Here is a 288358-nt window from a genome sequence, read left to right on the forward strand (position 1 = left end):
ACGTTACATAAGTTAATTCTTCTTAGCCGCATCTGTTAGACATTCGTTTGTAAATTGAAGCAGTCTCCTCTGGTGCACGAGTGGTTAACAGCTTTTTTTTTTTTCTCCCTCTGCCACATTCTTTATGTTTTTTGAGACACATTTTTAAAGTTCATCTATAAGGATGAAGAGGGAAAAAAAATGTATCTGTTTAACTAAACCTGCGTAAAATGATTCCTCGTGTTCTGGATTACGGGGGTAGGAGTATTAGCTCCGGCCTACTGTTGGGTAAGGGAAAGGGGGTAGTTTGTGAGGGTCATTAAAATGGTGTCGGGAGCTGTTTTGTTCCATGGGCTGTAGAACGTGGCTTCAAGAAACACTATGTTTATAATAAAAGGTTCTTTACAGTAAGAACAATAGTTATTCGGAATTTACTAGCCATAGAAGTTGTGCTATCAAATTAATAAAAAAAAAATGGATTCTTCTGGTTTGGGAGCACTCTTTTCACTGGTAATGGCTGGTTACTTACTGGACGTAAAGTGATACTATTATGGAAATGATCCACTGTTTGCTATAAAGTATGTATTTATTAGTAGAGGATATTATTACCGTCTGATTCATGCAAACTCGGATGTGACTTCCATTCGGAATGCTGATCATCCTTTCTTCGTGGAGGAAGGAGACAATGACAGATCCAGAAATCATAGTATGATGCTAGATTGTGGCCACAAAGAATGCAAAAAGGGGGGTATGGGAAAACGCTATGTGATTTAATTTAAGTGCTATAGCTCATTTTCCTGGATTCTTCTTCTAATCATCCTTCGTTAGATGATAACCAGTTAGGACCAATCGCATACTTCTGAAGTACACTGGAAGGAAATGTGCTCCACAAAAATATTTTTGTGCTATTTTTATTACAGTGAGTAGAACAAACTTTACAACTCATGTAATAAAACTCTATTATCCCGCGACATTGTGAAAAGGAATAAATGGTAATGAACTGTATATGCTGCTTGGATCTTGAAGCAAAAAAAAAATGGCAGAAAAATCGGAGGCAACCTAATAAATTACAGGTGGCACACTCCACTTCATATGGAAACCAGTAAATCATGATTTACGCAAATACTTATGTGACGAAACACGCGTAGTACGGCAAAATGGTTTTAGTAGATTTAATGTGGTGTTTATATTTTTGTATAGGTTTTTAGTTTTTTTTTTATGTCTACACATCATCCCATCTTGACGAACCAAGGCGCACAACAATGCACATTACGTGGCCCTGCAATAGTGAGTCAACACTCATGAAGAGTACGAGCTGCAGTGAAGACACGGCTCAGCATAAAGAGATTACAAAGCGAGGGAGAGCTGTACTGATGATGGGAGTGTATGCGTGTGTGTATAGTGTTAAATATAGTGTGTTTGTGTACGGTGTAAGAGTGTGAATGTATTAGTGTATGGTGTATCTGTGAGGCTATGGTGTTAGAGTGTGTGTGAGTGTTACTGTAGGGTGCTAGAGCATATCGTGTTAGGGTGTGAGGAGTGAGCCAAGGGTTAGTGGTGTGAGGGAGAGAGTGTGCAAATGTGCGTGTAATTGTATATTTTGAGTGTGAGTGAGTGTTACAGGGAGTGTGTTGGTGGGGGCACCAAATAAATACTGCACCCAGGCCCCAGTTACCCTAGGCTCACCCCTGGTCACTCCACTTGGACGTATTCTTGTTCCAGACAGTGCATGTAATAATGGTTAGGCCAATTCGGAGCTGAGTGGCGGCCTGTCTGTGCTGGCATCATGGAAGTCTGTGAACAAGGGTAGGCGTGAAGTCAGCTAAGGGGAGGAGCTTAACCAAGGGGAGGGGCTTATCATTTTTGCATAGTGTTTTTGATGACGGCGCCGTGCATAGGCATAGGAAGGGCAAAGTTTATAAACATGGAGGTGGTTGTCATGAATTAATTGAATGGTTAGGAATGGTCCTGGGTTTGCTAGTAACTCGGTCCTTTAAAGTGTCAACCCGTATTTTTTGTGACAGGTGTACTTTAAAGGCACTGTAATGAATTGCAGCGTAAACACTTCTGATTTGATAAACATTGGTTTAAGAACAAAGAGTAACCTTGGGGAAAATAGAAGTGCGTCGTCGGTGGAAGATCCCCCTTTATTTCTGTTCCGAGCGGAAACCCTATCTGGGAAAGGGAAGGCTTCTGTGGCACATGACGGGGCTGTGTGGGCTCAATGCTCTGCAGAAAATGACAGATGGGGTGTGATGGCCTGTGCTGAGTTCAGAGAGAGACGGCCTTTGATCTCTGCAGGGTGCTCCCCCAACAAACCGCAGGCGTCCCTCCACGATCCCTTCAGCATCAGAACCCTTTCCACCGATAAGGATCATAATTCTCACCCCCCCACTATTCAGCAAACGCGGTCCACGTCTCCCAATTCACCGTAAATAATTACTTTACAAAACATGATGCATCTGTTTGTTTGCCGTCATTCACCTGTACCCAGGATATGACGGTATCACAATACCCAGAATACATTTTTTATTGAATAGCCCACATTTTGCTCTGTCGGGTCGCCTGGCAGCACAAGGGTTAAAGTGCTGCAAGTTTATTTAAATTCACTTCGTACATCACAAGCCGACTGTAAACTGAACCAGACAGAGACAGGGCCCGAGGTGTTTATTGCAGGAATAACTGCAGGGGATTTTGAATGTTGTACATTCTCTGCGACATATAAATCCTTGCTGTGTCCTAGAGGCCCCGTTAACATTATACATAAAGAAATCAAATAGGCCTGGACTATTATTAAAGCGTTGCCTATATGCCGCAAGACGCAAAGATTACAAGGTCTGCTCCAAGACGCTATTGTAGTCTTTTCGGCTCCATTAAAAAATGGGTGGTATTTGGAAAGCAGATTGTATATTCTCCTGCACGAGAAACTGCTGCCGGAGCCTGAAAATACAGCGTGCAAGATCCCTGTCTTATATACCTTATATATCTTATACTTTACTTCATTAAATTATAGGACTCGTACTCTGGCGTAGCGGCGGGGGAAGTAATATATGGCCGTATAGTGTGTAGTGTGACGGAATCCCCGGTATTTATGCCGTAGGTGCTTGTTTGAATGGTATTCGCTGGGGATGCGTTGGATTCTTGGTTTGTGCACAACTTGCCTGCTGCCTCAAAAATATTGATTGAAAACTCTTACAATCTCATTATATCTACAGAGAAAACTTTGTTGGGCAAAATCATTGATTTTAATGATGAAGAGAGAGGAGCATGTCCATCTAACCCAACAAAATGTATCAGTGCAGGAATGTGAGTGTTGAATAACATTTGTGGCCGGGGCATATGGTCCCATCCATCAACACCCATCCATAGTGTGGAGTTTAGATGCAGGCGGAAGACCGTGTGCTATAAGCACCTACTCTGAATGGGCCAGTCTTCGGTAAGAGCCACTCAGCCAGTGCTCCATGAGTGGTGTCCTCTCCATGCTGGAGATCTTGGTATATGGAAGTCTTGTTACTCGCTCCTTGTAACTCAAGATGCCATAACGGTGCTGCCTTTGTCTCTTTATGACCGGACAGCTTACAAAGATGAGGAGAAATTTCCATTTCTAACCAGAGGCCCCTTGTGACAGAATGAGCTGTCATACAGGAGCCCAAGGTAGTCAGAGATGGCTCCAGCCTGGCTGCCAAACAGGCAGGAACTCCATTGTTTAATTAATCCCATCAATAGGATTGCTGACTGGGGATTAAAGGTTGGGTTGAATACATGTATCTGTTAATTTATGTTAATGAAGTTCTGTGGCTATATGAGTCTATGTTTTACATCAATAAACTGTTCATTCCTGCTGTACTCAGTTCAAGGTAGTTGTGATTCTACTTATTGGGTACACATAGCAGGGTTCCAAGGTGCGCATGCTGGCTGGTGCTGGTCCGGGGACAACAGGAGGATACATGTGGGGTGATCTCTGGGAGTTACTACAGCTCTCTTGGTGAACCCGTTACACCCCTATTGGTAAAATTGATGATGAAAATTAATCTTCTTCCCCATCTACAACCTCCTTCAAAAATAATTTATCGCTTTAGCACGCACCCCCCCTAAACATAAACTTAGCTTTTCTTTTACCGTCCGAGCCAGGTCCCTGTTAACTCGTTTTACAATTATGAGGAATGTAAAGTATTGAAGATCTTGTGGCCAGCTTTGGCCCAAACTTTGGTGTTTGTAGAGAGCGAGGCCCTTCTTCTTAAATGAGATGCATAACTTGAACCTATAACCCCTCGAAGGGGGTAACGACGTATTGAGAAGAACTGTCATCCTCGTTGCGCAATCTTATTGAATGTTGCTGAGAAAAATATGTATGAACACCACTTCAAACGACATACTTTTTGGGTTATTTTTAAGGCTTTGTGTTTATTAATAAAAGCTCAAATCCTGGAGGAAGAAAAGTAGAAAAGTTAAAGTCAGCCCATAGCGCAACATTGTGTGCGGCTTGACAACCACTTAAAAGTGTCTCCCTCGAGTGACCTTTCCGTGTGCTTAGAGCTTCTATAACAGAGAAGCCGCTTCAGAATACAGAGAACGTATTAGAAGCAAATAGTATTTGATGATTGTATGGAGGCATTAGCTGGCTCTGACCCTGATATATGTTCATACGTAGTGTGGCCCGTCGCAGGCTCATCATCGTTGATATTTTGAGTCCTGGGAATACCTTTACTTTTTACAGAATTAAACATCGCAAGCGGCAAAGCCCAATTTGAGTGGTCCTCTAAACATGTCCTGATTATGGGAAAGGTCCGTCTTCCTGTTTCTTGGACCATACCATCTGTCTTAGCATAACAGGTGAATAAAACTAAGGTAGACAGAGGTCACGAAGGACGATATCCAGGGCATGTGTATAAGTAATCCATTCACGCCACCAAGTGACAGAATACTTCCCAATGAATGCAGCAGCAACCCAAGGAAAATACACTCTCTAAATGTCCAACACGATATAAAACCACAGAGAGGCAAAAAAATACCACACTGTAGAGAATAGTAATAATGTATAAGAAACAAGTTCGCCTTTGTAAATGTACGGGTAACTAGCAGTCCAAGAAGGGCCAATTTTCTCATATTCATACTAATCTTTCCCCTAATCAGCCGGTCTTCCAAGCGTATACACGGGTTACCGCTGTACATAACGTATGGAAGGAATTCGATAAACGGAATATACAATATATAAATAATATAACTGTGAGCCCACCATGTGTCGGTACCACCTACGGAGTATCCTTATATTTCATTAAAGAGAAATAATCCCCAAAATGTATATAATATTATGTGTAAACACCGCCTTAGCGTAACGTTCTGCTTCGCGCTGGAGCCTGTTGTCATTAAATGTTATGATTATGACTTGAAGCAAAACGTTCCATGCTCTGGAGTTTACAAATCGCATTTCAGTTACACGGCTCTTCGCACCGGTGTTAAAAATCCACATAACTGAAACCCCAGAAATTGGCAAGTATGGCCAGGAGACAGAGTAACAACACGAGAGACTGCTGCGTAAATCAGTCGGCCCCTAAATTTGTGGAACCCGCAGAGCTCATCACCCCGCGTTTACCGGAGCGCGGGGTTTATGGAAATTTCTGTTTCAGATACATCGTTACCCTTTCTGCGCTGCGGGTCGTATTTCATTCTCGTGTAAGCTGCTATTATCGTTACTACTAGATAATTATGTCAGGGGTTGCTGAAATATTTGAGATCGGCTTTGCATTAAAATTCTTTAAGGACGCTTGTATTGCACCATTTGCTGTTTTTTGTAATTCTTGTATCTCGTGTGTTGGTGAATATAGGCGGCTGCTTATAGGTTAGAGGAACAGGTTTGTAAAGAATTTGAACATTAGTTTTATCAAACAAATGTTGGGGGGAAACGAGCCAATATGGTGTAGACCAGTGGACCAGTTGGGGCAGGTAGCCCCCTCCTTTCCTCTAATTGCCCCATTGTGATACCCCCAATTTCTTCATTTAATGCAGTGCAGAATATTTTATACTCCAAAGAGGCAGCAGAAATGGGAAAAATGGGACCTTTCTACTTGATGGAGTCTCCAGGATTATTTCCTAATAATAAATATGTTAAATAAAAATGTTAGGAGGGTAGGACAGGAAAGTGATTACTCCTACGAAGGACGCAGTATCTGCTCTGTAACCGGCCGGTCAGCGCCTTTAGAAATGTGTCTGCGCCACAGATTATTCCTGAGTTTTTTTTTAACATGTTATTAAAAATATCACGTGTGTAATTTAAACATTAATGGGGGGGATCATTATATTGCTATCCATCAAATAGAGGCAATACACTTTTTGCTACGGTTAACTATTTAATTCTGCATGTGTTTTTTTTTTTAACTCATAAGATGCCAACTGAGGTTAGTCGCACCTCTGACCCTCTAAAGAGCTTATAGGATGCGCAGGGATAGAGTTGACACGTTGCCAGGCTTGGCGAGTCTACACACGGCTCTTGTTATTAAGTTGGCTCCATCCTTTCTGTCTCCCCCTTCGGTCCCCATGTCCCTTCTGCTCTGCGGCGGTGACATCTCCCCTGCCTGGTGCCTGAGAAGGCTCCCTCCTCTCCCGCAGAGCGGAGCAGAAACATGAAAGCATGCCTGGGTGCGACAAGCCCGAGATCCTAGGAGACGGACATGAGCTCACACTGCTGCAGAACAATAGCCGGGCCCTGTTTGTCTCTAGATGATGTCATAGATATCTGGGCCGGCACGGCAGACAAACACACGCACACAAAAGCAAGTCCCCAAGCTTTGAAGTTCTCCTGCGGGGTCGGGATTGAAGGGGGTAGGAAAAGCTTTACCCCGTTTTTAAAGGCAAATATTAAAATAAAGCCCTGCAAGTAAAACCCATCATGGACCAAATAATATTAAATGCTGTTCTGCTGATGCGCGTGTATTTGTACATCCGGAATATTGGAGGGGGTTTAACAGATGAGGAGATATCCTTTGACACAAACGTTTGTAAATAAGGACAAACTGCTTGTCTCATATATATATATATATATATATAGATAGATATATAGATATATATAAAAATAAAACAGGTAAGTCTTCAAAGTGATCCTATGACCGTACCAACCGGTGGAATACTTCCGCTGATGTGCGATTCCATCGGTTGCTATAGTTACACAATCACTTTTTAATCATTGCACCCGAATCACTTTTAATATATAACCCCCAACGTCCGCAGCGGTCTGATACACATTTACACGTTAGGGTGAATGCGATGGAAGGAACGAGGGAAGGAAGGAGACGAAGCGATGGCGGAATGAGATTTAAGAAATAAAGTCACTTTGACTGCAGCGGTTTCCCTGGAAAGCATCTTGCGCACGACCGGTTTGTCACACACATAATGCAGCGTTCATCACTGCGACGCCATGGATCTGACGCGAGGAGGCAGGGGGTGTTCCGTCGTAGCCGTATCTATACCCGTACTCCCGATGAGCTGCGTACCTGTACATGATGAATATTAGCAGGTGACGTCTCTGTCCTTTTCAAACCGTTTGCTGGAATACGCCAAAACGCCGGCTTCTTTTCATAAAAGTATTCTATTTTTTAAATACGGTCATTGATTCTGATTTATTTAATAAAATAACAATAACCCCATAATGAAAACAGTGTGTATGAGGCCACGAGATGTTATGAGTAACGTAAAAAATTACTCATTTATGCTGCCACAAGCCATTTAACTTCACAGTCTGTTTGTATTTTTCCTCTATTTATAACAATTACAATTTAAAATATATCTTTTTTCCCCCCTCTTCTTCTTGACAAGGCTACGCGATTTTTTTTTTTACTAAGCCGTCTGACAACGATCAGAGTCTTAGAATCTTAACGGGGCGGAAGACCACAGAAATGAAAGTTACCGTGACTAGGTTCGCTGGGTAATAATCTAGTCCGGCACATATTATTTCATATATTTTTTTCTTATTTTCTTTGCAGATGGCAGATTTAAGCATTATTGGAGGGTGGAGAGGTTTTGAATTCTTCATGCAGGTGTTATTAATTAATGTCTCATTAACGCTGGAAAAAATCAAAGATTCCCATAAACTCATGCCAATTGGATGACAGGGACCTCAAAAGTGATGTCACTCATGGTGGGAGAAAAAAACTGAAAAAAGGGAAAACCAAGAGGGAGCAGCAATTGGGATTCTGTAACGAGTGTTCTAAAATAGATTGTAGTGAATACAGGAGATACACCACGATTAGACCATGCGGTAATAGACCACCCACGGGGATTATATTCCATGTTATTTATAGAGCAGATCTCGTGGCACAACTTCAATCAGGGAGGATGAAAGTTAACAATAACATTAAAATTGACCAAATTATACAATATTGACAATAAGAGTAAGATACGTTAAGATTGTAAGCTTGCAAGCCGGGCTCTCTCCACCTAATGTATCGGTTTTTCTTAGTCTGTCAGTTCTAGTCTCGTCAGACCGCTTGAATATATGTATTGTATTAAGCGCTGCGTAAATTGCTGGCGCTATATAAATAAAAAATAATAATAATGTTTAGCCTGGTACACAGGGCTGTATTTCCCCACGCCCGACCCAGGGCATCGCCCGCTCCACAGTCGATTAATGACATCATCTCTGACGTGCCGGTATATGACATCATATCCCTGACGTGCCGCCATAACCTATTCAGCATATTCATAAAAAAATGGAAGATGTACTTAGAAGCATTCATCTCCCATCACGTTTTTTTTGTATTTTAATCAATTATTGATAAGCTCCGTATTAGATTTTTTTTGGATTTGGGTGTCATCGCTTGGTTATGTAAAAATAAAGCGCTCTCTGCGTCTGATTCCATCAATGCGAAACACGTAGGTGGGGAGCACCACAAGCTGTACCCTGGAAGTGATGTGACGGGTTGGATGTGGAAAGCGGAAGCCGCCCCCCGGCGTAGAAGGGGAGATTATTTTTATTAAAACGGTGACCATGTGAGTCAAAACATTTTAATCGACCAGAAATGATGACGCGTAATCTCAGCCGCCTACCGACGCCGTCCTGAAGTTTGCTTAATGTCAAAATCTCAGATATGCAGGGCCTTAATTATTCCTCCCCTGGATGTTAATAGGAATACAAATGGGTTCAAAGAGCCGTGGATTGTTTTTTAAAGGCTCAGTTCCTCTATTTTTTATAGCTCCGTATTTTTGATATGAATATATGATAATATGATATTTTTTAATGAATCTATACAGGAAATAAGGACATTTTTCGTTTTGTCAGAACCCTTTTAGTGGTGAGGAATGAAGTAAAGGCAATGACTGCGCCAGAGCCGTAGACGGGTATTGTGTCTGAAATAGGATGTTTGGGAAAAAATTTCAATAGAAAGTTGCACTTTTAAGGAATTTCTATTAGTATTACTGGACACGAATCCTATCGCTCTTCATTCCTCATATCCTTTGAAACATTCCATTCTGCTTTTAGGGCTAATACCACAATAGATCTTTCCCAGAACCCGCTCCCTCCCCCCAGTGACATCCAAGCAGTTCAAACAAAACTCACTTTGTAGTAATACGATCTATGAATAGGTTATGAAATAATTCATGGTAGTCTGCCATCTTCTTAAAGGGACGGTAATAACTCATGGCAGCCTGCCACCCTCTTAAAGGGACCGTAATGCATGCAGTCTACCTCTTAAACGGTGGCCGTCTACCTTCTTAAAGAGACAGTTATAATTGATCACAGACTGTCATCTTGATGTATTTTTGATGTCAAACACTCAATGCCCCCCATGTAACAACGTTTGCAGATTGCTTTGGGGTTCTAGAGGCTTCTGTATAGATTTCCTTCATGTTCCTGAGCCTTTGATGGAGTGAAAAACTAAAATATACATAATTATAAGAAACCCACATAAACCCCTCATATACCAGTTAATCAGGTGCAGAATAATAAATCCGGTAAGATATCTGAAGATATTACGGGCAGAGGTGAAGATGAATGCGTTGTCAGAAGACGCCAAAAGTTCTAATGCTTCTACGTACGTGGAGTCTAAAGAACGCGTTATCTGAACAATGTCAGCAGACTCTTCTCACCTTCACAGACTGACAGCCCGGAGCTAAAAAGGAATGGAGAGGCCGATGAAGTCCACTGCCGTGAAATGTGGCCATCGCTGGGAGACGGAGCCGTATCGTAACCTTTTTAGAATGTCCTCGGAGTCAGAACTCAATGGTGATTGTGGTGACCGAGCAAAGCCTTACCAGCCACGATATAGAACAATACACCTCCAACAATCATTACCCTTTAGAATGACAGGTTGGCTTCAAATTTTGCCAAAATATTTCTGTGGTGACTGCAAGGTGTCCAAATCTAAGAGGTTTTTAGTAAAGTGAGGTTCGGGACGAGGCATTTATTGGTCAGCGTGGGCAACTCAATCAACAGGTTAATGACATTTTTAATATAATTTGTTCTTCTCTGGTCTTTGTTGGTCCTAATTATATGACAGAGGAGACTCCACTCGCTGTGACGGGCTACAGTCTAATGTTTAACGACAATCCTCACAATGCAGTAATTACCGCTGAGACATTTTACCAAAGAAGGAGCTGACGTGATGGGCAGGTGGGATTTTCTCGGGGGGACGGCGGGGTCTGCCCTGTTTTTATAAGGTTGTTGGCTCTGGAATTTGCGTGTTTCTGATGAGGAACCGAAGTGGACACATTTTTATAAACAAACAATCCAACGCGGGATTATAACAACAAGGAACGCATTTTAAATTTGTTAATTTCTGATTCAATTTCACTTTTTAAAAAAAAATTGTTCAGCAGTAGAATTGCTTCGTAATTTCTCGTGGTGCTCATCAGGTTATACGACGAAGGTGCGTAGATATTGTCCCAGGTGCATGACTTCGCTGAACGTGGTGCTTTCCCCGCTGATTGAGGGTACGGGACGCCCGGCCTCTACCCATCTGACTTTATTAAATCCTCACCAGGAATGTTTTTTTTTTTTAAAAAGATACACGGCCCTAAAATTAGATTTGCTTCCTGCACACTTCGGGATAAATTTAGTAGGTGCTAGCATTTCATTTCAACAACTAGATTGTCGTTACGAGACAGACGGCCTGGCTGATGCTGCGGGTTTCGGCTCACTTGTGTGTACAAGTGTTACACATTTTTGGGTTTCTAGAGTCAAATTACTTCTATTATTGTGGCTCGGAGCTCAGCGTTAAGACGGCAGGTTATCTGTGTAGAACAGTTGCATACCATCGAGAACTTCAAATCCCCGCTGCTTTATTGAACACATGGCCTGGCTATTTTTTTTTTAGTTCCCTTACTTGTTCTGTGAACGGACTCCATTTTCCTGCATCATGGCTGTATGTTTTCCGTGATGTCTACAGAATGTGGAAAATGTGGCAATTTCTGAATTCTAACAGTAGCTAAATTAAACAGCAAGAGAGCTCCGGCCCCCGAGGAACACCGAAGACCCCAGGGGTGCTTAAAATGCAAACAAATGATTCCGCTTCATGGTTATAATGTGCTGGGTAAAATTAATAACCTTTTGGAATATTCGGGGGTTTGTGAGAATGTTGTGGATGTATTTATTGGAATGTTCGGATATAACTGTCATGTTTAAGAAAGAATTGATAGAATGTGGAGGATGGATTATGTTAAAATGTCATATTTATGAATTGAAAAAAAAAATATCCAGAATATCTGTAAATTGGAATAATTATCAGGCGTTGGCTCCGCTTTGCGGAATATAATATTACACAGAATACAGAGCACCGGTGGCTACTAAGGTTTAACTTATGGCACCTAAATTATTGCTCTCTAGATTGTGCCCATTTCTACATCCTGCATTTAATTTTGTTTTAAAAAAAAAAACCACTTTTAAACGAAAAATACTTCCAAAGTAAATCATTGTATATATTAAGAAATGAAGAATCTGGAAAAGCGTCCTGTTGGCTTTGTAGCCGATGCGCCTGAAAGCTCTCTGGACTACCGTCTGTTCTGGGCGCCGGATGACATGTAATAGTCATATGCAAATTAAGTCACTGGGCATGATGTCATACTATTTCTACCTACAACTTATTTCATGCCACTGAATAGTCATCACAAGGCTAGCGGATCTCTGAAGAAATTTGCCTTCTAAACTGTTTTCTTGAAATAATTCAGTAATTCCGCAAGCTCTTTGATGGCTGTTTCTGTCGCATCTCTTTAGGGCTGCAACTAACGATTATTTTCATAATCGATTAGTTGTCCGATTATTTTTTCGATTAATCGGATAAAAAAATGAATGTACATTTTTCATTTATGTAAAATAATGTAATAAACAAATGATGTTAAATACAAACGCAGAATAAAAAAAAAACTGATAAAATGCATTTCTTGTCTTTATTTCCCAACCAGCCCCCCCAATTTATGCACATTTGAGCCCAGGCTTGCCACGCTGCCTCCCAGACATGCCACGCTGCCTCCCAGACATGCCACGCTGCCTCCCAGACATGCCACGCTGCCTCCCAGACATGCCACTCCACGCTGCCTCCCAAATATGCCACTCCACGCTGCCTCCCAAATATGCCACTCCACGCTGCCTCCCACATTTGCCACTCCACGCTGCCTCCCACATATACCACTCCATGCTGCCTCCCACATATGCCACTCCACGCTGCCTCCCACATATTCCACTCCACTCTACCCTCACATATGCCACTGTGCCTGATACGCCTTATACCCCCTGATACACCACTCCATCCTCCCCAGACATGCCACGCTGCCCTCCCCACATATGCCTTATATACTGTATATGCCTTATACCCCCTGATATGTCACTCCATCCTCCCCAGATATGCCTTATACCCCCAGATATCTCATAGTCCCCTCAGCGTCACAGACCTGTTCACAGCACACTGACACCGTACTTTTATAAATAAGTACTGGGTTAATCTTCACTGCCCCCAGGATTTAGATTCCCCTTAGTCTGCCCCCCTTTACCTCTAACTGCGCCTTAAGTTAACTTTATTAAATTAACCCTCAGTCCTCATCATTAAATTAACACTAAACACCCCATTAACCATAACTACCCCTAAATTAACTCTAAATACCCCATCAAACACAACTACCCTAAATTAACCCTAAACACCCCATTAACCACAGCATCCCCTAAATTAACCCTAAAGACCACCATCAACCACAACAGCCCCTAAATTAACCCTAAACACCCTATTAACCACAACTGCCTCAAATTAACCCCAAACACCCCATTAACCACAGCTGCTCCTATATTAACCCTAAACACCCCATTAACCATAACTGCCCCTAAATTAACCCTAAACACCCTATTAACCATAGCTGCCCCTAAACACCCCATTAACCATAACTTCCCCTAAATTAACCCTAAACACCCCATTAACCATAACTGCCCCTAAATTAACCCCCACCTCCCCTAACTTTCAGAAGCCCAAATATTAATTTTATACTTACAGTTAGATGAGTGTCACAGCCATGTGGTTCTGGCCTTCTGGGAGAAGGAAGGGGGCGGGGCCAGTTGTCACAGTGATTACAGGGAGGGATGGTAAGTAGGAGCTGCTGCTGTGAGTCACTGAAACGGATTATATAATGAGGGGGATTTTTCAGAGCGTTTGGTCTGAAAAAACCCTCATTTTATAATCAATAAAAATCGATTCAACTAATCGATAATGAAATTCGTTGGCAACGATTTTCATTATCGATTATTATCGATTTTATCGATTAGTTGTTGCAGCCCTACATCTCTTAGTTGCTATGGTTACTTGATATTTGCTTAATGAGGAGACCAAGATTCCGAAGAGTTTGGATTTTTGTTTTTTAAAGCAGGTTTCTGATCTGTTTTCTGAAACAGATTCAGGTTGTGGCTCCGGCTGCTTATTAAACTTCCATCTTTGATGTAGTGATGCGTGTCTTTGTATTAATGCTGCGGTCTGGGTTTGTCGAGCTCTAATTTTGTATTAGGTTTCTGTTGCTAACAATACCCATCTTGTGGAAAAATAAAGCCCCGTAAGTGTGTACGTTAGGATCTGACTTAGGACTTAAACCCGACGACAAAAATAGTGCTGGAGCCAAGAATGGAGCGTCGCTTCTGCCTAAAGGAATTAAAAGTCAATGCGAAGCTTAATGAGGACTAATAATTGTCCATTAGCGCCACGAGTAGGTAAAGCGTGTCCAGATTCACAAAACGTATCGTGTCTGACATCATTATTACTCGTGATATTAGTGCCGCCATCTACGATGGGGGGCTGGGTAATTGCTTGATTTTATGGCCCCCTGGGGCAGTCAGGGAAGCTCCCTATCTGCTCATAAAAAAAAAATCAGGACTGTCCCGGGAAAAGCAGGATATTTGTGTTACTATACTAACCATCTGTGTTCCAGTTCATTGACGTCAGAAAACATAGTTTGTAGCTCCCATCGCTGTGATAAAGATGTAAACGTGTAACACGCAGTTCACAATTTCACAATACACTTGTAGCACGTGAGCGACACGTCACCCCGTATGATTTACGTCCAGACCTTTCACATCCCTTCCCCAGACTTTGTTTTAGATGTTAATATAAAACGTGGTCGCCGTGTTATAAGAGCATGCATTGCAGTAATAGTGCCGGAAACTATCGATATTTCCAGCAACAACAGTTTTAATTATATTGCAATATGTCAAAAAGTGGACCAAAAAGAATCGCCCGTGTCTTAAAATATCTGACCAGCATGTTTTTACAATTTTAAGTGTAGTCTGTCCTACAATAATAATAATAATAATTCAAAAAGTGATGTTCCTCATCATTCCAACGCTTTAAGAGCGAGATCAGGCCATCACGAGATGCATTCGGCTCCATCACGGGTCCTGCTAAAGGCTGCATGCCGGGGTCTTCTATAGTCGGGGGGCCAGGACCTTTAAAATCCTTTTCTGTTTTTTCCGGGCTAGTTTAACATTGTGTTGTTGCCACAAGCAGAGGTTTAAAATCTTTGTATCAGAAATGAGAAATCAAACCGGTTTAGGCGACTGGATTAAGGAAAGCATTCATCGTCGCTGATCGGTCATTTTAAGAATTCTGTATTATTTGTGCGTTTTAGTTCATAATAGTGACAACGCTAGTAATAAAAAAGTATTTAATATGTTTACAGTCATAGCACCAGTGCTTATTCATTTGTTCATCACTATGTGGTGTCTTTATTATTACACATAATAAGACATCAAATGTTGATATGTTTTTTTTTCTCTCGTCTGGCTCATGAAAGAACAAACAAGAAATGGAGGAAGAAGAGAACTAAGGAGGGATTGGGCGCCAAGAGGTAGAAACAGATATTGATCAGAAAAAATACGTAAGATTAACACCTTATTCGCCAACATTAATATATATATATATTTAATCCAAAAGTTTGACCTTGGTATGGTACGGCTTGGAGAAGTGAGTCCGTCTAAAGTCTCACCGAAGCACCACCGCCCTGTGCCGCGGAGCACGAAAGATATAGCCATTAACTTACAAAACGCGGAAAAATCTAGAAATGTCATGCGTCTGAACACAGGCAGGCTGGGTCACAACCACTAGAACGGAGAAAGATCAGCCGGCGGCCGGTAGCCGAGCGGCACCAGAGGGGGGGGGTATTAACATTGTTTTAATGGCCAGGTTTGTGTGTGCTTGTGAGAGGAGGGCCGGAAAGACACACAGTTCACAATAATTCCGGCACACTTTTTTTCTCTCTCTCTAAAAAAAACCCCTAAAATAATAATACTAATAAAAATTTAGGAACGATTGTGCAACAAAATATATTTTCCGGATGAAACAAGCACAAAAAAAACAATATCTTTCACAACTTTTTAAAAAAATAAGAACTGTTTCTTGTGGTTATTATTATAAGTTTTTTGTTCTTTTGCTCTGAATACGTACGGCGGGATCCTCGTCCAATCTCCCACCAAGTCTCTGTTCTGTGAACATCAATAAAAATCCCAAACGCGCTGAAAAGGGTGGAGGGGAATGTGAAATATGTATTGCTTCTTTTATTTTGCGAGTGGTATGTTTTATGTTGCTTCTTCTAAAAATACTGCATTTTTCCAAATTCCTTTCCGGTGAACAAGTTGCGGTAACAGATACTCGCTCCCTCGTGTACCGATCGCGTCTCTTTGTAGTCATGAAAGCAAGTCTTTGGTTGACAAAGAAAAAAAAAAACAGACGATATTCAAAACCATCAATTGTAGCCCATATTTCTGTACAAGGGGAACTCTTTATTGAAGGAAGCATGGCCGTTTAGGCATCCCTTGGGCAGTCGGAGGTTTAAAGCCACATTCTGGCCGTGAAACGTTCAAACCGTCGTAGCCGGACCGTATTGGAATAGTAAAGGAGAGGTCTCCCGGATTCGGACAGAGAAGCGGCCCTTACTCCATGTGGTGTGGAGGGAAAAAGGCAGAAAGTCATCAGAAAGCCACTGCTCCTTATTCTTCTCCGACGTGAACACCAGTGCAAAATGGTCCAGTTGATCTTCGGAGTAGCAGTAGGCTTCTGTGGATCCCAGCATACTTCTGGAGATCTCATTCATCTGCAGAACCACCAGTTTAACCACTTCCCGGGCGGGAGTTTTGCTTGTTATATGCAACTGGACAAACATAGAAAAAATAAATAAATTCAACTAAACTTTTACTCATTTACTGTCTTTAAAACAAAATGTATAACATTTTAGTAAATGAGATGGAGGTTTTTAATCTCAGATAAAAAGTTCCAACTACTATCTCACGTTATGGGCTTAGGTTGTTTCAGTAGTACGGGGGTGCTGTTTAAACTCAGGTCACAATACAGGAATTCAAACCCCTTCTTGGTTACATGTACACTGGATCGCTAACCGTTATCTGCACAACCTGGTTAACCTGTTTGGAACTTAAATATTTACTATCTTTGAATCTGCTTCACTGACCTGATACTTGTTTTCGTATCAAAAAATTTAAGAAAAAATGGCTGTCTGTTCAACCGGTGTGTGGTCAGTCATGTCCAGATGTGGGGCAGCGGTAACCTAAAGTATGAACAGTATGGCTGCCCCATTACTTTTACTGCTTCACATGTCAGCTAACTTGTTAAAGGACTCGCATGGCATTGATTGATAACCAAAGACTGATGCGACTTTTCACTTAGTGAACGTTGCAGAGGTTTTTTATGGTATTTTCACGGATAAAGGGGTTTTTAACAAAATTTTGGTCTGCTGAAGAGCAGCCGGACCTGGAAAGATTTCGGGGCACTGTATTATCGGCAGGTTAAAGGAGCGCTCCCAAATCTTGTACCTTCACACTCATTTCCTTAGACAGTCCCGTCTCGTACTGTGGATAAATCCGTAGCGTTACAGAGTTATTCTTCTTTCCTTGAGCTGTTACGATTCTCGGTTCCAAGGGTTCTCGGAAGTCATGTGTCCACTCGACAGAGTGCGTGCGGTAAAGCCGCTGCGACCTTTCACATGATGGGTCATGGTCTGGACTAAAGGATGTGCTCGTCCTCAGGCCTCGCACACTACAGCGGCCAGAGTTTTTCGTCTCTGTTGGAGAGCTATCAACTGAACCCGGACAGGACTTTCTAGAGGCCTTGTAAGGCTGCTTTGGGAAATCCAGGCTACTAGTACGGACGCAGTAAGCTTGACGCTTCTCTGTAATGCGCAGCAGCTCGATTTGGCGGCTGGGAAGCACAAAGTCACTATCATAAAGCGGTGACGGGCGCTCATCATCCTGAGACAAAACTTTGGGCTCGTGGGTCTGCAGAACATCCGGGGTTCCATCTCTGAAGCTACGGATGGTTCTCCTGCCGCATTCCTGTCCTGAAGAGTAGACCAGGTCCAGCTCCTTGGGACTCTGGGCTCTGCTTGAATCATAGTCGCTATCCGTAGCCAGGAAGACTTCAGAGGAGCCCTCTTCATCTGACACACCGTGTGAATCTAGAAGAGGGGAAGACTGGTTTGCAAACTTCACATCTAATAGTTCATTATCAGAGTAAGGAGCGGTAAGGAGGTCTGTAGTTACAAAAAACAAATAAAATACAAAGTAAGAAACTTTAGCATCTTTTTTCTGCAAAACAGTTGCTGTAAAAATGTAACAAAGAATTAGCTAAGCCTGTGCCGCACGTCTATGGATAAACTAATCAGCAAAAGGCTTCTACGGTTGAAATAATACATCAGCCTGGAATCTGCAGATTTGGCTTTGTGTGACATCGACCTCCTCGTGCACCTCCAGGAACCTCTAAAAGTTAGTCTTTAGAAATATCCTAACAATGCCTACATGCGCTGTTACAGCACAGCATCCACAATCCAAGCATTTCTGTTTTCAGACATCTCAAAGTACAGACTTACCTGCATTGAGTTTGCGGCTGGTTTCGGGAGAGGGGTTCGGAGATGGGACGTAGTCCAGATGTGATGAGGTGGACTGAAGCTTTTCCTCAAGGTAAACATCCTCGGACACATCCAAGAACCATGTAAGTGGTATGGTACAGGACGGCTGCTTGTATCTTGCGTGCTGAAGGGCATCCATCATCCATCGCACCTCTCTCCAGATCTCTTCCATTTGCTGCACCGCATCAGGAGAAAACAAATCATGATAGACGTACAACATGCTAAAAAACGATTTACATATGAAGCACACGCCGCGGCAGTGATAGGAATCGGGTGGCGGGGCTGTCGGTGTCTGTATCTGGAACTAGACGCCGCTGGTCACTCGGAGGAGGCAGCTTGTATTCTCTGAAGTATAAGTTGCTTTAAAAAACTCCAAGGAGCGATAACTTTGCTTTCTTTAGAATAAGCCCGTTATTTTTAAGATTTGGCAGCAGTTTCATGAAGCAACTGTCCTTCATATATTACGTATAAATTATCCAGAAGGCTACATGTCTGGATCACTGCATTAACTACTATTATCCTCTTTGTGTCGTGGACTGTACACGAGGTCTAATCTCAAATCACAAGCATGAAGGACCGTATATTATATTGGGTCCTTTAAACAACACTCCAAGTCTGTAAGTTTTTGGAAAAACAGGATGGAAGCTAAAATCCCTCTTGTCCTTTTTTTTATTCCTCCAAACAGCAGATATTTCTGAAAACAAATTCTAAGTATTTTTGGCTCCACGCCTTAAGGGGAAAAATACATTTCTGTAATTCAAGAGTTTGAATGAAAAAAAATAACAATAATAATAAAAAGAAATAGACATCTATATTAAAGGCTCAATTCCGCAGGAGCACGGCCTGGTCAGACCAGACGACTCCTGAAATTGCTCTGCAACAAGGGGTTGGGTTTGCCAATAAACAGCCTGCCATGATAAATACATGGAACAGCGTAGTCTACGCAAGGCAGGAGTAGAATACAGGACTTATTACCCAACATATCTTTCCTATTTCCTCTGTGGGCTTTGGCAGTGTCAGGTCTGTATTAGTGGTATGAAGGTCTCCCAGCCGTTATCCTGTTGGCTGGTGCAGACATACACTTACATGGTTATCAAACCACTTATTAAATCCCCTCCTGCTTATTCTGTGAGAGCTAGTAAATAATTTACCATCGCCAAGAATCTGCGTTACTCATAGTGGCTCCCAGTTCCTTTCCGACAGGACCTAATCGGGGCTCGTTGGAACTGTGGGTAGAATTCCACTGGCTTTGGCTAAATAATAATCACTTGCAAACACAGAACGCACGCAATCAACAAAATTCATGCCTTTATGTAAGACGTGGCTCGCCCTGTCACGATGTTACAGATGTCACTAGTGTTCCTATAGACGCAAGAAGATGTGAGATGATGGAGTTATTTGTGGCCGATCCTTTATTCATCATTATCTGGATCATTATCTATGAGGATGCTGGATCAGTCATGGGAGCTAAAGAGAGGCCATGATTCTAAAGGTGATTCCTTAATTAGCCATATAAAATGTTAAGGGGAGCATAAGTACATGAATGAACAATTTGATGATGGGAATGATCGTGTTCATTCCACCCAATTACAGCTAGATAATTCCTTATTAAATTTCCTGTAAAAACCACACGTTGGAGACGGGTGCCTTTCAAATATAATTCTAAACGAGAAGCGAGCTAAACAATTATTCACCCAACTATTTCATAACCCGCTTGTTTTCAAGAATTTGAATCCTGAAGGAATGTTTGCCGTGCAGCTCCCTGCTATTAAAGTTACTGTATCCTCGTCAATAACATGTCTTTGTTTACTCCTCTCCTTGGGCTTAATCTGTCTTTATATTTTGAGCTGCGTCTTGCCAGACCAGATGAAGTTAGTTTTACCACAAGTTAGCGGGGGTAGAAGATACTGAAATACATATCACCATACGGAGCGATTACTAAGCTGCCTTTCTTATCAATCACAAAGCTTTTCTTTCTCCTCTGTTAATTACTACGTTTCATGTGGCTGTCTAATTAATATGTTTGATATAAATTGACTTGGGTTACCCCAATGGCTGATTCACATCCTTCCAGACACACAGCACTGCCACGTTTCCAAGGTCGCTAACCAAACCCTTGCTCCAATTGTCTCCTCATTTCTTTATTTGTCCAGTTCTACCGACACCCCCACCCTGCCACCCAGGAGAGGACCCAGACCCACGAGGGCACGCTGACAGCATTCTCAGAGCTGTAGTGAATTGCTGGTGGGCTTTACCTGGATATAGTCCTGGACCTGTTGGTGCCGCTGCTTTGCTGTGGTAAGTTCGGAGTCGGAGAAGGCCTCCCTGAGACTTTGCTGCGATAGGAGAGATTCGAGTTCCAGTAACGCCGAGACCTGACAATACTGACTGATAAAGTCCCGATCGTAGGTAAAAAAATGAACTTTAAGAGAAACAAAAATTACACATTTTATCGTCTTATTTGAAAACCAATGTAACTTTAACAATTAGCACACATGAGGGATACACATTGTACAGCGCTGAAGAATATAAAACAATAAATAATGATATAAGTGACAATGCAGCAACATGCATTTGTTATTATTAGAAAGTTAACCTCTTGTCTTTCATAAATACACCTATTTATCCTCCTCGGGGTAAAATACTAGAATTTTTGTTATCATTAAGTACAATATGTATTTTTCTGTCTGGTGGATGAATGGAAGTTTCTTTAGTCTCTAGAACATCTTGTAGAACAGGCAGAGCCGTCGCACTACGAAACATTCGCAGCTCCAGATATACACAAATAGTTACACAAACACATGGTATAAGATGATATATTTGTAAACACTCGTTTGTGCTGCTATTGGACATCTGGGCATTTATGGGCTTTTTTGGTTTTCCTGCCATTTCTTGTGTGATAAATACTGCTGTTTAGACAGACTTCCAGAATTTGTAAACCCATAATCGGGTTTTGAAGGCTTCACAAAAGCCCCTCTATGGTGGGGCAGCCGTCCTTACCGAGCTCAAAGATCTGCAGAGGCAGCGTGAGGAAGCCAGAATACGGTGCGTAGGGGTTGTTCTGGCCAGGAGCCGTACAAACATCATCCGACGGAGGCAGCAACAAAAGAAATGAGACCTGTCCCCCGAATTCAAGGACCTCTTGACTGTACAGGCGGAAGTCCTTTGCCTACACAGTGACATTAAAAACTGTTAGTCACTCATAACAGTCCAAGGTAACCTCTCTCACCCAGGTGTAATAGAGACTGCTGGGTGAAATTTACCTTATTTTATGTTCTCATGGAAGCTTAGAATTTGCCAGCAGATCGGCCCCATTCGGCCCGTCTAGTCTAGTTTTTCCTGATGTAAAGACTCAAACCTTAATCTGTCATTGGTCTTGTCTTAGATTCAGGTGCTGTGTGCCTATCCCATGTGTGTTTAAATCCCCTCACTGTGTTAGCCTCTAACAAACACAAAATACCAGCCTCTGTAGCAGGGCTTTGGCACGCAATGAGTGGAGCCCCCCAGCATGGCTATAATCAGGCCCTTTTTCTTGCGGACCTAGGTTGATGAGGCCGGGTACCTCTTGAATGGGGATGTTGACTTGACTCATGAGCTCCTTCACAGCAGTCCTGAGCTCTTGGAGCAGAAGGTTTGGGCAGTTCTCTGGCTCCTGCTCATTGGCCCCTGGCTCTTCTACACTGGCCAGCGTCTGCAGCCATTCCCATTCTTCCCTGTAGACAAAAGATGGCGGTTATGCAGCCAATTGAAATAAATCTAATGGCCATGGAAGAAAAAATCAGGGGGAGGCGTACCCTCTGTTTATACCCTGCATTAAGTGCATTATAATACATGAAATGCGCGGCTTGCGTTCCTACACTAGTTTCAAGTTTCGAGAAAATTCTAGTCATTCCAAAAGTAGCTCTAACATCGTGAGACCTTCCTCTGAAATGATCTATTTCCTCTTCACCCCCCCATGTTTAACTTTTACGGTAATCTGGTACGGTTATTGATCCATCAATAGACGTCGGACAGGGCGGGGAATACTGTGCCCCAAGTGTTTGCCGACATTGCCCTTGACCTTGTGTAAGACTTAACACAAAACACTTTAATAAGGATTGAGGTGAACGCTGCTGAATGCCTCCGAAAGGACTCCTAACCAGCGAAGACTCTACGCACTAAGTATGTCCGCCTGTCCTGTCGTTTAAATCCGAGTGCCGAAAACTGTGCTCAGACGCTGTAGAAGGAATGGCGCCTCTGGAGCTGTGAAGGGGCTTCGGGGATTGACTGGGTTAAATCCCAAGATACAGACAGATCAGGAAAAATTTGCAGCCTCAGTTCTCATGGCTTAACCCTGTGCACATGGATTAGTGACCACGGGGAAAAGCAGTGACAGGTGATACTACATGCAGAGATTTCAATTCTGCCCATCCAGGCAACTGATGATGGTCGGATTAAAGCCCTGAAACATGAGTTAATGTGCAGTGTGTGCACGTGTGTGCGTACCCCGAGCGGTGGAGGATGGGGGAAGGTGAAAGTTACCAAGAGACCTAAGCAGAGTTCACTGGTAGCATGCGCGCCAATGACTTTAGCTCTGTGGTGGGAAACTGGATCTGCACGTTCCAGGCTCCCTAAACGGGAGGTACAAGTGCAGTCATATAGCACAACGATTAAACAGATATTTTGATCAGGGTACAATATGCATATACATTAGGAAAGCCCCATAGTGTATATACACACAGATATATACCGTATTGGCTCGGATATAGGCCGCCCCCTAAAAGTTTGGTGCTTTTTTAAAGAAAAAGTTTTTTTCTTTAAAAAAGCACCAAAAAAACATGCTGCCACTCTGTCCCCCCCCCGAGATATGCTGCCACTGTCCTCCCTCCCCGAGATATGCCCCAACTGTCCGTCCCCCCCCCGAGATATGCCCCAACTGTCCTCCTCCCTCCCCGAGATATGCCCCAACTGTCCGTCCCCCCCAGAGATATGCCCCAACTGTCCTCCTCCCTCCCCGAGATATGCCCCAACTGTCCTCCTCTGCCCCCCGACTTACCGGAGCAGAATCCCGGGTGTCTTGCGAGGCCGGCGGGGGACATCTACGCAATACGCGTATACAACGTTGTATACGCGTGTTGCGTAGATGTCCCCCGCCGGCCCCGCAAGACACCCGGGAGTCTGCTCCGGTAAGTCAGGCGGGGGGCTAGAGGTAAAACGCATCGTGCGGTTAGACAACCGCACGATGCGCTTAGACAACCTCCCGTGCCGGCACAGCCCCCCGTGGGAAGTGCTGGCAGGGGAGGCTGTCTGAGCGTATCGGGGAGTAGGATGCAGGTCCCCTGCACCGCTGCGGGGGATCTGTATCCTAACCCCGCTGCCTGCCCGGCGCCCGGGACTGCATGTCCCGGGCGTCGGGCGCTAGACCCCGAATATAGGCCGCACCCCCACTTTAAAGACTTAAAGTGGGGGAAAAAAGTGCGGCCTATATTCCAGCCAATACGGTATATACATTATATATATATATATATATATATATATATACACACACATAGTAGCAGGGAGTGGGTGCACCGTTAAATCAGTGTTAAATATATGTTTGGAAGTTCCTTAGTTTTCTTTTGGAGTTTTAATTAACTGATCAGGAACTGAATTAATGTAGAGTGTGACTACAGATTAAGAGCCGTTCTACCCATCTGTAAAGAACATATTCTGGGATGCTATATGCCCATGTGATACGTTCACTCAGGCTCTTCATATCTGTTCCCAAGTAACTCTCCAAGTTAAGTTCTATCTATAGTGGCTTTAAAATGAGGGCATATCAGCTGCCAAGCCGTAAAGGCACAATTTGTTGCTGCACCCAGGGTAATACTTTAAGGGTATGTGTGAGCGAGCTTTGTGACAGGTGACACTTTGTATCTTTTATGTAATTGTGTTCTCATATTTGGAAGCAATCAGGAACAACAACCCCTGCTGACTTCCGGACTATAATGATATAATATAGTTATTGTATAAATATTGCTCTATCACAATAGTGAAGAAAGCATTACGGCTGGGTAGGGGGCGGTGCTGCATATCTGTCCGGCTACCGTCTGTCTATCCATCTGTGCGTATCAATATTTCTCATCGTATGTCAGTATTAGAGAAATGGTGGTGGGGGGGTTGGATATCGTTTAAAGATGAAACGATAGGAAAGGATGATACAACTTGTGTAACGACAGATGTCTGCGGAAAGCGGCCTGCTTCTAGCCTTCGTCTGTGCTGAGCCTCGAGCAGAGCCAGCAAATTATTCCTTCACACAGATTCCTATTTAAAGCAAGGCTCCCTCCTACCCTGGGGGGCGAGACACAGCCCTTATCCAGAGTGATGCGGATGTTACTGATTGTATGAAGCCTGCAGAGCTCCTTTAGTCAGCTACGTAATGCCAAGCAGAGTACAGGAGCCTGGGGTGTGCAGCAAGTTGCTTTTCTGCTTAGAGAAGCTGCTGATAGAGAGACTCTCCTGGCGTGATCGCCAACGCAGGAAAATGTGCAAATTGGATTTAACAGGAAAATATCCACCACTAACCGGCTGAAATTATTCCTTAAACAAATGGGGGCAGGGTCTCTATGCGCCTACTGAGTTATGTCACAAGCTGTGTGATGTCACTCGATGTCCATACATGCCAAGGTCCTCGGGTCCCTTCACTTGCTCATTGGCCACACTTTTATTGGGCTCCAACCTGTGGTACATTATGTGGCATTTGGTAGGAAAGTAATTTAAAGAGGTGTTATACTAGAGTATACCCAGAGAGTCAGGGGAACGTACCTTGATACATTTGAGTTTGCTCGAATCTTAACGTGGCAAAGAATGTTGGGTAATCGCTGAGGGACCAGCACCCGAATTTGGTCCACAGCGCTGCTAAGTTTAAGGTATCCTAAATACAGGCCAGGAGGCAGCGCTTGGCTACTTCTTCTGTGATAAGCTAATTTCTCCTGAAAAACACAGAAAGGAACACCTTTAAGTTACGACATAACGTTTAATAAAGTTTACTGGAGCCGTTCATTGCATTTAACATCGGCTTTCCATTTCTAGACATTTGTCTTGGGACCGCAGGCCGAGTGGCCCCTGTCTCTCCGGCACATATTAGAAATAGTAACGTTTCCGCAGATTACATGAAGCGCTCTTGCTTGGTAGCCGTAGCTATAATTATAATACAGCGACAGTCGTTTTGATGTTTCTTCTCTATGTGTTTCAGTTACAGGGCAGGATATTAACTTGTATACATTATGACCGCGTTACACAATGTGGATCATTTACGCCTGAACTACAACCATCGTCTAAATGCCAGTAACGCATGTAATAAAATGTAACTTTGTATAATGCAGAACGAGACCGGGAAGCGGCGCCCTGTCACCCAAACTAATGTCTCATATTAGTGAAAATATCGTATGCTCGCTAAATGCAATTACGGAGCGGCTGGCTTCACAAGCATTTTACCTTCTCCTTCTATAAATTAATTTTATTTTTAATTGCATAAAAACATGTTCTGACTCGGCTCAGAGTGATGCTTTAATGTGTACCTAAAAGAAACAAATGATTCTAACAATTAAATATTGAATCTCTGAAACTCAGCCATAATAAAGTGTCAGCTGTCTGAGTGATTGGCCGTGACAAGTCACATCAGAGCTCGGGGACTGGTTACAAATTCCCGGGAGATAACACACAGCTCTGTCCACTTCCTTCCTTCAACTGCTGTAAGCGGAGAAGGTCAACTCACATGCAGGGTCATCAGCAGGACGTCCAGAGCGTTGGGTTCCTCCGGTGAGGAGACAGACTTCCTGTGAGTCTGCAGTTTGAACACCGGCATCCAGCGCACGTTTTCTAAACTCTGGCTCAGTTTCACCTCCTTCAGAGTCACAATCAGGATGTTTCCTTGCTTGTCTTTAATGGGCTCAAAGAACACCTGCCCCAGATCCTGGAATCCCAGCAAACCCTGGTAAAAGGATAAAGAATAACATATATATAAAAAAATGCCTGCTGCAAAATGTACCAGAAAATAAATAATAGTGCAGGACCCCCTGGGACAGAATCAGTAAAACACATTCAAACATGTGCCCCCCCCCACTATAAACAAAGTATTTAATGGTACCGTTTCACTTAGCCTGATAAATAAACACTTTCATACCCCAGCATTCGGAAGCTCATCTTAGCAGGGCAGAAATAATGATTTAACACTTGTCATGCGTCACTAATCGGCTGTAGCCATAAAACGTTAGAAAGGTTCTTGATGTGTGATAAGGTTTCATCACTTAACGTACTGGAACGTGCAATTAATTGCAACAGCACCTCATGGGAAGGATCAGGACTCTGCGTGGGTGGAGTGCAGATAAAATTGGGCAGGGCTGGGATTTTGCTCCACCCCCACCACATTCTTGTGAAAAGTCCTACTACAGAAAAGGGCTCTCTGCCCCTTCATGCATTTCTTACCTGCATCTGGGACACGGCTAGTAGCATCTTGAAGCGCGTCTGCAGAATGCAAGAGCAGGATGACTGCGATACGGTAACACATTGCCTGAGCCACAGAATCTCTTCCCACATGCAAGACACCTAAAGTGGAGCCAACAGATAGGATGTTACAGGAATGCAGGGCCACCGGGGCAAGCTAAGCTTATGGCCTGTATGTGACACTCAAAGGTTTAAATAAGTGCTGAACACGTGTAAGCTAATTGCGCATACTCAACAAACGGACCCAACATAAACCAGCAGGTGACCTTTGTCTTGTTTTTTCAGTTCATCTCAGTTTGAAATGTAAGTCGCTGCACAAGAAACTTAAACCAACAATTACCAACACAGACAAGCGAAGCAAAAGAAAATGCGGATGCCAAGACCCGCCGGACTCAATTCATTCACTATATATATATATATGTATATATATATATATATATATAAATAAAATAACCTGTCCATTTCATCATTGCCTTGAGATAATATTTAACCAGTATTGCGTAAAAGTTTTGAATGACTTTTCCCCCATTTGCTGATGGCTCAGCCAAAATCCCTGAAATACAGAACTTCTGAACACAGCGAATCCATATTTCAGGCTTTTCAAGTAGCCAACTGATGACTAAAAGCTACAACTCCCATAATGCTAAGTCAGCACATGCATGCCAATTATTAGCTGAACATTTTGTGGGTTGCAGTTTCACAATAGCTCACGTGCTGTAGACCAATATGGCGCTGCAAACACGATGTCTGTGAAGAATATTCACTGTAGATCAGTATGGGGTCCAATCAATAGCCCTGAAGGGTTGTGTCTAGTGCCTGAATCCATAGGTCAGACTGTATTACCCCGCTGTCTTTCCTGCCCCTAAATCAAAGCTACGACCTGCCTGGTTAAAACACAGGAACCAGGAGCTCTGATCAACGTCAACCTGGTGGGATAACCAGCCCTCGTCTCATCAGACTATACACTTTGCTAGATGGTGTAGAGTAACTTTTACATGGGGAATGTAAAATGAATGAATTATAAATTAGTGTAATTTAATACAAGTAGGAGGAACAATAAAGGAGGCCTTGTTAGTTTCCTGTCAGCCTTCTTCAGATAAAACAAATATATGGCTCTGAGATTTATGTTTATAAGAACAACCCAGGTGCATTTCAGAAGTTAATAAATACATTACTAATAATGACAGGGTTTGTCGGCAGACCTTGGTGAACCACAGGAAGTCCTGCATGAGCAGACAGGAGTAGGAGTCGTCGATTTCCACCAATGGTATCTGATCTTCATGCGTGACGAGGATGTTGTCATCCTTATAAAATATTGACACAAGGTACAAACCCCTAAAAACAAGCAGTACAATATAGATAAAAGCATACTTTTTGGAACCCTGCAACCAAATTGGTGATAACCAAAGGCAACGATCTGATGTCTCCATATATCATTTACAAAAGTATCTGCTGTCCTCTAAGGTTATTTGAAAAGGTCTCTTATTTAATCTTCGTATAAACACAATAATAAGGACGGCGGGTTCATCTTTATCTGTAATAATAGGGCGAGGTGCACCATTCCAGGTCATCAGAGACTGGCAACTTCTAGGAGAAAGGGACATCCTGTACCCACCAGACTGTCTCTGCTAATCAAGAACTGTTTGAAAATCCTCCTTATACCTCTTGAGGCTTTTGAGAAACTTGCTGCTGGGATGGAAGAGGTGTTTGAGGCTCTTGGACACCGAGTGCTTTCGACTTTGTGGCTGGTTCTTGAAAGGCTCTGCAAAACAAGAACAAAGATAAGCATTAAAAGCAGGCCATGACCGCACTGTGCTAACCCTGCTATCAGCCTCCCTACCGGTATAATGGGCCCTGTTATGGCTCATTTAATAAGCCTAGACTGACAATGCTTAAGGAGCGATGGGTGTATAGGTGCAATCACATAATGATACCTCAAACTACAATGCATGCGGTTTTAATCGACACTCTTGTGCTGACAAAATGTATAAACCACAAATTGTGCTTTTTACAGTAAACTCTGCATTTGTTTCTGAACCATCACTTTAAATAGAGCAAGCAGGAAGGGACCGTCTTCTGCCCCAGCACTTAATAATCCCGTGCAGATCTGTAATGAGGGTGATCTACATACCCCCTCTAGTTAATAGCATCTCATTACTGTCTCTCACGCTGTGAAGATTCGTTGGTATTAATGGTCGCCATGAACATCTGTTTGCGGGGGATCTGACTCACCGTGACACACGCAGTGCTGGTGTCCAGTCTTCACCTGGCCCAGCAGAAGATCCAGGGCTTCTGCCTGACCTTTCCTCCTTGGGGCCCTTCCGTCATATTCTCGCCAGTCTAGGGAGAGATTGTATTATAAAGCACAGGAGCTACAGACACAGTAAGCATGAACTGGTAAAAGATCGCTGCCGAGCGTAACCCCAGCCTCTACACTGCAGGACTACAGACGGAAATGCAAGCTATGTTCACCGAGACATGTTCATGCTGGTCCATTATAATAACTAATCCAGCTACTAAAAGGCTTTTTTCCAATCGGCTTCTGTGCTATGTGATTGACTTACTTGATGGGATGGCAAAAGCTGGAAGTGAGGGCTGTGGGGCGCCCCAGCCTTTCATATTGTATGCCGACACCCGGACGTAATACTGAGTGCCCTATAAAAGTAAAAACGTAGTCAGCTTCGCATTGACATGCTCACTATCTGCACAGCCACACCAAACATCTATAACTATTAAACAGTATGTACAACTAGAACCGTAGTATTTTTACTGGAGGTTTTGGTTCAGACTCTGAGGGATCTTTTTTAAATAAATAAAAAATTGTCACTCACTCTCTTGTAACGTCTCCCTACTTTCTCCGTGTCCCCACAGCTCCACTTCTTCATTCTTCTCCGGTGATAAACTCCGTTACCCGGCCTCCTGAAGGGCGTCCGCATCAGTCCTCGCGCTGATCTGGAAGTGCTCCAGGAGGCCGGGGTAATGCAGCGGATCACCGGAGAAGAATGAACACGCAGAGAACACGAAGAAGGAGAAGAAATGGAGAACAAGAAATAAAGCTGTGGAAAAGAAGACGGAGAGGTAGGGAGACATGAAGAGAGAGACGGAGGGTGTGTGCGGGAAAACGAAATTCAAATGAAAATTTTGAGCTTTCAGCTTCGTTTTCGTTTCTTTCGTTGGCACCCCTGCCTCTTTTTTTTGGATGTTCATACAAATTAAGAAAAAAAGTCTACTAAACATGAATATTACTTTCGATGACCTGAAACCTTTGACACAGTGCAAACACACGCTGCATCAGATGGATTTGGACAGAAAATCTGCTTAACTATTATAAATTAGATTCTTTGTGATTTTTACACAAATTGGGCTTATATCCAGACCAATAAGTGGAACACAACTCCCTTGACAGTGATGTATAAAACCAGTCTGCTTATTTTCACGAAGTATCACTGATAGAATAACCTGGGAGAAAATACATTTGCGTTGCCATCACTTCCTGCAATTATCAAGCTCCTGGAGTTTATCGGGGAATTAGTTTTTGAGCTCATTCATCCGCTGATAAATGTTGACATAAAAACGGAAAAAAAAAAAATATTTAGACAAGAGGCATAAATCTCTGGATCAAAATGTGACTTTGGAATGTTAACGCGAGTAATCGCCGGATCGAGATTAACGAAGCCGCAGAAAATACGCTTTAATGCGTGATATACATGTGATATGATGTGTGTGTGTATTTATATATACATGTTTATTTTATATTAAAATTAACTGCTTTATTTCTTTTTTTCTGGTCTTTTGAACTGCTTTTGCCTGTTAACTGAGTTTAAAATGATCCGTTAAATGAACAGAGCCGCGTGGAGCTGGATCGGGGTGAGAGGTGGAGATGCCGAGGCAGCTGTCACGCAGCGTTGGACCTGCAGTTCTCAGAGAGATAAAACAGCTCCGCTCAGGGACCCCCGACCAGTCTGTGACCTTGTTAGCTGTGGGGGCCGAGACCCTGGAGCTGGAATTGGTGACTGAGTGGAGTCGCTGCTCCTGTTCCCCAATTAGCTATGGAGCTGGTGAGACGGTTTGATCTGTGTAGGTGGCGGAGCGCCAAGTCCTGATTTATTGTGAATGCAAGGATGGTGGGGCAATGCCAATAAAGCAGTGGGAGTAAAGGGCCAGAAAATAAATCAAGACAGATGCTGATGGGAGACACTTTTCCTCTTAAATGGTTCATCTGAGCCAGAAACATCTTGCATGCACAAAGAATCCTTTGCTGTGTGAACCGTCCTTCGTTCTTTCAGCAAGAGTTTAGTAATATTACATATAGTGGGTCTAAATAGCCATCTTTCCATTCATTTTCTTCCCAGTAAGAGAAAGTTGCTTTATTCATGATACACCTGCTGCGTTGTCTACGGCCCATCTGCCCCCCGCTGTCTGGACTCCATAAGGCTACGAGATCAGACAGGACGGCTCTGTTGGCAATAATCTACTTGGTGCTGGAGCTGGAGCAATGAATGGGATTATGGAGTAGGACACCGATGACCCCACTCCATGGACTTTCTTTCACCAATTCCATAGCCTGCAAACCCGCACCTTTCGGAGGTCTTGGTTGGGTTTGGGTAGGATGCTGTCACAAGAAGTGGACTTGAATTTAAAGGTGTGAGGTTCACACATCAGGTGGAAAAGCACACGTGATCAAGGACGAGAGCAACAAAGTAAGGGCTTCCAGGGGCAAAATTCTACCCCTAAACTATACAGCAAGTGAGGATTAGCTAAATCCGGTACAATAAGGTCCAAACTCGTTCAGATTTCTTTCATGCAATCAGTATAACTAGACAGTTATATTTAAGAGTAAGTCCCAGCGGTCTGTTCCGGGAATACGCGAGGTAAGCCTTCCCTTTACAGAGCGGGCGATAAAACACACAGGCAGACACATACGGGAAATGCCGCCTTTCTATGTATTCAAACACTCTTTACTTACTGAAACAAGACCTCTGATGTTGAATTGCAGGTTTCTGAGTTTTTCAATGACCACCTCTCCCACGTTCGGACAAAAAGACGAGGACTGACTCCATTCCACTACACGGATGGAGAGAATGCGAAGGAATATGTGTCAGTAATGAAAAGTGCCTGGTTTTTATAGCTGTAATTTGCGATAATGCCAATTACAAAACAGTATTTCCTAAATGAGTTTGTCAGCTCCCGCCGGAGTCAGATCACACGGCTCAGAGTCACTATTACTGAGTATTTCACATGCTTTACCCACACGGACGATAACGTTAATATATATCCAAATTAACAGTTTACCAAAAAGTTTACCTTTATACTTTGTGACCACGGCGGAATTGACACTCAGTGGTTCCTGGAAGGAGACTTGTAAGGTGGTGCTGCTGGTAACTGCAAGGCGCACATTTGTGGGGGGATCCGGGACACCTGCTCAGGGGGGCCAGAAAATACATATCACAGGGAGGAACTAATCTAATAAATACGGAATGTGTGGTCTTTGTCTAAAACACAATGAAATACAAAGGATGATGGCTAACTGAATGGACTTATTTAAATAAAATCACAAGTATACCATGTCCCATCTACTACTACCTGCACGCCCAAGCCCAACTTTAATGGGGCAACTCACGCGCATGTTCAAACCCAGCCTTCATGCGCTTATAGAGCCGATAGCGCCACTCCCAGGACTTGAGCTGTTTTTCTTTCTCGGAACAATCTGTGTTTGGCGCTTCGTTTACGACCTGGGCTGTGAGATCGTTCACCCGCTGCTCTGCTTCCCGCACGAGCGTCGAAAGATGGAGCGAGCGGCTTTCCAAACTCATAACTGCACGGGACAGAAAACACCAGGAAGAAATGTGTAGGAATGAAGTCATAAGATATCAGAGAAAGTTCTGGGATACGGACTCATAATTTAAAATACAACAGAGGCTCCAGTTTACGTCTAATGCTTTATTAATTCTTAAGTACTTAAAACAAACTGAACACACTCTTTGGGAAAGTTATCGTTTGTAAATAGGCAACCCTTACAGAGGAAATTGTCGTTTCCAAATGGAAAGTAATGTCAAATAACACGCACGTCAAAAGTCACTGCTAGGTGACAAAGACTTTGGCTACTAGAATGTACTGGACGGCAAATTGCCAGAATTTCTATACCAGAAATTAGTTGAAGGATTCAGAAAATGTAACAAATGATGTGTCACTTCCAGAGACTGCATTGCAGGTCCTAGCGTTCGCTGACATGACCTCATCCAGGCCCCAAAATACCAAAGGTATATATATTTATGGCCTTAAATACCGGGGTTTTTAAGCTTACAGATCTGCTTTGAAAGACTTTGAAATCTATGAACTGAGCGCTATATACCCAATCCGACGTGGAGCGAAGGACATGGCACAGCACGGACAGCATGGCAGGAGGGACGCACACATTACTTACAGTGCGGGCTCTCTTTTGCACCTGACTGCAGCAAGGTTTTTGCAATCGGAGCATTGTTTGTCATGATTGCGATATCCAGTGGTAGAAGCCCCTCGCTATTCGGGGTATTGAGATCCAGCTCCTCCACGCTATATTGCTTGAGTAATTCCTGCACTCGATCGAGATCCTGCATCTCCACCGCCTCAAAGAGAGCAGCGTTCCCCTGAAACTGCAAGAACACGAGGGTTTGAAAGGCTTCAAAGGTCGTTTGCCACCAAAACGGGGAATAACAGATTAATCGACAGTGCCAGCAAATCTTCAAGCGGGGGACAAAGGGCCATTTTCCCTTTTTGGTGCCTGTATGCAAATTATTCTTCATTGGCAATAAGGTCTAATTAATGACAAGTGGGAGCCGGGGATGACCGGATCGGCATTATTTTTATACCAGGTCAGATGTGTGCATCAGAGCTTTATGAAGGCGAGGCGCTGATAACTATTTTATGATGATAATTTCGAAAGTAAAACTTGGTATCATACCTTATTTATAGCTGATCAGGACTTAAGGTTAAATATAGATTTCAAATGAAATAAACACGCATTTCCTTTAAATGGGATAACAGATTTTCTTTAAAGATTTCATTATTTAAAGTGTCGGTGCCCTCTGAGCCATGCAAAAAACTGGACAGGAGCTCACGTGTTCTCAGTAAAAACACTTTATTCGCCGGGCGTACAAAATAAGAAACGAGTACATATCGACAGATCAAGTGGCTTTAATGTCTCGACTGCCTCGCACGTTTTGCGCTTAATCATAGACAGTCTGTCCAGTTTTTCGCATAGCCGAGGGGCGGAGGTTTCCTGGACGGATGGGGGATTGTTGAAACACATTTTTTAGTCTTTTGTCTATTGATGTTGTACCACATGAGCTGTCACACATGCCCCCGAGGAGTACAATCACCACGGTTTGAGCAGAGAAAAGGTGCAAAAATGGTTTGGTGAATAAGATTATTTTCCATAGCTGCAGTGACATTTAACGTGCCGCTGGGTTACGTGTTAATAAGTTAATTACATACGAGGCATGACTTGCGGAGCCTCTCCTTTTCATTCCGCGCCGTCAAGCTGCCTTCATCGAATGAAGTGTAATTCACCCGGAACTTTCCGGATAGGTTTCTGTACAGTCTCTTTGCTGCGTTTGGCGATGAAGGGCCCGATGTCTTCTTGGTTTGGCCCAGCTGTAGGTCCCTGATCTGCTGCGTCATCTTGGGCGATGAAGACCTGATCATGTAGGGTACATAGAGGGAGGCAAAAGAAAAAGCAGATCGTTACAAATGGGTTTAGCTAAAATATGTACACCCTAGAAGAGCGACGGGAGAAAGAACGTTCACGTCAATGAATTAAATAAGGTCCAAGAGGGAAGCACTTGTAATAAAACGAGGAGTGCCAGAACTAGAGGACATACTTTAGAGTTTGAGAGGTGAGAAAATTGTACTTTACAGATAGAAAGGTTAGTAGATACGTGTCGAAGCAGCACAGGCAATATATACAAGCCGTATATTTAGGGCAAATGAAGTGTACATAACTACGAGACAGATCATAAGAGAACTTTTGGAGGGCAGACATTGATAAATGCGTGGCAGCGTGCCGCGTATCATCTCAGATTCTCACTATGCGGGATATTCTAGGAGTAACAGAAATACTTTCTGTGGAATCCACTACCTAATGCTCTGCGCCCGTATTTACCGCTTAACCCGCCGTAAGTAGAAATATACTTCTACGCTGTGTGAGCAGAGCCCTCGTCACCCAAGTCCAAAGTGTTATGAGATGCACTACTTCTTATGTCCAGTTTACTTATTGTCAGCGCTGCAGAATATGATGCCACTAAAAGTCGTTAAGTCTTTATATTATTATATATCACTTGTGATATCCTCTGTCACGGAGCAGACGTGGACAGCAAGTATGGATTTATCAGCCATTATCCACTTTAAGTTGGATGAGACTCCCAGTGAAAATGTTGATTGCCGGAGAAGGAATGTCTTCTGGAGACTGAACCACTTCAAACCTTCTAAATACACCACGGCGGGAGACACACAGGAATCCCAGCCAGCCGTGATCCACCACGAAATGTGACCTACATGAGAGGGCAGCGCGGCCGTCATTAAAGGGACGACGTCACCCAAAAAGGACACCGAGCTGTAACTATTAAGGAGGCTGACATAGCCGCATTGCTTCAAGGGGATTATGGCGTCCCTAGTCGATGGTGATACTTTTATTGGCCCAAAATGGAGAAAGATGTGGTCACATATACTTTTGGGACCTCGAAGGTCTCTACTTCAGATGGGCTCCTTCCGACCATAAGACCTTTGTGGTTCTGAAGTCTTACACATTTTCAGTAGCTTTTTCTACACCATCGTATTTCTCAGCGTGGATCTGACGTCCTCCCCGCGGCTGGCAGCTTAACTTTCACTTTATCCTTTTTATATTTCTTTTTATGGACTAGAAGCTCGTTTAATCCGAACCCTTCTAGCCTTTTGCTTCCATGAGGCCAATTGTTACTCGACACGCTACTTGGTAATCATGCTTATTCCTACAGCACCTTATAAATTAACATTAATAATAATAATAATAAGGGCAAAATGTCTATTTAGATTTGTGACATGATCTGAATGATTTATTCTGGGAAGGTAGAGGATCTTATCATTTACTCGTATTATAACTTAAAATCTGTTGGAAATATTTTACCTGAATAGTTTTTGCACTTTCAGTCTTTCCTGGGTTATGCACTTGCGACAAGGGCATCTGTAGAATACAGTGACATAGAGATATAGAATAACTCTCTCCCCGCCATCCTAAAGCGGCCCTGCGCTGCTTATCGGAACTATATAAAGCACCCAATAACGCACTTTTGCATTTCCCAGGCTAATTGTGGAAGACGTGCCCGTCTCCAGAACAGGTGCTAAATAATCTGCCTAATTGCTGGGTATTTTCGTTCTCCATAATGCACGCTGGCTTTCTATGGCTAGGCTCTGCTGTCGCCCTTTCCGAATATTCACTCCCTCTCTTATGCCGGCTTTTCTCCTTCCCTATTTCCCCCTCCTTTTCCCCTCTTGGTAAGTCCAAGTTCACGCTAAATATGGCAACTTTCATTCTGCGTAGTGAAACCCGAATCTCGGCACCAGGCTGACGGGAATCGGTATACGGCCCGGGGTTACGAGGGCCGCGCATTCCTGGCCCATACACTCCCGAGCCGCTCTCTGCGCCAAAAACGCTGGCCCCGCTACACCCTTCCACTAAAGGTCCCTTCACAAAAGACATTTCCATTGCCCCTGGCTATAGCCGGCGCTCGGTTCTCTATAGAGTTTATCAATCCTGGGTCTTATGCAAAGGGTCTGTCAACACAATGGGAGTCTGAGAGACGGTGGGACTAGATTTTAGGATTTTGCATAATAAGAATTACTTATAACCCGCTGCATTCAAAAAGAGTAAAAAAAAAACCTGTTTCAACACCGATCAGCAGGTGACGGATCCTCTCGCTCAGGAACATCGCCGGAGAGCCATCAGTACTGATAAGACTCTAAACGATGAGGAAGTAAGGAAAGGGGGTATTTTACACCGATGACCAGTAAACATCATGTAAGAAGTAAGGGATGTCTTGAAATATGGCCCCCAGACACCACATCCGTGACCCCAAGTGAGCAGAGATGGAATTATAAAGAAGAAATATGACCTGAGAAGGGATAATGAGCTCCGTGCGGGGAGATCTTAATGAAAAGAGCAAAGGTCTAGAATTGGGGCGACAGCTGATTACCGATTGATTTTTCCACATTTAGAACCCGGCCCCAGAACTGCCGATTACACAGAACGTCCACTTCGTAGGAAATGTAGGAGAAAGTAGATGCATGTGAGACCATTAAAGGTGCAGTTCTACTAACACACAACATTAACTGTACTAAGCAACTATATGAAAATGTTAAGCATATAAACCTCAAAAGATCCGATGTTATCTTCTTTCTGATTAAAGTTTTCAAGGCACAAGAAGTTTAACAAGAGTTTTCGGCTTCCATGGCAACAACCTATCAGCGCTTGCTTCTGTGTCACATGACAATCTCACTTTATAAAAGGATTTCTGTGATGGATTTGGGAATCTAGTAGTACCAGGAATGGTATTTCTAATGCCGCAGGGTACATGTATAACGGATTCAGCGGCCCCAATACCAGTTTCATAACCCTGGTGACTTAACTAATCTTTTATTAAGTAATACATGTTCTGTATGTACCTTCTACCTCCCCAAACTGTAACCCTTTCCTCGCCGATCTTGATTTCGGAATGAAGCACAAGACGTTAACAGCACAAAAATAACTCTGGGGAAAAACATAGAGGGCGATCTCTGAAACCGAATCGCTCTGACCTGTCACAGCATTTATTAATGTTTCCCCGGGAATCCTGAGAGATCCCACAAACCGTGTACTGAACCCTTTAACGCGGCAGGCTACCAACGCCACGAGGAATCGGAGCGACTGTCTTGGGGTTTTAATGCTCGGGCCATCATTAAACAAATCTCAGTATACAGCAAGAACGTTACACGCATTTATATTACTGCAATTATGTAAAATGAACGCGATGGCGAGGCTGCGGAAAGCAGCGGCTCGGTCTGCTATTTGATGTAATAAAGCAGAGTGTTGTAGACGTTTCCATGGAGACGCGAAAGGCTACCAGATTAGCATTAGAGGAGTCATGGCTGCTGGAATTTGGTTGGAAGCGTCAGGATGGGGGATGCGAAGGAGAAAGCAAAGGCTGCCACCCCCCCCCACGGCTCCCTCCGGTGAAACAAATCTGACCCCACATGGAATTGTAAATGACTCTAATTTGTCTCTCTGTCCGGGCTGTCTGCAGGCGGCGGAGGTATTTAAAGGAGAGGCCGATCACCAAAATATTATTTTTTTACTGACAGCGAGTGTAGCGTTCCTTGCTTAACCCTTCAGTGGAGCCGTTACGTGTTCTACGGTCTCTCGGTAGTTATAAAGCTTTGGCTCTTTATGCTCCGCTGTGAGGGGATGGAAACTGTTTTTAACCAAATTAAATGAATAAGGAGACAGGCTGAGAAACTGGAGTAGGGAATGGGAACCGGTGTATAGTCTGCTAAAAGATAGGTGAATATACAGAATGGATTCCCATCAGATGTGGTAATGTCTGATTGCTGACATCCTGGACTGAAATGGTAAATGTTAGTGTTAAATGTCTGTGTTTAGTAATTGTTGGCCATATTGTTTAATCCAGAAACAATAAGGCGACGCAGGGCCATACTGATGAAGAAATACACGAGGAGTAAAGGATAGGAGCGTTCCGTGGGTTCCTACAATCGCTAAAGTGTAAAAATGTAGGGAATTCTAATTCGGCCGTGACCCAAGCTGCAGAATTCTGATCCCTTTAGTTGCTCGTTGTGGTCGCGTCGCGTTACATCGCAGCTCTGTGGATTCAGGCCCTGATGATATTGGGCTTCTTCTGCTAAAGCTGTGGGAACCTATGGACAGATTGTCGTTTAGGCCGACTTCTGGAACCCCTAGGGTGGAATAAATGCATATTATCGTGCAGCTCCACCACGAGAAATGATCTGTCCGGTATATTTCCAACTATCCTTAGCACCGGAGCCGTGAGTCTCAGCGGCCGCTCAAAACGTTCCAAATGTGTATGTATTGTATGTAAAATGTTAATTCCAAAAAAAGCAGCAGAATCCTCACCTGCCCAGAGGGTGTTATTACCCGCGATGGAATCCACCAGTTGAATCCACCATATGTTAAATACGTACAGTCTTAAAAGCAGTATCAGCATTACAGATTTAGCCCCCCCAATAAATGCCATCGACTTAGTTCACTGGCCACAAGATCCCACCAAGCCATTTGACTCCCTGCTTGTATGAGTTCTACAACTACAGTCCCCAGCGGGGCATGAAGAGAAAGAATTGATACAACGTTGCATGAAAAAATACATTATGGGCCCAGCAACATGGATTGTATTATTGATAAAAAAATGGGCTAGGATGTCCTGTTAAATAAAGCAAGCACTGGCCCCCAAAGTGCTTCCCTGCTTCCCGGAGTGTACATCCTTCTGTGATGTTACACACATACCGCAGGACAGCACTGCAGGCGCTGGACAGCAACTCATCAAATGGATGTGTTTCCTGTAATTGTTAGGTTGGACTACAACTCCCACAATCCCCACTCAGTCTACTTTTACGAAGCATGCTTTATGTCCCTGCTCCAGCAGCGGCAGACTAAGGATATTAATTAATTATTATTATTATTTATTGTTTTATATAGCGCCATCAAATTCCGTAGCGCTGTACAATTGGTGGACAGGACATAACAAGTAGCATGTAACATAACGAAGTGACTTACAGAGACAACAGGTGAGGAGGGCCCTGATCAAAGAGCTTACAATCTATGACACAAAGAGCAATTCTGGTGCAAAGTCCACAGAGGGTTCTTATAGCACCAGAATTGCCCCAACTTCACTGCCTCATATTAGTAACATCTCCCCCCTTATCTGCTTTCTAATTCATTAAATAAAGACTAATAATTATTCACTATCCCCACCCGCCCCTTATAACCACTAAACAAAAGCAAAGTCTAAAACGGCAACATATTAAGAAAAACATTTGACGACAATCTGACCCGTTCTTTATTCTAAAACTAGACGCTTAAGTTCAACTGTAAAAGTTATCATTAAATACGAACAACCTGACCATCGGTGCCCGTCGTATCCCTACAATGGCGGCTGCACATGCCTCTGGCGCCCCCTGCTGTTTCGGAACGAGGGAGTGCGGATGTGATGGCCATTTCTCCTACACTATTCCTTCTTAATTGCCAACTGTGACAGTACCTTAATCTGGTCCTGGAGCGGCCCTCGCACCGCAGCGGCCCTCACCCCTGCAGCACCGCAGCGGCCCTCACCCCTGCAGCATCGCAGCATTAGATCTTCTTTATGCCGTGAATTGACTAAAGATGCCAAGCTCCATACACACAAAACCTGTGATGACTTGCAGGGCTGCCGTGTAACCTCGCTATAAAATGTTCCATTGTTTCCCAAACTCTTTCTGCATAAAGCTTTTAAAAAGTATGAATATGTAGAAGCGAGTGCTTCCGGCTCCCACGGGCCCAAGCAGATACACGAGGAAACACCTGCCGGGACGTCGCTGCCCAAAGCTTCATAAATGGCAGTGACTACAGGGCTCAGTCCCTTATATGATATACGATATATGATATAAGGGACGGGGCAATTTCAGGTCAATGTTGGCTTTCATTTGTTCCCTATTGCTTTTGGGAAACGCCTTCCAGACTCTCCAGTTTAAAGGCTTCATAGCCCAGTAAGAAACCCTTACAAAGAGTTTGCCCAATGGCTCTACAGCATGAAGAATCTGCTAAAGGATGCCTAATGTTATCATTCACCGGCTTTCAAATATTACCCTGGAGCGTCACTTTCAGCGGTAATATGGGGAGATCTGGCTGTACTTTGTGTTGCTTTGATGGACGCCACACATTGCTCTAAACAGCCGGAAGCCATAAACGAGGTATCTAAAAACTCAGCCAAAGCAAAACCATAATATCCTACTTTTATTTGGACAATAAGAGTGATGTTTAGCGAAGTTATTTCTTTTGCTTATTACATCACTCTTTCACATTACAAAAGGACTGACTGACAATTCTGAACCATCAGCCATAATAAATGCTCCAAACGCCCAAATCAGGCACCACGGAGGGTATTTTTCCCTGGTTATGAATTTTTGGATGGTGGCCGGCTATGATCTTCCGGCTGACGTTAAACACTTCGGTGACACGCTGGCCGGCGGACCTCCGGGTCTCCGTTAATCCCCTCGGCAGCCATGTTTAAAAGGCTCTTAACCATCATAACCATTTCCACTGCAAAAACTATAATCAATTAACGTGAGAACCCGTCAGAATGAACAAGGGGCAAGCAATTTAATCTAAAACTAAACGAGCAATGGTTGTACATGTGATTTTATATTAATCTATGGCTGTCCTGCTGCTACAAGATTTTATTTAGCGAGATTGATAAATAAATCCTAATAATAATTGGGGGGGCATTCTTTCTGTGACCATGAACCATAATAATGAAACAAGAATAAGGAATAAAATGTGAAATAAGTGCTGTCTGTGCATACGCAGAGTCACTACGCAGCAGACCGAGGATATATCACCAAATACCGACTGGGTATCAGCCGCAGTTACACTGTATCCTCTACGTAAAGGGGAGAGACAGAAATCTATCTGTTTGATCTAAATACATCACATTCTTGCAAAAAAAATTTGGGGCAAACCAAATGTTGAGTTAAAAATGAATTCCTTGTAAAATCTCAGTTTAATCCCCCGGCCCCTCTAACTGGAAATCTATTATTTCGGGTTGCGCCGGATTGGCCGTAGCCGTAAAGTATGTTGGGCATAAATTGTTGGCGCCGGCGCCAGACGGGATGTTTGTGTCCCGCGGTATTATAGCGCAGAGTAAAAACAAAGTAAAGCATTTCTTATTTCTGAAAGATATTAACGAGGGACCAGGAACGGGAACCACTAGCCGGACAGCTCGCTTTCATTCTTCCCACCGCGGCCCCGCCGACGTTTCCCAGAATGGGAGGGAAGCCTCGGTGTTTATCTCTCTCCCTGTCCGTACTCCGTTGCCCCCGGCTTCTCTTTTGGCTTGCGTGCCCACCACAAACTACTTTCACACACAGCAATCCGCAGGAACACGGTTCTCATCCAAAATCCCGTGCGGCATGCGCGGCAGCTCCCAGCCGGCATTATTTTAGGAAGCAGAGAGGCTCAGGGATCATTAGTGGGACATTGCTAAAAGGAGAATGGGGGGGCGGCATCTTCTAACATAAGGAAAACTATAGAGTCCCAACAACATAAAGATAAACACAAAGCCTGCTCTTCCAAGCACAAGGTCGCTGTTGCTTTAAAATGAAGGACAGCAACCACGCGGAAGAGCCCAAGGAGCGCCCCGTTCCCCCAAAGGTGAGCAATTCTGCACTGAATAGGTTAATTATTAAAAATGGTAAAAAACTGATTTTTGCGAGGAGTCTTTTAACGGCGGGCGGCTTACCTTGGTGGGAACGCAGAACACAGACTGGCTTCTCTTTTACTAAGCTGAATGGTAAACATGTCATGTTTTAACGTTTCGCGACTTCACATTCAAGTCACCATATTTCGAATGAAACGTATCGGCGGCTGGCTCTATCACATATGTCCTCGGGTGGTATTTTTGTATTCATGTTAAAAATGACTCGTGGGCTAGTAAGACCGGCCTCACGTGAAAGCGGGAGCCTCAGAACTATCCGCAGAAAGCACGGCATATTGTGTGTCATATGCTGGAAAGCACACAGCGAGTGTCCTATTTGACTCATATCATCGTTTTCCTGATGAAAACCCACCAATTATCCAAACAAACAAACTGCCGACCTCCTTATCCATAACGCTTTGTGTGCCGCATCCTACTGGGAAGCACGAGGGGCTCATAGAGGCGTTTAAATAGATTTCTGTATGACAAAGAATGGATTCTTTATAAAATGTTATATTGGGAAATCTATCCAGCCAGAATAGGACATGGATACGGAATTAATGAAGATGATGGCTCGTTACAGTCCGTGCTGCTCTGGGGTCTCTCTTCTGGCACTATGTTTTGCCCTGTTGTACCCTGGCCAGAGTAGCAGCTTATTGCCATTTTTAGGGTATTCTAGGGCTAAACAAACATATTATTGTTCTGTATCCCATAGTAAAGCGCTGCAGAATATGATGGTGCTGTGTAAAATAATAATGATGGATAAATAGTAACAGGGAAGGGGCAGATCTGCAAGGAAGGTGTATTTTATCAGCCCCTCTACACTCTGTGCTCCTCTAAAAATAAACGGCGCGCCTGGATATGTACGAACCATGGTCGCCAATACAAGCTCGCATTGTTTCATCTAACATGAAGATCTATGGGAACAAAAATGTTTCTTTTGAACCTTATTTTCCAAGGAATACATCAAGGTCCCAGAATCAGGACCCTCGGGGGGAATTACCTGGTGGGGGAGTAACTTGGCAAAATGATAATGATGCTTGTTACGAGAAGGAGGAGAAGAAACAGGGATCGGCCCAAATGACAACGGCTCTATTGTCTTTATAACGCAAATATAAATATTAACTATGGAACTCAGCACTTTTATGAACACATAAAGTCCCCGCTCCGCAGCCGTGTCCAGACGGCGCAGTCGTTGGGTTTGTGAGCCTTTCATACTTACTGTAGCTCTGAAATGTAAAAGTGTGTTTCAGAGAAATCTAAAAAGTATTTATACGAGACTGATACAGCAAGCGGTAAAAATAAAGAAGAGATTCTGCTGCAAATTCTGAAAAGTGGTCTTATCGCTATAGCAACTAATGGACTCGTCCAATCAGCATTCCACTGGCTACTATGTTGATGAGACTACTTTTCAGATTTGGCACCAGTTACTTACATCGTAATATCATCCTATTTCCAGCTGCATGCACCAAATGGCACGCCACTTATTTCCAGAGGATATTTTCTTTTTAAGTACAGCGTTTGCCGGCGTGAAGGCAAGTAGGACAATTGGGTCACAAAAGCAATCTGTGTTGTGAAAAGGAGACACGTGGGTATTCAGGACACGTCCATCCACAGAGACAGAGAAACGTGGTTGTAGGAACCAACGAATCCCTTAAGGTTCTCTGTAAGGAAATAAACCAAGCGCCTCCTTTCTGTTTCTTCACATGATAGACGCGGCACAGACCCTGTCCTGGCTCTTGGTTACTTGAAGAACAAATCTAAAATTCATACAGTGACTGACAGTCCCTTGTGGTTCAACTCCTTCTCACGCTCCAACCCTTATCACCGTACAGACCCCAACAATGCCCTCCTGACACTACTATGGCCTATGGCTCCCTACTCCCAGCCTTATATTCGTCCCTTTACAGTCTCTGAAGACTTGGTGCAAAGCTGCCTTGTACGCCTGGACCCCAAAATCACACAAAGTTTTTCTCTAACCCACTCACTTCTCATATCATCCAAAGTAGCAGCGCCTTCTCCCGCAGCTTAGATTCTGAAACAATGAAAAACCAAGAAACTTATCGTCTAACCCCATATTTGTCAGTTACTTCTAATATAACGCATCAAATGGCAAACTGATCATTAAGCAGCAGGCTGGATCATAGGAACTCTTCTTCATCAAGACTCTTATTATCAAAATCATAGTAATTTACCCCCGGGGCTCACACATTTTGTATACTTTAGGAGCTATCATGGCATATACCGCGACCAATCTGATTCTGCAGGAACCCAAGAGATGGCGCATCCACAGAGTTCTCTAAAAACTTTAAAAAGTTGGGCAACATTGGTGAGATTTGTAGGAGCCAAGAATGGCTTCAACATTTAACTTAAATCAGATGTTATCTATGACGGCCAGTTCCAGGATGGTCCTGAATCGCTGTCTGAATGAGGCCAAAGGCAATATCTCAGCGCTTGGTGACTTGAACTGGAATGTGACAAACATTTCTCCAGCGCTCAGGAACATTTTTAACTGGAATTAACAATAGGTTTAAAGTACTAACCAGCTATTGTAAACAGATATATGACGTGTTCATTGATGCATTAACCAAAATCAACAAGGATGTGGACAGTTCCGTGTCCCGTCTCACCATTCAATGCTTAGTGATCTTTGCCGGAACATCGGCTGCTCCAGAGGTGCCAAGTCCGCATCGTTTCTTTTCTCAGACCTCTCCTTGAAGGACAAACGATGGGTGAACTTTGAAAACCCCCCAAGGGACCTGCAGGAAGAGAAGATTAAGACTTTATCTCCATCCGGAATGATTTCCCGTTATCTCAGGACCAAGTTGGGTTGATCTGGTTCCACCTGCTCCTGTCTCGCACCGGACCTGCAAAGTACCAGAAATCTCCAGGATACGGCATAAAAACCAAACAATTGTCTCTTCCAGGCTTAAATAACAGAGGTTGGGGGAATGGCAGAGCGCTGCATTGTATGACGGCTATTTATAGTGCATTTGCACAGAATGTACCGCAGTACAGAGATGAATCATGGCAGATGTGCAGCGTACCGGCATATGTAACAAACATCGTATCGGCAGTCACACACGGGCACGATCACGACTGATCACAACCGCAACACAAAGGTGTAAACTTTATTATTAAACCTCGTGGCTGGGTACAGACACGTTCGTGGGGCATTCTCATGTCCTGGGCAGGTTCTATTGCTTATGTTTTAAAGCAGGGGCTTCTTTCAGGTTATCTGCAGACTGGCCGGCATGGGGTCACTTAAGGCTCTCAGGGCTTGCCAAACTTGACGTAGTGTCGGGCAAAGCAATATATGCCCATATAGTGTGACAGAATTATATATATACATATGAACTACAACTCCTTGCACGCCCCTCCAACACGTAGCACGTTGGCAGTTGTGGTCCAGGGCTGCTATAATGCCAAGGGGGGCACATTTCCTTTTTATCATGGGTACATACCGTTACATAAGGTTAAAAAAGCACATCAGTTCCAGCTTTTAGCCACATTCACACACTATTCACACGCGCCTTCTAGTGAATAAAGGCAAACGACAAAACCAAAGATGATTACGATCATGTCATTAGGATTATTACGTCTCGCATTCGTTTTATAGATTCGATAATTTAGCTGCGATACAGGAGCCGCGGCAGACACAGTACCGCTTAGATGAAGCATTTCGTGTCACACTGAATAAAGTCTTGTGTTTTACCCGGATTTGTGCCTGCGCCGGGAGCGCTCCGTACGCCGGTGACGAGGTGACAGGGTATGTTTTTGGACCTGCCTGAGACTTCTGAAAGTGCTCGTAGGTATTTCTTATCTCTAAAGTTCAGTGTGAATTTCAGATCTTGTTTCGAGTTGTCAGCCCGAATGATTATCTGGGATTTGTGATGTCAGCCGGTTGTCAAAATAGGCTATGAAAAGAAGGGACTCGGCCCATTCGCGCTCCGTGGGCCGCTGTGATGTGTGTTTCGGCTCCGGCAGAGGAGTGCGGCGGACACAACATCCATTATACGGCTAACCCGTTATTACCTCGCGGGAGCGACTGGCTTCCTAACCAGGGCGCTATACAAGTACATCGAGAGGTGTATCGAGAGAAAAGTCTTTAACTATAATTGCATATTATACCGGGATGTAAATAGTACAAACACCAGCGACCTCTCAACCTTCAACCATCCAACTAAAAATAAGATTTGGATTAATGTCGCCCCCCCCCAACGCAAACCAGCAAAGGGACGGCATCCTCAGATCGCGCCGCCGCATTCTGTATCGACTGTTTTAATAAGAATCACGCGACATGCATTCTGTTCTCTGAAGATTTATGTGATTTTCATACATGACTCTTTAATAACGAGATTAGAAAAACACCACCAGATATTCCCCCTTCGTGAATATATTGCCAACGGCGGCTGTACTCGTTCCATACAATCACATGGACAAGGGTGGAGGGATTCAGATGCACTGGGCAGGCAATGGAACTCGCTGACTATAATACGGCTCAGGCTGGCAACACATGCTGAGATACTCAAACAAAAAATGTAATGTTTTACTTTACTGTGAGGGTGGTGTATGAGTGGGACAGCCTTCCAGCACAAGTGGTAGAGGTTAATACAGTGAGGGGATCGGGAGGTTACAACGTTACGAGTGGGCTCAATCACATGTACTGTGTGGCTACATTGTGTGAGTCCAACATCTTGGGCCAAATTAGAGGATGTACAGGATTTTTGCAGGCAGGCTAGGTGGGTCGAAAGGATCATCAGAATCACACGTTTTGAGTGTTTTATGTCGGAAATGGGCATATAAATGTACAACCTGCACAAGTCTCCTGGTGAAGGATAATATGACAGTTTATCTACATGAGGTCGGCTGTGCTATAGGCAGTTCCCTGGGTCCTTTCAGCGCGGATAATCCGTGAGATATACCGGTATCTCAATCCGCTGAATGATTTTTAACTCCATCCTAGATGAATTTCAGTAAGAGATTTATTCTGCAGTTGGCTTTCCTCACACGAGGCTTTGGGCTAGCGGTCTGGTTTAGCGTTTAGTGTCAGGAACGTTCTCTCGCGGTGATCTTTATTACTCGGATTGCACCCCGATTTAGAGCCGGGCTGGATGTGGCTGTAAAACGCCGGCAGTGAGGAGGTTTCAGAAGAGTCCTGGACTAGGGGCCATTTTTTTCGTTTGCACCTGTTGAAAAGTGCAGAACAGGTGCAAAATGATATTAAGTAATAACGCCTTCGTCATACGTCTCTTTAAAAAGGTATTAAGTTTTGCATTTGGGCCGCTCCGTGCATTAATTTAACGCGCAGGACACAAAGCCGGGGTCGTGATCCTTGCTAGAATTAATCTTTCTGGCGGTATGGGTTGGATCCCCAAAGCTAATATCTAACGAGATTTCTGATGCTGATGGGCCGTACCAGATTCCTTTTCGGCATTCGCTGTTCTTGTTGAATGATTTCAGGTGAATCTGGTTGTCTGTCTTTTTCTAAGGGTCCATAACCGCAAACTCGGGGTGAGAAAAGCCCTTAATGTGCTACTAAAGGAGTTTAAGGGTATTTAAAGTGCATTTTAGAGATCAGTAAACCTAGGAAAGGGTCTGGGGGCGCTAAAGGCTTCCCCCCACCAGTTATGTGGTTGGTAGTCAAGACAAGGTCCTCACAGAGAATAGTTCTGCTGGTCTTGACACATTTTCCTATTGGAGTCTCTTGGGTAAAATAGTCCATTACTTTTAAAAAGGAGTTCTTATCTGTAACACAATTACACCAAATGAAATGGAAAATGCACAAGTTGTCGGTATCGTTACTGAGAACCCTTCATGATTCTAAAGGCTGTAAAGGTTTCTGTTTAAGGGGATTTGTACTACTTTGTTGAACGATACACGGTGAGAGGAGAAGCCTGACACCCATCGCTTACCCCAGGGTACATTGTGTGGTCGGTAGCAATGTGTCTGTTACGGCTTCTGGTGTAGTTAATACTCGGGGGGGGGGGCAAAACAAATGCAACTGAATTGTGATGAGCTGGTAAATATCAAAACCTGATTCCTCCCCATCTATTAAGTACTGGATTGCTACAGCGTAATACATATGTTGGCCGCAAATTTTATCTACACTTACACCAATCACAGTTACAATTACCAAAAGTGAGTGAAAAACCTCACAGAATAAAAAAGCCACAGACATTTAGTAGGCATGTGATATATAATAGTAACAGTTGACGTCCCCATCAATAATGTTTAAGAATGCGGTTGGTGTGTAACAAACATAAGATGGGGAAATATTTATGTTACTATGAACGCGTGTCATTCTGCCAAACATACCAGCCTGTAATCACTCCAATGCCAGCTCGATCGACCTTCCCGAAGCGCGTCGTTCCTGGTGGAAGGTACGATGTGAATGCAAGTTCTGACCATCGTCAAAACCAGATGGAAGGGAAGGGGGAGGCGAGGAAGGTAATAAGAGTTACCTTCGCTGAGCCCGAGAAGAGTTATTGCAGCATAACCTAACCCGCTCGCTGTAACTCCATCCTTCGGACATCTCCTGGATCAAAATCAAACCGTGGAAATAAATAAGTGAAAATGACAGGCAGGAGTTTGCAGCAAACGAGAAGAGCATATGTAGAAGAAGACAGAAGTCTCCTGACCTGGGCAGTCTGTGCCCACCACCTGTTGGGGGTTAACTGCCGGTGCTGGGGGGCTTGTGTTTCCAGCCTCCCATGTATCCAATTCTGCAAATCCTGTGGTTTGTAACAACTTGATAACACAGCAGTCCTTATCTTTTAACCCTATGTTCACCAGCGTGGGATTCCTTTCATAGAGCGCAAACTGCCACTCACAACACTAACATGCAACTGAAGCTGTCTGTCAACCCATCATTTATCCGCCTGTTTAACCTTACGCTTCTTCTACAACCTTCCTCGCCATCACAAGCACCTACTCTCAAGTACACAGCGTACCCCGTATGTTAACAACCGCTCCGTGAGTTAGAGCAGACACTTACCTGGCGTGAGTCTGAGCTGCGGCGTGTCCACCTTCGCAGCCACGTTCAGGACACCAAACTGCATCGCCGGAAAGCGTGGCAGCGCCGTGTGCAGCGGGCGCCGGTGCTGTCCATTTGCATGCCGGATCGTAACATCAATATCCCCGAAACATGACGCTGCTTTCTGTGCTCTGCCCTCACCTCTTTCTCTCGTTCTCACTGTTTTCTGCACCTCTCTCCTTCTGTCTTTTTTTCCCAATCTTGTTTCTATAGAAACTAGATTAGCTGGTAGAGGGGGGGGGGGGGGTGGACTATAACAGCCCCATGTGACTAAGATTCCAACACTGAAGAATCTCACTCTTTTTTTCTCCCGTTTCACTGAATAGTTTTTTTTTTCTTTTTTTACATAACAAGACATTGTTTGGTACCCAAAGAAACAGAAGATAAGAGAGCGATCAGGTGAACAGAATGAGCCAAGAACGAGCTCACAGGCTTCAGCCAGGACGACATGTCTGACCCGCACAATAAAATAACCTTCTGGGCGCTCTTTCGACCTCTTTAAACTACAGCTTTCTTCCTAAAATTAAACCTATCAGGTGTGGTTTTACTAAAGCTCTTATTACTCTCAGCCGGCTGTTGGGAGTTGCTTTGCAATGATGTAAATTACCCAGCCATGAGCAGTGGGATCCGCTAGTGCAAAAACCCGCATCATATACCATCAGGTTCTTATTTTAGGATATTTAGACCACGCGTTTAAAATGATGTGAATCGTTTCAAGAGCTACTAGAAAAGGTGACTTTTTACAGATTAAAAGTTTATATATTTCCCCAAAGTGCTGTTTATGTATCGTTTTATATTTTGAGTTTATTTTCAATGGTATTTATTTCCGATAGTTGTGTTGTAATAGTGAGTGAGTTGTGTTGGAATAGTGAGTGAGTTGTGTTGGACTAATGAGTGAGTTGTGTTGGAATAGTGAGTGAGTTGTGTTGGAATAGTGAGTTAGTTTTATTGGAATAGTGAGTTAGTTGTGTTGTAATAGTGAGTTAGTTGTGTTGTTGTGTTGGAATAGTGAGTGAGTTGTGTCAGAATAATGAGTGAGTTGTATTGGAATAGTCAGTTAGTTGTGTTGTAATAGTGAGTGAGTTGTGTTGGAATAATGAGTGAGTTGTGTTGGAATAGTGAGTTAGTTGTGTTGGAATAGTGAGTGAGTTGTGTTGGAATAGTGAGTGAGTTGTGTTGGAATAGTGAGTGAGTTGTGTCGGAATAATGAGTGAGTTGTATTGGAATAGTCAGTCAGTTGTGTTGGAATAGTGAGTGAGTTGTGTTGTAAGAGTGAGTGAGTTGTGTTGGAATAATGAGTGAGTTGTGTTGGAATAGTGAGTGAGTTGTGTTGGAATAGTGAGTTAGTTTTATTGGAATAGTGAGTTAGTTGTGTTGTAATAGTGAGTGAGTTCTGTTGTAATAGTGAGTTAGTTGTGTTGGAATAGTGAGTGAGTTGTGTTGGAATAGTGAGTGAGTTGTGTCGGAATAATGAGTGAGTTGTATTGGAATAGTCAGTTAGTTGTGTTGGAATAGTGAGTGAGTTGTGTTGTAATAGTGAGTGAGTTGTGTTGGAATAATGAGTGAGTTGTGTTGGAATAGTGAGTGAGTTATGTTGGAATAGTGAGTTAGTTTTATTGGAATAGTGAGTTAGTTGTGTTGTAATAGTGAGTGAGTTGTGTTGTAATGGTGAGTTAGTTGTGTTGTTGTGTTGGAATAGGGAGTGAGTTGTGTTGGAATAGTGAGTGAGTTGTGTTGTTGTGTTGGAATAGTGAGTGAGTTGTGTTGGAATAGTGAGTGAGTTGTGTTGTTGTGTTGGAATAGTGAGTGAGTTGTGTTGGAATAGTGAGTGAGTTGTGTTGGAATAGTGAGTGAGTTGTGTTGGAATAGTGAGTTGTGTTGGAATAGTGAGTGAGTTGTGTTGGAATAGTGAGTGAGTCGTGTTGGAATAGTGAGTTGTGTTATATAACCGAGCTGTTGCTTTAAATGTTTCTTCTCATGACTATAATGCTTTAATGTGATTTTATTATCAGTTATTCTGCGTCTGCCCTTTTGGGGTCGAACCCCGTTGAAGCTCCTGTATAGTAACCGCGGAGACCGTCAGCTCCGTCAGGTAAGAGAAAAGAAATACTAATTGCTGTGACGGGTTTGATGAGCCGAACATTCTGAAAGCGGTTATACGTTTAAAAGGATCAGACTTACAGAAAACAAATACGCAGAAATAGCAGTAAGATGTTTAATCTCTTCGGCCCCCGCAGCCCAGATACAGGCTTGTTTTTGTTGATAAAACATTCTGTGTACACATACGCAGGGCACCACTTAATGAGTTCTTTTTTCATGACATCATCAAAGAGATCAAGGAGTGATCCAATTACTGTGTTACATAATCAATATTGATTGCAACGCTGCGAGATGTATTTAATGGAAAACTGTATGAACGGCCATATTTTGAATAATCTGAAATCAGCAGCATACTGCGTGCCACCGATGATGTCAAGCAGAGCTAAATTACACCACAAAAGAAAAGGTGGCCGAATGCTCACGACCGTGTTTCCAATTTTGAATTTCTCCACAGAAATGTTTCTCCCCGTGTCGCAGATGAAGTGCGTGCGAGTGGCACATTGTGGTGATACAGGTGAAGGAGCCGCGTCAGTTCGTTGCACTCTACGTTCTATCGCTGTTCCTTCGTTCTATGTCCGGTGCCGTGACCGGGAGAGACCCTGCCTGCTCTAGAGGTGACCCCAGATACAGCCCAATGCATAATGCAGAGCGTTTCTCCTCTACAGCCGAATGATATCCAGAGACCCGCTCCACGAACAAGGCGTTCAGTCAAACCCAGGGGCTCGCAGTGACCTCTAGGTGCGTTTTCAGCTCAGTAAAGCACTTATTCGTTAACACGCTAGAATGCCAACAGCACATCTGTTTGCTAACTAGAGAATTTGATACAGCATGTTAGAAATACATTACTCATACCATGTATATTCATACAATCATTTTACAGGCACAAATCACGAATAATCGCAATTATTTATAACGAGGAATAGGTTTTGTGTTAGCGGTTTTGCGTAAAACCAAATTCCCAGGTTCTCTTTAAACGTTTTCCCTTGCAGGCAAAATTCTGCATTTAGATGGGAGTTTGTCCTACGGCTACACAGAAAGCATGCACCCCCCCCCCCCCAGTAGAAAGAGCGCCTTTTTGGGAAAATAAAAAAAAAAAGTCCGTCGGATGCCGGAAGTGATTTACGTTTATCCTTACAAAGAAGGTACCGGCAGCTTCTATGGAACCGAAACCTTATCGGTCATTCATAGCATATTACATATTATATTCCCATGTTCACAGATAATACAATAAGTATATGTATGTATGTATATATATATATATATATATATATATGGGTTATGACTTGGAATGAGGATCTTCAATCATAGAATGTGTGAAGAAAGGTAGGGTCAGTAACCAGGCAACATGACTGTTTCATACATATGTACCAGCTGGGAGCCAAGCTCTATTGGGTTTCATAGTATTGGGAAGAAGGGGTTGGACACCAATACGTTATCTATTAATTATGTCCGTTTGATATATTCCCCTGGCTTACTCGCGTGGAGCCTTTCCAACGTAAACAGATTCACAAGGGGAACGAAAATATAATGCCAAACAAACGATGTCTCCAGTTGGACGTAAGACCCAAGTCCGCTGTAATGTTTGTTTCGATCTTCCTCGTTAACTGTATAAGTTACAAACAAGTCACCACATGAACTATGACAGGAGGAGGACAGCCTGAGATTTATGGAAGATGAATTATTGGAGCTTGAGACCCCACCAAAGCCAGTCCTCCTCCTCCAACGCAGTCACGGTCTGTGATGACATGGGCGAAAAAATGATTCCGGAAAACAGGTCACCCCCCGCACAACCGACGGGCATCACTAAGCAAAAAGCACCCTGAACTGCCATGGTATACGGCAAAAAGTATCCAGTGTACAGGGTGACGGGTGCATAGAGGGGTATACGGGTATGTGGAGGCGTTCTACACGCGCCAGTAAAAGAAAAACAGAGGCAAAAAAAAAAATAGATTTCAAAAGATCTGGATCCTGGAAGCGAATCTGAAAGTGGAACCCGTATCAAAACCTTACGTCAAGTCAGGCCAAGATCAATGCAGAGAAAAAAGCCGGTAACAAAGCAAAGTCCAGGGCAGGCAGCGAAGAATACGAATCAAAGCTCTGATTTATTAAATCATTTGGAGACGGCAGCCCGGCGCTGGCACAGTTGGAAGCGCTGCGCTGGCAATTACTGTGTAAAAGGAGAAGAGGTGAACGCTTCCCGGCAAAGCTTTTTGGTTGTTCCTGGAAAGGAGGGTATACCTGTACCTGCGCTAAATTTATTTTTAAACAGCCAGTTCTGTGAAATCTAAGTTGCCCTGAATTCAGAAGAAAAAAAACTGACAACTCCGCCAGAACTGTCTTGGAACGCCGGCAGGATTCCGGAGGGGAATTAGCCGGGTCTTGCAGGCTTCGCATGAGCAGCAATGCAGTTGGAAAGTATGCAGAACCCTACAACTGCGCCCAATGCAACAGCCCCACGGGGCACCAACCCTTGTATGAAATCTCCCTAGGGATATATACTGACTAAACCGGGGTGAAATAATGCATTTCCATTCACTCACTAAGCCTGGCTTCCACATCCATCACCCGTACACTGCTGGAAAATGATGCTGAATAATGAATAGATTATGTTTAATCGTGCATTTTGCCGCCATAGTAATTAACAAAAAAGAACAGAAAGGTAAGTGAGCAGGAGGAATATTCTTTGGGTGGATTTGGTGTCTGAAGTGAACTAAATTTAGGAAAAGCAAAATAAGGGGAAGGCAAGAAGCGTGGGGATAAAGATCAAACATCAGGGGCAAAAAGCTTGTGCGCTTATTTTCATTATACCGGGAAGTGATTGGGAAATCATGCGCAGGCTGCTTTATACACCTTATGACTGCCGACAGCTGCAATGCAGAGGCTTCTCTGGGTGGATGAGGACAGCAGATCCCCTATTCCCATCGTAAACATACATGCGCTGCGCACGTTAATGCGAGACACGGAGAGCTAACGTGCCGAGCAGGGCTTGGGAGGGCTCTGAACACCTAAACCAGGCGCTGCATGTACCGCTCATGTCAGAGCTCGTCACTAACCACCAATTCTTTCCCGCACACACCTCATTTATATTATTCACCTACGCATTGTGATCGTTACAATCAGAGACTTGCTTATCTGCAACATTCTTACAAAAACAAAATAGCGAAACGGTTTGTAGCCAGAAGGAGTCTGAATTTTAGGAGGATTAAAAAAAAAAAACCTTTTCCAAAAATATTAGGATAACTTTACTGTCCAATGTTTTTTTTAAATTCACTTATGTATTATATCTTCAAAATGAGGTGTTATCACCATAGTAACCAAAGTAATATTCCAAACTGGAAAGTTCCACTTGTTGCTATGGTAATAAGACGACTCTTCCGACTTTGCACCAAAAGGCCCGCATTTTACTTTTACAGTAAGTAAAACGTATTTATTAAGCCTTCCCAAACCCATAGCCCTGGAAAGACCAAAAAATAGCATAAAAATAATGAAATAACAAATGGTGGAGATATTTAACTTAGTGTGTGTCGGCCGTGTCAGGCACAGCGTTCTCAGGCTGTCTAATGCCGTAATGTCTTATCCAACCACAGAAAAAAATACACGTATCCTGTGTTATAAATACCTATAAAGATCAAAATAAACTGCAGCTAAAATATGTTTTCCAACAGCAATCCTCCTGATCAGCTCTTCTGCTCCGCAGGGGGTAGAGGACCGACTTACTTTGATTACACATGTTCCGGGGCACAGTTATTCATCGACCTGTGCGTCGGAATCATGTTTCCGATGAGATTTCTTCTTCAGACGCCGGTTACACGATGCTTCTGTTTAGGGACGGTACAATAAGGAAGCCGTCGCCCAGCGCTACATCACAGAGCTCGGATCCCGCAGCCGAGCAGACGCTGATTCCGCGGCGGCGTGTGGCGTGGCACGAGGCTTGAGACGCTTTCGGCCTGAGGCTGTGGATTGGGGAACAATGACACGTACTGTTTGCAAAACACTTGGCTGATTTTATTGTTTCAGGCAAACGTGAGAAACCGAGGAGTGGGGTGACTTTAGCTGCACCCTGCAAGCAAACCCCTGTCCTACGATTCATTCAAGATGGGAACGGAGGTTTAAAACGTACTTTACAACGTTCCTTATATTTGGTAATAAAATGCTGAAAAATGGAATTTCCAAAATCTCTTTAGAAAAAAAAATTGGACTTGCAACATAATTTAAAAAACCCGCTCTTTCGCTACGACGTGGCTTTAAAAATACCAGAACATGAAAAATTAGAGCAGGGCGAGCCCGCGTAGCCCGATGTATCTTCATGCAATGAAACGTTACGCAGTTTACCCAAACTGCTTGTTAACAAAGTAAATTATTCTGTTCCTGGCCCAGATTAGTAAATTAGACAAAAATAAAAAAAAAACTCTGACAAACGGAACCCACTATGGATTTAAGGAAAAATCCACTGAAACAGAACATTGGCCATAGTGTTATATCTGAGGTTCTAGTTAAAGCAAACATGGTTGAAAGGTGACTGAGCCTTTATGGGAGAGCGACGGGGTGGGTATGAGGATTTTCCCTAAAGTCAACTAAAATAATAAGGTTTGAGTTGCGACTGAGTGATGTTTGAGGGATATTAGCCGAGCATCAAATAACCCAATAATTCTGCGTTTAACAAGAACGCATTACGGAGTCTCAAAACATTACACATGCCGGTCCTTTACACACCACCCAAACACAATACAAGCTTATATACTAACAATTCAAGCCGTGCCAGTTCTGAGACGCAAGCCTTTTTGCAGCCCTGGGAAAGCTGAAGGAGCCGAGGCGGTGATGACGGGGAAAGCCGTGCCGAGATGTGGTTACACGGGCTTGGCAGGAGCACGGCTGATGAATTTTATTTTTTATGGAGCGACGCGAACCTCCCTTGATAGCGACCACACAAACTGCGAGAGAAGCCGAGGACGGAGCGGAGGGAGCCAGGCTGCGGAACAGCACCGAGAGGGGAGAACGATGGCAAGCATCATCCTAATACTACAATCATTTAATGATAACGGCTGCAGGAACCATGGGGGCCGCACCTAATTTGGCATAATTTGTGTATGTTTAAAGCAATCAGCCCCCCCCCAAAACACTTTATCATAATAATAAAGAGAGCTTATTTTTAGCGAAGAGCTAGGATTGCAAAATGTCTGAGAATGGGTTACTGCGCTAAAATCTAACACCCCTGTATCCACAGCCCTAACACCCCCTGTATCCACAGCCCAAACACCCCCTGTATCCACAGCCCTAACACCCCCTGTATCCACAGCCCTCACACCCCCTGTATCCACCGCCCTCACACCCCTGTATCCACAGCCCTAACACCCCTGTATCCACAGCCCTAACACCCCCTGTATCCACAGCCCTAACACCCCTGTATCCACAGCCCTAACACCCCCTGTATCCACAGCCCTAACACCCCCTGTATCCACAGCCCTAACACCCCCTGTATCCACAGCCCTCACACCCCCTGTATCCACAGCCCTAACACCCCCTGTATCCACAGCCCTCACACCCCTGTATCCACAGCCCTAACACCCCCTGTATCCACAGCCCTAACACCCCTGTATCCACAGCCCTAACACCCCCTGTATCCACAGCCCTAACACCCCTGTATCCACAGCCCTAACACCCCCTGTATCCACAGCCCTAACACCCCCTGTATCCACAGCCCTAACACCCCCTGTATCCACAGCCCTAACACCCCCTGTATCCACAGCCCTAACACCCCCTGTATCCACAGCCCTCACACCCCCTGTATCCACAGCCCTAACACCCCCTGTATCCACAGCCCTCACACCCCTGTATCCACAGCCCTAACACCCCCTGTATCCACAGCCCTAACACCCCTGTATCCACAGCCCTAACACCCCCTGTATCCACAGCCCTAACACCCCCTGTATCCACAGCCCTAACACCCCCTGTATCCACAGCCCTAACACCCCCTGTATCCACAGCACTAACACCCCCTGTATCCACAGCCCTAACACCCCCTGTATCCACAGCCCTAACACCCCCTGTATCCACAGCCCTAACACCCCCTGTATCCACAGCCCTCACACCCCCTGTATCCACAGCCCTCACACCCCCTGTATCCACAGCCCTAACACCCCCTGTATCCACAGCCCTAACACCCCCTGTATCCACAGCCCTCACACCCCCTGTATCCACAGCCCTAACACCCCTGTATCCACAGCCCAAACACCCCCTGTATCCACAGCCCTAACACCCCTGTATCCACAGCCCTAACACCCCTGTATCCACAGCCCTAACACCCCCTGTATCCACAGCCCTAACACCCCTGTATCCACAGCCCTAACACCCCTGTATCCACAGCCCTAACACCCCCTGTATCCACAGCCCTAACACCCCCTGTATCCACAGCCCTAACACCCCCTGTATCCACAGCCCTAACACCCCCTGTATCCACAGCACTAACACCCCCTGTATCCACAGCCCTAACACCCCCTGTATCCACAGCCCTCACACCCCCTGTATCCACAGCCCTAACACCCCCTGTATCCACAGCCCTCACACCCCCTGTATCCACAGCCCTAACACCCCCTGTATCCACAGCCCTAACACCCCCTGTATCCACAGCCCTAACACCCCCTGTATCCACAGCCCTAACACCCCCTGTATCCACAGCCCTAACACCCCCTGTATCCACAGGTTTTCAGCAATCCGAGACTTTTTATTATAATTGGAGGCTCTTTCGCACCTCTTAAGAATGTCGTTGGCCACATGTGAAAATCCAAAATAGGATTAACAAATCTGTGCTGAGAATTAACTATAACACTGTGTTCCTACCCCTCACCCCATCCTAATACACAGACACCGGGACACCCACCCCTCACCCCTCCTAATACACAGACACCGGGACACCCACCCCTCACCCCTCCTAATACACAGACACCGGGACACCTACCCCTCACCCCTCCTAATACACAGACACCGGGACACCTACCCCTCACCCCTCCTAATACACAGACACCGGGACACCCACCCCTGACCCCTCCTAATACACAGACACCGGGACACCCACCCCTCACCCCTCCTAATACACAGACACCGGGACACCCACCCCTCACCCCTCCTAATACACAGACACCGGGACACCTACCCCTCACCCCTCCTAATACACAGACACCGGGACACCCACCCCTCACCCCTCCTAATACACAGACACCGGGACACCCACCCCTGACCCCTCCTAATACACAGACACCGGGACACCCACCCCTCACCCCTCCTAATACACAGACACCGGGACACCCACCCCTCACCCCTCCTAATACACAGACACCGGGACACCTACCCCTGACCCCTCCTAATACACAGACACCGGGACACCTACCCCTCACCCCTCCTAATACACAGACACCGGGACACCCACCCCTGACCCCTCCTAATACACAGACACCGGGACACCCACCCCTGACCCCTCCTAATACACAGACACCGGGACACCCACCCCTCACCCCTCCTAATACACAGACACCAGGACCCCTCCCCTCACCCCTCCTAATACAAAAACACCCACCTCTTATCTCCCATATACAGAGGTAAGTACTCCTATGTTGTGTTTCTTGTAATGCAGAGGAGCCATGGGCACAGTTACTATTATTGTTTTATATAGCGCCATCAGATTCCGTAGCGCTGTATAATGGGTGGACAGGACATAACTAGTAGCATATATCATAACAATTTGAAATTACAGAAACGACAAGTGAGGAGGGCCCTGATCAAAGAGCTTACAATCTAGTTCTATTACTAAAATAATGAAACCTATTTCTGGCATCATCTTCCTGAAGGTATATTTATCCAACTCTATTCGTAAGCTGTTTCTCCGGAGGAGCTGGAGAATTGTGCCGGGTAGCGAGGTAGAACAGTAGTAACTGTCAGCTGAATTGCCGGTCCCCAAGTAGGATATCCACATGGGGGGTGCACGCGATCTGAAAGTCGCCTCCAGCATCATCAGGGATGGCTTCAGGAGACAGCAGGTTTCGGGACTTGTCAGGATGAATATTTTAAATTAGGAATCAAAACATTTGGTGCTGAACAGCAAAAACAACAAAACCAAAGTGGAGTCAGCAGTCTCCAATGTAAGAGAGATTGTGGGCAGGTCGGTTCACATAGCATCTCATGAGAAGGACGCACGGAGATGGAATGAAGAAGAAAGAAATCAACCAATGCTAATTTCACTGGGTTTCGTGTTATTCAGTATGAGGCTGACAGCAGCCATTACAATAATAATAATAATAATAATAACCTTTGTATAGCAGATTCTACTGCCAAATACAACAGAACCTGAATCCCGGAGAAATGAAGCAGCGAGCAGGAAGCTGCGGTTGCTTTATACGGAGGGAAGGTGCAGTTTTGGTATAAAAGTCATTCCGGCTGCTTTGATAAATAATTTATGTGATTCTACCGGCACAGGACACAAACATGTTAGGGGTTAATCCAATACGTGGATTTAAAGGGGAGCTGCTAACACTTTTATATTATTAGTACCCTATGGTTTGTAATTAATATTCACGGAATTATTTATACAAAAGTTACAAGATTAGTAACTTATTATCATTATTCACCCCATTTCTACATTTCCCACATGTTTGCCAACCCACCGCGCTCTGCTATGTGCTGGGGTAGTTATAAGGTTATCCTGAACATACGACAAAGCCGAGGACCCAGTAAGGTGTGACGTTTTATACCCAGTGAATATGGGCAATTCAGGTGGGTCACGTCGTTCTGGGATTTGAAGCTGTGCTGGTAAAGTTAGTTTTTTGACAATAAATTTGCGTTGACACTGGTACGTCAGTTTGTGGCTCTAAATTAACGATCTTTATAACGGGAGTTCCATGGGCCGGAAGTGAACCTGAAAATAATTCTTCCGCAGCCACCCAGCCCAGGTGATGAGTTCTTCATTCTGGCCTGAGGCCCCATCATACATTTTAAATGGTCTGCAACCCACTATGTCACCGTGAGAAGCACTGTATAAGACAATCACTGATCATAAGTAACAGCCGCTACACTACTTCTCCCGCTACAGCTGAGTGACCATGAACGAGAGAACACTAAGGTATGCAGAGTGTTTGTACAAATGGGGATTGTTGTGCTGAAAGGTGTAGCTCTGATTGTCCAAGGTGGGCACGGTATGTGGTTCACCTGTATGCGGATCTCCCCAATAATTATCCCCACCTGCGATGAAACGCTAATGAAAAGCCAGCATAATGACACGCTCTGTTTCTTCCCCGGGAAGCTGAACATACCTGCCAAGAACAGTCCCTCGTCAGAGTTCTCTGACTCATTGTTCTGCTGTGCAGGCAGTTGTCACAGATGCTAAACTGGGATTTTAACCATGTGTAAACCGACCTCGCAAATGCTGCAATCGCTGTTTTTATGATCTCCTTACATTGTTTAATATCAACATGGCATCCAGTTCCCGTATAATGATGTCATGGAGCTGTTAGTTCTCGTAACATCTGTTTCAGGGTACCAGCTGGACACCGGCATTGTGACTATTCCGCTTCCTTTTGGAGAAGGTTGTGTGACGCCGGAGTAACCGACAGGCGCTCTCCGGTTACTTCTGCACGACTTCCATTACTCTAAGCCACCTACAGACTATTTCTCCGTGTTAGCTGGCCAGGCATATTTTTTTATTATGCTTTATTCTTATATTTTGGCAAGTTGCGAGCTGACCACACGGGAAGGTTTCGAATAAAGCCGCTCGTATGGAATCTGTGAGAATTCCATCTTATTTACACCTTCCCAGCCCTCAGCGCTGCACACAGGCAACCTCGCCACAAAACACACGCAGGACTCCTCACCACAAAACACAAACACACAGCCCACCTCGCCGCAAAACACAGAGGGGAATACCCGATACCCAGCATGGAAACGAGAGCTACAGCCCCTGACCTCAGGCACCCTGAAGGAATGAGCGAGCGCCGCTTTGGGTAAACACAACCATCTCTGCTTCCCCGTGATTCCAAAACTCCATGGAGTGATTCAGTCTGTTGCTCAAACTACAGCTGGCTCTTAAAAAAAAATAATTACCAGCGTCTACTTAGTGGGAATGTCTTAATATCTCTGAGTCACATTTTTGTGGCAGAGTCGTACTTAAGAGCCAAAACGAGAGGGAGGCTGGGGCAAGGAAACCTAAATAAACTTGATATATATTTTTCAAAAAATCTGTTTGCCGACCGACACTGGCGCTCCGACGGCAGCCTAAAGAAACAAACGTGCGCAGACACATGGACCTCGGCAGCACATAATATCAACAGTAATATGTCAAAGTAAGAAAAACACAAGTGCCAATTGGCGATTTGCATATCATTACCCAGAACCCTTATCTGCTGCGTGCCATCAATGGGGTCTATTCATCAAAACAGCAGGCTTAGCACACGAGGATTTCCATGCAATATTACATGGACATCGTTGTGTCTTAAGTCGGTGTTTGTGAGCCGAGCGGAGCTACTGCTGTGTTTGGATTTCCAGTCCCATCACATTCAGACAGCCAGACATTCAAGCAAAATGTAAGTTATTAAAATTTTTATATAAGAATGAATGCACAGTTTACCTAAAAGCAGACATTCTACCAGGGACCAGGAATCAGTATTCTGGGGCAGGAGACTTTCTCCATGGCATCTGAATTTTTGGTTCTTGTGCCCACTTTGTGTATGCTTTATACTAATTTCCAAGGTGACAGCCCCTAAAAAAACAAACTGGCTCCTGAAATGAGTGTCTGGCTGGTAAAATTTCCACATGACTTTTTCCAAGCCAAGTGTTACAAGAATATACATCGGAACAGATAGGTGCCAAACAGAAATGTACTTTCTGACATTCAATGGCTCTGTAAGGTGGTTCGCTCTTAAATTACCATTTTACTGTTGAACCCACCAGATGGCTCATATCTGTCCAGAGGGTTAAATTCATTTAACCCCCTAATCCCAGTGGGCTGGGGGGTCATGCGGGAAATGTGTACCCCTGAGAGGGTTTTATTATAATTATCTTTTCACGCCTCATAACACTGGGCCTGCGATTGGCAGGGAAGGCTCAGAATGGGCCGTGTCTCATATTATTTTTCATATTTTAACTCTTTCCATACCACATGGTACAGAATAAAGGGTGAAGTGGTCTCAGCCGCCTCTGTACCTCCCAAGGGATATTTTTTATTACGCCCTCTTTTCTATTCCACTACATATTGATCTTTTTTAACGGAAGTACATGATCCACAGACCCATTTAGAGGATTTAAATTATTATGGTTACGCTAAAAGAAACACTCTCTTTTTTCATGGTTTGTTAACATAACACATTTTTTAGTGTCCAGCAAAATATTTCATTGAAAAAGTACATGTGCCCACGATACGGTTGAAGAATAATTTCTTGTGTAAATTAAGTCTCTGGTTTTATTGTAAAATGTATATACAATTATACAATAATTATTACAAAAAATATATATAAAATATTTATAAAATATTCCCTACCTTTTTCTATATTCTCTATGCCCCCCATACAATGAACACTTGCCATGCCAGAAGGCTGGACAGTGAAAATAAGCCCGCAGGAGCAGAGTAATAGTTAATGTATTATTTGGAAGAAGCAAATAAGATAATAGATAATAATTTGAGCCAAGTTGGTTCAAAAAGAAGGCCGGGGATTTAATGGAAGCCAACTTGGCAGATGATAAGAACAAGGTAAGGGACCCAAATTTTTGAAAGTAACTTCTCCGCTCAAGTGGGAACTGAGGAACAAGAGATGTGTAGCGAGTGAAATTCAGACAGCTGCCACCGTAATTGGAGTGCACCTCCAGAGACTCGATGCAATGAACATTCAGTCTTATCACATTCCCAAACAGCCATGTTTTGAAGTACAGTTCCTCTTACTGTGTTCCATCCTACATTTTTTAGACCTTACTTCCTAGTTGTCAGGCTTTTTTGTTGTTCAGCAGCTATACGCGCTTCTCTGTTTCCATTTCCTAATATATGAGGCACTCAAGGCCGTGCCGTCCATGATGAGCAGAGCCAGTCTCTGGCAGTAGCTGCACCCAGCGGGTAAGCCACACATTCTACTTCTCAACGGAACGGGGAATGGGAACAGAACCGAGCTTACAGATGCTGACATAAAGAAGGACATGACAAAGGAAAGCGTGGATTAAACATATTGAGGATTGCCTAAAACGAATTACATTTGGTTTAATATCTGCTCTGGTCTAATAGAGGTAATTTATCATCGTAAGAGCCATAGTATGGTTTCAAAAACCGAACTGTAAAACTGGAAACAAAATCAATATCTTTAGGTCACCACTTTCATCTTAAAACCTCAATTTGTAGTTTTATATAAAACCAAGACATTGGAGCGTTCTTCTTGGATTAGCGGTCAAAGGTATTCAAGAACAAGCACCCCAGTCCCATGAAACAGTCCTAAAAAACACACATTTTCTTATGCCACTGCTCTATCTAGTCAATTCTGTCTTTCATGGACTATAATGAGAGAGATATATAAGGGAAAAGTGCTTATCTACATGTCAACATTCCAAGTTAGGATCTCATACAGCCAATAATAGCTAAACGGGGCAGATATTCCAACTCCTGTTACCTGCACACAGTGCGGCAGTGAAGATTCTATAATCCCTATCCCGTTGTGAATGGGCCGTACGCCCCTTCAGATTATGTTGAAAAGTGTATCTTAATAGACAGATAGATGGACATAGAGATTTGCGCTAACAGACTCTTGTCACCTATTTCTCTCTCTCCTCGCTCGGCATGGGGCTCTCTCCACTCTTCAGCCTCTCCCCTGCTCCTGTTTGACTTGGCACCAGTAGGCAGAATAATTTGTTTCCATTGCAGTGAAGCCCTAATTACCTGGAATAAACTTTTTACACTAAGTGTGTTTGTTTAACAAACTGGCCCTTTCAGAGCCCGAGCGAGGGCTGATTGATGAGAGCTTCATCGGCTGTGGGTCCCCTGCCGCCTGCCGCGTCTTCTGGCATTAAAGGAGTAGTGTCTGTGGCTGAAAAGGCCTCTCTCTGTCCTACTGTAATCACATGTGACACCTCTAATGTTTGGCTGGGAGAATGCTGGGGCTTCAGCTCAGACTCTGCTCACAAATATTTATGCTTTTAATTTAGGCTTCTTTTTCTGGACAGCTAATTTTATACAGAACGGTCCTAGCTCGGGGCGAAGACCGCACAGGACAAGGGCTGTTCTGACTCCCCCCATGGTCACTGCCATGTATACCTGCATCAGGGAAGATAAATAGCCAAATCGTTGACACATTAAGCTCAGCAGTGCCAGGAAATTGTGGGGATTAAGTCTGTAAAATTTGGGGATTAGCAATATTGTGTCTCTGCATCACAATCAATACATACACAAAAAAACGAACCAAAAACGCTAAACCTTTCACACCTTTCAGTTCTATACAGAACGCTTGTAACATTATAAATACAGACTCGTGTTTCCAAGTTTTAGCTACTGGTATCCTTGTTTGAGATACTTATGCAGAGATAATAGTTCAGTATGTAATATTTTAAACATGGGAGCCATTACAGCTACCTACCTCCCATTACAGCCATCCAAATCCCATTACAGCTATCCAACTCCCATTACAGCTATCCAACTCCCATTACAGCTATCTACATCCCATTACTTCTATCCAACTCCCATGACAGCTATCCAACTCCCATTACAGCTATCTACATCCCATCACTGCTATCTACATCCCATCACTGCTATCTAACTCCCATTACAGCTATCTACATCCCATCACTGCTATCTAACTCCCATTACAGCTATCTACATCCCATCACTGCTATCCAACTCCCATTACAAAACAATTTTCAGTATTTTTTATATGCTGGGACTTCAATAAAATATTAATAAAGAAGGCAGATGGAAGAGTCTTGTCTGAATGCAAGCCCTGCTCTAAATGTATGATCGCCAAGTGACGGGAACCAACATCCCTGCACCGAATAGGTAACAGGCTTTGGTTACTCATTCTGGTGCAAAGTTTTAGAAATGGTCTTATCATCACAGCAACCTAAGAAACATTCCATTGGTTGCTATAGTGATAGAGCCACCTTTCACACTTTGCACCACAAGTCCTTTTGATAAACCTTTCATGTTGATTTTGACGTGTGAGCGATGGAATTCTAGAATAATGAAAGTGTGACACTCGTTTGCTTTTTACATTCATTTACTCCTATTTCTGGGAGCAGAAAGAGCTTCAACGCAGGCTGACGCTGCCGAGCATCTATCCAAAATACCCCATCCTCAATAACACTAAACATCAGGAGTATTAATCGTGTACAGTATATTATATGATGAGCCAACAAAAAAAACAGATTTGCAATAAAACATCTGTAGATCTTTACCACAGTACGCAATGTGGCAAAATGTATAGACAGAAAGAAACCTGTACATTTATTAACCGTCTGCGGAGAGCTCCCGGTTCCTCGCACTCCTTTTTATGAGTTCCCTCGCAGTAAGCGAGCGAGACGGGGCTGTTCAGTTTCCCGAGCCGTTTAGAAGGACGCGTTTCAAATTAATTGGCATATAATTGGTTTACAAACCTTTCCAGGGTGGCTTCGAAACAACAGCCAGTTAGAGTGGAAAAAAGAAAAAAACACACATCGGTTCAATTCATTATCGTCCAAACGCTAAGTGACATGCGATATTTGGAAAATGCCGCTTCGTTTAGAGCGCGCTGCGGTGGCCCGAGCTGGTAACGATAAACTCGCACGGGAAATTTAATCTACACCTCCAACTATTTATTGGGTTCAGGTTCTCTGTTTTCGTGCCTTCCAGCATTTAAATTCAAACTATGTTATTCTTCAAAGCGCTGTTAACCCCTGCAGTACTTAAGGGTTTCACAGAGAGAAAAAACACCTTTGTTTACTGTGCTCTTCGCCAGCCCGCCGTCTCATCTGCCGTCATTTGGATATATTGAATGTTAAGCGGGTTATTATCGGGCAAGGCTTAGAACGCGTGGTGGGATAAGGTAACTTGACATAAGCTGAACGTCAGCTGATACTGTGAAATCCACCTGAGGCAAAGTCCCTGCCGATGAGAAATACTTTCAACCCCTAAATAACCGCTGCGCCCAAAATAACCACAATGCCTTCACCAGCCTTGCTGCAAATTCTCTTCACAGCCAGCGACATGACAGGTAATATCTGGCTGGTTAGACGGAAAGGTTTAATGACACCGCAGTCGGCACAATTAAGAGAGAAGACAGTAAGAATTATATGGTTCCTATGGAAACCAATGCAGCAAGGAACTGAAATGACAACCCGGTCTTGATGCACAAGAAACAGAGGGGAAAAAGACGAGGGCTGCCGGTGTTGGGGACGGTGGGGCTGCCGGTGATGGGGACGGTGGGGCTGCCAGTGATGGGGACGGTGGGGCTGTCGGTGATGGGGACGGTGGGGCTGCCGGTGATGGGGACGGTGGGGCTGCCGGGGATGGGGTCGGTGGGGCTGCCGGCGATAGGGACGGTGAGGCTGCTGGTGATGGTGGGGCTGCCGGTGATGGTGGGGCTGCCGGTGATGATGGGGATGGTGGGGCTGCTGGTGATGGGGATGGTGGGGCTGCCGGTGATGGGGGCGATGGGGCTGCCACACTTTTTATGCCTCCGGCTTGTGTCACAAAACCGTGCGTCTGGGCTGATTCTGGAGTTATATGGAGTTATAATATTCAAATACCAGAACCAGAATCTGTCTATTCTACTGAATGTAACACTTTTATACTGAAATGAGGCATTGGAGACACCATTACTGTTACTGAAATAACTTATCAATAATTGATCATTTTCAAATATAATTTTTCAGGGAATATTTTTCAGTAGTCATGTAACAAAAAGCAGGCACTGATATGTTATTGCCATAGAGAAGAAGAAAAACGCTTCCTACAAGTTTTGAGGTTTTGTTTTCATGCGATTAAACCTTGAGAGGAAAGTATAAAATGAAATCTCTATATAAAAAATCTCCTGGGGTTTATTGCGTTATATGCCAGAGAGTTCTAAAATGTTCTCAGTGGAACAGACCCTTAAATAATTTACACACTTATAACATGTGTGTTTTGTTCTTTACTTAACTTTAATTTAAAAAAAAAATTCTGATTGTTCCCTGCAGTTTTCCCATTTAAAAGCTTTTAGCTCTAACAATTTCTCTGGGCTGCTGGCGATTTATCACTTTGGGATCTGTACACAAAACCCAAAAATGTGGTTTTAAGTTCGCCGAAATCTTGAAAATCTAAACTGCAGAGATCTTCAGCGCTAAAAGCCATTCCTCCGTTCAGGGAGACTTTCTCTACCTGAGTTAAGCATTCATTATAATATCGACCACGGCCACTACCAACTCGCATATCTTGTGATTTAATAACACACACCACCGTTCAAAAGTTTGGGATCACTCAGCTTTTTTTCATGGAAAACAAGGAAATTTGTGGCTGTAACATAATTTCAAAAGTGTTTTCTAACAATCAATTAGCCTTTTAAACTTAAACTTGGATCAACGAACACAACGTGCCATTGGAACACAGGAGTGATGGGAGTGATAAAGGGCCATTGGAACACAGGAGTGATGGGAGTGATAAAGGGCCATTGGAACACAGGAGTGATGGGAGTGATAAAGGGCCATTGGAACACAGGAGTGATGGGAGTGATAAAGGGCCATTGGAACACAGGAGTGATGGGAGTGATAAAGGGCCATTGGAACACAGGAGTGATGGGAGTGATAAAGGGCCATTGGAACACAGGAGTGATGGGAGTGATAAAGGGCCATTGGAACACAGGAGTGATGGGAGTGATAAAGGGCCATTGGAACACAGGAGTGATGGGAGTGATAAAGGGCCATTGGAACACAGGAGTGATGGGAGTGATAAAGGGTCATTGGAACACAGGAGTGATGGGAGTGATAAAGGGCCTCTGTACGCCTATGAAGAGATTCCATTAGTTTCCAGCTACAATAGTCATTTACATTAACCCCATCTGTGTTGTTTTTGTTTTAAAAACAAGCACATTTTTAAGTGAATCCAAACTTTTGAACGATAGTGTACATTGCTTAATGATGAAAAGCTAAGAATCGATCCAATTCCACAATCCGACACTCGGCAAACTGCAGACTATACCTGAAACCAACCCGAGACCAAGGACTACGAGACCAAGGCAGACTCGATGGGCTGCATTGTTCTTATCTGCCGTTATGCTACGTTTGCCGTAACACTACAGACTTTTTATTATTATTATTATCGCGCTGTTTATTTGTTTCATTTATACTCCGCAATGCTTCAAAGAGACAACACATTAAATATTTCTTTATGAGACCTATGTCTTGCTTGATTCGAGTTCTGTAATCTTCGCGTAGGAAATATTTCTGTGCTGTATAGTAAGTGGAACAAGTGAAAAACACATGATCCTTTGCCGTTGAGGCTTTGGGCCTAGTTTAACATAAATACACGTCAAACCGAAACTGGACCTAGAAAAATCTGATACCTGGGCATCTTTAAATGTGGTAAAATGCCTTTTCATGGTGTCAGAATTCTGGCATCAGAAATGCTTACAACCATGGAGAAAGTTTTCCTGTGCCAGCACCTGAATCCTGACATTTATCGCTAGTCCGTGCCAAGGACCTTTACAAAAAATGCCACTTTCAGAGTAATTAGCATATTATTTTTCCATCAACTCAGGCTAGAAATCCAGCCCTAAGGGTCAGGTCTCTCTCCTGTGTCCTTCAACAGGGAATAATGTCTGTTCTATACGGGGTGGCTGCGAATAGCAGCAGGAGTAGTGCCCTCTTTCTTGGCTGGGTGTATGAATAGAGGTCTCTATTCTTTTTTACGTTAATGATAAAGAACACTTATGAGAACATTCACGGGTCGCTCCAAGAAGCTGCCTTACCAAATAATTCCACAACAGCTAAGAATTCTGGGCAACTGAATGGTCATAGAAGGCAGTGTATCCAAAGGATTAGTCAAACGATTCTGCATTAAAATTAGGGAAAGGGGGAATGCCATGTGACACAAACAAGGCTTGTTATATATTAAAGGGCTTATGGGGAACCTAACACATGATTATATATATAATAAACAGTATATTTCTGAAAAATGTATTTAGCTCGTTCAGGTTTGGCCGCCCCCCATCCCCTAAAAGGTTTACTATGTAAGCTGTTAGTCTATTGAATGCTCCATTGTCCGCAGAGAAGAATAATAAATGTAACAGGTTAATACCGTAACACGGAACAATAATCCCAACAAGCTTCTGTTGATTCAAGAGCAATAATGCATTAGATCAATTATCTGTTTATGGGACGCTTCTCTGATAATCTCGGAACATAACATGTTAAAATACACCTGTTGCTGTTGCTTTATTTGTGACATCGGCTTTTTATTGTTTTGTGAGTTATATCGCATCATATTTTACAGAGCTATTTTACATTGGAAGATCATCAGTCCGGATTTTCTGGAACGCCTTAAGCAATGATTTTGGATTTGTGTTTCTACAGTTTGATTTCAGTGAATCTGAACACAAACCATTTCTGGTTAATACACTGACCGCGACAAAGTCACATGACCTTATGCATATAGTTCAGATTATCAACATTTCAAAGGGCCAAAGAGGGACACTTTTTTTTTTAAAGGGGTGCAGTTAGTGAGAGTTTGTGATTTTATATGTATGTAACCGAGTAAGGTATGTAAAAAAAATAAATGTTATTGTGACTTTTAATGCTGTGAAACGCTGTGATCCACCAAGCAAACATCCTGAGCTTCTAGAAAGCAGACACCGGTAGAGGAAGGAGGGACAGAGGGACCCAAAGAAGGATGTCTGTGCTGTTCTAGACACTTGGGATGTATATAGTAATTTAGTTATTTTGCTCTTCAAGCAACATGTTTGCTACTCATATGAACAGAAAAATACAGCAGAGCCATTGACTCTGTGTACTCCATGCCAATCCTTTAACTCTTTGCAGACCAAAGACTGATTTGGTCATTGGAATATTTTTTTGTTGGGTAGCAACAGTACAAGCAGGTAAAGAGACAGACGCCAAGATCGTCGGAGGAGGTGTGCCGGACATTGTGGCAGAGTGAGTTGCTCAATCTTGTGGTTAAGCCACTAATCACGGAAGAACAATGTGTCTGGCATTAAGTAGCATTGTATGTACACAATTCATTCATTCACTGTGCCACACAATTCATTCATTCACTGTGCCGTCTCTCTGCAGGGGTTCAGATATTCTCCAGCAAAGCACAGCCGTGGGTCTCTGTATACCTGCAGTTTACACTACTGTATATGGTACATCTTAATGTATTATTATTACTATTTGCCTGTGTATTTTCACAGATTTACACATACCACAGTTAATTAATTGGAGACTTCCAGCTGACTACAGACTGCAATGTGCCTCAACTGACCTCACCTCTGCTTGTTGAACTATTTCGATCGTGTTCCACTTGTGTCTTAGTTTAGAATGTCTTCATCATTCTACATACAAATCACTTTATTATTAATTAGCTGGAAAGTGTTCACAAAGCATTATTCCAGTGGTTCTCCAGCACTGGATGAATGGAGTGACCATGCATTAGAACACAGGGATTAAAGTTCTACTAGAGGGATCGATGCAACCAGTTCTTTAATGCAAACAGAGGGAAAAAAGCAAACTGGCACTTTAAAGTTGAATTAATACCCTATAGGGTCCTGGGCAGGGATTGAATTCAGGGCACCCTATCCCTATAAGACACAATGAATTCAATGTAGCATGAGTAGTGTCATATAGTTTTGTGAGCCCCCCCACATTGCCATAGGTCTACATCTGTAACCTAGGCAGCTTCCTGATAATCCTGCTATGCATTAATAAAATCAGTTTATTAAATCAGTCCTGCCAACAAAAACAGCGTTGCCCTATTAAACTGAATATTGTGCGTCGTGTTAACAAGCGTTTCAAAAGCTTTGAAACTTTTTTTTTTTTACTACAGAGGTGTGGATGGCCGTTATGTGCGCCCTAACGTTACCTATGGCAGGCAAGTTTTAATGTTTTATTGGAAATATCTTCAACTTCTTTTTTTGAAAGTATGTGTATGTTAGCGCACATTTTATTCAAAGTTAATGGAATGACATATGACATAAACTCCACTTTATGGTCGCTCCTTGATGACACTGCGTCACTTTGCTATGATAATTATAACTTGTGCCCTCAGTTAACCAGAGAACATCTCCTTAAAAGTGTGTCTGTGTGTCTCTGTGTCTGTGAGTCTCTGTGTCTGTGAGTCTCTGTGGCTGCGAGTCTCTGTGGCTGCGAGTCTCTGTGGCTGCGAGTCTCTGTGGCTGCGAGTCTCTGTGGCTGCGAGTCTCTGTGGCTGCGAGTCTTTGTGGCTGCGAGTGTCTGTGTGTCTCAGTGGCTCCGAGTGTCTGTGTGGCTTTGTGTCTCTGTGGCTGTGAGTCTCAGTGGCTGTGTGGGTGTGTGTCTCTGTGGCTGTGTGTCTCTGTGGCTGAGTGTCTCTGTGGCTGAGTGTCTCTGTGGCTGAGTGTCTCTGTGGCTGAGAGTCTCTGTGGCTGAGAGTCTCTGTGGCTGTGAGTCTCTGTGGCTGTGAGTCTCTGTGGCTGTGAGTCTCTGTGGCTGTGTGTCTCTATGGCTGTGAGTCTCTGTGGCTGTGAGTCTCTCTGTGGCTGAGTGTCTCTGTGGCTGAGTGTCTCTGTGGCTGAGTGTCTCTGTGGCTGAGTGTCTCTGTGGCTGAGTGTCTCTGTGGCAAGACACCCTGGGTGCAGTCTAACCAACAATGTGTTCAGCGAGCAGGAAAAGATCTGCAGGAATGTGCCATGGATACAACCAGGAGACGCTGCCTTGTTAAACACACACTGTTACCAGGGCACAAACTATAACCTAGGAAGACATATCAAATGCAACATAGGGTTATTAACACAGGTTTGTTTGTTTTTTGGGATTTAGCAGAGCTGGAGCGCATAAATTAACCCTTAGTGGACCATGGCTATTCCATCTAGGATATCATTGGGACAAAATATGTTTATTAATGCCAAAATATGGTTCAAAAAGTACGAAAATGACCTTTTCTTAGTATTTAACTTCATCCAAATACATCTGCTTTACACCAAGGTGCATTATTTTATTTTTGAAGGTGTAAGAACAGATCATACTCTACTGTTCCATTCAGAAAACTCCACGAGGAAATACAATCATACTAAAAGATACAACGCAGACACAGAGTGGAACACAAATTGTATTTACACCCTGAAATGTGAATGGCTAGGCGCTAACGTCTTCAGACGCTGCTAATATACCATTTACACTGAAGAAAAATGAAATTTCATTTGGAAAAAAAAACCACAACTTCCTGAATAATCTCAGAACGCCAACACTCTATCTTGCTGTGTGAGTCCGAAAGGAATATAAATATTATTCCAGGCGATATAAGGGTAATGATGAATATCCTAATATACACAAACCCTCCTCACCCCCCTCTTCTTTTACTGCTTGTATTGATGGCAAGAATCCTTAAAATTGCTTTCCCCTGCTGCTAGGAGACCATGCTCTGCCTCGCAAGCGACAATTACTCAGCTCCTATCGGAGGCGTTTGGAAAGGAATGTGAGAGGAAACAGGGAGGGAGGTATGGACAATGATGGACGATATAAAGAGCCCTCTTTAACTCTGGTTCTATGAAAATAAACGCTCATTATGATCAAGAGAGGCATTCTGAGCTTAGAATAAATTAACCTAGAAGATTCAGGGTACAACTGATGTACCTTTGGATTTACTAAATGAACATGAGTAGATGAAGGAATATGAGTAGGACCGTGCAAGAGGATATTGGGATATAAAAGACTAAGAAGAGGAACACATCTGCAAGGAAAGAGACTGTAAAAGTAACAGGAGTGATGGTTTGCAGGAGTGATGGGGGCAGGATAGTAAGTGAATTAACATACAATAAAGGCTTAAGGAACAGACAACTATCCATTTTTAAAAGATAAAATCAAAGATTTAGTGAATTGTGATTGGTTTATTGGTGTTATCAGCCAATCAGAAGACTTCAAGTCACAGTCACTGACCAGATGTGCACAAAAATGAATAAACTTATAGCAGATCCTTGTGTACCATAAAATCGAGAAACACAATGGCGACTACGCATTGCGGAAAAGAGTATCCAATATTAGCACAGCCCCACGAGAGAACCGGCATGAATCTTACCCAACATAGCCAAGAGACCATAGGGGGAAATGCGATACAGGACGGTGTCCCCATTGTGCACATCTCAGCAGTCCAGCACATAAAACCCCCATTTAAGCAGAACATTTTTTTCTAAACCAACAAAATCCATGTGGTTTCAGGGGCACTGGATTCAGAAATACAGCACGTCGCAACAGCTTAGGAGATGCTGACTGTAAATTAGTTAAGAGTGCCGTAAAAAGTGGAGGTGACAGATCTGCCGATGTAGCAAATCTACTGATAAAAACTTCAAGATTTTTTGCCGCGCTTGCATAATGGTTACAAAAATAATCTGATCACCTGGTGATTACTTACAAAGGTTCTTTGTTTATCTGTGGGTATTTGTGATGGAATTCAGGTGTGTATCCAATGCTCAGACACTCCAACCGCTTTGTAAAACTTTTATGTGCTGCGACTGACATGTTTAAAGCATCCAGTCATTAAATAAACACAACAGTAAAATACAGTTTGAACATATACATGCACCGTACAAGCGGACATTCTAGTAAGCAGAGCCGTAGCAAGCTCATTTTGCCCCCGAGGTAAGAATGGAAAATTGTGCCCCCCAGCTATTTTTGTTACAGAGGCTATTTTATTTACACTGTCCTTACACACACCTGCCCATAAACACACATATACACATACACTGTCCTTACACACAACTGCCCATAAACACACATATACACATACACTGCCCTTACAAACGACTGCCCATAAACACGCATATACACATACACTGCCCTTACAGACGACTGCCCATAAACACACATATACACATACACTGCCCTTACAGACAACTGCCCATAAACACGGATATACACATACACTGCCTTTACACACACCTGTCCATAAACACACATACATATACACTGCCCTTACACACCCCTGCCTTTACACACACATATGCACATACACACACCAGCTTACAAACACACACATTTATACACATACACTGCCCTTATACCCCCCTTTTCCCATCTCTTACCTTTCTCATCTTTCATCCTCCACCTTCCTTCCTCCATCCAATTTTGGGAGCGCAAGGTCTGTCACTCCACGCCTCTGCTTTAGTCCTCCCTCATCACTATGCGCCAGCTATTGATGCAGAGCGCGGGGGTATGACGTCAAATCCCGGCGCTCTGCATCATTTGCCAGTGCATAGTGATTATGGGCCAATTAGGGAGGTCTGCGATCTCCCCAACCAGTCCTGCAGCTGATGTTTGGGCGGCTGTGCGCCCCCTCACAGCTGCACCCTTCCTACGGCCCTGCTAGTAAGTAATATATACTTTTACAGTTTTACATTTGGACGATAAACCCCCTAAGAAAACCTGGCCTTAACAGACATTATTAACAGCTCAGTATATGACCGTCTATATAGAATGTCTGTAAACATTCTGGAATTGTGTTTAAATGTTCTATTTAATCTATGCCCTGCTAGCACAACAATTTGTTGTGCCCATACCCCTCCTCATGTATTTACATTTTATTTAATGTACGTACGGCCTGCAGTTTTCCCAAGTAGGGATAACTTACCTCGGTGTTTGAAATTCTTTCCGGTCCACTGACCCAAGACTCTGTAAAACAAGAAAAATCCTTTAGAAATGGCTTATTTTGCCAACAAAGAAGAAACTACAGCAACAATGTATCACATTTCATCCTAAATGAGTCACTTGATGTCTCCCAAATTTTTGCCACCAGTCATCAAGGAACATCACAGAGGACCAAGGGATAGCAAGATCTACACATCTTTCCTAAGAGAAAATGTGTGTAAAGGACAAATGTACCTTTTAAAACTCAATCTCATACTTAATGTTTTAAGTCCACTGACCTCATGTGAGGAGAAAAGCTTGAACACCTATGACCTATACTTGAATTACTATGTTGAATGACTGTATTCAGGAAGTTTAAACCAATGACTCCTGATGAGGTGAGCAGGAGAAAATTGCTCTGTCTGTGAGGCTATGGTGTTTAATTATGTACAGCTCGCTCTGTAAAACTCACTGACCGGCCACCTCTGTAGTACGGTGGAAGTCACAAAGTAATAATACCCTACGGAATTACACTGTATGTTAATTAACTATTTTAACAAGATATGCTGAACATATGAGCCGGAATATCAGACACGGGGTGGGCGCAGTTGTGCTGATTTACATGTGAGTTAAGAAACCTTGTTAGGAAGCCTTTGTTTCAGCAAGACATTTACATGAAACCCCAAAACCACATACAAGCAAAGAAAGAAAAATATTGAGTGGCGCAAATAACAAAATTGTGTGTGTGTGCGTGTGTATATGTGTGTACATATATGTGTGTGTGTGACTATATATATATATATATATATATATATATATATGTGTGTGTCACTGGATGAATCTCTGTGTGTGTGTGTGTGTGTGTGTGTGTCACTGGATGAATCTATGCTGGGATTGCAGTAATTTGTTGCTCACCAAACGGGAGAGCAGATTGCATCTATAAAATGCATTCCAGGCGAGTTCTGACTTTATAGACAGAAAGGTTCCGTTGTCGATAAAACTCATCTTCAAAGTATTACTTGGAAGACCAACTGCAAACCTAACCCCTTTTACCAAAAAAGTGTTCATTAAAGTAATGTCCATATACCATAAAAAAATAATTGTCATCATAACTGGGCTTGTTACAAATGTATCAGCATGTCTTCTGGATCTCCAGCACTACTGTGGTTACAGCGCAAAACCACTATTATACTGAAAGGTCCGCATCCTGAAACGTTGCCTAATAAATAATGCCATGTATAAAAATTATTTTTAGATGCATATAAGAGAATGTTACTGCGAGGTTGACTATCAAGCGTTGAAAGTAGGGACAACCGGAACAGATGTTTTTGCATATTGCAGATAGACAGCAGCATATTGGAGCTGCTCGGTGAAGAAAAAGACGAGGATACTGATCTGTCTTCGAAAACTTTCCATAAAACTCCTAACATATTTATCTGCTTGCAGGGGACCGTGTATTTCGCATCTTCATGAGGACACTCTAAACTCTATAAACACTGTATAGAGGCCTGAAAAAAGAGTCCTCATCCAGACTCTTGATTGCTTTCTTGAAGGAGGGCTCGTTAGCAGCTACTATTTTTATGTTTTGTTTTTTTAAATTAACAGCATATCCCGCCCACTGAAAATGCATGGAAGCCATCTTTCTTTTTATTTAATAAAGTCTCTTAGTTTTCTGTGAAATTGTTCAAACATTCTTGGCAATCAAAAAGGTGTTTTTGGTGCAAAAGATGAAAAGGTGGAATTATCGCCATGGCACTACCTGGATCATCCCATTGCTACGGTGATAAGACCAATTTCCAAATGTTGCACCAAACTGTTTTTTCTATATAACCATTGATGCGCTTTACATTGTCCTTAAATACTTGGATCGTTCAAAAGATTTCTAAAAGCATACATTGCCTGCTGAATGGAAACCGAGAAAAAAACCACAATAAAAAGACATTCTGCTCTGAATCATTGAATGGGATTTCTATTTCTGTCTGACTGTGAATTTAATGACTTGCATTAGAAATGCAAGCTGGGGTCTTTAGTCGAAGATGATGCCTTTTATTGGGCCAGCACAGAAAGAAAATCATCTCCGAAGTCCTACAAGTTTATGTGATTTGTTTTATTTTTCTATGTTGACATGACCTGTATTTTCTCATGGACCAAAACAACCATATCCACTTTCCTTATTCTATGTACAAATTAGTGAGAGTTGGATTGGTGTACATACTAAGGCATATAAAACCAGTATAAAACACTAAAACCATAACTATGGCACACAGGCAAGTGGCCAGCATTAAACACTCAACCTCACATGCATGTTTAGTGAAGGAAACTCTGAATTTCCTGAATGTGAGTCTTAATTTACTTAGTTCTTAACCACTACTTGTCTGAGCAATAAAGGTGTCCAGATCCCCTTGATACAAATTGAAGTACAGCATTTCCACTACACATAAGATTAAACAACTATTTTACATAAATATGAGCCATAATTTAATGATTTAATGTAATAATTCACAAAAAAAATAAAAAATAGAAAATGAGTTTTCCCTCCCAGTTTCTCTGCCGCTTCTTCTAATGTGTTTTTTTCCCCTGCACATTTAATTCATTTATATCAAAGTTCATACTTTAATATGCATTGTCATTGGTGAGGTTGCACTGGATTCTAGACATCTGTCCTTTTAATTGATCTTAGAGATTGTTGCCAGCAACCAGCTACTTGTCTACCAAGGTAAAGTACAAGGGGTTTCTATTACCAGTTATCGTAATTCACTTGTTGGGGTTTCACGCCAGAATGCGGTCAATCTCCACTGGGAGACCATCCTGTTTTTAACATTGATACATTGTCGCAAGCTATTCAATTAAAAGGTTTTTAAGTGGTTAGTCATGTGGCACTTGTAATGCTGGTATCTGCTTTTCATTTACATAAAACTCATGTTGTTTGGTCACTTTGTGTGTAAGGTCAGATGTCAGTCTAAGTAACCTGCAGCGCTATTGTTAATAGAGGTCTCCTGGGGAAGGTACATTGCCCTTAAGGTATTCCAATTCTTCGGCCTTTATTATCCACCTGCGGAGCAACAGGAAATCCAGCCGATTACTAGCCGGGCACAAACAAAAGAGGACTAATTGGACATTAGTTAGCACTTGGCCATCAATGGCTTTTTCCCACCTCAGGCCAGGGAAGGAAAGTAATCACTGTGTAAACGACAAAGTGTTTGCTATCAGGGCTTCTAGGCAAGCAGTAATGGGGACAGGGCTGTAACCTCTGACCTTGTTCCAGTCTGTGATTTCTCCAGCATAGCTATCTGCCCTGTCTCTAAAAGTAACACAATGTTGCAGATTGGGAAATAATATTAACTGTTTCGTTGGTGTCTAGCTTATTAAAATAGGCCTCTGCTAAAAAAAAACACAACAAAACAAAACCGTTTTGCGGACTGGAGGTTTTTCAGCGGTGATGTGTTGTTTTGCAAGCTCACTAATGTTTCAATTACCTCCCGACAGCCGAGTTAATTACGATATTTAACACCTGCCCCTCTGCAACTTTTAGCTTGTTTATTCAATAAACTGAAATGTGTCTACTTCCTGAAACACCTATGCCGTAGAAATCAATCTTAAATAAAGAGTTGTGTATTTTGAGATTGCACTTTGAGGGTTAGATGTAGAATAAGAAGTTATAGACATTGTAATTAATGTATATTTACAATGTTGTAAAGCAGATCACAGCAGGCAGACATAACTGTCCCTGACACCCGACTATAGAAGGGCGCATGTTAAAGTACTCTGTGAGTAACCCCAACCCTCATTCTTCAAAAATTAAAAAACAAATACAATAACCCGAGGTCAAAACTGCAGCTGCCCTCCTCCGCCATAGTCCGATGATTCTTCGTATTGAACAGTGGCAGAAAGTTTCTTCCACAGAATCAATGTGGGCGCTTTCCCGCGCATGTGCATTGAGGTAGGAATAGACCCTTGCCTCTAGCATTCACTTAGCAGTACTGGAGGTGAAATGGGCGAAACCGAATAAGTTTCCACGTCACAGAGAAAGAAGTGATTTGCAGGATACTCCTCTTGCAGGGTGATCACATCAGGCATGTTTCCAGGTCATATCGTTTTTACATATTGCTGACCAGCCGATGTGAAGTGCAGCCCTAGAGTGTTTAAGATATTTAAGTATAACTAAGCGATTGATTCCCATCCACGAGTTTATACATCCCACGTACTGAAGACATCAGCTGTCAGCAATATGTGAACACTATGTGTGTCCCTCCCCTGTCATTTTGCCTCATCTTCACTGCATAACGTCTTATAACGTATTGCTTTTTTATGCCCATACAGATTTTTACACAGAAGGCTTTAAGGAAACTCGAAAGAAAGACAGCAACGTACCTGTAGTGAAATAACTGGTGACCGTACGATGACATTTATTGAGGCTATATAGGAATATTCTGGGATAAACGGCTGAATGTGGAGGTTTAAACCACAAACATTTGCTTTCAGGTTAAAACATACTCGCAAAGAGGATTAAGACAAAGCTGCTTGATACTGAAGTGGCTATGAAACACCTCATTGTTCTGCTTTTTACCGCTGCAAGAAGCCTTCTGTTTTAAAGAAGGCAAGTACAGAGAGGCAGAGAACACAGAAGGAAATCTGAATTATGATTGGTTGTCAGGTGATGTCAACCAATCAGAAGACCGAAGAATGGCCATTACTAACAGTAGCCCCAAACCTGCTGTAGAATGGAATAGCATAAAAATAGTTGGTCTTTTTGTTACACTTATTTCTCCCCATTTTCCACAAGTCTTTACAATAATTATTTCCAAGATTTAGGTATGAGTGGCATATTCAGGACAAGCTCCACAGATCTCTTTTTGCATGGGTCTTCATGTTCACTACAAGATACTTTTGATATATACAGTCCCTGTCCCTGTCCCAGTCCCTGTGGACTGTCAGGGCATGTCCCCGAGTCTCAGAGTTTTCAGGTCTATCTCAAAGTGAACTGACAGATTCTCAGGGCCGTACAGTCTGGAGCTGACACCATGTCCAACTATGATATCTGAGCATTTCAACAGTATAGCACACCTCAAATCCCTGCTTAAACATAGGTGAGTTCATTCAGAATATCTTGAATACTTCCTGACAAGTCTTGGTTTGCATAGGGACCCTTTGGTTTTCACCACTGGCAGGCCCTGGATAGTCTGTATTTTTTGTTGTTTTGTCCTCGTTTTGGCAGCACCCATAACTATCTACCAGCCATGTACTGCGTGGAGCTGCATTGGGTTCTGAGAGCTATAGCGGTCTTACCAACAATGTTTAGGCTAAGAAAAGATGTAATAGGAGAGATGAAGGTATGGGTGGATTTGGTGGCAAGTTACTGATGTTAGTACCTGTTTGATAAAGACTTTCACTGCAGACAGGGAGCGTAAAAAGGAATTTTATATGATATATATAAAGGACAAAGGATATGGGACATCTTCCAAGTTGCCCCCCCATGGGGTTGGAACCCCCAAAGCAAACGATAATGCAAACCTTAAAAGCAGCATGAGAGCTGACCAACTGTAGTATTCCTCTTCTTCCTCTTTTTAACTTTTGCTCCTTCCTCTGACGGTGCGGCACCCAAAACCTGGTCAATACTTTCTCTGCCTCGGCTGACACCCCGCTATCGTTCGCTGCCTCGCCCCGGGCTCCCCTGCCAAAGAGGGCAGACCAGAGGAATGTGGGATCCTGTAGGCAGCTCCTATGGACCAGCCAGTGAGAGTCAGAGAGTGCTGGATGCATGCTTTGCCTTATACCAACTGTTGTATTTTTACAATGTGGTTGCCTGGCAATAGACTAAAGACCTACTCTGCAACGGAGAGTGAAAGGGACGGGAACATGAATGCTAATCAATGGGGAGAGGAGTTTACTTTATTTGCTTCCATTCACCTCCCCCTCTTTTTTGCCCAAACACAATCTCCCCGTCCCACAGCTTGCAGCCCTACCCAACCATAGCGAGGGGAGTCAGCGGAGCATTGCGATCTCACGCTAGGCATGCTTTGCCCCAACTACCTTGGCTTGCAGAGAAAAAGAAAAGGTTACCATGGCCCGTCATTTCTCTATTAGTCTGGACAGTGCAGATAACACAAGAAACCTGTTTGCTAATTTGCTGTCAGACAGACAACAACGATCATGCCCTAGGGTAACAAATCATGTCAGGAGGTCAATGCTTAATGATGGCTGTGCAGTTACGGGCTGTTTCTGCTAACCCGAGGCCATCTTTTTTTTTATTTTCTAGCAATGAGATGGAAAAGAATTCCCACTTTTTAAAGGTTAAGGACAGAAATATTTAAGCTATGTATGTCTTATATGTGTGTTTTGCGTTGTTAATGTTTTTTCGGTACAGTTTAACTCGCCAGTACCAAATCTCATTGAAATCAAAGAATTTTGGGAACACGGTAATACAAAAAGGGCTTGGGGATATATCCCGACCCCAACATTTACTAAATCCACCCACTTAGTCTAGATGCCAGGAACTCTATTAGTAACCCACCTTTCCAATTTCAGCCCAAGAAAATGCGAGAAGGGGTAGGATATAAAAAAAAGCCCTCAACCCTTAAAAATATAAATGTACCAGATAATCCTCACCTTCTCTGCAACAAGCACAGCTTTAAATTGTATGTCAATTGTCTGTGTAGGTATAATACGTCCGTCCGTCACCCCTGTGTCTGAACCTTCTGATCGGCTGGCTTCAGAAATCATCACACATGAAGATATTCCAGCCGATCAATTCAAACTCTGGCGAGTCGGTCCATTGTAATGTTTCTCTCGACAGAACATAGCTTTTGGTGTGACTTCATTAGGATGTTGACAGATAAGTTCATAAAGGCAAGATGTGAGAATGTTGATTTCCTAGGAGAATGGAGGAAACCATCACTGTTTAACTTTCTGCTGTCGATTACTGTGATACAGATCAGCTGGAAACGATGAGCTGAAAACCTGCAATTTACAGAATTCCACCTTCTCTGTCTTCTCAACTCACCTGCCAATTTGGATCCATTTGTGTTAAAAAAATTTTTCCTTTATCTCCCACAGTAAAGGATTATGTGTAAAAGCAGCATTTTATTACCTACACTGTGCCAGTAATCACGGTATTTGACACAAGGACTACTAACCTAAATAATCTGCTCATTTTCTTTTCACTGTCCAGCTGCAGACCTTGTTTGATCTTAAACCCAACTTTAAGCTCATGAGAAACATGTCTTCTCCCAACAGACTCACAGCTTTTCCATAAAGCCCTGATTTCAGTGCAGGCATTTTGCATTGTCTCCAGTATCTCATCTTGTTTATTTTGAGAATTCGATTTATCAAAATAAGAAAACAATTTGTGTTTTCTGAGGTTTTGTGATGCACACTGAGCCCAATTTTAGTCACCATTATGTGAAAAAGCACATGAGGAGCGGGGTTACATTAACAGACCAAGCAACAGAAATGCATAAGTGATGGTAATACCACATATATATATATATATATATATATACACATACATATACATACACACAGGATATATACAGTATATATATATATATATATTTTATTAAGCAGTCACTTTTTATGAATAACGCCTGTTGGGGGTTAAATATTATTCTAAGAAAGTCTTGTGAGGAACATATGGATGAGCTCCACAAACGATAAGAGGGGTAATGCTCTGCAGAAAGCCAGTAGACTCATGAAACACGTTCTGCTGTCGGAAGTAAAGCCCGTCTGACATCAGAAGACTCCGCGCAGCTGCAGGTGTTTTTTTGGAGAGTTCTTTGCTAGAGCGGCACATCTCGAATGCCTCGACAACAATATATAGAAGTGCTGCAGTGTCCCCTGATGGAGGCAGGGAGGTTACATTAATACCCGGGTTTGCATCAGCAGTGAGTCAGCTTTCACCCACACCGGCTGCTATTCTCAGAATCCCTTCAACTCCCACAGAATCTGACTCCGCTCGCGATGCGCTTCATGGGGGCTGGCTGGGCGGACCTCTAAACCTTAAAGAAGACCTATTATCCACATGAGTGGGTGACACGGATAGCTTCATGCGCAGAATAGCCGCGTTACAAGCCAATTTATCGATCTTGCTGGGAGTCAGATGAGCCCCCCCATCATAACAGGGCTTTACGTGCGTGACAAGTGATGCTGTATGAAAAGTTGTCTATCCAGTCCTCCCTTTGGTTGCTTTGGTGTCGAAACCGCTTTTAAAACTTTGCAGCAGATTATAAATAACTCTACATTCTGATCTGTATACTATTACAAGCTCAGCACGTAGATAAAATATTATGCTCTTTAGCAATGCGTGACAGGCACACGTTACAAGCTGTAGTTCAATATAATAAAAAGGATTTGGATCGCCGGAGAGAATAAATATCAGACTAGGTAGTGCATTTAATACGCCGATTTTATTTACCTTACTCAGCCCACCTCAGTGAGGACTCGATAACCGGTAGCTGAATGCCGGACGCGTTTCGCATCCTGCAACGGAGCTCAGTCATTGGTGAGTCTATAACGGTTATAAATGCACTAACTTATCTGATATTCATTCTCTCTGGTGTTGCGGAGCCAAATCCTCTTTGTGGAAGCACCTAGCAGTTACACAACGCGGGAGTGTATGATAACACATGTTGTGGATTGAGGTGGAACGTCTCTCGTTATAAGGTGTAGTTCACTGGTAATGTCTCTTGCTAGCTCTAATTGTATGGTATACTAATGGCTATGGGGGGTCTTATTTGTGGAATAAAAAATATGTATATAACTTATTGACCTGATCCTTAAACCTGCTCAGACAAATCTATCTGTACATCTATGTTTATTTAGTCGCAACTCTTCATACGCTATAACTCCGCAGGATAGCAACAGAAGCACAGCAGGCGAGCTTATATCATATTGATCTGGCTATGAAACCAACACCATGGATGCTGACTCTGTACTTGGGATGTACACTCAGACCTTGAAGACGTGAGTAAGAAGTCTGAGGTTTCACTCTCTCCGTAAAGCACAAACACAGCAACAGAGAAATTAAAGACCCGATCCTCAGCACAAGCTAAAGCCACAGCACACAGATAAATCACCCCGGAGTTATCAGTGGATACATTAGGGTGACTACTGAATTCCTTTCCATGTGTGCAATCAAAGCCATTTGAACAGCCAGATACCCCCTTTAACTGTTCTTGGGGCTTCTCGAAAATGACTCCACCCCTAAACATCTGGAGAAGATGCGGAATAATCTGTCATCACACCCAACAGCGATGAAAATGCTCTCTCTCTCTCTCAATGTTTCCTTTTCTGTGTCCCTGTCTCCTTTGCCCACTTCTCTTGCATCTTCTTGTTCGTCTGTGTTCTTTCTTCATTCTTCATCCGCTTCTCCCCCGCGTCTTCTATCTTTTGTCTCCATGAACCAGGCCTTCCTGGGTACTTTTGCAAAAGGGCGGATCCTCTGGGCACACCCTCTCCCCGTGGCTCCGCCCTTTGCGGAAGTACCCAGAGAAGTCAGAATAATGAAGACGGATTCATGGAAAAACAGAAGCATTTTTGTTTTTTATGGTAACAACCAATCGGCACCTGCTTTTGTGTCATTTTACTATTAAGGGTTCTTGGTAATAATGACGAACAAACCAAAATGTTATTAATTAAATAATTATTTCTTGAAAGGGTTTGAGAATTCAACAATTCTGATGATGTTTCTAATGCTGCATTTATTTGGAACAGCACCTTTAGGAGTAGACAGTTCTTTGGATGTACATCCCTATCCTATCTAATAAACCACACCAGATTATTCAGAAATTGAATGTATACATTAATCATATAATCTATATATTGCCTAATATATTTTTGGAGCACTTGCTGAAAGAAATGGCACACGATATAAAATTATCTTTTCCGTAACTAAAAAAGCTTCTCTGGGAAAATTACTCAGAATTACTAACAACTGTGAAATAGACCAGGAAGGCAGCAAAAAAAAACTAATTGAAATGCACCCAAGAATAGTCGGCACACGCAAGGATGCAAATAAACATAAAATGCCACACACACAGCTGTCCATCTGAAATCTGCTCCTCTGTTCTAGGTAGTCACCCAAAATCTGCCCATCCAGTTGTGTATCCACCTGAAATGCACAGTTCTGTATATCCACCAGAAATCTGCCCCTCGACATGCACAGTTCTGTATATTCACCAGAAATCTGCCCCTCGACAGTTCTGCGCATGCACCTGAAATCTGCCCCTCGACATGCACAATTCTGTATATCCACCAAAAATCTGCCCCTCGACATACACAGTTCTGTATATTCACCAGAAATCTGCCCCTCGACAGTTCTGCGCATGCACCTGAAATCTGCCCCTCGACATGCACAGGTTTTTTCATTCATCTGAACTCCACCCTATCGCTGAGCTGACAAGGAGGCATAGTACCCAACACCAAACCTTTAAAGCTAAATCTCATCCGACGGTTGTGAGCTACACACAAGTCACCGAGTCAGTACAGCACAATGTATATCTACAGTTATTCTACGGATCTCCTGCTTACAAAATTTTACTCACACAAGATCTGAGAGGGGATTTTTAGTCAAATAATGTAAGATTTTTACTGAATGCACTGCGATTTAGATATTATAGGAATTATTAATAGATATTATCATGCAGTCCCTTTAAACAGACTTCCTGAACCCATCCAGATTCCACCTGTTACATCAGACTGACTGCATACAGCTGCTCCTCATACATCACATCAACCCCCAATGCGGTGTGAGCTCACTGGAATGTGCCACTGGGAGCCACCGAACATCACTGTGGTATGGGGAGGATGCCACTTGAACAAAATCGGTGGTCGGAATCAACATGTACTTTCGTTTTGATCAAGACATTCAAAAGTATGGTCCCTGCAGAAGCCCTTCTCTGTCTCTTGGGGTACTAATTTGTTATCCTGGAACAATAAAGATATTTTAAATGAATATTTTCACTTAATTATTGGGATTATTTGTGGACAGGGAGGCGTTTAGTGATCCGGCGCACTCTAGTGAACAGGTAGTGAGATTACTGTCAGCACCATGGACAGGAACCCTGCCACTGCCAGAGTGTCCTCCTAAGCTATGTACTAACAGAGTTTATCAATGTTGGTAAATATCATTCACCTAGTAAAGTAAACATTGGTGAGCTGCAGCTAATCAGGCCTTAGAAATATTAATGAATCCTCCAGCCAGAAGGAAACACCTACTGGGCACAGCGATAACATTTAAGGAGGTCTGTCTGGGGACAACTCAATACTAAGTAGAGAAACATTATATAAAATGTATACAATATAAATAAAAAGAAGGCCTGATGTAGTTATGCATACTGAACAAATTGAGTGCGCCCCTGTTCCTAACTCTCTGACAGTTGAAGAGTATGTATGTATGTGTATGTGTATATATATATATATATATATATATATATATATATATATATATATAAGTCAATAAATAATAATAAATACATATTATGTATGTACACACACGCGCACACTCAGTGGTAAGAAAGGCAGCATTGCTTGCATGGAGCACACTTTCAATGGTATTACTATATTTTATCACTGAGGAAACCCAATAGCCTCTTTAACCCTGGAATGCGTGGAAAAAACAACTGTTGAATAACCGAGGAAGGAGGGGTGAAAGTTAGAGGGGAGACGGGGAGAAAGAGACAGAGCGGGGCAACATCCTCCAGCAGTAAATCCGAGAGCTCTCTAATCCCCTCCCATGATTACACCGTACAGGAATTTGCTTCAGGATTTTTTTGCAGGGGCTCAAATTCAAAACCCCCCCCCCCGCCACAAAACTACTCTACCAATCCCACCCTGGCCTGTTAACCCTTTATGGTGTCCCTGGGTCCCCAAATATATAGTAAGGTGAGCACACAATACCCTGTGACACTTAATGAAACCCTGTACAGCTGTCGCTTGAGATTAGATTGATATGAACTTTTCTAAAGGTTTTTGGGTTGTCCCGACACAACTGATCTTAAGCCACATGTAGGAAATCACATTTACGATTGTGTTTGTTGTGCCTTACTATAAATATATATATATATGTATATATATATATATATATACATATAGTGGGGTGTGTGTGTGTGTGTGTATGTATGTATATATATATATATATATATATATATATAATTTTCACTATTTTTATTCCTGTAGTGCTTTTTACAGTCTATGCATTCTAATGCTATGACAAAACTAGAACTTACTAATACATTGGTAAAGAGCTCGGTATAGAAGATATTTAAAAATAGCACCTTGCGGTGCCAGGAATATTATTTCTCTCTATGCTGGTATGAATGGGACTTGTCTTTTTCGGTATAATTTTATATGTTCAGTATATATATGATTGATATATATATATATATGATTTATATATATATATATTATATATATATACGATGAGACGTCTAGAAAAAACAAAAGAGAGAGAGAGAGCTCCCAGTTGGAAACGTTTAGGAATGGACTAATCTGGGCACCTGAAAAATGAGTGCCATTTAAAATCCTTGCAGTTTCAGGGCTGGGTCTCTCACCTTAGAGGGAACACTGCTTTGTGCAATGTAATGTTTTAGCTTGGTCACTTGCACCGGGCAGAAGGGCGCTGAACATGAGCTTCTGATTCATGCATGTGATGCCTGCCCGTTGCTGTGTTACCAACAACACAACAGCTAAGCCTGATCCACAAACACAGATCATGTTCAAATAGTGTCTCATCTCGATGGAGGGGGCAGGAAGGAGTCAGCGTTGGTCTAGCCCTCTGCAAAATGTACTTGCTATCACCCTCCTGAGATTCAAAAACCTGAAACCCTACCAGCCCTGGAAACACACACGCGCTCCCATGTCGTGCGTCATGCACAAGAAACGCATGGATGACGAAACTGCAGAGTGTCAAGATACATGCACTATCTCCAGAATGCGAAGGGAGGAGAGGGGCATGGGCATCAGTGGGTCGTGGGAAAATTATTTGGAGGGAAGGTAAGCAGACAAGTGAAGGCGGGGAGCTGCAAAACAAGAAAGATTAACCCCTATATTTGTTTCAATAATTAAATAGAAAAGAGATAAGAAAACAAGAAAGGACCAGACATGAAATAGCTTTTACATAGATCTGACTCCAGAGACAGAAACTGGGCAAAACACCTGTACAGGTTAAAAGCCAGGGGCCACTAAAAAAGCTCAGGTCACGATTCAAAGAGCCTCACGGTAGCTGCCTTGTAAGAAAACGAGTCTGGCACAAAACGAGCGGTGGTTCCACTGGTTAGCAATATGTAGTGACATGCATACATGTGTGTTCCTGTGTACAGATGTATGAAGGCATATATAGAATGCATATCTACAGTGACAAGTGCATATGCAATTTTTCACCACAAGGTGGCAACACTACCGTCCACCTGCAACACACTGAAGGAGAGGTCACAGGGTATTCACATACGACCCCCGTACACACGCGGCCACAGACAGACATTATACCAGGTCCTCTACAACATCAAAACCCATACAATGCAAAAAGAACACATTTCACGGCTTTGGCTTTCTAGTTCTTGCATTCGTATAGAGATAGACTACATCATACCCAACAACCAAAGGAGAATTTGCTGCATTAGAGCAGCTGGAATCAAATGATCATCTTATTACATGTGATGATTATTTAGGGGGTCAGGTGTAGAGAGGCTCTGTCTGAAATAACTCTGCACGTGACTTCTGTAATGAAAGCCATAAGGTGTCCTATTTTTACAAGCATCTTGTATCATGCACAGGGAACCCTAAAAATAATGAGCGAGTGGGAGGACGAGCTGTCGGAGGAATTGCCAAAGCAGAATTAAATTAAATAAACAAAAATATAGCCTGTCTGTCATAAATATATCCCGTAGTAAAAGATGCTGCGCGTGGCACCCACAGTAGCGGAGATTACAAGCCCTGGGTTATCTCAAGATACGATCACAGTGCCTGGGCCTCTGGCACTCCGGGGTCCAACCGGCCCCTAAAACTCAGTCCAGCTCAACGAAGTCTAAAGCCCAATGCAGAGGACCCTCCAAACAGGCATTCAGCTTTCAGGAAGGCCATAGATTAATTCAAAAGGGGTGCTGTTAGGTTCACTTACTGACTAAAGGTAAGTAGCACCCGGTGACATCACTGTAAATTAAAACAGTCGGATAAGTAACTTGGCCGCTAGTGAGTCTTGATCTTAAACCATTTTTAAATTGTCGTAGGTGACCTCTGGCTTTTCTTCACAGGAGGAATATATTATCATTTTATTAACCAGGAAAGGCCTATAATGTAAAAGTCACTTGCTTGACAAAAATAGTTTCAGACTGAGATGTAACACGTGATTCCGCCGTATAAAATTCAAGCTTACCATATCAGAGCCACTCAGTCTTTTTTCCTCGATGCGGAAATGAAGCTTTAAAATGCTGCTAAGCTGCAGTAATTAAGTCGGCGGTGTTACAAATACTCGCATATTGTGTTCCCCGCTCTATTTTTATGGGCTGCTGAGTAGGAGAGTGCTGGGGGTCGAGGGAATAAACGCCATGCTTCTGTTTGGCAATAATGCAAAAGCATTAATGTATTTATAGCTAGAGAAATAGGTGGGAATCTTTCAGTTCTACCAGGAAAATCTGGTATTAAGTGGGAGTCTGTATGAAATTCCAGCGTTCTTTCTGCTGGAAGGATAGGTTTTCCTTCCCTACAATCAACCAGTGAGACAATTGATTGCTCAAGTTAAAAAAACTGCCAGATTCTGCAGGATTCTGCTTGATTGTGGCAGAAAAGACTCACAGCAGATAAATGTTTAGAACAGAAACTGGGTTACAAAAAGGGTTTTTTTTTTTGTACTTAGAGACTAAATATAAACGATAAAATATCCCGACATGCTGTATCCTTGTTCTACACGATTCACGTTAACGTCTACCTATAATTTTTATTTCATTTTATGTTTTTTCATTATTTCTTTTAATTAAGCTACTATCCTTTTCAAGCCATCTCAATTGTATTAATGTTTCTTGCTGTACGTAAAAGATTGCATCGTTAACATGCTCCCTTCTGGGGAAGTGAAACGGCAGAGGGAAGCAGTTGGAAATGGACACCTCGTACCCTGGTATTCAATGTAAGAGAGAAAAGCCGCTGGCCAGGGGCTTAATGATGTCACCCCTTGCGGCTATCCGATCCATGTGGCCAATGGATTTGAACAAGAGTCTTTGGGGGTCCCATCGAGCTGAGCTCCCACCCCGTGAGCTCACACGGCCACACAGCTTTATTTCTGGGTGCTTTGTTGACTCTGATTTTTAGCACGTGTGAAACATCTGTTGCCTGGGAATGGGTGAAACGATGCCTTTGGTATGCCCTGTTGTGACGAGGGAACTATGGGATATTGTCATGGTGATTATGTCTCCCTTCCCCCTACCCTGGGAAATTAGGGTGACATCATCTTTTGCTGCCCATTTGTAATCACACCTCCCCATTAGCCCCTCTCTGCGTACATCATGCTATGCATGCAATCTCTCAGCCTGATTGTAGCCATCATTACCAGCCTTACTGCTAACGAGTTAACCCTTTAAGTACCAGTGCTATGACAAGCGTACACACGGTTAAACTGACCACATTAATCCCTATTCCAATCAGAATACACAATAAATACCAATTGATATTAATGCGCAATTAATATGCAGTTATATAGTATATTGCCCTATCCAGATTTGGTGACCCTGTTTTAACATTTATGTTTTACATTATTATACATGTTACAGATGTCTTAACCTGGATACATGCTGCTAACTCTATCCACTTCTTTGCAAAGAACTTGCCCCGCTTTTATTGGCAAGATAACATTATAAGAGCCTAGAATTGGCCTAGCCACGCTCAAATGTTGCTAAAATTCAAGCTTTATTACTTAAATACAAATGTAAAACTTGTCTTAAAAATTAGATGTTGAGTTTTTGGTCACACTGCAAGGAAATAAACCACATTAGTTTTCCTAGACACGGAGCCGCAGGGCTCGTCTGCTTAGGATAGGCTGTTACTGCCCCCTGGTGGGTGAAAGAGGACATGTCAGCATTTTGTGAACGCTATTAAAAGATATACATAGAATGAGAACCATTCAGCCCATCTAATAGGCCCATTTTTCCCGACGTAGAGACTCAGACCTTAATCAGTTGTTGGCCTCGACTTGGCCTCGGGAGTCGTATCCTTATCCTGTGCATGTTTAATACCCTCACTGTATTAGGCTCTACCACATCTCATGGAAGACTGTTCCATGTATCTACCACCCTCTCAGTAAGGTACATTAGAATAAGACCTATAGCCTCTTGTTCTAAGATTTCTCCTCCTTTGAAATAAACTTTCTCCTGTACTTTGTTAAATCCCTTCAATCAGTCTTTCCTGATAATGATTATCCTGCAAATCGTTCACCATTTGAGTCGCCCTTCTCTGAACTCATCTCTAGGATATTAATATCCTTCTGGAGTGGTTATTCATCACCCTGTAACCCCAGAGGGTGCTTGACAGATGAACAGACCTGGAAACACTTGGGATCTGACCCCAAGCGCCAAGGTTTTTACAATAATGTCAGGCTGAATGGGCAGATTCTCTGGGTCACACAGCCTGGTGCTGACTCCTTCACATCCTTCGCTGATTTACTGCTTCCCAAGTAATGGCCATATTTTTTCACTCACGAAAACTGCTTGTCTACCGTACTTACAGATGATACTGTAGCCAATCAAGCACAGTCATTTTTATAAAACAGTAATGTGAGTTTGTGTATTTTTTTTAATTCAAATGTTAGTTGGGTATTTGGTTTTCTCTCTATGTAGAGGTTCTCCAGCAGGCGACATAAGGGAGGTGTTTTGGGCCGTCATGTCCTTAGGCCTCCAACCCATAAATCCTGTAGCAATAAGCAACATTTCTGAGCTTCGGGATAGAAATGCTCCTTTTTTACTTTTTTTGCACAGGTGTTGCAGTCAGTGGTCAATGTAGTTGCCCCACCTGTGCTGAAGCAGTGATACCATTACATTGTACACGGTTAATCTCATTGGGAATCCAGTGTGAGAAAGTTGCAGTACAACATTTGGTCATGCTCTGAACCTCTAGGACAAGGGGGAGTCAGCGGGAACATGAGAAAATACTTCCTCGGTGGCACCGTGGAGGATCCACATAGCAGTTTCCCAGAAGAGGCTTTAAGGGGCTATAATAGTAAGAAGAGATTTAGTGATATTTGGAAACAAGGTATCATGTATATAAAGAAAGCAGGGCTCAAGTATCACGTAAGCATTTCGGAAGGTAGAACAGCGGGTAAGATGGACAGGCCAAGGTTTCATTTCACGCTCTACTGTGTATTGCTAAAAAGGGGCAATGATGTTGCGATGTTGGAAAGGAACGTCTGGGAAAATGGGTTGACAGACAATGATGAGCCAACAAGGTGATGGATACGTTTGTGTTGGGAACATGTTGGTGGCGGGGTGGGGGTGATTACAATATTTCCTGCTGCGGTGCATCAAAGGGACCTCCTAGAATAAGACTGAGAGGTTCGGAATATAAAACCGCTAGCAGCTGCTCCTCATATAAATATATCCCTAAGACCTGTAGCTTTAGAGAACTGCAAGGAGAATTAACACATGCAGACAGCCTTGGCAGGACAAGAGTGGGGGGCTTTATCACCACTACCACCCGCCTCCCCCCATCCGACTAAATTCTCACAGGCCTCCCAGACAATGCTTTAACCAGCTGAGTGCCGCGGGAGAGCAAAATACAGGCTGTAATCTAAAACATCCTTCACGGTCACTGAGGCAGAGCTCTTATTGCCATCTTATTAACCAGAAGTTGAGTGTGCCGAAGCATGTTAAAACTCGCAGAAACATGTGAACATGTCACGGTTACGCAACCCGAAGCTCCTAAGATAATTTTCTGACCACCATTCCCCCTGGCACATAAGGAAACCCCTGAGCATCTCCGCGATGCCCAGGTACCTTGAAATCCTCTAAAGCATACCTGAGGTTTGAGTGAATGCCCCTCTACTGGCAGCTATGGGAAGTAATCGCCCTGTTATACTATCGGTACTAATATGCAGATCACCCCCACAGCACGCCCTCAGCCTTTAATCCATATACCACTTATCCCTTTATTTGTTGAATGAGGTTATTTATCTTGCTGTAACCAGCCTTTTATCTACGTATTTATAGAAAGATATGTAGGGATGGAAAGAGGCTACAATCCCCTGCTGATGACAGCAGGAGTCAAAGTTTAGAGGGGGGGGTAGGGGCTGTACAAGTGCTGCCTGGCACCGACTACTGTTCTACTTTTTTGGGTAAAGAGGATTTCTGAGTGGCAGAGAGCTTCCTTAATACACATAATCAGGGCTGGATTAATCTAACAGAATTCAAGAGCCTGAAAGATAATCATAGGACTCAGTTAAACTTTTTAGGCGCCATTATGGTGCAAAAAGGTGGACTGCAGGAATAAAAGGGACATGGTTGACATGTTGAATGTTGATTTAAAGGGACACTCCAACCATCGTAATACATATGATAGCTATGTGATTGCTTTCAATTTTTGTGTTGTCTGTTTTGTAAATGCATAGGGGCAGTCTGCAGAGTCCCCCCATATCCATTTGCCCCTTTCCAGACCCCTAGTCACCTCTTCGTGACACTGTCACCTCTGAATGACTTCGAAGGGCTTAAGGTGATGAAACCACACTCTGGCTACATAAATAATTTTCCAGTAAGAGTAACGCTTAGCCAGGGGTATTTTGGGATGCCCAGGATACAAAAGGTTGGGCAGCAAATCAACCTATTTACTGGTAAGAATCATATTAATAAGGATGCAGAGCTATTTACAGCAGCTGCAGTGGCCAGGCAAGTCACAGACTGAAGAGATCCTCGCTAGCATTAGCTTTACATCTATTTTACAAGTATTTCCAAGTTTATTCTCCCACAATTAGCAAAGCAGAATATCAAAATTAACCTCTTCTTTATGTCCATGTGTGCTTCTCTGTGTACATGTGTGTGCTTCTCTGTGCACCTGTGTGTGTGCTCTGCTATGTACCTGTGTGTGCTCTGCTGTGTACCTGTGTATGCTCCGCTATGTACCAGTGTACCTGCGTGTACATTGATGTGTACCTGTTTGTGCTCCGCTGTGTACCAATATACCTGTGTGTACTTTGTACCTGTGTGCTCTCCACTGTCCACCTGCCCACTGTCTGTATAACCTTCAAATGAGCTATAAATGAAATACTTGGAACTGCAAATTAACAAGTGTTGCTAAACGGGTACCCCGATAATATATTATGCTACAGAAAATCAGGAAAAGATCACAATACTTAAGGCTGTTCTCTGCAATGTGTGATTTCCAATCCAAAATCAGCCCAAGTGTGTACCGAGGACCCACCTCACAGACATACAGAATGTATTGCACAATATTCACTGAAGCAACAATTTCACACAAGAGAGTTTTTCCCCATGTCACAAACTTCACTACATGTAATTGTATTTAGCATGAAATTAGTATGAAGCAATGAGTAGGTATACACCGCCATCTACTGGAAACACGAACGCAGGCGCTCCGGAATGATGTCATTCTACAGCAAGGAAAAAATGGACATAACAAAAAAAAATTCTAAATGTTTGCTATTCTATACGTACCCTTATTTTACAATCTATAGTATTACACGCATCCAAAAATATGACATAAACTGTCTTTTACATTTGATTTTACTACCGGTTTACATTGCTCAGCTCAAACCATGTAACACGCAAACGACACTGAGGCTGAGTCAAACATGCGTACTATACTGGAGAACCAACTATATGTTCTTTACAAACTCTTTTGGCCACCTGTTACTTTTATGTCATTTTTAAAAAAAGAAGAATTAGTCAATTAGACCGGTTTCCATTTAATAAATATATGCTTCTGCGAAATTTTATACCGGCAATCCTTGATACCACAATCAGAGAAATGTACTTATAGTATAGTAACACATAACACGGTATAAAGAACCTTAGTCTGCAAGTAACGAGGCACTGTGCACTTTCCTTACACACCTTCCCGGATTGAGTCGTTCTTATATACGGTATGTTCTCATCCTTTGGCGCTCGCACCTGTCTCGCTGAATCCCTGCTAGATGTCAATCAAAACATTAACATGAAAGCGCTACACATCCCGATGTCTTTGTGGATGCCAGGTTGATGTTTAATAAAGAACGGCAAGGACAAAGCCACAGAGAGCACTAAAAAAAAAACGCATAAAATAATGCACCAGCTGTAAACGTTCCATACAAAAGAAGGTTCGGCTCACACACAGACAGACACTGGTATTAATTTGTATATCCAAGGAACATCGCACTACAAATCAGTGGATGGACAGGTGATAGCTGGAACGTGGCTGTCCTTGAGACAATTCCCTGGCTTCCAGCCATAGATTGCTGGCACCGTGAAATACTGCGAAATCTCTTCCTCTGCATTTCCCTAAATTAATCTGCATTATAGCCTCCTGATGATACATGGCGCTTTCCACTGAATCGGCCGCCTCTGAAAACAGTGATGTGAGAGATAAGTTAGAGAAAAAGTATCTACCTAAATAATTCCTGAGGGGATATTGTAAAAAAAAAAACCACTATTCCTTTTTTATTTTTGAGGACCCTTCCGTAACTTGAGAAGGTTAAGTACTTACTGCGTGTGGAAAAACACTTTATACAAAGTTACCCTATTTCTATGTCCCCCAATTGCATCTGTAACAATTAAAAATATATACAAATTATGTAAGGGAGATTCAACCATAGTAAGCAAAACCTTAAAAGCTGCTTTAAATCACTTTAAATGCCACCAAATAGCCAAAAAGTGTGGCTACAATCTTTCTTTTATGTTAAAGAACAAACAAAATGACTAGTCAGCATAACATTGTTATATGTTACATTAGCTGGCTTATCGCATCCTGAACTACTAGACACTGTAGGCAACAGTTAAGACACCTGCTGTTGAACTACAACTCCCACAATGCTTTTGGGGTGGTTTGTAGCTCAGCGAAATGTGAACAGCTACCTGTCGGTTTTCCCATTTTCTAGCTATTGTGGATGCAAGAAGCCACTACCCCACATCCACAAACCTGCACAAGACTTTTACATGTACGGCAAGGAATATCTAGCTATAGTTAGTTGTGAATATTGCAAGAATTAACTCTGGCTAGATTCCCAGACTGAACTACAACAAAGTTGCACAATGTTTAACTACATTCAACTTGACAGCTCCTCTACTGTTTCTATGGCAATGAGTTCACTAAAGTACCTATTTAAAGAAACAGTTTGCACAATCTGGTTATTTTTGGCAGAATCCCCATACGTGTTTCATTCTACCCCCCAGCACCCATGTGGTGTAATCGGTTTCAGTCGGTTCTAGGGCTGGTTGGATTAGTAAGAAAATCCATAGGGTCTAGAGAGCCCAAACTCCTGTTGGCACATTCATTAAACACTCCTATTGATTTCACCACAGTGGAAGTGCTGAGTTGTAGCTCTGGAGCTGCAGCTTCTACCAAAGGTGGGTATTTCAACACGTTACAAAGAACTTACGTGCCAATTTAAAGCGTCTCCATCATCTTCAAAAATCAATTGTTTGGGAGCGTTCACCTTAAATAAATTTGAATCCTCCCTCTTTATTTTACTTTTTATTTTCTGTCCCTCTGGTGGAAACAGACATATTCCAACAATTTCAGTTTAAGAAGGTAACAGCAGCTCAGGACAGGTGAGTGTGTACTTATCGAGCAGGCAAACCTGTCCTTAATTAACGCAAATAATTCTAAAACTGTTACATTGTTACAAAAATATAAATACAATAAACACACAATGTGTTTTCCAAGGGAAATTTACTTACACCAGTGCTCGACAAATCCCGAGCGCCAGGTTGCTATGGCGACTAGAAATCACTTCCTGGAGCCTGGGAGGTATGCCTGGTACTGGTGTATCAGGCACAGCCGGGCCCCCTGCTTGGCTATAGGGGAACGCTAAGGCAAACACGTGACATGTGACCCCAAGAGACAGCAGCAGACAGCTTGCACTCAGTGCGTATGTGTATGTATAGTGATGGAATCAGTGTGCGTGTGTAATGTACTTTAGTGTCAGTGTGTATGTGTGTATGTATAGTGCTGGAATCAGTGTGCGTGTGTAATGTACTTTAGTGTCAGTGTGTATGTGTGTGTATGTATAGTGATGGAATCAGTGTGCGTGTGTAATGTACTTTAGTGTCAGTGTGTATGTGTGTATGTATAGTGCTGGAATCAGTGTGCGTGTGTAATGTACTTTAGTGTCAGTGTGTATGTATAGTGCTGGAATCAGTGTGCGTGTGTAATGTACTTTAGTGTCAGTGTGTATGTATAGTGCTGGAATCAGTGTGCGTGTGTAATGTACTTTAGTGTCAGTGTGTATGTATAGTGCTGGAATCAGTGTGCGTGTGTAATGTACTTTAGTGTCAGTGTGTATGTATAGTGCTGGAATCAGTGTGCGTGTGTAATGTACTTTAGTGTCAGTGTGTATGTGTGTATGTATAGTGCTGGAATCAGTGTGCGTGTGTAATGTACTTTAGTGTCAGTGTGTATGTATAGTGCTGGAATCAGTGTGCGTGTGTAATGTACTTTAGTGTCAGTGTGTATGTATAGTGCTGGAATCAGTGTGCGTGTGTAATGTACTTTAGTGTCAGTGTGTATGTATAGTGCTGGAATCAGTGTGCGTGTGTAATGTACTTTAGTGTCAGTGTGTATGTATAGGGCTGGAATCAGTGTGCGTGTGTAATGTACTTTAGTGTCAGTGTGTATGTGTGTATGTATAGTGCTGGAATCAGTGTGCGTGTGTAATGTACTTTAGTGTCAGTGTGTATGTATAGTGCTGGAATCAGTGTGCGTGTGTAATGTACTTAAGTGTCAGTGTGTATGTATAGTGCTGGAATCAGTGTGCGTGTGTAATGTACTTTAGTGTCAGTGTGTATGTATAGTGCTGGAATCAGTGTGCGTGTGTAATGTACTTTAGTGTCAGTGTGTATGTGTGTATGTATAGTGCAAGAGTCAGTGTGTTTGTGATGTTCCTGGAGGAACAATAGAAGTCAAATGGCAAATTATTTTGGTAAACTGGAAAAATGGTCAGAGCTGCGGCAACCAACTTTTAATGTGGATAAGTGCAAGATAATGCACCTGGGGCATAAAAACCCAAGGTTTAATATTGGATACTGTCCTAACCCTTAACATCTGAGGAAAGGGACAGAGGGGTAAATATTTCAGGGTATTAAAGGTAGGTAGATAATGCAATAGAGCGGAAGGAGATGCTGGCAGAATGCTGGGCTGTATAGGGAGAGGTATTTGCAGTAAAGAGAGGGAAGCATTAATGCCGTTGTACAGAGCACTAGCGAGACCTCAATTGGAGTATTGTGTGACCGTATCTCCAGAAGGATATAGATACTTTGGAGAGTTCAGAAAATAACTACTAAAATGGTTCATAGATTACAGGATAAAACTTACCAGGAAAGCTAGATATAAGATAATGCCAGGGACAAGGAAAGTATTCAGAGGTTGGGCAGACTAGACGGGCGAATGGTTCTTATCTGCCGTCACTTTCTATGTTTCTATATACATAGTGTGTGTATAGAGTCAGAGTGTGTGTATTGTACTGTAGTGTTAGTCACTCTCTGTGTGTATGTATAAAGTCAGAGTTACTGTGTGTGTTTAAAGCCACATTCCCTGTGTATGTATAGTGCTAGTTAGTGTGTGTGCTAGTGTATGTTGTTGTATAGTGTGTGCATGTGTGTTGCTGTGTATCTCGGCATATATATGTGTATTCGTTTATGGTGTTATCATGCGTGTCTTTTAGTGTCTGTTACTGTATGGTGTTATAGTGTGTATGAGTTACAATTTATTTAGAAAATTAGTATTTATCAATTAATTAGTAACTTGATTTACTAATAAAGTAATTTATTGAGTTACCAGTTTATTAAAAGCATTCGTATTTTCACTAATATATTTATAAGCTCTTTATTAAATGACATATTATTTATATATATTTGACTAATATTTAATGTATTGATCATTATCTTCTTCTGAGATCTTCATTACCTTTAGAATAAGAGAGGGGAGATATGACCGGAATTTTAAATATATGATTGGAGGAAACAAGATTGGGGGGGGGGGCTCCTACATTTTTCGTCTGGTTCTTAGATCCAAACCAAACCAATGAAGTTGAATGTGACAGAGCCTACAATATGCAACATACAACAGTGCGGCCCCATCATCATACATCTTCCACATTGCTAATAAAGGGGGTGCTTGTCCGGACCCAATGATAGCCCACGTCGTTGCCACTAAGAACTTAAAGAGTTAAAATTATTGTCACTGCTTCAACACTGTGCATTGATGTAGTTTAGTAATTGATTTTATTGAAGCATGAAACCATATGCCCCATTTTTTTAGATTTTATATCTTCTGCTAATAAAAAAGCCAGCAAATTTTACACTGTGGGCCGAGTGGAGACACTTCTGACAGCATTGGGAGCAAAGGATGATGAGGAGAGGCTTCTCACAAGAAAGCCTATCGCCCCCCCCCACCCTTTTTTGGATTTTATTTAGTTATGTATTTACTTATACCAGCAGTAAATTGAATATTTACGTATCACTTGGAACTCGTCTCTCCTGGTGAATAAGACCAGTTTAGCGAGGGCAGGGAATGGGTACACTGGCAGAGCCCCTGGTTGCACTGCATTCAGGTGCTGCAATTTCTGAAACAATCTTTATAATACCGCAGAGCGTTGCCATGGGAAACCGCCGTTGGTTTGTGTTGGAAATAAACAGCGTCACAAATGATACCTCCTCCAGTACACAGACAGAAGAGGCCCACAGTCATGCTCTAATACAGAGAGCTACTTTATTACACAGTCATATCTGTTTATATTATTATTATCCTTTATTTATATAGCGCCAACAGTTTACGCAGCGCTTAATACAATACATAAATTCAAGGGATATGACAAGACAAGAATTGACAGACTAAGACAAACCGATACATTTGGTGGAGAGAGCCCTGCTCGCAATATTTCAATCCATCCACAAGGGAACTCATTATATTATATATAAATATATATATATATATCAACACACTTACATAGCAATCAAGTGATTAATCTTACCCCAAAACACGGGTTCCCTTTTCTAAACATGCCTCCTCTTAGTCTCAGGATTGAAATCCTTAAAGTTTATGTTCTGCTGCAAGCTTCTACAATTCTGTAGCAATACTATCAGACTGACAGGTAGTTGCTCTTCCGAGGTAACAAGGCGATTGAAGTGAAAATTCCATTAAAAACAAAATTAAACATCTTCTGTTCTTGTAAAATAAAGTTGATAGACCCTTCGTGAGCCTTCTTTTTGACACAGATCAAGACCAAGCATCAATTAGCGTTGCAAAACAAACAGAAGCCGCACTGAGCAACCCAATGGACCTCTTGAAGTCAGCTGGAAAAGCGAAACAAAACCAAAAACACGGTTCTTTTTCTAGCAAGGGCCTGAGAGGTCCTCCTTTTTTCTGTCCTACTTAATTATCCATAGTGACGCTCAAATGATTTGGGGGTGAAAACTGGTTTCCACTGAAGAAATGAAGACTAGTGTACTAGTGAAAAATCGTATCTAAGGAGAATATTCTTATGCCCGCAGAGGGAGATTGTTGCTCAGTTTTAAAACCTCTGGTTGAATTGTGGTTTGGCTTTGTACCGAAAGTAACCTGAGCACCTCATTACACCCCCAGAGCTGGTAATGAGGCACTAGAACAGAGTGATGGTAAGATATCAATACCAGTGTCGTGTTACTGGTAGAAAACGCTACACAAATGGTAAACATTAAACATTAATAAGCCACATAATGATCTATACAACAGGAACCTGACACATCTAAAACTCATAGATGCCATTGTGCTGACCTCCTTATAAACAGTCAGGAAGTTGGAAAAGTTAAAGAGTGGATTCTCCATAGTTACAAGTCTTGTAATCAAAGGCATCATAAATTGAGAAGACCTCTTGAAACTATAATTTCAAAACATTTAACTCAAAGGATTCCCTGTGATAATAAAAGATTTCCAACTTGGGTGACAGCGAGGAAACAATTACAACATTGTAAATTTTAGATAATGTGCCCAGTTCTGGCAGCATTTTTGTGGATACAAGCCACCTCCTAGAGATTAATTTCTCTGCGTTTACATAATAACAAGAGTATGACATGAATCAAAATAATATATATATATATATATATATATATATATATATATATATGGACACATACTTATTGAAAAGCAAGCTAAACTACAGGCTTCCGTTTAATAGACAGAATAGAATGTGATATGACCTTCAAATGACCTATGGCAAATCTTTCTGGGGGACAAGAACCGTCTGATATTCCCTGGCAGTTTTGGTCAGGGCCTCAAGCAACCCATGTTATTTCCTTATGCTTTAAGACATCTTAACACATTCTTCATACAGAACACTTTATCGATACACAACAGGGTAGAGGTATCTACTTACAAACTGCCTCTTCAGCTTGCTCTTTACTCTTTGACCCTGGGGATCCGGTGGATGCAGAGGGTAGTGACAAGAGCTTAGGTGGTTGTCCACGGAGAGGCTCTTTCGCATGTGGAAGGAGCGTTGGTGTGCAAGACGGGGTTCCTCTGGTGGGGAGATGACTCTTGTTGTCAGCCCACTCATATTTAGCAATTGATCTCCTGAACGACCTGACTCTACTGTGGAAATCAAGGAAACCACACATTATAGGTGTAGTCTCTGCCAACCATGTTACCTCTTTAAAGCAGATTATGTGTTTGGCTTTTTTAACCACAGAGGTTCACAATGTGACAGAGAGGACAAAAAGAGTCCAAATGTTATGCCATAGAGAGGAGAGGATTAACGGACATAACTACACACTGACAAAGTGGTAAAGTTCACGACCATTCGGGGTTTCCATTCACTGCCAACACATCAACGAATGGACACAGCAACATACCAGGAGGGAGCAGTTTGCAAGACCTCAGGTTGTCTGAAGAAGATGAACATATTTGAGGAAGTCGAGGAGGACCTTCCTGGAACTGTGGGACTCTGGTCAGCACTGGGGACTGGGGAATGCTGGGAAGAGTCAGGGATTTCCCCAACACAGGCCTTTGCAGCTTTCTATCCAGGGACCTACAAAAAAAAAAGAGGAATATCAACATATGTTCAAGGTTTCACCAAAGTCAGCTTACAAAAAGTTCAGGATAGGTAACCAATGAGAAAGAAGACAGAAGGTGCAGACTGGGATAAATATTAAAGATATAAGCATCTGCTGTAAAGTGAAACTTTGCTTCATTGTTAAACAAAATATTTTGTTCTCCATTGAGAGATCTAAATCAAAATCCTAACACGTTTTAATGTGAGGAGAATCTTACATGTTTGTGGAATTAAGCTGTTCTTTTGTGCATCTTTTAAAGAGTATGGTCATACCAACACGCAGGTATATGCTGCCCGTTCATTTTCACCTTCAAATTAATCAGCAAAATAGTGGCTGACTTCTTTCTGGGCTCCTGGCCATTATGGATCTCATGAAAGCTTTGCCAAATTGTGGAAATGTATATCCTCAACCGCAACAGGGAAAAGAAAAAATGTCGGTGCGCTAAGCTAGTCAGCCCTTCCCATGCAGACTGCTGGTTTGAATGAAAACGCGAGCGCATATATATGAACATTGCGTCCATATGCAACCTATACATCATCCTGCTATACACAAGAATAGAAATCTCTGTGCATCTTGTGCATTCTTAAAAGCAGACTGTGACAGATTAAATTGGCAAATTAAGAAGTGACACATTACACATTAATGCTACACAAGTAACGGTATGACAGCTTTCTATACACAGAGCTCGGAAGGAGTAAATACATTTCTAGACTGACTCTATCTTCATTCTGGAAGCTGGGAATAGCAGGCATACGCCCACCCTGCCACTGATTGTCTTTGTTAATGTATACTCTACTCTTCATTGACTGCCCAAGCTCTGGTACGTATAGACAAATAAAAAAATCTAGTATCAATAAATCCTTTTTGGGCAAATGATTATACATTATAATATCTAAGAAGAATTAAGTTGAAACTATTCAAGCTTCTAATTGAGAAAATAAATGATGTAATTACAAATGTGCTAATTATCCTTATGTCCTACTACAGGGCTCGACGAACTCCAGAAGCCAAGACTCCCATATTTTTAGATCAGATTTTGTGCCATTTTATATTGATTTATACGAGTGTAGCTATTTCTGGCTCCTAAAAATTACCGACCTGGATCCCTGTTATCTACATAAATTAGTCAAGTCCTGTCTTACTACATTTATTTGCTCTGATATAACAGTAATTGTAAAATAGGAACTATACCAAAGCATAGAATTCCAGTTAAGAATACAATTCAGGGCTTGGATGAGAGCCTTACAGACCATTGTTGGCCTATGGACCATACAATCACTGTCTATGATAATGAAGTAATGGCCATCAGAGCTCAAAAAGTTAGCACGGGAAAGAGAAAAAATACATCTCAGCTGAAACAGTAACAGGGATGAATGGAAATTGGTTCTGTCATATCTACTGTCAATTTCACTAATTCAATTATCAATCTAATCTGCAGGATCCTTTCTGAGTAAACAACACATACTGGCCATCTGGACATCTGATACCTGGACTGCGTGACGGAGCAGCAATAGCTCCCACTTCTCCTTCCAGTGCTGCGTCCCGGCCGGATGTCCTCCCGTGATTTCCTCAGACTGAAATACTCTGTTAGCTTCCCGAAGGAGGACATGCTGCCACCCTTGTGAGTCCCGTGGCAAGGACCTTACCCTCTGCCCACTGAGCTCGGGCAGGCACGATGCCAACACTCCCTGCATCCCCTGAGGGCCAAGGAGCAGAGCTTCTGTCTTTAGTAACCCCAGTTTCAGCCAGACATCATGCTGGAAAGACTGACCCCATTCTGCAACTAATGTTAAAGAGCAAAACCAACTCAGAAAAAGGCCAATTCAGACAATATATCATTGCAAAGAGGTTAAAGATCTTCTTAGCCTTTTCTTATTCCAAAGCTTCAGTGATCCAGAGGTGTTGCAGTTTTTACTCGTGCTTCGGTTTGTTTCGATTTTTGTCTAGTTTCCTTGCGCCTCGGCCAATTTACAGCAAAAAAACACAGGATGTTTTATATTACATTTTACATTATATATAATGTGGGGATAACATGCAGATTTTTTTATGTAGATCTACGATATAATTTGTAGACATGTATATTATATTTGTTTTCAAAATTTGCATTTGTTTTTTTTTTTGCATGCATTAAAAAATTCTCATCAACATATGGATATAGGAAATCCATGAAAAATATGGGCAGGGAACTCACATTCTCAAAACTCCAAAAATCCAAAAGCTTGTCATACACACCAACATATAATCTGGCTGCCCAAGAGCATACTATCCCCCATTAGGCAATCTTAGAATATGTGTTTCTACCAATACAGCCATCTTTAATAGTGGCCAAAATCAAATTAGTTTTACATTTTATTCTTTGGGGCCAGATGTGCAAAATCAAATTTTAAGATATATGAAATATTTCATAAAAGTGCTCAGGGTGGAAACTCATTATACACATTAATTGCAGTGTTCTATATAGACATATAACATATGCACAGATGACTATTAGCACTGCTGTTATTAACACGAGAGGAGAAGTGCTAAGAAAATAAATCACAGAGAGAGCGGTGATTACTGGTGTGTGAGGAACATGCTGTTTACAGTACAAACGGAATATGCTTGGCGATAAAGGCATCCATCATAAAGCTCACCCCTGGACCCTGAGGGCTAAGTTGTTACCTATTAATATTTACAGCATTTGGATCCATGGGTATTAGGGACATTAAAGGCAAATTCCCCAAGAAGCTTATACAGTGTTATATAGGATATATAAACCTTGCCTACTCCTAATACGCAGACCTCAGGGACAGCTACCTCTCACCTCCACCTAACACAAAGACACAAGACTACCTACCTTTTGCCTCCTACACACACACACCAGAATACTTACCTATCCCCTCATCCTAAAAAGACACATAGCGTTGGACACATATATACACACAAGCCAGTATAAGGTGAGCCCCGAATGTTATCTTATTGGCCAAGGCTGCCTTGTTTATAGTTTTTGGCCAGCCCAGCTTATGGCAAAGGACATGCTAAACCTGCCCTTTAGGGTCTCAGCTTGTGATCCGTTTGTGGAACCCTTTTGTTTTATTTCACAATAAACATATACATTACAGCATCCTAAAAAAATCAAGGTGGTTCATAAAACAGTCTGTCTGGCTACTAATTTGTAGATACATCCCTCATAAAAGAACCCACTCCTAGACTCTTCTAAATATACTAACGTCAGACACATCTCTCACCTCGGTATTACTGAAGACATATTCAACTTATTCCATTCAACTGTGCAGATATCAGACTAAACCAGTAATCTTCTTCCAATTAGAGACATCCAGAACATGTATCTATTACCTACTATTAGTAACATAGACATCAGTGACATGTACCCTAGAACTCTGCCCTAACTAACACATTTCAGGACACATATCAGCCTTAAATAAATATTAAGACAATACACTTATCACATCCTCCAAAATAACAGACACGTCCCACATATATAACGGTATCAAGACACATCCCTCAATTTTTTTAAAAAAACCCTGTTTCAGTGGAAACATAGGGACATATTTAATAACCATAAGGTTACACAGACATTGAGTGAATCTTAAGCACAGGATGCTATTCCCCGTGTCGCATTTAATAGCATCAGGAAATGTAACTTTCATCTAGATTGATGCCTTTTTTTTGGGAGGGGTGCACGCTTAGACAAAAGTAAGGTGACAAGCTAATTCCTCTAAAATGTGTCACATATGTCTACTACCCCCAAAATATCTGCAGGCAGCTTTTGCCAGGATGTTGCTTTGGTGGCAGCATCGTTACCCATAATAGATCTTAGCAAACACCCACCTTATCAATGAAAGGAAAAATGGCTATGAATGGGGTGAGAATGGATCATTTCCGAGCCTTAGTTTTTAAGTTGTAGCTGCAGCTGAAGGCCCTCACATCAACCAATGAGTTAACACAGCATGGGGCAAGAGATATGAGTTAGCTTATTTTCAAGATCCCTCTAAATTACATTTTAACATACCAATAATGGACAAAAATGAGTGGCCAGAGGCAAGTCCTATGGTGTAATCCCAGTGTGAGACTGGCGGGGTCTGTCTCTGTATCACCTATACCTGGACAACTCATCTGTTTGTGCAAAGGGTTTGCAGCCTTGATACCTTCATATACACAAACAAAAAGCCTTCTTCTGCCTGTGACTACATCCACCCCTGATGCTCTATCAAAGGATACCACAGAAGCAGCAGCATCGTTCCCGCAGCCAGATACTGCCCGTCGATTCCTCCTGCCTCGCTCTCTGTCTGAATCTCCTAGGAATGTTTAATGAGAGACGCTCCCGAATCACCTCTCAGTCAGTCACCAAGCGCAAAGGTTCCCCCTTCTTTATAGACAATCTTCGCCTTTTCGCTTCTCTCTCTCTATCTTTGCCCCTCCTTCTCTTTTCAATTCCACCCCCTTTTTTTTCCTTCTCTGCTCCTTCAAATCTCTAATATTACTCTTTCATCTCTCCTTAATGCCATCGTTTCTCCCTAAACAAATATTTTAGACTATAAATAGCAGCTAAAAATGATTTTTGTTGTCATATTTTTTGCAGATGCAGCTGCAGTTTAGAGGGATGGATTTAGCTAGCAAAGAGTTAAAAGATCATCTCCACCAAGTACCAGGGTAATGTGACTGGGTGTTTATAGAAGCTCCTGACAATGCAGAATAAACTCATTACATTAGCAGATAGTTTTCAATAATAAGAAATTAATACCATTAGTCGCAACGCAATGGAACAAAACTACAATCTTTCAATATGTTGCATGATAAAAAAATAAAAATTTCAGCCCATATCTCTCTGCTCTGCTGTGTGACTGGTGAAGGAAAACTGCACCAAGTTCCATAGTTGTACTTTTTTTTATTATATCCATCAATATAGAAGCCCGGAAGCCCAAGCCGGACGTAACGTGTGGAGGTAAACCCTTGCTTGCGGGTCGAGTAAAGGATTTATAAAAAGTGGGGGCTTTTTTGTTTTTTTTCTTACAGATGTATGATCCTTGGCCCATAATCTAGTCAGTTAGAAATGAAAGTGTTTTAGTTGACATCACAGTTCAGACAAACTGCAATACATGAGTAAAATCCAATCGGGTTTGGGCCACACAGTCTTCCCAGACATTAGGAACAAGGCTTTCTCTCTGGTGTCAAAGCGCAATATTGCAAACGTATCATTACAGCCAAAGTCAAGCTGTATAGCCAGAGAAAGACATGTTAAACAACTAAGCTGGAATGTTTCTATGTACTGTGTAGTCATGTAGAATGCAGAAGGAAAATCCAGATATTTAAAAGTCCATAAAACTGGGAAATTTACTAAAAAAACAATACATCGGTATAAGGTGAAATTGATGCACAGTATATGGGAGTTACTTTTATGGCCATTAATGTCAGACTACAATCTGAATACATTTCAACTCTACACCAGCTGGTAGGATTATTAAATGTCCTTTCCAGAGCGGTCAACCAATGCCCTGGAATCCACATGTTCAGCCTACGGAAAGAGATCACCCAAAAAGCACATAGCATTGCAAAACAAAATAATTGGGGGGGGGGGGATTATGTTTAAAAAAGTAATTACCAATAACCGTACTGGATGACAACGTATTGAAAAATTACATCCAAACCCATATGAGCTCTTATATATGTCCACATGTAATGTCAAGCCTGGCAGAAGTAGAGTTAATTTTAAATTCCAGCTTTCTTCTGTGATTTCTACACCCTTATTACATCTTATCATGAAATATTACATGAGAATAGTGTATTCGCTGGGAGGATGGGCTTCAGTACAAGGACACGGAGCAGATCTATCACTTTATATCCTACATCGTATGGTTTTATACACCACACACATCTATGCAATAGTGTTTCCAGATTAAAATAAACAATATATGTATTACAAACCCAGTTTAAGCATTTATATCGTGGACGCAAATATTTGAACTTTCCATTCTCTGGCTCTGCATAGTTAAACCCTACTCAAAAACCAAAAGGGTCATGGCAGGTAGAATACAACCAAGGCCACAGGGAAAGCCAAGGTCGAGAATACTAATAAACCAAAAGGAAAAGTCTAAAGCAAAAGATCACCAATAGAATCACTACACAGGCAGTGATACACATTTTGTGCTGAATGGCGCATCGACGCGCCATAAAAGACACCCAGTTACTGAGGAACTAGATGCTGAGACTTATTGTCTAATGCAGAGCAGAGAATCAAACAGAACCCAGTGATGGCTCCTGGAGGGCAGCGATAGTCAAGCAGCTTCAGGTCAGGTCCTGACACTGTTTAGTTGTTGATTGCTGTTAGTTGGTTCAGGCAGTCTTCGCAATGGTGAGTGAGGGGAGAGGGAACATCACAACGGAAAACACATTAAATAATGTTAGACACATACCCCTGCTTCCCTGATGTTCTTTAAAACTAAATATCTCAAAAAAAACAATAACAATGATTGAATAACAAGAACCATAAACTACAGGCGGTTTCGTAAAACAATTTAGTTATGCCAAAAGCCGTGATAGCGACGGTTCTCCTTTAGCACAAACATATAATACAATACGCCATTATAGCCAGCAAGCAGCCTGCTCCTAATAGTTATCGCCTGACTACAACCTGCCCCCCAATGATGATATATATGTCAGCTTTAGTCAAAGTGACATGATCCTGGCAGGGGCATTGAAGTACAGCAGGGGATATGTCATGGACAGCCTGTTTAAAGCTCTGTCCCCATCACTGCGTTATGGTTAACAGATACGAGCAGAAGCTGCGGATACAGAATTAATGATCAAGGCAATATATTTTTAGGAAGCAGGAAGGGTGACAATTGAAAATAATATAAGAAAAAATGATTGCTATGAAATCCAAGGAGCCACAGCTCCCGTCATTTGTGCAGCAATTATGCAATTCCTTTTTCTTACTCCGTGAAGGTTGATTGACTTAAAAGTATCAAAAAACCTTTTTGAAAAACCATTCAACATACCAATACATGTGATTATTTGTGATTTATGTGGTATGCCCCGGAATAGGCATTTCAATATCCAAAAGCCGCTTCATATTGCCAAGCAGTAAATTATCTTTGGTACAGCTTAGGAGCCAAGAAGACAATTTTAGAAGCCATCTTGGTTTTTGTTTTCCAGAAGCCAGGACGGCATCTATACTGATCCCTAGAAAGCTGCTTAAAATGTAACAGGTTCCACAAAATATTTCAGGATCCATTGCTCCTATGAGTTCCCCAGCCCTGGTATCACATATAACACTCCTCCAAAAGCTCTCCTGCGCCCTAAATGAACTAAAATGAATAACAAAAAAAGAAACAGTCGTCCCCAAGACCCCTATTAAACAAGCAGGGCCCATCCACAAAGTTGGAAGCATAGCATTGTCCAAAATGGCTTGGGATGTCAACTTCAGCATACCAAGATATTTTGCACAATGCTCTGTTTCCAACTTTGTGGGAACAGTTTGGGGTCTGCGCCCCAGATCACAAAGCAAGCTCTGTAAAGACATGGTTGGATGGGTTTGGGGTGGAAGAACTTGACCCGCTGCACAGAGCCCTGAACTCAACCCCATCAGACACCTTTGGGATGAACTTGAACAGAGATTGTGACCCCGCCTTCTAGTTTAACATCAGCGCCTGACCTCACAAACGCTCCACTGGATGAATGGGCAAAAATTCCCACATAAATATTCCAATACTTTGTGGAAAGGCGGCAGACTACATATTAATGTCTATCTATTTAGAACACAATGTCTTCAAAGTCCCTGTTGGTGTAATTGTCGGGTGTCCCAATACTTCTGTCCATATAGTGTATATGCCACTTAATAACCTCCTCCCCATTCTTTTTTGCCTCGATGGACCTCATCAGGTTATTGAGTGGTGGAAAATAGGTAGGGGTTTATATATCATTTTTAACTTAACCCTCGACAGGGATGGTTTTACCTACAAAGGGTGGCTGTACCTCCTGCAAGGCTGTTTTACTTTAACTCCCCATCCCCATTAGCTGGGGCTGGTGGTATAAAGGGATTATTTAATTAATTCCCTTTGGTTAATATGGGGTTTTTGGGACCCCCTTTATGTTTGTAACAAACATGAATGTCCTCTCCTGTAACTCCCAGAATTACCAGTCTCAGGCACTCATGTGCTCTCATGACAACTAGTCAATCTATGAGTGGAATTTGGTCAGCTAACATTTAACTGACCCCCCAACTTCTTATTGAACAGACCTAATCAAGTCCAAAAGAGGGACTGTCACTTCACTTGGGAGGTATGGCGCCTTCATGCTCACATCTGTGCAGTGAAAGCTACAAGACTGCATTATGAATTTCCCAGCCCTCGATTTAAATGATTTTACTTAGTCGGTCACTGTCTCTGTCAATTTCCATCAAAGCAGCCAGAGCTCAGTAAACAGCTGCGCTGCAGGGAAAACATGAAATATGAATAGAGAATCACTTCCATCTTGCAGCCGAAGAGAGGAAGCATTACAAGGAGAGCATAGGCAGGCTATGGGAAGAGGCACTTGGGAGAATTATATATATAGAGGAATAAGTTTAACCCCTTGAGTCTTGTTCTACTTTGAGACTTAAAGCCATTTTCTTACCTCAGTTCGCATTCAGCCACTGTAATTTCCTGTAATATGATAACATTCCCACCCCTTCTTTCTAATCCCAAAGTCATTCAGATATATAGCAAAACGATCATAAATTAACAATGAAAAATAAATACCACAATTTCCAAAACTGTGTCTAGAGCTGTCAGTCTGTCCTATATGGATTTGATCCTGACACTAGAAGAGGTGTGGTGTACCCTGAACGGGCATCAATGGTACTTTCTTGGTATTTCATTTGATCTATATTATTGTTACAACTATGCAAGTCTGCTGATAAAACTGTGTTTTCTAACAATTTTTTCTGTCTCCAATGCTTACGTCTATGTTTTAGGGAACTAAAATAAACTTAGAGGGAAATCTAACATATTAAAACGACAAGCATGCTACATAATGACATACTTTCCTACAGAAAGTGCCGCCATGTCATTCCTGATGACAAGTATAGAACACAGTTTTTTAGCACTGACTTTACTAAATCACCTTGTACTACCTTCAATGTTCTACAACATTTGAAGAGCAGCTTAGTGTTCCTGACAGCCCCACTATAGAAGAATGCATATTCAAGTACTCTTTGAGTAACCCTAACCCTATGTGAATAGTTTAATATGCATGCTTCCGAAACAAAAACAAAAAACTTACCTGAGATGGAAACTGTACCCATCCAGCTGCCCTCCTCCGCGGTCTGATGATTCTTGCCACTGATTGGCTGTTTGAAACAGCCAATTAGCGGCAGGAGCACACTACCATTGCCTACCATCGTCTGACCACATCTCCTGCACCAAAAATAGCTGCATATAGGGTGTGATTTCAAGGCTGATACCACAAAAATGATATGAATTAAAGCGTATATGATCGCTTCAAGGTCCGTTTAAGCAAAATATAACTATAATAATGATTGTTTTCTTAGGCCCAACGGGAAAACATTAATAATTGAGAATACATTTGTTCAGTAATGCATACAGACAAGGTTTCAGAATGATTATGCCAGCCTACTCACAAATGTTGGAGAAAGAAAATAGATAAACATCATCAAGAAAGAAATATATTTACAGACAGATCTATTTTAAGACAGGTGCCAATGTCTTTTTTTTGCCAACTAAAAGTTTGGGGTAAAACATTTCCCTTTCAAGACGCAAAACCACGAACTGGAGCAATATTTTGTTGCTTCCACTTGTGTTTTTTAACCTTCTCATTCTGCAGCAATACCAAACTCGATTTTCTTTTCAACCTCAACTATTATGTTACTATTTAAAGCCACCACTTTGCCACCAAATAATGAATCTTTCCCACTGAGCGTACGATGAAAGAACACTCAGAAAGAACGCTCAGTCGCTCTGTGTGCTTATGCTGCCATCTTGTGGGCAACACTTAATCCAACACTTACGTCAATGCTTGTGAAATTAATTCAGAAGCGATCTTGATATAAAAATATCTTTGTACATATATCTGCATATGATTACTTGATTAAGACTGCGACGCTGATATGGAAAATACATAGCAGCTGGTGAGAATTCCCACTTGTGCGTAGCTGATGTTCTAAAGGTGTTGTTTTCTATGGGAATTTGGGTGGTCAAACCTTACAAATTTGTAATCTTTTCAGAGCTCTAGGCGTCTGTGCATTACTCTTCTAGACGATTAACAGATGTATTTTGTTTCGACACCATAATGGATATGGAACAATACATATTAGAAGCTGCTTTCCTGTAATGGTCAGACATATTTATAACTGTTGATGGTACATGTTTAAAAATTGTGGAAAAAAAGAAATCCTGTTTAAATTCATTGTTCTACGTTTTTTGTTTGCTTTTCTTCTTTATTGCGTAGTATTTCTATTATAATTGCTGAGTTATTTAACTCAGGTCCCCTCCTAATGTTATGGGTTCTGTGAATGAATCTGGACCTATAGGAATTCCCTTATGGATGTGGCATGTCTTACGGGATCTTATGCCTATGTTGGAGGTTGTGAATCATTTACTGAGCAAAACCGGAGACACAAGCATGTAATGAATTCACCAACCCACAGCGTTTATGTTCGGCCTGACAGCATTTCAGCTTACCTGTGATCTGGCTGCCTAGGACAGAAGAGTCTGTGTACTTAAGTATGGTGGAAAAGATAATACTAAATTATCAAGAAATCTAAGATTTTGTGTTACTTTAGCTTTAGATGTGGGATTTAATTCCGTTGGCGGTCTTGGTACTTTTATTATGGTGGGAAAGAAGCCTGGCAGCTAAAGTGAAGTAAATTAATACATCTGCATTAAGGACAGATGGCAATTATGAAAATTAATGGAGATGCATAAATACGGAGATCCCTTAATTATTCATCCAGATCAAATACAAAAGGTCCCGAAAGGGGGAACTACTTCCATAATAAATTACATCTGGGATATCTGTGCCACTCACATGTCTAGGTTTTCCCAGGAACTGCACCTCGACTTGCAAATCAAAACACAACACATGACCCTCTTCAGCACCTGTACAAGAAAAATAAAAACACGTCAAAATCAGACCTTTCTGCACCTAACAAGCGGAAGTTCTCCGGGTGAATTATATTACCAAGGGTTGCCCAGTACCTTTTATTTATAATATATAATTTTTTCTAAATATACTGTAGTTTGGGGTAGCCGTATTAGTCCAGTGTATAAGAATGCAAAAAAACAGAATGTTGCAGAATCTTGTAATACCTTTTTTATTGGACTAACAGTATTTAAAATAATAGACGAGCTTTCGGGAGTCCTCCCTTTATCAAGTCAAAAGCATTTCTTTTGACTTGATAAAGGGAGGACTCCCGAAAGCTCGTCTATTATTTTAAATACCGTTAGTCCAATATATATTTAGTCATAATTCCAATCTAACTTTTGAGGTTTATTGGGGGGAGAATAAACTCTTACTGCTGGAGGAACACAATACTGATAATACAGATAATGTCTTCTTACAAACCTTCCAATCAATCTACAAATAAGTGCCATGAAACGACTTTATTGATAGATAGATTTTGTGAAGGGCTCCATCGCATAGATATTAATTAAATATTCATTGATTTGGATTTGGAAGATTTTTACATATCCCGGCCTCGTCGCTATCCACAAAAAACAAACAACAAAGTTAATGTGGAAAGGTATTGGTGCAGCGCTTGTGGTTTAAATAGAAAAGAAAGAGTTAAACGGAACCCAAAGTCAATCTTCACTACAATAAATAGCAGAAAGCGGATTACACTTTTTTTTTTTTTTTTTAAGGAAAATTTGTTTTTTTTTTGTTGAAAATGTATTAAAATGTGTAAGGCTTTTTACAGTTTAACCCCTATTTCTGCTGTCTCTATTCAAATTTTTGAGACCCTCATACCTAGAGGGGCAACAGGGGAGGATTAAAGGACTGTCTGTGTTAACCAGAGATACTTGGTAGGTATACAGAAGCACGCAGGCTCTCACTTCAGAAGAAAGCATGTATGTAGTGGGTGCTGTGGAGAGCGCACAGGCGGGATAATGCCTCGTTAAGGAAGGGATAGGTGCAACTGTGTGGAGCCTCTCCTCACCGACTCCCTTCACCATCGGCATCTCCTCATAATCTTAACCAAGAAAGCGCGGGACAACCACTCAGCATTCTGGCACTTTCTTTCCCCCTCTGAGGACACGCCCCATTCCCTCATCCGTGTTCTGGTTCGCTCCTACGTGCCTTTCCCGCTCCCTGAGTTGTGCTATTGGCTGCCGTGTTGTCACATGGTCTATAGGAAGAGCCTAATTCAGCGGAGCAGGGGGAGACACGAGTAATCTTTGCTAGTTATTATAGATATCCAGGACTTGGAGCTTTTTAATATTAACACATAACCGCGTAGTTTAAATTCCTGTCATAGAGAACTATAGCCCGTCAGCTCATGTAGTTTATATATTGAATGCAGTAATAAATAAGGCAGTATATGTATGTACAGGTATTTTTTGTAGTTCTGTGGTAAGGGAGGTTGGGGGGTTGCTTAATGCTTATGATGAATTTCTCTGACCGTACTTTGTTAGTAAATTACACTAAAATACAAAATTATCAGGATGGTAGTGTCACCATAGCAACCAACGGAATGGTCCAATCAGCAGGAACATACAATTGATTGCTAAATTGATACCAGATAAAGTCCCAGGGCCCTGTGTGTTGGTTATTTGCCTGCTAGTAGCTCCCTATCCCCTTTTTTGCACCACTGAGGGGCGGGAAGAAAGACTATTTTGCAATTAGCGTGAATTCTGTGTTAAGATGACGGTTGTTCAGAAGGCACATATGAGATGCTTTCTCTCTGCCGGTAAAGCAGATATTTGTTATTACATTCCTCAGCTTTTCATACCTCCCGAGAGTCCCGCTTGAAGAAATCAGTCCCACTTTAGGACCCAAGACCTCATGTCTTCTTTCCTTTCCCAGCGTCCCTCATTATAAGGAGCGCTTAGCAGAAAACATGTTTGTTAATAAAATTGGTTGATCGTGCCCCCAGTAAGCTGCTGTCCGATGGTCTCGTCACAGAGGAGATCTCTGATCACTGGAGGCTGCGCCAACTCAGCATAGACTGCATTAAAAGGCGCTCCAGGCTGTTATGATCAAGAACACACCGGGATGTGATGTCATATCCTGGCAGCCCAGAAGTGAAGATGGCGGCCGTGGGAAGGGGGAGCTGCCCTGGGTCACGTCTAGAGCAGAGCCAAACATAAATAGTGCTAACCACGTCCTTAAAACAAAAAACATCATCTTTCACCATTTAAAATGTTGGGGGACGGGGTACCTGGTAACATCACACGCTAGCCCACCCTCACGCAGTGAATTCTCGGTGTTCCCTGTATGGGAGGGCTCCAACATCACTGCCAAAAACATCACTCCTCCTACTGAGAACACTCAAGTGCCTTACGATCCTTCATTTTCTTTACGGGGTCCGTGGTCATAACCCACTATAACATGAGCACGGCATATCAAGGTCATGTGCACATTAACACACCATGTGACAGCCTGCCACCCAAACCTTTAATACCCTCACAGGTTAGACTACTCCTTTATAGAAAATATATATTGTATTACAGAGCTCCTTGAAAAGGAGTGAACTTGGGTAGAAAACGGGACTGCCCCAACCAAAATTACAGTTGAGGGGTATCCCGTATGCTCAACCCTTTGTTGCCTTATGGAACTGAATGTTTCAGAGTTAATTTTTATTAGAAGATACAGAGTAGAAATATGGAGCCTAAAAATAATCTAATAATAGATTCATTGTGAGGGGCCTTGCAAAGCGCATGATTATTACCCCCAGGAGCCGCAACATTCTGCTTTTATCTTCCCTCCATGCCCTGCTGTCCCGTTACAGAATGTAAGCAGTCTTTGTATACATTGCTTTCATCTCTTACAGCCTACAAGAAAGGTTGAAAATTCTGGCCGCCGTTGGACTCCGATTCTCATTACGCTCAGCCGTCTTCCGTCCAATAACTGTTGCAGCATGGCAAACCCTGAGCATTCAGTTGGTGTGACTCTGGATCGAACTATAAGGAATGACTGCATTTTTGTGTTGGCCTGTAACTCACAACGTCCTCAACAAGCTGATGCGTCTGATGGGAATTGTTGTCCATAAATAGCCGAAAAGCCACAGTAGGCTTACGTATAATAAGAATAAATAAGGATAATGATAAGCTAGCACATCATTAAATAAACATATCAGTACACAAACTTACTCATACACCAGCAAACGCTGACACAAACAGACAGTACGTCCCCTCTGAGTGATCAGACCAGCGTGCCAGGCAGGTGTGTTAATCCTTATACACATATATGAAATACACATGTATGAAATACACATGTATGATGTCCAAAACGTTTACATGAAGCAGGGAAGGGGTTAAGCTTTGAGGTGGCCTCGCTCATCTTTTGGGATGCAAGCAGCATCCGGACCAGATGTTGTTGGGGAAAGTCCAGTTCCGGCCAACCCACAGAGTGTAACACTTTGTGGTCAGGAGGCACAGAGACCACCCCGGCAGGAGACTCTTAGCTCCTCTTCCATCTGGAGCCCTAACAGTCGCATTGTCTGCAGATGCTGCTTGGTCTTACTATATCACCCCGTATATCACCCCTCATACTTTGTGCAGAACAGCAATACTCCAGGTAAGAAGTAGGTACCTTTACCTATCATTATTAATAAGGTCTTCGCGAACCACTGCGGGCACTCTGAGCTGGATGGCCATTGCTGGTAAGGTGATGATACCCTTCAAATGAAACTGTTCCTGGTTGTCCCATAAAAGATTTTCAAGTGCCATTCTTACTTGGGTCACATAAGGAGGAGACCTGGATACTTTATGGGACAACCTGGAAGAGTTTCGTTAGAAGAATTCAAGCCCACTCATCAAAAGTCATCAGATCTTTTTGCCCATGCCACATCAATAACAAAAAGGGTTATCAGGTCACCTGTTCTAGAGAACTGTGCTTTTGGGTATCCAGAGATACATATATAAAATACTGACGCATTATTTGTTATGCACGGTTGATACGGTATGTTATGGGTTATGTATGTATGTGTAAGGAGCCATTCTGGTGTAAAAGTGGTGCACTTGGCAGTGGCTTTCTATTCCATGCCACGGCACATGCCCACAATTAAACTTTAAACCAATCACTATTTTTGGTCCAGACCAAAAAAATAAGGAACTTGCTCTGATTTTCTGCTGTTTTTTGACAGATGCAGCTTTCATTTTTACTTTTGCAGATCATCAGTTTGAAGGACAGACAGTACATATTCAGGGCTTCTGGCCACCAAAGCCCTTGTGTTCTAAACCAAATCTCTACATCTTTTCTCATGTACCGACATTTGTAGAGTTAGTTATCTTATTCACTAAATCTAGCAAATCTGTGCAGAATTTAGAAACGGCATGTAAACTCTAGGACTCAATGTTGTTTTCTAAGGAACCAGGAAGAACAATCTATGAAACAACAAAAGAGATTAATAACCAGCCGAGGAATAGTTTTTTTTTTCAAACCCTGTTATCAGTCATATAAATGAATCAGATTACAAAGTATCAATACAATTTCACTGACACCCATAAAAAGTGCTATTAAAGGTTTAACACAGTCTGAAAAGTGTGTTTTTTGCTTATTCCCACTTACCTGTCAGTGACTCCAAACATGTCTCCTAAGCCTTTCATCACCCACGTCCACCGGTATCTAAATGATTCTCAGTGTTCAGAACATAAGAGTCGGGGAGAGGACCAGCGTGCCGAGGGTGGAGATATCCATGTGATGAATTAACTGTTTCTTCAGCCACTAAACTCTCTAAATGATAAGCAATCAGTTGAATAATTTCTTCTGCAGCTATGAACCCAGGCAGGGAGATGGCTATACAGGTCAGGTATAAAATTGGTTTTGACCCCACAGCAGTGATCAGGGTCTTATTCTAAGGACGCATCGGGGTATATTCATCATACTATGAGTTGTGGTGGGATGAAACACTTCAGAACTTTTTGCTGCGCATAAGGTAATGCCAACCCTTGTGAATTTCTCCAGCAAGAAGGGCCAAGTTGGCCCCACACAACGCACACCTAAACTGGTGAGATGAAGTGTTTCACCTCAACTTATGAAAATGTTTCCGCTCGGTTTATTGAGTAAACCCTTGTGATAGCCAATTAAAGTGTAGACATTACAGTGGAAAACCAGTAAAAAGATGTTCACTAAATCCAGTGCTTCCTCCTCTGGTTTTTTGGTCCCACAGACTTGCTAGTCTTGACCTACTATATCTTTCCACTAGACCATCAAGGATTGAGGAGAGGGTTTTCATGAGTGGGAGACATATTGTTTGAGTTCAAGGCTCTCTGTTTGTTCCGGTTGCTGCTGGCCCTATCTTCCCAGTAGAACATTTTCTAAAACCAGTTGAAAATTCATCTCAACTAACTGAGCCCGTCAACTGGAAGGCATTCCTGCGCTGAATAAGGAGAGGACCTTACCAGAGTTTTAAAAAATGGTGGTCTTAGGTTGCTATATATTGACTTTCCCAGACCTAAGGGAGGTGTCATTGGCATAAATATGAAAACAATTTTCATTTTAAAACTTTTTATGAGGTCATACTGCCTAACAAATTGCTATTAAGTTTGCGTGACGTTTTACCTAGGACACCCTGTACCTTTCAGCAGTTCTAAATGGAGATAATATATGGAGTAATGTTTCAAGAGCCCGGAAAGGAAAGCTTGAGTGTCAAGAAACTAGAGATGGAGCAAGTCAGCAACCAGGGTTGGAAATTTGTCTCAGCAGAATAGAAATAAAATATAATTCATCATATGTCAGGGATAATCAGAAGCGAATAAAAGAAATATTTCAATTCATTCACAATAAGAGATGCTTTCTTTAATTTTGAGTAGATGTCCTGATTCTCCTGATAATTAAAATGTTTCAAGTCTTGTTCTTCCTGTTACTTAGAATTATCTGGATTGTTACTATTTCCAAGAAATACGAGACACTTTATTGCCCTCGGTTATAAGTTTTACTTGTCTATAGTAAAGTATATTAAGAAAACAGCATGAAGCATTGGCTTATGTACAGAATAGGAATTTAAACAATGTGGTTCATGGTCACACTAAATGAATGAAATGAAGCTAAAAATTTAATACATTTTCTAAAGAAATATAAATTATGGGGTCAACATATCCAGACCCTGGATCAAATGTCCCTTATCAATGCCACTGAAGAATTATACCATTTATTGACTGTAAATGCTAGATTTAGACCTTTCTCTTATATATGAAGTTTAGTAGAGGGGTCTCCAGCCAGGACATGCACCCTATATTACATCAGATCTTTCATTGCATTGTCTTCTCCGAATGTTTTACAGCAAATACCTATCAGTACCTGCTTTTGTGTCACATGGCAATTACGTGTTCCTAGTAAAAAAAAAAAAAAAAAAAAAAGATGAATCAGACAAAATTGTCCTGATTAGAGAATTACTTTTGGGAAAGGTTTGGGCATCTCACAAGGAATGATGTTTCTGCAATGTGGTATTTGGTTGCAAAATTATTAAATTCAGTAGAGTAGGCTGAAAAGAAACAAATATAGGCAGTTTTACATTTTAATTAGTGTTTATTTTGTTATTAGGATAAAATGATGCTTTGATTCATGTTTTATTTTTTTAAAATAATGCTTTTTTCAGCAATAACTGTGGGTTAAATATATTGGAATAAAATGCAGGCTTTGGCAGGATTAAGGTATGTACACTATTGATTGACAGCTATATATTGTGCTTTATGTCAGTTCTGAGAGGTCAAGGTATTGATCATCAGCTGCAGTTCTATACGTAACAACACGATCTCATTGATCGGGGTTTCCTAAGGATGATTTCAATGGCTTGATCCTCTCAGTAATGTATTCTTCTGTTGGGTGATTTAAGGAGAAAAAGTGGAAACGATTCCACAATTTTAAGAAGTAATTAGGGCTGGTAGAGGGAATGTTAACCCTAACAGAAACACATATACAACAACGTTTAAATGAACCCTTCTCCTGCCAGAATAATAATAATGCATATATGTTTTTGCCTAAACTTTGATTGTGTGATAGATGTCTGTGTATCTATTTGTGGGGTTGCCTTGACTAAGATTTTTTTAAATGAAATCTGGGGACTTGTTTAGGGGTTTGAGTGAAACAATGGATGATCTGGGTTCCTACAATGATATGGCCAAATACCTCTTATGGCATTTAATGCAACAAAAGGCAATTTTCAATTACACTTCGTCTGCAGCCTTATGCGGCATTTGAAGGAAAATGTCAAGACAAAAAATTTCAGAGGACAGAGGTTTCAAATATGGGATCTGACCCCTGGGCAGGGGTAGGCAGCATTGCTCTTTGTGATGAACATTTGACTTGATCCCCCATAATGAACAATGACTTCCACAAGCCTTGCCATGGACACTGGTGTTAAGGCCGAGACCGGTCATCTGGCACACCGGGCAAATGGACCAGCGGCAGATTGGGTGCTGCAGCATGGGGGCAGCGGCTGGATGATACATGAGCATAAAAGCAATCGCGCTTATCCAGCCGGCAGACGCACTTATGTCATCAGTCGGCTGCTGGTCTTAAAGTGCCAGAGGCGCTCCGTCAACCGCCTTGCAGGCCCTTCTTTCCTGTTCCTGGAAACAAGAACAATTAATTGCACAGCGCTGTGGAATATGATGAAAGTATATAAATAATAATAATCACCGACCATATTTTACTGGCAGGACAGTAACATATTAGTTTATGACCAATAGTCACCTTATGGAAACGATACTATGTTTAATATTTATTTCTAGAATAACAGCCTCAATACCACTTTCCACATATTTAGACTTAATTTATTGTACAAAAAATGAAGTCATTTGATGAATTAATATTAACTTTATGATGATAAATAAATATTAAGCCCACCTATGCAAAGCACTCTCATTCTCAGGCTCTTTAATAAGATAGCTTTGAAGTCTTTACATATATCTAAAATATTTCCTCTATAGAAACACCTTGGTGGTCCAATCGATAGCGGACATGTGCACTAATATAGCTTGTAGATAAAGTTATTTCAAGAAAAAAGTTTCAAACAGTCGTAGCCAATCGCGTGAGCGGGGAAACTCAAGGAGTCTTCCGCGTGGCAACTGTTGCCAGGGCCGATAGCAGCCGCGCTTCCTGCTTCCCATGTGAGTGCGGCTTCCCGGGCTGACAGCACACCGTTCCCGGTTGTCACTTGGCGATCAATGCACTGGTATTGCATTTCTCGGCTTTTATGTCTTAACAGAACAATAGAGACTCGAGGAGCGTAGCAACCCCGCAATGGCTAATTTCCCGCCTCATTGATTTCATGTATTTATTTTACTACCGATGGCTGTTAATAGGTTTATGGCCTGGCTCAGCTATTAATGCAACGGAACACTGATTATCAGCTTCTCACCGATCTTAACTCTTTGTTCACTGCAGGAAACCATATTCAAAGTACTTTCTTCATCATGCCATAACTTTTCAACCAATTGAATTGGTGTTCTAAGCCTTGCATTGTCAGGTATAATGTTATTAAATACTTAGAATTAAACGTTTTAATCTTCTTTCTTGCCTTTTTAGGTGACAAATCCAGTATTGATGGCCTTTGGTGGGATAACATTGCACCATGTTGTCTGCGGATCGTGCTCACAGGTACATGTTATACAGTCGGAGCTTAACAAAGTGCGATGTTCTCACCAAAAATGTGCCCATACCCCAGATTATAATAACAAGACAGACTGATGATGAATAGTTGACAGGGAGAAAAGAAGGAGAAATTCCCAACTGGGTCACAAGTCCGTGGAAAAATCTGACTGTGTGACGTCACATTGTCATAAGCTTACAGTAGAGAAAAGAAGCGGATGGTATATTTTATGTAATAATGTTCTTTCTTCACACAGGCTGCTGTCGTTGTTGAACGGGGCACTTCAGAAATGCAAGGAAGAGGAGAAACATTTAGAACACGAAATCAGACAGTTTCACCGTGTCCTCAGGGACTGGTAAGACACTGGCCGCTAACTGGTACATGGATGGCATACGTTTTCTTTTTATGCATAGGGGATAATAGTACAATTGAAGTTTAATAGTAATATTTTATATGGCTGAGCTGACAAGGATACTGAGTAAGTATCCTTGTGTGTATGGTTTATGCTGAAATAGGGTTAAATATGTAAGTCGTCAAAGATTCCTGCTGTAAGGATGTGAGTTACACAATAACATTTGTACATTATATATTCAGTCTATATATTTATAGGAGACATCTGTTGATGTTTTTCTTCCCACAGGAAAATAGATGAGCATGAGGATGTGAAGCAAGATGGTGAAGCTAGTAGGTCACAGGGTATGTTAATTTCTTCTACAGGCCGATAGAAGTGTATGAAGAACTGCGTAAATAGTCGGCCCTATATAAATAAAAGATACAAATAATCTCTAATTAACTAAAAAATTCATAGTCATATGGAGCTGCATATGCTGCCACCCAACATTTTCTTAATCTTAGAGGAGCACAGCGATGGGTTAATAATGTTTCCGTTTTTAAATCTAGACATAAAACCTTGCTTTTTACTAGACTGTATGGGAGATTGGGTATCATTAAACAGATCAGCGGGATATCATGCCTGCTAAGATAGGCAATTGAAGCTTGTTCTATTCCAGCAGTATTTCATGATATTAAGCCACAATCGTGAGGCGCCTTTAGAACTGAGCTTGTCTTCCAGACAACTCCAATAATGCAAGTTAATGTATGCTAATTCTTTCTCGCCCGTCTTTGTCTTTTGCCTCTGTGCTGTGACTGTGATGTTCCGTCGTCTTCCACTGGTTCATGTTTTTCCTCTCAAGTATGAGAGATTTCCGACTAAATGTGCTTTTATCTGCCTCAAACCAATTTCTGTAATGTATTCCTTGTGCTGTAGCACTCATATCGATGTGGCAAATCTCATGCCAATGTACCCCAGTCAATACATCTATTCATGTTCCAATAGAACTCTTACCTTCTGAAGATCAGCTGCATGGGGAACGTAACTTAAATTAATATCCTATCTGCCTGCAGAAGTTTTGTGCTCGAGGGCTCTGTGTAGTGCAACTGGTAAATCTTTCATCATGCCGTCTCTAACTTTACGGTAGCTCTGCCTAGAGGGAAGCATAATTATCAGTAAATGCATATTTTGTAACATTACGAAAAGAAAGAAAGAAAACAAGTCTTAGATTGTGAGATGTACTGGCCTGTGCTAAATTGTCAACACCTCCGGTTCCTTTTAATAAATAATGGGCCTGTATATGTTAACCCCACAGTTCTTTAGTTTACATTGGTAATATTTTATTAATATAATGGTAATGCAACAAAACTGGGGTTTCATTTTCAAATTAATTATAGCCTGCAAGATAATGATACACAACCTGTGAGACTACAATGTCAGTTGCCTAAATATGAATTCCGTGGCTTTCTGATCCCTTGGTATTGTACTTTGTAGCTTTGCAGGCACAGCCATCAGTCAAGCAGATCCAGGAGGTAGAGATGCTCAACAAAGCCCTGGAGAAAGCTCTGAAAGTACGTGCAAGCAGCAAACCAGGAGCTTCAGGGTCCAGACCTCCATCGAAGACAAAGCCGGAACTACCCTGTCCGCCCACCACAGAAAAGTCACTGAAACCACTGGCCAAAAGTTCGCATCCAGGAACAAAGCCAGCAAAGTACCATTTGAATCCTCCATATAGGACTAATCCAGAAAAGAGGAGGTTGCCAGTATCTGAGAAAGGGACATCAAACTACAGGACGCAAAGGGGCACTGCTGGGGATCCAGAGCCCAGAGGCGATTCTAGCGCCGCAGACAGAGAGGACAGAAGACCAGACAGAAATACTTCTACCCAGCCATCTGTGGAGGCTCCGGAAGTGCGAGAACCCCAGCATTTTACATTGAAACAAAAAGGGTAAGACAGGGATAACTAATTTAAAAAAATGCCTGTTCTTACAAGACACAGACAGGTACCTATGCTTCTTTCTCAGCTTTTTGCCCTTTTTTCACACGGATAAATCTTATGGCTCCTACACAGGATTGTCTGTTTCCTGCACACATACAGACAAGGCTCCCTTTGTAACTACCAGCTGATAACTTGAGTTTCCTCCTTTCTTTTAAAAGTAATCCCTTTGACTGCCTTCTGTACATAGATCTCTAATCATAATTATCCCTGAAAAAGCTTTCAGTGACAGTAAAGGGCAAGTTGTCCTGAGTAATGCATAATGAGATTTCATGAAAGTTATTTCCCTGACTCAGATGTAGACCACGCTGATCCGTCTTGCAAGAAAAAAAATGTCGAAGTCAGTGAGCTGGAAATGTTCATCTCATCCCATGAATTAGTATATAAATCCCAGTCCCACGGATCTAAGCGTTCTTGATCCTCATAATAACGTGGACCCAATAGTTGTGTGGTTCGGTTATAGTTTATTACTGAAATATTTAAAAAGTGTGGTCTTTTTCTAACCTTAATTGAACATTTGTTTCTACACAGACACACACTAAAGCTGCCGGCCAAGTATCGACAATTGTACACAACAAATAGCAGGTAAGCGCAAAAATCCCATATGCAATACACACAGTTGATGCCTTTGAGTAAAAAGAACTTCAAGTGGAACTGCCAGCCAAAGAACAATGTAACGTCGGTGAAACAGAAAATACATTAAAATATATTTTCGTTGCATTTTAAAATAGCTGCTGCAAAGAATGATCTATAGAACGTGTTACAAATAGTTAACATGGATTAAGAAGTGCCTAGGCGCGCAGGGACTTCCTCAGCAGATCATGAAAAAAATTCATACTTGTGTAAAATAATGGGCATTTTTACCCAAAATACTACATGAAAAACTGGAAAGATGCAGTGCTTCTGTATTCCTTCAGCCCTGATCGTAGGTTGCTAGCATCGATGAAGAATGCATTGTTTGCTGACCTTATAGTTTATTGTATTACACGGACAGACTAAAGCTCCGTGTGCAGACTGTTTTATACTCCTGTACAATCTTTTCTCCATAGCTTTTGTCTGATGTTTTCTTTTGTTTAGCTGCCTTCCTAAAAAATTGACGCAGCGTAATGTTAACCTCAATGCAGAAGTGCTGTTTCTATTGTAGTATACAATTAAGAAAATAAGACTTAGAGACATTACACAGTCCCTTTATCAACCTAACAAAAAAGTATATTAAAGTACTTTCATATGGATTATTAAAAAAAAATTCTCGTGGTCTGATTGTCACACTGACTGGCTGCGTGGAACAGCCAGTCAGTGGCAGGCAAGCAGTCCAATTTAAATAAATGCTTTCCGTGCATGTACACGGTGTCTCGCTGACTGGTGGTAAATATCGCTATATCATATGGCAGGAGATATGTGAGGCTGAACACTTCTCCAGAAGATTTAGGAGGCAACCTTCCTGTGGGTACGGTCATATAGACTATTAGGCACACTCACCTTCTGCAGAACAAGTCTCCGGAAAGCCAAGGATCCCACTCCTGTTTTGACCCAATATTGGCAAAAAAAAAAAAGACTCCCAGATAGTTTCCATAAACAAGGCAGAGAAGTAAAATAAAATAACTCAGAAGCTAGACTTCAATTACTGCAATTCCTTCTCTATTGACACTACCTATTGGACAAAGCAAGAGATCACTTAACCGTTTTGTTGTCTTCATACAGACTGTGGGAGAAGTACTATGACATTCAGAGACAACGTCCGTTTCCTCAACCTACATTTATACAGAAACTCCAAACAACTGTATCCTTGGCGCAAAATGTAATGTAAATGTGTGTGTGCAAGAAAGACAAGAGGCAGTGTAGACAAGAACAACGGGAATGGAAAGAGCTTCTTGTTGGACCCCTTCTCCCGTCAGTGGGCTGGATCATAGACTGATCTATACTCAACTGTTTATATCTGTTGTTTTGAAATGAGAATATAAATGCAACCGTTATCAACAAGCCAACCATGTGTTGACCTTGAGATACCCCTAAAGAATGTCTCATAAGAAACCTTTAGATACTTGCCCCTTCCACAAAGATGTAGACGTTAATTTTTATTTCCATCTTGGTATTTAGTTCCAGGGCCACAGATTAACATCGCAAATACTGCAAGGCACCTGGATAACTGGAATCCCAGCTCCAATAAAAATCAAGTTAAAAAAAAAAAAAGAACCTTTTGTTGGCTGAAATTGGGAGGATGTAGTGAAAGGGGGACATGTTTGGAAATAAGTGGGCAGAGTGGAATTTTATCCACACCATATTCTTCCCTATTTCGTAATCGGCATATTTATGCCCAGGGACCTCCAGCAAGTAATACAGTACTCTGTAAATGCAGACCTTATGGTATCTATGGAGTTATTGCTTATCCATATCAGTGGATGCATAATTTTCTAGTTGATATGTAAATGAGGCTTAAGTATTCTCTTCCTATTCTTGGTTCACATTGCTATTAATATTTACATAAATATTCATTGTGAAAAATAATGTTATTCCCAAAGCAGTGTAGACTCCAGATGTTAGCAATTACGCGTACACGTGATGATCCGTATATAATTGTGGATGTTCAACCTTTTGTATGGGATTCTGTATAGGGTTAACGAATGCTTGACTACTAGATTTTAAAATCAATTATCAAGGTACAAATTGATGTATGATTGAACAAGGAGGAAAACAGTGATTAAGTCTGTTCTTTTTCACTGAGGTACGTATTTCCCTAAACACCGTGCCAGATGTTATGATGACCGATTTTACCGGTATTTGTAGTATTGGGGCTTTTCAAAAAAGCCCTGTTTTTTTCTCATCGGGGAAAATCCTTAACCACCTGGAAGTTTGTCCCGGGTTGCCCATCAATGAGCCTCTCTGAATTAGAAGAAGGTATCGCACAGCTGGAGAGCGACGTTGAATTTATAAAGCATGGCATTGATGGGGCCAAACACTGGCATGGGACAGGTAAGAAGAATACAATGGCAGCTTAGAACCCTGCAGAGAAATGTAGACCACAATATTATAGCCATTCGTTTATAACCTCTGTAAACTGTGCTTCTAAACCCTAATCTGCTTGTCCTTGTCTAGTTAGGAATAATCTTGTTTTTGTTAGATGAGTGGGTTTAAAAAAGGTTGGTTATAATGAGACTTTCTTTCACCGCTGGAGAATATATCACCTCTTCTGATGCTTGGGATCGCACACAGCGAATGTGTTAAAAGTAGCAGCTGTGGAACACGGTATCCTCTTGAAATAAACATCTAGCTTATTCTCAATTCAGTGTGCCACTTGTAGTCACCATGACCACTCTCTACTTGCACTTAGTGGATTTTCATCCTGCATCGTATCGGATTTGTGTAGTAGATCCAGGGTTTAGCACAGACAGAAGCCGCCTGACTCATCCGGTGTATCCCACCTCCAGTGCCGTCTGCCAAGGCCTCAGCGCATCAGTTTGAATCACCCGTTGGCACATTTGCTTTAATACCGTCTCACGTGCAGAGATTCAGATCCTTCTTCAACTGAAATGTTTATTTTAAAGGGGACATTTATGATGAGAAAAAAAATATCTTACAAGTCTCTTGACTAAGTAAAAAGCCATCACACCTCAAAATTTTTTAAACCCTGTCTTATTTTTCCCCTATTGTTTCTAACGGACTGCATCTGTCACTGAGATTACATCCCCCTAGCATCTATGAAATGTCTCAATGTAATCGCAGTCAAAGCTCAATACAGTTTATATCCAGTCCCATATGTGGTCCTAATGTTTTAGGGCCAAAAAGGCACAAAAAAGTCAATAATCCATCAGCAGAATTACCCATCATGTTTCATACTTGTACAGTTTGATTGACTTTACCACCAACTGATGCTTTTCTGTCACGTTGCAGGCGACATGGAGTGGCAGGAGTATCGCTTGTTGATGGTCTATAAGGCTTTGCAGGAAGAGTTGTCTCAACACATTTCGGCTTTGCAGCCCCTGAAATTTGGTAATATGATGGAGTACAAAATCTAAAAACAAAAATCCGAGCGTATAGGTCTAGGCAACCTACGTGTAAGAGGTGGAGAAGAAAACATTGGCTCCACCTGGCTTACACTCTGGTTGGAAGTCCCGTTATTGAGATGGTATTGCAAGGGGGGATACAGGGCTAATCTTATCAGAATGATGTGCAATTCTGTCGTATTTTAGCATCACGATGCTGATCCAGCTACGAGAGAAAATAAAAATGTGCCATATACATTTAGATGTTAGCATGTTCCTTCACAGATCTTGTACAAAGTAATGAATTCAGTGTCACATTTACCTAAGGGTGGACTAGATATTCAGAGCAGATTTAAATGCTCAAGCAGCTGTACAGACAAGTACTCACCAGAATAGCCCGACTTTGGAGTTAGAGCAGAAATAATTACAACCAGCCTAAAAGGACCCGATGAAAAGCTACGTCTATGCTGTCGTGTGTATTGGAGATGTTATTATTTTACCATGATGGTACTGACTTGAAAATCATTGGCCATTGGATCACGTTTCTGATAGAAAGCTCTCCATGTGTTTCTGTCTAGTGCTTCCGATTTTCAGGCGTTTTTCATATTGCAGTGATTATCCAAAGTATGTGTTGAAGAATCGATCATTGTTGAACCTCTCATGGGACTTTGTCCCCCCTGTATCTGATACCTCCACCCGGCTCTTTATTCAGAGTGATCTCCTCTGTCTTCTCATCATATCTACCTTACCTGTCTTTCACAGCTGCTCAGGAATTCTCAGCTTGGGAAGAGGGACATCCCACCGCTACCAGCTTTATCGTGCCAAGAACCTGCCCGATCCTACCCAGCAAGGCCCCCGCGGTACTGGCGTACACCCACCCGAGCGAGCTCTCTGAGCTGATTCGCGTCAGGCTGCAGGTGTCCGAGTTAAAGCAGAAGATCTATTTACAAAAGGTACACACATTGTCATCACGCCTGGAATGTCATTGATGAACCCAGGGGTTTCGCAAATGCCAGCTCGTTGAAGGCCAACGTTATAATCTTACATTTTTTTCTTTTCATGCAACTATCATGGTTTTTTTCCATCAATGACTCCCTTCCAGTTCTAGCGCAGATGTGTTTCCATTGTTCACAATAATAACATTTAATTGCTGTAGGTCTTCTCTAGCTCTGTAAATAATATGTCTGAATCAGTTTTTTTTTTTCTCTCTCTCCCAGGTGCTGAATAAAGAGCTGCTGTCTGAGTTGGAGTCACAATGTCACAGCGCCCCAGACTTCTGGCTGCTCTACAGATCCATCTACACGTTGCTTTGTGAGGGGGGAGAGACTTTCCCGGTGCTGGTACATGAGGACAACTGACTAACAGTAGACACGCATCCCACAGAGCAAAAACACAAGAGAGAATAAAACATGCTGTGAGCGTTATGTCGGGCTTGTTATTCTATTTGGTTGAGTCAGGCCAAGGGAAGTTGATAATGAAAGAAACCAATGCTGCAACCCAATTGCCAAGCCATATGTATCCAATCTTCAGCTCCGGTTCATAAACCTCTATGAAGCCTGTTCTTAAATGAAGAATATCATCGGGGATTAATTATATTTGGAGATTGAAATTGTTCTTTCCTTTCTTATATCCAGCTTAAACCAGTCTTTCCCTATAGCCAATAAAATCACCGGGTTGCCTTATAACTTTGGGAGTAGTCAATAAAATATGCCTTTTATTTTAAAATCTTAATGGTCTGTTGACATCTTGTTTCGTTAGTCTAGAACTATCACAGTTCCTTGTGTTTATCCAGCAATATGATTGATCAGGGACATTCGACAAACCTGCAGGAGTCTCCAGGTCACAAGCTGTGATGGGACGGTATTCTGTGAACTTTTATGGTTACCAGTATAGAAAACTAGAGTGTAACCCCACAGAGAATTTTAGTAAAAAATTATCTAAACTATTGGAGGATGGGGTAACATTAGGAGCCATTACAGCCAGTCAGAGTGAATATCTACTAGTAGCAACCCCTGTGACACCAGTGTTATATGGTTTACCCAAAATACACAAAGGTATTATTCCTCCCCAAATGCGACCAATTGTGTCATCCAGGGGTTCATTGTTAGAAAGACTTTCCTCTTGGCTTGATCAGTTATTGCAACCTTTAGTGCAACGTGTCCCAGGGTTTCTTAGGGACACTAAGGATGTTTTGGCTCAGTTAGCCAATATTAAATGGAAAAAGGGTTGGCACTGGCTTACATGCGATGTAACATCGCTGTATACCAGCATTCCATGGGATGTTGCACTTAGAGCATTAGAATTCCACCTAAAAATTCATAGCAGGTACACACCTGATCTAAGTGAATTTATATTACTAGTCACCCAATTTCTTATGTCTCACAACTTTTTTTCTTTTGAACGAGTGTACTACCTGCAATGTAGTGGTGTTAGTATGGGTGCTAGACATTCCCCTTCATTGGCAAATCTAACGATGTCTTTTTGGGAACATATCTATATTTTTGACGTTCATAACCCTTTTTTAGATTCTATACAGTGGTACGGAAGATACATCGATGATCTCCTATTCATTTGGGAGGGAGATGTGTCTTCCGTACCACTGTTTATCGGTTATATGAATGACAATCCATATAATTTGAAATTCACTCATGAACTCTCTTCTAAGACGGTCTCATTCCTAGATTTAAGCCTTATTGCCAATAATGATCAAGTTATAGATACTGTTACTTATAGAAAACCAACTTCAGGAAATGCATTACTGAGAGCGGATAGTAACCATCCAAAACATACCATACGGGCCATTCCTGTTGGCGAAATGACACGCCTTAAAAGGAACAGTAGCACTGAGTCTAATTTTCAAGCACAAAATGAAGGGTTAATCACTCGACTTAAACAAAGGGGGTATTCTTCTAGACAAATCCAACGAGCAGAGAATATAGTTAGATGCAAAAATCGCTCACAATTATTATTGAACAAAAGTAATAAAAGTACTAAGATAGAAAGTAAACCGGTATTAGCATTAACTTATTCACCATTTTTCAACATTGCTAAGAACATAGTTACTAAGAATCTGTATATATTAAAAGAAGATCCAATTCTTTCTCAGATTTTATCTGCAGGGTGTGCAATTGTTCCCAAACGGGCCCCCACATTAAGAGATGATTTGGCTCCTAGTATGTTAAATAATCAAAATCTCAGTGATAGTATGTGGCTACAACACAACGGTTTTTTCCGCTGTGGTCGTCATCCATGTAAAACATGCAGATATGTTAAGGTTACTAATAAATTTACTAATACTATTGGCACTAGGGAATTTCATATAAAAAATATTTGAACTGTTGTAGCAGCAATGTAATTTATGTCATTGAGTGTTCCAGCTGCGAAGTTAAATACATAGGATGTACCAAACGACAATTTAAGACTCGCATTCTGGAGCATCTCCATGACATAAATCCCTATTCCATACGATCAAAATCAGGGGCTTCTGCACACTTTTTGGATAAACATGCGGGCTCAAAAAATTCTTTTGTAGCCTATGCTATTGAAAAGGTGACATCTGGTTTTAGAGGAGGTGATTTACATAAAAGATTACAAAATAGAGAAGCTTTTTGGCAGTTTACTCTTGATACCTGTATACCAATGGGACTTAACATTAAACAGGAATTATTGTTACATTATGATTAAGATTTATTTGATACAATTTTGTCTTGGTCAAATCAGGTATTTTTATTCAAAAATTATTTAAGATCATTATGCAAGTGGTAAATATTACCTATATGTTTATGCACCTCCCTGTGATACTAAAGCACTGTGAGCAGGTTAAAAAACACACAATATACATGTAATAGCCTCATTGACATATATACATATTATTTGTGGATCAATAGTGTTTATATATTTGCTGTAGGTTGTGTTGCCGTGCTCACGCTGTTTACATTAGTCTTTTTCATCTTATTGCATCTAATTGTTTTGTAATTGGATTTTAATCGCACATGTGTTGATGACGAGTAATCTCACCACTCCCCCCTTTTTGTTGCCTTACTTAAGGGAAACAAATTCAGTGGTGAGTTATCTGTGATAAAGAGCGGGGTACCGCTTGAAACGCGTCAGATTTGGGGTTTCCTGTGTACTGGATGCACAGGTGTGAACTATGCTTTTTAATCATTAAGTAAAATAAAGCTGGAAGTTTTTTGTTTTTTTTCCAAATGCTGGATCGATCCCTTTGTTTTTTTTTGTGTTCATTCCACGCATCAAGTCCGTGCGGATCCGTGCAGATGAATATATAGGGAGGTGAGCTGGCTTTTGCATTTATTCTTTATCCTTTTTGCCTGGTGTGAGGTCTTTTTTTATCCAGCCTTCTCTAAATTTAACATATTTCTAACTGAAATCTCTGCATCGTTGGATTACATGACTGGATGTCACTAAGCAGTCCCTCCAGTACATCTATTAAAAAAATAATCTGTATGTTACACACTGATTCTAAGAACACCAAGCATATGAATAAAGATGATTTTATTTCTGTGGATGACCTTCCTGTGTCCATTTATGATATCCTCTTTGCATATGATATAGGACTATATGGTAATATGTTGAGGAGGCAACATTAAATACTTATCTTCAGTTATCTGCACATTTAATCGGGAACTATCTTCCGCACACCTTTTAGCATAACCAACTGATAATTTATTTAAACGTCCTAGAAATGGTGGTCTTTAAGTATACATGTTTTGGAGATATGTTTTACTGCCACAGGTTATTTTAATTTAGGAAAGATGAGATGTGTAGCAAAAGGAGTCAGAACCGGCATAAATAATTATTCTCCCTTTTCGTAGCTCCACCCTTACAAAGGCTGCTTAAACCAATCAATAGCAATCAGCGATGTAGATGTATGGAACTGTAAAATGTAGGATCTAGGAAAGTGACGGATATAATAACATAATTCTACACGTTGTATTGCAACCTTTTTCGATAGGTCCCTGGAAAGATCAATTTTGCCTCTTGGTTCTATTGTCTCTTCCAGTAAGCCCGTACTCTGTCTGCTTCTACTCAAATCTAGCTTTGAATTACTCGTATAGGAAGATGCCTGTTCCCTGGGAATAGACCTTTCTTTCCAGCAAGAGGCCTGATTAAGTGGCCTGGTAGTTCCTTTGCTGGTATGATGAGGGTATCCATCCCTTTGTTAGTTGAAAGGAAAACAAGCTAACGAGGGAGCTTCTCGGCGGACGTTACAAGGAAAGAAGATCAACAAAAAGAGATCTGCTGGAGACAAGAGGTTACATGGTAACAATCCCATGAGATGAAGAAAAGCACAAGTGCAATATATCAGGGAAATGTACCTTCTAAGAATAAAAGATAAAAGCAAAAGAAAGGAACATCTGTTTTGTAAAAAATCCCATTTCAATATCAGCTGTCAAAAAAGAAATACATTACAAAAACCTTTTTTCTGTGCTCATTCTTGTAACCTTTAGGACTGTAGAACCCTCATCCCCATCCAACATTCTGAGCTCCTAGCAAAGAGGGGCATCAGGGGAGGAGAGAGGGGCATCAGGGGAGGAGAATGGGACTAGGGTCCTGAGGCGAGGCTGGCTGTCCTAAATAGAGACATTTTTATTCGATCTTAAGTGATGGATGAATTACTAAAGATTACACTAATATAAAAGGTAGCAAACCATCTGTACCGAGTGACTGCGCATGCTTCCTGCTGATGTCTCTTGTGTCTAGATATAGCTTATCATTCCTTAGCGAGGCACGGCCCCTGCATGGTGCGCTGCCCTCTTATCTCTATCCTGCCTGGAAACAGTTTCTCTCTACCAGCCTATTCCACAAGAAGCCCCCCGCAACCAAAGTGTCTCTATTCCATCATCGCTACAGCTCCATGGCACCAATGAAAGGGGGCATTTCTGCAGGAAACCGTGTAAACTATTATTAGAAAGAGTGAAACCGGGGATAAGCAAAAATCATACTTTTGTACATCAAAGCATCCTGTGGCAATGTATTTAAGTCAATTTGAAATGGCCCAGTCTATAGAACAGATTTCTCTTGGCTTTTTTTTTTCTATTCTAGGCAGCAGATAAGAATACTGTGGGATTTGTAGTCTGGAACACCTGATCTGCCAGTGGTTACCGAGCTTATAGAAATTAAATAATGTGTCCATTTCATTTTCCCGCATGACCAACGGTTCTCGCCGAGGAGTCGTGATCGCGGCGGCAGTCCTGTGGATGGCTAGTCTTTAATAAAGCATTAATGCAGCCTTCTACCCTTCGCCAGCAGCAGAGAAGGACCCAGGATTCTTCCCACGTGAAGGTTTGCAATCTCTACAACACCCACCATATGCAGAGTAACCGGTCTGAGTCACCGGCAGAAGAATACGGCTGTCGCTGTGTGCGAAGGAGCCCGGGGAGGAGGGCGAGGTGGTAACATTTATCTCAGAAATGCCATCTTCAGCGGATAATTTAGCGGTGATCCGTTAACCTCTTCTCAGCTTGACGAGGCAGCACATCCCCGCACTGAATGAATATTTCATTAGAGAATAACACACATTAATTGAGTAATGGAATTGAGAGATCGGATTCAGTATTCTCAGTAGATGGGTCGTTGTGCTGATAGCTGCCGTACAGCTAAATGTGTTCTGCGCAACATTTAAAGGGAAATTAGCCCAGATAAGTAAGCCGGCTCTTTGCCGCTGTTTAAAAAGCAGTGTTCATTTACCATACCCCATATAGAAAGCGTAAACTGACGATGGCTAGGTGTCTTCTATGCATTATTTGTATCTGTGCTTTAACATCTACGTCTATAACGTCAGCCGTAGCCAACATAGGTGTTTAGTAGGCAAAAATCAATCCTAGTCATCATACCTGGCAACTCTCCGGGTTTTGCCCAGAGACTCCGGGTAAAACGCAGCTTCTCCAGGTCACTACGGGGTTAATGGCCTTGCGGGATGCCCCGCTCCCCCTCCAAGAATGCTGTGTTCCACGGACCAGGAACGCCCACTGATGTCAGCGGGATCGCGCACATGCGCATTTGTTTTTGTGGGTGGGGTTATAGGCATGGCCAGTGGTGGGGCTTTAATGAAAGTTTTTATGCGCTATTATCTTTTCCAAATGTAACACATTATCTGCTGTTTCTACATTATTGTAACTTATAGGGCCGTAGAACCCTGCAGCAAACATTCTGAGCTCATAGAAAAGAAGGACGGGTGGATTTGAGTCCCAAATAGAGACTGTTCCTCTTGAAGAGGGACTTTTGGGTGGTATGTACAGAACTTTAATATGTGGGGGGTTTAGAAAGTGACGGATGGGCTGTAATTTACATTAAAGGGATGGGGGGACAAGAGTGAATATGCTGAGGCCCATAAGAAGGCCACACTCTGCTAGAGAAGCCATGTATTAACCTGCGTGGTTTATGATTAATGCCCCTGTGATCGTTACAGTAACAATCACTGATCTGCATTAAGGGTAATGTATCGTGACTGTTGTCACTACAAAAAATAAATCTTCAACCTTCGGAGAAACAGCCAGATACTTTGGAGGGTGGGGGTCTATGAATCATTTTTCTCAGTGTTTCTGGATCCTACTCTCATGCCGTATATATGACAGTTTTTAATTGATTAACGCATACCTAATTAACTAGAAGATCCTTAATTATCACTTCCACAGCCTGCTTATGATAGAATTGCTGGTCCTTTGCCGCGAGACATTTTGCCACCTCTGCTGCAGAGCGCTGCTCACCCTGTTCACAAGAAAATAACAAAGCATGACAGATACTTCTTACACTTTCTTTATCATGTTTAGGCAGACCGGCTTTTTTAATTGTAGAAGAGAAGTCTGTACCGGTGGACAATTCTTCGTCTTTTCATGATAGACTTCCATGGGACCTTTGGAGACCCTCATCCTTGTCGGGGAGTAAGTAACAAGCAAGGAGTGGGTAACAAAATATCTAATTTTCTTAACGTATGATAATCAAATTTGGCTGGATTGTTGGCCATTGAACATTATGGGAGTTGGAGTCCACATCCACAGGAGGGCCAGAGGTTCCATAGAGCGGGCTATAGCGAACTGAACGTGTTCTGGGTGATGACAAAGAGTGACAAGAGAGAAATAAATAGGATAGGAAATGAAGCCTGCATCTTCTCATCTGATATCCGCGTTTTCTTCTATACTGCCAATCATCTGCCATTCTCTGCAACACACGAGCTGGAAAGAACTGATTTTAATAAATCAAAATTTTATCTTTTTTTGCAAGATAAGTCTGCTTTTCAGGAATCCCTTTTGGTTGTACATTCTATACTGTTTCCTGAAAACAACTGGAATGAAAAGGCTTGACCTGCCTTGAGCTACCCCCTAACTAGGATATGGACCACCTATGAGTCTTCAGCTGTTGGATGTGGAACAGAATTCTACAAAAGGACGATGAGACATTCCATTTGTGGTTAGACGTACCTCGAATCCACATCTAGCTTTAGATGTATAAATTCAATTTATGGTCCCATCTGGGAAAATAAATATCCCAGCCTTCATTTCCGGTCATAACACAATGCACTAGAGCTAAGACGAGCTTTCAAACATTCAGCCAGGCACCCAATGTTCCATGAAGAATCCGAACCCTGTTACTGTTCCTTTTGAAACACCATGGTGCCTGGTTTCCCTCATGATCAACTAGTGATCCACCACTTTACTATGGCCACCTATCTATGCTCCTTTAGGCCGAGACTGCATAGGACAAGGATCAGACCTTCTCATAGATGCCACACTCTCCTGGCCAGAATAACATCTCTGCTCTTCTTGGTGGACCTACAGATACATTATATCTATTGGTTTTAAAAGAATCCACAGTTTATCTATCTATCTATCTATCTATCTATCTATCTATCTATCTATCTATCTAGTAAAGCTTTTAGGTGTACTGTATACCCTAAATCAGGACTTTAAGGGTAACATCTTCATTGACTGCCTGACACGCCAACAGCCAGAGGCTCCCGATATCCCCATTTTCTGACCCTTAAAGTTGGAAGGATTAGTTAGGCTCATGTGTTTTATCCAACAATACAACATTATAAGGATTTTTCCCTTAAACTATTACATGAAGGTGGAAGAAATGTTTGATTTTGTAGTTTTTATCCAAAGCTTTTCTGTTGAAAGCTGTGAACCAGCAGGGCTCTACAAAAGGGTCGATATTAATAAATAGACCAAATCCACATATGACGAAAAAAAAATCCTTATCAATGTGAAAAGAATCATATATTTTCATTGGTCTCAATGCATACTTTTATCTCCAAATGAAATGTTCCGCGGTGGCCATATTCACGGGGATACTTTGCAATCACGAAGCCAATATTTCTGGATTCTGCGAGTGAGTCATAAAAGGTAAATTGTCAGCGGTTGTTCTAATCATATTTTTCGACAGTATTTCAACAGCGGGGATCCCTTGAGCATCTACTGTGCTATTTTCAGATACACAGCCCCTTCCCCCAAGCTGTTCCTCAAATGCTTCCAGTTCTAAATCCCCTGGGTGTAAAGAGAAAGCATCCGGATTTATTTAAAAATTACATATAATATTTCATCGTCACCGGAAATAGTGAAAAAAATGTATTTGTTTTTTTACAAAATGAATCTTTTAAATTAGCATCCTATAATTTTATTTTGATGATCCCACTAAATCTGGATTAGTCCAAAACCACAAAGATGTGTCAATTCCGCAATAATTACCCCATTATTGCTTTAAGTTATTTAATAATTGTAGCACTGGGCAGACTTTCTGGCTGTATCTTGGAAGCGTCCTGGAGGGTAGGATGGCCATGTGAGCCGTAGTTTCCAGGACACACAGAGTGTAGATTTCACATGTTTTCCCCAATATTTATGCCTTAAAAATAATTAAAAAAAAATAAAATATATATATATTTTTTTAAATTATATATATATATATATATATATATTTGTTTAATTATATATATTTTTTAAAATTATATATATTTTTTTCTAGTATTCTCACCTTGTTTTGTGTACTTATTGCGACAGGACTCCGGAGAGAGGAAGGGGTTAACTAGATTTATTTTGTTTTAATGCCATAAACACTTGATAAACACCTTGTCGGCCAACACAATTGTTGTAAACAAACACCACCAACGTTTTACTTATTTAACCGTTCATTATAACGGCCCGGCTGGCAGAGACGTAAGCCGGAGCTGGCCATGTCATCTTATGAACCGTACTCGAATAAATGACCTTGTGATGCATGGAAGGACAGTGAAGATATTATGAATAAGATGCAGCCATTTCTTTCTCAAACCATTAAGGCAAATAATGGGAGCCCAGCCAAAAGAACCCATGAAGGCAACAAACGAGGGCACTTCATTTATTCCATTAGAAACTGGTAATACATTCTCTCAATTGAATAGCCCTTTTTCCCCCACCAGCTCCTCCATATTTGTATGGGATTAGTTCTGGATGTGCGGGGGTTAAGTACAACATTGGGCAATTAATACACCACAGGAGGGGAAGCCATGAGTTGCCGTTAAGGCAAATCCAGCAAAGTTTCCAGGCATGATTTCAAAAACATCTAATATCTCCCAACAATGCAAATGGCCAAAAATATCTCCCAACAATGCAAATGGCCATTCTAAGGGGTGACCCTGAGGCGTGGCTAAGGGGCACGACGTTACGGGGGCTTTTATGTGACTTATTATTTATGTAACTGAGTGACTCATTTAGAGTACACTTTGTATTCATTTTATTTACACACTTTAAATTCTAATAAGGAGGTACTGTATGTAAAACTGCTCTGATGTATTTCCTTTTATGATGGAATGCTGATAAAAAGTGATGTCACAGTTTTCAGCAGATGCAGCAAGACAAGAGGAGAAAACACAAATAAAGAAAATGTTTTATTATTAACATTATTTTCTGTTTATTTTTAACTTCATATTTTTCCATTATGATGTCACCTTAAAATGACACCCGAGGTATAATCCTAGATTATAGAAACTGCCTTTTATGTATTAAACAGAAATAACGGTAAATTTAGCAACGCCAGGCCTAAATGTTTGGATTCGGTCTTCATTTCTTTTCCTTAAATCACATTACCGGGATTGCAGGAAGCAGGGCAATTACCTTTGCTCAGTCTTGTTCCGACGATGCCGAAAATATTCAGACAAATTAGCAGTGTTATATCATATCTGGTGCCATTATTTGGAATATGACATCACAGGTGATGTCACTGGCCGGAGATGCAATCAGTATGTCTAGGTTGTAAGCCGACTGTTCTGAACATGGAAAAGAGTATTATTTCTTTATTTTATAATGGCTAACGACAATAAATGGCTATTGTATAACGTTACCAGCTGGTAGTTTTTTACAGAGCCGTAGATAGGTGGAACATCCTTCCATCAGAAGTGGTATAGGTTTATAGAGTAGGGCAATTTACATGTGGAATGTTAGTTTTATTTTATTGAGAGAGTAGTGGATTAGCGGGACATCCTTCCAGCAGAAGTGGTATAGGTTTCTAGAGTGAGGGAATTTAAATGTGCATGTGATAAGCGTAAGACAGAACTAAGGAAGAAATAAAGCTTGAGGCTGCAGGGTTCTTTTATGCAGTTGGTGGCGACTGCGCATGGTCTGACAGCTGCATTTTCAGAGGTTGCCTATCCATGCATAAGAAAGTCAGCAGCCGTCCAGATGTTGTTGAGCTCGGACCTTCATCCCCCCTCCGTAATTTGCTGGCTGAAGGTGATAGGAGCTGCCATTGAAGGATTTATTGGATACACCAGGAGTCTGCTGATGGAAATATAAGTGTGTGGGTGTAACAGCGCTATTATAAACGCACACAAAGGCAAATTATAATGCACTCTAATTGTCTTTCGGGGGTGCCGCGGTGATTTATGGATGTGGGAGTAAATATTAAATTTTGCATTTTAAAGAGAAGTCATTTACTGGGTAACAAAAAAACTATAAGTGTTTTAAACCAAAAATGCTCAAAAAAAGAAATGTTTCCGCTTTGGGACTGTGCGGCCCTCTCTGGGAAATGGTCTGAGGGTGCTGTCCCATCGAGTTCATTGAGGGCTTACACACTGTGCGCCCCCCACTCCCTGCCCACTTCCACTCCAACAATATTGTGTGACGACCGCCTGCGATGTCAGTGGGACCTCCTACCAGCATCCTCCAAGGGTATGACTCAAACACTAGTGGGTTTATCGAGGGTTTAGGTGGGGGGGCTCCAAATCAAGGTGGAATACCCTGTAATTCAGTACTCCCCAGGGATTGAGTGAGAAGATCGAGCAGTTACTTCGTCCACCAGTGAATAACTCGGAAGGACTGAGTGACTCCGTGGGAAAGCCCTGCTTAGCGGGGTCTCCGGGTCAGTTTCTTCTTTCTCTTGTCATGGGAGCAGAATTTGGCCGTGTCCACTCCGATTCCACTCCTCACCCAGTAACGGCTGTCAGGGTCTACCCCCACTCCACTATTTACCTTTTCTTGCCTGTATATCCCATGACAGCATATAGCGAATAAACCCCAGACAGTTAAATGAAGACATCTACCGCCGAGTCTAATCACACGGAATATAAACACGCAGCACATATTACATACGTTGTACACACAGGCCAATTTAACACACAATACCTGACTCCACACAATGTAAAAACTCACGCAGCAGATAATCAGTGCTGCACCTCCGAACAATTGCAGAGTATAAAAGATGTATTTAACTCGACATAAGTATCGTGCGCGGCTTATTGGTTGCGGTTTCGTGTATGGAAATAAAACATAAAAAAAGATAATTAACCCATTCTTCGCCCTGAACGCTTCACGCATTTATGCAAATGAATTCACTTCATAGCGGTTATAAGCGAAGTGCGCAAAAAATGAAAGTTATGCTGAGCCAGTATTGGTTTAAAAAAAATCTTATCCCGGGACAGGTAACAGCGTAAAGACCGGTAAGAGACAGCTTGCTATGTGACTACAGTGAAAAGAGAGACCGGTGCCTAAGATTACGAGCCTAGAGGGTGAAACGCGTCAGACGGCCAATATACTTTTGTAAGGTCAACAATAATACTGCACCTCTTCCCGAGTTTTGTCTAAAGGCTGTCTTGTACAGAGGGCAATTACTTTCAAGGGATCCATGTATAAAGTGGTTATAGAGGCAAAGGTGATAATAATTGACCTTATTTGCATGCGCCTACCCAGAATCCCTTGTGGATGTGGCAGCACCATGAGATTTCTGAGGGAAAAACAAGCCTTCTGGCTTGTCTGGTGTCTGTAGATGAGTGTTTAATAATACTTCTACTACCCCTTTAATTTTAGGTGGAAGGGTTTTCCATCAGCTTTACCCACCATAACTTATATAACCAATAACAAAAGTTATGGCGGGTAAAGGTGATGGAAAACCCTTGCACCTAAAATTAAGGGGTATATATAAAGTAAGACCAAGGATCATATATGAGGATTTTATAGCAGGTAAGAATGCGCAGACTAGACGGGCCGACTGGTTCTTATCCGCCGTCACATTCTATGATTCTATGTTTCTTGAGTTTATGTGCTTGGGTGGGCAGGAAAGTGTTAATAGGAGACTCTGAGTCTCGCCCACCCTCCTTTATTTCCACCAATAAGCTGAGAGACTGAAGAAGAGCAGGGAACAAAACAGAGCAGGAGAGACTGAGGCAGGGGTCTGGAGGAGAAGGCAGAGCAGCAAGAAGCAGCGGACATAAGGAGCAGAGAAGGGTAACAATTTGCTAAGGAGCGAGAACAAGGGGGGGCAGCCAGAGGCAGGACCGGCGGAGCAAAGGCTGGAATGAAATTGTTTTCTGGTGACAGAGAATACCAGATGAGGAATGATCAGCAGGTGAAGAAGAACTGGATACAGAGAGATAAAGGCACCGAGCTCGTGTGCCAACAGTAGTGAAGGATACAGAGAGAGAGCCTCCCCCCTCCGGAGCTATCACAATAGAGGGGCAGCTGCTTCTCCCGAATTCCATAGAAGAGGAACCCAGCACGGTTGTGCACTCAGAAGCAGAGACACCGGGGGAAGAGAGCTTCTTCTTCCCAGCCACCAAAACCATGACTGTCTGCAAGTCTAACTCCTTATCCTGCCTACAGACTGGCAAGTCTGGCCTTCCGCCACCTCCGCCAGGAGATACAGCAACAGACTCAACTGCCACCCTCAACAAACTTGCTCTGGCCACCGGTGGTGCAGAGAAGTCCTGGCACCGCTGCGTTTTCCCCTTTGGGGCTGTGGCACTGGTGATTGGTATAGCAGCAACATGCATCACCTTCAAGTTTCAGGGGCCACACATGGACATAGCTAAGGTGGTGTCGGTGGCGGCCCTGGCAGCAGGAGCAGCTCTGCTGGTAGCCGCCTTTCTTTGCTGGAGATCCCGACGGGAGCGGCAAAAAAGGAGGCGAGAGGAGGCAGAAGCAGAGGAGCAAGGGGGTTTGTGATTACACCGTGTCTTTACCCGGCACAAGGATAGACTACTATAGCTTGGGGCAACTGTACAGTATGTGTGTGCGTCAGCCAACGAGGCGACACCAGACGTAACCATCTGGCATCAAAGAGCGGGACGCTGTTCAACATTTTGGATGAAGACGCACATCACACGCTCTCTTCCCTGTAGAAAGTGCATTCACTCCCGGGTGTGTAGAATTTGTCATAGTATTGAGTATAAGCCGAAAAATTACAGAAAACTGACTCTATGCGGTTTTAGTGGCCAACAGTAAATATGGTAGCAGACTTTCCTTTACAATGCCACGAATTAAGATTTTTCCTGGCTAGGAGTAAATGGTTTTTTTTTCAGGGCAGAAGTGGATTGGACTACTTTTGGACTAAAAATCGAGAGTGCCTTATTGCCCCTCAACATAGGTAGCTGTCTGCCTGTGTAATCACATACAACATCTGGAACATCGTGGTTCGACTAAACAGATCCCCCTACATCATCCAGCTTTCTCAGAAGTGGCCTTAATTTTCTCTTACCCAAGATGCATTGTAACTGAGTACCTGGTACCTCTTGAATGTTATCTTCCAGTCATTCTGGAGAATGGAATGTTTATGTTCTAACGGATAAATAAAATAGGTGTTTCTGGCTAACCTGAGGACTTTGTGACTACCATTTAAAGCCTATCCACTGTATACAAAAAAAACCCAGTACATTTCATTGGACAGCTTGTCTTGTGGGGGGATATCCCTGTTTTCGATAAATTGTTACGTGTCAAAATGTGTCTTTGGTTAACTTGTCTTCTTAGTATCATGTGTGTGTTAGTGTGATATTGGGGTCAGCGAGGCCAGAGACAGGTTGGCAGTTCTAATGGATCAGTAAAGGCAAATTATGGTCAACTGTTCCACAGAGCGCTTGACAATACCAGCTGGTGGTCATCGGCACGAGAGGGGGCAAAATTGACAAAGATGTCAGAAAGGGGTCAGAAATGCTAGAGGGACCAGCAGACAAACGAGACTATCAATGAAAGAGATGAAGATTTCTGGAACTCCAGATGTTGTGCGCAATAACTCCTAAACGACTTGGCCACAACGCGGTCATTCGTGGTTACATTATGTGAGCTTTGTTTCTTAGGGTGTGTTAGATGCTGACGGCCAGAGTGGGAAAATAGTATGAAAAAAAGCAAGCCGTGATAAATATACAATGTGAATCTGAAATCCAGGACGGACCTGTAGGTTTCTGAGTGTAGAAGAAGCTGTATAGGATGCCAAGCTCGATGGGCACCATGGAATAGACATACCTTCTTAGTCTTCATGGGAGATAATCAATTTTTGAGTAGCTGCCTCTGTGAACTGCTGCTGTCAGATAGATGAGTATAAATGAATCAATGAAGGCCAAATAAAAGGCATGATTAGAAGTTCCCAAAAGCATCACGTTCCTAGAAATAACCATGACTTTATTATTTTTTAATCAGAGGCTGGCATCCTCTTGTTTGTTCTTCTCCGTCTTTGATGAAACCAGAGCTTACAAAAGAATCGAAAAGATCTGCGATAGAATGTTGATGTTTGTCGGGCTCTCTTTGGTGGTATGAGGTCATTTTACCGTGGCGCAGTAGGATGATCTCACACACACCTAAAACTGCAGCTGAGTCATTGCACATGAACCTCTTTGTTACGAGTACCCGCTGATGTGAATAATGTATTCAATATGAGGAGGGTGGATTCCGGGACAGGAGAAGAGGCCAAAATTCTGGAGAACTGAATGGCAAACGATATATGCGCTCTAAATGTTCTGCATCATACGTGTTTTCTCTTTGTTTTCCTAACATGAAGGTCTATTTTCCCCCCCGTCTCTTCCCTCTCATTTGCAGTTTTCCTGTATGGACGCCTCTCCCCCCCCTTACTCCTGGTGAATCAAAGCAGGTCCCCCTCCACCCCGTCAGATCGTCAGATCGTCATTACCATGCAAATGTAGGAATCCTCTGTAGTTGTTTTTCCTCTGTCTTTTCTCTACATTAATTGTTCTCTTCCCTCTTCCCGAAGTCATTAGATGCTCGCTGTCAATAAACTCTCTCCAATTTCCCTCTCGGGGGATTTTTATTGGCACGGTCTCAATGCAATGGATGTTTCCTACCAGACATCCTCGGATTCCATGTACGCATGTAGTGACGTCAGATTCTGAAACAATATACCACGGCGTGATGTAGACCCGTGTGCTGCATGCTGGAAATCGGCAAGTCCCGTGTGCATTCTTAAGATACACAAAAGCTAACGGGAAGCAGATGAATACATTTTGAGAAAATGTACAAAAGAGTGTAATGAAAATACCGCAAATGCAGGAAATTTGGGTGTAATCCCTTTCTTTATAGAAAAAACAGTCATTTACTAACAATAGACGCTCTTTAATGTTAAAATTGCAATCTGTTTCAATTGATTGAGCTGAAAAGCTGCTTTGATGCACCGAGCCTGCAGGGCATATCCAGAGTTCCTGGGTATAAGGACTGGCTGATGAATATGCAAATGTATGACATCATCACACTTCTAGCGCAGGTATTAATAAACACTAATCTGGATACACCCACCAGAAATCCTTAACATTTAGCGCTACCCGCCACTGCAGGGGATTCTGGGTAGGCATATGCAAATCCGGTTAACAGGACCCCTTGGAGCAAATGTCCGTTGTACTAGACAGCCTTTAAACAAAGCCTGGTGCAGAAGCCAGATCTCCGCTCACGGACAGCTGTCTCATCCGCGTGATGTTGGATACTGGCTCGCCGCTCGAGGCTTGGAGCAGTACGAGAAGCACACAACATAAGTTATGGTGGGGTAAAGGTGATGGAAAGCCCTCGGTTTAAAATGAAGAAGGGTAGCAGAGGCATTATTAAACACTAATCTGCATACATCATTGCGCTTGGGCACAATTTATGTCTCTGTCAAAGAGGACAGAGCCAGAAGTAAGACAGCAGGTATCATAGCTGCCAACAGTCTCGATAACGTGGCTCATTTCCCATTTATTGAGTCACACTTGGAACAAATGTCGGTAAGTACACACCTCCCCCATGTGTACTGTCTTGTGCAGGGCAGTCACGATTTTCAGGGACATCAGAAGAAACAATCAAGGTATGTGCTTTGGCAGTACAGTCTAGGCTTATGGGTCAAAAACGATTCGGACAAGTTTTTGGGCTCATTTTTGACCCATTCCTTTTCAGACAATAAATTATGTTTCCTGCCTGTTCATTTTAGACGAAGATCGGGGCCCATTTTTATTTTGGGAACAAAATCTCTTGTTTTACCTTCTCTGCCGACCAGTTCCACTACCATATGTCGCAGCACCGCTTCTGTGTCTTGCATCTTCTTGCTCTGCATTTTTTTGTCCTCCGTTCTCTTTTCTCTCTTCTTTCTTCCACGGACATGGCGGAGCTTCCGATAACCCCCCCCCTCCCTGATCCTCCAATATGGGGAGAGGATGCCTTTGGAAGGTCTGCCATTTTAGCAGAAGTTTACACAGGGTTATCTTAGGGCAAAATGGCGGAGCCTCCGGTGACGTCCACTACCCCGACCTTCCAATTGGGGGAGAGGATGTCACCGGAATCTCTGCTATTTTGGTGGAAGTGTGGGGTTGTGTCTGCTGAGATGTGGACGAAGAGAGAAGAACAAGAAGATGCGAGACACAGAAGTGGAGCTGGGAGACATGGAAGCGGATGCGATTGGCAGGTAGGATGAGTAGGTAGGGAGATGTTAAGAGAGAGGGAGTGAAAGAGCCTGCAAATTTAGTTAAAGATACACTTAAGCAACACACCTAGATTTAAAATTCAAACATACTAGTAGCAGACACAGTGATTTGGGAGTTTTATATATGATCCTAGCAGCGCAGAATAAAAAAGGGTCAGTTCCAGACTATGTGACCTGAGAATCTCCCCCGTCATCAAGAGACCCTGTGATTGGGGCAAAATTCCCGATTCTCAGGATCAAACCTTTTTTTGTGCTGCATTAGCATGAACAGCAGAGAGACGGATGGAAGAACAGCAGAAGGCGTTTATCCTAAATTATAACAGATTAAATTAAAAGACATAATTGCTCATGGCTTCCAAATCTCCGTCATGGCCAGGTATAGCCCATGGAAAACGCCAAGGGTGCTTTGTGTCCTACGTCACTCATCTCTGTATGATGTCATGAGAGTTCACTTAAGAGGTTCTGGGATTAAACCGCCGCTTTCTGACTGTTTCCCTCTGTTTACGTAAAATGATTATTGGTTGAGGTAGGGACCAACAAAATAGAATTTCGCCTACGCTTCTCACAAAGACCTTGATCCTTTTCAAACTCTGGTAATTGTTTTTTTTTTTTTGGTCAATCAATCAATCTGAGCTGAGCTTTGAAGCCAAGCCGTATGTGACAGAGTCAGCGAGCAGTGCGAGGAACACCGTCATCGTAATAATGGAAAATAACAAATATCTCTTCCGTAAATGCTCTCCTCCTTCCTTCCCATGACCCCCCAGGAATTCTTGGCCTTCGTGGCTGCCAGGGCTAAAGTTAGACGCGTAGTTTAGTTTGAAGCGCCATCTGTTCTGTGGGGTCAGTGTATCTGAGATCGGAGATGCCCACGATTTATTATTAAAGGGACTACATCATGGGGGGGGCAGTAAGAAAATGGAAAGAAGTACCCTTTCTCGTTTAACCCTTCGAATACCAATGACATATCTATAATGAAAATTAAAGGGACTGCATAAAAACCGTAAAGAAGCTAAAAGAGAGGTTGTGTTGCCGTCTTTTTGCTACGTGTTGCCTTATTCTAGTCCACAGTATTATTTCTCTGATTTTTTTTCTTCTTCTCTCTTCGTATAACAATTGGTATAAGAATAATGGATTCAAGTAATTCTGTATTTTCTACGGTGGTTGGTTTTCACAAGCAAAATGGTTTACCCTTCACAACGATGTAACAACACTAAGTGGATATAGCTTTTTTCTTTCCCTTGAACAAGTATTTCTGTGTAAAAGCAATAAAATAGAATTAGAAAAGTCATCGTCTTACCGCTTTGTGGTAAACAACAACATTTTTCCATCACATCGCTATGACGACCTTTAGGTTTGCAGATAGAAATGCATTTAATGTAATAAAAAGAACCAAAATATTTCTTTTAGTGCTACAGAATATAACAATAGAAGAAACCGATTTACTTTCCTGAAGCGAAGGCCAATGTTCTGTATACGCCACAGATGTGATTCTACTACAAATCAGTTCTAAGCTAACTCTTTATCATCTTGACTGCCATCAAATTTTGGCACCTGCTGCAGGTGTTAGCTTTTCTCTGCAGCCCGATAGGTGCCGATAATGGATAAGTAATGATTAAGGAGACCGAGAAGGCTTCTCGGAAATGTGAGGACAGGGTGATAGTCGCCGTTGTTTGTGATACTGGGGGGGATAAAATGAAGATAAGTGAGAATATGTGTGATATTGAGTAGGATAGAGAAGAGAGCTGTAACAAAAGGTTTGGGGCAATGGATATCCTGAAAGGAACCAGCAATGTATGGGTAGATTTGGGGTTAAAATTGGCCTATTGCCCTGGATCGGAGTAATATTTTCAGGGGGTAGCATGCTTTTTGTCCACTGTTACCAAGGGGACCCTGAGAAAGGACACTGTGTTCCTCTCTGGCCTGATGGGAGGGCAACACTTAAGAGGCCATCTTTGTGTGAACATAAAAGCCTTGAACCTCAGCCAAGAATGGATAATCAGAAAGGGGGAAGCTATGAGCTTTGTGAGGGGGTCTGAACATCGAGTGTTACCCTCATTCTCTTCCCACGGTCTCAGAAAGGGTTGAACCCGTCACCACAAGCCGGGAGGAGGCAACCGTGCAGACTGAATGCACGGGGTCTCACAACACGGACATGCGGGTGTTTTGTGTAGTGGATGAAAATGATGTCTCTTTAAATACAAAAAGCTGCTCTCACATGTATGTTTACATATTCATCTACCGCAGAGGCACATACGTGATGGAGCAATGTGGTATTACTACGCTGAGGGTATATGCCTGCATCGGCGTATAGGTATGCAGACAAAGCCATACAGGTGATTGCCCAGATCATGAGTGTTCTGAGTCACGTCATACATTACAAGACATTCTCAGACAGCAGCTGGGGGGGGCCGTTGAAAGATAATTTTCAGGTATGTTGGACGTGGTAATCGGTGATAGCGCTCCCCGTGCACTGCTGCATGATTAATGGTAGCTGCAAAAATTGGAAGAACCTGTATCCAGGTGTAAGGGTTCAAAATTAACAAAGGAGAATAAGCACCCAGGATAAAAATACTCTATGGTGCCTGCGTCCCTCTCGCCGCAACTTGGGCAGGCAGGATGGGAAGAGCTCTTAGGCCAGAACTGACTGAGATTAGCATGCCTGGGAACTCTCTCGGTTTCACCCGGAGACTCTGGGTGAAGAGCCGCTTCTCCGAGTCAGGAGCAGCCATCACTCTTGGTGATATGATGCCCCTTCCTTCCCTCCATAAACAAGGCTTGAGGGATGGTTGGATCTTGGTCCTTTTCCCAAGAGAGGAACCACTGAAATCTTCAAAGGAAGTTGGTGGCCAAAAGACCAGCCTACCTCTGATCTCATTAACCTGCTGGCAACTGAGCCTAAACTGGGAACGCATGCTGGAAAATCAGTCAGTGATGGAGTCCTGTGTGACATCCCAAGTCCATGGATCTATCAGTGCGGGACATTTAAGAGTTGGCTAGCATGAAAAGGATTGTGGGAATGGAAGTCCAACAGAAGCATGTATGTATACAGCTTAGCCAGTGCTGGTGGGGAACTTCATAAAGGTTTTATTCTATGTTGTATACGATTCAACAAAATTAATGTGTCCTTTTCAAGTGTGGATTGAGTCATGTCATAAAACATTTGGAAGGGAGCTTTAACAGAAGCCCAATTTATCAATCTTACAGTCTGTGACTCATTTTTAATCTCACAGTATATCGTCGTAAAGGCATTTTCTAAGAAGAAATAAATAAAATCTATGGTGCATCTTGCAGCGTTTGAATTAAGAATCATGTTTCTTACTCTTCTGGCTCTCAGACCATTGAAAGGGGATTAATGAAAAAAAACAAGTTCGGGGGAATAAAAGGATCTCAGTGCCTGGCGCATTTTGCTTCATCGCACGTACTTGTGGTCCCGGTCAGTTGGAAAAAAAAAAACATTTAAAAGATATTATGAACAAACTGTCAATCATCTAAATCAGTGAATGTCAGTTATATCCAAAAATTAAACAGCATTTTGTGGGGTTCTCTCACCCTGAGACACGGTGCGCTACTGCTGAGGGCAGAGACATAGCAATATACAGCTATATTTGTACTTGACCCTGAAGCCTGTATAAGAACAATAATCGCAGGAGGTAAGCATGTGTTTACACTCAGCCTCTCATTAACCTCTGATCCCTCTAAGATCCAATTGTGTAAAAAAGATAGGCAGCAGTTGCCATGGCGATGCAAATATTAACCTTTTAATTTCCCTGGGGCTTTCGGTGAAAAGGAGTTAAAATCCAGAGACAGGGAAATGGCTTCGAAAGGACAGATTTAAGTTATGCTTTTTTTTCTGTCTCCTGCACAGGTCAGGGATGATCTGAAACACAGTATTTGATGAATCTTGTACTTTTCTCCACTCTGACGTACAGTCTCCTGATTTATTCTGTAGCCCTTCAGCTGTCGTGAGCAGTGGATAGTCTGCTTGTTCCATTGAATGTGTTTACAAGCAGTGCCCTGGTGTCCTTCTGTTCAATAAAATTGACTGTAAGCTCTTATGAACAATGCCTACATTCTCTAGTCTAGAGCATAAGCTCGTATGGTGGGAGCAGGTGCTGTCCCTCTGTATGTTCTCTGTGAGCAATGTTCTCCTATCCTTTGGTTCTTGAGACTGCACGCTTTCACCAAATACCCTTCTTTCTCTCCAGTCTGCCATTGCAAAGTATGTGCTCCTGTCTTCAGTAGAGTGTAAGCTCTTATGACCACTTACCCCTTTTTCCTCTATCTCTTGACCGTGAGCTTCCCAATTCTCCTGCCCCTTTGTTCTCCACATCATAACTGCTTTTGTCATCAAACATTTGCACGTGCCGCCTGACCATTATCCAACATTGCTGAATATCTTGGCTTCTAGCAAGCAAATTATTATTATTATTAATAAACACTTGGCATCGGGACTCGAAGAGGCGATCCTTGGAAAAAGAGAGACGTGAGATGTGGGAAGTTCTGTGTAAATTAGTAAAACAAGGTTTGTTGGTGTCTGTCACAAGAAAGGGGTATAAAGGGAATATCGGCAGGAGACAATATCCGTCTTCTTGTATTTCGGGACTGAAAGCGTTGCGTGAAACCATTGGATCTGCACGTGTCTGTCTGAGCATCTCATCCCTGCGACGATCAGAACATATGACAGCGCAGATGGTCCTTGATATTTGTCTCAAACGCCCCGCGTGGGCTGCTGTTTCACCCAATCTTCCGTAGAGGGGTCCCTCGGGAAGACGTCGTGTTTGTGGGCGAGACATTGAGCTTACCAAAAATTTGAAGATATTTTGACTTCTCTGTTTGCTTTTTTCCCCCCTCCCAGGCTGTATATACAAATCACCGTGGGCGAGCGCGGCCTGTTTATTGGGAACGGCAAATGTGATTTGTATGAGTAAAGTTGTTATGTAGACAAAAACTGACAGATTAATTGCCCCTTTGTTTAAAAAAAACCCCACAATAATAAAAAAAAAAACAAAAAAAACTAGACTGGATATTTGTAACGTTCGCTGGCATTGTTTATAAATAACTCTGTTTAGACAGATTTGGCATACAGACCTATGACATCATCAGTGGAGACTAGAAGCAAGAGGGCATACAGACCTATGACATCATCAGTGGAGACTAGAAGCAGGAGGGCATACAGACCTATGACATCATCAGTGGAGACTAGCAGCAGGATGGCATACAGATCTATGATATCATCAGTGGAGACTAGAAGCAGGAGGGGGTCGTCTTAATAGACTCTCCTTCAAAGTGGTCTTGGTGTTGAAAAACCCATCTACATCTCCACTGTGGATAAGCATTCTTACATGGGTAAAAGATGGGGCCCTATTGGCCCTAAGTCTTCTTCTTGCCTATTTCAGGAAAATGATTGGGGCAAGTGGTAGTCTTGACCCAACTGAAAAAAATGTAAGCTCTTCAAAACAGGCTTCAAGAACAAACTAAAGCTAGTGATCTATTTTACCCCATAAACTGCTCTTTTTGTTTCAATTACCTCTACCTCAGAGCCATAAATAATAATAATAAAAAAAAAATAATAATAAAAGCTTGCAATTAGTTACCATTAAGTAATAATTTGCCCGGGTGTTATAAATCACAGCCATACAGCCCATGGGTGAAAAAAAAAAAACAAATTTCAAAGAGCCCTTTTAGATTTAACATAAAAAACAAACGCGAGACTCATTTTTTTGCATTAATAAAAACATGAAACTGTTCAGATCTGATGCTGTATCTCTCGTAAATCAAACCCACGGGTTTATTTTTAGCTAAATTGTATGTAACAGACAAGACGCCATCACAGTGCGTCAGGCGGCATGTCACGGCCGGGCTGTACGTGATTCCTTTGAAGTCACAAACATTAAAATAGCGTAGCTTCCGAAACGCCACAAACTGTTCTACAATTCCTTATTTTGGGCACACGGTGACGGCGCCGAGTAATTAAACTGTCATTTGTAAACTCTGCTTCTGGTACATTCTGGACACATTGTATAATTTAACACCGTGGCACCATGTTTAACCCCTGCTGTCTCATACTATTCCAAAAGCTGTGAACGCTTTGGCGTGCCCTTGGAGCCCATTTGTCATTATTACACTAAACAGAATATGTGGAATTTTAAATTGGGGGCAGGTTTCGGTGTAAAAAACACTTTTTAATTTAAATTACCCAGATATAAAAGTTTTTTTTTTTTCCTTTGCTCCCAAAAAGCGATTTTTTTTTAATTTAATAATGCAGATTACGACCAACATTGTCTTGTGTTTTTGGGGTTGTTTGTTACATATTAGAGAAAGTATATTTTTGGTACAGTTATTCATCCCATTATAGATGGGATTGAGGTTATTCTACGGGTTCAAACAGTTAATAAGGACAGAGGACTTCATCATAACCTTCACCCTGCCGTTCAGTAGTTCATTTCATTACTATGACATCTGATGATGTCATAGGTGGCTTTTAAATCCCCCTTTATCGTCAATCTCTGAACATCCTTGAAGGACAAGAATTTTATAGTTTACATTCAAAGTGCCGAGGTTTATAATTGGGGATTTGGCATTCAAAAAGGGGCAGGCGAGAGCTGCCATCATCTGGCCCAGGGAGGCTACCAGCCCATTAACACCGCAAACTGGAATATATAGATACATACATTAGGGATCTAATGGTAGGAACACTGAACGGATCCAGATATGTTGTAAAAGCTATATAACATCCTTGGTAACTACTAGTTACCAGTAGTGGCCCAGAAAAATCCAAAAAGAGCAGCGTAAGGTGCAATTGCCCCCCCTTGCCAGCCCTCCCATGCCCCGTGTAACAAAAACCCTTCGATAACAAAATCACCCTAGGCGGTAACATATGATTATTTTGTGTCCAATATTTTTACGCTAACACGGAACGGCATTGTGTCTGACCCTCTTATTACCGATTGTTGCTTTCCAGTTAGACGCTCTTTGGGCCGGCTGAGTGCGGCGTTCCGAGTTCTGACAGCCCAAATAATTGCGCACCATTATATCTGAAAAACAGCAGGCTCCAGGTCATGATTTTGATAATTCCGCTGCTTTTTGCTACAAGCTGACAAAATGACCCAGTAAATGCAGGGGATGAGACGGTTAATTTGGGCTCCAGTAACAAGGACAGATTATGTGATTATCTCAGAATGACTCATTCCAAATCACCTGCGCGACTATCTCCGCATCTGACCTTTCCCCCTTCTCTCTCTCTCCTCCCTCATTCCATATCTTCCTCCTTTGTCTTTTCCTCTCCCCCCTCCTCTATCGCCACTATTGTGCTACACATTAGCGAGGTGCATTCATTATACCCCAAGGTCCTTCTCCCAGCCGTACAAAGTAATTACAAAGAACAAAATGTGATAATGATGGAGGGGTTGAGATCCTCTGGAAGCGGTGCCAGTACTTGGTGTTCAGGACCGCCAGAGAAACAATCTTAACCCGTTCCTCGTTCAAGCAGATTGTAGAATCACCGAGCTAGAATAACGCAGCTCTATTTCATCCAAATGCTTTTTGCCACTATTACCGGCTATTGGAAAATTCTTTTACATCGTAGTCAGGAATGCTTGAACCAAACCAAATCCAGGCACACCATTTAGCCAAATTACCCCATATTACCCCCGATCCTAATTTCCACACCTATTTACGACATATTAATAATGGTTTTTTTCTTTCAATTTTCTCCAAATTTAGGCATCCCTTCGCACTTTCTTTTATGATGTACCCAACAGCTGCTACATCGCAACCACATCGTATATTAAATGGCTACCTTGCTGTAGTAGATTTATGGAACTGTCTCCCATCGGAAGTGACAGAGGCTAATACAGCGAGGGAGTTTAAATATGTACAGCATAGGCATAAGGCTCCTGGATCTAAGACGGATCCAACATTACAGCCAGAAAAATGGGCAACTAGATGGGGCCGATTGGGTCCGATCTGCCATCACATTCTATGTTTCTATAGAAGTCAGTAGTGATCGCGGGCTGAGCTGCAGGGCGGAGATTTGTTCTTTTGGGGCAAATACGTCAATCACGGCTCCCACGCTGCCGCCCGGTCACCGGTTATTACTCTAACAGATCCCACGGCGCAGATAAGGGGTTTTTTCTTTGCTTACAGATCTCCCTCTGGACACCCTAGCCCTTCCCAACTACGACGTCCCGCTTCAAGCTCCTGAAACATTCAGGGCTATCAACAAGGAGCTCAGGATACTTTTTTGGGACTAGATGACAAAAAAAGTCGCATTAACTATAGATAAGTATACCTCGCATTTTCTCATTTCCCTACGGCAGCACATAGTATATCCAGTTATAAATAGCACACTTATTATTATTTATTGTTTTATATAGCACCATCATATTCTGCAGCGTTGTACAACGGGTCTATGAATAAACACATATATACGTTAACATATTAGTTATAAACGAGGAAAACGGCTACATAAATGGACAGAAGGGATTCTCCCCTCTCAGCTACAGGACGCATCTATATATAAAACATCTGCGCACAGAGTGGGTCGTAATGGGGCCTCGTCTACTCACAGCTGTCTTTTTCTGCCATTATGGCTATTATTAGGCAATTTATTTTCACACGTGCTAAAGCTGACATAGTGCCAGCATTTAAATCACAGGCTCCGTGATGTGTCATTGCCATAGCATCGGAGAGAGGGAAAGAGAAAAGAAATGTTTGGGCGGAGGGATAGAAATTACCAAGGGCACACGGAAATGAATCAGGGGTTAAATTAAGTTAATTTAAAGGAAAAACTATAGGACATATTGTATAAAAGTTTGATATGTGGTTGCTATGGTGAATAAGACACTTTTGCACGATAATCATGTTTTAGATGTTTTCTTGCAGGGGCCACAGCAGGAAAGAGATTTAAAGTCATTTTAACACTTTTTAATCATAAATGTAAACTCAAGAGGTATTCCGACATGGTAGGATCTCCCTGTGACCTAAAAAATATATGAAATAAAAATGCTATATAATACAGATTAAAGATTATTAAATATTCATTTGCTAGACCTTCATTACCATATAATCTTAATATCCATTTCTATGGATTGTTATAGTTATTGCTATAAGTTTTGATGATTTATACCTGTTTATGGTAAAACCTTTTATTCATGTGATAGATGCCATAGTAAATCGTCATGAAACAGTTACTCCTCGTTATTGCTGTATAATTTAAATATATTTTTAATCTTCTAGATTGTAAACTCATTGGATCAGGGCCCTCCTAACCTTTTGTCTCTGTAAATCCAAATTATTATGTGATTGAACACTACTTGTTTCGTCCTGTTCACCAGTTATACAGCGCTGCAGAATATGATGGCGCGACAGAAATCAATAAGTAAAAAAAATCAATAATGCACCATTACCTCTCACTTGGTTTCTCTTATTTGACACAGAGTCTGTCCCTTTAGAATCATGTTGTTTTCTACTAAGTAAACACTAGGAGGCGCCGTTGTACACAATTCCTTTTGATGAAAAGCCACACATCCTCTTTTATTAATCTCTCCGCATGTGATCTTTATTCCGCAAACAGCCATACTGGTTTTCTCATATGTTAAGTGCCTTGGGGTGGTTTGCTGTGTAATTCGGAACGAGTAAATCCACTTTATTTCTGAGTGTTTAACGCACAACCCAGATCATACTACGCGCACTTGTTTACAACATTATTATTCCTCAATTAAGATGCACTCTAGATAGTGTGCGTGTATGTGTGTAAGGGCTTTTTTCTCCTTTCCCTGTGATTTTCGCTGCAATTTCGCTGTAATTGGTCTTTAAATGACTTAAAAACTTGCCTCTTCATATAGCACATATGAAGAGGCAAGTTTTTAAGTCATTTAAAGACCAATTACAGCGAAATTGCAGCGAAAATCACAGGGAAAGGAGAAAACACATTTAACAACATTAAAATGAGACATAATGGTATCGGACGAAGTGGGACCAGATCTCACAAGCTTAATCTATTAGGAGGTAGAGGGGGTTGAGTCAGAAGCTGGGGGTCCTGCTTCGGTGAGGCTGATTTGATTGAATAGAGAAAGTCACCTGCAGATGTCAGGGGAAACAGATGGTGCCCAACCGCGGTGGGATTGTTGTTGTGAGAGAGGAGCGGTGAGAGAAAGGAAAAGGGAAGGAGAAGAGAAATCATAAGGAGGAAGCCACGATAGAAAGTTAGAGCTACTAACGATAAATATTTAAATTAAACAGATGACCTGGTGATACCAAAGAGAGATGGTGCTCCCTCCAGTTTAACTCCATCTATCCGCTTGCCAAATTCTATACGGCTCCGATTTGTTGATTACATAGAGCCACCTAATGCTTCAGGCTTAGCCTTTAACAGTTACAAACAAGTTAGATGGCAGGGATCAGGTTTTAACTCTACGCGATCAGCAGGGTATGGAGACGGGGAAGAGAAAGACAGAGCAGGTGTGAAGAAGGATTAAGATGTGATGATAAAGCTTCCTCGTCCCCGATACATAGGATCATGTTTAAGTCACACAAACATCCCTTTATGCAGCGCTGGAACAAACGGAACTGTCAGGCTTGTTAATGAACGTTTCACTAATGCCTGAAACATACCCGGGAATTTCAGGGTTTGATCCCGAGTCTCAGGGCTTTTGCCCCAATCTCAGGATCAAGGGGCAGATTCTCAGAGCCATACAGTCTACTGATGACTCCTTCCTATTATACTGTGATCCTATATAAAGACTCTCAAATTGTGTTTTTGCTCCCAGTAGGTTATGGTTGATATCCCTGCTTGAATACAGGTGACTCCATTGAGTATCTTTAAATAACTGCAAGTCAAGGCTTCCATGAGGACTGGTATTAGAGCAATTTGTGTAAAACATTTGTAGTGAATCGCTACATGGAATCTGCATGACGGGCCGTTAAAGGGTTAATATTTAAAGAGTCTCTGCTCATTTAGAAAGACTCCTACAATACAGCATAGCAATAGCTGCCTCGTATTCTCTATGGAAAGGAAAACATATACATACCTCCCAACTGTCCTGCTTCTCAGTACAGCAGTCCAGGCCTATCTCCTCACCTCCAAGAAAGGGAAAGGCATGGATATCACGAGTCACATATGTAAAGAGATGTGTATATGGAGATTAATGCTAAGGGTTAAAGTCCAATAGGGTACGGTACTGGACAGCCATACGTGTACAAAGATTCAGTAGAAGAGACGCGGTACGACATGGAGGCAGACAGGTCGAAATAACCTAAATCATGGCATGCTCAGGCGTGACCGTACACGAGAAATGCATTATCGGGGCTTTTAGCGCTCTAGAACCCAGCGATACCCTCATACCCCCAAACGTTCTGAGCTCCTAGAAAAGAGGGGCATCAGGGGAGGAAAGAGTGGCATTACAAAATGAGGGAGGTGTATTTACAGCTCCAAATTCCCTGAGACTCTTTGAGGTTTATTCACTAAACGTAGGGCTGTAAGGTTTCTCCTGTAATAAGGGCTGTTCTGGTCCTGTATCATGTATGATCTAATAGAGAGGGGACTAAAGAAATTTCACTATACATCATACAGGGCCAGCCAAGCTCTTCCTGCAGTAGACACCCAGTGGGGCTGAGCCTTGATAATGTATATTCAAGCTAAGGAGCTGAAACACACTGCAGTCAACTCTCCCTTTGGTGAGGTAACCCCTTTATTTTTGAAAACACAAATCACCCATTTAGTAAGAGGGCAGTGATCTTACTTCATATTTTACTTACCATCTTGAGTGTACGCCATAAGACTTTGTACATTTCTATAGTATATGTTGATACTGTGTAAATAGTAACCATAACGTATCTCCATAGCAACCTCCCATAAGCCATATTTAAAGAACACCCTGTGTAGTGATCTGCAGCCTGATTCGTTAAAAAAAATGCATTCTGAGCTCCAAAGGACTGCAATCTGCGGAACCTTGTCCCCATGGTAACCTTTTAAATATAAACGTTACCATGCGCCTATGGTTTAAAGAGACAGACCCGCCTCTTGGCCAATCAGAACACCCGCGTGGTTCGAATTTGCTCGCGCGCCCAGCCTACAGCGCGTGCTTGCTCGTCGCTCAGTCCTCAGGTGACCCTGCTAGAACTTCCGCCTTCCAATCATTGGCTCCTTTCCATGACGTCCTCATGCAACTCATTTGTACTATCTAAACCAATCGAAAGGCTCGGGCTGGGTTCAAAAATAGTCTCCCGCTGCCCAATGTCTCATGGGAAAAATAGGAGTGGCTGAGCAGATCGGCATCTTAGCGCAAGTTTCCTATTGGACACCTAATGAAACTGTAAAACAGAGGCGGCCATATTTGTTGTGGTAGTGTGGGGAAACCATGAGAAGTTAGTTTCGTTGGAATGCGTTTTCACACTGCCCACTGGGATATGAAACATACGGCTTGAAATCAGTTTCTAAATATAATCTAATTAACTCGCGTGGACAAAATATCTTCATTAATTAATTTGGTTCCGGTTCTGAGTGACGTAGCATAAGAGGCGCGTCCAATGAACTGGTTTCCAAGGCAACAAGATCTTTCCTGATTGGTAACATTTGGTTAGGAGCGCTGAGAGTGGATTGGCTAGTTGCGGGCTCTGGGCGGGGTTCAGTCCCTGTAGCGCAGATGGAGCGCTGAACGCCGGTGGGCGGGCTTTGTGCGGTAGGGGAATCTTGGGCCCGGCTTCTAATAATATACCGAAGTCTGAACCCTTTCCAAGGCGGCTGTTCTTCACTCAGCGTCCATCTACCTCATTAACCTGCCGGGATGAAGGGAGGGGGTAAGTGTCACTGGGAGATTGGTCCTACTGACTGCTTACTGGCCTCTGATCCCAGTATAACCAGTAAAGAGCGCATAGGGTGCCTGGCGACTCTACGTTACACCGATTGCCCCAATATCCATTGCCCTACAGCTATATTACAGTTACAGCAGGTTAACTGCAGACACACAATGTTGGGATATCATATACATACATACATTATATATATATATATATATATATATATATACACACACACACACACACAGCTGTGAGATATGCATGCATGCATACATAACCACACACATGGCTGAAATATATATATATATATGATACACTCTTACACCCACCGATATACACAGAGCTCTTAAGCGCATATATATATATATATAAATATAACAGACAGTTGTATAGTAAAGGCATGCAGGCTTTGCTGAGTGCTGCCCCCTGCTGCGAGGCTTTCAATGCCCCTCTGCCCAGATCAGCAACTTCCTCCTCTCCTGATTTTTAAATCTCCCTCCAAAGTTTGCTTGTAGTTGGAGGAGGGGCAGCCTGTGCAGGCTCTTTAATAACTCCTAATCTGCCCCCTTCCTCTGTATAATGAATGAATTTGTGGTTATTACTACCGATCCCTGCACCCCAATTTCTGATCTGCTCCCCCATTCATTCCTGGTGGATTTCAGGGCAAGGTGCGTTTCTGAACTGCTGGCAGTTTTAAAGCGATTGGCAGATTGTTTCTGTTTTTTGTTTGTATACCGTAAGCAATCATCGCATGGAACTCCATTGATCACACTTTGTCATTTTGTATCTGTCTCTCCAAACCCCCTATTCTGCCCCATTTCAAATATTTTCCCAACAGGCATTGGATTAAGAGAACACAGATCATGACTTTAGATCAAAGTTCTATTAAAGTCCTGTTTGAATGGATTTCTGTTCCATTGCAATCCAAATATCCTAATTTAGGCAAATAATATAATTTTTGCTGTTAATTGTCATGGTTTTGGGCGGGTTTGGTTTGAAAATAAACTTTTACCAGCCAGTAACTGGCCATGTGTGGGAGGGGACAAGGGAAACCACCCAGTATGTCTGATCAATGCATATTTCCTGGGGGTGTTGAAAGGGTTAATCTGTGCTTTAAACGTTAGTAATATGATTGTTTAACAGTTATGGTTTATAGTATAAAGTTGCATTTCATTATACAAACACAATTTTACACTTGTTTTCCTGTGGCTATAATAATTTCCAGAATTTGCTTTATTGCAGTTAAAATAATTTGAAAAAATGCTTTTTTTTGCTAAATAAATGCACTAAAATAGAAATCTGACAGTGTATAGCTTTTTTTTTCTTTGTTTTTAAACCCTTATATTTGTTAAAAAAAAATGAATGGAAATGATCAACAGGTCCTGCATTTCTTTAATTTATATTCTTATTTTTTGTGTGTTTAAGTATTTTTTCCTCCAACATGCAGTGTACAAAGGGTTAAATTGCCTACCTGGAGCTGCAGGTTGTGCTGGAGAAGCAGACATGCTAAATTATTCATTGTTTATTGAATTAAAGCCAATATGGCATGAATTGTCCCCAAAACAATGAGATCAGGGATTATATAAGAGAACAGAGGATGAGATTAATGTAATCCAAATCAAATTAGCGCAAAAAAACCAAACAAACCTATAATTTGGAATGTGGTTAAAACCAGGACAATTTTAATGAACCAAAAATAAAATTAAGGTGATATTTCGGTTATCGGTTGGAGTCAGAATGCCCTTTTAATATAAATCGACCCAAATATTAGAATAAAGAAAGCAGATATCTTTTTCTGTTGTAACAAAATCACTAATTGTTTTTTTTATTTAATTTTTCATGTAATTTGTTACCGAAATTTTAGTGAAAACACAATTTTTTGTTAGTAATGATTACAATATATTTGTATCCATTGTAATATCAATACACACCATAAAATGTGTTCCTTGGCTAGATTCAAAAAGCTCTTAGGCTCCCGTTTCCCTGGCGCAAGCGTTTTTTTTCATTTTTTGTATTAAAATAATGTAGCTGTCGCTTGAAGACTTTTGAAAGTGCTTGCATTGCGCTATAAGACTAGGTGAACCTACTTCATTTGGTCTCCTAACTTCCTGAGCTGCGCGAGTCTGTAAAATAAAACGGGAAATAATAACGCAAAAGAGCACTTGCCAGTTGATGTGCTGAGAGGGTGGTAGATAAGTGGAACAGCCTCCGATCAGTGGTAGGGAAGTTAAACATGCATGTGATAGGTATATGGCTACTGGATTTAAGACATGGCTACTGATGAAGGTTTGGGGGCTTTACAGCAGGAAAAACAGGCGGACTATATGGGTCTGCCGTCACATTCTATGTGCTGGAGGATCTGTTTAACTGAGGCACCTTCAAGCTAAATACATTTCTATTGGCTGGCTGTGTGTCATGTGAGTTGAGGATCCCAGCAGCGGGAGAGCTACCTGTTGATTACCTGATTTCTAGTGTCTGTCCCTTTAAACCTGCTTTAGAATGTAGTGCCGGAAACAAGTGAATCGCTGAAGCCTCAGAAAGCTGATCTGGCACTTTGTGAGTCGCGAGTCAGAGGACGCCGCGCTTCCATTCTCATCCTCGTCATCGTCGTTCGAGTGCTAGAGTTAGCGGCTGGTAGTTTAGGGTCGGTGGTTGCGCAGACCTTTGTTTGCTTCCCTTCCTACCTTCTAACATGTTCTACCCGGCACATAAACATTACATCGGCTTTTACAGCCGCCCTCCTGGATATTTCATACATTTATGATGTCATTGTATGTGTTATTATTTACAGGATATGTACAGTTACGTGTGTGTGTGTGTGTGTATGTGTGTGTATGTGTGTATATATATATATATATATATATATATATATATATATATATCCTTTTAGTAGCAATTTGGTTTGTTAAGCCCTTTCTTATGTTGCGTCTCCCTTTTTTGTTTATTCCAGTCCTGCACTGCCGCTGCTCGAAATGTTTTACCGGTCCTCCCAAACGTCGGTTAAAGAGACGCCCGCGTCTCCTGACCTTGCTGAGCCTTCCGGAAGACGTGCTGCTTTATATCCTAGAGTGCCTTCCTGCTGGGGACATCTTATCCATACGAGACGTAAGCTTTTCCTGCAGATGATGATGATGATGATGATGATGATGGGTGTTCAAGTGCACAGCCGTCCACTATAACCATTTTGGGTTAAAAAAACTTTGGTTCTTAGGATAAAATCTATTTTTTTTTTTTTTTGTCTTTCGTTCTTGTTTCCAGGTCCATCCGCAACTAAGGTTCCTGGTGGACACGCACAGCAGCGTGTGGGCCCGTGCTTGCTTCCAAGATTTGTGGCCCTCTCCTGAAAACTTGCATCTGTTTGAAAGGTAATGTATTCCAGATCTCCGTTATAGGGGGCCGAGCCAAACCACCAAAGTGTGCACTCGCTTCTTTGTAGAACCGCTTTTATATTAAAGCTCCAAAGTCCCAAATGGTTAAAAAAGTAGTGAGTCATCTGACAGTTCCTATTGGCTAATGGTCAATGTCACGTGGCCAATTGTAAACTGATAAGTGGTTCATTTTCCTGCTCCGCTCGAGGAGGAGGGTTATCATAGAATCACGTATGAGAGCCCTGTATGTCCTGAAACAATTCACTTGCAGAATAATGCATCATTCATTCTATTGGAGTTAAAAAAAAAAAAAAAAAAAAAAAAATGAAACTTGTCTCCTCCCCTTCCTGTCTCTACTGAAAACAGGAAGCATACTAAGGTATGCTTCCTGCACATGCGTGTATGAAAGCCTGATGGCAGTGTAATGCTCATTCAGTTGTGTATAACGTGATACTATATACTTCTATAGCATTTGGTTGCCCCAAAACATGTGAAATATAATTATTTTTAACTTGGTGTTCAAGAATTATTCTTCCATCCAAATCCGCCCCACCTCATCCTGTTTAAGGCCCCAATACGTGTTTCTCTTGGGTGCCATACACGCCTTTTTGACTTTTTTTTTTTTTTAAGGTTATTATGAGATATTTTTCCCCTCTTACCAACACAAAATGTTTTTTATTGAAACCGTAGGGCGGCAGAATGCGGGAACTTTGAAGCTTGCGTTAAGCTGGGAATTGCATATTTGTACAACGAAGGCTGTAAGTATCCTACACAAAAAAAAGTCTTTATTTTATTAAACAAAGGGTCCGAAATCCGAGTACAGAATAAATACACTAAAAGCGTTTTGTTTATAAAGCCTTTATGGAGACGGGAACATCATTGCAAAACTTCAGTGGCCATTAATCTTCATTAATACATCGCGCCGGTGGAGTGTTGGCGTTATTCCTCTGCTCTTTATGTTTTTTTAATATGCTGCAATATTTGGTTTTATAGAACATTTTGCTTACTTTAATATTTTTGTTAAAAAAAAATAAAACATTTAAAATTATATATAATTTTTTTTATTATTATTTGTACGGGTTTTATCCCAATACCCCTGTATCTGATCAGCCTTACTCTGCCGTGCTCATCACGTTACCTGCTGCGGTTATCCGGTTTCCGTAACCCCTTCTCTTCCATCTTCTAGTGTCCGTGTCGGATGACGGCCGGGCGGAAGTGAACGGCTTAAAGGCTTCTCATTTCTTCCGACTGACGGAGCGGCTGAACAGCGGTGCGGACCCCTTTGTGTGGCTGTTCATCCGGCCCCCCTGGTCGTCCACTGGAAGCTGCTGCAAAGCTGTGGTGTTTGATAGTCTTAAGGAGGAATGTGCGGCTCTGACGGAAACCAGGCTGAAGGGGGTAAGTAATGCGGAATTCCAAAACCTCTCGCTAAGAATGCCAAAAGGCTAAAAACTGGGCAAGCTTTTAAATAAAAAGATTTAAAGACGGAAATTAATAATCTTCTACGCTATTGTGGTGTGGCTCAATGCATACTCCACTGCTTGTGACTTTCTATCGTTATTTAAGAACATTTCAGCCGTTTTTGTAATTGCGTTCATTATGCTGGATAATTAAAACTATAGCTTACACAATGCTTCATTACAGACGTATTAAAAACTTCCCACTCCTATAACTCAGATGTACTTCCATAATTTATAGCTACTTTCTGTACCATAGTGTTTAATTAGTCATAGTGATGTCATCGGTCACTCAGCTATGATGTCATGTCCCATCACTCAATGAGTAATATGTTTTTTGTCTTTTTTTTATGTCTTTTTATTTTCAGGCTCTCAGGGGTTCAATCCAGTTCTGTCTGGCAAAGGTTCTCAGTTTATTTGAGGTAAGAATTTGCTTTGTGTTTCTATCCGAACGTAAAATTTGCCAGACTGTAACAGCTTACTGTCAGAGACCAAGAACACAAAATGTTACTACGTTGCACCCTCTGAAATTGTAATTTTGGTGCATATTTTATTTTTCTTGTAGAAGACAAAAATGAAAAAAAAAAACTGGGAACAGATTGGCCAGGTTTAATTAACCCTTTCAGCCTTACACCCGTAGTCTATATTGGCATTAAATGAAAAATAATATTTTTAATTTAGATGACCTTGGCATTATGAGAGGTCTTGTAATATTAAATATCGGCCGTACAGAAACGTTTCTCTCCTAAGTGATTCCTTGTTTCGTAGGATGAGGAACGGAAGAACGAAGCCTTGGGACTGCTTGAAGCGTCTGCGTCTCAGGGCTGCCTTCACAGCTCCTACCTCCTATGGGAAGCCAACCAAAGAACAGCCGTGAGTGTAGACTTTACTTGGCCAAACGACTCGCGATCCTTCAGCGCATGCTGTGGTTCTACTCCGTTGATAATCCCACAGAGTAACTTAATAGCAATGGTGTACATTGTCCTCTACTTGTTCTGTGATTACACAGAACCCCCCCCCCCCCCCCGAACGGTCAAAGTGAGAGAATTACTTTAACCGTCAACCCAAAAAGATTGGGAGGGTGATATGTTAAAAAGTGATCATGGCACAAGGTCTGCGTGTTGTGCCATGGAGCTGGTTGGTTATAAGACCATTCCCCTAACTTTGCACCAGAATCGCTTTTTATATACAAACTCAAGTTGGTGGAATTTCGCACCATAGGTCAAGAGATATAATGGCGGAGCTCTCAGGGCTGTCTCTTTAGTATTATTATTATCTTTCATTTATATAGCGGCTTAATACAAAGGAACCACTGGTAGTGAGCCCAGTGCTACCAAAACCTGGGCACTGGGGATCATATCTAAGTTCCTACGTTCATATACACTGGAGATGGTGCTAGATGTCTCGTTCTAATTACTATTTTATTGTCTTTCCCTTTTGTCTAGTTATCTGATCCCGGTAGATATCTACAGAGCCTCCGGCAGCTTCGAGATTTCGCGACACGGGGTTGCTGGGATGCACAGGTAAAGAAGTTAACCCTTGTTTAATAGATAGATATAGATGTTAAATTAAGCTACTGCTCAGAAATATGGGGTCACTTAGAAATATGCTTGGTTCTGATAGAAAAGCACATTTTGTCCATTAAAATAACATGAAATGGATCAGAAATTCTGTAACTATTGGGTCCTTGTAATATATACTAATTCTGCTAAACATAAGTTTTATACACTAAACCCCCCTTCTCCTGTTGAGTAAGGTAAATGACTCGGTTTACATACTGGTTAATAAAATATATATTATTTATTATGTTTTCTCACATTCTCAGATCGCGCTGGCAAAGTCCAGTTGGCAAAGGAACCAATCCGGTCAGGAACATCAGGCAGCTTCGGAAATGGTGTCTCAGGTCTTCCAGTCCTCCCTCCCCATCAACAAGGCTGGGATTTTCACGAAGCAAAAAGGCATGAACGACACCATGCGGTAAGTGGTTTACAAAGTACTCTCTGATCAAAAGGGGGGTCGATCTCGAAATCTCTGCTGGGAACCTCAAGTGGTCACCATGTGCTTCAGGGCTGGACACGGCTTTATTCACCATGATCTAGAACGCGAAGGATCCTCGATCTCGCTAGTCATTGAAACGTTTATGACCTGAGAATAGAATCTTGCGTAGTTTGTGACTTGTTCCTTTTGTACAGGTATTGCTGTAGCAGGCGGCTATTTATTATTCAATATGTAATCGTTGATGCCTTTTATCCTCCAGGTACATCCTCATTGACTGGCTGGTGGAAGTGGCCACGATGAAGGACTTCTCCAGCCTCTGCCTGCACATGACTGTGGGTCTTGTAGATCGGTACCTGAAGCTCCGCTGTGTTCCGCGGGCCAAACTCCAGCTCGTCGGCATCGCCTGCATGGTTATTTGCACACGGTAAGGATCAATGCTAATTGATAGTATCCATAATCAATGGATCAAGTCTCAATAATAATCGTATCTCCAGAAAAAATAAATATGAAATTAGAAGTATTTCAGAACATATTTAATGAACGTGTCGTTATTTCCACAGCTTTATTAGTAAAGAGATTCTGACAATCCGAGAAGCCGTCTGGTTAACAGACAACACCTATAAATATGAAGATTTAGTTCGAATGATGGGAGAGATCATCTCTGCTCTGGAAGGAAAGATCAGGGTAGGTTTCTCTCCGCCATATTTTATTGCGGTTGTTTTTTCTGCAAAGTATTTTTTCCATTTTATTTCTATACACACCTAGCTGCGTTCAAAAGTGAATTCTACATTTAGTTGGATCTTCCTATAAAATCTTGTTTGCTGCCTGCGAAAAGAACACGGGAGGGCATGACCACTTTAGTGGCTGTTCGCAAACTCAAACTCTCATCACACTTTGCCAAGGTCATCATTAGCTGGGAGAGGGCATGCGGTCAGACCAACACCAAGTGAAAACATGCCTGTTTGGAGGGTTAGGATGGTGGGTAGTCTATAAGGACTCGATAAATTCGCTAAGAAATCCGTGCAATGCAAATCACTTAATGCACGAAGGGCGCTTTCACCCCACTGGCGACTAAATAGTTATTGCCCTTTGTGTGGCACTGAGATGGTTAAGTGTCGGTTCTCCTCTTAAATTCTCCTCCGGCACACCTTTTGTGTACACACGGCTCGTAAAGGGGGGAAGGGATCTCTAGAATTCTGTTCTTAATTTTTTTTTATCTGAGGTTTCCTTAAGGTTTAGGGTAGGGCTGAGGGTCTCTTTAATAAAGTTCTCGTTTTGAACTTAGACGCTCAAGTAAATAAAAAAATGATGTGCCCATATGTTGTATTAACCCACAATATAAGTTTAACATAATTAGTTCAAAGTGTTCCAATTCTTTAAATAATTGGAGGCATGTGTTTTTAACACCAAATTTTGGTGCAGGAAATACACGTTAATATAATTATTATTTTTACTTTAAGTGATCATATGGTGTGTTTTTAAAATCTATTAACTTAGCCTATTGGGTATGGTTTGGGCTTTGGCTGAATAATGCCAAGTATGTTTTTGGTTGCTGCTGCATTTAAATAGAGAGATCTGATTTTCTGGCATTATTAAGCTTCTTGGACAGCAGTCTGGCCCCTATTCTAATCACTAATGTCTGCTTTCTGCATGTTGTTTTGTTACCAGATTATTTACTAGATTCGGCAAGAATATTTTCTTGTGTATTTCCATTCCAAGGCTACGGACAAAAGGTTAAAACAAAAAAATGATTTTATCAATGGGCTGTGTGCTTTGGCCAGCTCTTAACTTCACCGTCTACTATGCCAATGAAATGTCCTTAAATCAAAGGTGGCTTTAAAGGAAAGATCTAATTTTCTAGTTGAACAAAGTTGGGCCCCAGGTGAGGAATGTGGCCCTGTAAAGTTATCGAATGGCGCCTTTCTGAAAGAGCCACAGGTGATAAGTAGCTCTGCCCATGGAAGACCCATCTTCTAGGGCATTAAGTGGCCAACATGCTTCATATCATATCTCTCTCTTGTGTTTCTCAGATCCCGACCGTAGTGGATTACAAGGATGTCCTCGCTCACATCGCCCCCCTGGATAGGAGCACTTCGCACCTTTGCAGCTACATCTCGGAGCTGTCCCTGCTGTATACCGAGCTGTCTGTGTATTCTCCGGCTCAGCTTGCGGCAGGCGCTCTCCTTCTTGCAAGGATTCTGCACAAACAAGGTGGGGATAGTGGACAACCTGTCCGTGACTACAATGTCCTGACTCCAACAAAACTGCTCCTTGTGTACCATGCCTCTCAGCTTAGCCTGGATGACAAATATTTACAACATTGGTTGTCATCGTCTGAGCTGATATAATTTTGCTCACATGCTATCCTCGTGTTTACAATTCCCCCCCCACCCCGTGTAATAGGCATGTAACAAGGAGCATCATTGGTCTTCTCATGTGACTTTAAGGCACGTGTCTTCATATTTAATTTATTCATCTGATGCCAAACACCCAAATACTCCCCATATACTAGTTAATACATATATGCCGTTTTTTGCTACCCATCCAAATATAAAATTTTATTGTAATATCCCTGGTGCAATAGTTTTTATTTGTTGCTGTTTGCTTGTTCTAAACAATAATCATCATACATATCCTGGTCTGGAATGCTTGTCTGGTTTAGGTTTCTCTCTTTGTATAATTTTTATACGAATATAATTTTTCTTTTGTCCGCAGCACTTCCCTGGCCGGCTCAGCTGGCTGAGAGTACAGGTTTCACCTTGGAGCACCTTACCCCGTGTGTGCTGCTTCTCCACAAGAAATGGTGAGTACGGTACTTGAAAATACTGTTGCTTTGGCTGCGGGGATTTGAGTCACTGTCTTCTCGTTAGTCGGATCCTACGCAGAATTGTTTGTACAGGGCATGAGTAATCTCACAAGATGCCGCGCTGGCTCGCAAAAGCACTGAAAGACTTATTTTTAAATAAACAGATGTCTCTAGAATCTGAGCTCTGCCATACGTAAAGGTAACTTCTTTCCTTTACCGTTTAGCTTCCATGATGATGCACCCAAAGATCACCGGCAGGTGTCTTTGACTGCGGTGAAGCAACGCTTCCAGGATGAACTTTACGACCAGATCAGCAAAGAGAAGGTGAGCCAAAGGGACGTTGGTATCTGAGGCCTATGGGGCTGGAACGGCAAGAAATAGGCTCCCCCGTTCTTTCTCGTGGTGGCGAGCGTATCCATTTGCCCTAACAAGACACGTTTGCTGTTTCCGTGGTACCCCAAAGGAGGGCAAACTAAGTTCTGCTTCCCAAAATCCAATGCTCTGATTGGGTTGTGTAGCCCGTGAGAAGCATTGTGGATTGGCACATTTGTCTTTTAAGATATTTTGTCCTCGTGTTGCTGGGCCGTTGGGGCCCTGCTGACGGGCTGTATGTTTGACAGGTTCTGGATCCCTTGCTTCTGACCACTCTGATGGGAGTGGGTGCTTGGCTCAGGTAACAGTATGATTGCTGTCGTCAGCAGGTGATGGACCATAACCAGCTGTGTGCGCTGCTCGGAGTCCCTCTGCAGGACGCAGAATCCCCCGTGTCTCCTCTCAGCGCCGCCGACATGCATCCATTCCTGTGCTCGCCTTGTGGAAACAAAACCAAGAGGTAACGTTCTCCATGAGCACTGTAGAACTTTATATATTTCTTTATATTACTTTTTATTATTGTATTCGAGATCATGTATGGTAGCCCATTGCAACAGCCATACCCTGTCATCTGTCAGCAGAGAAGCTGATCTTCCCCACAAGTGAACAATCATTACCGTACGGTCTAATTTCCCACTCATTACGATGTGGGTGTTTTGTATTCTCTTTCTGCTCTGTTACTGTGGAGGTTGACTCTGATTTGCAGAGTTGGTGGACAGGTGCGGTGATCTGTATAACTTACTACGAAAGGGCATCTGTCTCAGCCAAATCCTACATCTTCCTCCTGGTAGACTATAAAAAAAAAAAAAAAAAAGAAAACCCAACGCAATGGTGTTTTTATGATTAAATTAGGAAATTGGATGAGTATTAGAATCTTAATTCTATACAAGAGGAGCGGGCATCTTCCTGTTTTCAGGATCTGGAAGATTATTGCTTCTTCTTGTTTGAGCTGTTCGTCCTGTGTTGGCAGCCATTATAAACGGTAAGGGTGAGTTAGGGCTTTAGGGCAGGAAACAAATGTATTTGTTTTGTTCCCTACTGAATTCATCTTCAATGAGTTAAACAGTACATTCTATTTAAACCGGGTCATTTAATGGAATTAGTTGGATGAGGCTATAAGCTGCGCAGTTCATCTTGAATCCAAGAGGGTTTGGTGGACTCCTGTATGATAACCGGCTTGGTCTTCCGCAGACGCAGAGAGGATGGCCTACAGGAAGACCGGGGCAGCTTTGTGACCACGCCCACTGCTGAGCTGTCCAATCAAGAGGAAGCCTTGCTTGGGAACTTCCTGGACTGGAGTCTCGATTCATCGTGCTCGGGCTATGAAGGAGACCGGGAAAGCGAGGGGGAGCGGGAAGGAGACGGTAAGGAATCCCGTGCTAAACGTGGAGAAATAACTTAAAGAACCCCATCCTTTTTAACGGGTTTGAGTAGTGTGTTCTTAAACACTTGCTTTACTTTACTATTAATGTCACAAGGGGTGGCAATAGGTTTCTTTAACATTTGTATATGTTTTTGGTTCCCCCTATAGTCACGGCACCCAGTGGAGTATTGGACGTCTCTTTCGTTAAGGCCGAACACCAGCACTGTCTGGACTCCAGCGACGAGGACATCCCTGCCATTCTTCATCCAGTCCCGTTCCTGTCGAAGTCCGATTCCAAAGCTCACCCTTCCAAACTGTGCGCAGAAAACAGCTCCGGATACTCGTCCGTGAGCAACGCGGGCAGTCCTACCTCTTCTCCCATCGGTCTTCCTTTTACTCCGACCCCTGGACATTCTCTTGGGAAAGTGGCCCCCATTCCGTATCCGCAGCCACCCCACTATAAGACTGGTCGCAGGCAGGTGAAGCGAAAAAACCAAGCCCAGCACAGTGAAGAAAATCTCACTGATCCCATGTAAAGACCCCCCCGCTCCTGTTCTATTCTTTTGTAAAGAGAAATATATATTTTTGTCACTTAAAAGAAACAAAATCGTATGTTCCTGTTCTGTTCATTTAATTCCAAATCAATGGTTGGGTTCCTATGAATTTACCCTGTGAATGGACATAGTTCTTCCAGTCTCCTTAAGCCCTAATTTAGCGACTTATGCATTCACAACATAGGTGGTTATTCCAGTAGTGGGTTTATGCGTTGTGTATATGCCCTGGGACTTGGTCGTTGGAGCATGCCGTTTTTAAGGGTCACTCTCAGCATGGGAGGACTGTCTCTTTGCCGTTACAACCATTTCCCTACTGAGGCTATATAAAGAAATATATCGGGAATTACTAAAGGATCCCAAGACGTATAGCCTGGAGGAGAGACTTTTATGCATCTATCTGGGTATAACAGCTAGTTCACTTATCCTGATGTCGGTTATACGGCGTTGTTGGGTAAATTGCACCGGTTCATTGAGAAAACGAATTCCAGTTCTTCTAATACATCCGTTCCTAAAGACTGGGATTGGGCTGGAAGCATGGAGTGACACCATCCTTGTTATAAGCATGGCAGCCTGGCAAACGCAACAGATTACAGGAGGGGGTTAATTTTGTTCCATGAGTATGTCTGTTTTTTAACCATGCTTATATATAAATATATGGGCAGTAACGCAGGTGTATATGACTTTAAACCTCCAGCTGCTGCGTTCTTTGGATAGTTTTTATAGACGGTTAATGCTTTTATCACTAATACCAGTAAATCGCAATATATTACAGACTGGCCGGCATGCATATTTTCCTTTTAATCCTATTTATGTAAATGAGGCACTTGGGAAATATTTTGCCCCGGCCACATTTAAACCTCACGGTGCCGGAAGGTGGAACAAAACACAAGTTTGAAATACGTGGGTCGCAAATCTGGCACGAGACATTTTAAAGAAGGTAATGTGAGCCTTTCTGAGAAGCCATTGGCCATTTTCTCCGTGCCGTCCCAAGAATGCTTTGCAAAGCAAATTAATGCTTTGAATGGTTTTGCCTTTCAAACCAGGACATGCCGAGTGTCGGTGGTCTGTCCGAGAGGTGTGTGGAAGGAGGAATGATGTCATTATTATTTGGCGTTGGTATCATTGAAGCAAGCGGGGTTTGCTTCACCTTTGGCCTTCGTGTCTTGTGAACTAGTTTCGTTTTCTGGTGCCTGCTGGGTCTTCTGTGGTCTCAGAAACCGACCTTCTGAGATAGAGATCTGTGCCGATGCTGAAATGTGGCGTGCTGGCCCACCCGGGCAACTTATATGGCCCTGTGGCTCACCCATTAATCTTCCTGCAATTTGTGCTAGCCTGGCCCGCAGCCCATTGTTCTGGGGGCAAAGCACCTTAACGGCAGTTGCTCTAATGAAGTCCTTTGGTTTTTTATTTATTATTGGGGGGGGGGGGGTTACACACATTGGTCACCTGCATTCAAGCAGGGATATCAACCATAACATACCAACAGGAAAAAAAAAAATGTTTTAATCACATCATGCATATTTAACCTCTGGGGTAACATTTTAACTTCATTTACCATAATAAAGATCACCCTGCCTTTGGCCTATTGTGGTTACAATTTAAAAACAGACTCGCACCCAACCCTGTTTCTAAACCTATCTCCGCTACCATCTGCCCTTCAACTCTTTTATTAACCCCGGTGCCCCTCCTCCACTCAGACAAAGGGCACAAACACAGGAAGAACCGGATCAGCTCGCCTTGTACACAAACCTCCCCCCCTCCTGGCCTGATTCCCAGCAGGGGCATTTCTGGTCACGTGATAGTGCCAGGGTCTGGTCATGTGATCTAACCCGGAAGCGGCTGGGAATTGAGGCAGTGTTGTGTTCGTCGGGAGAACGGTGACGTAATCGGCTGTCTGAATCCATGGCAGATAGAGACTGCAGCACCTGAAGGGAGTATCCGGAGAGACATAGGGGGTCAGAGACTCCAGGGCTCGAAGAGGGATAGGGGGGTCAGAAATTGGAGCTCCTGGAGAACCATAGAGGGGGGGAGGGCAGAGACTGGGGCATCTGTAGGAATATAGAGCGGCACAGAGACGGCAGCACTTGGGAAGAAGGAGAGCAACTGCAGTATGAGACATCAGCTCACATACTGAGACATCAGCTCACATACTGAGACCTGCATACAGAGCTAGAGACCGCAGCTCCTGCCCTCAGAGACGCTTACTGAGGCACTGGGTCACCGCAGAGACAGACAGCCCCTGCCCTGTCACCCTGTTGCATTTAAGATGGGCTCGGGTTCCATACACTGAAGGCAGGCAGCGCTCACGATCAGGGAGACGTTGTAACGGCAGGTCTGCGGGGACATCAGATACAGCAGGGCTTGTCACATAATGCCTGGGGCCTCGCAAACAAAGGGCTCCTAAAGACAGCGACTCTGTGACATCTGCCTTCAGACAGCCTCCAGGGCTACTTTATCTGCCCTGAAAAAGACAAAGGACTCGGCAGTCATCCTGAGACACCAACGGAGATGTGGCTGTCCTTTAACATTTCATTGATGGAATCCTCGGAGTGATACTGCAACGACTACCTATATAAACACCCTATAGAGAGAGATCGTGGAGCAAAAGAGCAGCGCGGATACCTGGGGCAGGTGCTTTGCAGAAACATGGGACATGAATTATAATCTGCTGAGACAGAAGCTGTAAAGCGAAGCCCTTATCCAAAGCATCATCTAAACAGGAAGCTACGATCTGTAGACGATCCCTCGTAAAATCTGTAACCTACCTCGCAATCTGTAGTTCCTTGGTGTTTTTAAAATACGAAAGTCAACAAACCTATTACTCTGTGTATTGGGGTCTGAAAGCGAAAAACGGTCGTTTGAGGAAGATCCAGCCGAAGACCAGATCTTTATCCAGCCTCTTTGTGGAAGTCTGTAGCTGGCAGAAGCCGATATAACTTATCGCATAAGAATCATCGAGGTAAGATATCAGAATTGCTGGATTTGTTGTCCCTTATGGCAATATTATTAATGTTTTTTGATAGCTAGTAAGAGGTTTCACCCCCAGGGGTCGGCACCAACATTGCTGTTGGTGGACATTTACTGGGGATCGGTGGTGGACAATTTAATGACGTTCAGTGGATCTTCACAAACCTTGCGGTGGACACTGGTGCCCTTGTACGGGGCGCTTTTCCTATCCCTGTTTCCCCTATCGCCTTTTAAACGGGCAATGAAGTATTGTTCGGCCATGCCACAAACATCTATCATTTCATTTACTGTATAATAAAACTGCGTTAGTAGTTAAAACAGAAATATGTGGAACAGGCTGCTCAACAAGAAACAAAGCAACTCCCTTACTGTGTTTAAATCAAACAACAAAACAAAAACTCGGAGCGCCCAAGTTTTTGTTTTAAAATAAATACAATTGTTAGACATATCTATAATCAAACGTTCTAATTCATCGATACATTTGGAAACTAGGAACACGTTGTTTTAATGACCGTTGCCCTTGAAGAACTCAAAATGATTGATACCACCCACAATTGAAACAGTCTTGAAATTAAACATGGTTTGTATCTTATTATTTTGCCAGAGTTGAGGCATTCTAGAATGTGGTCGTGGGGATCGAATTGGATAGAATTCTACAGTTAGATGTTGTTTCGTTGGAGAAAGACTCTCATCACCTTTGGTGGGATCAGTAGACCAGCATATTGTATGGTGACCTACTTGGGGTATCTCCTAAGTTACAATCAGCAGGTTTGGGAGGACATCTTCATTGGGAAGAAACATTGTTAACGTTTACATTTTAAAATTTTGACCCACGATATATCTATTAACTTGATGCCAGGTTAGAAATGTCAGGTGTGTTGGACTCCTTACTACCCCCATTCTTTCCTCCCCTCCTTGACCAACCTACTGGTTGTCAATCTCTTTAGTTTTTAGTAAATAAAGCTCTAAACCTCCCACATTTTTCCATTCATAAGGAGAATTCGACCGATATGCCACCAGCTGCTTATCTGCTATGTCTTGGTATTGTTTCTGTATATGTCCAAAGGTTGGGTCTCCTCTTGGCCACCACATTGCTTTAAATCCCGTGTGGCTAATATGTGGCCTGTGGAGGGGTGAGAGATGCTTTTCCGTTCCCTTAAACTTGGGAGAGAAGCGTACAATTTTGACATTTTTGGATTAACCAGGAAATTAAACGAGTCCCTGGAATACCTCTTTGTTGGTCAGGACAGGCTAGTGATTGATTGCCAAGTGACATCAGCACAGAGCCAGTTAAATATAATGATTCATACATATGATAAAATAAAATTACTTTTGTAATGGGAGTAATTTGAACACAGATATTGCCATATTGGTCCTAAAAAAGAATGCAGAGATTTATTTTCATAGCTTTTAGTGGACCAACTTTCCAAGAGTTCTATCTAGAGTCACTTAAGATTTGAAGACCTCTTGGGTCTTTCATGACAAAGCCCGTACATGTAAGGGCTCACAATGCATTGTTTTTAATGGGTTTAAGGACAACCCATTGTCCTTAAGGGGTTAGTTTTGGTAGAGAGAGGATTCCCTAGTGGTTGGCCCTCGGAAAAGATCACAATGTTGGTTGTTTGGTTGGACGATGTCCTGGTGTCTTACTCTATGCGTGTAAATACCGACATGTTGACTGTATGGCTGGACGATGTCCCGTTCCTCCTCACCCCTGTTCTTTCTGTGCTGCAAGAAGTCCGAAGACGCTGAAGTGCTTGGCATCTGTAATACTTCAGAGCCTTCCTCCTCTCCTAGTCTCCTCCTCCTCTCCTCCACACTTCCACTGCCAAATGATTAGTCCCACTTGGCTGTAGTGTATACCACCCATTATTATGGGCCAGTAGTATGACAGACAGGATGATTAGCCAATCGGAATGCACCGTAACTAAGGTGTACTTTTTTGGAGACTCAGGTAAAGTGTTCATATTGAGGTTTTTGGGCATCAGACTCACACGGTGCTTTTCAGAGTAGGGGGTAAGTACTGATCACTTTCAATTTCTTGCTGTTTGTCTGCTCCATCTAAACCCCTTTAATTGTACTAATTATCACTTATGGAAAGACCTTGTTCCATTAAGGACTGTCCACCTCAGTTGACTCCGAGCTACATACAGCCGCCTTCCCCGGGGTGGAATATTATTTTCCTCTCCGGGCAATCTGAAACATTTTTGGGCTGTTTGCTGCTTCATCATTTACCAATTACAGTCTCTCAGCTTCCGTTCCAAATGATACTTTCACTTCCTTAAGCCCTTTAGGTGCCAGATGGGCATGCAGTGCGCTACACCAGACCACAAAAAAGGTTAAATATCCTGCTAGTAATTCATTAACCGCTTCCTTTCATGAAGCCAGCCGTGCGGGGTATCTAGCATTTTACTGTCTTATTATTGCTATGCATTTCACCGTTTACCTCTTTAAGAAATGCCTATGGATAGTTAGCTGGCTATAGTTATATAGGCTGAAAAAACACATGCGTCTATCAAGTTCAGCCTTTCCTATATCTGTTCATTTGCTGCTCTTGATCCAAAAGAAGGCAGCCCCCCCCCCCCCAGTTTGGCTCTTTCCAATTTTGCACTAACCAGGGAAAAAATTCCTTCTTGACCCCAAAATGGCAGTCAGATCAATAAGCTGTTTCCCCATAATTAAAGATTATATCCCTGAATATTATGTTTATCCAGGTATCCATCCAGTTGCAGCTTAAACGTCTGTACCGACTCCGATAAAACTACCTCTGCAGGCAGAGAATTCCACATCCTTACTGTCCTTGCTGTAAAAAACCCTTTCCTCTGCCTTAGACTAAATCTCCTTTCTTCCGGTCTAAACGCATGACCACGTGTCCTATGCATAGTCCTGTTTATGAACAGATTTGCACACCAGGGTTTGTATTGGCCCCGAATATATTTATATAATGCTAAAGAAGGGCCCGCTGCCGTGCCCCGTTGTAGCCCATCAGCCTTGTTTGTTATGCTTACATGTTAAACATCTTCAGAACATAACTCGATCAGTAAATGGGATTTTCGGATATACTACCGGGTGTAATTGTTATTAAACGTCTGCAGAATCCCCGTTTTGTATTTCCTCTTGGTAAAGTTCCATAGTGAATCCTTTTGGATGATTTGCTTACCCGTTCCGAACCTTCCGTGGGAGCTAAAAGTGTTAATGTTGCAAAATATTGCACCTTGGTGTGCGTATTTTGCAATAGTGGTCTACCTGCGTCATTGCCCTCTCCCTCCTCCGTCCACAAGTGTCCCACTCGCCTTCAAAGATAAGCCTTCAGAACACTTAAGAAGAATGAGGAGTGCTGTGGCAGTGTGCTAAAGGGTCACTTGAACTTTCTTTTCCCTTTCACAACGACCCTACACATTATGGGGTCTACAGAGTCTGTGGGTAGAAGTGTCTAAAAGTCATGAGAATGTGGGAATCGGGCGGTGTTTTATGAATTGGGTGATAATCTACCTTTTATGTTTGCGCAGAGCCAGTGGACCCCGCGACTCTGATTCCAGAATGGTTGTGTTTAGACAGCTGGGACTTCTCCTGTGGAAGAACTACACCCTCCAGGTAATATTCAAGATTGTGTGGTCTACAAAACGGGGTCATGTTCCGAGATAGATGTCTTGCTGGTGGGGTTTCCAATATGTGGGTGATATAACTCGGGCCCCCTTTTCTTTACAGAAACGCCAGGTGCTGGTGACCGTGATTGAGTTGGCTTTGCCGCTCCTCTTTTCTGCCATCTTGATTGCACTGCGCCAAAGGGTCCCGTCGGTGACACATCCCAATGCGACCGTATACAAAGAGATGGCCTTCCCCTCCATGCCCTCCTTTTTCTACAATTTTGGTCCTTGGGAACTGGCTTATGTGCCTTCCCACAGTGATGCCGTCCGAGACATTGCCGAAGCTGTGGAGAGAGACCTCCATATTGACATCCGAGGTAAAGAGCGTCACGTAGGAAATACCCTCCTCCGCCTTATTTCACTTCTTTATGTACTTGATGTAGTTCACGCACTTCTTCGCCCTAGTGTCCATCGCTTACCAAGCCATCATTTCTCTAATATTAACCCATCCTTGAACTATGGCTGCCCCTCAAGTACTCTGACCCCTAATGCCATCTGTCTTACAATCCCTTCCCCGCTCATTTTACATTCAGCGGTTGTTTTGATTTCTATTATGTGTTATTTTCACGTTAGTTCTTTAAATCCTACTTGCTCGTGGTCTTTTAATGTTCCCTACCATTTTAATCATATATTTAAACGAATGCGTTCTTCTTCTCGCCTTGTAAACAATCAGACGCTCAATGCTCGGCCGGCACACCTTTTGTTTTAATGGTACATTCTAATGATTTCCTTTATTATAGCTGTGGCCTTAATTCTTCTCATATATAAGAATATGCCAGAAAGATTCTCAGCGGTAGATAACATTATAACAATTTCCTGCTTGTGAAAATATCATTTATAAAAACATTAAAAGAAAATCTTAAAAAAAAACCCCAATCCCATCCCACTGGTTTGCCGTTCCACGTAGCACCGTAGAACTTCTCCATGGGACAGCCAGCTATATAAACTGATATGGTCATATGTCATATGTTCTCCTCTGTTTTTTGGGGGGTAATTATGTGCCATGCATTTTACTAACTTCCCCTCCCGGCTTCTGTTTTTTCTGCAGCTCGTGGATTTCCCACAGAAGCTGATTTTGAGAAGTTCATCAGACGCGACAACCGGTCCGGCAATGTTTTGGCTGCTTTGGTGTTTGAGAACAGCTTTAACCAAAGTGCTGATCCTCTGCCACTCCAGGTAACTCTCAGAATGACCTAATGTGCCCCTTCCGGGACACCGGATAGCGCTGGGCTTCATGCAAAGTGATTCATTTCCCTGTAGGAATTTTGCAGTGTTCCGTTTTGAGCTTGTAGGAGTTCTCTTTCTCAGTGCCTTCAGACAGCCTGCTTGTTGAAATTGAAGAACCGTTTCTTGGTCAGCCGCCTTAGTCTTTGTCTCTCTGCCGCTGTCATAGGTCGGTTACAAGCTGCGCTTCAAGTACAGCCCACGGAACGCACCGTTAAGCGAGCGAACTGGGCTGAACCCAAATGTGGATCGAAACTGGCACACAAGATACCTCTTTCCGCTGTTCCAGCTGCCAGGACCACGTGAAGCAAAAGACGATACCGGAGGAAATCCTGGTGAGAACGAGATCCAAAAAGGGTCATCCTTATAGATGAATATTGCTGCGGTCATTAACTATGGGGGTGTTTCTCCTTGTTAAAGTCACCCTTATGGGATTGATGCATGGTCATCAGACCTTTATTATAAAGCTCAGTGTAAACTTGTGTCGGTGGATACCAACTATGGATACAGAGGGTAGTTGGGGCTCTCAGCAGCTTTTTTTTCTCAAACCTACCATTTAAGCTGATCAGTAGCAGATGATTTTTCGCATTCATCTCCAGCTGTATATAATCTCACTCATAATCATCTTGAAGTTCTTGTCCCTGCAGGACAGGGTCAGCCGAGTGACCAAGTAACGATGCAGCCTAGAACACACCTGCTGGTATGCTCAATGTGTATGGAAAACCCATAATTGGAGCACAGAAAGGATCCAGGTGTTGCAAATGCTCCCCAGCTCCCTTGTTTCATTATACACCCTTATAGTTGTGTAACTGCAACTGAAACATACAGAAACAATATTCAGGTAGTGGTCCAAAATCCCCCCCGCTAAGCATAGCCCACCTCTTTTTGCGTGCAGGCTACCAGCGTGAGGGCTTCCTTGCCGTACAGCATGCAGTGGATCGCGCCATCATCCGCTACCACGCCAACGACAGTGCTCGCGCGCTTCTGGACACCGTTGATGTGTCCATGCGTCGCTTTCCCTTCCCTCCGTATGTCAGTGACCTGTTTATCCTGGCTATACAGAACCAGCTGCCTCTGCTGGTGATGCTGAGCTTCACGTACACCTCGCTGAGTATCGTGCGCGCCCTGGTACTCGAGAAGGAAAGGAAACTGAAGGTGAGTGCGTGTGCGGCTTCTTCAGGTCCGGTCCACAATGCTTCTTCGGAACGGCAAGAATTAAAAAAAAAAAAATGTCCAGTTATGACCTTCCAACCCCGTTGTGTAGTTTATGCCTATTTCCCGATCGACATGTTTACACGGATCTGACAAATCTTTGTTTTTCAGGAGTACATGCGCGTCATGGGCCTCAGTTCCTGGCTTCACTCATCCGCTTGGTTCATCCATTTCTTCCTCCTGCTCTGCGTGTCTGTGTTCTTTGTCACTTTGCTACTCTGTGTCCAGGTCAGTAACTCCTCTAGAGTATTATGTCATCTTTTTAATGTGTGTCTCATTTTCGATAACTTGGCCGGTGAGGTCCGAGTCCAGTCATCTTTTTTGAAATTACTCGTAAAAAAAAAAAAAAAAAAAAAGAGAAAACCTACATTTTACTCTTTTTGAGAAAACAATAAAAAGTCATGCTAAGTTATTTTTTCGGTTTGTGGGTTCCATGGTGTATCCGCCTGTATTCTGTGCTTTTCCTTAATTAGTTTTCTGAGCCCTATTAAGCCCCTGTTTAGCTTTGTATGTCTGTCGGCCCGGTGCTCGGCCCGTGTCCGTCTCGGTCTTACTCCTTGATGTGTGTTTCAGGTAAGCGGACAGGGTGCAGTCCTCACCCGGAGTGATCCCACCCTCGTTTTTGTCTATCTGATGGTTTTTGCCGTTTCCACCATTTGCTTCAGCTTTATGATCAGCAGCTTCTTCTCCGGAGGTGAGATAAATGTCTGTCGGCGGCATTCTTCCGACGCTTAAAATCAGGGGGGCGCTTTCAGAGGCTGATCGCAGAATTATAATCGATTGAGGTTGGCCAACCATCCCTCTCACCTTTTTAATGTTTTTGTTTCACAACAGCGAACATAGCAGCTGCCGCCGGTGGCTTCCTGTATTTCTTCTCCTACATTCCATATTTCTTCATCTCTCCTCGCTATGACATAATAACGCACAGTGAGAAGCTGGCGTCTTGCCTTATTTCCAATGTTGGCATGGCCATGGGGGCTCAGCTCATCGGGATGTTTGAAGGCAAAGGTCAGTTTGATTTGCCTGCTAAATCTCTATTCTTAGGGTTCTGTACGTTATCCCGGAACCAAGTTGACTTTTCATCTTTGACTTTCGCTCTTTCCTGGGCCGATATACCTGAGAACACCGCATTTCTGGAATTACACCTTTCTCTACCCAGAGAAAATCCAATGCGAGCTTTCTCAAGGTCCTCAAGCTAGATGCTTAGTGAATGATAAAAATACTGCTTCACCCAGACCCAACTTAGCATGGAAGAGCCTTGGTATAGGAACCGATCATTTTAGTCTATGCTTGTGTTTTAGGGACAGGAGCTCAATGGACTAATCTGTTCACTCCAGTCAGCGTGGATGATAACTTCACCCTGGGACAGGTCTTGCAGATGCTTCTGTTCGATAGTTTTCTTTACTTCCTCGTTGGGTGGTACGTGGAGGCCGTCATGCCAGGCGACTATGGAGTACCTCAACCATGGTATTTCTTCATTCTGGTAAGAGTTCTCTCCAAACCGATCCTTAAACCATATTCTATATACTAATACCCAACAGCCATGATGCCCCCTCCTTTTGTCCCACATAGCTTTATATACCTGCGCATATCTACGACATGTCTAGTAATGTAATATTATCATCGCACTGTTTTACAGCCGTCTTATTGGTGCGGGACACCCAGGGTGGCAGAGGGTATCGAAAAGGAGGACGAGGAGGACCCAGAAAAGGTCTTGAAAGGAGAATATTTGGAAGAGGAGCCTTCTGATCTGGTGCCAGGGGTCCGTTTGAAGCATTTAACAAAGGTCAGTATCAGATCTTTTTGATTTATTTCAGTACCATTATTTCTTATGTATCCCACTGAAATGGTATGGCTAAGCTTCGTTAGGGGTGGAAGGCATAGCTGCGGTGGTCTCATGGTATCCACTGCATGCATTTTAGTTACACAGGTGAGTCGGACTGCATTCTACACCCTACACCTGCAGCGTAATGTTAAACCTATGTAACTATGTGTCATTTCCCATCTCTTGATCCTTGAATCATCGATCTCTCTTCCACTTCTAGGCATTCCGCGTGAACGGTAAGAAGCGCGCTGCAGTGCGGGACCTCACCCTCAACATGTATGAAGGCCAAATTACTGTGTTGCTGGGACACAACGGGGCCGGAAAGAGCACGACCCTCTCAATGCTGACAGGTACTGCCCTCCGGTGGCACCGGCTTTTTTCAGTTGCCCCCCAAGCCATTACCCCACGAAATGTGCAGTCCCATGTATAAAGTTATCATGTACTTTTATTTTCTCTATCCTGTCTATCAGCCCGTGCGTGTTAACCTCTGTCTTTTAACCCCACTCGTGCCACGTGTCCTCAGGGCTTTTCCCACCATCATCCGGGGAATGTTACATCGGGGGCTTGGAGATCACTCGGGACATGGCTCTTATCCGACGCAGCCTGGGACTATGCCCCCAACACGACGTCCTATTCCACGGCCTCACTGTTGAGGAACATCTTTTTTTCTATGCTGGGGTGAGCAGCCTTTTGGGCAGAAGCAGTGAACTTTTACACAAGCGTATACTCTTTGGGTTAGTGATCGGCTGTGGTTTGTCCTCTTGATTTCAGTTGAAGGGGTGCCCGCGCTGGAAATGCCCAGAAGAGGTTGAAAATATCCTTCAAATGCTAAGGCTGGAGGAGAAGCGCCATGCCCTGAGTAACCAGCTGTCGGGGGGCACCTGCCGCAAGCTGTCCATTGGGATTGCCCTGATTGCAGGGTCAAAGGTCAGTGGTGTTCTTGACATGGCAAGTTTTTCCAGAGTGTATGTTTTTTTTTAAATTTAATTTCTTAAAATCATTACACATTATAGGTTGTGATGTTGGATGAACCGACCTCAGGGATGGACCCGGCATCTCGCAGGGACACGTGGGAGCTTCTACAGCGTCACAAACAAGACCGTACCCTCCTGCTCACCACTCACTTTATGGACGAGGCTGATCTGCTGGGTGATCGGATTGCCATCATGGCTCAGGGACAGCTGCAGTGCTGCGGGTCCTCGCTTTTCCTGAAAAGCAAATACGGTGAGTGAGCATCTGCAGCAAGAACAAGATCGTGTGCTCTTTTAGGCTTACCCGTAGAGTATCCGATTACAGAACTGAATGACGTTTTTTTTAAATAAATGGTAAGTAGTTACTGCTCTGTCTGATGACCTTTCACCTTTGACCAACAGGTGCCGGCTATCACATGGTGATGGTGAAGGAGCCACACTGCCAGGTGGAAGAGATTACCGAGCTTGTTACCAGTTACGTACCTAATGCCACCTTGGAGAGCAACGCAGGAGCTGAACTGTCCTATATCTTGCCCAAGGAAAGCACCCACAGGTAACCCCCGCATGCACCTGCCTCCCCTCGCTATTCATGTACCTTGTACCCCTGGTCAATGCTCCCAAGCACCGCGTGAAGGCGAAAGCGATAACATTTCTTAACCCCCATTTAAGTCACCAGCCTGTGCTTATTAGATGCCTAAAGCTGCTCATAGTGACCAGGCGCATTACCGAGAGGGCCGAGAATACTGTGGAATGGCTAGAAATTACCGTATTTGATACAGCGGGTTTATACCATTTACCTGTAATTTAAAAAAATTAATAAAATGAATGTCCGATTCTGTGAGTTTTTGTTCTGTGATCTGATTCAGGTTTGAGCCGCTTTTCTCGGAGCTGGAGCTGCGCCGGCGGGAGCTGGGGATTTCAAGTTATGGGGCATCTGTTACCACCATGGAGGAGGTGTTCTTACGGTGAGTTTCTGTCGGTCCATTCATTGAAGCTTATGTAAGGAGTAATGCAACAGAATAAATTGCTTGCTTGCCTTTTAATATCCTCATTAACTTTTAATCCAGTATTCACTTAATGGTTTTTTTTCTCCCTTTAGAGCATAAAGAATATTTACATTGAGAACAATATTCATAGTTCGTCTTAGTTTTCTATTTTCTAAAAGTAACTTGTAACGTTCGCTTGTCAGTTGCCTTTCGATTTTCATTTTGGGTTAATACATGGACCTATTCGCGTTGTGTGTGCTTACAGTATGATATTGTCTTTGTCAGGGTGGGAAAACTGGTGGACACCAGTCTGGACATTCAGGCTATCCAGCTGCCCCCTCTCCAGTACCAGCATGAGCGGCGTGCCAACGACTGGAGAGCAGAAGAATCCTGTTCTATGAGCGACTGTACGGAAGACAGCGGGACGCTTATCACCGAGGACTGCTCCAACATTAAACTCAATGCCGGGGTAAGAGCATATGGTGAATGATTTGGGTTTGGCGGTAGACTCCAAGATTTGTGTGTTTTGGGAAACATTTATGGTTTGGCTTGAGGATATGTGGGAGAGTCGTGGTAGGTAATTAAGGTGAAGCTGAAGAAGACAATCCACGTAAAAGAAATCCACGGAAGGGTTTGTATTAGAGGAAAAATGCTAGCGCAATAAGTCAGCAATGTTGGAATTTACAGACAACATGAATATCAGCAGCTTAGCGTAGCCCATCATCATGGTTAGAAATGAAGACTTAAAGGGCCGTCCTGGAAGCTTCATGCAAAATCCAGCCTTGTGATGTCTGAAATATATTAATAGGGGGAAGAGTTGATTTATACTCACTTCTCTTGGTTTTGGTTTCTTTACTTGTCGTGCCCACAACCTTATTTCTCCTCCGTTGGTTTTTTTTAGTGCTCTATGTGGTGCCAGCAGTTCTATGCCCTCTTTGTGAAGCGTGCCACGTACAGCTGGCGGAACTGGAAGATGGTTGTGGGACAGTTCTTGGTGCCCCTTGTTTTCACCGCGTTGGCTCTGGTGGTGGGGAAAACTTTTCCTGGCCCGCAGGACTCTCCAGCACTTGAGCTCAGCCTCGCTCCCTACGGACGCACCGTGGTGCCGTACACTCTGCCCCCCAACGCCTCCGCTTTGATACAGAGCTTGGCTCAGAGGTTCAGAGATCAGTTTGTCGGACAGCTGACTGAACCACAAGAAGTTCTAGGTGGTGAGTCTCCTGTAACTATGTAGACGGGGAAGCTGACATATCTAATTTTGTACCTGGCTTTTATTTATGTCACTTATTCCGTCTCGCTTTTGTTTTAGACACCATTGATGAGTACCTTCTCGCCAAGGCCTCCGACGAAGGGGCGCTGTTTGCTGAACACTGCCTTTGTGCCGCTGATATTCAGAGCATCGGCCCGCGTATCAAACTCACCGCGCTCTTCAATAATCAGGCCTTTCATGCCGTTACTGCAGCGCTTACCCTGGCAGACAATGCTCTTTTTAAGTTAATTGCCGGACCTGAAGCTTCCATCTCTGTCACCAATTACCCACAACCACGAAACACTACAGAGACCGCGCAGGACCAGCTTCAGCAGTAAGAAAAATTAGGGATAACAAACCCCTTCTGGTCTCCTTTCCATTCATTTCACTGCTGTATGGTTTTATGGAACCTTTTGTGAGTCAAACCAGCATCAGTCAGTGGCAATAGGTGCCCTCACTGTGTTCAGCTGAGATTTTTGGGGTAAAAAAAAAAGGCTTCGGTGGCATTTAAGTTCTGATTTAAATATAAATGGTGTTAATCATGTTATGTGTTACTCCTGTTCTACATTGTGCAGAACATGTATTAACACACAGATAGTGTTTGTTGTGTCCAGAATGGTTGCGTTCTGACCTCTGATGGGGTAGCCTAGATTGGCTTCTTTTGGCGTTTTGTCATCTGAATCCAGCAATTGCTTTTTGTTATTATTATTTTTTTTTTACATTTGTTTTATTTTTCCTTGTTTTCAAGGGGACAGACCGGCTTTGCTATTGCCATTAACCTGCTGTACGGGATGGCCTCCCTGGCGAGCACCTTTTCCATTTTGTTGGTCGGAGAGAGGGCAGTGAAATCGAAGCACGTGCAGTTTGTGAGCGGAGCGTCGTCTTTCAGCTACTGGCTGTCTGCCCTGACCTGGGATATGCTTAACTTCCTAATCCCATGCGTATTCATGCTGGTGAGAACAAACCGTGCGAGGGGCGGCCGAACACCTTAATTATCAATTCACACACCTGTATGCATGTATTTTACATTCTTTCCACATATCTGCTCCGTCTTCATTCTCTGTTCTTTCTCTCTTGCTTCACTATTGTTATCTCACCCTTACTGTTGCCTATACATTCTTCTTCAATGGTACCAACTTCCGAATCCCTCTACTCCTTCCCTTTACTTTACCTGAATGCATATTTAGAATTCTGCCATTCATGCCGGTCTCCAATTTCTCCGTTTCCCTTGCTGTATCCCTCCTAAGCCATCGCACTGCTCGTCACTCGGGTGCCTTCTTTGTACGCTATTATTTTGACCTGTGAGCATTTTGTCCTTTCCAGGTGGTGTTCCAGGCCTTTGAAGTTAAAGCGTACACCGACGACCGTCACTTGGTAGATGTGATGCTGATGTTGCTCTTGTATGGCTGGGCAGTCATCCCTCTGATGTACTTGTTCAGCTTTCTCTTCACCTCCACCGCCACGGCTTATACCCGTTTGACCATCTTCAACATCCTATCTGGCACTGCCAGTTTCCTTTCGGTGACCATCATGAGCATTCCAGGTGAGATCTCTTGGAGACTGCGATGAACACGACGTTTTGTTTGTACCCATCTCTTGTTTGCTCTCTTGTGTTGCTTTTGTGTTTTTACAATACTTTTGTAAAGCTGTTACGTTCTCTCCCCATCATGTGTCAATCAGCCCTTGGTCTAGTGGATCTGTCGCACACCTTGGATCTTGTCTTCTTGGTGCTGCCCAATTACTGTCTGGGAAGATCATTCAGCGACTTCTATGAAAACTATCACTTCATTAAGTTCTGCACTGAATCTCTTACCACCGAGTTCATCTGTAAAGCGATGAGTGAGTAACAGTCCGCTAATGGACTGACATACGGTATATCTGCATTCTCTCACATGTGTATGTTAATACGAAGTACTAACGTGTGGCCAGGTCGTAAATTGTCCACTCCGGCCGAACAAACCGTTGGTCACCACTGTATGATAAGGACTGTATCAAATATATGTATGTTTGGATATTATAATAGTAATATTATTATTATATTGCACAAATTCTATGTAATTATAAACTGCTCCCCAATGAGATGTCTATTATACCTTTTATTAATAGCTATAAATATTTTTGGTTTTGCCCTTTCTCTCAAGGGCAAGGGGAGTGTTACACATTTACCCCATTTAGACAACATGTGCCAATTGCTCTGCTGTTACTGGAGCATTATCATGTAATAAGTCTTGGACCTCCTTGCTCTCATGGAGATACCAACCGTGCCCCATGGATGAGGCCAATGAAAGCTGAAACGTATGTCTGGGGTTGTTGGTTTCCATTGTGCAGATTAAATTTGCCACACATTTGAGTTCTGCATTGCCCTTTGGGAAGGATCAGACTGATATGTAGATGGAGATTGTTCCTCTATAATGGCACAAGGAAGCTAAAACTTGAGATGCCCCAAGCGTGGACGCACCGTAGGACAGGGGATGAAGCGACTGTCTGTTCTTGGTGGAGCATCTCTTATTTGTTTTACTTGTTATGTTAGGAACCTGTTTGAAAGTAATTCTAATTATCTCCCCACCAGATATCAGCTATCAGAAAAATTATTACTCTTGGTCCCCACCTGGGGTGGGTCGATATCTTACCACCATGGCTGTTCAAGGTTTGGCCTTCCTCTGCTTCCTCTTCATCATCGAAAGCCAAGTGCTCTGTCGCCTGTACAACATGTTATGCAAGTTCAAACGCCATCATTGGGTATGGAAAGGGGACTGTAAATAGGGAACAAGTGACTGTTTGTGTTAATGTTGGGGAGTATGTTATCACATAGGGACAATGGCTGCATGCCATCAGGAATTGGAAGGATACAAACCGCAATGAACTATTAGATGCTGCTCTGTGAACATAACTCAACAGTGGCCTTCTTCTTCTTCTTCCACTCTTAGCTGGCACTGCCAGAACCCCCTGTCACTCCTCCAGAAGATCGGGATGTAGCAGATGAAAGGAAGAAGGTTTTGGAGTCTCCGGTGGAACAGCTTGCCACTCTTGGAAGTCCTCTGGTCATCAGAGAACTCAGCAAGGTAAGATAGGTGGAGGCATTTCTGGTGGACAAGAAGATGCAGATAGCATAAGACGAAAGGTTCAAGGTCCTGTTGTGTTTTTCAGACAACTTCTGTTTCTTTCTAATCTTGAAGGTGTACGGACGCCGGAGCCTGGTTCTTGCAGTCGACCGGATATCTCTAGCCGTTAATAAGGGAGAGTGCTTTGGACTTCTGGGGTTTAATGGTGCAGGGAAGACCACCACATTCCGTATGCTGACCGGAGATGAGACGGTCAGCTCTGGAGATGCTTACATCGATGGCCACAGCATTCTCCATAGCATCAAAAAGGTAACTCATCTAGAACTAGCACGCTTTCCCTAGAGAAATAAAGGGTTGTGGTAGGAAATGCATTGGATAACCATACTTTTCTGATAGAAGGAGCCTACTGGAGTTACAAATAACATTAATTATATAGTAATTAGTGCAGCTTAATATATAGAAGAGCCTTATTCAACTAATATGCTTTATGCTTTCACCAGACGTAGCTGACCAAAAGCTTTAAAGAGTTAAAGATTTAGGCCTTAAGCTTATTACCAAATACCAAATATTATACATAGGTATTATCCCTAAAATCAAAATGAACTCCCTCCCTGTTTACTGTACATTCTACTCACCGGCTTGTTCCATGATTGAGATTGTTGAGTTCGTTCCAGATGACTTATCTGCCAACGTTCCGCTGAGGGCTCGATGTGCCGCTCATATTACATCATTACTATGTTATATAAATTACCCAGAGCTTCAGCTCAAACTCACCTCCAGCTGGCTCAACACAGACAACAAACCTTTTGATCGCTGATTTTTTATTTAGGTGTCAAACACTTCTTTATACTTCTTGCCTTTTTCCCACCCCTTACTCTCGTCCTCACGAACCATATGGTTTCTTGGTTGCTTTATGTGTGTATTTTGTCCTGCGCGGTGCTGCGGCGCATGCTTTTTCATCCCTTGACCTGAAGGACATTACTTCTACCTCTCCTAGGTTCAGAAGCGTATCGGCTACTGTCCGCAGTTTGACCCCTTATTAGACCACATGACTGGACGGGAGACTCTGTGCATGTATGCTCGGCTGCGCGGCGTCCCTGAGGGATACATTGTCAGTTGCGTGGAGAACATGCTCCGTGGACTGCTTCTTGAAGCCCATGCCAATAAATTGGTGCGGAATTACAGGTACGGAGGAATGATCACTATCTCTTTGTGTTCACCTCTTATATCTTTTGTTTTGTTTGTTTGTTTTTCTTTCTCTTACTCGATCCCATGTTTATCGCACTTCTCGGTCACACATTCCGTGCTATCTTTTCTACACTCAGCGGTGGGAACAAGAGGAAGCTCAGCGCTGGAATAGCCTTGATTGGAGGTCCACCAGTCATTTTCATGGATGAACCTTCAACAGGAATGGACCCTGTGGCCCGTAGACTGTTGTGGGATGCAGTTACAAGAACACGGGAGAATGGAAAGGCTGTGATCATCACCTCGCACAGGTAGAGAAGTTTGGAACAATGCTCTTATGATGTCAAGGCAATGCCTTGATCGTTCTCATGGAATGAGACGGAAAGCTGTGATTGTTTAGAACCAAGGAGGAGAAAGAAAATCAAGGAAACCAGAGGCTTATATTGTAGATAACTAATATGTTCCTTTGGATTGATTTATGTTCCAGTCTTCCTTTCTCGGTAACAATTTCTTGGCTTTTCTTTGTGTTGCCAGCATGGAGGAGTGTGAAGCCCTTTGCACCCGTCTTGCCATCATGGTGAATGGACAGCTCAAGTGCCTTGGCAGCCCTCAACACCTTAAAGGGAAATTTGGCAGCGGATATACTTTACTAGCCAAGACTTTGAAAGGGGGCGAGGATCTATCTGCTTTCAAGGAGTTCGTTGATACAATCTTCCCAGGTGAGTGGGGCGATGAAAAGGTGGGCATCACCTGGTGGGATGTTTGGAGGGTGAATGACTAGACCTTATAGTGAATGGGGGGCATCTTAGCAAATGGTGTGATCTAAGCAAAGGTAACAGATGCTTTAAATGTGTATATATATATATATATATATATATATATATATATATATAGACAGATTAATATATACATGTGCAGACGGGGTGATTTTTTTTTTTTTTTTTCCCTTTTGTTATAACCTATTCAATAACTGGGTTCCCCAACCAATAAATACGCTTAGTTATAGCTTAATTGTGATGCCATGATATAAACTTAATTCTAATATTAACTAATTTATCTCCCCTGCTCCCCATTATTTTTATATGTTATGTTAGAAATATTATTCCAAAGACAGACTTCCCTTCGCTAAAATCCTGGAGACCACCATTATGGGGATGAAGTACTCCTTCAGTATGGCCATGGGCGAGTGTCCTGCTGCATCATACGTGATGACACGTTCAGCTGTTAGTGTGACCTGTGCTGTGATTGCTGTGTTGTTAAGACCCACGTGACCTCGTTCCTGTCTTTTTATTCTGTAAACAAACATGTAGCAGATGATGTTGGCAAACATTTAGAGAATGGGTGGCATGTACAGAAGGAGAGTTCATGCACATCGATAGATTTATGGATACAGATGGTTGTATTTCAGATCCAATTGGTTCATTCATTCTGCACTTTTTGAATCACTTTGTCCTTTTTTTTTATTAATTTCTTGTTTTTGTCGGTACCACATTCCACTGGCAGCCTCTTCCAGGCATCCACTACCTTTCTTTAAAGTACAATTTAATGTACCACTTTTAGACCATGCCCTCTAATTCTAGCACTTCTGATTCTTATTAAAAATGCCCCCTCTTTATCTAATTCCTCAATATATGTGAATGTTTCCATCATGTCTTCCCTCACTCTTCTAGGATGTACATGCCATGAGAATTGACATTATTCATCGACAAACAGGATGTAGTTGTGTGTTTTGCAACATAAATTAATCGTTGAGAATTTAACCCTTTGATAAGCTTATGTTTTAAACAGGAACTGATGGGTCGCAAATTAAGAAAAGTAACATAAAAAAAAACAAACTATTACTTTTTTTAAATGTAAATGAATTAGCAAATAGCTGCAGCCATTTATGGGATGGGAATGATAGGGTGTGTGATAGGCTTTGTATGGTCCAGTGTTGCACACCTCTCTGAACCTTAACACTTTGTCAAACAAGGTGTCGAAAGCAAGCATTACAAACTGCTGTGTTTCTTTCTACCGTTGCAGGCAGCGTGCTGAAACATGAACACCAGGGCATGGTGCATTACCATATCACCAGCCAGGAGCTGAGCTGGGCGCAGGTAGATAATGGCTTTTACTCTACGTGATGTTAACGCCTTCTGGGAAATGTAACCATGTGCTTATTCATAAACGTGCGCTGGTTGATCTGATATCGGTTGAATGGCTGATTTGGCACAAAAAGAAGGCACGTTAACTAAACACATGTATGTAAAAAAAAAAAAAAGATATCCGGCTTTACCCTGAATATCTAGCTATATTGATATTTTCAGAATAAAGCTTGATACAGTGTTGCACTCCAGTCTTGTTCAGTTAAGTTACCCTTTGCTAGTCCCGGTCTGTCACGTTCTCTGGTGTCTGAACTGAATCATTCTTTCCCGTCAGGTGTTTGGGACTTTAGAAAAGGCCAAGGAGAAATTTAACCTTGAGGATTACTGTGTGAGCCAGATCTCCTTGGAACAAGTCTTCCTGAGTTTCAGCCATTTTCAGCAGCCGCCGGAAGTATAAATGATTCCTCTCTCGCAGTGCGACTGTGAACCACGAGGGGCTGCGCATGTTGGCCTGGAAAAAAAAAACTGCACTGACGTAGAGGCCGATCTCTGTCCAGGCCTGATGCAGACGCTGTTGGCTCTGTGTCTGCCCTGAGGTCCCTCCTATTTTGTGTATCCGTCCATGGTTGTCCCGTCCTTTATGTCCGTCCATGAGTTTGGCTCTCCCCGGGCTGTCTCTTCTTCAGAATGCCTCTCCGTGGCAGGGAAAGGTAACCTTTGAACCGTTTAGTTATTGCTGAACTACAACTCCCATGATTATCTAGCAGCGGCAATCTAGGAAGCAAGGTGTGGAGGTACTTGGCCGATCGGCCTTTCTAATTTTAAGTATCGGGCCATATTTTTTCTCTGCAGTCGCAGATATGACCACTGTGTGTTCCTGGAATAAGAAGGAAATGCGTTTTTAGGCAGCATTTTTAACCTGCCTGAATCCTTTCTGTGCTCCACGGTTCCAGGTTCTAATGTTACAAGCCTATTCATTGAGTCCGGTTGGAAACCCAAATGACAGACGGTTGCCAGACTGCTTCCGGGGTTCATATGAGTTCATCAACAGCTGGACAGCCTAAAACCAGCGGATGATCATGGGATTTGTAGTTCACCGGTAGCTGGACTTACAGACGTCCCCAGATCCGTGCATTTCATTAGGTATACCAAGCGGGGTCAGTTTCACGATTGCAGCGGTTCTTACATGCAGCAGTTATCCAACTCCCGCAGTGCCTTATAGCCTCTTGGAGCGCCTATAGAGGGTCCAAGAGCTCTAGGGGTCACAGCTGCATTTTGGGAGCTTAAATCTTTCTACAGTCTGGCTTTCCAGTGGCACCTAAACCATACTGTAATGTAATAGCATTCTCTGTATAAATGAAAGTTAAACGGAACCCTTCGCCTATAAGAGGGTTTGGGGCAGATACTCTGTGTCTAAAAACTGCATGCCAGGCAAAAGAGGTGGGCAGAGAATGAGTGGCAAATCCACATGCAAATTATGTATGTGGTTTGGTAATTGATGTCACAAAGGGTTAAAAGCCGACGCATTTAAAACCTGTTACCTCTGCCAGCAGGGTTTATAGGATAATTGTCAGATGTGCTGTTTGCGAATGCCCCCCCGTTTCCGTTGGATTAATGGGTACCTTACCGATACTTGCTGAGTCTTAGGTCCTGGCTTATTATGAAAGTGAAACTTGTGTATTTTGTGAGAATAATGAGGGAAATATGTATATGATCCTTTTTTTTTTCTTTTCAACCATTTTTTTTTTTTGATTGCTCCAAAAAAGGCATTTGATTGTATAAACTTAATAAATCTTATTTATGCTGCTCTTTTGACAAACACCAGCTGATTCTGTTTTATTGGACATCAGTGCACCGTTTGATCTCGTACAAAGTTTTGGGAACGTGAGAAACAGGTAGCGGCATACTTGGCATGTACTGAATATCGAGCGGATTGATGTGCCCCCCAGCTGCAACTTTTCTAGGGGTTTATTCGCTAAAGGGTTGTGTTGATTGTTGAACTGCTTGACTTGCGGCAAACCAACTTCCTCCAACTCGTTTATTCACAGAAATGTATGAATACTCATTCATACACCCTCACCTGAACTGTAATCTTACGCAGGGGCCGCTGTCTCTCTTTCTGCGTTGCTCACAGTCTGTTTGAAAGCAAAGAGACAAAGCAAGAGACGCTGCTGAGCAACACAGAGGGAAGCGGCAGGGCCCCTGCGGATGATTATTTTCGGTGGCTTTTCTTTTTTTTTGTTCCGGTATTTTGCCGATTGAAGGCCGATACATTTGGGCCACCGATATATCGGTGCATCCGTAGTAAATAGGGTAGTTACCAAACGTTTTGGGGAATTGGCAAATTGTATCCATTCTTCGGACGGTACCACTTAAAGCCGATTCCCAAAGTATTTATTTATATAATAATAATGTATTTAAATAATGAACCTCACTCATCCTTCTATGAAATGCAACCATTTTTTCCAACTGGTGCAAGACTCAACAAAAATAACACTGTACATTCCCACTACAGCCCTTATACATTATGCTCTAGGAAAGGTTGGATTTATGTACTTAATTCCTTTACGAAATTATTTTTTTAACATGCCCATATCTAATGCTACGTCTAGCATGATACCCACCTTCTAAGCACCTAGGGGGGGGGATTACATTTAAATTATATGTTTGCGCCATAAACTTAGTTTCAGTAGCAATCTAAAACATGTTGCTAAACTACACGCACAACACACGCCAAGCGCTGCAGAATAGGGATTAAGGCACGTATAGAATCGGATGGGATGTGACGGTTTCCCGAGGAAGGGCAATGAGATACCCGGTTCTTTAAGGATACAAGGTGGAATTAACACAAAACCGGGACATCCCGAGGAAAAACCCACCTTTATTTAGAAAAATAGACATTTCCCACTCTGTACAGACCCCTCCTGTATAAAAAAAAACAAACAGTAAGAGGGAGACTTGTCTTGGATATTGCATTAGATAACGGTTTTAAATGCTAATAACTTGATGGAAGTCTACGCTGTCCTACAGGTACCGACCGGGTTGGTAGCGTGCTCTGAAGGGCCGGCAGGACAGAGCATTCACAGTTTGTCATACAGAGAGCTGGGTGAAGGCAAAAAAACAAATCACAGACCGTGCCAGGAACCGGCGTTCCCCTCCTCCAAGGGTGAACACGTTTTACGATGGTCTCCAGTACCATCTTATTCCGCCTTCGTTAGGTTATCTGACCCAGCAAAGAATGGGTTTCGAGTCCTCATCTGCATCAAGACAGACCAAGAACAACAAAAAAAAGATCTTCAGCACCAGAAAAAGGACTAAAAAGGTCATTATACTGTCTTCACTTCTCAGGCGCTTTTAAAGCCCCTTGGGTTCCTGTTGGAGGGAAGCCACGCTTGAGTCTGTCGCCAGTGAGGGGCAGGGAATGGCATCCAGTGGGGGCTGTCATTTTGTACATCCTGTGTCAGATGACAACACAAAAATCGGGGGTCTCCTGTCCTTACGCACAGTTCTCGATGTTGGCCAGGAATCGCTCAGCCCACCACTCCTCGAGATCGATAGGGACGAAGTCTGCACGGGAGGAAACACAAAAGTTATACGTATATAGCCAGAATAGTCCACATATGTTTTAAAAAGTATTTTAGGCAAAAATGGCAAACAAAAAAAAAAAAAAAAAACAACAAACAATCCTGCTCAGATTTGATGAGTTTCCAGAGTAGTTTTGTGAATAGTAGGGGGAGATACATGGACAAGGACGTAGATAATTATGTGGTCTCATTCACTCGCATACGGCTGCCATTTTAAACATAGCCTTAGGATATAATACCAGGGTTAGAATTGCATTTACAATTTTTTAGTAAAAAAAAATACAACAGCCTTATCCTTATAACATCAGCTCAATAAAACAAATTGGTTCAATTGAGGTAAAATGGCTCTACAAAAGTCTCCAGATACCCTTGGTACAAAATGAAACATATACAATACAGGTGTAACTTTTACATATATATTTAAAACCCCACATATATTAATGTAACTGATTTGCATAGATTAATGAATATAGTGAGTTACACTCAACGAAACACAATATACAGCTGAATGTAATATAATCTAAGTCACAAGTAGTAGAAATGCAGATTGGAAAGCCAATATTCAGAAACGGTTTGGTTTCATATTTATTTTATGTAGGGCTGGGGGTGCGCTGGGAACGATTACATTAAAAAAGTTGGCAACATTGAAACAGTTGATTTAAGAGGCTTTTCACCATTTAAGTTCATTTCATTTGTCTGGGCTTCATGCCAGGACCTGTCCATCTTTATTGCTGGATAAAGAACTTTGTTGCTCAGTAAAAATGGCTGCTTCACTTGGGATTTTTTTCCTAGAATAAGTCAGTGGAACCCATTAGAGGGACGCACTCCACTCATCACATACACTTTAATGCGTATTATAGCAGAGTTACTTTTAACGTATGGTTTCTAGCCTCTCGGCATCTAGGCTTGCAGGAGGTGTTTGGCACTAGCGGTGGACTCATCGTCCGGAAGCTCCGCCACGGGCTTACAAGACAGTTCTAAGGGAGTTTAACGAGACCCCCGCATGCGTTCAGAGGGAGCGCTTCCCTTTTATAGGCGGTCGTGTCCCATACAGCCCCACCAAGGTGGTCTAGTCTACCTTTATTTCTAGACAGCGAGTTGAATTGGTAACCATGCTTTTTCGTCACCATTGACACCAATGAATGCGTAGACGGGTCACCAATATGGCTTTAGTGGTAAATGGGGCACATAGGGCAATACGCGAGAGGTCTTACTCTTAAAGGAAGAGTCCGGACTCTGATCTTGGTACAGCTGGGTGGCTCCTCCGTTCTGTCCTTCCAGTTTCTGCTGCACGTCCTGCCATGCTGAAGACAGAGCAAAACGGGACGTTACAAAACTGGCTTCGTCCAGCGTTACCGGCCTCTGAGCTATAATACCTACACTAAATGGACAAAAGTATTGGGACACCTGCCCATTACACCAACAGGGACTTTGATGACATCACATTCTAAATACATAGACATTAATATGATATTACCCCCCCCTTTCAGCTATAACAGCTTCCACTCTCCTGGGTAGGCTGACACTTCCCATTGACGGTATATAACTGACCATAGGTGCTAGCAATCTAACGAAGACACAGCAGACGGAATATATATAGTCCAACCATCTATCTCACCCTGATAGACGAAGCGGACGTTCTCCTCGTGTGCCGGCGTATACACCTCTTCCTCCGGGGTTGTGGCTGGAGTCTGCGTTCGTTTACCATTCACCCGGTTGAATACCAATTTTGGAACTGGATTACTGTAAAGAGAAGGGTAGATATTTAGCAAAAGAATAATAATAATAATAATAAATAATAATAAAAAATGCACGTACAGAAATGACCGTATTCCAATTTTGGCCTTAGAAATAACACTTGCAGATTTTCAGTATGCCTTGCTGGATGATGCGTACCCCCATGTGCGCTCACTCAGACGTCTAGAAGGCTACTGCCACCCACCCTGGGCTCATACAATGTACGTCCTCTACTGGGCTGGGCATCATGGGAATTGTAGTCCCACCAACTCATGAAATGCCTGCAGTTTTGGGTTTTTTTTGGGGGGGGGGGGTGTTGGCGGTAAATTTATTTACATATATATAAAAAACAGAGTTCTGTTAATCCGATGACTGCCTGTCGCATCCTGACACAGAATCTTATATGGACTTTGCATATCTGTTTGGCATGGATCCAGAAATCATGCGCAGATTCCACCATGTGCTCAAGGACACCGCCATATAATAGTACTAATCAGGCACACCCCCTATTAATGGTGCCATTTCTGCCCCCAAGCCTTCCAATAGCTGGTGCTCCTTCTCACCCCCCCCCCACGTGGGGCAGGAACATCATCCAATGCCCTGCTTTTTTTTTTTTTTTTTATGCCATTATTTGCCCAACAGCCTCCCGGTTGGGTTACTGTACTTTAGCCGAAGCGAGATATTTCGTTATAGTAACATAGTAACATAGTTCATAAGGTTGAAAAAAGACCAAAGTCCATCAAGTTCAACCTATATACATATTGTGTCCCTACTGTGTTGATCCAGAGGAAGGCAAAAAAACCCTTATGAAGCAGATGCCAATTGCCCCATACCAGGGGGAAAATTCCTTCCCGACTCCAAATATGGCAATCAGAATAAATCCCTGGATCAACGTTCTGTCCCTATTAATCTAATATCCATAACTTGTAATATTATTGCTGTGTTATACACCCGGCTGATTCAGGTTTAAGATCCCTAACCGGATTAACCGATCGGATCGCGTGACCTCAGCACTTTATATTCACAAATATACCATTTCTTCCCCCACGCAGCATCGTTTCATCGAAACCTTCTACATGTTCGTTTTAGGAGGACGCTAATTTTTTTTTTTTTATTCTTTCAAGGTTCTTGGTCAATGTTTACATGACATTGGCCAACCGACAAGTCCTCTGATAGTCCAACGTCACCGTGGAGCTACGTATATCCTCTCTCATATACATACAGGCTTTATCGGCGTATCAGACAGACAGATTTTCCCCCGAAACCTTGGGAAGGCTCTGTCAGCGTTATCTGATCCGGCCCCGTCATCAGAAAAAGAGCTTTAATGGCCGGCTGGTCCTGTTTTGGCAGATAAGCCTTAAGAGCGATTAGCACCAACTAAAGGCTACAGACTACAACTCCCATCACTCCCCATTGGCAAATTCCACACAGTCTCTGCTTAGGATTCTTCCGGCCGGCATAGGGCAGCCAGGAACGTTGGCCCATCGTTCACCAAAGCCGGCTAACATAAAAGATCATCCAAATCTCAAAGCCAAGAACGGATGGGAAGGTCGAAGGGCAACAAGAATCGCAAAGGACGGGGTTTTAAAGGTCAAGAAAACTCATCGGTGGAATAGGAGTTAACCCCTAAAATCCAGCCTGCATTCCAAACAGCCTAAAATATATGACAAGGGGTATAATAATCATCCAATCCATATCCGTGCCGAGGAACCGCTCCTTCTAGATTAAGCCGTTTTGGATATTTTTTTTGTTAAACTGTGTGATTTTTAATACAAAAAGCAATTAAATTACACGCCGTGAGCACAAAATCAGCCAAACCGCGATGTTCTGGTCGGCATCCGCCGAGAGCCTCCAGAAACACGTCAATGGCTCCTGCATATAGAGTGTCACAGCCGCTTATCTGAATGGAGTCCCAGAGGTCACTATGGCTATTAGCCCAGCTAGGAGCCAGGAAGTGACTATTTTATACAACAACAAAAAAAAATGGTGGAAAGGACAATGTGACCTTCTCCTAATGTCCTTAGAACACATTAACCATTTGAGCGCCGGGGGGGTAGTGAGATTAGGTATACCGTCAGCCGACATGTAAACGCATCCTCAATTATTGTTTGTCACTAGATGTGTTAAAGCACATGGATACTGGGATAGGAAGGGTTAAGAAACACCAGGCACTAACTCTCCCACCTGTCTGGCTACTCCCACCAGCCTGACCACACCCCCTCTGTGCTGGATCATGTGACAATGACACTGTGCACATGGTAACCTCTGCACAAGGTCACGCCGCGGCAGTGCCACCGATCACCGGAGTACGTGAGCACCCCCAGCCAGGGGTTTATGGGGGGCTGTGTGTGAGGTGCTCAAACCCCACTGCACCCCCATTCCCCCCAAAAACTGGAGTGCAGCCATTAAACCCCCCCAAAACTCAATCCCGCTGCCTGGGGAGGGGGGGGTTACAGAGGCATTTTGTGTTTACTGACCTTGGAAGTGCTTCCCAGGAGCTGCTGGTATTGGGGATCAGGAGCTGCTGTTTGCTTTTTAGCTCCTGCAGCTTAGTGTCTATCTGCTGCTTTGGACCTGGGGAGGAATAAACATATATGCATAGGTTTTTGTTTAAGGGAGAGGAAACATCACCCAATAATGTATCTAAATATAAATGATGTTACAATTCTATAAACAGCTGCTGGATCCACACACACAGGAGCCGGGGGGGGGGGGGGAATAATGCACAACATATGGAATATATATACGTGGCTCTGGCACAATATGGAGTGCATGTAGTGCATCATCCCTGTGGTACCCAAGGGGTTAAGTTCTAAAGGATCAGGACTTCCAGTCCATTAGCAGGCCTGCGGCACACATCTGCGTTTAATGGGGGGTTTTAACCCATGCCATGCTTGTGGAGGGGGGCAGAAGTGACATGCAAGGAGTAGTAATGTCCTGAGCCCTGCGGAGGTGGCATAGGGTAAGTAGCTAATCAGCCCTGTGCCACCTGCCGCTGCAGGGGTAACCGGCACAGACAGACGGACAGGACAGACACACAGCTTTACCTGTTCTCCTCTGGGTGGTTAACTTGCTGGGCCCTCTGGTGATGGTGTACATGGCCGGGAGGGAGGAGGGGTGAGGTTTGGGGGTGCCGTGGAGAGAGCGATGCCCCCTTATGCCGGTTGGATCAGCGGGCGGCTGTGACTTTTAGCCGGAGCTGTGGCTTCTTTAAGGAGGCATGTGCTGTGACACGCCCCTCGTGACTCTTAAAGGGACAGCACCCCATGTCTGATTATCTAACATTTTGCGCAATGCCCTGGCAGCTGATGGTGGGGGAGGGGGCAGTTATGGGCATCTGTTTATGAAGGGGGGTATTTGTGGGGTATACAGCTTGATGTTTATAGTACAGAGAACTGCCCTGTATTAAAACCATAATGCACTGATAGAGATACATGTTACTATCACATAATATACATAATTAACTGAAGGCATTTATAGCTAGTAATATATATTAATATATACTAATGAATAATATATACTAATGAATAATATAAATATATATTACATTGAAGTTGTATATGCACTATAGATGGCACTATAGTGTTAGGATGATTATATATATATGTGTGTGTATATATATATATATATATATGTTTTTCTTTCAATGATTATTATATTGTATGTCTGTTTATATAATGTAACCATATAGTTGCTATTAACATACCTTGCCCTGACAGTATATACAGAACTGTACATAGAAGAAAGAGATGTCACAATGTTGAGTTACATGGCAATATATACAGGGTTGTACTTGTAGCATACCACCCAAATGTCCCTGTTTAAAATGTAAGTCCCTCTTTGGGACCCAAATCCCTATCACAGGGTTCTACAGCCATTAAAGTCCCACTAATGTGTATAGAAACAGCGGGAAATTGGTTCATACGTTTATGTAAATAAAATGCTCTTTTTTGGGTTGCAATACGAATCCACAGTCATTTTTTTAAGAATAATGTCTCTTTGGGTATTGTGGAAGGCTTTACTGGCTACTGCTTATCATTCCTATTCTTGGTGTTACATTTTTGAGAGTGTTATTGCATCAGAGCTTCTCCAGCATATTCAAGCGAATCTGCCAACATTATCTGCTTCGATACCAAGAAATGAACTAAAAAACTAAAAACTTTAAAATATTTGGAAAACGAAATAATAAAAAATAAACTATATATGTAACTATATAAGTTATTTTTTTCCATTTATACAAGCTATGGATAATTTACATACCTACATATACTTATAAATCTGTGAATAAATGTTTATTTTTATCACATTTTTTTATTCATTAAAAAGAAATATATGTATATCTATATCTATATATGCAGCAAATAAAGTTGATGCACTCAGCGGGTCTTCTCTTTATAAAATGTATTAACTTGGTGAAGGTCCAACGTTCCGGCTCTCAATGATCCTTTCTCAAGAACTTCTCAAGACATATCTTTTGATATCACACCATACACTTACACATACGTACACTCACTCTAACACCATACACAAACACACAATCCCCAACGCACACACTCACTCTTACACCATACAATTACAAATGCATCATTGTAACAGCGTAGAAGCGCCACCCAGTGGTAACTTTGTGAAACGTCATAAACAGTCATAGACTTCAGTCTAAGGTCCTCTCATTTGCTCTTTCTTTATCTGTATATCTGCATGTTTATAGCCTCTGTCCCAGCCACTTTTATGTTTTCGTATACTCTGTCAATGCATATTCAGGTATTTACTGTCTTTGTCTAATGTATGTATGCCTCTCCCTCGCTGTATATTTGTTCTTAATCTTTATATATATATATTTATATTATCAATACTTAATATACTATATTACCCATATCATCCCTCTGTGCTTATATTCACAAGTTCACAACCCAGTATCTCATGCCGCTACAGCCTTTGGTGAGAAATGAAACTTGCAAAGCAACGTGCCACAGTCACCAGTGACATTCACAAGCCTTTCCACAGACACCAGTGACATGTCTGTCCCTTTAAATAAGAATGGGCCGTTTCCTGCAGGCTATACTGTCCCTTTAAATCTATTCTGCTAAGACTTTAATCCCCTCGATGCATGGATCGGTGTTGCACACTCCGCGGGCAGTGAAAGTTCTAATCGGTTTTGTATTAATTCAACAAATTACAATACATCCTATTAAACTTCACAAATCACAAGACCTGGGATTTTTACGAGCTATATCTCTACTGCGATGCACATGATGACATTGGCAGAAATTTCTTATGGCCACAAAATCCCACGTCTGTTCTGTAGACGGTTACAATACTACAGCTCCCGGGTGACCTTGACTAAAGGACAACCAAGGGCATTTCTGTAATAGGCCACGCTGCATTTTACATAACACTGTTACCTGCTTAGTGTGTCTAGGAACTTTATTTTCTCTACACAATATGTTTCTATTCATGTTTGTGGACAGTGGCCCAGGAACACGTCTTGAACTGGCTCCCAGCAGAAGCGGTAGAGGGTAATACAGTGAGGAGATTTAAACATGCATGGGACCGGCATATGGCTCTTGGATTTAATACACGTCCAAGGTCTGATCAGGTTCTAAGTCTACAGCAGCTGAATGGCTCTGATCTGCTGTCAAATTCTATGTTTCACTTTTAGAGGACCGGCAGCTGTCGCCGCAATATTATTGTATCAGGGTAAATTATAGTATCCATGCTACGTGACACATACAGTATGGAGCTCCGTCCTCTAACCGCGCTGCCATTGAGAATAAAGCAGCCTATTTAAAAGACACGTTCAGTGTTCAGGAGCCTCCTGTACCTATTATATGGAAGACCCCTCTAATTGCATCAAAAGCGGCTCTGGGGTATCCTGGCTGCACCCCTGAAGATAAGGCATGCATTAGCTAAGTAGTGGAATCCACTTGGCAGCTTCCGACCCCGTGCAGTATCTTCACAAGTTGCATTGTGCTGTTTAATACCCCATAGAGTGTGCTTGGAATTCACTTCTCACGAGCTGGAGATCACGAAATTCAGATCTTCGTTTTCATGGTAACGTGTCAGACTTGACTTTCTTGTACTCCCCTCCTGTTTTTTTGTGCTAAGAAACTAGAATGTCTTCGGGGTAAAACCTTTCCACTTTCTACACGTCCGTGTGTAACGTATTTATACAAACATTATTAGATTTGACATTTGTCACATACAGAGGTTCATTATCTCTCTTCATTGATTCCTCGCTGCTCCTTGATCCAGGCTCAGTGATGGACTATAAGCCGATGATGCCGTTATAGGTGTATCTACGTCCGGCACTGTCCTGGGTCAGACCCAGGGCAGCACCCTCAGCCATCCACTTCAATCTCCAATGGATCGCCGAGAGCACTTCCATAACACGGGCCGCTTAGGGAGATCTTCCCTGTAACTGGCCAATTAGCAGCGGCACACCTGATTACTCAAGAGGGTGATCTGCCCCTAGACTTTGCGGTGGGGAACTATCGCCCCCTTGGACACCCTAGCCTCAGGCGTAGTTCAGAATACGTCACTGGCTTTTCCACTTAGATAAGCATTAGATGAGCTAAGAAAAATCTTTGACAAATTTATATATTCATTATTTAATCATAAAATGTAATTACAATAATATTAATAGTTAGATGTTTAGAATCCATCATAGACAACAAGAGCCACTTCTCTGTGCCTTCTGTGATTAAGTCCTCCGCACAGGTTGTGGTGGCAGATCGTAGGTTCAAATAGTCCTGAAAATCTGTCTCCTGTGCGTGGCAGAAGATCAGCTCTTGACAGTTATTAAAATATATGTATTAATATTTCTGTAACATTTAAATAAAAAAAAATTAAAAACACCAGATTAACTATATTAATGCCAGTCTCCAGCCTAGGACATCAGGTGAGCACGTGTTTAAATACCCAAAGCCCCCCAGTGACAGGCACTTCCTGTCGCAGTGCATTGTGGGCAAATATATATGCCCCAACCTTTGCAAATGCAGCCAACACAGCGAGGCATTCTGGGACATGTAGTCCTTGCTGATCTCTCACCAGACGAGGCCTATTCGTTCTAGCCCACGCCCCAGGCTTTCTTAGTCCCAGCAGCCGGTATCTTGCTCAGACCCTGCGGTTGGTAAGGATGCTGTTTGCTGCCGCCGCGGAGAGGAACAAAGCTCCGATTTTGGAGGTGCTGCGGCAGTACGTGAACCCGACTTCCCCTGATGTCCGGGCCCTGGAGGTGGCCTCGGGCACCGGGCAGCATGTAGCCCACTTTGCACGGGCTCTGCCCCACGTACGGTGGCAGCCCAGCGAGCTCGACCCGCGTTGCCTGCAGAGGTGAGTCACGTGATCTCGGACGGTCATGTGACCTGGGAGAGAGGGACAGTGAGCACGTGGTCACTGATGGGGTAAAGGGCCATATTATTTGTATTATCATTATATACTTTTATTATTGTGACAGCAGCAAAGAGCTACAAACAGCGTTTTTAATTAGTTTTACCCCATGCTTATTTAATGATCATAATCAATTATATGAGAAATCTTTTAACATCTTTTTTTTTTTTTTTTTTTTACTATTATTTATTATTATGGGTTGCAATTTACATTGAACTGTATAATAACTTCCAGGGGTCCCGCTCTGCCCCTCTTACCTACCTGTCCATTAGGAGCTCAGCATGTCCGCCGAGTGTGATTGCACAATAATGTAAATAAATTAAACCTGGCAATTAAAATACATCTTTTGCCCAATCAAATAGATATCAGCGGTTAACAAAAAAAGTAATGCCCTGCACCCTATCCATGCCTTTAATCATCCCCAAAATGAGTGTGCCCCTCTTTTTTAGTTTGGAATTTTTTGGTAAGCATTTGGAAACTCAGTACGATGAAGCAGTCCCTATGGTAAAAATAGCAGGTTTCGTGTAAATCATGGGGCGGCCTCCGTATTGTGCATGAATGAATAGGGTAACATCATTCCACAGGCCAATATATACGTGATTACCTGCTAACGATTGTTCTCAGCACAGCGTTATCTCTTTGCAGTATCTCGGAGCACATCTCGAGCTCGTCGCTCGTTAATGTGGAGCAGCCCCTGACTCTGGACGCCTCTCAGAACTGGGAAACCTGGGGCCCGAGAGCCAACTCGCTGCAACTCATCGTCTGTATTAACATGATCCACATTTCCGAGCCCAGCTGCACCCAGGTCATCCGCCTCTTCCCCATTCGTGCGTCTGTTTATTTTACAGGGTTAAGAGCGGTCAATCTCAGGGTTTAGGTATAAAGAAATCGTTTAATGGGGATTATTGACCATTGTCTCGCCCTGAGCTATATCTTCCAGCTCAAAATAAAAACCTAGTCACTAACATTCCTTCACCTAATCACAAGTCCTGCTAGTCAACCACCAAGTAGTTCTTTAGCTGTCACTGTACTGCGTTTGATGTAATTCCCTGGCTTTCTGGCCATGGTGTGGCTTCTGAGCACCACAAGGTAGGATTCCTGAAGACCTTTCACCATGTGCTGGCTTTTGGCTGGAGATGGCCAAGGAAGAAGGCTATCACTCAGTCCATGATGGCTTGTTATTCCACCTTGGAGACGATTCTTCAGTGTTCTTGGTATTAGAGCATTGGATCTTGGGCTACAAAAAATGGCGTCCATCTGGAATGCCATCTACTAGCTCTGCATCTTCTAGTGACTCTTAATGACTTGGCTGGCTGATTCATTACTGCTATTCCAAAGAGGGAGATAATACAGAATTTATTACATGAGTAAACAATGTATATATATTAGTATAGAGGAAGAGGAGAGCCCAGCTCCAGGAGGCTTATAAACTTTTAGGAGGATGAGGGATCTTTTGCAATAATCTTTTCTTTTAATTTATTCCTTTTTGTCTCCCTTCTCTAAACCGCCTACTGAATTTCTTCCAACAGGGACTCTTTAAAGGGGCAGGGTGCCTTCTGCAGGCTGGCGGCGTGCTTTTCACGTATGGGGTAAGATATTGGCGAGATATCGGTCAGTTATTGACATATTTGAAAGGCTAATTTAAAGGAACGCTTGACCCTCTAAAATGGTACTTTTATTTTTAATACGTGTTGGAATCCAGTTTACATGGAACCCAACATATGATCCACGTCCGATGGATTTTACTACATGTGATTGTTTCATTATTGCCTCTGCTGAAACCAGGAAGCATTAGTATGTAAACGCCTTGCACATGTTCCTGATCGCATTAGTGTTTAGATATACAGTATACATGTTACTGGCTGCTGCTACTATTGAATTCAATGGAAGCTTGAGTTCTATTGTCCCTTTAAAATGTTGATCCAACATGCATGTGATCGCTGATCAATTAATGCTATATATTCCCATTGTACAGAGCTGGAGAAAATAATGCTGCTATATATAAAGAGAATTTATAAGCATGTAGGCGATGTATGTTGGTGTATGTTTGACGTGCAGTAATGGTTATTCTTCTTACAGCCGTATTCCGTGAATGGGGTCCTCACGCCGCAGAGTAACGTGGATTTTCATATGAGTTTGAAGAGGAGGTACATGAATATATTAATACTTGTTTGACCTCTGAGGTCGTGTCGTCTCTTGGGATTCTCCTCTCCATCTGCTCACTTTAATACACATATGTTATATGTATGATATTAGACATATATGTACCTTTCCATTGTTGCAGTAACCCTGCGTGGGGAGTTTGGGACACAGCTGAATTGCAAGATCTGGCAAAGGCCAACGGGATGACATTGGAGAGAATGGTACGGAAATCTCTTGCCAAAACATATTTTGTTCCTACGAGACCAAGGCTGACACATCCACCACTTTAATGAATACCTAGACATATAGGGTGACACTATACCTAGATAAATGTTCATACCTGGGAACTTCTGAGCTCCGGCTACCCAGAGCCTTCTCTTGTGGGACGCGGCCAGGACTCCCCGCTGACGTCGGTGGGCGGTCCCACTGACATCGTGGGAAACACCCCCATTTAAAGGGTAAATGGGCGGGGAGCGGGGCATGAATTACGACCCCTATGATTTATGATTGTCACCAAAAAAAGCATTAATTTTTTTTTAAACTTCAAGTTTTGTGACTGGCGAAGGTCTATTTCCACGGCGGTGGGATGACCATATTGTCGCTTTAAGAGATACATAATGTATGAGAGCATTGATTGGCTGTTGAAACCATCGTAGACAATGAAGCGACACGGGTACATTTTTATTACAAAAAATCTTGAAAACTGCTAGAATTATTTTTAATAATAAAATATTTCGTTTGGACGTTCAAAGTGTACAATAATACAGAGATGGAATTCTTTCACCAGATACATAAATCACAGGGCAGGTTAATTTACCTGATCCGCCACAGCTATTTCATTATAACAATCATTATCCTCAGCCAGATGTAGGCATCGTATATTTGTGATACAGAGGTTGGATCGTGTGATACGGAGGTATATTTACCATGACTCTCCCAGCCCCTAGTATGATCCGTCAACCAGAAGAGATGTCCCCTATGAACATACGTACTTGCCTAGCAGGTCACATGGTCAGATGCGTCCAATCTCTATCCACCATCCAGTGACACACAAACCTTTGTGCTACTTTGCCTTTTTGTTTGTGTTTTGTTATAGGTTGACATGCCTGCTAACAACAAATGCTTGATCTTCAGGAAAATGTGACCTTAGCTCCTCCGGCAAACGACAACGACCCACAGAACGGGTGCCGAGACATTCTACACGAGTATAAGCTAGTTATTATCTTTTCCTGTCTGTGCCTTGAAAGGACTCAGCTATATTTGCATTGCAAACATGTATTTCTTTTTGCCTGCCTTTGTTGATAAAATACACATTTTGTTTTTTTAAAGTTTTGAGTTTGGAAAAAAAGCTGCACATTTTTATTAAAAAAGGGACCTTCTAACAAAGCAATTTTAACCGGAGTCACAATGTATTTACATGAATGCTGATGAGGAAAGAAAATCCGACATAATCAGTAATGAGTATCTGGCTTTATTGCATGTTTGAATATAGAGTAATAGGTCTGTTGGGTGTGATGTCTCCACCTAGTGGCTAATATAGCATATTGCATCCTATCAGCTTTCAGGAAGAAAATGCCCTAATCATGATGACTTTGCTAACTATCTGTTGTATTGCAGCAAAGCTTATTGTAACAGATGCTGGACCACCGTTATTGGGACTACAATTTTATACAGACTTCCAGGGGTTAAATGTAACATTTAGTATTTTCACCCTCTTGTTACCATTTGTATGTATGAGAATGACACACGTCTAGTGTTTATTTACCTAATTCCTTCACCTCTGTTGTGTATTTGCCTTTGTTGTATGTGTGATGAGATCAGCCTGATGTCAATCCGTTGCTATTATGTTAATCTTTTCTTGTTTCCTGTGTATGTCAGTTTCCCCTCCCTGAGTAAAGTGCTCTCTTGCATCCTGACTGGTGTGTTGTGTCTGAATGTAGGGTTTTTCGGGAGACCCTTTTCCCCACCAGAAGCCTTTACTCTGGAGCAGCTACCCATCTTGTAGCGAGCTTTCGCTATGAGGAAGGTGGCAGCGACAGCCAAGGACGTCCCAGTTGGTTCCCGTTACACTTGTCTTGGAGTTAAACTCTTTATGCTGATGTCAGGGAGTTATTTGCTTATCCCAGCCTTCCTATAGTTATTGAAGTTCAGATTAGTTTAGGTTAGGAGACATTTTTGATAATATAAGTAGATTACTAACTACTTCTTATCCTGCCGATTCTGCAGGCATTTTTGTGACTCCACCAACATTCCTCAGAAATATGATTTTTGCTCTTCCCACGTTTTGTCTTTTAGAATTTTTCCTGGGAATGCTTAATTGTCATGTGACACAACAGTATGCTCTGATAGGCTGTTGCTGTAGTAACTGCTTCTTAAATTTTTTTCCATGTGTTTTTTTTTATCTGATTAAATCTTCAGAAGAAAGAATGAAATGGCAGGTGGTTTAAGGTGTATTTGCTCAGCATTTTAGAGAGTGCAATTAATGTCTAAATGGGATAATACTTTAAAGCAAACTAACCTATACATTTTCTGCATAATTTACTGAATTATGTAAATTCCTCTTTCCAACCCTGGTGTCCCTTCCGTCTGAGATCTTACAATGTTTGGAAAACTCAAAATAGTGTTTCTAGAAACATGAAATGTTTATTAAAATTAAAATACGTAAACAAAAATACATAAATATCAATAGGACAAAGTCCCAATATAGCCCCGCCCCCTAATCCTCTAACCACACCTCCTGTCGTAAAAGCGTCCCTCTTTGGCCATTTGAAATGATGCATTTTAGGTTATTTGTCTCTTTTGGTGCACTTTGACCAACTTAAACACACATTGGATTTGCTCGCTCCGAATATAAAAGGAAACGGTCAATAAAACTACAGCAAAGGAACCAAAAAAAAGTAATGTATGGATTGAGAAAGGTGGTTATTTAAAGCTGAAAAGTCGCCCATTTTTCTCGATCTATCCATACGGTTACAATGTAATGCACCAAAATCTGACACATTTTCTAAACGTAGCAGGGGTTTAACCCATGAGTGGCTGCGTATCATGATCCCGTATGACAAAAATAAGGCATAAGGCTCCTGCGGGTGTAATTTACCAAAAAAACATTTCCAGGGAACGGCTGATCCAAAGTCTTTAGCCCCATACAGGCTAAATGTACACCAAATATCACCTCCGTGTAACATCTTAAGATGCTCAGAGGCTTTTTTTTTCAATGGAAATATATACAAAATCCAGAAAATGTTACACTGATTTTTTGGGGAAATGAGTCTTTTCCAGTTGCATGCGACCTTTGCAGATATTAAATAATATGGGTTTCTGAGAAGAGGTGCAAGTGCTTTCTGAATGAATGTCCATATGGATTAGTCTTGAAATCTGTTGAGCATTTCACACGTCCCTTTGTCGAGCATTTCTCTGACCTTTCTTAACCTTTTGTCATTGGCCGGGCGGATGTAGCTAGAAGCTCCCAGAAACGCCATCCCATCATGCACCTCCCCCATGATCAAGAGCTGGGTATCCCCAGTAAGGTTGGAACAGGAACACCCTCCTCCACCACCATCTCCAAGAGTGACTTCCAAATATTTAGTATGAAACAGATGAAGACCCATGTGCTCGTCCTTCAGCACCTCCCCGAGGGCAACTCTGAGCACTCGTTCTTCACCTAAATCTTCTAGCCTCCCAACGATTACAAAGTCACTACGACACAAGCTGGGCACCAGCCTTCCCCGTAAGTGGCATCCTTGGCACTGCTTGGCCCGTGGAAGTGGGCAGCGGTCCTCACAGGCCTGCTTGCTTTCAAAATTGTTCTGGTTTCCTTGGCATCCACCATAGATGAAGGAGAAACATTGCCTCGTCAAGACGCTATATGCCCATCTCCATTCTTGGGTTTTGCAGGGTCCTCTCACTGGTGGCAGGGTACAAGGATCGGGGGGTTTTACCTGGCACGCTGCTACACATTCTTCGTAGGTCTGGAAGCTGTTGGAACTGCTTGGGCACAACCTTTGAAGGAAGGTCTTGCACTCACCGGTTTGGGCTTCGTATGACCACTGTAGGACACGAGGTCCCTGGCATTCCTTCCTGTCTGGAAGCTTCAGACACTCCGACCGGGGGGCCGACTTGATCTGGGGGGAACCCGTTGTAGTTTCACTCTTTCTCACGACTGAGAGAGGGAAGTGAGCTCGGAGAAGTCCAGCAGAGTTGCGAGCCATGCAGGCGTAAATCCCAGAATCTTCTAGGCGCGCGTTGTATATGACGAGCTGTCCGGCGTTTGTGACCACTAGATTACCGTACATTTGGTCCGGGCGCATTAGTGGGGAAGATGGGCTGTCATCCAACTTCTCCCATAGGATTTCAGGCCGAGGGCGTCCGCTAGACTCGCACTGCAGGCCCACCGTGCCTCCTATAGCCACAGACTGAGGGGCAGGTGCCTGGTACAAAGCCGGTGGCAAAGGCGGTTCCATTGGGGTTGACGGTTGGGTAGGCTGCGGGGTAGTTTCCGGCAGGGCTGGTGTAGTAAGAGGCCACGATGAAACGAACTTGCACGGCACCTCTGTCAGACTGATACCCCTGGCGCAAGCCTCGGCATCCATGTAACAGCGGTTATAGTAGGTAAGTCCATCCGAGGCACATGTAAAACCTGGCTGGTTACCGCAGCGCTCGCGGCATCGACAGGCGGGGCGTCCCTCCCACATTTCGCAGTCCGATCCCTGCTGGGCGCAGACGTGGCCGGCACAGGTGGCGGGATGGAGCGAACCTTGGGACGGTAAACCGGATTCTGGATACCGGGCAGCGACGCAGCTCTGCTGTCCGCAAACATTGATGCAACATTTCTCAAACGTTTCGCAATCCTGCGGGGGGGGGGGGAGAAAAAAAAAACCATAATCGGCGATCAAAATGTCTTTTGCATGGCACAGCAGCTTCAGTCTGTGGCACATCACTGGTTTCAAGGATAAGCGTGAATAAAGGTATGTTTATGTGTCTTTAGAGAAATGGGTGATTCTTATGAAATGCAACCCTTTTCTTTATTTTTTTTTTAATGTCAGGAGGGGTCCTGCCAGTCTTTCTAATAAACAAGGAATAATAAATAATAAGTAAGATTATAGTGTATTTTCTCACTAATAGTCCTTTCATCGCTGTCCAAAAGCTGTTAGAAAGTAGGGTTTCTTTCTAAGATCTAGACTTTTTGTAGCAATTTACACACCTCTTATTCCTCTTTTCCTTTTTCTTTTCTTTTTTTTTTTTTTACCGGTGTCCCAAAGATTCTCCAGGACATTATCTTTTCAATTAAATCAGTAAATAACAGTAAAATTATACAAATTTCTGAATAAAATAACAAAACACTGTAGAAAACAATGGATAAGTGAGGCTTTTAACTCTTTCGTGGTCAGGGCATTGCCGGATTGTGCTACGTTTGTGCTTCGGAATGCCCTTTGACAGCCTTGGACTATAGCCATTTACACCCAGTTAAGTAGCCCCCCGACATTGTTTGACCGAATCGGGCACAAGGTCGATCCCCCTGCTTACCTGGTCGGACTTGCATTCCCTCTCGCAGGTGCTTTGCGCATCCACCCACAGGTTTATGTTCAGCTGATTGGGGCAGATGCCCAAATGGCCCCTGGATGGAATTGGACTGGTAGCGGGTGCCCATAGGCAAGACACCAGCACCCAAAGTAAGAGCACCATCTTCGACAGAACTCTAATCGTTTAACGTTCTAGACTTCGGTTTAGATCTTCCTCTTATGTGTGTGCGAGAAGAAAAAATATCGTGTGTGTGTGTGTGTGTGTGTGTGTGACTTTAATGGTAGATCCTGATACATACACATCTTTTCATGTAAGTCAAACACGTATCCAGCGTCGGCAGGGGTCTGTGTGGTATCAGCACACGCATCTTTGTCACGCATGTGATTGCCGTAGCTGATATATGTGTTGCGAAAACCCTTAATTTAAATACTGGCCAATGCAGCGATCTGTGATGTTAACACAACATCGGTCCTAATGATAAAACCGCACACGCGTGTGGAGACCTCAGGACAGTGTAGGTGCGTGTGGTCGCCTGTCCCATGTTACGTGTGCGCTACTATGTGTGTGCGAGTCGTGTCTAACCTTGAGTGCGCATGTTCTCAGAGCTGGCCCAATGGTCCAGGTGAGCCCGATGTCACCATAACCTGGCAGCGTGACCCTCGGTGGGGCTGGAGGTGGAGAAGAAGCCGGCCAGCGAGTGGGTAGGATCTGTGGAGATGTCTAATGTGCCAAAGGTCTGTTTCTCTGTCTCTTGTCCACCCCTCGCTCTCTCTCGCTCTCTCCCGCCCCTGGTCTGGGACAGGATAACTTCCTAACCAGAGTCCTGTGTGGGAGGGAGGGGGCAGACCCTGCGTGGGAAGTGGGGGTAGTTTGCCTGCCTTTGGGAGAGATGGGGAGAGGCAAGGAGGAGATGTGTGAGCTGTTCCGGTGTTTTGCTCCAGGCAGGTAACCGTCCGTCTGTGCTTGACTGACGAATGTACGAGTTTGAACATCTGAAGAAGAGACCTCTGAGGTCTTGAAAGCTTGTACATTCATTCGACAGGAATCAATCATTTTTATGTTGGCCCAATAAAAGGTGTCGAGTTTAGCGAAAGACTTTGGCAGAAGGCGGCTACCGCAGATCCCAACACAGACCACGTGTGGCTCATGCTAGCCATCATGGAAGAGAACAGCACTTTGTGTGTCCTAAATGTAACATGGTGGCGATGTGTGGCAGTCAGAGTCCTGGCTGTTACAGGGAGGCTGTGTGAGCCTTAAACAGAAGGGGGTCTGTGTTTCGGTTTATAAGTTTGGGACACAGAGGCGTACAGTATGGGGGGCAATTCTCCTGCTAATAGGGGTGTTTATTGAGTGTTGGTGGCTTTCAATGAGCAACCCCTCCTCTCTTTCTCTCCCTCCGGGCATTAAATAAGAGGATCAAAGGGTGCCGCGGTTTAACCCTTTCCCACATTTATCCGATACCAGTAATGAAAACAATGACATCTCCGCGGCAATGGTAATCCTTTTATCGGTTTATTGTCAGTCCCAAGACTACAATAACCACAATGCACCAGGGAATAGCCAACCAGTAACATTAGCAAGAAGACAACCCACCCCCCAATAATTAAATGAGTTTTTCACAGGGCATTCCAATATCTTTTATATGAAGCTAAGAAATACGTGGATGCTTTATATGTGAATCAATACCATGATCAGATCATCTGGATTATCATTTAGGGCTCCTGTAGAATGTAAGCTCTTCAGCCCAGGCAGTATATAGACATGTTTTGGCCGGCTAGCTGCTGTGCACTACAGATCCTATGGATAGTTATGCCTGTAGGATTAGCCGGGGTCCCTGTTTTCTGGGGACAGTCCCCAATTGAGACGCAAGACCCCTAAATTGTCTCCTGAAACAGAGGTAAACTATGTTTCAAGAGGAAATTGCGTAATTTTTTTTTTTGCTTTAAATGCCATTAAAGGAATTTGCCGTAACGAGCGGCATTCTAAAAATCTACACCAATTTATTTTATTGAATATTTTATTATTATTTTATTGAATATTTTATTATTCTTAAAAATACCATCTTTGCTACTGAAAGGTTATTCTAAAAATGTTTCAGGATTTTATTTTAAGACTCTAGTTGTTTTTTTTTTTTTATTGACCAGACAGTAATTATTTTGTTAATTAGTCTCAAAGTAATTAAAAGACAAAAAAAACCCCCAGTGCATTTCCTGGTTTAAGTGGGATAAACGGGAGTTAAACAATAGCTTTTTGTTAAACGGACTCAAATGACCCTCCAGAGTTTTACAAATCCTATGTGCATGATGGGTTAATTATCAAAAACAACTCTCGTGCAAAGTGGAGCAATCACCAGGAACATTTCTTTAGTTGCTATGGTGATTGCACAAAATATTCACTGTAGCAAAATTGCTCTTTTACTTAAGGTGTAAATCAGCAGGAAACACTTTCGTACATTTCTAAAAAATAAGCAGCTTTTTGCATAACTGGTTTGACCCGGAGTCTCTGCGTGAAGCGCTGATATGGGTTGTGGGCCCTTTAACTTGCCATGTGGTCCGTTTTGCAAATACCCCCCATTTAAATACCCCGCAGGTGATGCATTTGGCCGAACACATCCCCCTTGCATGCACTCACCTCCAGAGGTGGCTCCGGAGGACGCTGCTTAGACCCCAGTGCCCATGCGTAAAGCCTTCCAATTGATTTTAATGGTAGCACTTTGCTGCCACTGATTGATAGCTTAATCAGCCAATCAGTGGCAAGAAATGTTAGACCATGGAGGAAGAAAGATTTTTTTAGCATGGCTGCAACTTCCATGCCAGGCATCTATTTTTTAATTTCAGTAGTCTGAATTCTGGCAGCATTTCCTAATACGCAGTCATTTTGAACCATCTTCTTTTCATTGTAGAACCTACAGGTTCTTTATCTTTAATGGCCAAATTGCACTCATTTCTTAATGTGTTGATGATGATTCAGATGATTTAACATCTGATTTAGTTGATTAGTAAAGTCATAGGAAATCACAGCTGGCCGTTATATGGGCGCAGGCGACAAATACAGATAAATTCCTGCACCTCTCTTTCTCCATGAATCGATCTATCTGGGCTCTGGCACACTTCCGCAAGAAGCTGGAGCTACAGGGACAACCTCTCCCTGCTTCCTCCAATCGCGGGAGAGGTCGTGCCCCGGAAGCTCTGCTTTTTGGAACAATAACGTACTGCGGGGGAGGGGGAATCAAGGAGGCAGGAACGTTGCAGGGTCACGTAATGTAAGGTCACGTAATGTGTGTGTCAGCATGGATGCGTAGGTGTGTATGAGCATGAGCACATGTTCATTGTATGTAGGGTTCGATTGGCAATTTGTTACCCAGATTTTATTATGGTGCTTTGTAACAATTTAGTAAATCTTCAGGATGTCGGAGTAATGTTTAGTCATACCTACTCCTCGCCCTATTCTCCTCCCATTCCAATAAAAATTAAATGTATTTGGGGCTAGCTCCACCCATATACAGGGCTAGCCCTGCCCCTTAAGGCATCTAACTCCAACCCTCATAATGCCACCCCTCCCCCCCAAAGAGGGGGTACTCCGGGTAGCTGGAGCCTGGAAGGTCCCAGGCATGTTGGAGCAAGGCATTGAGAAGTAAAATAATGTATTTATCTACAGAGCCTGCCATGCATACACACTATCGGGGCTTTTAGGGCTATAGAACCCTGTGATACCCTCATAACCGGAAAACACTCAGAGCGCCTAGAAAAGAGGGACAATAGCGATGGATTTGGGTCTCAAAGGGAGACGGTGCAGTCATTTAGAGAGACTTTGGAGGGACGGTCATGCAAGTAACAGGATTTCAAACGAAAGCTGCCCTGATTGATTTTTTTTATTTTTTTTTTTAAGAATTGATCGGCGACTCAATCGTCAGGGCTTTAAAGATTTTAATTCTGAGTCTGTCTTTCATTAGAGTTCATATTAACCCCTTAACGTCCATTGCCGGGTCAGGCACGTCATGCAAAACGGTCACTTAACGACCTATGACGTGCCTGACACGTCATCAGACTTAAACAAGCTTAGAAAGTGATCAATGATCACTTTCTAAGCTTAAACGGTGTTGCTGTAATGCCTCGATGTCGAGGCATTCAGCAACACCGAGATCGGCATGATGGGCCATGTCTGGCCCCTCCCCGGGGCGTCAACAGCCGCCATACATTGTATGGCGGCGGACGCCTGTTTTAAAAGCGTTTAGGAGGCGATCAACGATCACCTCCTAAACTTCAATGGTGTTGCTGGAATGCCTCGATCAGGAGGCATCCAGCGACACCAAACACTTACCTCTTGATGGACTGTGACCGCTCCGGAGAGCGGTCACAGCCGCAGCTGCACGCAGTCTTCACCATCCGCAAGATGGCGGCGGCCCGGGAAAAAAAATAATAAAGTTGAAAAAGTTCGCTAGACGGTCTCCTGACCTTCTAGAGAACTCTGGCTCCACTTGCTGGTTGAATACAGGTACTGCATTCAACCATACAAGTCAATGGAGGCCAGCTATCTAATCACTATGTGATTAGTAAAATATTTTAAAAAAAAATAAAAAAATTAAAAAAAAAAATAAAAAAAGAAAAAGCTTAAAAAAAACATGGTAACATTTAAAAATTATTATGCTTTAGAGGAACTATCCAGTTCCAGCAAAATGTAAAAAAAAAGTCCAAAAAGAGTAAAATAAATAAAATTAAAAAATAAAGTTTATTATTATGAGCAAGTGCTAAAATTAGCGCTGTATCTTCCCAAAAATCCTGATGTGGAAAAATTTAAATAAAAGCATTTCAAATACCCAAGGGGTGTCTAATTTAAAAAAATTAATGGTTTGATGGGGTAAATTGGAGTGGCCGGGCTCAAAGATAGGGCATAGGCACAGACTGACCGAAATGGGGGGAAAAAAAAGCGCACATCCAAAATGTGGCATTTTAACCTCAAACACCAGACAAACCCATACATGTGGGGTATGACTGAACTCGGGAGATGTTCCTGAACACATATTAGGGTGTTGTTTGATAGTGACGTATACCTGGAGCTATAAATTTATACCCAAAATACAATTTGTGTGAAAAAAAAATAAAAAAAAAATACTACCACAAAGTGTGGCAAAGGCTGGTGGTAGAATCTGATGCATGGAAAGGGTTAAATACTACCATTTTAAGTACCTTGGGGTGTCTAGTTTTCAAAAATATATGGTTTTATGAGGTAAATTGTAGTGGCCAGGCTCAAAGATAGGGCATAGGCACAGACTGACCAAAATAGGGAAAAAAAAGCACACTTCCCAAATGTGGCCTTTTAACCCCAAACAGCAGTCAAACCCATGCATGGGTGGTATCACTGTACTCGAGAGATGTTATTGAACACATATTAGGGTGTTGTTTGATAGTGACGTATACCTGGAGCTATAAATGTATACCCAAAGTACAATTTGTGTAAAAAAAAATACCAAAAAAATACTAACACAAAGTGTGGCAAAGGCTGGTGGTAGAATCTCATGCATGGAAAGGGTTAAAATACTAGCATTTGAAATACCTTGGGGTGTCTAGTTTTCAAAAATATATGACTTGATGGGGTAAATTGCATTGGCCGGCTTCAAAGATACCCGAAATGGCACATGGGGGGAAGAATTACCAGATTTGGAAAAAATGGTTTTGAAATAGCAAAACGCTACCTGTACTTAATGCTCCATAACGTGCAGAAAAAAGCAAAAAAACATAAAAACATTGGGTATTTCCAAACTCAGGACAAATAGTAGAATATATTTAGTAGGGTTTTTCATTAGCTTTTTTGGATGAGTAAAAGATTTTGGGGGTAAAAGTCAGAAAATGTGGTTTTTTTTTACATTTTTCATCATATTTTATTACTTTTTTTTATGGGAAATTAGATAATATGATTAAAACAATGGTATCTGAAGAAAGCCCTTCTTGTCCTGAAAAAAACAACATATAATTTGTGTGGGTTCACTAAATGAGTGAAGAGAAAATTACATCTAAACACGAACACCGCAAAAGTATTAAAACAGCCTCGGTCCCAATGGTACAAAAGGTAAAACACAGCCTGGTCCTTAAGGGGTTAAATAGCCGCATATCTTATTTCATGCACCTCCTCCCAGAGCGGCAGAGAAAGAGGATTTATATCCTATCCAGTTTTCGGATACATAAAATGCTCCATCTGTTCATGTCACCAGGGCCTTTGCTTTCCAAGAAGCCTGTCCCGCGCAGGGTGATGAATGGACATTAAAAACGTTCCTGCTCCGGCCCATTAATGTTGGAGGTTTTTATCTCTCCATTGGCAGCTGGGCCGTCGTGTGAGTGTTTAGAGAGCGATCGGATGGGAGAGGCCGGATCATGTTCTGCTGGATGTCTCATATACCGCATACATGTGGCAAGAAGTCAAGACAGCACATACGTTTATCATGAGAATCGAGATCATCGGGGACAGATTAGATGGACAGAAAAATAAACCCTTTTAACAAAAAAAAAAATAAAAGGGCTGATTTTTGAGGCATACATCTGTGATACTCATACAATGTAAATAATCCCTCTGTTATTCTAATTATATATATATATATATATATATATATATATATATATATATATATATATATATAGTTAGAGTGTGTGTGCGAAGTGATCTGTCATCTTAAAATTCACATCAGCAACATCAGTATGAAATATGCTAGTTGTTTTTATTTTTTTATTATTGAAAAATAAACTTGTATTTGAGTTCTTCAGATCCTTCCCAGTAACAGTTACTTTGGGTTTGCAGATATAATCACACGACACACTAGATGGCACTAAATCACTATGCAGGCTAAAGAGGGCCATTGTATGTCAAGCTACACTGTAACAAACATTCAACCAAACGTTCCACTACAATTACTGACCAGAACACAGAATGCTAGCGGTTACAGACCTCTAACTAGGAAATAAGAATCTTATTTACATCGTTTGGGAACCAGTATATCCATGATGTGACCAAATGGTTGTGTAATTCAAGATTAAATTATATTTGATTTTTTTTTTTAATTCTTGAACATAAAAAAAAAAATAAAAAATGACAGTTTAAAGGTGGACATAAAGAGTGTAGGGATTTTCATTTATTTAGAAAAAGAACATATATAACAAAAGGTATCCATCAAGCTTCACAGTTGGAGAGTTAAACCCCTATAACTTCTGATGGTGGGGGTAGGAATGCTATAACTGTTCAGAGCAGCAAAAAAAAAAAAAAAAAAAAAAAAAAGATGCATTATTCAAATATTACTTATTACAATTAACCATTTCAGCCCTACAATCTCCCATCTGCCCAGAAATATTCTATCGCATTCAAACTACCACCAAAATAGCTGATCATATGACACCTACTCAATGAAACGCGTTGGCACCAATAGAGGCGGCTCAGCATCCTAAGATATGCGCTAATGTGATTCATGCAACATGGTGGTCCAACCCAACTCGGCCATTACAGCACGTTGCTCTGCGGAGGCTCAGGACACTCTGGATAGACTATGCTGAACTACAAACCATTTCAAATGCCTCGGTTGCCAGAAACCACCCTACCGTCTGACGTATGAAGCCACGTACTCATTAGTGTTTAATAGTGAGGACCCCCCCCCCATGTATTCCTGGTCTCATAACACAAATATAAAGAATGAAACGTGACATGAACATCAGGGTTAAGCAGCTTATTGGCCTAAACTGGTCTTAAATCAAGACAGAGCTGGCTGTGGATGAGAAGAACTTGGTCTAAGTACAGATGGAGTCACAGAAGCTGCCACAATTCTGCTCTATGGCTTTAATTGGTCACAATAACTTAAAAGTTAGCACGGGTCCTGAGTTATTCTAATGTTACCTGATAATTAGTTTGCTGTCAATTTAGAAGACACATAAATGCGGGAAACAGTCAAGCCACATTTTGCTTTTTTAAATAAATATTTAAATCACCGTCAATTGTATCTGCAATATACACAAATTTATATAAAACCTGCCTGGCAGATTATATACAATGATTTTCTTCTGCTTTTGGGAAGAAAGTGTGATGCAAATGGATGTATCAGGATGGGGACTTTCACAAGCCACAAAAATATTTTGCTCAAAATCGGTAGATGGGTTAGATTAGTGGGGGTGATGATGCGGTTTACAGTTAAATTTCAACACTGTTGTTTTGTCTGTAGATATGATCCACGGACAAAACATTGAAAGCGGAACGTAAGGGGTTCTGCGAAGCCCGATTTCTCCGCAGCTGCAATAGAAAAGTCCCAGCAACTCGCTTCATAGACAGGCTGCAGAATCCCGAGTGAGCAAAGTAGGGGAGCACAATGAGGACCCTCATCAGCCTCCCCCTGCAGAAACAGCTACACACACGCTTTCAGCAAGAGCTTCAACTACGGGGTTTATTTACTAATTTGCACCCAACCCTAAACTCACAATCCATTACAATGGGATAAACTGGGCAGAGTGGAAGGCTGAGCTGGACCAGCAAAATACACAGTTCTATCAGATAAGATATTGAGATTTCTTGAGCATTATGCGAGGCCAGATCAGTCTCTTGGAGAAGCTCACTGTTAGGTGATTAAACACACTTGCTGAAAGGTGTATAACAAAATGAAACGTGTCTGTTCACACATATTAAAATGGTATGGCGAGAGATTCTGCAGGAAGAATAAATCAAAACATTGAGGTAGAAAAGTTTTTGCTAGGTCCTAAATTCAATGCACTTTTTGTAGGAACAAAGTGGGCAATGACTGGCAGAGTAACTTCTCCTGCGGACGCTGAGCTTAAATACTTGACACTTTCTGCCCGACTTGAGGACATTGGGGGTTGTAGGCCTACAGAGCTAAATAGGTGCGGTTACTCAGCCCTCACAATCAACCGTTGAATACACAAGTGGGAAGAGACATCTGCATCTCAGTCGGTCACATAAGAGACGTGCAGATCAACATTACTTATCAGTACTAGGATATGTTAAGAGTGTTTGCTTTACCCTCCATTAAGTCAAATGAAAAATAATTACAGGGTGATGCAGAAGAGTTACTGTGCATGGTTAGGTGTTTCCCCATAATATATATATATTTAGCTATAAATATAAGGAAGGGGAAACGCTTTTAGCACTTGGTGCTGTGTGCTTGCTGCATCCTTTGTGTAAGGAAAGGTTATGCAGGATCATGCAATATGGAACCTTTGGAAGGATTTGGGATTGGCAGGGCTGCCCTTTGAAGCGGACAAATAGGGTGTTGATATCCTTATCGCTCCAAATGCTCCTTGCTTGGAACCAGATACCACACAGAAGAGGAATGGTTTTTAGGGTCCATGCAAAAATCACCATGGGTTGGTAAGCTCTCTAATTGGACTTTCCAAACATCCCTGGCATCAAGCTGCAGTTTTACCACGGTGGTTTGTAGGAAGCATCAAGCAATCCGGATTCTCACACTAAGATATCTTACAGTTGCTTCTAGAGCAGTTCTGAGGGGGGCTTTGCGGTGGCCGGATAGATTTTGAACGTTTAAGGCTATTGCCTTTGCTTCCTCCACCGCTTCCTGCAGCTCCACCGCTGCCACCAGCCACAGAGTATGAACGTCCATGCATCATCACTGCATTCATTCCGTTGGCCATGGAGAAAGACTTTAGGTGGCTTTTGATTGCCACCGGAAGGGGCAGTTTGTCAATAAGATGTACAGGGGTGCAGGAGACAATGGCACGGCAACAGAGGTCTTGAAGGCTGAATACTGTAGGAAAACCAAATAAGAAAAAAAACAACAAAAGTTAACACACAAAGAATGATCAAACTTTACCACAGACTTTTTTTCAACTTACTGTATACTTTTTTTCCTAGAGACTCACCTCTGTTCGGCCTCCAGATTTTTTCCATCCCATGTCTCATCAGGACAATGCGAGACAGCTCCGTAAAGGATTCGGTTACATTGAAGTTGCAAAGGGGGCTAACTTCGAAAAACGTCATTCCATTCTTCTCAGCGTAAGCCCGAGCCTGTTCAGTGGGGACTTGTCGTTTAAAAGCCAAGTGCAGTCGATTTCCCACGAGGATGCGTGGTACCCCTGGGGCATGCTGTAAGCCAAAGGATAAACCAGTGTTAAGACATGACAGGAGTATAAACTTCAAAATTACCAAGTGCCCATTACTCGGCAAACTGCACTGAGATGCTGACTTACTCATGTTTGGTGAATCAAGCCTTTTTGGCCATGCCCACCATAACCGGCTTAAACAATCACCTATAACCCCTATATTAATAGCGCATAGTACCTCATCAATCTCTTTGATCCAACGGTCTATTCCATCGAAGGACCATCGGTTTGTGATATCGTAAACTAAGAGAATGCCCTGAAAAAAAGAAAAAAGAAAAAAAAAAAGACCGGAAACAAGCAGTCAGTTTCTTCACACTGTGAGCCTTTGCCAAACCACCCTAGCTGAACTGGGCCCATCAGCAAAAAGTAGTATAGACATTCACAGTAAGTATCCTGCCTTATTTCAGGCTATACTGGAATTGTGCCAGCTACAACCCTTAAGAAATATAAGAAGTTCTCTGGTTCAAATTCCCATGAAGGCAGCTACCCGTCTCGGACCTTGTTCTACTGTGGGCACCAACTTCCAGAACACAGAAAACCACAGATGTATAAACACCACAAAGCTTTTAAGCTTACACACGAATCAAGATCTAGTAAGGCTTTACCTGGGCACCTCTGGAATAAGAGCGGAATATTGTGCAGAACCTGCCTTGGCCAGATGTGTCCCTGTGGAGAAAAAAGTAGCAGCTCAGAAAAGTTTTAATGCCAGTAACGGTACAAGCATCCCCCGTGTGAAGACAACGTCTTCCGAATAATAATTAAAATTGGTTTAAATGTAGCTGAACGGGTTTATGAAAAGAAGTTCAAAGTGACCAGTAGCCATCGCGTCCACGGTGTATAAAAAAAGGTACAACCAAACTTCATACGAAGTAAGCATGATGCCGTTAACACTCTGGGTCACAACGGAATCGGTCCTTTTAGAGCTAAATGGCTGGAGGAGACAACCAAGCTCTGGGCAACAGTATCTTTATATCAGTTTGAGAATGGTAGGTGGTATAGTCCATTGTGGTTGAAGTAAAACATGTATTTATTTATTTCAGTACATGGTCTTTGGGGGCTGGGACTCTGTAGGTTATCAGAAGGCAGGAAAGTTAAAGTGACCCAAACAAGAAGCCTCACCATAGCTCTAGTTTGACCCGTCGGCCGTCCAACAGGATGGTAGTGGTTTTGTAGTCAATACCTGAAAGAAAAAAGAAAGTGAAGCTGCATTACATACCGTGCGATAATGTTTTTCACTGTCAGTATTGTACGCAGTTAGCCATTAAAGTACAAAAATAAATCCAAAACCGCATCTAAATTCACTTTTATTTCATGGATCTGGCATGTTTGAGTATAGATGTCAAATCTTGGAAGGGGGGGTTTGCCAAGTAAGAAAAGCAGCTCTTGGATGAGATTAAGCACCTAATTAGTGAATTTCAATTAACACAAAAATTTGATTTTCTGTATGCGTTTTCCTGGATTTTGGTATTTGTAAAAGACAAACATTGGTTAACAGGTATCAAGAGGCAAACTCCAAAAATGATGGGGTCACAAAAAATGAGTTCTCAAAAATATGTACATTTTTAACAATTCTAATTTTGCCCCAAAATATAATGTTTTCAGGCAGCGGCATATCAGCCATTTGACTGAGCTCTCGCTCGGTTATCTGATCCCCAACCTACTAGGCGAACACCATGCCTCCTTATACTGCCTGTGGGACACAATAGAATGACACAGTCTTAATCACTCAGACACACCGACTAAGGTAAGTCTATGGAGGAACGGACTTCATTAGCATTGCTATAAAGAATGAGCTCAGTGAAAAGGTGAAGTCATCAAAAATATCAGGACTGACAACAACGGCATCCCCCAGGTCTGCAGATAAAGGAAAGTTAATGGAATGAAAGGAGATACCAACATTTCTTTCCTCAGTGCTAATGTACGTTATTCAGCAGAGTATTTAATCCTAATAGAATATATTTGTTTTTCCATGGGACTTGTCCTTTAAGCACAAAGCTTTTCCAGTAGGCAGTAAGTGCCAGCACGCTCTCACATTATAACAGGCATTCATTATTTACGAAGTCCAAACACCCCGGAGGGCAGCGCAGAGCGCCTGCGCATTAACATTTCACTAGTATGGATATGAAGGCCATGGACACAGCATATGTCCAGACATATGAACCTTAATGGAAAGGCTTTGCGCGCATGTTTACTTGACAAACTGGCTCAATTTTTTTTAACCCCTTGTTGCATTACAATTGCAGAACTGCATTACCACCAATAGGTTACAGAAGCCAGATAAACAGTTAAAACAGGGTTAACATTTGTTTGTTTATACAGCAATGATTTTACAATTCCAATTATACCCAAAATATGCATATTCCTGGAGGCGACATAATGGCAAACCGGTAAAGCAGTGAATCTGCGTCCAGGGAAGGGCAGTAAGTGCTCGGGGATTTGCAGGATCCGGGAGCGGCGGGAAGGAATTTGGTTTATTTTCCTGGATAAGCCCATCTAAAAAAGGGATCCATGTGCCAGAAAGTTTGCTCTGGTCTTTGCAGATAACATTATGCAGACAAAGAGATCTCGGCCTCTATTATGCTGTCCCCAACACCACTCGTAATACTCTAATGCGACGAAATAATTCCGCAAAGTAGCTGTTTGTTCTCTGAGCCATTTCACAGAAGCCATTAAAAAGGGGCAGGCGTGCATTTCCAATGAAGCAGATAGCCTTTCCTACAAACCCCTTGTGTGCGGTAAAAGCCCCCGAATAGCACCGCAGACGCAAGAGAAGTTAACCTCTTAAAGCAGGCTCCACAATACAGTCAAGTGTGCCAAACAGGCCACCGATTTTGGCTATCCCAGCTTGAGCACAGTCAGCTCCATTAAAGCCCATTTACCTACTTGCTTCCAGGCAAAGATACACCGGATCCCTGACATGTTTGTGGCCCGTATGGACTGCATTCAGTCAAGTGTGGTGAAGCAGGGGCATTACCAACAAGACACCATTAGCTACACGTACATATCATTCAAGCATACAAGACTTCCCTAAGGCTGCCCTGCACCCCCGGGACCCCCTTTCTCAGCTTTATGATGACATTCCTATTAACTTCAGTCCTTAAAAAAAAAAATAAAAAAAAAATCAACTGGCAGGTTACCTCCCTTCCTCCCCCTACCTCGTATAAAATACTCCTCACTGCTCCTAGATTGTGATTTTTTTTTTACCTTTCCTTACTTCAAGTCAAAATTGTTTGGTGATGCACTACTTGTTAAGTCCTCTTTACCCATTGTACCGTATATAATGAAATTATGAAAAATAATGACAAAACAGCTTGGAATGATAGACCAGTGGATGTGTGCGCACATATCCATCCATCACTACATTTAACAAGTGGTCAGGGGTGTTAAAAGTTTACCACCAAATTCTTTAGGCTGAGTTTGGAGCTCACAGGAACCCAGAAGATCAGGTACTCCGCTGAGCCCAGCCAACAGTAGCACTTTACCAAACTAAAGCCCAATTATCCAGCACGTCATATAGCTCACACCTATGTCACACCTGACACTGAACATAATTAGTAAAATAATGCTTATGTATGTTGTTTAGTGATCTAATTGCCATTCTATGTGTATTAATAAACAGCCTGGGTCAGATAAACAGGTAATATTAGAGATCGGACCACTGGGCGAGATTCTGGATGTGTACTTGAATTAGACAAAAAAGTTGACTCATAATCCACGTGACATTATTTAAGTAAAAAAAAAAAAAAAAAAAGGGTGGGCAGAAGTTTCCTAGTTTAATGAGTTTCTTCGGGCATGCTTTGATTTATATGTTCAGCTTACTAATAAAACAGGACTGAGGACTTGTGATGCGATATAGCCAGGAGTTCAGGACAGATGGGGTCCTGGTGGCCACACGGAAGGTCGGGGACAATGGTCTCCGCATGATATCATACAGGTTACAGTAATCGTCAAAGAAGTGTTTGCATTTAGATTTTGTGTGCAGTGGTTGCCAGTGGTCTCTGAAAGGAATGAGTGAGGCAGAATGCATAACGGAAGAGGAATCAGTGGAGACAGGAAGCGAGGCCAGGAAATACTTCCCCAGGAAGTTCTGACGACTTCCTCGCAGCACCGCGGCAAAGGGGCAGTTAAAGTTACATTGTAGCAAACTATCAGTTCATGTAGTTAACTATATGGATGTTTAGGTATCGTAACAGGTTGTTTCATACAGGGAGACATGTCTAAAAATGGTTTCCATTCCATAGTCTCCAAAACTAAAAGGTTAAGTCAAATATCCAACGTAATTCAATTACATAGCATAGTGAAGTTGTAATATCTAGAATAAAGCTCTATACATACTACATACATACACATAGTCACAATTTATGTGCCGTTCTTACCATTACTATAGGAGTAAGGAGACTCCGAGGCTCCATCCTGCAGGCTTTCCAGGATTTCTCCCTTCCCCACATCACTGTCACCAACCAGCAGGAATTTCAGAAGGTAGTCGTAGCTCTTCACCGGGCTACCCTGAGTCCCCATTCTCCTTCTCAGGAGGCTACGCAGGCAATCGGCATGTCAGGCGCCCTAAGATACCCCCCCGTGACAGGAGCGCTGCGCAGGAAAGGGATTTCTCTCTGAAGCTCCGATCCAGGAACAGCGGCCGCAGAAGATGCCGAGGAGCGCTTATTTTCTGGGTTTTCCAATCTGTCCTCTCCTGTGGCATGAACTATCCCAGTGGGACTGGGAGTGGAGTGAATCCTGTTTAAGGAAACCAAATAGGATAATGTTTCAAAAAGCATTACATAACACATATATATATATATATATATATATATATATATATATATATATATATATATACACACACACACACACACACACACACACACACACATACATATATACACATACACAACTGCTTAAACGCACACAAGAAAAACATTAAAGCATAACACAGAAATTCACACATATATATATATATATATATATATATATATATATACACACACATATATACATACACACACACTCTCTACATATATATTTTTCAGCCATATAAAACATTGATCATTCTATAAAACCTTTTAAAGCCAATGACATCCAGGCGTGATCTATACGATCGTCTCTTCCAAGCTCTGGGGTACGGATACAATAAGCACAAAAACCTATTCTTCCCGTCCCACGGTTAGCATAATGAGGAAGGGGAGAGCCAATCTGCTCAGCTGCTCCAATGCAGAGCCGTGACGGATGCCATCTGCACCCTCCGCCACTCCTTGGAAGGAGAAAGGACTACAACACATTTGCATAAGCAGCAAAACACCAGCAGATGGCCCGTTTCCTTAACCCTTTCAGCTCTGGAGAGAGAGAGTGCACAGAAACTGAACTTGCGCGTAACGGGGATGGAGATGCGCCGTATACATTTCAAAAACCACTTTATCCACCGCACTACACGGCAGCCTAATAATTTGAAAATCACAAAGCTCAAAGTCAACAGATACCGATATTTCGGAGCCCTGCCGAGGAGTGAAGGGCCGGAGGTACCCGACGTGCTGCGAGCCCCCCTTGTCCAGGAGGAACAAAGCAGCCAAACCTGCCAGGGATAAGCAAGACAAAAGAGCCAAAGCATTAATAAGAAAACATCTGTGTATGGCGGGGCGGGGGTCACGCTGACACGTCTGCCGATGCCTATTAACTGGAGAACTTTAAATGCCTGATCAGACACATCGACTGCTGTAAAATTCTAGCAATAAAACAAAAATGTATATTTAACAATAAAAAAAAAAAATGATGATATTAATATACACAGATATATTTATACATATACCCTCAACACCACCACCAAGCCAGCAGTTTTACTACGGTGCTATAATAACTTGCATTGAAACATCTTATCAATTGTTCCGGTTCATACATTGCATATCAAACAGTTACAAACCAACAGAATACACCAAACAGTTGTCTCGTCTTGTACTATCAGAAATAGGCTGTACGTTTATGCGCACACACCCAGGACGCAGAACAGGTTCCAAAAACACTCAAAAGCCAAAAAGCCGAAGCCGACTCCAACTCGGGACAGAAACCGAGCAGCGAAACCTGCTGAGACTTGTCTTCTCGCAGGTGCCCAGAGAGCGGCTAAACGCGCCGTGATACATAAAGAGAAGGATGGGGTGGTGAGCCCTATATGACTTTTGAGTACATTTTTTTTTATCATTTCTAAATTCCATGAAGTCGCCCTCCCCGGGACGTAAACATGTTGTATTTGTTGTCATCGGTGAGATAACTGGATAACGGCAGCTGAGGGCTGGCAAATCCAGGCCTGTAAACAGCACATGTACCATTTTATGCCAGATTATATATCATTTAGGTCAGTTCAGATCTCACCTTTCTCTATCCCTCAGACCATTCCCTCAAGATTGTAAGATCTTGTGAGCAGGGCCATCTGCACCTCATGTATCTGTCTGTCTTAGTCAGTCAGTTCTCGTCTTGTGAGACCCCTTGAATATATTGGAAGAAGCGCTACGTACATTGTTGGCGCTGTATAAATTCTATGTATCTTTCAGAAAATCTGGCAGCCGTTTACTATCAGCAAGGGGGAGATTGAGAAACAAAAAAGAAAAAAGTTACCATCATACCCATGAAGCTGAAGGCAGCAGCACGAGTGCTTTCACGGGGCTGCAGGTCGGGTGTGCAGACGCATGAGAGCCTTCAAAAAGGTTTATGGGGGGGTTCCAATTACCTATACCCGGGGGGGGGGGGGGGACGGAATGGAAAGATATTCAAACACCCCCAACACGCGCTGCAACAACTGAGCAGCTTTCAGTAAAAGGCACAGGTATAAGCAGGCAAAACAGGTAGACAGACGCTCCAACTGTCAGGGGGGGGACTGACAACAAAAAGCCCAAGGTGCAGGTCCCATCAAGTCTGTCAGAGAACATAAAGCCCTCTCCATAACGCGTTTACAGAAAGGGAGCACAGAAGGGACCCAGGCACCAGGTGGACGCTGCCTAAAGTCCTAGTGTCCTAGATACCCTAGTGGCTGTATGTGGAACTGCAAGAACATGGAAAGTCTTTTAGAGCTGTCCAGGAGCAACTGTCAACAAAGTCATAGAGATGTAGCATTTGCCTGCAGATCGGCCCCTTTAGTCATCTGTTTCTCCCACTGTAAAGACTCAAACGTTAATCAGTCGTTTGTCTCGTCCCACATCGCATGTTTAAGTCTCAGCCTCTACCACATCTGCTGGGAGGCGGTTAACCACCCTATCAGTAAAGTAAAACATCCTTACATTACCTCTAAATCTCTGCCTGTTTAATTATGACCACTTTGTTTCGTGGACCACACTTACTATCTGCTTTGCAACATAGTACAACCCTGTCTTATGGCACCAGCATCCCATTAAGACCCTAGGCTTGCGCGCGTACACACACACACACACACACACACACACACACACAACACAACACAACACACACACACCTCTTTACCTTGCGGCTACTCTTCTAATCCTACAAAGTGAGAGCTGCCACGCTCGTCCTGTGTGGCCCCATAGCGTGACCCCACTGAGCACCCAACATCGCGCAGGGACTGCTGCTTGCATCACCAGATTACCTATTAGAGGTCAGGGGCCCCAAGGCGCGTGCCTAGTGGGTAATCTGCCACTGTACGGGGCAACCTGTATACACCTCAAATCAATGATAAATACACTAAATTCGGGGCTACTAAATAGTATGTTTATATGACCATATAAGGAAAAATGCACCAATTCTGGCAGCAAATCATTCTGAGGCTGGAACGTCTATACCGGCCCGTAACAGAGCAGACAAGTAGCAGTAATAGTACCATTAAAGGACCCTGGGGTAACACTGTAGACGGTATTTATACTCCGCCATTACCCCACCTCCAGTCAGATACCTGGTATGCGAGGGAAGCTGCAGGTAAAAGGAGGGACTCACCAACGAGGCGCAGCACTTCATGCCCACACAACGGGCCTCACACTGGGCACCGGAGTTACGCGCGCCCCAGGCTCCGGCCCACTCAGGATGCGTTCGCACAATAGTCGCTGTAAATGTAAATAGACCCGGTAGGAGCTCCGTCGGTCTCTTTCAGGTCTCTCCTAACCACTCGATAATCCACTACTGAGGTGTCCCGGATCCCAGGAAGCCCAAGTTCGCATTCGTCGCAGTCACGTCACTCAACGCAAAACCTCATACCTCTTCCCCCCTCTGAGTACCCAATCAAATGGGAGGAAACAGGGCATTCCGCCCACTATTGATGAACCAAAGAGAACGCATGCTATTGGACGGACCATGCCCATGTTATACGCCCATAGGCAAAGTGAGATGTCACTAGCGTTCAGATACCTCAGATCACACCTATGACACGCCCCGTATTCTGATTGGCTGACTGGTGGTAAAGCGATTCCTATATAAAGTGTTGAGCCAAGTTTGAAAGTTCATGTAGTAATGGGTCCGGCGCAGGTCGCTCTTTTGGGCATTGGCTGCCTTTAGAAGCTGTGCGCCGTGTTATGACGTCATATTCGGGCGCTCCGTGTCTTAAATAAAACAAATAAAGACTAGGACGATAGATTTCAGGTTCCGTTTCCGCATTATGGTTTTTATTTTTAAGAAGCTCTCATATAGATTAATTGGATACAGCTGTTTGTCACCAACTCACATGCATACTTCCCAAGTGTCCATGTTTAGTTTGGCCAGTCCCTTTTTGGTACTCAAAGCCCTCTTATTTCCTTACCGTAAATACCTTACCCATATTGGGAGGCAGTTCCACTTATCACCCACCCTCTTGGCAAAGTAAAAACAATGTAATTGCAAAGCTGTCTCTGCAGGGAGTCTGCTCCATTTATCTACTAACCTCTAGAGCTAACAAGAAGAAACCGCAGCCACCCTCCGCCGTGGTCCGATGATTCTTGCCACTGCTCTAAGCAGCCAATCAGGGGTAGGAAAGATCTAGCATCCCAACCAATGGACTCATTTGTGGGCCTGTGCCACGTTTAGCGTGCAGTCTACCGGTAATCCGCGGTCTTCCGGTAAACTGCTTCTGTCCAGCATGGCGTGGAATATAGGCATGGACAACATCAGTTTTTTTTTTTAATGATAAAGTAAATGTAGACTGCACGCAAAGCTATCATATGTATTAAAGTGCATATGATGGCTGGAGCGTCCCTTTAAAAGATGGAAGACTGATTATATGAAAGTAATTTGTACAAGTTTGAGCCTCACAGGTACCCTTACTTACCATCGGCTCCTTCAATATCTTTCCTCTTTAGAAACTCGTTGGGTAGAGCTCTATAAAATCACTGTGTTTGCCATCAGGCTAATTAGCGACTTCAAAAATCATTGCTGTGCAGAACCAATATAAGACTATAGAAAGTTTTATTTATAGGCAGATATCCTTGTAAGAATTACAAATATCAAGACACAGACAACCGGATTTCAAGGACACACCAGGAAAAACATAGAATTCGGTGTAAAAACGGCAAGCGTCAGAAACACAGGTAACGTTTAAAAGGAAGCAGGATTATGGGATGGAAAAATAAAATTACCATATTTTCACTTCTAGACACCACTAACTTGAGAGATGGATACATTCTGCGGGAGGACTATCCTGAAAAATAGTAATACTCTTTAATTAGACTCACAAGGCTGTTCCTCCATATGGAAGCAGAAAAGGGTATATTTTAAGTATCTCTAAGTATAGCATGCTTAGAACCTGGAAGAAGATCCTGGAGCATCTCCAGGCAGTGTTTGAATCTCCAAGCGGAATAAAAGCTCTGGGTGATCCGTGTGTTTCCCGTCAGCCCTGTTTTTCATACAAAAGGCTGGACCGCTGGTCAAAGTCAATGATCTCCAAGTATATGGGTGAGAAATCTGGATTACCCCCACCCCAACTGCCCCCTGGTATTGCAATTCACTTCTTTATCTATGATTCAATAAAGTTATTTGAAATGTGTGGCTAGGCAACCCGACCTGTCCTCCAAAACCCCCCACTAATTCTACATCCACATATATTAACACCAACACACGGGGAGCAGTAAAAAAAAATGACATGGCGTATGATTTTTTACACCAATTTAATTATTTCTCAGTATGAATTAAGAAATCAAAACCAAATGAAAAGCAGATCAACATCCCCAGAAAAAGTGGAGAGAAGACTTGGGGCATCACGAATAACTTTTAAAAGTCACACACAGCAAAACAAAAAAAAAAAAATGGTGATTTTCAGCATGTGAAATGGCTTCAAATAGTGAATATTTTATTGAGGAATCTGCAATTCTGTGTTCTGAACTGCAGCCTTGTCAGCATCAAAATAACGGAGGATCTCCGTGGACGCGGCTCGATCGCCAAAGCAATTATAGGATTTAAAATGGGAAAAAAAAGGATTTCTGCTTCATTTGGATATATGGCTGAGGAAGTTGTCGTTGTGGAAACGGCAACTTGAAAAGTTAAAAATGTAAACTAGCTTTCTGTGTTCACCTCTGGCTCCTATAAAAAAAAAAAAAAAAAAAAGCCTCTTCTTGCTCCACAAGATGCGTTGAAATGATTTGAAAAGTTCCAGGCCTGTGTCTGTCGAGTACTGAGGGGAGTGGGGTATTGTTTGAGGGGTGAGAATTGGGAAAGATGGTGGTGGCTTGTGGCTCCTTCCAGCGGTTTGTGTCTCGTGCCAGAGGTGAACGTATCTTCAAAAATACTGCCATTTGCCTAATACCGTGTCCTTGATGGCATCCACATATTGTGCGGGGACCCAGTATACCCAGTAGTAAGATGCTTCAGTAGGACCCAGCTGAAATGCCTGTAACAGAAAGAGAAATGTGGAATGGCTCAAACTGTCCCTAAACAGCTTTAAAGGGACAGTCTAATGCCCTCATCAACACACCCCTACCATAGAAGAATGCATATTAAAAAGTACTCTGCGTGCTGGCTAGATCTGTTCGGAGGAAAGTACATCATGTCAAGGGAGATGCATTCGGCTGAATGCATCTAATAGCACAGATTTAGCTGGGAGCTGCACCCACCCCCCCCAATCATTTGCAAAACACATAATGTAACTCATGGAAATGTAGAGACCACATATGCATTAACTGGAGTGATCCCTTTAAGCATCATATGATTAAAGCCTACCTTAGTTACCCAGGGGGGGCGATAATCTAACATTTTTAATAATTTAGAAATTGGCTTGTGGGAAACCTTTTGGAATCACTCCCTTGTTGCCGACTATCCTCGTTCCGCATATCATTGAAAAGATTGTAGTTACCGATTCCAATTAATTACTCCTCAAAAATAAATATTTAAATTCTACACAAACTCTCTTTGAGAGGTTCATTCAATAAACCTTAATATGGGAGTATGTACTAAACTTTCCTTAAGCTTAACTAGGGCACCTAGGGTGTTAAATTTACTTGGGGGTCCTTTCACAGCTGCAACCAATGTAAAAGCTCAAACCAGTCAACTGCATGACTTTTGACCTGACCAGGAGCTCATGATCCACCAGACCCTTCATTAACTTGTATTTTCTAACTTGATGCTTCTTCAAGCTTGTATTTCGTTAATAAATGGGAAAACCACAATACTAAGTATTGCTTCTAGATGGTAACGTTTAGCATAAAAAGTTGAGAAGAAAAATTCTCTCAGGGTACCCCCTTACCATCATGTGATAGTCATCGTGGTCTTCAATCGGCTCTGTAATCACATTCTTAATAGAACCCATGGGGACTTTTTCTGTCCTCTCTGCATCAGAGAAAAAAAAGTTTATAATTTCACAATCACTGCCATCAATACAGAAAATCATTCTGAAGAAGAGACCTCTGACGACCAGAAACCTTATTTGTCTTTTTCTATGTTGGTCCAGTAACTTAAACCTTTAACTTAAGGCTGTTATCAATAGAGGAAGAGATGCAGCACAGACTCCCTTTGTGAGTGATGTTGAGGACACTCTTTTAGGTTCAAACACTAGATGCATCTATAAAGCAAACCATTCGACACATCGTTTTTTTCATGTCAGACTGGTTTTAGTACACATCACATGAGAACTGGAGATATTTCTTTCTCTCTCTCCCCAAAGAGACTTATCTTACCTTTGTGCCTCTACACCAAAGATATTATGCTTACCTATAACTATACTATAGGTTAGGTGACCCTATAACATGTATGTATGTGCTACTGATTTTTGCTAGCACAACATCCAGATGGATTTTTATAAGTTACCTGTAGGAGAGCAGGTCAACCGCATATTTTGTGGATGACAAGTCCACTTTAATGGGGAACTCCCACCAAAAAAAAGTATTACTGGTACCACATTAAAATTTACGGTAGTTTCCAAAAACGTCTGTTTTATAGTCCTTGCATAATATGTTTTCAGATCGTTGCATATTAGCCATTTTTATGTTCTGTCTCCTGTTATCAGTAGCTTACTGAAACAAGATGAAATAAACACTTTTTGTCCATGATAAAGCACCTTAGTGTATATAACACTATATTTAATGATCAAACCTTGTTTTTCCATGGGACTCCAGTATTGTATGTCTAGTTAATATACTAAACAGTATCTCTTAAAGGAACTTGATTATTCAAGATCGGACATTGTCATTTTGCTTTGTCTTTAGTCTATATGTAACTGATGGTCAATCGAAGTTCATAGGCAAAGGGAGGAAGGAGAAGAACTATTGAAAAATAACAGTATTGGTGAGACAGCAGAGCCCTACATGCATGGTGACCTACCCTGGGGAGCTTAAAGTCAACATAAAAAGGACAGAACATAGAACAGGGGTGTCGAACTCCAGGCCACGAAGGCCGCAAACACACCAGGATTTCTGGATATCCCTGCTTGAGCACAGGTGGCTCAATCAAAATGATTGAAACAGATAAACTTACCTGCATTTAAGCAGGGATATCCATAACTCTTGGTCTGTTAGCGGCTTTGAAGGCCTGGAGTTCGACACCCCTGACATAGAACAATAAACAAAAGCAAAATATTAACTATTTATTTTCTCATTTGAATCAAGAAACACACCCTTTAAAGATGCTATTTTGCCCAATTTTGACCCTTCTTATAGCTACAGCAAATTTTGCATGTTTGTTTAAATTCACTTTAGCCTGAACTAATAGGAGAGAACTCTTACCTTTCGTACCAATCCACAACTGATCTTGCTCCAGTTTGAATGTCAGCCTAACTTTCCCCCCAGACTTATTGTACATGCCGGATATCGGTGTGGTTGGAAGACGCTCCTGTAACAAACAAGACAGGTATTGGCAATCATTATCGTGTAAATACTACAACCGCTGACAAACATGTTATAAAACAGAAAAATTATTTAAAAAATGAAAAAATGCCCTGGATCCTATGGCTGATGGGCTGACCATGATGTCATCAGGCTAAGTAAAATAAAGTGCCTGCATACAAGCCGCGCATTAAATCCGAATGACGTACAGACAGCTGTTTGAGGATCGTCTATTGTTTATAGCAGCTGAAGTTCTAGTTTCCTGAGGAGTTCTTACATTCTATGTCATCTCAAGCTTCAAGAAGAGGGCAGGAGGAGGTACCTACATTTAAATTATATCATGAGCTTGAAGATACTCAGAAAATGTACTTTACCTGGACACCTTTCAGCGATGGCATCACGTCATCAGGTTTGCCCTTGTCCAGCACCTTTCGGTGTTGCTGTAAAATGCACAAAAAGTATTCCATTAACATAAAGATCTGATCGTCAGAGAGTGGCATCTACATGAAATTATATATATAAACCTGTGCCCTTGTTTAACAGTTACTCTGTTAGCTCTACATTACATTATATTTATTTATAAAGCGCCGGACGATTCCGCAGCGCTTTTACATTCATTAGAACAATTTATAAACACATAAAATAACAAACTGGTGCAAATGAGAAGAGGGCCCTGCTCTTGCAAGCTTACAACAAGTTATCTAGAGCTTCCAGCTCTAAATAACTTGTCAGCCCTAATTCTTTTTCTCATGGGTACCTGCACAAAAATATATAAGGTAGCACGCATGGCCTTACCTTCTGTCTGCACAAAGGCTCCTTCTTGCTTTCCTCTTCTTTCACCTCTTGCTGAATAGTCTCTTTGGGGGTAGTCACGGCCAACACGTCATTGATTGTGGATCCTACAACCATGACCTTTGCGCCGTTGGAGATTTTAATTTCCCTTAGTGTTTTGTCCTCAGGGACTAGCCCCTTAAACATGACTTTCTGCATGGCTGGTGGAAGACCTGCAAGAAGACAGAATGGTAATTGCTAAACATGGATCATATAGGTTTTACTGCATACATCTCATCAGCAAATGATATCTACGAGAGATAATGATCTCTCTGGATCCATACTCAGGATTTAATTAAGGTCATGTAGCATCCAAGTAACAACACAAGTAGATACCTGTGAGAGAATGAATCTTCTGCTTAAGGCTTGCTCCGGTACTGTCCAGCGGGAGTTTCAAGTCGTACTTGTTCTTGTTCCAAATAATTTTAACTTCAACAAGCTCTTTGTCTGTCTCAGAGTCCCCTCCATTGCTCACAGAACTGTCTGCATCTGCCGGTGCTGAAACACTTTCTGAAGCCTGAGAGCTGCTGTCCCCACCTTCTGCGCTGGCCAGCTGAGTCTTCTGCTCATCTGCCTCCATCCCCAACTCTTCCACTTCTAGAGGGAAAATAAAATGTGTAGTTTAGGTCAGCAGATAATTCTACAAAAGCTGGAAATGTGTCAGCAGAAACTAGGGACGGGGCTCTTATTTCAACCACAGAGTGAAATTGAAAGCAGTTGCAGTTAAGCCCTATCAGGACACGGTTCAACCCACGATGAATTCTTTACACAGCTCAATGTATAATATCTAAAACACGCCCATGCCCCATACATATCAAATAGATGAACTCAAAAAAACAACATATAAAAGACATGAACTGACCAGCCATGAGTCACAGAACGGTATCTTCAGACAATTACTTTTCTTCTTCTCTATGCTGAACATGGCTTTATTATTTAGTTCTTTTCTGACCATAAATTAACACGCAAGAACGTGGTGGTTCATATAACTCTAGATGCAGGCATCATACAATTGTAGCCGCTTAATTATTCTTTTTTCAAAGAGTTTGCTTTGTTCATTCATTCACAAAAAATTTAATTGTGTAAATGCATGTGCTCAATCAACAACTCAATAGAATCAGATTATTTTCCTATTGAAAACATACTGCACGTATTTATCCTATGCATATCCTAATACAATATAATAAAAAAACATAATACTACTTAATAGCAATTTTTTAAATGATAGCGTCCCTTTCTATTTAATCAGATTATTCCAGTTAACGTATCAGTGAAAATATCAGATCCAAAATTGTGAATTTAAAAAATAGATAAAATGATTGCTTCCTGTAACAAACATATACTTTATAATTACAATAATTTTAATTTAATAACAGTAATTGAGATAGATAGTAATACACCCTACAGCTATATGACCTAGTTTTCTAGATTTTTGTTCAGCAACGTGGACCTGTCTGCTACGAATAGTTAACATAGTTGTCCGCAGGTACAAGCAGAAATGGTTAAAACAAAAATTGACATTGGACTATATGGCATAGCAAGTAAAAGGATACTTGTCTGTTATCTCCCCGCCAGTCTAGAAGTTCCCCATACAACATGCTCGCTGCCCGCATCTAAACGGCACATAGGATGGGCATCGGTGGAAAAATAACAGACAGGTATTCACTAAAATATGAAAAAAAGCACATATCCCACCACAACACTGCAATGGGATACTGTGGTGTCTTCTTCAAGCCGAGGGGTGGTGAAGACCTCACACAAAGAGTACTATGATGAAGTAAAGACCCTACTCCCTGATGGGGCACCGTGAAGAGGGCCACCACCAAACGTCTTCTAGAGGCCAATCGCACAGCACAGCTGTAACGACAACATAATAAACTTATGAGCACAACCACGCAGTGATGGCAGGCGAGCAAGAAGGGTTGGTGGCCTATGGGCGGCAGGCAGGCAACCAGCACCATGGAAGGCAGATGATGTCTGAATAAACCTGGGGCACAAAGACATAGAGGAGGCTGCCAAAAAGTATCCATGACATGTAGAGACTGGTACAGGGGCCCGTTGACACACGGAAAAGCCTCCAAGAGACTGGCAGACACAGGCAGGCACGGGGCGTGACGGCCACCAGAAGGATAGCCACGTTATGTTTGAGCAACAGTGTAGGCTGCCAAACGGTGCCAAGGACACTGAGGAGGCTGCCAAATGGTGCCAAGGACACAGAGGAGGCTGCCAAACTGGATCTTTGGCACAGGGAAGAAGGTATGCAGGGCCCGATGACACAGCAAAAGCTGATGTCAAAGACTGTCACGAGAGCCTGATGGCAAAAACTGGCCCCAGGGGCTGATAACCCAGCAAAGGCTGAAAATCATGGCTAAGGGGGGCACTGGTGTAGCCAGCGAGGTATATAAAAGGCTATTAAGTGGAGCAGATGGCAGGAAGGAAGCTCTGACTCTGAGGTAAATTGATAACGAATGGGGCAGATGGCACAGAAACAGCAGCAAAGAGACTAATGCACTGAAACAGAAAATACATATAGAATCAGTGGGTTAAGTGACAGGGCATAAAGCTCCGTGAAGTGGGCAGTAAACACGAGGGGAAGGCAACAGAGGGCGACTGGGACAGGTGGTAGATCGGGAAGCACAGATGGGCAGGTTATATGAAAAGACGACGTGTAAATCAATGCGACAAGCGGCCTCATAAAGGATGACATGCAGGCCTGCCCTCCGGGGACCCGGTACCCACCGTCCTGGGACGCCATGATGATTGTGTACAAGTCTCCAGCGCGGGGGCTGTCGGGAAACACACAAACAGCCGTTTTGGACCCAGCGGGCGGCTGTAGCCCTGGCACCAGGACCGGAAGACAATGAACAGTGGAGGACCCGGTACCATAAAGACGTGAGGTAAAGGCTAGAGGGGATCCGGAAATGCGAGTACTTTGCCTCAGAATTGTGCAACTTGTTCATTTCACTTCTGCATTGCAGTGACTGATATTTTTTTTTGCTCCTCTAAGTGGTCTGAGGGCAGTGCCCAGAGTTGGTTATATTTGGTTAAGGCCTGGTTATTACTTTTATTATTTTAGGATAATCTCTGGCCCTATAACTAATAAGTTACATTTGGGTTGTTGCCCCCTCAATTTATACGGTGTTATTACAGTCATACTATGTGCCATATATTTATATTTAGTACTGCAAACACTAGGGAAGAATGTAATCGGCTTATATAACGCTCCTTTTCGTGTGTGATTGAGCTACAAATGCCATGAGCATCATGGGAGTTGTAGTTCAGCAAATTCCACTCACTGTCTGGTTTAGTTTCATTTAAGGAGAGTGTTTATGTAATAGGCGGGGCTTAGCGGTCGCTGATTGGCTGGCTGTCATTCCGTTCCCTAGCGGGCTCTTCCTGCACGTGTGTTCCTTCTGAGGTTCACTTGCCCCCACCAAGGGCGTGCAGTCTAGCCCGAGGACATGAGGCCTGTCCTGGTAAGGGTCAAGGGTGTGCTTCGTGTCGTGGAATTGGTAACCCTTCCGAAGAGGTGCTGCTCCTCGGTGCCTTCTGGGAAGGATGTTCGAGTCCGATTCGCTCCTAGTCCTACTGGTAAGATCGGTGTTTTGTTATAAAGATGCTGGATCCTAAAGCCCACAGTCACCCGATAGTATTTATAATTGATCAGCTTTATGATCACTTAACCTTTTCGGTTTTTCCTTGTTTCAAATCATATTCAATCATAAATAACTAGTTCATCATGTGCATACCAGGGAACTTTGACGCTGAATATCAGTGATTTTTCTCCGATCCCAGGGTCATACAGCCCGGAACTGACACCTTCATACCCTGGATTGACCTGATTATACAAAAACGCCTAATTAAGTCAAGGTTTCCATGCAGACCGGTATTAGTCATTTAGTTAACTCATTTAATGAGCTGCCACACAGAATCTGCATGACATTAAATGGTTAATGTTTAAAGGGTCTCATGATCATCTCATTTAGAAAGTTCTCAGGTAGATCATGTGATATACATAGATGAAAATTAGAAGCACTTTTTAATGCAAAAAAAAAAGGAAAATGGTCTATTTCCGTATATCTCATACATACATTTGCGCTCCGTTGCCTAATATACAGATTATTATATATTATTTTTGTATTGCTCATTCACTCAAATTGAAAGTGGCTTTTCTCACTTTTTCCTCTTTTGCAATTTCTAATGAATGAGACAAACCGGTTTAGTTGGAAAATGGATGATGAGTGTCTTTTAAACAATATTGTTGTATGTGTTTTTATTCAGGTTTTCTGCACTTGGGAGGTTTGCGCACAGCGCTGTACAATTACCTGTTTGCCAAAAAACACAGCGGTTCTTTTATTCTACGTCTTGAAGACACTGACAGGATCCGGCTGGTGGCTGGAGCAGCTGAAGGCATAGAGAACATGCTGGAGTGGGCAGGTATGTGTTGTATGTGATACATCTAATATGTGTTGTATGGTCCTAATATATATGCTCCAGTCTGTGTAACATAAAGGTTACTCTGTCCTACAGGCATCCCACCAGATGAGAGCCCAAGGCAAGGTGGACCTTATGGACCATATGAGCAGTCTAAACGTCTGGATCTGTATCAGGTTACTGCTGACAAGCTGCTGGAAAGCGGAGCTGCTTATCGTTGCTTTTGCACTCCACAGAGACTAGAACTTCTCAAGAGGGAAGCTCTGAGAAACAGACAGACTCCTCGGTACGACGCACAATATTTGTATACATTGCATCATCGTATGATAAATGATTTTAAAGGCATTGTTGTCAAGTGTAGACTATATCACCAATATTTAAATTGCATGAATATGTCATATTATACTAAAAGAAAGCACAAAGAGGTTTATTAACCAAGGACCACAATAGCTACCAGCTGGGTGATGACCGCTGTGGGATTACTTTGGCTGGCTTAGTTTTGCTAAAGTCACAATTGTAGGTGTATGAGCAGTCTGCTTCTATCTGCTAAGCTTGAAACATTAAAATAGGGTAGTTATTAAACATATACCGTACACAGGGAGACAAGCTCATAGTGAAATGACTGCTTATGTAGTTTAAATGTTCTCCTCTCGTGGATCCATAAACAAGAGCATTGATGTGTTTGAGTCTTCCACTCTCTTAGCTTTATAATCAACGTTTCACTTTTTTGAAGCTATGATAACCGGTGCCGGCATCTAACTGCAAAGCAAGTGTCAGAGAAGCTGTCTAAAGGTTCCCCCTATGTGATCCGGTTCCACTTGCATGAAGGAGCACAGCCTTTTCAGGACCTGGTCTATGGCTGGACTCACCATGACGTGGCAAGTGTGGAAGGTGACCCTGTTATTGTAAAAGGAGATGGCTTTCCCACATATCATTTGGCCAGTGTGGTAGACGATCACCATATGGGTGTGAGCCATGTGCTGCGGGGAGCAGAGTGGCTCATATCTACATCCAAGCATCTGCTTATTTACCAAGCTTTGGACTGGCAACCTCCTTTATATGCCCACCTACCCCTCCTACTAAACAAAGATGGAACCAAACTCTCCAAGCGACAAGGAGACATCTTTATTGAACACTATGCTCAGAGTGGATACTTAGCTGATGCCCTGCTGGATCTCATCACCAACTGTGGATCTGGATTTGCTGGTAACGGTGGAAAGAAAGAGGTTCCCTTTAGAAGAACAACAGGGGGGGGGGGAATGGTGGTGCTTTGCAGCGGGCCTATAATTATTGAGGGGAATGGTGCTTTTTAACAGGAGTTTTATGCATTTTCTTTATTTGGGGTGGCCCACCATATACAAAGAGTAGCGAGGATGTTGTTGGCACCACTTTGATTTTTGCCAATACAATTTATATCTGTGGGACAGATGAGGTGTATCAATATTGACACGCCAGTGACAAATTTAACATCTGGATGTGATCATTAGCACCAGAAAAGACCTGAATACACATTGTTTTCATACTTGTTATATTTGTGGGGTGGTCTAAATTAATGTATGTACTACTTTGATTTTAAAACACAAAATCAAGTCAACTTGCTTAAGATAGACTTACTGATGAGTTACAGAAGTTAATTGGAATCCTCTTGACTTGACTCTGGAGAAACTTCAAAAGAAAAAAAACCAAACATTTGCTGTCACGTTAGACAATGCCAGTTTCCAGGCTGAGTTTCCATTGTGTGTCAGCCAAGTCTGTTGTGTGAATCAGTGTGTGGTTAGCAATTGAATTGAGTTTAATGGCGTTCTGAATCTTTGCGAACAGATGAGTTGCAGTTCACTTTTGATAAATTGTTCACCTTCATCCATTTAACTCCCATGTTAGTCCAAACCAACTCGATCGTTAACTTGACACAGCTCAAACCTTTGCAACCCCGTTGATTGAATGGCAAATTTTAGCTGCTGATGCAACAAACTCTGTTTCTCAAGACCTCCAATAGTGCAGGTTTTCAGGATACCCGTAGAAATGTCCAGGCTCCTTTAAACTAGCACAGAAGCCAAAGATTTTGTGACTTATTGAACTTGATATTCTGGTAAGAGGAGATACTGAAAACCGGAACTGTTAGAGAGCATGGAGAACCAGAGTATACAATACCCAGAAGATGCAAATGGTTATTGGACATTGTCAGTGCCCAGGCAATCATATGAGCAGGTCTGCTGTAATCATTGGCTTAGTTATGGTTTATTTTTTGTCCTGTATAGAAAACCAAATGGGCCGTACATTGGACACACTCGTAAACCAGTATGATTTGAGGAAAACAAGCACACACTCTGCTCTGCTGGATCTGGAGAAACTTCCCGAGTTTAACAGGTTAGTGTGTGAGATGATACTTCATCATGGGGGCATCATGGTAGACTTTTAATGAGCAACTCAGTGGGAACATTGCATTATGATTGCTCCACATTTAGAACTTCGCACTCGAATAGCTCTTATCGGCAAAAAAATGTAAAAAAATTAAAAGGTTATGAATTTAATGGGGTGCCACCTAAATGTTAGGTAGGCATTCCACATTTTGTAAAGGAACTATAGTGTTTGCGTGTATTTTTTCTCTCTCCATAAATGTTCCTGCAGGTTACACCTTGCAAGATCAATAGACAGTCCCGAGACCCGGGCAAAGCTGGTTGTTCAGCTCCAGGCAATGTTGCAAGACACATATAAGGGTCTGGAACTTGACGAGGGGCACATAGAGCGCATACTGTTGCTTAGGAAGGTGAGAGCTCTACAACCCACATGTTCTGACTAGCTAGTGTGTTGCTTTGTAGCATGCAAAAGTTTACTAACCGTATCAACAGAGCATGAAACACGCGTGACCGGTTTCTACATTTAAAATATGTCTGCACTTTTAGCGTTTGTCACGTGTGTTTTTATACGGTTCGTATCTCAGCGTGCAGCCGGCCTCTCAGCAGCACATGGGATGGCAGTAAAATTAAGGAATACTTTTCTCTAGCAATCTGTATATTTACTAGACCTCTGCCTACAAGTTGTGTAGATCAATACGGCAAATTAAGGCAGATAATTCTACTTACAAATGATGAGTTCTGATTTGCTAGGCTATTTATTTTTATGATATCTAGCAAACCTGGCTTATCTTTCAGGGACATTTGTGCCGAATGACAGACCTCTTATCGCCTGAATATTCGTACCTCTGGATCCGGCCTTCTATTTCTAAACAAGAACTGCAGAGCCTATCGCACGAGGCTGCTGAGATTGGAGCGCTGGTTGTACGGTGTGTATTATGACTCCCAAGAGCTTACGTTTAAAAATTGTTAGAACCGTCACTATCTTTACAAAGAGGTATTCGAAGATTGTGAGCTATACGAGTCTCTCTTTCGGATTCTCTGTGTATTAGGTGGTCTTGAGCTGTTCACACGTCCACGTTCTGTATCGCAAATGGCATGTTCAGGTATTTATGTGGTCAGTGAGTTACCGGTTCTCGTTTTTATTTGTAGAGTCCTAAAAGAAACTTGCAATGATTTTACTTTGGAAAATCTGAATAACGAACTGAGGAGCCGTTTACAGCAACTGAAAGCCACAAAGTACAGCAGTGCTATGAAACTACTTAGAAAGTCTCTGAGTGGCCAAGAGGTGGGAGCTTGGGCTTAAGATGATGGCTAAACTATTCCTTTACACAGGGCAACGTTAGAACGATAACTTAGAGTCTTAAGATACCTGGTACGTTAGGTGCTGAGAGATGCATGATGGGAAATTGGGGAGAATGCAAAGTAAACCAAAATACCAACCTCCAAGTACTATTTCCTTTTAAACAGTTTCTAGATTATTTTTAATGCCTGCAATTATATTTGCAATCAAACATCCATGGTAGATTTGCAAATTGTTGCTTTGTTGACTGGGGGACTGAAGGATTTTCAGTTTGTTTATTTAATGATCAGTTTTTTTGTATGATTCAATTATTTTATCTGTTTTCAACTAGCATGGGCCAAGTGTAGCGGAGATGATGATGTCATTGGGACCCCAAGAATCCATCATACGACTTCAGAATGCTCTCAGCTGCTGAACGTTGGATTATACACCTTGGACTGTAGTGACCTTTACCAATAAATTATCTTTTTTTAATGCTAATAAGCCTCAGTGCGCTAATTGAGATTCTCTTTCTATATAAATCATTAAATAATTCAAATCATTTTGCCACCATTACAGCTTTGTATATCGAGCAGTCAGCTCCTTTATTTTTTCGGTTATTACATTTTTTTTATTTTTTTTGAGGTATGCTATATTGGGCTGAACTATTTGAATTTATTACTTATTTTGAAGCACAAGTAAGTGTAATTTATTTGAAGAATGACGCTAGCTCTTACAATCTTACAAGTGTTTTGGGGAGAATCCCCTTCTTGGTGTGCTGGCCACAGTACTACCTGATTTATTTGGTATTTTAACCCCCCCACCCTCAAAAAAAAAAAAAAAAAAAAAAAAAAAAAAAAGTTTGGCAATCTTTTTTCCTTGAACTCATTCATAACTTTAAACACTTCTATATAGAGGAACACATAGGGTAGGTAATGATTAACTCCGATTATATATTGGATCTATACCAGACAGCTAGGAGCTATGGATAGCTATTATTTCTGTACTTGTTGATTTATGTTAAAAATATAGACTCCACTGTAGCAACACCTGATTTATTTGCACATGTGAAATAAGTGTATTAGTTTGAAACATGCATTAGAGAGTTGTGTAGCAGCTGTGAGGCAGAGGTTTTAATATGAATGCAGATCAGAAACTCCTCTGTGCCCTGCGGCCTCGGTGGAATAAAAACGGAACGGAATACGCGCACGCATTTGTTTCCGGCGGGAAGGTATACGGAACGTACATGAAATGACTTCTCATGGCGCGTCACCATGGCTCCCGTGGACAACCCGGAAGTGGAGTTGTGGCAATAATCAGCAGTAACATCTGGGCCCTGTGGACACCGGAGGAGCGACTGGTGTGACAACCGGGCTGTTAGTGCTTGTTAATAAAGTGGAGCTGCCTCTTACTGAAGGCCTGTATTACTGACAACCAAATCATAATATGCATGCTATCATATAGCATACCCTGTATTCCACTCCATTATCTCTATCTATCTATCTATCTATCTATATCTATCTATATCTATCTATCTATCTATCTATCGATCTATATCAGAGCTGGGCACAAACCGTATCCCTAGTTACCCACAGGTTGGTTTCATTATTAAATTTGAATTTTAGAACCAAAGTAAAGGTGACTTTTTAAATTACATTTCTTTTGGGGTTCCTATTGATGGAGGGTTACCTATTGGTCAAGGTGTTGCTTCCTTAAGGATATTGTTAACGGTAAATTCCTTTATACTTCTTATATATGTGTATATGTATATATATATATATATATTTTTTTATTTTTTTTTATTTTTTTTTTGAAAAATTGTTTTTGAACTAATCATCACATATTTAGGGGGTAGTAATCTCATAAAATTCCATCAATTTCTGTCGAGTTTGCTGTCAGCTCACACTAACTCCAGAGGATAATTGCTGACTAAAGTCAGCTTTAAACAAGTTAACAGCCACTCTATGCAGAGCCTTAAGGGGACGCTCCAGCCGCAATAGGCACTTTAATGCGTATGATAGCTGCGTGCCCCCTTATTACGTGGTATCTGTTTACAAATGCATGGAGACATTCTACAGCATCCCCGTATGTATTCAGCATTTCTGCGTGTGATATGCTTGCTTCCAGTCAGCACTAGCTTGAACCTCCTCGACCATTCTAAAACTGAGACTGCAACCCATATTTTAGTGCTTTGCAAATGTATTAATGTTTTTCTTCCTATCTAACAGGTCATTATCGGTTTCCTGTACAATGGATTTCTCACGGTTCCTAGCAGAAGACTTTGAGGTCACTGAGTGGGTTAATGCGGCTTTTAAATCCGTCCAAAAAGATGCTCCGGGGAAGGTAGATTCTCATGCTGCGACGTTGGTAATGAAGCTTCAGCTGTTCATCCAGGAAGTGAACAATTCGGTGGAAGGTACTGTGCATTTAGTATGTCCTTTCTTAAGGCCACATGCAGCGTTGGAAAATTAACGATTGAACGCGTTTTCCACAGAGAGTAGTCATCAGGCCTTACAGAATATGCCCCGTGTGCTACGAGATGTTGAAGCTCTGAAGCAAGAAGCTGCTTTTCTGAAAGAACAAATGATCCTCGTGAAAGAAGACATCAAAAAATTTGAGCAAGATACAGCTCAGTCTATGCAGGTGAGCAGAGCAACAAATTTAAACCGAGAGGCCATGTTTAATAAAATTAAAATGTGCAAAGTTATAAAATAAAACAATCGTCTTGCTGATTGCTCCGCATTTATTATTTTGCGTAATAAATTGAGCTCTCTCCCTCCCTTTCCCTCCTTTTTAACATAATGTTCTTTCCCCAGGTCCTTGTGGTGATGGATAAAGTAAAGTCACGCATGCAGTTGGCTGCAGAGTCACTGCAGGAAGCTGATAAATGGAGTACTCTGAGTGCAGACATAGAGGAGACCTTTAAAACCCAGGTGGGCTTTCCTGACAGAGATTCAAGCATTACATAAAAGATGACAGTCTACCAAAGTAAAACATTGACCTCTTAAGATTCAAGAATTCACGTCTTAGAATCTCGCAGAAATCTGTGTAGAAATGAGTTACATTTAAACTTTGCATTTTACTACCGAGGGTATAACATAAAAAAAACAAAGGCATAACAAAAAAAGCTAAGAAAAAATTAGGAACCCTAGCCTCAACAAACCAAATGACTACTGTACTTGTAAATGATCTCCAGTATTTCCCTAGCAACATTAATTTTACAATTTATAGAACCAGAAAGTAATATCTCCCTTATTATCTGACTACTTTTTTTATGACTTGTTCCGTGAAGGAGCCTCTAAAGCCGCATTGGACGTTACAGTATTTTATGCTTGAGAGCTTGTACCAGTTTATTAGAAGCAGCACTAGGAGTCAGCAGACTTTATTCTGGAAAGTAAACACCAGCCATGAATATAATGAATCATTTTTTCACGTTAGAACATCACGGTGATATCAGAGAAGCTGACCAGCATGCAGGTTAGTCTCTCAATGTTGGTGGATACGCCAGACTACTCAGAGAAGTGTGTCTACTTGGAAGCTTTGAAAAACCGATTGGAGGCCATGTGCAGCCCTCAGATTGTAGGAGCTTTCAACAGCCAGTCTGTCGGTAAGTATGCCACACGCCTATTCTTAATGGCTATTAACCATGATCTAGTTTGACACATTCTATGTAAAAGATTACTTCCAAACCATGCATGATCAACCAATTAAAAATACTGAGTGGTGGAGCCGCACTCCACTTCCTCTGCCTTGATTTTAAAATTTTGCTTGTAATCCCAAGAAGATCCCAAGGACAGTGAGAACCTCCTTTAATATAATGGGACATATTGAGTAATTTTAACAGGTAGTTTGGAACGGTCCAGTGCTTACTCAATGTGTCTTTTCTGTAAGTGGGGAGTGAGTATCACGATGAGCTCCACTGTGGAAATAGAAGCTTAACTGTGTCTCCTGTTCTTGGACATTGTGTCCTACTTTGCTAATTTCAGGAGATCCCATGGAACATCATTAAAACATTGTGACATACGTTAGCTCACAGGAATGTTTTCATCGTCGATCTACTTTTGACCACCAGGCGGTGCTGTTGTACTTTACAAAACAAATGAAGTGCCCCCCCCTCATGTTTTAATATATCTATCTATCTATCTATCTATCTATCATCTATCTAATTAGTATTGCACATTATTGCTTATGTTGCCAAATTTTGTTGTCTAATTAAAAACACTACTTTTCTTCACATACCAGTATATAAATGTAAATTTTTATCAGGCGCACAGCAGTGGAGTCCCGTGTACCTTAGAACTATACCAAGTAACAGATCTTACTGCTCTCTGCGAGAGCTTCTTCATGTACTATGGGTACTAAAGATACTAATGATGTCTACTGTAAATGTAAATATATTACCAGGCATACACAAAAGTCTCCAATGACTTGCTCTCTGCCAAAGCAAAAGGTCACTACTCTATTCTAATTCTACTGGATCTCTCTGCTGCTTTCGATACTGTTGATCACCACCTTCTTCTAGACTCACTTGCTTCTATAGGCATTCGAGATACAGCTCTCTCCTGGATCTCCTCATATCTGTCTAACTGTTCCTTCTCTGTCAACTTCTCTGGCAAGACATCATCGCCCCTTCCACTTTCGGGTTGGTGTCCCCCAAGGTTCAGTCCTTGGCCCTCTGCTGTTCTCTCTTTATACTTCATCTCTTGGCAAACTAATCAACTCATTTGGCCTCCAGTATCACCTATATGCAGATGATACCCAAATCTACCTGTCTTCTCCTGATCTCTCTCCATCTCTCCTGTCCCGTATTACCAATTGCTTGTCTGTTATTTCTTCATGGATGTCACAACACTACCTGAAACTTAATCTTTCTAAAACTGAACTCATTATCTTCCCTCCCTCCATCTCCACTCCACTACCTGAATTCTCTATCACCATTAACAACACGACTATCTCTCCTACTAACCAGGCCCGATGCCTTGGGGTCATCCTTGACTCAAACCTCTCCTTCATCCCTCACATTCAGTCCCTCGCCAGATCCTGCCGCTTGCACCTAAAAACCATCTCTCGTATCCGCCCATTCCTCACCCAAGAATCCACAAAAACCCTGGTTCATTCCCTTATCATTTCCCGTCTTGACTACTGCAACACTCTTCTGGTTGGCACTCCACTGTCTCGACTCTCTCCTCTACAGTCTATCCTTAATGCGGCTGCTAGGCTCATCTTCCTTGCACGTCGCTCCTCTTCTGCTTCCCCCCTCTGTGAAACCCTCCACTGGCTCCCAATTACCTTTAGAATTAAATTTAAGATCCTGGTACTGACATATAAGGCCATCCATAATACTGCTCCTCCGTACATTTCTGACCTCATTAGCAAATACTCTCCTACTCGATCCCTACGTTCCTCCCATGGGCTAAGGCTCTCCTCCTCACTCATCACCTCTTCCTTTTCCCGTCTACAAGATTTCACTCGAGCTGCCCCATATCTCTGGAATCTTCTCCCAAGGAACCTTCAGCATTCTCCCTCCCTCCCAACATTCAAGAAACATCTAAAAACCCACTTCTTCAGAGAAGCATACCATCTTAGCTGCTAGAACTTCCTTGTCATCGATACGACCCCCACAATACCTCTCACCCTTTCTCTATGCCTTATGTTTATCACCCCATTTCCCTCTAGATTGTAAGCTTGCGAGCAGGGCTCTCTCCACCAAATGTATCGGTTTGTCTTAGTCTGTCAATTCTTGTCTTGTCATATCCCTTGAATTTATGTATTGTATTAAGCGCTGCGTAAACTGTTGGCGCTATATAAATAAAGGATAATAATAATAATAAAAATATTAAATATGATCACTAACTTATACTTGTGCAAAATTGGCACCTTGTGTTTTTGTTCCATAATATAATTACGTGTGCAACAATGACTTTTTTTCTTGTAAATAACCTTTTTTTATCTTTATGCCATACACAGATCAGGCCAAGATGTTTGTCAAAGTGTTCGGTGAAATTGACAGAATGCCTCAGCTTTTGGCTTATTACTACAAGTGTCAAAAGGTAATACAGCTTTATAAAAATGATCACATGTAAATTATTAACCTGGCTCATTTAACAAGCTGGATAGAACTGCATTAAGACATAAAAAAACAGTTTGAACAATATGTTCTCTACACAAATGGTATTTATCATCAATAAATATTTATTTTACGTATCCAGTCCAGAAATGTATATCAGAATCCCAGGATTGATTGACTCAGCTGCATTTGCTGACAACAAGGAAACAGCTTACAGTTTTCACTAAACTCTGATTAGTTGAAATCTTGAAGCGTTACCAAAGAAAAAAAAGGAAATCACTGATTTAAGACCTTGTTTGAGTAGGAGGGACTCCATTATAACAACAAAAAAGTCTTGCGACCCCTCACGTGGTGACTTCTAAAAATGAAATGAAACACATGATATTGAATTTTGAAGGGCCTATTCATGGCCTTTTTTTAGCACCATACTGGAATAGAACACCATTGTTTAAGGTTAGACTCAAACCTATTATATATGAAGGGTCTAAAAACCTGGGGTTTACACCAAAAAAAACCTCCAGATTCCCCAGAGCATTTCTTGTTAAATATACAATATTAGGGGCTTTTGCTGTAGGAAATTTTGAATTACACTTGATCTTTTCCCTTCATCTTTCCCTTGCCCTTCTCTTCCTCCCTTATCCTTTGTTCTCTATATTTTTCCAGTCCCTTTCTCCCTGCTCACCACACCACTATTCCTATTTCCGCTGTCCTACCACAGTAGTGCTCCCTGCCTTTGTGTATTAATCCTGATTCCTTCTCTCTTCTCCATATTATCCCCTGCTTTTGACTTCCATTCCCTCATCTACACTGGCTTCCCACCCTGTCCTCCTTTGTCTCCAATGTCTCATCCTGCGTTCCTGTCTCTTCTCCATTTTCTTATCCCTGACAACTATTCCTCTTTCTCCTAACCCGATCTTGCTTACTAATTGCTGGAAATTGCTGCAATCCCAATTGAAACAGGATGTTCACGAACCTGTTGATGTCTGAAAAAATAAACATGGACCACAGGACAGTGTTTGAGAATTGTTACACACACATACTGTCTGCTGATTTCATAATACATACAACAGATTGTGTGGGAGCATGGCTGGCAATTCCACTTTAGATTTTCTGAGTGATACTTAGAAACGATAACACACAATGTCTTTATACTCGAGAAGGGAAGACCCTGGTCCCCAGGAGGCGTACCTTAGCCTAATACATCAAATACAATACATACCATAACAGATGGAAAGGTCAGTGGTGTAATTGCTCAGTGCCAATGTTTACTGTGCCTTTAACCCCTTCATGGCCAGAAGGTCTCACAAGGTTTGTTTCTGTACAATAATTTATCTGCTGGATACATTCCTTAAAGGAACGGATCATAGAACTTTAAGCAATAGGGCTTTCTCTTTATTTTGTATTATTAGGATAATACAATGGCATATCATATTTGTAGCCCCCCCCCCCCCCGTGTGGCCACTTATATTGGGGAAACTTTTTAGGTTACGTTTCCTTCTATTAAGTCAGTAAAATATATTTAACACATATCCAGTAATCCCTGGGTACTACACTATAGAATATAACAAACTTATTTTTAAAGAGGGACATCAACTTAACAAAAGGGAGGAATATCTTAATGGGGAAGAAAAAATATCACCCCCCCCCCCAAAATGGAATATTTGGGGAAAAGACTGGTTTAAGAACATGATTGTTGAAACAGCTGATGTTGTAGCTTCCATATACTCTACAGCATTCTCAGTTACAGAAAGTTTAATTCCAGACGTACACACGATGACTGCTTCCCAATTTTGTGTTGTTTCATAACTTTTGCCATTAGTCTGAGAATTGCCATATTAAGTGATGCAATGTGTACCGAGCGAGACACTTAATAAACATTAACTTCAGTATTAAAGTTGATATTTCTACATACTAAACGAGACAGCAGTGAACATGAAAGCAAAGATTGTTCTGTTTTTTGGCACATACTCAATACCATGTTTGTTAATCCATTTGGCGTGTCCAGGGGGATCCACTCTTATTAGCCCGGAAAAACCTTCTCATTAACAAGCGAAGACATTTCTGCAAACACTTCACTGTTAACATGCAGACTTTACTTATTTTTATTTTTTTGCCTGAGAGTAAGTGCTCAATATATAATTATGTAGAAAATGTAAATTAAATATTATTTCAAGTACTTAACCTAAAATTAATTTGTAAATGGTTTGCGTACATTAGATATACTGAATCAAAAATACCAATTGTTAACAAATCGAAAACACAAAATTACTATTTTTTTCCCCCTTTTTGAACAAAACACTGGGGTTGAAACATTTGATCTTACCATTTATTTTTTGGAGGAGGGGAGGCAATAAAACTGTGTGCCTTCTGTATTAGTAATTGTGAAATTGTAATCAAGGGACCGCCCGTAGCCTCCAGTCATTTCGATTTTCTACATTCAGGGTCACAAGAATGTAAAAACGAGAGCAAATGTTCTTTCTAGAATATAACACAATATCATTTCCATATATTGTATGTTACATGATTACAAATAGTTAAGAGGTGGTCGTTAGTGTCGTAATTGTCTAGTTGAATACAATGTTCTGTGTACGAAAAAAAAATAAAAAATGGCACCCTTCAATATAGGAATTTTTATGTTTGGCATTCCATTTCCAAGTTGCACAACATCTTGTAATAAACACTGCTTGTTACATTGCTTGTTTTGCTTCCTAGGTACAATTGGTGACTGTTTGGCAGGAGCTATGCCAGTCTGAGATTCCTCTGGATCGCCAGCTGACAGAGTTCTATGATACCTTGTTGGGGGCATGGCACACCCAGTTACAGTGGGTCTCTCAGGTATGCGCATTGGGATGCAGGGGCCACCTTCTGCGTAAAACCCAAGGTGTGATTTTTGTACAGGTCATTTTATTTTAGTTGACTATTTAGGAGCTGGAGTTGAACTTTTGCTTTTGTTCCAAAACAACATAGAGCCGGCATGGAAAAAATATGTTACACGAGCTCTCTGGAACCCCAGAGGTCTCTTCTTCAGATGGAACATATGTAGAAGAGAACTTTGAGGTCCCGAACCCTTGGATGCAACTTATTTTTCTATGTTAAATACTCAATTTTCTCTTAAAAAAATAAAATAAGGACTGCAGCATTCGGGTCTCCACCGCTGTCCTGCTGTCTCCATGAAATCTCCCCTACGTTGGCATGCAGAACAACAGCAGGATGGCAGGAAACGTCTACAGGAGCCAGCAAGCAAAGGTACAAACTCGTCAATGTGCAAAAATATGTATTTATGGCAGGTTTGTCGTCCACTGCATGACACACAGCAGGGGTATATCGCCCAGAGGGCAAACATGAACTTCTAACGAGTTTTGCCCTTAACTTAGCGCTCATTCATAGGCATGGCTATCATCACATTCTTGTGCTGTGCGGTAGTACAACCCTTCAATAAATAAATATTTTTGCACGTCAAGATTGTACCTTTATTTGCTTGTTAGGCTGCATGTCAAATTTATCTGAGGCTAACACGGAAAAGTCTATTTTTCTTATTCGAGAAAACCTATGTTGATTTACCCACTGCTATTCTTGAGAAGCTGCTGGTGGCGATGAAGGTTGACTGACATCCCTCATAGAAGCAATGGAAAGATTTGCTCCCACATTCAACTGCTGCTCAGCAAATGAAAATCACTCTTTGATGTAAAAGACTGATAAGATTTAATGTACTTCCCAACGGGCGGTTTGAACCTGCTTTTTTTTTTCTTCTTATTGTTCCTTAGTCCCCTTATCTGATGTACTTACTTGTTCACGTGAGCTAATTGTTGCATCTCATTACCGTCCAGATTAAATCTTTTGTGTAAAAGGCCTTTTTAAAACCCTGATTCAGGACTTTCCGTCTGCTTTAAAATAAGAATTTTTTATTGATATATGAAAGCTTTACAGTAAAAGCAAACAATCTCTTCCCCACCTCCAGCTGTAAGTACATATAGGTTCTCGTACATTGAAGACAGCAAAAAAGTGAATTGTAAATTACTGTGTTAAGGTCAACTTTAAAGATCTGTATCTTCTTACAAGGAATGTATGGTTGAAATACATCTCCCTTCACTTAAAAATGCCTGAAACTTGTTGTTAGGTTTTCATAAAAGCAGGTTCCTTTAACTACCCAGATTAGGTCAATATTTCATCTGTTGTCTGAGATAAGTTAATTTTGTCTTCTTGCCTTGAGCGTGAAATGTTTTTTGAATTGGTGTTATCGGTAGGCCCTTGTCTGCCTCCGGAATAAGAATATGTACTTTGACGTCAGATGAGGTCCCCCTTCCTTTGTTTCAGGTTTTTTGGGGGGCATAGAAGTCACACGCCATTATAAATATCCATCGGCTGTGGTCTACAGATCCCACTGCTGGCTCTCCGAGCATGTTGGGAGGTCACAGTATCGGGTGTGACTAGTTGTAGTTCTGGTGTGACTAATGATCAAGCAAGGCTTCCTGGTAGCTTCAAACCCTAGTTGGTCACTCCACGCTTCCTTGCTTGTCAGGCTTACTTATGAATATTGTGAAGTGATACCATATTCATGTTATTAAGGGATTAGGATCTGATCTTGTCTTACACTCAACGGGAAGGACCTTTTCTATAACTGGAACAAAATGCGATCTTGAGGCATAGGTAATAATTTCGTTATCTCACCTCCATCAGCCAATGTCTTATTCCGGTCCTGAGATAAACAAAGGAGAAAATAAAAATGATTTTGCCCATGTTTCACTGGGTCAGTCTCCTGACATCTTGGCCGAGTAGATCCCATTCTCTCAAATATTTAATCGGTCCAATAACTGGAAGTTGTTAGTTATGAGTTTATATAGAATAGTATAAAGTATATAGCCCTACATGCAAATATGCTCACATCATCTAGGGAATTAGAAAATGGGGCTGACCTTAATACCTGTTCCCTGTGCTCTTGGCATTGAATTAAATGCTTCGTCACTTGGCAGGACCTTTCCTGGAATGCCAAGAAATATAACTGTGACACCCAGGGAACACAGTAATGAATTCTCGTGTATTGGTTCTTAGAAATGTTTTTGGTGTTGTCAATTATCAGTTTGTGCTATATTTGATTATTATTGATATCACAAACCTCATCTAAATGAGTTTTTGGCTCATTTATATTTCATTTGTGCCATGGCTTGCGTGTGTGGAAAAGGTTGGGAAGGTGTGTGTGTGTATGTGTGTGTGTATATGTGTGTGTGTATATGTGTGTGTGCTTATATATCTATATATATAAAAAATACTTTTTTTTTTTTTTTTTTTTTTACATCGTGTCAGCTGGACTAATATGGCAAAACCCATTAACATTTTAAATATATATATATATATATATATACCAGTACACTTGGATATTTATCCTATGTATTCGTTGTAAAGTTCTAAAGCTCTTCAAGATAAAGGCAATTCCCTGCACTGAGTAACTCGCATGATTGTAACTCATAGGTATTTAACAAGCCCCATGAAGTGGTGACAGTTCTGCTGATCCAGACTCTTGCTGCAATGGTCCCATCGATCCCTGTGTGTCTTAGCACCGCCATGGAACGAGCTGGTCCAGAGAGTAAGCTGAGCACGCTACTAGACCTCTATCAGTCCACCGTACACTTTGCCAAGGCCCTGGAGGCAGCTATCCTGCCCAATATCGGTAAGATGGTGGCATGGTTGTGTCTGAATAATGTTACCTGTCTTTTTCTACCCCCCTATTCCTGTCCCTGGGTCATTAAGGAAGCAGTCACTGGCGATTCCACAGATATTATCCTCTTGACTTCATCACATTGGTTTTGCCATTGTTGTGGCCATATGTTTTTAACTGTGAGCTCATGGCATGCCCAGTCTTTTCTGTACTCCGGATTTCTAAAACAAGCGTGCAAATTACGATGGTTTACCCTGGTAATCTAAGGTATAGTTTCCATGGTCTGGCCATCAGAGGCCCCTTTCGATAAACCTACGGGAAGAAATATAGAGAGCCACCAACTCGCATCTGTACAGCTACAACTGCCAAAAAATCTATTTATTATCTACCAATTGGGCTTGTGCAGGGTACATATGAAGAATTGGGCCCATTAAATATATATATATATATATATATATATATATATATATATATATATATATATATATATATATATATATGATATATGAGAGAGGTCTGTTTTATTTCTGGATTACTATGTTACTGCTTCTTTAAGAGAAGCATGCTGACTACGATTGATCTGTTTTTCTTGTTCTGTTGCATCTGACTTCCCAAACTTGATTTACATTTAAAAACAAATTGAGTGACCAGACAGCGATTGATCTTCATTTCTAAGCAGAGGTGACCATTGTAATTGGTGTCCCCAGGCACTCTCTCATACTTAAGTTCTCTATAGACGCAGTGGCCAGGCTTTGTTGAAAGACCGTTCGGGTTCCCAGCACACATTCCTTATGCCTCTTACCATTATGGGTTAAGGACAGGGTGTAACACAAGAGGAGATTTACTAGTAATATTCACTGTGTATATATCTACATGTGTCTGTAAAAAAGGTAAGTTTAGGGCCAACATTTTTAAAACTAGTTTTTATCACCAGAGCAACCAATGGAGTCATCAGCAGTAACTAGTGACAAAGCCAATGCAACGTGTGCATTAGAATGACTTTTTATACTTAACTACCAATGAGGGTTATGTGTACAGGTTTTGCAATCACAAAAGTTAGAATGTGAGTAAAAACATGCAAACAAAATATATATTAGTAGTATTTGTGTAAATATCATGAATCCTTTTATTAAATATATTTTGAAATCTTTCACAGACTAAAATGTACGTCTTTGGGAAAAAAAAAATACTTATATAAAGTGATTTAATACACATACATTACATGTAAGCAATATACCAGTGTCATACTAACTATATATATATATATATATATATATATATACATACACACACACACAGAAGTGCAGATAGATAACGAGGGATAACACTGTGTGTATGTGTACAGGCGGTGTTTATATATCTCATTTACTGCAGGGGGTGCTATAGGTGATGGTCAACAACTCCTACGTGAAGCCAACCCTTTGCCATCATAGTGTAAGGCAGGAGAGATTCGGGAACCAAGTTTAACAAATGTGGATATCAACCACAAACATTAAACAAAGGACCTTCCGAGAATAGGTGTCGGAGGTTGTCAAAACAAAACTGATTATGTGGCTATTTTAAGGTCATTGAACACTTAAACACATCATTAGAATAACCGATTTAATTTGTGGTTAAGAGACAAAATCTGTCATTAATCAAAAGACAAACTGCCCATATGATATGCTAACGTTTTTAAATTGCATCATATGTCTTTTATTTATTTACAAATATTTGATATGCTGTATGCAGTTTTCTTTTAAAAAGCTCCTCAACCAATCAGAAGGCAGAGATCAGTCACAGTGTGGGATACATCATGGTAACAGAATAACCTTTGTATTTCATGAGGCTTTGATATTTTTAAAAAGCAGGTTTAAAAACAAGTTACTGACTTTACTAAGCTTTGGTACCATCTAGTAGTATTTACCAGGACTATAAATGGTTAAAAATCCTGAACATTGGTCCCATTTTCTCTAGGGTGGGCTGAACAAACTGTGGGTTTGAATAACTTGATTTGATTCATCTGCAGGGGATCATAATATGGTGAAGGTGACCGAACTGGTGGAATCTGTGTTTGGACCGTATAAACCTTTCCAGCTGCAGTACGGTGCCCTAGAAGAATCTCACGTATTAATAGAGATCAGCGCAATACCTCTGGTGAGACACAGCACCAAATCATTTTGTATTTTCTTATCTTATAGAAGAACCGTAATCATTTCCAATGCTCATTTGTCTCTTAGGAACATCAGGAGGTCCTAGATTGTGTCCAAGAGCTCTCTCACTCTGTGAGCCGGATCTTCAACCTATCCTCAGGAGCAGTGGAGCGATGCATCCAGTTAACAGATGGTTTGGGAGTGTGCGGCCTGTTAAAAGCCCTCCAGTCTCTCTTTAAAAAGTTAGTATCCTCGCTTACTGCTTTGGTAAGTAATAAGTGTTACCATTAAGTATGGTTGTCCACTAGGTAGGACTACATGGGCATCCACCCCCTTCCCCACCTGGAATTTTAAGACCAGAAATCCTATACTGTGCTTAAATACACATTAAAAGAAATAAACATTCAGATGTCCGACTAAGCAAAAATGGGGTAAAATCTGTACAGACCCTTAATGTCCCAGCACAATGTACTGCACAGTGTAGGAGCTGGCTCTTACCATGCGCAGGCTACACGCCAAAATAATTCATATGTCATTGATTTATCTGCGGAAAGTTTTTTCTTTGTGAGTACCATTCGCATTTACTGGCATAGATCTGTCCTCAAACAAAGGCAAAGCCCAGCTTTGCTTACTTGCTGTGCATTGTCTGGCAGGAAAAAAGGGGACCATGCAACACACGACTGTGTGTTATAGCTGGCGAGCCAACGCGGTTCCGCTTCAACACCATTTTCTGGCTGAGTTTATTTTTTTTTCTTTCCTTTTAGGTACGTCTCGGACTTTTCAAATACGTTACAGTCAATAAGAAAGAAATACAAGTTGGACAGCATCCCTGCTGATTCCTTGTTCCTTGAAGATTGGACAGCCTTCCAGAACTCAGTCAGGTAAATGTCAGAGAGACGGAGGCAGTAGGTATAGTTCTTCCACGATGAAAATAAAGTGATATAGGGCTGCTTGGCAGTGATGTGTTTTGGCTCAGCGCTGGCCAAGATCTGACCCCATGGCAGCTCCCTAGCTTTGATCTACGCAGCCACCGTCTTCTATGCCTCTTATGGACGCTGGGTTATTGTGGGAATTGTGCCACCTGGGCACTAACCTCCATAGTGTAACTGGGTTAATTATAAAAGAGATCTCTGCTCTCCTCTTCTGGCCCATTCAGCAGTGGCACATCCAACAGGACAATCTACCTCCAGTTATGTGGTAAGGAGGCTGTTTCCTTCCCTGGGCCAAGGCTTGACTATTTGACATTAAACGCAAAATATCGTTGAGAAGGAGTCACTAGAGACACTGCTTGTGATATTGAAACACAACTAAGGATCATTCACTAAACAGTGAGTGTAGAAACACAAAAGCTCCGCAGCAGCGTCGTCTGCACCGTAAAATGAAGTGTAGGCAAGCAACACTTTCACCCAAAAACTTTTTATTTAACCTCTTTTTGTAATGTTGCCGAATTGTTTGGTTTCTTTGTGTCCGTGTGTCCTGCAGCTCAGATACAGTCTTTAGGTTCATAGCTGGGAACGGACCATTATCTACATTTTAACAGTGCGTTAAAGGGACGATGAAACATCTCATCTTGCAGGCTTCATAATGCATTCATCAGAGCCTGTCTGCGTAAGGTTGTCCTGTAAGAAGGGCTGGCGTGGGCTTTTGTAATGTATAGTTAAATCTGTCAAGTAATGACATGGTTACATTTACTACCGTTCCAGGATTATCGCCACTTGCGGAGAGCTGTTACGACAGTGCAGAGACTTTGAACAGCAACTGGCGAGCCGGTAAGTCTGATACTTACTTTCACTTTTTTATGTTTGAGACATTGGTGAGTGGACTATGCTGTATGGTTGAACATTGAGCTAAGCTTTAGTATAAATAACAGGTGCTTTTTGTGAATGCAGCATCCCGATTGCTTTTGTTCTGTTGTTTTCTGTTTTATCTCCTATGTCTGCCTCCTTCCCAGGATTCTGTCCACGGCTGGAAAGTACTTGTCCGACTCTTACAGCCCCCGTAGCTTGACGGGAATTCAGGAGACCGGTGCCACCGAGCGCAAGAATAGCCGAAACCCTTGGCAGGAGTACAATTATCTGCAGAAGGGGGACCCTGCGGAGTATGCCAACCTAATGGAGACCTTGTACATGATAAAGGTACATCTCTCCGCTGCCGGTGCCAGACACTGCCCGAAAGTCATCAATGCGCATTGTCTCACAGATCACCTGCTCACGGCTACCATTGTTCTTCTGTTTACACAACATTAGCTTCATGCTGATTGACTTTAGAGGGGACCTGCTCGCAAAAACATACTACAGCTATATAAATGTGTAGTTGCTGCCTTGTGCAGTGGACCTGCTCAAACTCTGTGTTTCACAACATGCTTTACAAACTAGGGGAATGCCATGCCATTAAAATAACCCACCATATATATACATCTATTAGGAGTAATCCTTTGCATGATAATACTTTCCACTAAATTAGTTTCGTGGAAGTAAATTTCTGCAAATAGACATCACTATTTCTGCGGAATAGAACACTGATGAATGGAGCAAAATAACCATTTCTTATATTGCATAACCTGGCATAGTTGGTTTCCAACTGCTAAACAATTTTAAATGTCACACAAATGAAAGTTCCTTGCAAAAGTGTATTCCTCCACATGCCCAAGTGTACATAATGTCGGTGAACAAATATCATATTACAAATCCCCCTCCCCTGGTTGTGTACACAGTAGAGTAATGCGTGTAAGCCCGTATACACATATCTACTAAGGACTCGGTGTTCTTTTTCATAGCTGAGCCACATAAGTCCACCGTTCCACCCATCTCCTGTCTGACAGATCTCTTGGAGTTTGTCTTCACGCCTTGCTACAAGAAGTCATGTGCCCAGGGAGGGCAAGTTCCCGGCATGTTGTGGCTGTCATTCAGTCTTTTCCTGGGGCATCACATACACACGCCAGAATCTGTTCTGTATTTGAAAGACAACAACATTTTGAAAAGTGATTTATTTTTTTTTTAATTTTTTTTAAGTAGTGTCATTTTTTATTGTGCTAGTTGGCTGTGTTTGGCGTGGAAGAAGTTCTGCACTTGTTTTAAGATCCATGCCCAGCCTGGCAGATTCTTTTTAGTGTAGGTTTGTGTTTCGTATCCCTGCCTATTTGCTTACGAGTTTTTGACTGTTAAAAACTTGAAGTTGTGGTTGATTTGGCAATTCTTTCATCCCTGCATTGCTCAGATATTGATTTTTCTTGACTTTCTTTTGCCACAATAGAATTACACAAGTTATGACTTCATTTCATGGCTTTATATATATATATATATATATATATATATATATATATATATATATTGATGCTTGTTTTCCAAACTAATGAGTCTGTCAGCGATCAGTAACCTCCATTTTGCCCTTGATGTATTATGAGATGTATTAGAGATGTCAAATTTCCGTAAATCTTGAAGGCATGGAAAAAAACAGGGTTTTTTTCTGGAAAAAAATGAAATTTTCAGAAGAATTGACGAAAACAAAATGAGTGGAATAGTTTTACATTATTTTAAATTATTACACTTGGGACATGAAATGTAGTGTATATAAAAGTACAGCTTATCCAGTAAATAATAAACTAAATTTGCTTTTCAAAACAAGGTCTATATATGTTAAGAACATTTCAGCTAGACATGAGAACAGGGAACCCCCCGTTTCCTTCGAATACAGCAAAATAAATGAAGAAACAATCAAAAAAACAAAAGATCTCCTCCAATGCTCCTACGTGGATTGGACGGGAAGACTGATTTTAATCGCCCAATCAGATTTGCTCCTTAGCGCCAATTGCAAATGAGAAAAAAGTAAGTGGCATTATTTGTACCAGTCGGATGTGGACACATCGCATCATTCATAAAGGTCTTCATGTAATATAAGTTGTATGCCATGCCCTAAGCATATTATTAATCATTGTAGAAGAAGATATTCCACACTCAATTTTTCCAGAAAAAAATTAAAGTTCTGTTGGGATTTGCATCCCGGCGTTTTTAGAATCTGAGTAAAACTACAATCTGTTTGCAGTAATGTGAGATTTGGAAAGTTGAGGGATCCACTGAAAAGCTGTCACCTTTCCCATTCCATCCAGGAGAGCCGAGTTCAGCATGTGGACCGGTTAGCTGCGCTTCCGTACCATCCTGTTGAAGGGGCTTTTATTTGGTAAAAAATAATCTTTTCTTTTTTGTTCTTTTTTTTTCCAGGAGAAAGGAGCGGTTAGCACCAGCCTTTTGGCAGCCTCTCGTTCCGCTCTCACACGCCAGAACCAGGTAGCTCATCAGTTGGCATTCGATTCCGTTTTCTTGCGTATTAAACAGCAGCTTTTACTGGTGCCAAAGATGGAGGTAATTAGCAGCCATGCTCGGCTTCTCACAGCCATCACTCATTAATACGTTATCCCAGGACCTCTCATTGGTGATGGTTATGGGAATTTATACTATATGTATACTTTATTGACTATTCTGCATCCTTTGGCAGAGCTGGAGCTATGAAGGCTCAGGTGAGCTGACCGAAGACTTGCCCACATTTAGCCTCACGCCTTTTGAGTATATCAGCAACGTAAGTGTGAATCTCAGTCCTTTTCCCATTTGCCTTGATGGAGGTCGCTGTATCCACATTTATTGTTCGCTTTGTATTTTCAGATAGGACAGTACCTCATGTCCCTTCCTCTCCACCTGGAACCATTTGTCACACCTGAAGACTCGACTTTGGAACTCGCGCTGCATGCTGGGAAGCTCCCCTACCCACCCGAACAAGGTGAGTATACAACAGACTCGGCGTTGGATTTTGTAACTGGGCATGTAGACATGCAGCCGGATGATTCATTGGTAACGAACACACAAGGGCTTATTCTCTAATTAATATCTTCCAAGTGCCAATGTGTCCATAGTAAGTTACACCAAACAAACATAGAGGCCTCTGTGATACATACACCCAGAAAACATGCAGTTCTTAACTAAATATTAACACTTCTCAGGCACACTGGCCTAGATTCATTTTAAAAGTGAAAACATTCCGTTTAAAATCTTTTGCCTTACTGGGTAAATTGAGATGTTTGTCTCGTAAGGGAAACAATTCTTTATGGTTATGGCGAGCAAAAAAGTGACAAAAGCCCTAAGCATGCAGAATGCAGCAAGCAAAATTGCGCTCTTAGGGAATGCATAAATTGGAGACCCAAAGCACCATTTGGGCCCACAGGTGGTCCATGGGAGGTTTGTTGAAGTCCATAATATTACTCTAGGCTGCGATGTCATAGTGGCCTCGTGGACGGTGAAAACTGGCCGGTTACTGACAGCTTGTAAACCAGTCAGGATTTAAATGTTTTCTATTACAGTGATCCTTCGAACAAGAAGACTGTATGAATAGGCTGGTAGAGTTACAGTCTTTTTGCTGTGAAACTAAGATATAATGCAAATGTGTGTGTTGCAGGAGAGGAAACACCAGAGCTGGACAACATGGCTGATTATTGGTTGGGTTCTTTAGCCAGAGCCACCATGCAAACGTACTGTGACGTCATCTTACAGATTCCAGTGCTCACGCCTCACTCCAGCAAACAGCTGGCCACTGATATAGGTGAGACTGCAAACCATGGACAGGCTTTTCTCTGTGTGCCTTTTCATACGCTTCTGTACATGAATACACTCTTCGTGATAAGAACACCCAACATGATGTTTTGGAGCACAGGCAGGTTAAGTGCTGCCTTTGTTTGGTTAACCAATCTGTACACAGTGCCGAGAATTCATGAGTCCATCACTTAACCAGATTTAGCGGTTTCTGCTGTGTAATTTAACTCAACTATTTTATGTCTATGAAGTAGTCCCCCAATTTTTAGTCCCCCAATTTGAGTTAAATGGCTAAAACAAAGGGCAAAATGCAAAAGGCTTTTGAATTACAAGTACCTTAAACACCAAGTATAACTTCTACTCCAACAAATTATGTATGGCCTAACTAAATGTGTCACCCTCTGATTATGTGTTAACAGACTATCTGATCAATGTGATGGATGCTTTGGGTTTACAACCCACTCGGACTCTTCAACACATCGTTACTCTTGTGAAGGCCAAGCCTGAAGAATACAGACAGGTTGCCAAAGCTTTGCCACGGAAACTTTCATCATCAATGGCTGCCATGAGAAACCTGGAGTACTGAGTCCTAGATCCTGGGAGCCTCATGTCTCAAAAAACAGCACTATTTTGTTCACCCGACTTCAGAAGACGTGTCCACCGTTTATACATCACATCACAAACATTTGACCAAACGACGGGTGGCAGATGTTGACCAAGATGGACCTACTCTGAGCTGTTTCTTGTGTTTACTCTTCGATTTGTCAAGAAAGAGACTTCTACAACTTTGACAGCTTGCTATTATACATTTGCCAATTAATGCGGTGGGATGTATGCCCAAATGTTATAGCTAGCCACGTATAGATTCCCTATTTCACTGGGCAGCAGGTGATTTGTGCTGCTCAGGGGTCTGTAGCACAGGGTGGAATTAAAATTAATAATAATGGTTCCAGTGGGATCTCCTCCTTTATTTATTAAATAATCTGCATAATTTAGCCTATATAAACTACTTACTATAATGTCCAGCAAAAAATGAGGTAGGTGGAAAACAAATCTGTGAGCCAGGTCTCAGCAATGTGATTAGTTTCTCAATTTTCTTAATGAGATTTTCATGTAGTTGGATGTTAGGAAAGCATTTGATTTATGATGAGGGCTATTTTTAAAATAAAGACATAAATATGATCTGATACATCTGATATATTATTAACAAAAAAAACAAAAATGTGGGTAGCTAGCGGTGGCCCACAAGCTAAACTGGGCAAAATGGTTTATCCAACACTGTATTAGTGTATTGGGTTTAAAAGTAAGGTGACACGTGCAATCTAAAATAAAATACTTTTATAATGGGAGTCAAAGAAAAATATTGCATTTACGATAGCAATAATGCCCTGACACTCCACCCAACACGCTGGTAAGGATATCATTTTTAAACCACAAAAAATGTTATGCGCTGGTTTAAAAAATGTTTGCTTTTTCACCAAGATGAACCAGAACCCAGCTGAGGGATGCTTGACATGGGATCTTAGTATGTGGATCATATCATGTCAGTTTTTGGTCTTATTCACTAAACCCCATATTAGGTCCTTAAGACTTCAAAGGGCTTTGAAGAACTGAAGAATATCACCGGCGTGCTTAGGTCTTACAAAAGTTAAATTCCCTGGCAAATTCACAATATGCTGAGTAATCATCCTTATGCAAGAATTCTTCTTCGTTGATGTTAATGAGGCTAGAAGACCTGGAGCCTGACCTGAAGGCTGGTGCCCCTCTTGTTCAGCTACATGGAGGTAATTTTAATGTTATTGGCATTGACCTTGGCTGAGACAATAGTAACAGGTGACCCTGTGATTTATGAGAATTAGCATAGTGTATGCCTACTTATTAATGCAGATTTACCTAGCAAGTTTACCAATATGACAAGTTTCAGGTGGCTCTGTGGATCTTTAAAGTGTAGCCAATAACCTCATATATTATTTTTGAAACTTTTTGAACATCAGTAGATTTTTACAGCTATGGGTTTAAACATTAACCATCTGCTTTCTCTACAGTGTTGGAGGGAACTGAAGAAGACAAACACTGTAACATAAGGTTTAGTTATAAAGGGCACGTTATGGCCCTTTCGCTCTTTTACAAGCTTGTCAAGCTGTTCCATTAAAACCAACAGTTTGAGCTGTCAAGTGCTTACCGCTTATCAGATTGGACAGGGAACGGTCAACCGTCTCTAGATGACTTTGAGAATGTGATAATATCTGGAATTTCAGGATTGTTCTTAAATGCTGTACTCATTCAAGAACAATTACATTGTTGAAAAGACAGGATTCGAGGAAAAACGTTTTTTTACAGGCGTGGTGAACTTGGCCCGCCGATTTTACTATGCATAATGTATGATCAATCACAGTGAGTTTCTCCTGCAAGGAGGTCTGAGCTGGACCTCATATAAAAGGAACTTATAGTTTCCAAGGAATCAGGGACTGGCTTTGGAAACAAAAGTCAAACAGGAGATCACTCACACCTTATCGCAGAACAGAAGCGTAGACTAGACAAAGAGCCGAGTGGGTAACATATTCCTTTAGAAAATTACAAATTATGTACCAGGAAGATTTTGTTTAAAGGGGGATATGCGGTCTCATTCAAATATACAAAGACAGTCAATGTTTTATATTCAACGATTTCCCCCCTTTTTTAAGCCACAATTGGAAATTGTTTCATTGCCGTGTTTCTGTCTTCTCCGTCAGCGGTGATTTTAAACTTTATGGACTTCTTACTATGTAACATTTATTTGATCTTCATGTATCGCGCAATTAATAAGAAACTAACACAACCTGTCTAATAATCAAAATAAGCCAATTTTATTTTTCTTGAACCTTGAATACATCTGTGATTTCCAATAGTCATTTAAAACAAATATCTAAAAGTGAACAGTAACTGTCTGCAGAAATTAAGTCATTTTTTCCCGGCAGGCCAAATCCAGGGAATAATCATGGAAAGCTACTAATGTTATCTAATCCTAATTTCTATGATGTTTTACAATAATTAGCAAATATTACAGTAGATTGAATTTTTATCCTGGATTTCACCAGTCCAAATGGTCAACAGAGACAATGGCTAGCCTTTATTGACACATCAACTATAAAATATATATAACAGAACCATGTGATTGATACAGTGTTGGGTAATAATAGATATATATTTATTCTATGATAATCTCTGATTGTTAGTAGCGATTGCCAGTTGTCTTTTAATTTTCCTCATCACTCGATATAGGTTCAATAGCATCGACCGACTGGACCCGGAGAGAGTCATAGTTTGGAGGAGGTGTGCCTGGAATAGCCATGCTTATACGGTCGAGGTCCTCATGACGGAAGCCATGATTGGAATGAGCTTCCACCAGCTCAGACACGGTTGGAGGGGCATCTGAATACTCGGGTTGCCTTCTCCTTTGCCTCCTGTCTTTTTTCCACGCGATGAGTTTGAGTATGGTGATCCAGAAGCAGTCTATTAAAATCTCTCCAAACTCAATGATGCAAAGGACTGATCCACCCATCCAGAAGCCAAACTGTCCCCCCAGGTTTGAAAGCAACCAAACCACCTGCGGAATGAAAAAAGACATACCATGAATTGAGTCCAAATATTTTAAAGAGACAACTGCTACATGCTTTGGTCTTGAGCCCTCACCAGCTTGCCAAGGCTAAACTAAGGATGTTTCAATCATAAATAAGGCTATTTTGAATATATATATATCCTCGAGGAGGAATTATTGTTTTTAACATAACTAGCCAAAACAACAGGGCATCCGTTATCCCTCTGCTACAAAAGACTGGCTTTCCTATGATTTTAATTTAATTAAAACCCAAAACAGGACACAGCTTACAAGCTTGTTTGTAGAATGACAGATGTATTTGCATTGAATGTAGGTGTTTCCCGAGACTTCACATATATGATATGGTTAAAAGTGCTTTTTATCAGAAAATCATACACTGGAGCAAGGATTTTCCTGCTAAAGATTTCCAGGTTACTTTTTGTCCATTTCACGAGTTGGGCATTTTTTTCTCTGAGAGCGTGAAGGGATATTATGTGCTTTGTGTGGCGGATGATTCAAGATCTTGTATGAACTCGCCTACGATGTTGGAACAATTATACCACACCATAGAAGCTTCGGTAGAGGTATTCAGAAATGAAGCAGACTAGATGGGCCAAATGGGCCAAATGCTGACGCATACTTTGTTACGATGGAACCGCGGGAAGAAAGTCATAAGAGGTAATAGGTTCCTATGAATCGTCAATCATACCTGTACATCGAGCATGGAAAGGTAAATATTATCTTAACACCTAAGCAAAGTTTTTGCTTCAGAAACAATGTGTTAATTACACAATGTTTCGATTTGGCTGGCTTAAGTATTGCACGGTTTACTGTAATCCCCCCCCCCTCCACACCCCTGATTTCCCCAAATACCACTTCAGGGCCTGTGCACCTGAAGCCTCCTACCCCCAGGGCACTCACGTTAGTGGCTGCAGACTCCCCGATGCTGCGGTAGTTAAATTCCTGAAAGTAGATGTTTAGCCTGACGATGCCGTTCCTGAAAGAGGGGAAAAAAAAAAAAAAAAAAAGGGAAAAATGATTAACCCCCTAAATAACAACAAAATAGGTTTCAGTTTCTCACATAGGAATAGGAGATTTTGGTCTGAAAACATGAATGATCAAAAAACATCTATTAAATACCAATCTAGGTTTCAGATAAGGCAGGTACTTGAAATGTATAAGGTGCAGGTATGGTTTAACCCCCCCACACTATACTCTCTTTAGAATATACCCCACTTATTTTCCATTCTTTGCCTACTTCCTGTCCATACGTCCCTTGGTCAATGGCCGATAAGATGACGTACATATGACATGCATTCATGTGACCGCACTCATCATGTGTATCCAGCAGGCAGCACAGATCTGCAGCACGAGCGGTGATAAAGGTAAGTGATAGGAACCATAGGGAACCTGCCCTCTTGGCATTTGCCCAGTTTGCCTGATGGCCAGTATCGGGAGCTCTCCTGGTTTGGCCAAGGATCTCTACTCTTTCTCCTGAGCAGGGGAACTGTGTTTAGAAACCCCACTCCCTGCCCAACTTGCCCTGCCCTGAATGGCTAACCATACCACCTGTGCCCCTTGCGCCACCTTTGCTTGTGTTAGCCCTTCCACTCACAAAGCCAGCGGGATGTTCCCATGTCTGGTTATGGGAGAATACCAGGACTTGTGCCTATGTGATATATATATAGCCGGTGTTTTGTTAAGAGGATTTTTCTTGGGGGTAACTTTTATCAATTAAAATAGTGAATGGGTCACAATTCCACATGTATCATCCAATATAAAATTTATATGAGTGCTGTGTTCCAAAGCAGTGATGTGTACAGTATCAGCAGACAGGCCCTGCTGCATGGAATCAGATGAGTAAGAAGATGGCTTGATTTGTGTGTGAATACAATTTATCCTTACCGATTAACTGTGATGTTATGGCTGGAGTCTTTCTCATATGACAGGACATGATAAATCCAGTCCTACGGTAAAATAGTGCAGTATATTAGATGTACTCAAAATCATCGTTCCCTTTATTCTTTTTTGTGCACTCTTTCCTTGGGGCAAATGCTTTGGCTTCTACTGCCACCTCTATGAAGATGACATTAACTCTATCCACACCTTCACTATGACCAGAAGGGTGCAGCTTGCCAACTGGTAACTCCGGACTCATCACTATCTTTTACAACCTCATAGCTTATCCCTAGCTTATCATTCATCCCTATCCTATCTTTCATCTGCCGTATCCCACCATACATCTACAAGCATTCTACATCTACAAGCATCTCAACTAAAGACGTTGCTGGTCTATCTCGCTGGAGCTCCGTATCGCTGGACATTCCTCAACCTAAAACTTCAAAAGAAAACTAAAGAATAACCTTTTAACGCTACCGTTACGGTAACTTCCATATGCTGTTAACATGCACTCTTTTAACCTGTAACCTCTGCATGAATACCTATTGTAACCCACTCATTCTATTAGTGTTCGAATTCTTACCTCTGATCCCGCGGATGGCCAGTCTGCCATAGAAATGGTCATTTTATACTGAGTGTCGCTGTAATTAATACGAGAGGTAATTGTGAAGTACGTCTGATTAACGACATATTGAGAAAAGCAAAAACTGTATGCTGGAAAGCACTGAACCTATGAAGGAGCGAGAGACACAGCTTGGCGATGCAAAAAATGCAGAAGTATGATGTCACACTGACAGCTTGATGTCATGTTAAAATGCTCTAAGCGAAACGCGTTGCACAGCTGTCTGCATTCTGCAATCTATCGGAGGGACTTAGACGTCGGTTCTGATTTTTTAGGCATGCACCTGGTCTGTGGTAGCTATGCAAACCGAGGATCAAACACGTATTGCTGGCACATCCATGTAGAAAGGCTAAAGGAGTTTGTAGAGCGGGGCTGTCAAGTGCCAGAGCTTAAGGGCCAGAACCAGCTTTTCGAGATATCCCAGTACGATCACCAGCAGCTTAATCAGAATTGTTGTAACGGAGTAAATCCTGGTCTGTTTGCGGCCCTCAAGGCATACAGTTCAACACCACTGATGCTCGGTATATGTTTGGAATGATTACGAGGACTGCATGGCGGGTCGGGAAGATGTGTCCACGCTCATCCGTCTACTTACTTGCAGGGCTGCTGGCACACACTTATACAGCTCTGTCTATTAGCTACGGAGTCTCTCAGCTCATAGTAACACAGCACTGAAAAAACAAAACAGGTTATCCACACGATTGAGGTTTATGAGTTGAGGAGCACATAGGTCTTATTTGTCTTTTATGAGACATATCACCCAAGGGTGGCAGAGCAGGGCTGGGCGGTGTTTTCCCTTTCGCTCCTTTAATTTGGGGACCCTGGGCCACCGCCTGAAGCTTCTTTGTGTGTTTTTCTTTAATTCTACCTGTAGCCATTGGGGTTTCTATTGTTACAAAGGCTTTTTTTTTTTTTTTTTTAGACAGAACTAAAGAACTAGGTCCATCCTGGCTCCTAAATGTGTTTTCTATGATGTTCTTCTAGACAATGTGTGTCTCACAGGGTTTTATGTGCTTTGGGCTTCTTAAGTATTGGACCTCTTGGTAGGACTTCCCCTCTGGGTTGAATGTTGCCAGGAAATGGAAGACTTCCATTGGAAAATAGGCATATCTTTCAAATACAAAATGGCAGCCTCAGTGGTTACTGAACACATTTACAGCCCCTTATAGGGTCGGTGCAGATATCCTATCGATGGAGCACACAACACTTCGCTCTATACTTACCCCAGTCTGGATGCTCCTGATTATTACAATACTTTGATCCTTGCGGCAGCGGGTACAGGTAATAGGCGCACTGACACGTAGCCACCATTTGTTCTTGAAAACAAGACCTAAGGCAAGACTATACAACAAAAAAAATAAAATATTATTTTTACAATGAAAACGTAATGTGTGTCGATCCTGGAAATACTTTTAAAATACCAATCATAGAAACTTTTTTGTTGTTACAATGGCTGCTTACTCCTGTCGTTCTAATAATGGGGTTTTAAAGAGACGCTGCTATGAAAACTTTTTTTTTGTTATAACATAGCGTCTTTTACAGTATTCTATTTTCCAAAATACTTTTTTTTTTTCTCCTTTATATTATTCTCATGATTTCTGGAGGTCTCTTTTATTATACGCCCTGTAACTATTTTTGTCCCCTACTTATAGGTAAATCTAATTTTATGGCTCTGCTTCTTAAGAAGTTTTAGGGCAAAACTAAACATGAATCAGTTTGATTACGGAAAAAGCTGTTAAACTTCCAAAGTATTTTTTTTTTTTTTGATGATACTGTGCCTTTTAATAACCCAGAAACGTTGCCTCCAGCCCCCCAAAAAAGCATAAATCACCAAAAATACATAGTATGGCACATTTCGATCGGTTTAACTACCAGTGGGATTTACCCCAAATGCCGGTGACACTTCACCCGTGCCGTCTGGCTCTTCTGGATTATCTGGTGTTCTTGCTGTGCAGAGGATGTGTCAACATTTTTGGGACACACGCCTAAGATCTGAACAGTGCCGGCTTGGTCTGGTTGAGACCGACCTGAAGATTGATGGTTATGTTTTGCTGATTGTACGCTTTGTTTTTCTTCATAGCGCAGTGTAAAGGTGAAGCAGCGCGCATTTCTTTCATTTTTTATTTTATTTTTTTAAATAGTTTAAAACAGTTTTAAGTAGTACTCCATTTCAAAACAAAATAGGTTGAAGACCAGGTATTTTTCCACTGATGTTTTAGCTCCAGGTTTGTAAGGAGGTTAAAAAACAAATTAAGACTTTAAAGTGTAACTTAAGGACGTCAAGATCTTTACATCAGAAGAAATTGGCCAACTAGATGTGCCCAATGGTTCTTATATGCTGTCAAATTCTGTTTCTATGTTCCTAATGTGCTGCTTTATAACTAACAATATTTTTATGCCGAGTTATCTTCCTTAGACCTTTGTTTGAGGAGCGTTGGAAACGTCCTAAGTGTACACTGAGTTGAGTGGCTGCTGCTTTCAGCATTGACTTGGCCCAGGATCTTACGTTGGGTTATATTTTCTAGACCTGTGATGGCTGTGAGATTACCTTGATGTGAGTATTAGAAAGCTGGCGATACTTTGTATTTACCCTTGGAAGGTTCAAGTTGCCCCACAACTGGAGCTAAGGTGACGATGTAGACCCTTGGACCAACGCAGGACTTAATGAACAGACTCTAGAATGCTCTGGTTGGACTAAGCAAGTTCTGATGTCTACTATGGGTTAACATATACTTTGTACATATTGGTATATAATGCAGGGGTTCTGGTGTGTGGACAAAACTAAATAGGACCCCAAATTAGCCAAGAATCCACTCAATCTGCTGTTTTATCCCTACATTCGTGTGTCTATTAACCTAATTCTTGTTAGTACAGGGCGTACATTTTTGGAACCCACTACCCCGGACCTGTCCAAGGAGCAGAGTCATATTCAGATGCTGCTGGTACCAAATTAGACACCCTCTTATACAGACGTCATCATATGAAGGAGCCTTATGCTTTCTGGAGGACTTCATACCAACCCCGGACCCTAACCGATAGCCTGATATGATAATCAGAAATAGGTTCACTCCTTTCTGAGCCAGATGAGTAAGCAAATGATCCGTTGTCTTATCAGAGGTCCGTAGAAGGTTAATGGTTTTGGCACAGGACGCAGGTTCTGATATCCCTGATGTCTGTGGATGTTCCTTACTTTAAATATTTACCTAAACTTAATCCATTTACTGACATAGGTATCAGTGCTGTAATAATTTTGTAAGTTGGCTGGAACGAGAGTATATTGCGTTGTTATTATCCGCAGAACGACAAAGGAATTTGAGAATGTTGCGTGCCAGTCTTAAACAATCATTTTTGTTTTTGGCTCCCGTTCCCGTGCTTTAGGATTTATGTACGTTTTGTTCTTAAGCATATCCCTGGTGGCTTTGACAGAAAGTTCCTTTGTGTAATTTATTTTTTTTTAATTACATTTTTTGAAGCACAACAGGAGCTATTGCAAGGTTCTCAAGGAGTTGACTATGCGCCGTCACCAACAGGTGGATTCCGTTCTCAGAATTAGGAGTCTGAAGACAAGCGGTAACCTCCATAATCTTCCAAAAAGTTCCTCCAGGCAATAAGTAGTTGGTTGGCAATTATGGGAACAGTGTTCTAATAACGGAAGGTCCTATTATCAGAGGACAGAGTAGATCTGACTGCTATAAACCAAGATGTGACATGCGGAAACAATGAAACATCTCCTCTAGCTGTATGGGAAAGGATTTCTTGTTCGATCTGGTGGTAGTCCCAAAGTACTGAATTTTAGCTAAACTTCCAAACTTTAGATAGCAGCCATATTTTCAAGCAAAATCTTTCATTCTGGGTGGATTTGTAGGGCGATCTGCATTACCAAATATTTGTGATTGGTTTTCCACTGTTGGCAAAATTTATCTTAGAGGTCCATTAAATATCATCACACTTTTTAAAAAAAATGAAAAATGCTGACTGTCCCATGTCTACTAAAATTAATCTAAAAGCTCCAAACCATCTGATCTCCATGGCCATGTCTGACCCTACAAAGCTTTTGGTGATCTGGGAGTCCCTCTTGCCTGCAGGGTCACTTTGATGCCCCCCACTAATAAACCTATTCCTTCAATTGGGACTACCCACCGTAATCCATGAGATTAAAGAAGATTTGTGAAACGGGTACAAGTAAAATGTGATGTACGTTTTAAGACACAACAAAAACGTATTTCAGCAACCACTGGCTGAACCTTACAATTCTCAAAGCTTTCCAAGACATTCTCGCTCAAACCTGCTCGCTGCCACTTCACGCTCATGTCTTTTGCCGGTCAGCCGTGAATGCCAAATCTTAGTCCTGGGTTCTGAACAATTTGTGTAGTCCTCATGTAACATTATACTACTGGTCTAGCTGACTCCTGATTACATAATATGATAAGATGTTCTTCTACTTGTAGGTATTTTATCGCCAAAAAAAGAAAATACAATCAAAAGGTTGTTTAACTAGAAGTAGTCTAAAATGTTTCAACAATTTGGGTTTTTTGTATATAGAAAATGCTGGGATGATATATATAAGTATTAAAGCTACACGCAACATTGATACAGTTGCCATCATTGTGGCTACATTGGACCACCTTTGCTTGCCTCTTCCCCTAACAGTATGGCTTTTCAAGCTTATGCCCCGGGAAACCCCAGCAGTCAGCTCAACCCTGGCACTGAGAGGGTTGGTATAGTAATGTTCTTTTAAGCAGGCTGGCAAGGGCAATTTAATAAAAAATGGGGCCCAGGGCTATCTCCCCATGGTCCTTCCAGCCCACGTGAGGGAAGAGTATTTAGGCATCTGTTTAGACCCCTCCACCAATGTTTCTCCTGCAGTCTGTGATGGCCTTTTGTTGGGATCCAAGATATGACATCATATCTCGGTGATCTCAAACAGTAAATGGCTCCAGGAGCAATGTGTCTGCTGACCTGTTGGGGGGGAGCCAAAGGACGGCTGTCATAGTCCCCTAAGGTAAGCCTGGGCCCTGCAGCTGCCCCAGGGCCCTTCTGTAGGGGAGAGGGAGCTACCCCCTTTGGGCTTATGCAATTCTCTAAATGGTCTCTTGTCTGAAAAGAATGTTTGTAGCCTAAATGTATAATTTCTGTGCTTCCTCTAAGTACGTTATATGCAGTGTTGTTGGGCATCAGTTCCCGTATATATATATATATATATAATACATACCTGGATTGTATAGGAGCTGTTATACTCTGCATACAAATTCTTCACGGGAACATCAGATCCATCATTTGTGCAGGTAGAGTATGGTGCCTCTAAATGTTGTATTCCATCCTATATAAAAAGAATGAATAGAACATGAATTTATTCTTAACTAATATATTTTGCACCTATGCTTCTGAACTATACTATAGATAAAATATAACAACAATTATTGTATTGTATAATGTAACATGAATTAATTCAGTGACCGCTGCGTGTGTCACGGCTAATTTCAGAAAACTAGGTTTAATCTCAAACATTTCTGTTAGATTAAATTACGAGGTAAACGTCAGCGGAATTAGGAAGGTAAGTAATTATTCTATTTTAAGAACTGGTAAGGAAGTGACACATTCTGTAAATTGGCAGATATAATGCGATTTAAAATGTTTGCATATTTATTAAAAAATAATATCCTATATGTGAATTATTATTTCGTGTAAAATACGTATATCAGAAGAACCATTCAAGTTAAATAATTTCCAATATGATTTTTTGTAAGTGAAAATAAGTGAAAAACAAAATGATTACTTTTTACACATGGTTCGTGTGGGAAGTACTACTAATAACTTTGTTTTACAATTACTTTTGCTTTTATGGCACCCATGCCGTTAGTGGAGATGCTTTAACTGTGTAGGTCAAGTGAACTGCCCTTCTTCTACTAATTTCACGGTGAAGTTAGCGTATAAAACATTAAGCCATGAAGATAACATCTATTTTAAAGAAATGAATACTGTTAAAATAATAGTCTTGGAAAGCCATTGTAAGACTTGTGGCATTTTGGATTTACCCAGTTCCAACCAAACCAAATGCTGGCCTGGATCCCATCAGATAGCTTTGTTTGAAGTTGGCTTTCTCAGAGACCTACCACAAGGACCGAAATTGAAGTCTCGGACCCAGCCATGGCATAAATCCCCAAGTCTCTGAGGAATGGAAAACTTCGCTGTTGGTGCAGAATAAGCCTGGCTGCGGCTGTCGTCTGGAGGAACGGAATGTATTCCTCCTGATTTATGTCCAGAACCAACCTTAATCCTGTGAAACAACACATTGGTTAAACCATGCCAACAATAAAAATGACACACACGTCGATGTTGTGCGCCATTATTCTATATGAAGAATCCAAAGAAGAGCTGTGGTTTACAAATGAGTAGATATATGAATTGGGTCTGGGAGATTTTAGGGATCCGGCCAATGCCAAATGGACATGCCAGCTCTATCTAGACACAGATACTTCTAGGGGTCTATCTTATGATACCCCTATTTATGATACTTTTATGATACACAACAGTTGCTTTAATTTATCATTGTTTTTTAGCTGGCAGGCATACTTGGATGAAGTTTAAGAAGCTATGCTCTATTTTTCTTTATTATTGTACGTATTTTCTCATATAAATTATTCTAATTATTTTGGTCTGATCCGTAATAATCCATGGAACAAACATATTTACTGCAGTAATCGCAAATGTGGATTATAAGGTGCTTCTTGTCTTCAAATGACAGATGAAACCTTGTTTGGTGGAAATAAACAGCGATGAATTACATATTCTGTGCACTTGTAAATGAACCAAAAGGTGCAGGAGAGAGACAATCGCCTTGTGTTGTAGACAATTATTTTTGGATCTCATTCAGAGCAGGTATTTTATCACGGAATCCCAGGTATGGAATAGTAATTTAATGAACCAAGCGAAGCCAAGATGGCACAAAACCTTTGGCATAAAGATTTGAAACGGAAAAGAAAGCAAAAATAGTCCTGTTTGCTGTCTGCTGTCTGCTGTGGCTTTGGTGCCATGTATTACAGGACTGACACCTAATAATTACTTGTGCTTTGATAGTGATTCATTCCCAAATTTAGAGCAATCAACACCCATATTTAGAAAAAGGATGTTTATTGCTGTCTAAATAACTGATGTTACAGTTTTTCCTTGTATCTGTATGCATATAGATATGTCTTTGATTATTAATAGAATAAGACAAATAACCAGTGCAGTCTGACATAAGAAGCATGTGCTAATATTTTTTGGAAACATTTAGACTAGAGCTTACTTACCTAAGCATGTTTGCAGGGTATGTAGTTTATTTGTACAGAAAGGAAGGATTAGGAAAATTCAATGGTTAGCCTTCTAATTAACATAACAATGCACATTGGCACAAGACTTGGTTGTCCTCTTCACTGCTCATATTTGCTCTATGTATAGAGGCACTCTCTAAAGAGCAATTAATTCCAAACCAGATACCAATATTACTGCACATGAAATCTCTACAGTGACAACATTTCAACAAGAATGTGCCCTGAGCGTCTCTTCTCTCAAATCCAGATCAAAAAATGATCAAAAAACATAAAACCATAAATTTGCTTAATTTAAAATACATGCCTTGTCTGCATTGTCAGTAGGAATGGCTTATAACTCATGATTTTAGACAACTGCCCTCACACTTTAAAGTGCCAACAACCATCCGTAGTGGACACCCATGAGGTCCAAGTATCAGATACCAACACTTTGTCTACAGTGGAAAGTAATAAAGCATAACTCTTCTGAGATGCTCTATGTACTTAAATAGTTCCATTAACCGAAGGAGCTTAGTTTCTACACACCTACCAAAGTCAGCTCCTGGACTTGCTGAAACCATAAGCTCTTCTCCTTCCTGTCCCCAATTAAAAATATAACAGTTTCCATAATCAGGATCATAAATATGTGTAAAATTTCTGAAACAGAAAAAAAAACCAGTTATTTAAATCTACTTGTTCCTCCTTAGACTTTAACTAGTCAGAGTGTCCAGCTGCGTGATTAAGACCGAGTCACTCTACTGGGTGGGTGTTTGTTTAGTGGGTTGGGCGGCAGATAGGGATACTAATATACTTCAAGCACAACCCTTCTAAGACTGTTCTTAAGAGGAACTGGTAGTCCGTAAAAAGAACAGGCTTGTCAAACTGGTGTGACCCCGCTAAAAACAAGCAATACACATGAGCAACAGTTTATATGGTTTGCCAAAGACAGCGGAATGCGTAGGAGTTAGGTTGTTAGTACTCTCTAGTCACTGTAAATAAGTCATGTTACTTTTTAAAATATGTGTTGATAAGAAGATAATAAAAATTGGTTTAAACGGCTCTTTTGCAGGAAATGCCACAATACTATTACCCAACTCTTCCTAACTCTTCCAGGGTAGTCTCTCTTTCCATAGTGTTACGTTTTTAATCCTACCTGTGCAGGATTCATTCATTAAGGCAAAAGGAATAGGTATTATGACATTGAAACTACCTGCTTTACCAACCATTTCTTCCGTATTCCGTTCAGAATTAGACGCAATTGTACTTTTTATCTGACTGCACCAAGACCCTCTGTGATTTCAACCAATTGTTGGCCATAGATGCCAAAAAGCCCACTATATGTTCTATTTGTCACTAAAAGTATCTCAGGACATTCATTCTCACCAAGACCTGTTTCATCTCTTCTAATATGGGTTTACGTACCTGTAGCTGCAGGCCTGACCGCCAAATAAGCAAGTGAGGATCATTTCCTCTGCTTTGAAACCCATGTGAATCCTCTCTGATTCTGGAAATTTGGAAAAGAGACTTGAGATCTGCAGGAGGTACCATTCATTTAAGGCTTGAATCCCACTGGTGTAGTTCCGGTACATACACTGTGTACCATTGTTTGTGCACTTTAACAAAAGAAAATGCATTATAAGTAATTATATTATATGCAATTATTATTATGTAGTCTCTAAATGGCTTTTGGTGCTTAGGCAATGGTTGATACTAGTCATTTTTAGAGCAGGCTATTAAGATGCAGGCTGGCTTTTGTGTTCTGTTATGTCTGCCTTTAATAAATTGTTCTGCCATTTCATTCGGCTTTTTTTTTTTACTTGCAGTTCTACATGTGGCCACATGGGGTGTCATGGGTAAGCTTACGCCACTTTCCCCTTGATCAGATTCTTTTTGCACTCCTTCTATAAACAGGGCTGAAATCCCCAAAGAACATATTTGTAAATTTTCAAATAGTGCATGGAAAATAAACCTCATCCACTACGGTTTCACACCACGGAGGGCTGGCAACATTCAGTCTGGGGGGCAAGTCCCTCTAAATGGCCCAATACTAATGTAGCCCAATACTCGTTTGGTTTTGTGCACTCTCTGGGCCTGTGCAGCACACATTATCCAAGGAGAATTTCATAGAAAAACACCTTAAATACGCCAGTAAGGATCCAGTCTGATGGTAAATTCTGTCTAAAGTGCTTGTTAGTCTGGAAACCCCAGTGGCTGCAAGTGGAATTACAAGTAAAATACACAAAACATACTTCTAGCAGTAGCCCAAAAATCTTCAGATCAATTTAGCCCAGGGGGCAACTGCCTGCCCACCTTGTCAGCTCTACCATTGGTTAATATAGCAAAGGAACAAGGGAATATGATGTATTATTAGGGCTCTGGCTCAAAGCCAGTAGACTGTGGTGGTGTCCATCCACCAAGTTTTTACAAATGATATGTACATATATAATTACATACCAGACTGATAATCTATTGAACATCAGCCGCTGAAATGTTCAGACCGTGCAAAACATCTACAAACGAGGGCTGTTATTTTAAGAGTAAAATTGTGAAACAGCCCTCGATTTACCGATGCACATGCCTGCCCATGTGACTCTTACTCAGTGAAAAGTTCTCCCACCTACTCTTGGAAGGAAAATGTATCTGTTTTTAACCTGTTACACAATAACACCTTATAAAAAAAATCACAGCCTTGGACTCCGGCTTGAACCTGTTGGAGATTTGTGAGGGAGACACATTGTAACGCTGGATATAAGAAGAATTGTGCGCAACTTTTCTGTTTACCAACTTCTATTTTAGTACTCAGACAGAATTTTACAAGGATATAACGTTTGTCCTGCTGAGTCTACCACGACATGCTGAGGAACTCACATCTCGTGTACAGCTGATGAGGGCTGGCAACGTTCAGCCCAGGAGGCAAGTCCATCCAAGCGACTCCAAAAGCACATTTGGCAGGCAACACAGTCAACGTGCAGTACTATCTATCCCTGTCCAAAACGCATTTACAATTAAACGAGCCACGTAAAGATTCCCTCATAGAACTAAAAGCTGACTCCAGTCCATGTTAGTGTCCATGACCTGGTAGTTGTGTGGACTTTAGGGACCAGCCTAGAAAGATGGCTCCCCAAGACAAAATAAGAATCGCCGCTTCCAGAGTTATGAGTCCGTGGACAGCGTTGTGTATTATACTGTATGGAATTTTCAACTAAATGAGAAAATAAGTCCAATTTCTGGATTTTGTATGGGTTTTTTTTTGAGCACTTGATATGAGCTTTGTTTAATTGGCTGAATGATGAATGATATGAACAAAGTAATGGCAAAAGTGAGCTCTTCCAGGCTCTACCTTTTACCTGCTTGTTCTGTGCATAGAGCAAAAATATGTCAAATTTCTATGGGTGAAAGGTGTTGTTATGAATTTTTCTTCAGTTCCACTGGGGGTTGGCACAGTTCTGAGGTGTTAAGTTTGGTAATGCTACTGACTGGGGTATGAGTGGACCTGGTGTATGGAATAACCTCTTTGGAAGTCATGCATTTGGATTGACCCACAGGGAATTGGTGAGCCACATGCATTTTCATAAGAGGTCTTCTGACTGTTTTATTCTATTCCCCGGATACATTATGGATGTCTGTGCCGAACCAAGTGCCCCTCAGAGGCAGCAAAGAGGTAGGCAGTAGACATTGTGTATCTACATTTCAGTAGGGCGTATCTGGATTCAGTAGGGCCCTGCATAAAAGACTTAACAATAAACTGCAATCTCTGAGTTTAGATCCCAATGTTGTTGTCTATTTGCTGATGGCACAAATATTTGCAATAGGGTTGATATTCCTGGAGGACTGGAAAAATGGTCTCGGCTGCGACAACTGACGTTTAACGTGGATAAGAGCAATATAATGCATCTGGGACATAAAAACCCAAGTATAAAATATTTGATACTGTCCTAACCCTTAACATCTGAGGAAAGGGACGGAGGGGTAAATATTTCAGGGTATTAAAGGTAGGTAGATGCAATAGAGCGGCAGGAGATGCTGGCAGAATGCTGGGCTGTATAGGGAGAGGTATTAGCAGTAAAGAGAGGGAAGCATTAATGCAGTTGTACAGAGCACTAGCGAGACCTCAATTGGAGTATTGTGTACAGCACTGGGGACTGTATCCAGAAGGATATGGATACTTTGGAGAGAGTTCAGAGAAGGGCTACTAAACTGCTTCATGGATGGGTATTTTTGCTAGCCGCATTGCTATGATATCATAACTAAGTGCACAAGTCTAAAACATGCAAACAAAAAGCGGACAAAGCAATCAGGCTCGCCTACAGTTCTATAACACCAAGATGTTTTATTGTTTCTTTCCAGAACGGTGTAAATTTGTTATTGCTTTAATAAAAGTCTTTAGACAGGATGTTACCTCATCACAAAAGTTAAGAAATGTCTAAACTATCATATAATTTGTTGGTAATTTTGTACATGGGTTGGATTTTTGCCTTTGTAGCCGGGACTGGTTCAGAAAGTCTCAAAATCCGAGAGGGCCAGAGAACGTGGGGGAGGGGAGGGGAGAGAAAAGGGGAGAGGAGAAAGAATGGAGAGCAAGAGAAAAGGGGGGAAGGAGGAGAGAGAAGGGGGAAGGGAGAGGGGAAAAGATACAGAAGATAGATAGAAAGGGGATAGAAGTAGAAAAAATATATTGATGAGACCCAAACTCTGTTAATTGGAAAAGAACTGCTCATTTATTAGTAACGAAACAATGGTTCACTAGAAGCACGCGGTCACGTTGGATATTATAAGCAGGGAAATGAGTTTAAAGGAAAACTTACCAGCTTTATAGCAATTTTGAATCTTTGAGCGTATGACGTTCGGTTGCCTGAGGAGCTTGCGTTTCCCATTGAACTAGGGTTTGAAAAATCCGTACTACTGTCAAAAATATTATGGATAATAGGGTTGTTTGGATCATTCTCATCTATGACAACCAGGGGCATGTGATTCCAAAGGTTGGGGTCCAGGGTCACATTACCACTGATATTACTGGATGGAATGAATATTCCATTGCCGCTTTGGCTAGAAAACTGGATTCGATCCAATGCAGTATCAACCAATTCATCCAGATCCTTAAGGAGATGTTTGACCCGTGAATACCTAGCATGGTAAAGAAGAGATTAAGTTAGATGAGCAACCTTTATAGTGATATTACATTCAATAACTCGATGTAATAATTGGGAATTAAATTAATCAATATAAGTTTCATTAGCTAGCAATTAATTTAATATTTAGATATTATCTAAATAAATACATTATATTATATTTATCATAATAAATTAATAATTACTATGTAGTGTCCATAAATATACAGATGCTTTCTCCCATTCCATGATCCCATAACACTAATATATATATATATATATATATATATATATATATATAAAAAACAATAAATAATATATAAATAATATATATATATATAAACCAATAAATAATATATAAAATATATATACTGTATATAAAAAAATAAATTATATATATATATATATATATATATATATATACACATTTATACATTTTATTTGTATTTACAAAATATAATAACAATAAAATAAACCATTTAATACTCAGTCTAATGAAACGGTGACTAACCTAAAAATCTTTACATAATCATTAAATCATATATTTTTTAGAAATAGCTGGAGACATGCTGTTCATTCCTCTGCGCATGTGCTTATCTTATCTTAAGGTACATTGTGGATACTGTTTCTCCGAAGTCGAGTCTCACTTGAAGCTTACACCTTTTTCTTTTCATTATACAAGTTACTCATAAAAAATGCAATTGCCCTGGAGTTACTCAACCTAAGTTCTACATTCCTAATTATTTTCTACAAATACTTCTTTTATCTTTGACTAAGCGTTAGTAAGCTGCAGGATGACTTCATAAAAAAAAAAAAAGATAGATAGATATTAGAAAAGCTTATTAATAAACAGAAAAGCACAGCTGTCAGCGGTTATAAGCGCTACCTGCCTAATTTAAAGTAGGTTTAATATTTGACTGTTAAAACCCCTTAAGTATTATTATAAAATAAAGAAAAATAATCTGAAATGACTGTTTTCAAATATAAAGAGACAAATAAAAATATGTCCTTGTTTTTGACGATCCAACGCGTTTCACTCATATGCCCAACCTGCGTTGGTGGGTTCGGCTGAAATGTTTTTATGTTTACAGTATATTTGTTTACAGAGATGTCTATGAAAATGTGTGTTAAATATGTTGTCTTCTGCCTTTAAGACTCACTTGAATGGATTGGCGTTGCACACCGTCACAGCTGGGAATTCCATGGCTTTAAATCCTATATTGAGCGACACGCTTACACCATAGGAAAGGTAGGTTTGGATTAGCAGCCCCCATTGCCAGAACACAAGCGCAGCAAAGACCATCGTCAGGATGAACCACATGACTCTCTTCTTTGGTCCCTCTTTGATGATGCGTTTGGGGCCATGGGTGTTGGTATTATCACAGAACCAGACAAGCAGCTCTTTGTAGGTATAACCGGGCCCTTTCTGCATTCTATGCAGAGCCTTAGTGAAATATCGATTCAACCCCTTCATCTTTACCTACAGAAACACAAAAATGTTGTATTACGCATTCAGAACATCACATAATGTTATTTTTACATAGTCAAACAATAACATCATGGAAACAATGTTATAATATATTATTAGATAAAATCTTACTTCTGAAGAAGGGACCTCTGAGGTCACCAAATATTATGTAACTTTACATCATTATGTGATATAAGTATGTCAACCCAATTAAAGGTATCAACTTCCACTCAAGATTCCATTTTTCTCACATCTGACTTCAAATTCCTTCCCTATTTCCCTCTCTCCAATGGTTCTGGAACAAAGTACATTAACATCCAGGGCCGGCCCTACAATGGGGCCGACTGGGGCAATTGCCCCAGGCGGCACTTCAGAAGGGGCGGCACTTTGCCGCCCCAAGCGTTTTTTTTTTGTTTTTTTTGAAGCGGAGGAGAGAGAGAGGGGCACCGAGTGATTTTCGCTTACCCGCTCGGCGCCCCTCTCTCTCTCCTCTGCGGCGAGTTTCCCTGTTCGGTCTCGGTGCCGGCTTGTAATGCAGAGCGCCGGAAGTGACGCGAATTTCCGGCGCTCAGCATTACAAGCCGGCACCGTGGCAGCACAGGGAGACTCGCCGCAGGACTGTTTAAGAGTAAGTACCGGGGGGGGTAGATAATGCCGCCCCCCCCCCCGGCGTCGGCGGGGGGCGGCATTTTAAACTTTGCCCCAGGCGGCGTTAAGTCTTCGGCCGGCCCTGTTAACATCTGTGCATTTTTAATGGTCATAAATAAATAATGCAGCACATCCAGTTTAATTACATTCTAAGTTAGGAATAAGGAGGGGCTGCATGAGAGTGGAAACAGCCTGAAGGGCTAAAAGTCCCCGCCCCTGCCCAGAAATCAGAAGACTGCCCTAGAGGAGCAGCAGTCACCTGCCATACCCTAAGCCTCCAAGGTAAAGCCAGAGAGTTGGAGAGGAAAGTCACTAACTAGTGTCTATGTTACACAACTGTTTCTTTGATTATCCATTGTTTGAAAACGAGATGGACGCTTTAAGTCTTTCTTCTTAGATAGATAGAGACCCACTGGATTAAAGCCCCCATTATCCTACACAAGCAATGGACCAAATGAGAGTTGTAAGCCAACATCAGCAGATGAGCATTGGTTGTCCTGCCTTTGTATAGATCAAAACAGTACAGAATGTTTGAGAGGCTCATCAGTCTCCACCCAAAGGCACAGTCTTATACAATTAATTACCATAAAAACACTGGCTCCGTACTCCTCCTAGAACTCGTGGCACATTATACTCCTCAGGCCGGTCAAACTGGAACATTCAGATTTCTCCAAACACTTTTTACTTTCACAATCCACAATATATATATATACGGCACAGGGATTGGGAACCGATCCCTGCCTATGTCACTTGTCATTTACTAGCACACGTGCAGAACAAATGATAAACCGTCATTATCTATCTACGCAGCATAAATACAGACACAGAGACATAAACGTATAATAAATATCGTTTAAATACTTAAAGAAATATGTCATTATATATATATTATATTTTAACAGGAACCATTAGTTATAGCGCAGACAACAAACATCCTGATCCTCCTGACCACAAATGTTTCCTCTTTTTTAAGATGAAGATGTAAAATTTTTACAAATGCCCCAAAACAAAAATGCATTAAGAGCACAGCTATAGTACGGTTCACAAGCAGAGGTTCGAAAACATTCCAAATTCTTTGAATACTATATTTTTACATTTCATCCCTTACAAAACTAAAATGTCTTGTCTTAGAGAAGAGGGTTCTTTGTATATATATACACACACACATGCACACACACACTGATCAGCCATAACATTATGACCACCTGCCTAATATTTTGCATGTCCCCCTTTTGCTGCCAAAGCTGCCCTGACCGGTCGAGGCATGGAATCCCCTTGACCTCTGAAGGCTCTGCGCTGTGGTATCTGGCACCAAGACTTTAGCATTAGATCCTTTAAGTTCTGTATATAATATACAATATATATATATATATATATATATATATATATATAAATATTTCCCTTCCGCTGGCTGATGTGGCCACCTTAGAACATAGCTTTTGATCCATTTTAACAATAAAATGGGGCACAGGACGATGAGAGCACAAACTAGGGCTCACTATCCCATTGAACGGAGCTGCGGAATATTCATTTGCTAAATAAAATTAATAAATAAGAATAATATTTTGGGGGGCTGTGGTCTAGTTGCCAACTATGTTTGGGCCCTGAGTCTTGTCTTTGTGACTTGACTTCTGAATAGTTACAATGTGTCAACCAGGAGTGGGCTAGACAGGTCTCCATGATAAGGCTTGTGGAGGTCATTGTTGCTTATGGGGCATTTAGTCAAATGTCCTTCACAAACAATATTGCTACCCACCCCTGGTGTCAAAACTAAGTCTAGCCGCTTCTCAGTGGAAAGTTGAACTTTTATTTCTAAACGGCTCCTCAGCGAATCCGCAGCAGGACCGTTCTCAGATAGACACAATGTATGAGATTGTAACATCATCAAAAGCTGTTGTTTACATTGTAAGCAGTCAAGACCAGTCGAGCAATAAAATGTATTTTTCTTAAAACTACAAAAGCTTCTTAAAACTACCTTGTTTCCATAAAAGAAGCCAAGTTATTTTGTAAACATTATAGATGAACTCGATAAACTATGGGCTGGAATAGCTAACAGAGAGAATTCTTTTAGAGCGGGGACCTCACGTTCTTGCCAGGAATTTTGTATGAAAGCGTCCTAAGGCTAGAGGGCAAGCTCCTGGTCCTCAACTCCTTTTGAATCTGTATTGTGAATGTATCTTTGTTATGTTTTTTTTTTTTGCATGATATAAGCGCTTAATAAAAAATTTATAATAATTAAAATAAAAATGCAAACATTTCTTTTTTTCCCCCCATTTTTTTCTCTCTAGGGCAAACCGTTTGGCAAAACCGTTTGGGCTTTTTTCATCAGATACACAGTTTGACATCTCAGTGGGTTTGAGACGCTCAGAGTGGCATCTCAAACGTTTATTTAAGTGACGTCCTCCACAAAGGGCTATTAATACTTTAATAAATAAACATTTTGATTTGTCTTCATTTAATGAAATCATTGATGTGCAATTAAATCAATCATGTGTCGCTGGCTTGAACCCGAAGCACCAGAATACCAAGAAATTATACTATTTAGCACCTAGTGCTATTTAGCACCTACCCAGTGTTTTTCTCAATCTTTTTTATTACTTGTATCAAATTAAAAAATACATTATGCTGTTTTCTTTTTTAAACATGGCATTTTTCCAGGAAACCATGTCTACAGACGGTCTTCCCTGAATGTGTTCTAGCACAGATATCGCAGCCCAATCTATTGAGAAGCACACTGACATCTCATAGAATGGTTCGGTCTTAATTACCCAGCCTGACACTCTGACTAATGAAAGTCTATGGAGGAACGGACTTCATTAGCATTGCCATAAAGCATCAGCTCAGTGTGGTGTTTGAGCCGGGAAAGTCACCAAAACTATCATATGGCTGACAACAACGGTGGCCTCCAGGTCTGCAGATAAAGGGAGTTTATTGGAGTAAAATGGGCTAAAACCCAGACATTCCTCCATTTTAATCTACTAGATACAACACTTGTGTTTTATGCCCAAAGGCGAATACTTTTTTCATGGGGCTTCTACTTTAAGCTGCCATTGAGTTCTCTATGGACATTTCTGAATACATTTAAAGGAATCAAGAGGTCTGTACAAGTTCTACTGGATGTCTAAAACCAATGCCCCCGAAAGACAATTAGGAAAAGTAATTAATTCCGAGAAAGCAGGCATTTCTAGTATTTCTTGTTAGTAAATAAATTGAATTTTACCTTGTGACCCCCAGCACTCCCACTCTGTGTCCCCTGCACTGTACAAACAGACTTTCTGGATCGTTGGGACTTCTTGGGAAACTTTCAAATTTACCACCTTCCCTTATCTCCCAAGGCTAAGGAAAGAGTGTCACCTTTTTTCTGTTGTTAAACAATAAACCGTAAAAACAGAAGTTTTGTGCTCTGTTATGTGACAATTTATTTGGACGTTTCTCACAAGCCACGAAAGCGAACGTTATGTTGTCAAAACATTTACACAGAATGTGAACCTTTTAAAAAAAGCAACATCTCGGTAATAAGGAAGATATCAAACGCGGGTCAGCTTTTATATACGTTGTAAGTCTAGTAAAGACAAAGAATACAACACGGTATAAAAATGTACAGCACATACATAAGGTAACACACACACGCAAAAAAATTTACCTCTTATTTGCAACAATTACCTTTCCTAGTACTGTTGAATGCCCAAAAACGTCTATGTTTATAATTGTGCCGGGAACACTTATTTGTCGTGTGACACAGTAGCAGACATTAATAGATTGTTGCCATAGAAACTGATTACGTGATTAAACCTTCAGAGGAAAGAATGAAATGATACATTATAAAACTAATGTTTTGTCTAAGTGGAACAGCACCTTTAAAGAGTATGGTTAGGTATGTCCCTCTTTGGCCAGAAACTATGCTGGATGATATGACGATGTATCTAGATAACTACCGGCTGAGGATCATGGGAGTTTGGTAGAGTAACAGATGAAGTCTGTGTATCCAAGCGCTATTACACCCCGTGACGTATC

General features: G+C 42.1%; 12 protein-coding genes across 14 annotated transcripts; 6 read left to right on the forward strand and 6 right to left on the reverse strand.

Annotated features, from left to right (window-relative positions):
- Positions 1–16290: 16290 nt before the first annotated feature.
- LOC149274980 (ankyrin repeat and fibronectin type-III domain-containing protein 1-like) lies at positions 16291–103998 on the reverse strand. 2 transcript variants are annotated; one of them, XM_089505016.1, is made up of 23 exons: positions 103874–103998; positions 102186–102361; positions 101711–101907; positions 75188–75228; positions 44909–45037; positions 34285–34486; positions 33236–33443; positions 32432–32626; positions 32116–32229; positions 31778–31875; positions 29376–29466; positions 29044–29151; positions 28474–28573; positions 28014–28146; positions 26794–26913; positions 26084–26299; positions 25132–25298; positions 21911–22061; positions 21349–21517; positions 20604–20770; positions 18310–18523; positions 17258–17898; positions 16291–16581 (listed from the first exon to the last, which is right to left on the reverse strand). In XM_089505016.1, exons 1-23 carry the CDS (start codon positions 103993–103995, stop codon positions 16291–16293), a joined length of 4050 nt encoding a protein of 1349 aa, XP_089361142.1. In that variant the 5' UTR covers positions 103996–103998. The 2 variants fall into 2 exon arrangements, with proteins under 2 accessions (XP_089361142.1, XP_089361143.1); XM_089505017.1 differs by lacking the exons at positions 44909–45037; positions 102186–102361; positions 103874–103998 and having other exon boundaries at positions 101711–101824.
- Positions 103999–142488: 38490 nt separating this feature from the next.
- Positions 142489–142869, forward strand: LOC149274981 (transmembrane protein 100-like). The gene has a single exon (XM_089505003.1). It carries the CDS (start codon positions 142489–142491, stop codon positions 142867–142869), a length of 381 nt encoding a protein of 126 aa, XP_089361129.1.
- A 16509-nt stretch (positions 142870–159378) lies between these two features.
- On the forward strand, positions 159379–171291 carry LOC149274982 (cyclin-F-like). Its single transcript, XM_089505011.1, has 17 exons — positions 159379–159391; positions 162342–162496; positions 162650–162756; positions 163450–163517; positions 163946–164157; positions 164585–164638; positions 164985–165089; positions 165662–165739; positions 166042–166193; positions 166474–166638; positions 166775–166898; positions 168245–168425; positions 168930–169017; positions 169245–169344; positions 169722–169852; positions 170584–170756; positions 170924–171291. The coding sequence occupies exons 1-17, from the start codon at positions 159379–159381 to the stop codon at positions 171289–171291; spliced, it is 2274 nt and encodes a 757-aa protein (XP_089361137.1).
- A 6525-nt stretch (positions 171292–177816) lies between these two features.
- On the forward strand, positions 177817–192785 carry LOC149274983 (phospholipid-transporting ATPase ABCA3-like). Its single transcript, XM_089505004.1, has 31 exons — positions 177817–177870; positions 177985–178240; positions 178972–179099; positions 179317–179482; positions 180043–180302; positions 180471–180587; positions 180933–181053; positions 181194–181367; positions 181661–181842; positions 181999–182145; positions 182405–182534; positions 182708–182862; positions 182956–183111; positions 183198–183408; positions 183558–183708; positions 184022–184120; positions 184427–184610; positions 185043–185349; positions 185451–185724; positions 186139–186343; positions 186714–186933; positions 187071–187229; positions 187960–188129; positions 188318–188452; positions 188567–188761; positions 189450–189637; positions 189778–189948; positions 190172–190356; positions 191660–191733; positions 192056–192172; positions 192675–192785. The coding sequence occupies exons 1-31, from the start codon at positions 177817–177819 to the stop codon at positions 192783–192785; spliced, it is 5202 nt and encodes a 1733-aa protein (XP_089361130.1).
- A 2432-nt stretch (positions 192786–195217) lies between these two features.
- On the reverse strand, positions 195218–200141 carry LOC149274984 (MAPK regulated corepressor interacting protein 2-like). The gene is made up of 5 exons (XM_089505005.1): positions 200090–200141; positions 199520–199616; positions 196924–197048; positions 196520–196609; positions 195218–195288 (listed from the first exon to the last, which is right to left on the reverse strand). Exons 1-5 carry the CDS (start codon positions 200139–200141, stop codon positions 195218–195220), a joined length of 435 nt encoding a protein of 144 aa, XP_089361131.1.
- A 4036-nt stretch (positions 200142–204177) lies between these two features.
- LOC149274985 (methyltransferase-like 26) lies at positions 204178–207717 on the forward strand. The gene is made up of 6 exons (XM_089505021.1): positions 204178–204374; positions 205077–205236; positions 205961–206020; positions 206511–206578; positions 206716–206794; positions 207670–207717. The coding sequence occupies exons 1-6, from the start codon at positions 204178–204180 to the stop codon at positions 207715–207717; spliced, it is 612 nt and encodes a 203-aa protein (XP_089361147.1).
- Positions 207718–209935: 2218 nt separating this feature from the next.
- Positions 209936–212255, reverse strand: LOC149274986 (WAP, Kazal, immunoglobulin, Kunitz and NTR domain-containing protein 1-like). The gene is made up of 2 exons (XM_089505006.1): positions 212097–212255; positions 209936–211420 (listed from the first exon to the last, which is right to left on the reverse strand). The coding sequence occupies exons 1-2, from the start codon at positions 212253–212255 to the stop codon at positions 209936–209938; spliced, it is 1644 nt and encodes a 547-aa protein (XP_089361132.1).
- Positions 212256–221542: 9287 nt separating this feature from the next.
- Positions 221543–226711, reverse strand: LOC149274987 (ras-related protein Rab-40C-like). 2 transcript variants are annotated; one of them, XM_089505014.1, is made up of 6 exons: positions 226570–226711; positions 223313–223373; positions 222799–222859; positions 222374–222449; positions 221954–222121; positions 221543–221838 (listed from the first exon to the last, which is right to left on the reverse strand). In XM_089505014.1, the coding sequence occupies exons 1-6, from the start codon at positions 226709–226711 to the stop codon at positions 221543–221545; spliced, it is 804 nt and encodes a 267-aa protein (XP_089361140.1). The 2 variants fall into 2 exon arrangements, with proteins under 2 accessions (XP_089361140.1, XP_089361139.1); XM_089505013.1 differs by having other exon boundaries at positions 221954–222176; positions 222372–222449.
- A 6154-nt stretch (positions 226712–232865) lies between these two features.
- LOC149274988 (ubiquitin domain-containing protein UBFD1-like) lies at positions 232866–238987 on the reverse strand. Its single transcript, XM_089505022.1, has 7 exons — positions 238972–238987; positions 236569–236829; positions 236197–236405; positions 235776–235841; positions 235303–235408; positions 233829–233911; positions 232866–232976 (listed from the first exon to the last, which is right to left on the reverse strand). The coding sequence occupies exons 1-7, from the start codon at positions 238985–238987 to the stop codon at positions 232866–232868; spliced, it is 852 nt and encodes a 283-aa protein (XP_089361148.1).
- A 706-nt stretch (positions 238988–239693) lies between these two features.
- On the forward strand, positions 239694–244738 carry LOC149274989 (nondiscriminating glutamyl-tRNA synthetase EARS2, mitochondrial-like). Its single transcript, XM_089505007.1, has 9 exons — positions 239694–239823; positions 240514–240669; positions 240763–240952; positions 241400–241872; positions 242925–243033; positions 243295–243433; positions 243819–243949; positions 244173–244308; positions 244655–244738. Exons 1-9 carry the CDS (start codon positions 239694–239696, stop codon positions 244736–244738), a joined length of 1548 nt encoding a protein of 515 aa, XP_089361133.1.
- A 1814-nt stretch (positions 244739–246552) lies between these two features.
- LOC149274990 (conserved oligomeric Golgi complex subunit 7-like) lies at positions 246553–264316 on the forward strand. The gene is made up of 17 exons (XM_089505019.1): positions 246553–246718; positions 246797–246945; positions 247119–247235; positions 247741–247909; positions 250270–250352; positions 253082–253204; positions 255836–256034; positions 258031–258158; positions 258242–258396; positions 258919–259035; positions 259858–259923; positions 260106–260289; positions 262372–262512; positions 262646–262726; positions 262810–262924; positions 263597–263740; positions 264150–264316. The coding sequence occupies exons 1-17, from the start codon at positions 246553–246555 to the stop codon at positions 264314–264316; spliced, it is 2304 nt and encodes a 767-aa protein (XP_089361145.1).
- A 2649-nt stretch (positions 264317–266965) lies between these two features.
- Positions 266966–283702, reverse strand: LOC149274991 (epithelial sodium channel subunit beta-like). The gene is made up of 12 exons (XM_089505018.1): positions 283389–283702; positions 281926–282244; positions 278543–278733; positions 277671–277777; positions 275942–276105; positions 275041–275148; positions 271052–271169; positions 270424–270499; positions 269790–269847; positions 269213–269274; positions 268229–268304; positions 266966–267316 (listed from the first exon to the last, which is right to left on the reverse strand). Exons 1-12 carry the CDS (start codon positions 283700–283702, stop codon positions 266966–266968), a joined length of 1944 nt encoding a protein of 647 aa, XP_089361144.1.
- Positions 283703–288358: the final 4656 nt, after the last annotated feature.

The sequence above is a fragment of the Sceloporus occidentalis genome, unplaced genomic scaffold, assembly GCF_023333645.1.
Source record: "Sceloporus occidentalis isolate IW3139 unplaced genomic scaffold, rSceOcc1.0.p SCAF_306, whole genome shotgun sequence".
Lineage (NCBI taxonomy): Eukaryota > Metazoa > Chordata > Lepidosauria > Squamata > Phrynosomatidae > Sceloporus > Sceloporus occidentalis.

What these genes read in the sequence shown, in the direction of transcription:
- LOC149274980 (XM_089505016.1), bottom strand. Translation starts at nt 103,995, where the DNA reads ATGTCCTCCTTCGGGAAGCTAACAGAGTATTTCAGTCTGAGGAAATCA. An exon ending in GGCTCCGCAAGTCATGCCTC is followed by an intron (nt 33,444 to 34,284) that starts GTATGTAATTAA and finishes GTGTTCTTGCAG; the next exon opens with TTTCAGGGGAACGCTGCTCT. An exon ending in TTTCTCAAAAGCCTCAAGAG is followed by an intron (nt 28,147 to 28,473) that starts GTATAAGGAGGA and finishes GCTTGTTTTTAG; the next exon opens with GGGTTTGTACCTTGTGTCAA.
- LOC149274981 (XM_089505003.1), top strand. Translation starts at nt 142,489, where the DNA reads ATGACTGTCTGCAAGTCTAACTCCTTATCCTGCCTACAGACTGGCAAG.
- LOC149274982 (XM_089505011.1), top strand. An exon ending in GGCATGAACGACACCATGCG is followed by an intron (nt 166,194 to 166,473) that starts GTAAGTGGTTTA and finishes TTTATCCTCCAG; the next exon opens with GTACATCCTCATTGACTGGC. An exon ending in CTGCTTCTCCACAAGAAATG is followed by an intron (nt 169,018 to 169,244) that starts GTGAGTACGGTA and finishes TTTACCGTTTAG; the next exon opens with CTTCCATGATGATGCACCCA.
- LOC149274983 (XM_089505004.1), top strand. Translation starts at nt 177,817, where the DNA reads ATGGTTGTGTTTAGACAGCTGGGACTTCTCCTGTGGAAGAACTACACC. An exon ending in CCCAAGGAAAGCACCCACAG is followed by an intron (nt 183,709 to 184,021) that starts GTAACCCCCGCA and finishes GATCTGATTCAG; the next exon opens with GTTTGAGCCGCTTTTCTCGG. An exon ending in ACATTAAACTCAATGCCGGG is followed by an intron (nt 184,611 to 185,042) that starts GTAAGAGCATAT and finishes GGTTTTTTTTAG; the next exon opens with TGCTCTATGTGGTGCCAGCA.
- LOC149274984 (XM_089505005.1), bottom strand. Translation starts at nt 200,141, where the DNA reads ATGTACACCATCACCAGAGGGCCCAGCAAGTTAACCACCCAGAGGAGA. An exon ending in AACCACCCAGAGGAGAACAG is followed by an intron (nt 199,617 to 200,089) that starts GTAAAGCTGTGT and finishes ATTCCTCCCCAG; the next exon opens with GTCCAAAGCAGCAGATAGAC. An exon ending in TCCGGACTCTTCCTTTAAGA is followed by an intron (nt 195,289 to 196,519) that starts GTAAGACCTCTC and finishes CCTCCCGTGCAG; the next exon opens with ACTTCGTCCCTATCGATCTC.
- LOC149274985 (XM_089505021.1), top strand. Translation starts at nt 204,178, where the DNA reads ATGCTGTTTGCTGCCGCCGCGGAGAGGAACAAAGCTCCGATTTTGGAG. An exon ending in GCGTGCTTTTCACGTATGGG is followed by an intron (nt 206,021 to 206,510) that starts GTAAGATATTGG and finishes TTCTTCTTACAG; the next exon opens with CCGTATTCCGTGAATGGGGT. An exon ending in CATATGAGTTTGAAGAGGAG is followed by an intron (nt 206,579 to 206,715) that starts GTACATGAATAT and finishes CCATTGTTGCAG; the next exon opens with TAACCCTGCGTGGGGAGTTT.
- LOC149274986 (XM_089505006.1), bottom strand. Translation starts at nt 212,255, where the DNA reads ATGGTGCTCTTACTTTGGGTGCTGGTGTCTTGCCTATGGGCACCCGCT. An exon ending in GGGAATGCAAGTCCGACCAG is followed by an intron (nt 211,421 to 212,096) that starts GTAAGCAGGGGG and finishes CCCCCCCCGCAG; the next exon opens with GATTGCGAAACGTTTGAGAA.
- LOC149274987 (XM_089505013.1), bottom strand. Translation starts at nt 226,711, where the DNA reads ATGGGGACTCAGGGTAGCCCGGTGAAGAGCTACGACTACCTTCTGAAA. An exon ending in CTTATTCCAGAGGTGCCCAG is followed by an intron (nt 222,450 to 222,798) that starts GTAAAGCCTTAC and finishes TCTTTTTTTCAG; the next exon opens with GGCATTCTCTTAGTTTACGA. An exon ending in GGATCAAAGAGATTGATGAG is followed by an intron (nt 222,177 to 222,371) that starts GTACTATGCGCT and finishes TTTGGCTTACAG; the next exon opens with CATGCCCCAGGGGTACCACG.
- LOC149274988 (XM_089505022.1), bottom strand. An exon ending in AGCCTTTGTGCAGACAGAAG is followed by an intron (nt 235,842 to 236,196) that starts GTAAGGCCATGC and finishes TGCATTTTACAG; the next exon opens with CAACACCGAAAGGTGCTGGA. An exon ending in GTTGTGGATTGGTACGAAAG is followed by an intron (nt 233,912 to 235,302) that starts GTAAGAGTTCTC and finishes TCTCTGATGCAG; the next exon opens with AGAGGACAGAAAAAGTCCCC.
- LOC149274989 (XM_089505007.1), top strand. Translation starts at nt 239,694, where the DNA reads ATGAGGCCTGTCCTGGTAAGGGTCAAGGGTGTGCTTCGTGTCGTGGAA. An exon ending in GAACATGCTGGAGTGGGCAG is followed by an intron (nt 240,670 to 240,762) that starts GTATGTGTTGTA and finishes TCTGTCCTACAG; the next exon opens with GCATCCCACCAGATGAGAGC. An exon ending in CTGTGGATCTGGATTTGCTG is followed by an intron (nt 241,873 to 242,924) that starts GTAACGGTGGAA and finishes TGTCCTGTATAG; the next exon opens with AAAACCAAATGGGCCGTACA.
- LOC149274990 (XM_089505019.1), top strand. Translation starts at nt 246,553, where the DNA reads ATGGATTTCTCACGGTTCCTAGCAGAAGACTTTGAGGTCACTGAGTGG. An exon ending in AGCTATCCTGCCCAATATCG is followed by an intron (nt 256,035 to 258,030) that starts GTAAGATGGTGG and finishes ATTCATCTGCAG; the next exon opens with GGGATCATAATATGGTGAAG. An exon ending in AGACCTTGTACATGATAAAG is followed by an intron (nt 260,290 to 262,371) that starts GTACATCTCTCC and finishes TTTTTTTTCCAG; the next exon opens with GAGAAAGGAGCGGTTAGCAC.
- LOC149274991 (XM_089505018.1), bottom strand. Translation starts at nt 283,702, where the DNA reads ATGAAGGGGTTGAATCGATATTTCACTAAGGCTCTGCATAGAATGCAG. An exon ending in AAGTCCAGGAGCTGACTTTG is followed by an intron (nt 276,106 to 277,670) that starts GTAGGTGTGTAG and finishes GTTGTTTCACAG; the next exon opens with GATTAAGGTTGGTTCTGGAC. An exon ending in GGCCATCCGCGGGATCAGAG is followed by an intron (nt 269,275 to 269,789) that starts GTAAGAATTCGA and finishes ATTTTACCGTAG; the next exon opens with GACTGGATTTATCATGTCCT.